Source organism: Scyliorhinus torazame, chromosome 14, assembly GCF_047496885.1.
Source record: "Scyliorhinus torazame isolate Kashiwa2021f chromosome 14, sScyTor2.1, whole genome shotgun sequence".
In the NCBI taxonomy this organism is placed as follows: domain Eukaryota; kingdom Metazoa; phylum Chordata; class Chondrichthyes; order Carcharhiniformes; family Scyliorhinidae; genus Scyliorhinus; species Scyliorhinus torazame.
In genome coordinates this window covers 120,511,863-120,781,636 of record NC_092720.1, presented here as the reverse complement: position 1 = coordinate 120,781,636, position 269,774 = coordinate 120,511,863, and the positions used below count along the sequence as shown (strand labels likewise).

General features: G+C 46.6%; 1 protein-coding gene across 4 annotated transcripts; it reads right to left on the bottom strand.

Moving 5' to 3' along the window:
* Window positions 1–43,641: 43,641 nt before the first annotated feature.
* Window positions 43,642–268,825, bottom strand: LOC140389979 (diacylglycerol kinase delta). 4 transcript variants are annotated; one of them, XM_072474713.1, is made up of 30 exons: window positions 268,590–268,825; window positions 217,876–217,986; window positions 213,660–213,740; window positions 171,063–171,167; window positions 158,660–158,792; window positions 157,231–157,337; window positions 134,079–134,204; window positions 132,460–132,562; window positions 130,564–130,726; window positions 129,252–129,360; window positions 127,823–127,962; window positions 126,705–126,789; window positions 126,022–126,116; window positions 125,255–125,354; window positions 105,847–106,111; window positions 105,282–105,434; window positions 104,132–104,260; window positions 82,797–82,896; window positions 79,850–79,960; window positions 76,274–76,370; window positions 73,199–73,306; window positions 72,880–72,993; window positions 70,583–70,717; window positions 69,782–69,936; window positions 68,440–68,551; window positions 64,629–64,721; window positions 61,065–61,184; window positions 57,449–57,566; window positions 54,241–54,398; window positions 43,642–51,427 (listed from the first exon to the last, which is right to left on the bottom strand). In XM_072474713.1, exons 1-30 carry the CDS (start codon window positions 268,761–268,763, stop codon window positions 51,338–51,340), a joined length of 3,690 nt encoding a protein of 1,229 aa, XP_072330814.1. In that variant the 5' UTR covers window positions 268,764–268,825; the 3' UTR covers window positions 43,642–51,337. The 4 variants fall into 4 exon arrangements, with proteins under 4 accessions (XP_072330814.1, XP_072330815.1, XP_072330816.1 ...); XM_072474714.1 differs by having other exon boundaries at window positions 54,241–54,371; window positions 268,590–268,824; XM_072474715.1 differs by lacking the exon at window positions 54,241–54,398.
* Between the last annotated feature and the right edge of the window lie 949 nt (window positions 268,826–269,774).

The window sequence follows — 269,774 nt, the reverse complement described above, 5'->3', positions numbered from 1 at the left end:
CCCGCCAAGTCGAAAAAGCTGTTCCCTTATTCTACCGTGGCAAGAGACTATCTATATTGCCTGTCCATATTTACTCCCGCTGTAGTCACAAAAAGAGCTGCCTTTGGCAGTGTGAAGCACCTCGTGTACTTCTGCCCTGAATCAAGTTTGTCCTCTACTTACCTGCCCGATTGAGAATCATACCTCCAAGAGGAGCCGAGCATTCGTTTGAAAAACCGTTTACTGCCGTTTAATAAAATTTGATGCTCATTCCAAAGATATGGAGCAACAGGCTGTTCCCTGAAGAAAATACAAGTTTTTTTATAAATGCATTTATCTTCATTGTGTGCACTCGCTATGTCGGTTAGGATTTTGTTAAGCTACAGTTACTGTTATTATGCCTTTTCCTGTTTGATTTATGAATGCCATTCAACCTCTGTTCGCAAAGAGACTTAGCAGTTCAGCTATGTTTCGTGAGGAGTGTTATGTAGAAGTTAAGAAGAGTTGGTTAGAGAGAGTGAAGGGATGGGTAAGGGAACCGAGCATGGAATGGGTGAGGCTGGAGGAAAAGGGAACAACCTGTTATATTGCATTATAGTAATATCTTGTTACTCTTTTGCTTACTTCCCGAACGGTCTGATGGTTGATGTTTGGTAAAATTTTCAGTCTTCAAATTAAGCAAATACTGTTTATTGAGCAACGATTATGAATAACTATGAGTTTGTTCACTCTTCTACAACTATAACTGAAGATTAGACAAATAAGAATAACTAAGCTATATCTCTAACACTCTGCTCATTAGTCACTCCTGATACGAAGAGGCTGGAATCTCCTCTGAATGTAGCTTATATACATAGATCTGGTGTACCATCTAGTGGTTGTCTGGCACTTACTTACAGATGTTAACCCCTTACATACCAACAGAAAAACAAATCACTCCACAACCCTCCAAGCCCTCACCATGGCACTGCTCCCACCCCCACCAGCAAAATACACATCCAGCCCTGTGGTGGTAGCTACGTTAAAAACATGGAACCAGATGAGACAACACTTCGGCTTAACCGAGGTGTCCACCATGGCACCTATCGGTGGCAACCACAAATTCCCACCAGCCATGCTAGAAGCCACTTTTAAGAAGTGGAGACAGGACTTGGGGACGCTAGCGATCAGGGACTTTTACATGTGGGACAGACTCGCAATCCTGGACAAGCTGACGCAGGGACTGGAGCTACCGAACAGACAGGAACTCCGACATTTACAAATCAAAAACTTTCTCCGCATGGTACCCTCGGGCCCTGAGAGACACAATGCTGGAGGAACTGCTGGACCTGGGCAGCATGGAGAAAGGGAACTGCGGGGACATTTAGGGACGACTTTAAGAAAGGAGCAAAACAGAAATGAGAGGACGATCTTGGGACAGAAGTAGGGTTGGGACTCTGGAGCGAAGCACTGAGCAGGGCCAATTCCACCTCCTCTTGTGTAAGGCTAAGCCTCATGCAGTTTAAAGTGGTGCACAAAGCACACCTAATCAGAACATGAATGAACAGGTTCTTCCTGGAAGTGGAGGACAAATGTGAACGGTGCCAAGGAGGCCCGGCCAACCCCATCCACATATTCTGGACATGCCCCAGACTTGTCGGGTTCTGGATGGCCTTCTTCGAGACAATGTCCAAGATTGTGGGGGCGAGGGTGGAGCCATGTACGAGAGTGGCAATCTTCGGCGTGTCGGACCAGCCAGAGCTACAGATGGGGAAGAGGCTTGTTGCCCTGGCTTTTGCATCCATAATCGCACGCCAGAGAATCCTGCTCAGCTGACGATCAGCAGCATCGCCCACAGCTGCTGACTGGCTGGCAAACCTGTCGGAATTTCTCCACCTAGAGAAGATAAAATACACCATCCGAAGGTCGGTTGAGCGTGGGGCTCTTCATCAGCCTGTTTCAAGACCTGTTTGAGCCAATAGCGATTAGGAACGAAGGGGAGGGATCAGTGAGGGCAGACAGGAACACACAAAACAGATAGAAACAAGGAGGGGGGGGGGGGGGGTGGTCTGCAAGGAAGGAACCCAGGGAAATATCTTGAGGGGATATGGGAAAAGAGCAAGGGGACTGCAGAGAGCACCCTTCCCCCCCCAACAAAGCCACAGGAACAACAGCAACAATTACAAAATGAAAAAAAGACTACAACACCCATGGCAGAAGATGGGGCCAAGATGGATCCCGATTAACAATGGAGGGGAGGGGGGGAGGGCCAATGAAAGAGAAACATGTAGATTGTATATAAGAACCGTCTTATTCTGCAAATATTATTGTTTTATATATCTATTTGTTGAATTGTTAAAAGTGGAAAATTCTCATTAAAATATTTTTTTTAAAGAAGAGTTGGTATTACATACATCTTGTTTGGTGAGATGCTTTGGGGTTGGGGATCATGTGGGGGGTGGTGGTGTTTCTTCCTATTGTCTCTCTTTTTGTTTTGTTATGTTAGGTCCTTAGTTTCTTCTGAAATTTGTTCCGCCATTATGACATGGGCCATATTATCATTACAATTGTACTTATCCTATCCATAATAATAGCTGAAGTTATGTTTTTCCCTAAGAAGTTTGCCAGCTGGAATATTAAGGGTTGAATCAGCCTACCAAGCATAACAACATTTTGCAGTATCTTCAACATCCAGGTGCCAAGTTGTTTTCCCCCAGAAAATCCACTTTCAGATCTCAGGTTAGACTTTGCAAAGGGTGGGTGGGTCAACCTTTATCATGGAACTTCTCAGGGCAAAGCAAGGAGGGGGGAAAGCAATTTCAATACACAAATCCTTACCTTTGTAGCTTCGAATGTTATGACTTATATGACTAGCTGATATGTTATCATAAAGGGTAGGATATATAAGACTCTCATAATCCTTGCTTATGTATATGCCCCTAATTGGGACAATGACAATTTATTTCGCTTATTTTTAGCGTCCCTGTCAGGCATGGGCTCACATTTATTTATTTTAGGGGTGACTTTAATTGCTGGCTGATCCTACCCTTGACCGCTCCTGTACTAAAATCAGCACGCCTTTGAAGTCTGCTGAGACTATTGAATCATTCATTCCTTAAGGAGTATGCACGGCATTTTTTCAACCCAACTAACAGGCGGTACTCCTCCTTCTCCCCTGTTCATCATACATACACACTGTTGTGTTGGGTGCTCTGGATCCATGGAACACATACAGGTCACCAACACTTGAAATAGTGCAACACTATTTTATTGAATCATTCAATATTTAACATACTCTGACTGTGGGTTAACACGACACTAGCTTTAACTAAAGACCCTTGCCTTGTCCTAACCAGTCGATGCACTCAGCACATGGTGAATGTCTGTGTTGCAGGCTGTGAGCTCTGTCCTCCTAGCTAGCTGCAGCTCGAACGAGCGGGAACTCTGATGCCCCCTGTCTTTATAGTGCGTGTGCTCTCACTGGTGATTGGCTGCGGTGTTGTGTGTGTTGATTGGTCCCACTGTGTGTCGATTGGTCTCACTGTGTGTCCAGTGTGTGTCTACACCATGATATACTGGTGTATATTATGACACACACGTATTGATTATTTTTTATTAGATAATAAACTTCTTATGGCTGTCCACGCCTGTTAATACAACAGAACAAATATTTTTTTTTGAAAATATATTTTATTACGGTATTTGAAGGTTTTTATAATAATAACAATAACAATGACATAAACATGGTATAATAAACATTTCCAGCCCCATCTCAATATTCACACACCCAACCGTAAACCCCCCCCCCCCCCCCCCGCCCCCGGAATACTGCATCTGTTGACATTTTAATTTTCTCCGAGAAAGTCGACGAATGGCTGTCACCTCCAGGTGAATCCAACCATTGACCCTCTTAAGGCAAACTTTATCTTTGTGAGACTGAAAAACCCAGCCATGTCACTAACCAGGTCTCTACACTCGGGGGCTTCAAGTCCCTCTACATTAACAAGATCCGTCTCCGGGCTACCAGGGAGGCAAAGGCCAAGACGCCAGCCTCTTTCGCCCCCTGAACTCCCGGCTCTTCCGACACTCTAAAGATCGGTACCTCCGGTCTCGGCACCACCCGTGTTTTTAGTATCGTGGAAATTGCCTTCGCGAAACCCTGTCAAAACCCTCTAAGCTTCGGGCATGCCCAAAACATGTGGACATGATTTGCTGGGCTTCCCGCGCAACTCGCACACCTGCCCTCGACCCCGAAAAACTTGCTCATCCTAGCCACTGTCACGTGTGCCCGGTGGACTACCTTAAATTGTATCAGGCTAAGCCTGGCACAAGATGAGGATGTATTAACCCTGCTGAGGGCATCCGCCCATAGACCCACCTCTATCTCTCCTCCTAGCTCGTCCTCCCACTTGCCCTTAAGCTCCTCCACCGGAGTTTCCTCCGCCTCCGAAAGCTCCTGGTAAATATCTGATACCTTCCCCTCTCCCATCCAGGTACTGGAGACTACTCTATCCTGCATTCCCCGTGGCGGCAGCAGCTGGAAGGCCGTAATCTGCTTTCTAAGGAAGTCTTGCACTTGCAAATGCCTAAACCCATTCCCTGCTGGCAATCCAAATTTATCCTCCAAGGCTTTCAAGCTGGGGAAGCTCCCGTCTATAAATAGATCCCCCATCCTTCTAATTCCTGCCCTTTGCCATCTCCGGAACCCACCATCCAACCTACCCGGTACAAACCGATGATTATTATAAATCGGGGTCCAAACCGTTGATCCCTCCACTCTCTTATATCTCCTCCATTGCTCCCAGATTCTCAGAGCAGCCACCATCACCGGATTTGTGGAGTATTGGGCCGACGAGAATGGAAGAGGTGTCGTTATAAGTGCTCCAAAACTTGTGTCTTTGCATGACGTCGCCTCTATCGACTCCCACACCGACCCCTGCCCCACTACCCACTTCCTAATCATAGCTATATTAGCCGCCCAGTAGTGATTGCAGAAGTTCGGCAGCGCCAACCCACCCTCCCTCCGACTGAGCTCCAGCAACACTTTCTTCACTTGCGGGGTGTTGCCCACACAAAGCCCAAAATAATCTTATTCACCCGCTTGAAAAAGGCCTTTGGGATGAAGATGGAGAGGCACTGAAAAACAAACAGAAATCTGTGGAGGACCGTCATTTTTACGATCTGTACCCTCTCCGCCAGTGATAGCTGGAGCTTGTCCCATCTCTTAAAGTCCCCTTCCATTTGTTCTACCAGCCGGGATAGGTTTAACTTGTGCAGTGCCTCCCACGTCCGGGGCCTCCAAGTATTTACTGTCCACCTGGGGTATCTCCTCCACTAACCTATCCCTCTCAGCCCGTTCCTCCTTTTCTCTGTGGGCCCGTATCGAGATTAATTCCCCTCTGACCACTGCCTTCCAAGCTTCCCAAACCCTCACTGCAAAGACATCCCCCGTACCATTTGTTTCCAGGTAGTTTATTTTTTTAAATTTAGAGTACCCAATTATAGATATTTTTTCCAATTAATGGGCAATTTAGCGTGGCCAATCCACCTAACCTGCACATCTTTGGGTTATGGGGGTTGTCATGATATACATCAGCATATCATGGTGCAATCTCACACACTGACACACTGATGGACATACAGTAGGACCAACCAGCATACACAACATTGCAGCCAATCATCAGTGAGAGCACACGCACAAGAAAGACAGGGGACACCAGAGTTCCCGCTCATTCTAGCAGCAGCCAGCTCAGAGCACAGAGCTCACAGCCTGCCTCTCAGACATTCACCATGTGCTGAATGCCTCACCTAGATAGTGATAGGACAGGGTCCACAAATAAGCTGGTAATGCACGTACCCAAGCTTACAGTATGTTATTACAGTTGAGTTGTTCATAAAATAGAGTTACGCCATCTCCAGCCGTGTTGACCTGTTTGTAGACCAGAACACCCAACACGACAGGGGTGAAACCCACTCAGATATGGGGAGAATGTGCAAACTCCACACAGACAGTGACCCAGGGTCTGATTCAAACCCGGGTCCTCACCGCCGCAGTCCCAGTGCTATCCACTGCGCCACATGCCGCCCTTGTTTCCAGGTAGTTCTGGATGGACTTGTTATCCCGCCCACAGATCGCTTCGTCTGCTAGCAACCCCACATCCGGTCTCCATAGTGGGCGTTGCCCTCTCTCCACACTAACCCGTAGATCCACCCAATGTGGGGCATGATCCGACACTGCGATTGCCGAGTACTCAGTATCCACCACCCCCGGTATTAGCGCCCTGCTCAGAACAAAAGGTCGATGTGAGAGTATACCTTGTGGACATGTGAGAAAAAAGAAAACTCCTTTGCCCTTGGCCGTGCAAACCTCCATGGGTCTACACCCCCCATCTGTTCCATAAACCCCTTCAATTCCTTTGCCCCAGCCGGCCTCCTGGTTTTGACCGGTCCAATTCCGGATCAATGACTGTGTTAAAATCTCCTCCCATAATCAGATTATGTGACTCTAAGTCTGGGATCTTACCTAACACCCGCCTCATAAATTCCACATCGTCCCAATTCGGAGCATATATGTTCACGAGTAACACCCGCACCCCCTCCAGCTTCCCACTCACAATTATGTACCTACCCCCCTTGTCTGTCATGGTTCTCCCTGCCACGAATGCCACTCGTTTGTTGATCAAGATCGCTACCCCCACTGGTCTTCGAGTCCAGCCCTGAGTGGAATACTTGGCCAACCCACCCCCTTTCTCAATCTCGTCTGGCCTTTAGCCTTTAGGTGTGCCTCATGCAGCATTGCCACGTCCGCCTTCAGCCCCCTCATATGCGCAAACACGTGTAGCCCTCTTGACCGGCCCATTCAACCCTCTGACGTTCCATGTAATCAGACTGGTCGGGTGGCCCCTCCCCGCGCCCCGCCAACTAGCCATCACCCTTTGTAGGTCAGCCTCTAGCTCGCGCCCTCCGCCTCCTCCAACCCCTCCTTGGGCATTCGCCGTTCCCGACCTCCCATTTGTCTCCTAGTAACAGTTCGTCCCCTGTCAGCAAAGCAGCCCCCCCCCCCCTCTCCCTCCCACCCTAGCAACAGCACTGGAAACCCAACCCCATGAGTCAAGCTCCAGCTTAACACCTGCTCGCCCCCCCCCCCCCCCCCCACTGTGCTTCTGTGAGTCAGCTGACCCAGGCTGACGTGATAGCACCTGCCCATGGCACCAAGCAGTCTGTCTCCCCATTGTTCTCTCCCCTCTCCCCCCATTTGGACAAACATATTAAAAGCATCACATTCCCCAGCAAAGAAACATCAGAAAAAACAGTGAAGAAACAGCCACTTTAGAAAAAAAAACCACCCAAAAACAGAACCAGCCACAAAGACCATCCCCCTCTAACTAGCTCCTGCAAGACAAAGTTACCTTTAGCCATCAAAACAGCTCCTTATTACACATAACACTACTTATACCATCAGCACAACAAATCGCTACCACAGTACTTTCCAAGGCTTCAGTGTCTTTTAGTTTGCCTTCAGTCTTTTTTCTTTAATGAAAGTCCATACTTCGTCTGGTGTTTCGAAGTAGAAGTCCCGTTCCTCATGTGTGTCCCACAGGCAGGCTGGGTACAACATCTCGAACTTCACCCTCTTCTTTAAGAGGGCCGTTTTTTGCCCGATTAAACCCAGCTCGCCTCTTGACCAAATCCGCGCCCAGGTTCTGATTAATGCGCAGTTCACAATTTTCCCACTTGCTGCTCCATTCCTTCTTGGCCCACCTCAGAACGTGTTCCTTGTCCAGGAATCGGCGAAAGCGTACCACCATCGCCCTCGGTGGTTCGTTTGCTCGGGGATTCTTTGTGAGGGCTCTGTGCACTCTATCCACTTCCAGGGGCCGAGGGAACGTTAATAAGCCATCGCATCTGATCCCTCACTGCCTTCAGGGAGGCCGACAATTCTAAGATTCTGGCTCCGGGACCTATTCTCCAGGTCCTCCAGCTTCTCCTGCATTCTTTTCTGGTGGTCGTTCATCATCTCCACCTTGGTCTCCAGCATGGTTATGTATTCCTCGTGCTCGGACACCTTTTCCTCCACCTCCTGGATCGCTCTTCCGTGGGTCTCTTGATTCTGCACAACCTGATCAATCAAAGCCTTAATCGGGTCCAGCGGGTCCTTCTTCAGCTTGGCGAAGCAGTCTTCGAAAAACGTCACCAGCTGCTCCGTCGACCACTGTGCCGTCTCCCCGCGGCCCTTGCTCTCCGCCATGCTTTCCCGCGTCACCAGCTCTGCTCGCATCTTCCTTATAGGACTTTGTCTTCTCACACGGCCACTTCTGGTCCAATTCTCCATACACAGGAGGGGGATTTCTCCTTACTGTCTCACTCTTCACTGATTTATCCCATAAAATCCGGGAAAAAATGGGGGAAAAAGGTCCAAAAGTCCGTCACAGGCGGGAGCTATCAAATGTGCGAACTACTCCTCCATGGCCACCACCGGAAGTCCCATCATAATTATTTCTGATCATGCTCCTCTGACGATGGATTTATTACTCTGTGGCAGAGCTGAATCACGTTCTCTTGATGATATAATAAACGTACTCTCTCAGATGATGACTTTGTTAACTTTTTGTCGGCCTAGATAGATGCTTTTATAGCTATTAACAATACTCCTATCCCTTCTACGGCAGTGCTTTTCAAATTTGTTTGCCATGGATCCATTTTTACCAACCGCCCATCCTTCGGGACCCATGCCGGACGACATTCGTGACCCATGCTGGCCGACCTTCAAAACCCATGCCGCCCAAACGTCACGACCCACTATTTTCACTTACCTTTAATGTGACAGGTGAGTCTGCTTGGTCCTCACGGTCTCACTTGCTTTGTTATTCAATGTTACATTTCTGCTAATGATTTAAGGTCTCACTGCCTCCATTGAAAAAAATCAAGAGGTTTGTCCTCAAACTTGCCATGCTTAGTTGTTTGAGGGTTTTAATCTTTCATTTGCCAGTACTTCCCTGCATATAACACACACAAGCTTTGCATCCAGATTGCAGTGGCACATTTAATAAAACCCATACCTCAAGAAATCATTTTCATGGGTTGTTCACCAGAGGCCCTGAAGTTTACTCCAGCACTGCTGGCAGCTACAAAATGGAGGAATCTCTCTCAAGTGACCTGCTCTCTGCTGCCGCTCCAGGCAGAAAGACTCCATTGATGTTTTAAAAGAATCTGCTCCCGGGTCAGTGCTCTGATGACAGGAGGAGAAGGTCTGCCTCTCTGGCTCCGGTCCTGCCCACTGCTGAGGGGCACGCATGCGCATGATGGCCCGAATTCTGAAAGCTGGCCAAGGCCGGCATTTTTAAAAGCCGGTCACGGCTGTTGGGCACTTCTTCCCGCGATCGGGAACGCCGCAATCGATGGCCCGGGATCCTCCCGACACCCGCGACTCTGACTTTGAAAATGACTGTTCTACAGGAATCCTTGAAGGCCTACTTAAGAGGGAAGATCATATCCTATGCTACCTATGAAAGAAAACAGGAGTAACAAAATGATCAAAACTAACAGAACATATTATTCAATTGGAAAAAATATATGCCATTGATCCATATACAGCTTATGGAGCATCTTTTATTACATGCTGACTTTGATACTTTGTCTACATATCAAGCTGAGGACATGCTATTTAAATCATGACATGTATATTGTCAACATGGTGAAAGGCAAGTAAATTGTTGACCCACCAACTCGTCAGTCGTCCTCGACCCATCTAATTACACAGATCCAAAACTCCTTAAACACTCCATTCTACCTGCTGAGTTCAAGACCGTGTTCGCCCCTCTGTCCTTCTCTCTTCCTATCTCCCTGGCCGCCTCCCTCTTCCTTAGCTGGTGGGCTTACATCCTATGGCCTTCTCACCATACTCATATATCCCCCCCCCCCTCGCCTTTCCTGTGGATAGCAGACCAAACTCCATCTGCAGCTTCTGCCATTCCTTCACCAACCCCGCCTCAGGTGCTTCACAATACCGTCTATCCACCTGGAGTATTTCCCTCAACAGCCTATCCATCGCTACCCGCTCCACCTTCTCCCTATGAGCCCGTACCGAGATTAGCTCCCCCCTAATCATTGCCTTCAGCGCTCCCCAAACCGTTGCTGCCGAAACTTCCCCCGTATCATTTATCTCCAAATAATTCTGGATGGCCCCCCTCACCCGCCTGCACACCCCCTCATCCGCTAGCAGTCCTACATCCAATCTCCACTGCGGGCGCTGATCCCCCTCCTTGCTCACTCGTAGATCTACCCATTCTGGGGCGTGATCCGACACAACAATTGCCGAATACTCGGTATCTATCACCCCGCCAGTAAAGCTCTGTTTAAAATGAAAAAATCAATCCAGGAGCACAGTTTGTGCACGTGGGAAAAAAAAGAAAACTCCTTCACTCTTGGCAGTCCGAACCTCCATGGGTCTACCGCCCCCATCTGTTCCATAAACCCCTTTAGCTCTTTCGCCGCGGCTGGCACCCTCCTTGTGCTTGAACTCGACCGGTCCAACCTCGGATCAATGACCGTATTGAAGTCCCTCCCAATTATCAGCTTATACGACTCCAGGTCCAGGATCTTCCCTAATACTCGCCTCATAAACTCCACGTCGTCCCAATTGGTGTGTAAATATTCACGAATACCACCAGCATCCTCTCTAGCTTCATGCTCACCATGATATACTTATCCCCTGAGTCCACCATTATATTCCCTACCTCAAATGACACCCGCTAATTGATCAGGATCACAACCCCCCTGGTCTTAGAGTCTAGCCCTGAGTGAAACACCTGCCCGACCCACCCCTTCCTCAGTCTAGTCTGATCCATTACCCTCTGGTGTGTCTCTTGTAACATTGCCACGTCCGCTTTCAACCTCCTCAAATGCGCGAACATGCGAACCCTCTTGACCGGCCCATTCAGCCCTTTCACGTTCCATGTGATCAGTTTGGTCGAGGAGCACCCCACGCACCTCCCCGCCCCGCTGATCAACCATAACCCTTTTAGGCCAGCCTCCAGCTAGCATCCCGCGCCTCCTCAGGCCCACCCTTTGGCACCCACTGTCCTCGACCTCCAATTTGTCTCCCAACGCCAGCCCCTCCCCTGTCAGCAGAACAATTCCCCCTCTCCCCCCCACTAACAAAACAACAATCACAACCCCCATATCAAACTAGTCAACTGCTCGCCCCCCACTGCGCTTCCGTGAGCTAGCCCACCCAGCTAGCCTGGTAGCCCCCGCCCATGTGGCCAAGCATCCCCTCCCACCGCTTGAACATACATATGCAAAACATCACAATCCCCAACAAACACAAAGAAGAAAATACCACCCGCCATCCCCCCCACAAGAACAAAGTTAACCCGCATACAAAACTGAGCAACTTCCCAAATATTGGTACAAAAACATACATACACCGCTCAAAAAGAAAATAAATTTAGCAGCACAGGCACAGAATTACTCGCCCCCCAAGTTCAATGTCCTCAATCACCTGCCAGTCTCCTGTCCTTGACAAAGTTCATCGCCTCATCCGGCGACCCAAAATAATGTTCTTGGCCTTCGTAAGTGACCCGCAAACGAGCTGGGTACAGCATGCCGAACTTCACCTCCTTCTTGAAGGGGGCCGATTTTTAACCTTGTTAAAGCTCGCTCTTCTTTTAGCCAGTTCCACACCCACGTCCTGGTAATGTGCAGCTCGCTGTCTTCCCTTTTGCAGCTCCTCGTCTGCCTGGCTCAGCTCAAGGTCTGTTCCTTATCCAGGAACCGGTGCATTCGCACCACTATAGCCCTCGGCAGCTCATTTATTCGCGGCTTCCTCACAAGTGCTCGAGGCGCCCTGCCCACTTCCAGGGGTCAAGCAAATGCACCTTCGCCAAGCAGCTTCTCAAACATATGTGCCATGTATGCTCCTGTGTCCGATCCCTCGATGCCCTCCGGGAAGCCAACGATCCTCAAATTCTGCCTGCGTGACCTATACTCCAAATCTCCTTCTCCTGCAGCCTTTTCTGATGGTCCCTCATCGGATCCATCTCCATTGCCATCGTGGTTAGCTGATCTTCATGCTCAGCCACCTTCTCTTCCATCTTCTCGATCGCCAGTCGCTGGCTTCCAACATTTGCTCCACCCGATCAATCCCCGTCTTAATCAGGTCCAGGTACTCCTGTCTTTGCTTGCCGAAACTCTCCTGGAGGAATTTCACCAGCTGCTCCGTGGACCACTGGGCTAGCAATCCCAGCTCCTCAACCTCCGCCATGTTTTCCTGGGCTGCAGGCTCCACTCTTTTCTTTGCCCAACAATCTCTTCTTTGCAGACCAGTGCTGGTCCACGACTCCATAAACTGGTGGGTGATTCCTCTACTCTGCCTCACCAGTCTCCAATTTTACCAGTCAAATCTCCCATAAATCAGGGGAAAAGGTCCTAAAAGGCCACCACGAGTGGGAGCTACCAAATAAGCGACCTCTCACTCCATGGCCGCCACCGGAAGTCGACCTTCTCCTTTACATGACAAATCCTGCCTAGTGCTTTTTCTATTCTAGTTGAATTTGGTCGTTCTTCACATTATAATTGATTGATTGATTTATTGTCACATGTACAGAATGTAGCCAGTTAAAATGGCTAACTCCCGATTTAGAATAGCTAACCCCGATTTAAAATGGCGAACGGCAAAGGCTGATGGGAAAATCAGCCAACAGGACTAAAACAAACAGCTACAGGTAGACTGTGTATTCACCTCTGGGAAGGCCAGACAAGATCGATACCAGGAACCATCAGCACAACAAAACACCAGCCATCTGCATACTAATGAGCAATCCCCGGGACCAATGTGCAACATTTTAGACACAAAGCCAACCCAGACTCATCGGCGCCAACAGAAGCCTACACAAAGGGAGGTGAACGATCACCTCAAGACTGCCCATCAATCAAGGAATCACTCCAGCATTGGAGAATATCGAACCAAGTGATTGGGACAAAGTCCAATCACTTGGAACCAAATACAGGGTCCGCCCCAAAAGGCGGGAAGCCTCTGGGGACTATAAGAATAGAGTCCAAGTTCAAACCACCCCTTCTGCTACCCCTTCTGCATCCTCCTGCACCCTTCTGCTTCTTCTTCTGACCGGGTCACTCAGCAACGCAGACCAACCCTTGACAGTGACTGGTCCAGCCATCGCAAAACATCCCGTAAGTCTTACTTCAACGCTCGCAACGAGATAGGTGCTCCTAGCTATCAATCTGTACCAGCTTCGAATCCCACAGGCTCAGAACCCGAACGAAAGGCCATTTGTTTCCCTGACCTGGTGGGCCAGTTCCAAGTTAAGTATTGGCCTGTTAGTTGTAGGAAGTAGCTTAGACGTAGAATTTATGCATGAGTATTGATTACTGTATATAATAAATGTGCTTTGATTTAATTCTTACTAAGCGGTGTATTGGATTATTGATCATTACTCGGACTTGAACCACGTGGCGGTATCAGAAAGATACCTGGCGACTCAAGAGCAAAGGTGATAGAACAGAGCAATTAAACTAAGGCTAAAGTTAGCGACAACAAGAAGTACAGTGAAAAGTATTTTTCTGCGGCCAAGTAAACGTACACAGTGGACAAAAAGAATAATCAACAGCAGCACATCGACAAATAGTGATTGGTTACAATGCGGAACAAGCGCCAAACAAAGCAAATACATGAGCAAGAACAGCATGGGGCGTGGTAAATAGTGTCTTACAGGGAACAGTCTGAGGGAGAGTCGTGGAGGAGTCTAGTAGCTGTGGGGTAGAAGCTGTTCCTATGTCTGCATGTGCGGGTCTTCAGACTTCTGTATCTTCTGCCTGATGGAAGGGTCTGGAAGAGGGCATAGCCCGGGTGGGAGGGGTCTCTGACTATGCTGTCTGCCTTCCTGAGGCAGCGTGAGGTGTAGACAGAATCAATGGACGGTGGCAAGCTTGTGTCATGCGTTGGGCTGAGTTCACCACACTCTGCAGCTTCTTGCGATCTTGGGCCGAGCAGTTGCCATACCAAGCTGAGATGCAGCCAGATAGGATGTTCTCTATGGCACATCTGTAGATGTTTGTGAGAATCGACGCAGACATGCCAAATTTCTTTAGCTTCCGTAGTAAGTAGAGACGTTGTTGGGCTTTCTTGACTATTGAATCAATGTGAGTGGACCAGGGCAGACTGTTGGTGATGGTGTCCCCCAGGAATTTAAAGCTATCGACCATCTCCACTTCGGAGCCATTAATGTAGATGGGGGTGTGTGTTGTGCTACGCTTTCTGAAGTCGATGATCAGTTCCTTTGTCAGGCCGACATTTAGAGAGAGGTTGTTTCTGGTACACCGTGCAACCAAGTGACCTATCTCCCTTCTGTAGTCTGATTTGTCGTTGTTTGAGTTAAGACGCACCACAGTCGTATCATCTGCAAACTTATAGATTGAATTGGAGTTGAATCTTGCCACACAGTCATGTGTGAATAGAGAGTACAGTAGAGGATTGAGCACACAACCTTGCGGGGCCCCGGTGTTGAGGCCTATTGTGGTGGAGGTGCTGTTACCTATCCTGACAGATTGCGGTCAGTTGGTGAGGAAGTCAAGGATCCAGCTGCACAGGGAGGGGTCAAGTCCAAGATTATAGAGTCAATTTAAGTAACTGTGAAGATTTTCCTTTGAATAGAGCAGCTCATGATCATGATTCGCCATCCCGCCAGTCCTGTCATCCGGCGCGGCGCACCCCCGCTGGCAGCGGAATCTCCGTTCCCGCAGCTGGCAAATGGGATTTCCCATTGTGGCCACCACACGCTGTCGGGAAACCCGCAGGCTTGGGTGCAATGCCGATGAAGCGGAGGATCCCGCCAACGGAGAATCCCACAGCCTAATTTTCACTGCGTACACTACCTTTTAAGATCTCCTTTAATCAATTTACCCAATTGGAGTGTATGGAACAAATTTGATCATCTCTTTAAATGTAACTTTTCCCCTTTCCTTGTACACGCTGACCAAGGTTTCAAGCGCTGGTCCATCCTCCCACTATTTCCAGCAGGTCGCATTAGTGCTGTCAAAATGAATTCCATTCTCAAATTTTCACACCTTTCTCAGTGTATCCCAGTTTTCATCCCTGAATTCTTTCATAAACTCCATTACCTTACCTCAGATTTCATTTGGAACAAGAAGGTCCCTAGACTTTACAGAGCAAATTTGCCACCTTTGGGAGGAATGGGTTTATCCAATTTCCAATTTTATTACTGGGTGGCCAGCTTTTGGGCTGTCCGATATTGGCTACAGGCAGACTCTCAACTGGTTGCTCCAGTATGGTTGCACTTAGAATCTTCACCTTGCATACCTTCCTCCTTGGTGGCTCAAATTTGCTCTCCCATTATTTCAGCAACCTCTTTTTATATAAGGAATGATATTGTTACAGCGACCCTCAGAATTTGGATACAATTGAGGCAGCAGGTGGAACAGTGGTTAGCACTGCTGCCTCACAGCGCCAGGGACCTGGGTTCAATTCTAGCCTTGGGTGAATGTGTGGAGTTTGCGCTTTCTCCCCGTGTCTGTGTGGGTTTCCTCCAGGTGCTCCGGTTTTCTCCTACAGTCCAAAGATGTGCAGGTTAGGTGGAGTTACAGCAATAGGGTGGGATGTGGGCCTGGAAGGGTGCTCTTTCAGAGGATTGGTGCAGACTGGATGGGCTGAATGGCCTTCTTCTGCACTGTAGGATTCTATGGTTCTATAAAATAACCATGCCTGGAGCCTGCCTTCGCTAGGTCGTCTGCTTTAACGTTACTAGGGGGGGGGAAGAACGGTGATGACTGCGAACCTTAATCATTCCGTATTTCCTATCCTTCGCTGCCTCAAAGATGTGGCGGAGTAATGGGGCTGAGGGTAGGGGTTTACCGTCCGCGGAAACAAATCCTCTTGTTTCCCAGAGTGGTGGGAACTCTGTCAAACTATTACAGACATACAAGCTGCCTGAATAGATGTCTGCTGGGGTCGGGAACGAGTCGGGGTGGTCTACAATGTATCTAATACTGCCAGCTCTGCTGCCTGCGAGCCCTGCGCGTCCTCTACATATATACCGCAACCGGTAATTCTCTTTCCATTTAACACTGTGGAGGAGCCATCCACATAAATTTTCAGGGGTGCGCACGTGTCTGTGGGCTGGGGTCTCTGGGTGGACTACCTGTTTTCCTGGGAGGTGTCTTGGGAATAAATGGGCCTGTGTTCTGTTTAGTGGTGATGATCTCACACTCATGATGGGTGCCTGCATATTGCAAATTATCGGCAAGGAAGGTGTGTGTCTTGGTTTGTTTTACTGTGATGTCCCGTCCATGTAAAAGAAGGGTCCAATGGGCTGCGTGGATTTGGCTGACTGTGCCATCTTTAAGTCGGCCGTCTAACAATAGCTGCATCGGGGTGTGTTCTGTGAGGATGGTGATGGGGTTGAGTCCTGTAATGTAGGCGAAGTATTGTACTGCCCACAAAACTGCGAACAGGTGCCTTTCACAGGCAGAAAATCCTTGCTCTACGGGGTCCAACATGCGTGAGGCGTATGTTACGAGGCGTAATTGGTCATGGCATTCTTGGAGGAGTAAGGCCGAAAGGGTTCGGTCGGTGCTTGCTACGTCGATAGAGTACGGGGAATGTGGATCTGGGACCTGTAGTGCGGCGGCTGTGCTGAGTGCTCTTTTTAAAGCGTCCACGGCATCTGTATGCTGTGGAAGCCATTCCCAAGGTGCCTGCTTCTTGGGAAGGTTGGATAGGGGCGCTGCTTTAGTGGCGAAACCGTCAATATGGTTTCGGCAGTTGCCAACCAATCCTAAAAATGACCGGAGGGCTGAGACATTGTGGGGAAGGGGCAATTTGACGATCGAGTCAATTCTCTTTTGCTCGATCTCGCGTTTACCATGAGTGATCACTGTTCCCAAGTAAATCACTTTCTCTTTCAAAATATGGGCCTTCTTGGGGTTGACTTTACAACCAAGTCCTTTTAGGAGTGCTAGGAGTTTGGCGAGAAGCGAAATGTGCTCTCCTTTTGTGTCTGTCTGTAGTAACAAGTCATCTACATACTGGACCAGACAATTGGGATGGGAAAATTTTCCAAACCATTTGCCAACTGTCGGTGGAAAATGGAGGGGGAGTTGTGGAAGCCTTGTGGAAGGCACGTCCACGTGTACTGTTGCCCTTGGAATGTAAAGGCAAATTTGTACTTGTGGTAGTATGCATTAGGGGTCATGTGGGACTGTGAAGCCGTGATGTCATTGGCTGACAGATCCCGGGTCCTGGTTGGCTGTTGACCTCTAGCTCCGCCCTGAAGGTGGAGTATAAGAACCAGGAGTTCTCCCCCGCAGGCCAGTCTGCTACTGAACTGCGGGGAACAAGTCACGCTTAATAAAGCCTCATCGACTTCATCTCTATTCGTCTCTCGTGAGTCTTTGTGCGCTACAGTACTGGCACGCTTTAGCCAATGGAATGGGCCAAAAGCCGTTACTAATGTCCAAAACCGAAAAAAAATTTGACTGGAGTCCCTGTTTGAGCATGGTCTCGGGACTCGTGGCTATGGTGGGGGCTGCTGCTGGGGTTACTTTGTTCAGTTCCCGGTAATCAATGGTCAGTCGCCATGATCCATCCGGTTTCCTGACAGGCCAAATCGGTGCGTTGTTTGTGGAGGCTACTGATCCGAGTACGTCTTGATCCAACAAATTACTTTGGAAATTTCTCCCTCTGCTTCCGGGGTTTGGGGTCGGGACCTGTAATGTTCACAAAACTAGCCAAATTGCCACAGTCGTGCTTGTGCTGTGTAAATGCTGCTTTATGTTCCTGCAGGACTGCCCTAACCTGTTTGTCTGCACTAATGGTTCGAGGGTCGAACCAGAAGTCTCCTACTGAGCTAATCCTGTTTACGCACTCTCCTACTGTGAGCGTAGCGGGGGCTCATGCTGCCTTTGTCATTTTCCAAACACACTTGTTAACTGGGTCAAAAGAAAGGTTATGGGAGCTCATGAAATCGATTCCAAGGATATGTTCTGCTGTCTGGGGCATATCAACCAATACTACAGGGTGCTTAGTCGTGATGTTCCCTATCTGTATTGCTACAGGGGCTGTGATGTGTCCCTGTTGTAAATGGCCTGTAAAGCCGCTGAGTGTGATGGTGTCAGTTGTGGGCCACGTGTCTCGCTGAAACATCGTTGAGGAATTGAGTGTGGTGCGGGACCCTCCTGTGTCCCAAAGAAATTCTACGGGTTGTCCCCAGACTTTGCCTGCCACTACCGGTCTACCGGACTTGTCCCAAAGGGTGGCGCATACCCAAGTTGGGGAGCCCGAACACCGTCAGTCGGTGCCGTTCATGTCTGTATACTCTGAATGGGCGCTAAAGCTATGGGTCGGCTTTGCCCTATTCTTGTTTAGGGTGCCTGTCAGTTGGCTTCTCTGCTGCTTTTGGGGCACGTTGCACTCTCGTACAAAGTGTCCTAGCTGTCCACAGTTGTAACATTCCTGAGCTTTGGGCTGGGGTGGGCTGTTCCGGCCCTCATTTACCCATGCGGGGTTCTGGTGTGCTTTAACTGGGTTCGTCTCTGCCTGCTCTTCATCGGGTGTTATAAATGCGGTTTTGCCTGCAATTGATTGCTCCCAAGCGCGGGACAATCTCTTCAAAACCCATTTTTCATTGTGGGCCTCATCTGAGGGGTCATAATTTGCGCAAGCTTTTCGTCCTGCTTCTGTGGTGTGGGAGACTAATGGGCGCGGGCTAACTCTCCAAAAGCTGTGGTGAAGAGAATCCACAAGCGTCCAGCAAACGCTGTGGGGTGCTCTGTCTTCTTTTGCCTACACTTATTTAGGCCTTCTACGGGGTCTCCTCGGTTAAAGCCGATCGCATCAAGGATCGCTGTGTGCAGCTCTTGGAGTGTGCCTCCTCCTACATTCTGTGGGTCGGGAACAGCTGCCACGACTGAATGGTCGAGGCTTAAAACTGTGAGCTTCACTTGCTCCTTTTCGTCCAGGCCGTACATGGTAGCCTGTTGTTTGGCTTTAGCGAAAAATTGGTGGGGGTCTGAAGTGGGAAGGAACGGTGTAATTTTTCCACACGCGGCCCATAATTGGGTTACCGTTAACGGGGTTGTGGAAAGGAAATCTGCTTCTCCTTCTGCTGTGGCCCGGCGGTGTGTGGTCCAGGGTTCTGCCTGTTCGGTTGGGCGTTGGGGCTTCTGGGGTTTCTCCTGCGTACATGTCGTATCTGTGGGCAGTCTCGTTCAATTCCTGCCAATCAGAGCCATTTTCTTGATCTAATTGGGGTCCGAATATACTTTGAAATCCGTTTTGAACGGAAAGCAGGGATTGCAATTCTGCAATTTGCTTCCGGCACTTTGCGTGGTCTACGGAGCTCAGCCTTTGTTACGTCGTGGAAGTATGGAGTGTTCAAAGGGCTGCTTTTAAATCATTGCACTGTTTCTGCAATTTCTCGACTTGCTGTTCTGTCTCTTGTCTTACCAAGACCGCACATTGCGTGTCCTGGTAGGCCTCATCATATTGCGTCTGAAAACTGTTCAAATGCGCGAGACAAGACTGATGTGCTCTCTTGGCATCATCCACCTCTCTGTCCCTTGCTGCTAACTGCTCTTTTAAATCTCGATTCTCCTTCTCTACCTTACTCACGTCTACTTCACCGCTTCTGTCTCTCTCCTCTATCTCTCTACGGAGCGTCCTAACGACCTCCTCTGTGCCTTGCAATTGTTCCAAGCAGGACACAATTGCCATCGGCTTGCGAGCTTTCCCTAAGCTCTACTTGTGGATCTCTGACAGGTTCTCCCACCAAGTATGTCCTTACTCCCGGGTCCTGTTTCCTCATTATCGCAGAATTTACTCCAAAGGGGCCATCCTTTCCCTTTGAGATATTTCCTGATCTCATCTTCCCAAATGGGACACTGTCCGACTCTACTAGTCGCTGCGACCTCGAATTCCTGGGGGGTCATAAGGTGTTCCATTGCCTTCATTGCCATTGTCTCTATCTTGGTTCTCTACCGAATTTGGAACAGGGGGTGATAAAGTGGTGATGTAAACACGGGTATGGCTTACTCTAATGTCCGGCCTACAAAACTCCCGACAGTTTTATGCAACAAAATCTCTCAGGTTTACCTTATATCCCTCTTAGTACGCATGCATTAACACACTTCCGAATCTCGGAGGCTTGATCAGTACTGTTCTTACGCTTGTGATTTTTCTGTTTCTCATTGGATTCCAATTCAAATTTGGGTTCTCTCGGAGTGGTTCGGCCACTTCTAAGTTGAGTCCCGTCAGATGTCGCCAGTAAATGTTGCTAACTTTGGCTATTTGACTTTTAATTTGGCTCTGTTTAATTACGTTTGCTCAAGAGTCGCCAGGTATCTTTTGACACCGCCACAAGGTTCAGAACCGAATACTGATCAAAGACTCGATACACCAGTTAGTAAGTTCAAAAACAATGCTCATTTATTTACACACAGTCAAATCTACTCATGCATAAGCTCTACAAACTAAACTATCACTATTACTAAAGCCTATACTTTGCTTCGGGTGCCCACTCAGTGAGAGGAACAATGGCCGTTGCTCGGTTCTGAGGCTGCTGGGTTGAGCTGTTTAAAGGGTAGCAACTCGGAGCATCTATCTCATAGCGTGCGTTGACTTGGAACTTACTTGGTCTGGTGCAGCTGCTAGGCTGGTCGCTCTCTTCGCTGAGAGCCAAAGCCAAAGAAGAAAGATTCTCCCTTGGGGAATACCTTTTATATTAAAAAGGGCTTTGCGCGCTTTTGGGTGGCCTTGAACTTGGCCTCAATTAATTGGGCCTTTCTCAATCATTCGTATCGATCTTCCTCCAATAGAGGGATGGTTCCCTGATTGCTGGGCGTGTCCTAGGTGACCGTTGGTCTGCCTTGTTTTAGTCTCTTCTGGCACCGGGGTGTCTGCCTTAACATTGTGTATCTAAATGTTTCCCTTTTGTCCCCGGAGATGGCTCATTAATATGTAGATTGCTTAGCAGTTTCTGTCCTGTCTGAGAGCTTAAGGTTCTAATCACCAGACAGACCTTGCACCTGCTTGTTTCTTAGAATTGTCCAATTTTCCTTGCATTCTTTGCAAGTGTCCATTTTGTAATCGGGACGTGGCCATCCCAGATGGCTGCAGGGTGCAGTATTATATCGCATTAATTCCTCATCTACCTGCGCTAAACACCGTGTGACACAATGCAAAACCTTCCATCACACCCATCTGACTCAAGTCAGACTTTCTAATATTTATCAAGGTATTGATCCCACCTCTGGCTGGTGTCATCAGGCACCTGCTACCGTGATACACATGTTTTGGTCTTGCCCATCTTCAAAGTTACTGGGCAGTCATCTTTAAAACTATTTCTGAAATATTGCAAACATCGGTTGACACAATTCCACTGACTGCACTTTTCAGTGTGCTACCAACAACCCTTCCTTCCACTGGCCAAAAAGAAGACTGATTTCATCGCCTTTGTGACTATTCCAGCAAGACATTTAATTTTACTTAGCTGGAAGTCATGTGCTCCCCATGCCTCTCCCACTGGAATAAAGATATGTTACATTTCATTATATTGGAAAAAATAAGGTGCACGCTGTATGACTACTACAAAATCCGGCAAGATTTGGCATCTATTCATAGTATATGTAGAGAAATTACAACTCACCCCCACACCACAGTGGATTGCCTGTATTTTTTTCATTAAAATTCCATTAGTCCGAATTCCCATTTTATTTTTCTGTTTGTTTGCTAAGAAGACCAGTGTGCATGTCTCCCCCCCCCCCCCCCCCTCTCTTTTCTAGTATGTGTATTTGTTTGGAGGGGACATTGTAAACAAGTTGATTTTTCTCTATGATCACTGACTTTATGCTGTTCTCTCTCCTCTCTGTATCACGAGTCTTTTAATGCAACCTGTTTACAGTTTATGTTTCTGTCTGGAAAATCTCAATAAACGTAACATTAAAAAAAAAGGAATTTGATCAATAGATAGATGTAATGCAGATTTATTCCCTTGATTACTGATCAGTCCTCGAGGTGCACTCTTGGATAAACACATTGGCAACATTGTTCACAAATTCGGAGGTAAAACTCCGAAGCGGGTCTCGGGGTGACACCACTTGGCGGGGAGATGCAATGCATGATCGTCAGATTTAAAGGGATGGGACAAGTGTTGTAATGGACGAAGGAGAGAATATAAAAATTCAGAACATTTCTGGAGGCGTTGTAAAAGATATTTCAACCCATCGCAACCATGGCAGATCATTAGTCGCTGTCCTATGTGTCATAATATAGACACAAGTATATGATGGTGCACAGACAGACAGTGAGTGACACAAAGGATGACCAATGAACATACAGAACACAGCAGCCAATCACCAGACAGGACACAGCCACTATATAACCAGGGGGCACTAGTTTTCCTGCTCTCTTGGGGTGCAGCCTCTGAGACAGTCAGAACCTGTGAGCAACAACTAGAACATCCACCATGTGGTAGTATGATAGTCTGGTCAGGTTAGCCTCAGGTCTCCAGTCAATTCAGTATAGTGTCAACCCACAGTTCAAGCAGGTTTAATAGTTAAGAGTTTAATAAAATAGTTGCATTTCTTCAAGTGTTGAAAGCCTGTCTCTCTCTCTGCTACAGTAAACGCAGTCCTCGCAGACCCAGCTTACCCAACACATCATGGTACCAGTGAGTTATGTTTGAGTTTGATGGACCCACCTTGAGATAGTCTGCCTTTGACCAGCGATCAGCCATCCGGTGACATTGTCAGAGTCCGCCCTCCCCCGCCACTCTGCATCGCCGGCAACCTCAGTGCGAACTGGAAGATTTTTAAGCAGAAGTTTCAGCTGTATCTTGAAGCCATCGACCTCGAGGCCGCATCGGATAGCAGAAAGATTGCCCTCTTCCTCTCTACAGCCGGGGACCATGCTATCCACATTTTTAACTCCCTCACCTTTGCTGAAGGTGAGGACAAGACAAAGTTCAAAACAGTCCTGCTGAAGTTCGACAGCCACTGTGACATCGAAGTCAACGAGAGCTTTGAACACTATGTGTTCCAGCAGAGGCTTCAGGGTAAGGATGAACCTTTTCAGTCCTTCTTAACCCATCTCCGTATCCTCCCGCAATCCTGCAACTACGGCTCCACTTCCGACTCCATGATCCGCGACCAGGCCGTTTTCGGGGTCCATTCCCATCCCCTTCGCCAGCAACTCCTCAAAGTTAAGCAGCTCACCCTCACTATCGCCTGCGTCCTACATGAGCACGCTAATGACCGGTACTCCCATATCAAGGCGGCAGAGACGATGCGGCAAGGCCCCCACGATGCGGAGCGGGTGCAGGCCGTAAAACAGCTCCAGGGCCTGAGTCTGGATGAGGGCGGCCATTTTGCGTGCTTTTCCTGGGCTCCTGCGCATGTGCACAATGACCGAGGGGACGGCGAGGCCGGGGATCGAACTGCGCATGTGCGCACATCATTCGACCGCACCGCGCATGCGCCTTGGCGCACAGAACGTCCTGACGTCGGCGTCATGACATGCACCAACTGTGGCTCCGCCCACTTAAAGCGGCAATGGCCTGCGAAATCTCGACGCTGTCTCCAGTGTGGCAAGCTTGGCCACTACACGGCCCGGTGCAGATCTGCTCAATTGCCCACCACACAGCGATCCCAGCCACAACGCAGGGACATCCTGTCAGTGCAGCAACCCGTTGCAGACTCCGACATGGTTCCAGATCCCGACACCGAGGATCTCACATCCCCATTCCGGGTGGGCATCATCACCAAGCATACGATGCTTTCCAAAAAAAAGGCTAATCCACTCCCAGTGCTGAGCATTGATCCGGACGACGAGTGGTGTGCCACCCTTACGGTCAACGAATCTCGCATACTCTTCAGGCTGGACACCGGCACTTCAGCGAACCTCATTTCAAAGTCTGACCTGGATACCATCCATGTCAAGCCGAGCATTCTTCCATCGGCCTGCCAGCTTATCGACTACAATGGCAATGCCATTGTTGCCAGTGGCTCATGCCAGCTTGTGGTTTCTCATCGTTCCTCAAGAGCCACCCTGCATTTCGAAATAGTCCAACAAAGCTTCCTTGCTCGGTGCTCAGGCATGCAAAATCCTGAATCTTGTGCAGCGGGTTCACTCCATGTCGCACGCTGAGGCATCAGCCTCGCCAGATGCCAACTTTCAAACCCAATTAGATGATATCACAGCACGATACCACAGTGTCTTTGAGGGTATGGGCATACTCATCTACAAATCCAAGATATTTCTGAAACCGAATGCCACACCCATGGTTCATGCACCGCGTCGGGTGCTGGCACCCCTTAAATGCCGCCTCAAGCAGCAGCTGCAAGACCTCCAGGACCAGGCGTCATTTCTAAGGTCACGGAACCCACAGACTGGGTTAGCTCCATGGTTTGTGTCAAAAAAACCATCAGGGGAACTTCACATTTGTATTGACCCCAAAGATTTGAATCGTAACATCATGAGGGAACACTACCCCATCCCTAAGCAAGAAGAGCTCACTAGCAAAATGGCTCACGCCAAGTTAATTACAAAGCTGGATGCCTCCAAGGGATTTTGGCAGATACAGCTAGACCAGTCGAAAGCTCTGCACTTTTAACACCCCATTTGGTCGTTACTGTTACAACCGGATGCCCTTTGGCATCCTCTCCACCGAATAATGGAGCAAATGATGGAGGGCATCGAGGGGGTGCGAGTGTACGTCGATGACATCATTGTCCGGTCTACAACTCCTCAGGAACACATCGATCGCCTCAAGCGAGTGTTCCATTGGATCGCCGAGCATGGCCTCCGACTCAGAGCCAAGTACTCATTCGGTCAAGCAGAAATAAAGTTCCTCGGCGACCATGTTTCGCAGTTCGGTGTGCAGCCAGACGCAGGTAAGGCGTCGGCGATCAATGCTATGAAGACACCGGAGGACAAGAAGGCGGTCCTCCGCTTCCTAGGGATGGTCAACTTCCTTGGTAAGTTTATCCCCAACCTCGCATCTCACACCATAGCTCTCCGCAATCTTGTAAAAAAAAACATCGATTTCAAGTGGCTCCCCGCTCATGAGCGAGAGTGGCGTGAGCTCAGGGCGAAACTCACCAAGGCCCATTTCGACCCTGCCAAGGAGACGAAGATCTCCACCGATGCGAGCCAGGCTGGCATTGGGGCAGTACTCCTCCAGCGCGACAAATCGGCCTCCTGGGCCCCAGTCGCATATTCATCTAGAGTCATGACCCCCTACTGAGCAGCGATATGCTCAAATCGAGAAAGAGTGCTTGGGCCTCCTCACGGGGATTGACAAATTCGATGATTACGTGTATGGACTCCCCAGGTTTACGGTCGAAACGGACCACAGGCCACTGGTTCACATCATACAGAAGGATCTCAACGATATGATGCCACGCCTACAGCGTATCCTCCTCAAACTCCGATGCTATGATTGCGACCTGGTCTACAACCAGGGCAAGGAGCTCATTGTGGCCGATGCACTCTCTCGCTCCATCACCACGCCGTGCGAGCAGTCGGACTTCGTCTGCCAGATCGACGCCCATGTTGAGTTCTGCGCATCCAACTTTCCGGCCACTGACGAAAGGGTCGTGTAGATTCGTCAAGAGACGGCCAGGGATCCTTTACTCCAACGGGTCATGCGCCATCTCACAGATGGTTGGCAGAAGGGCCAGTGCCCACAGTGCTACAATATAAAAGACGACCTGGCAGTGGTCGATGGCATACTAATGAAACTGGACAGGATAGTAATACCACAGAGTATGCGAGAGCTCGTCCTCGGCCAACTCCATGAGGGTCACCTGGGGGTGGAAAAGTGTCACCGGCGAGCCCGAGAGGCAGTATACTGGCCTGGCATCAATGACGACATCGCCAACACTGTCCTAAATTGCCCAACGTGCGAACGGCTCCAGCCGGCTCAGCCGAAAGAGACTTTGCAGCCACATGAACTGGTGTCATCCCAATGGACCAAGGTTGGCATTGATCTCTTCCACACAAAAGGCCGGAACTACGTCCTCCTCGTGGACTATTTTTCAAATTACCCCGAGGTGGTCAGACTGCATGACTTCACATCAGCAACAGTCATCAGGGAGTGCAAAGAGATCTTTGCCCGTCATGGCATTCCACTTACGGTCATGACAGAAAAAGGCCCATGCTTCTTCAGTCAGGAGTGGACGGATTTTGCCCGACAGTACAATTTCACGCACGTCACTTCAAGCCCCCACTACCCTCAGTCAAATGGGAAAGCAGAAAAGGGGGTACACATTGTAAAACGACTGTTGCGTAAAGCTGCTGATTCGGGTTCAGATTTTCACCTGGCAGTGCTAGCCTACAGGGCGACTCCTTTGTCTGCTGGCCTGTCCCCAGCACAGCTTCTAATGAACCGCACACTATGGACGACGGTGCCAGCTATCCACGTCCCGGACCTTGACAATCTTCCGGTTCTGCAAAGAATGCAACTGTCTCGGGCCCAATGCAAGTCGGCGTATGATGCCCACGCCACAGATTTCCCTGCACTGGTCCTTGCTGACCGAGTTCGTGTTCAGCTACCTGACGGTGGCTGGTCTGCCACAGCTGTGGTGGTCAAGCAAGTGGCCCCCCAGATCGTTCCTCGTTCACATGCATGATGGCTCTTTTCTTCGCCGTAATAGGCGGGCACTGCGGCTGATTCCACGCTCGCCACCTGAACGTGATGTCCCGCCTCGCCTGCTGATTCCTTAGGACACACCCTTCCAAGAGGTCACCGATCTGCCGTTTCTTTTGCCACCGTCTACGTTGGATGCAGCTCCGCCCATTCCAGTGCAGGCGGCCCCTGACCCACCCTTGAGGCAGTCAACCAGAATTCGTCATCTGCCACAGACCGAACTTACAGACTGTATGTTGCATTACCTTGTGATTCATTTACACATCTGTACATATTGTTTCTTCCTAATTTGTTGTATGCACTCTATCTGCACTAGACACCTTCCATGTAAATACGCTCACGTATTTTATATATAGTTCAGCTCCTACTCATGTAGATACGCTCACATGCTTTGTACATAGTCAGGCTCATCAACACCCACGATTTATTGACACATACACACATTTTTTGAAAGGGGGAGATGTGATAATATACACGCAAGTATATGATGGTGCACAGACAGACAGTGAGTGACACAAAGAATGACCAATTAACATACAGAACACAGCAGCCAATCACCAGACAGGACACGGCCACTATATAACCAGGGGGCACTAGTTTTCCCACTCTCTTGGGATGCAGCCTCTGAGACAGTCAGTCTGTGAGCAACAACTAGAACATCCACCATGTGGTAGTAAGATAGTCTGGTCAGGTTAGCCTCAGCTCTCCAATCAACTCAGCATAGTGTCAACCCACAGTTCAAGCATGTTTAATAGTTAAGAGTTTAATAAAATAGAGTTGCATTTCTTCAAGTGTTGGAAGCCTGCCTCTCTCTCTGCTACAGTAAATGCAGTCCTCGCAGACCCAGTTTACCCAACACATCACTATGCTGCAAGGCTGCTTCAGGTTTCCTTGGCTTTTGCTTCTCTCCATCTGCGCACATGATAAGACAGGTCCCCATGGCTATTTCCAGGTAGGTTAGCCAGGGCCTGAGTAAGCGGTTAGTGAAATCTTCACAAATGTGGCCAGCAGATAATGCTTGCTCCTGATTGCCCTTGAATGCTATCTTTACAGCAGTCTCAGTTGAATGGGAAAGAAGCCATGACACCATGTCGAAGAACAAGGGAGTCCTGCTATTTATCCCTCAACCAGTGCCACTAAGAGAGTCTGGTCATTATCTCATTTCTGTTTGAGGGACCTTGTTATGTGCAAACTAGCTGCTCTATTTTGTACATGAGAATAGTGGTTACGTTTCAAAGTACTGAGAAGAGCTTTGAGACATTCTGAGATTAGGAAAATGGCTTTAAAAAGCAAGTTTTCAGTAGCAGGCAACGCATAACACTCTATGAATGGGCTGCTTTGAGTAGGGTAGGCAGGCATTTACATCTCGCAACACCATGGAGGGTCTGCTGACACAGCTTCATCAGAGGGTCTGCTCCCTCTCTGAAGATATGTGTGCTAGATTGTATTGCTACTATTGGTAGCATGTTGTATTACTTGGTTAAAGTAATATCTGTCGTTACTGGTTGCAGATGATCTTGAAGAATACCCAAGTCTTCGATGTAAAGTAAACAAATTGATTAAGTAACGATAGAACTAATAAATGAGTTTGACACTCGACTGGAGTAACTCTAGAAATAAAGTAATGAGAAATAACTGTACAAACTGTGTCTGAACTGCACGTGGTGGCTAGGCTGCGACTTGTCTCTGCTACACAACTGCTATCTAACTATTCCTGCGTGGAAAGAGACCAAGAGCCTTTGGGAGCTCAGTTATATAGTGGTGTTCTCTAGTGGTAGTGTCACAGCTAAGTGTTGTGATTAACCCTTTAGTTACATGTCTGTCTACATATCATTACAAGGTGGACACTGATTAGAAGACATATCATCCCATTCAAACTGCCTGACCTGTTTGCCATTTCACTGCAGCCTCTCTCCCCCTTCTGAACATTTCAGTTCAGAGGATTCCTTCTGGCAAGCTGCGTGGTGCCAACAAAAAAAGCTGGGAGGGGCAATATAAACAATGCCAAGAAAGACAAAGGCTCCTGAGGGTCTAAATAGCAGCATGATAGCGCAGTGGTTAGCACTGTTGCTTAACAGCTCCAGGGTCCCAGGTTCGATTCCCAGCTTGGGTCACTGTCTGTGCGGAGGCTGCACGTTCTCCCTGTGTTTGCATGGGTTTCCTCCGGGTGCTCCGGTTTCCTCCCACAAGTCCCGAAAGACGTGCTGTTAGGTAATTTGGACATTCTGAATTCTCCCTCAATGTACCCGAACAGGCGCTGGAGTGTGGCAACTAGGGATTTTTCACAGTAACTTCATTGCAGTGTTAATGTAAGCCTACTTGTGACAATAAAGATGATTATTAAAGATAAGTCCCTCCAGCCTGGTTGGCCTATCCAAAGCCTCCTTCGAGTCAGCTTTCTACGAGTGTGCTCATCATGCCCACCCCTTTTATAGCTGTCCAATTGTTATGGACCAAGGTTTAGAGAACCCCAAAGTGTATCATGGAGTTCACCTGACCCACAACTTTTAATAGATTGTGGTATGGGGAGCACACAGCCCATTCTACAGGTGTGGCACAGCAGAAATGGAAAATTATTTTTTTAGCAAAACAATGTTTATTCTATGAACTCAAGTTAACCTTTTTGTAACAAACAGTGAACATCTTAGCAAACATTAATTCAAATACAACCCCCAAAGAATACAACACTAAGTAATCCGTAAGCTGTCCTTTTAACATCCAGAAGACTTTTTAAAAAACCTTTAAACAGAAAGCACATTAGGTTAAAGTCACTACTGAAAACATTTATAATTCTGAAATCAGCAAATGATCAAGAGATAGTCTTTGGATGGCAGAGAGAACAGCAGTACACCTGCTTGGTCTGGCTTCAGCTCCAACACTGAAAACAAAACTAAAACACACCCTGCAGCAAACAGCCGAAAACGAAAGTAAAAAGCCCAGCTCCACCCACTCTCTGACATCACTGCAGTAATAAACACCCATTTCTTAAAGGTACTCTAACTACAGATATTTATATACACACCCATTTTCAAACACCCATTTCTTGAAGGTACTCTCACATGACACCTCCCCCCAAGAAAAAAAATAAACCATCAACTTCAAGATGGTTTCATTTTTCACCTTTTCATTATCCTTTAAGAAATGCACACAGTAAATATACTTTTTTGTTTCAAAAAAACACACGCAAACAGGTATAATAATATAGTCCATTTTTTTTCTTCTTCCTCCAACTGGAATCCGTCTCGATTGACAGTCTCTTTGAACAAGAAGGTCTCCGCACGATCCATCCATTTCTCTACGCCTCGGCATTTCTCTTTAAAGTCAGATACTTTAGTTCAATCTGATTTCAGAGTCCCTTGTAATTCTCCAACACAGGAGCATTGGTTATCACAGCTTTCAGGCCGTCAAATGCCTGTTGAAAGTCTGCTGTCCACTGAAATCTTTGACATTTCTTCAGCAAGTCCATCAGTGGAGCAATCACGCTACAAAACATTTGCACAAATGTTCAATCAAATCCACTCATGTCAAGAAATCGCATTATTTCCCTTCATGTTGAGGGTATCGGAAACTCCTCAAGGAAAGTGACTTGGGCTTTTCCAAATTCACTTTTGGCTAGGTTTATCACCAAACCCGCCACCTGATGTCGATCGAATAACTCCATCAGATGTTTCAAATGTTCTTTCCATGTCTGGCTGAAAATTACCAGATCGTTGATGTATACCGCACAATTGGGTAATCCTGAAACGACTTTGTTGTTAACAATTGAAATGTGGCTGGGGCGTTTTTCATGCCAAATGGCATATCTTTGTATTGGTATCATAGGCTATCATAGAATTTACAGCGCGGGAGGAGGTCATTCGGCCCATCGAGTCTGCACCGGCTCTTGGAAAGAGCACCCTACCCAAGGTCAACACCTCCACCCTATCCCCATAACCCAGTAACCCCACCCAACACTAAGGGCAATTTATCACGGCCAGTCCACCTAACCTGCACATCTTGGGACTGTGGGAGGAAACCGGAGCACCCGGAGGAAACCCACGCACACACGGGGAGGATGTGCAGACTCCGCACAGACAGTGACCCAAGCCGGAATCGAACCTGGGACCCTGGAGCTGTGAAGCAATTGTGCTATCCACAATGCTACCGTGCTGCCCGTTTATACCATCTGCAGTCACAAAATCTGAAATCTCCTTCGCCCTTTCGGATAAAGGTACCTGCCAGTAACCTTTAAGTAAATCCAGCTTAGAAATAAAAGCTGATTGTACCACTTTCTCAATGCAATCCTCCAAACGTGGGATAGGATAAGAGTCCCTTCTTGTAACTGCATTAACCTTTCTATAGACCACACACAACCATTGGGTACCGTCTGGTTTTGGTACCATCACTATGGGTGAGCTCCATTGGCTGCAACCCACTTCAATCATACCATTTTTAAGCATACCCTCAATCTCCTTGTTAACCTGTGCCAATTTTAAAGAGTTAAGTCTGTATGGATGTTGTTTGATTGGAACAGCCTTTCTCACTTCTACATCATGTATAGCCATTTTAGTACTTCCCAATTTATCTCCACAAACTTGCCCATGTGATATCAATAACTCTTTCAGTCAGTTTGTTTTTCCTCTGGAAGGCAACTCAACAATTTATCCCAATTTTTAAGAACATTCTCATTTTCCAATTTAATTTGAGGTATGTCAAATTCACAATCATCTGGATTTGGTTCATCACTTTGAGTTAGAATAATCAGAACCTCCTCCTTTTTCTCTCTTTCCCTTTCAAAGTACCTTTTAAGCATATTCATATGACACACTCGGTGAGTCTTCCTTCTATCTGGTGTTTTTACCACATAATTCACCTCACTTAATTTCCTTTCAATCTGATAAGGTCCACAAAACATTGCTTTTAAAGGTTCACCTACCACTGGTAACAACACTAAAACTTTATGTCTACTGGCAAAACTACGAACTTTGGATTTCTTGTCCACTACCCATTTCATCACATTTTGTGCACCTTTTAAGTGTTGTCTAGCCAATTCACCTGCTCTATTTAATCGTTCCCTAAAATTTGACACGTAATCCAATAATGTAATTTCCGATTTCTCACTCACCAATTTTTCCTTAATCAATGTAAGCGGTCCTCTTACCTCATGACCAAAAATTTAGTTCAAAAGGACTAAAGTTGGTTGACTCAGTAGGTGCATCCCTAATTGCAAACAGTACGAATGGAATTCCGTTATCCCAATCCTCTGGATAATCTTGACAATAAGCCCTCAACATTGTCTTTAATGTCTGATGCCACCTTTCTAACGCTCCCTGCGATTCTGGATGGTAAAGTAGTTGATTTAAATTGTTTTATTCCTAAGCTATCCATAACTTCTTTGAATAACCTTGAGGTAAGATTCGATTCTTGATCTGATTGTATTTCTGTGGGTAGTCCATATCTAGTAAAGAATTTAAGTAACTCCTCCACAATCTTTTTAGCTGTAAACCAGCAGGGGCTGGTTTAGCACACTCGGCTAAATCGCTGGCTTTTAAAGCAGACCAAGGCAGACCAGCAGCACGGTTCAATTCCCGTACCAGCCTCCCCGAACAGGCGCTGGAATGTGGTGACTAGGGGCTTTTCACAGTAACTTCATTGAAGCCTACATGTGACAATAAGCAATTTTTATTCATTCATTTCATATTAAGTACTGGAATGGCCTCTGGAAACCTAGAAGACATCCATTATCGTCAAAAGATATTGATTCCCACTTTTTGTTTTAGGAAGCGGTCCTACGCAATCAATTAGGACCCGTGTAGAATGTTCCTCAAATGCTGGAATGGGTATTAAGGGCGCTGGCTTTATCACTGATTGACATGTGTGACATGATTGACAAAATTCAACTACATCTTTATGTAGTCCAGGCCAATAAAAGTGTTTCTGGATTTTAGCTTGAGTTTTCTTTATTCCCAAATGACCTCCCACTGGTACCTCATGTGCAAATTGCAACACCTCCTTTCTATACTCTACCGGCAATATTACTTGATGAACTTCTGCCCACTTTTCATCTGCCTACATATGTAAAGGTCTCCATTTTCTTATCAAGACATCACTTTTACGGTAATAACACTCTGGTATACGCTCAGATTCCTCTTCAGTGTATGCTTTCTGATACATCCGTTTTATTTCTACATCTTTCTGTTGTAACTCCGCCAATTTTCCTGAAGTAAAAATATCCGCTTCATCCTCCACCTGTTCTTGTTCTTTTTCAACCAACTGATCAAAAATCGTTTCTGATAAGTGCACTTCAACTTCATCTTCACTCTTTTATTTCTCCTCGTCTTATCCTGTGACTTTGCGACCTTGTTACTACACAATCCGGAAAAATCCCAGGATATTCGTCCTTCAACACTTCAGTTGTCTGATTTTCCACTGGCTTATCAACCACAGTAGGCATCACTCCCACCTGCCATCCAACTATATCATTACCCAAAATAAACTGTATTCCTGGACAAGATACTTTCTCTATTACTCCTACTACCACTTCACCACTCTTCACTGGACTTACCAACCTTACCGTATATAATTGAACACTACTCCTCTCACCCTGAATTTCACATATTACCACCTTTTCTGGCAACATTCTTCCCAAACTACATAACTCCTCATCTCTTACCATTAAAGATTGACTAGCTCCCATATCTCTTAAAATTGTCACTTCTTTACCTGCTCCTCCTGATACACATGAGTAAACTTAACCCACACACGTAAATTATTTAAAGAGATTTGGCACCTTATCAATCACCTCTTGATCAGGCTGTACAATCTTTTGCACCCCATTTGCTTCACTTGGGCTTTCCTTTACCACTTTAACAAACCCCACTGTCCTATCCTGTTTTACCACATCAGCCTTCCCAGTGCTTTTCTTCAACCACCAACACTGTGACTTTACATGGCCTACTTTATTACAGTGAAAACATTTGAAATTTTTCATTTCTTTTCCACCCTCCTGGATTTCCTTTTTAATCTGAGGTACATTCTCCTTATTATCTCCCATCAGGTCACCTTTGCCTCTACCACTTGAGTATTTCTCATGTCCCCAGTTTCTATCCCTCACAGGCTGAAACTGATGTCGGAAACCAAACTTTGATTTATGAACTAATTCATAATCATCTGCCATTTATGCTGCTAATCTCGCAGTTTAACCCCTCTGCATCAGGAACTGAATTTTTAAACTCCTCCAAAAGTATAATTTCTCTGAGAGCTTCATAGGTTTGGTCTATTTTCAAAGCCCTTATCCACCTATCAAAATTACTTTGTTTGAGCCTTTCAAACTCCATGTATGTTTGACCAAATTCTTTCCTTCAATTTCTAAATCTTTGTCTGTAGGATTCAGGCACTAGTTCATATGCACCTAAGATGGATTTTTTCACCTCCTCATACATCTCAGATCCCTCCTCCGGTAGTGATTCAAACATTTCACTAGCCCTACCTCCAGCTTTGTTTGAATCAGTAATACCCACATGCCCTGTGGCCATTTCATTTGTTTAGCTACCTTCTCAAAAATGAAACGAAAAAAGGCTTCCACCTCCTTCTCGTCAAACCTTGGCAATGCTTGGACATATTTAAATAGATCCCCACCAAGCCTTCAACTATGACGCTCTTTCTCACTATCCTCATCACTATCCTCCAACTGTGCGTTTCCCTTTATGTCTGCCAATTTTAACTGACTGTTATGTTTCATAGCCATTTTCTCAAGTTGAAATTCTCTTTCTTTTTCCCTTTCCTCTCTATCCTTTTCCTTTCTATCTCTTTCTTTGTTTCTTTCTTCTCTCTCCTTTTCTTTTTACCTGATCTGTATCTCCCTTTCTCTCATTGCATACTCAAGCTGCTTTAATTCTTTTTCATGTTCAAGTTGCTTAATCTGCAACTGGATCTTTGCCATTTCTAATGAGTCAGACTGTATCTCAGGCAACTTTAAATGATTAGCCACTGCCATAATTACCTCATCTTTTCGCATTTTGTCAGGTAATGTTAACTGCAATGTTTTTGCCAAATCTGACAATCTGCTTTTAGTCTCTGTCCGTAAGGTACTGCGTGTGACTGTCTCCACACCCAAAAACTTCAGAGCCTCTGAAAGAGCCATTGTCCACAACACACTCCCTACTTAAACTATAATACCACACCTGAAAAGTAAAAAGCTGACAGACAGCCTAGTTCCACCCACTCTGACATCACTGCAGTAATAAACATTTTTAAAAGGTACTCTCACTAGAGATATTTATATACACACCCATTTATAAACACCCATTTCTTAAAGGTACCCTCACATGACACCAATATACAGATCCACAGTTCCAATAGCTGCATCCTTTAGTCACAGGTGCTATCTGCAGCCCTGCCATCGCCAGCCTTGAATGGATAATTAAGCAAGGAGGTGGTTACCTTGAACATTTCCATCTTCAATGTGGCGGAGCAAAAGTCGAGGCTTAGCAGCTGATCTACTCAGTCTCCTCAGGAGGTTCTCACCAACACAGTTGCCAGATATCAGCCAATTTGATTCACTCACATGATAACATGAAACGGCTGAGTGTACTGAACAGAGCAAAGGCTATGGATCCAAATGACATTCTGTATGTGGTGCTGAATACTAACTAGCATTCCATAATGTCTATCCCCTCTATCCAAGCTGTTCTGGTGCAGCTAAACAATGACATCTATCCAATGAAGTGTCCAATGTATCCCGTTCACAAAAAAAGGACAAATCAACTCAATTACTGTCCTACTCCCAACCATAAGTAAACTGATGGAAGAATTGTCAACATGCTCATTGATGCAGTCTTGGTTTCACAAGGGCCACCTGGCTCCAGCCTGCAATATAGTTTTGGTGCAGACAAGGACACATGAACTGAATGCAATCGACCATAATATGGCCAGAATTTTACGTGATTTGAACCAGAGAGCGAAATCAAGCAAGGTATCGGGCGCTCACCCAGACATCATCCTGCACTTGTGTGATAATCTGCTTGGCGGGCACTTGGGCGTCCGAAGCGCATCTGCCAACAATTAAGTAGACAATTAAGCCCAATGAGTCAAATAAAATGGATTTTACATGGTCTGTCCATCTTTCTGATTGGTGGGTGGGTGAATTAACTGCCTGCATTTACGTTTTCACTTCAACGTCAATCCGGGGGGCGGGGGGGGGAGAGACTGCCTGGTGTCTGGTCTGTGGCCTGAATATTGCTGTCAGGTGTTCCATACACACAGTTTGCCGCATTTTCTCATCAGTTGAAATTTGTAGACACCTGCGGCTTCCTGAGACAGCTCCGCAGCAGCTGTCCACCTTGAGGGAGAGCTCAATGTAAGCAACAGCCCGCACCCCCCCTTTCCTCAGTTCCTGCCGTCTTCCCGTCCTTTCCGGCAGTACTAAGACTTTATCAGCGAGCGTTTCACCCTGGCAATGTGTTAATTGGCTAGCCAGCGTGGAATCAGGATTGGGCTGCGACAGTGGGTGAGAATGGATGTCACATCGTGCCAAACATGTGCAAAATTCAGGCCTATGAGAACTATGAGCAGGAACTCCAATTCCTAATGGACCTCAGGAACGGGTGGCGCATGCCCAATCTGTCATTTTTGCAGTTCATCTGGCCGAGGATGGGCTCAGTGTGTCTGTGTAAAAAGAAAATGATGCGAAAACCCTGATCACATGACCAGGAGCGGAGTGCTATAACCAAGAAGACAAGGGACAGGGAAAGAAGCATAGCAAATAGGTGCAGCAGTAGGCCATTCAGCTCTTCGAGCCTGCACCACCATTCAATATGATCATGGCTGATCACGCAAATTCAGTATCCCAATCCCGCTTTCTCTCCATACCTCTTGATCCCTTTAGTTACAAGGGCCATGTCCAGCTCCCTCTTGGATATATCCAACCATCTGGCCCAGCAAATTTCTGTGGTAGAGAATTCCACAAGTTCACAACTCTCTGAGAGAAGACGTTCTTCTTCATCTCAGTCCTGAATGGTTTACTCCTTATTCTTAGACTGTGGCCCCTAGTTCTGGACGTCCCCAACATTGGGAACATTTTTCCCTCATCTAGCTTGTCCAGTCCCATCAGGATTTTATGTTTCTATGAGATTCTCTCTGTCTTCTAAGCTCCAGTGAGTAGAAGCCCAGTCGATCCAGTCTTCTTCATGTGTCAGTTCTGCCATCCAGGTAATTAGTCTGGTGAACCTTCGCTGGACACCCTCAGTATAATGCCCTTCCTCAAAATAATTGCACACAATACTCAAGGTGTGGCCTCACCAAAGCCCTGTATAACTGCAGCAAGATATCCCTACTCCTGTACTCAAATCCCCTTGCTATGAAGGCCAGCATGCCATTAGCTTTCCTCACTGCCTGCTGTACCTGTATGCCAACGTTCAGTGACTGTTCCACCATGACAATCATGTGTCGTTGCACTTCCACTTTACCTAATCCGCCACCATTCAGATAATAATCTGCCTTCCTGTTGTTGCCACCAAAGTGGAGAACCACACATTTACCCACATTGTGATGTATTTGCCCATTCAGCCAGCCTGTCCAAGTCACCCTGCAGCCTCTTTGCATCCTCCTCGCAGCACACACTGCCACCCAGCTTAGTGTCGACTGCAAATTTAGAGATATTGCAGCAATTCCTTCATCCAAATCATTAATGTATATTGTGAACAGCTGGGGTCCCAGCACTGAACCCTGCGGTACCATACTAGTCACTGTCTGCCACTCTGAAAAGGACGCGTTTATTCTCACTCTCTGCTTCCTGTTTGCAAACAGGTCAATACATCACCCCCAATACCATGAGTTTTAATTTTGTTCACTGATCTGTTGTGTGGGACCTTGTCAAAAGCCTTTTGAAAGGCCAGATACACAACACCCACTGGTTCACCTTAGCCACTCTACTGGTCACATCCTCAAAAAATTCTAGAAGATTTGTGAAGCATGATATCCCTTCAGTGAATCCATGCTGACTTGGACCGATCCTGTCCCCGCTTTCCAAATGCTCAGATATTTCATTTTAATAATTGACTCCAGCATTTCCCCCACTACCGATGTCAGGCTAACCATTCTATAATTCTCCCTCCTTTTTTTAAAAAGTGGGCTACCCACCAATCCATTGGAACTCTTCCAGTCTATAGAATGCTGGAAAATGATCACCAATGCGTCCACTATTTCTAGGGCCACTTCCTTAAGTACATTGGGATGCAGAGCATCAGGCTCTGGGGACTTATTGGATTTTAATCCCATCAATTTTACCACTACAATTTCCTGACTAATAAGAATTTCCTTCAGTTCCTCCTTCATGATGCACCCTCTTGTCCCCTAGTATTTTCGGAAGGTTATTTATGTCCTCCTTAGTGAAGACAGATCTTAAGTATTTGTTCAACTGGTCTGCCATCTCTTTGTTGCCCATTATGGGAATTCACCTGATTCTAACTGTAAGGGACCTACATTTGTCTTCACCAGTCGTTTTCTCTTTACATATCTATAGAAGCTTCTGCTGTCAGTTTTTATGTTTTCTGCAAGCTTATTCTCGTATTCTCTTTTTCCCTTCCGAATTAAACCTTTGTCCTCTTCTGCTGAATTTGAAAGTTCTCCCATTCCTCAGGCTTGCTGCTTTTTCCGGCCAATTTATATGCCTCCCCTTTGGCTTTAACACTATTCCTGACTTCCCTTGTTAGCCATGGTTGAGCCACCTTCACTGTCTTACTCTTGTGCCAGACAGGGATGTTCAATTGTTGAAGTTCATCCATAGTTCTTTAAATGTCTGCCATTGCCTATCCACCATCAACCCCTTACGTATCCTTTGCCAGCTTATCCTAACCAATGCACGTCTCAAAGTTGGCTTTCAGGACCCTAGTCTCAGACGTAACTGTGTCACACTCCACCTTAATGAAGAATTCTATCATATTATGGTCACTCTTCCCTAAAGGATCCCGCACAACGTTGTTAATTAATCCCTTCTCATTGCAGACCCACAGAGAGATCTGGGCTTGCAGGTCCACTGATCCTTAAAAGTGGCAGCGCAGGTGGAAATGGTAGCAAAGAAAGCATAGGACAGAGTATTGAGTATAAAAGCTCGCAAATTACGTTAGTTATATAGAACATTGGTTAGGCCACATTTGGAATACTGTGTCCAATTCTGGTCACCACACTAACAGAAGGAAGTGGAGGCTTTGGAGAGAGTACAGAAAAGGTTTACCAGGGTGCTGCCTAGTATGGAGGGTATGTCTATAAAATTATGAGAGGTATAGATAGAGTGAACAGTTGGAGGCTTTTTCCCAGGGCGGGATTGACAATTACAAGGGGCACAAGTTCAAGGTGAGGGGGGGATAGGTTCAGTGGAAATGTGTGTGTGTGTGGGGGGGGGGGGGGGGGGGGGGGTGAAAGAGCTTTTTTTACACAGAGGGTTTTGGTGGCCTGGAATGCACTGCCAAGTGAGGTGGTTGAGGCAGATACGTTAGTAACCTTTAAGACTTATCTGGAGTCTTAAAACAGACGGGGTATTGAAGGGTACAGGCATTTGGTCGATAGGACACGTGATCGGCGCAGGCTTGGAGGGCCGAAGGGCCTGTTCCTGTGCTGTATTGTTCTTTGTAATACCCAGTCTAGGATGGCCTGCTCTCTAGTTGGTTCCTATTGGTCGAGAAAACCCTCCCTTATTCCAAGAAATCCTCCCCCATCGCATTGCTATTAGTTTGATTAGCCCAATCAATATGCAGATTGAGGTCATAATTGCTGCACCCTTACTGCACTCATCTCTAATTTCCTGTTTGATGCCGTCCCCAACCTCACAACTAATGTTTGATGGTCTGAACACAACTCCCAGGAATGATTTTTGCCCTTTGGTGTTCCTCAGTTCAACCCATACAGATTCCATATTGCCCAGGCTAATGTCCTTCCTTACTATTGCGTTAATCTCCTCTTTAACCAGCAACGCTACCCCACCTCCCTTTCCTTCTATCCTTCCTGGATATTGAATACCCCTGGATGTTGAGTTCCCATTCTTGGTCACCCTGGAGCTAGGTCTCCATGATCCCAATTACATCATATCCGTTAATGATGGTCAGCGCAGTTAATTCATTAACTTTATTGCAAATGCTCCTCGCATTGAAACAGTCTTCAGGTTTTTTTTTACATTTATTGCCCTTTTAGAATTATGATGTAATGTAGCGCTTTTTGATTTTTGTCTTTGGTTTCTCTGTCTTCCACCTTCCCCTTTACCACCTTTTGTTTCTGTCCCCACCTTACTTCCCTCCGACTTCCTGCATCGGTTTCTACCCCCCTTCCATATAGTTTAAACCCTCCCCAACAGCACTGGCAAACACTCCCCTAGGACACTGGTTCCAGTCATGCTCAGATGCAGACTGTCCAGTTTGTACTGGACCCACCTCCCCCAGAACCGGTTCCAATGTCTGAGGAATCTGACTCTCTCCCTCTTGCACCATTCCTCAAGCCACTTATCAATCTTAGCTATCCTGCCATTCCTTCTCTGACTAGCACGTGGCACTGGTAGCAATCCTGAGATTACTACTTTTGAGGTCCTGATTTTTAGTTTAACTCCTAGCTCCCTAAATCCAACTTGTGGTACCTCACCCCCCTTTTTTACCTATACTGTTTTTCACCCTCCCCCTCCAGAATGCCCTGCAGCCGTTCCGAGACATCCTTGACCCTTGCACCAGGGAGGCAACACATCATCCTGGAGTCTCGTTTGCGGCCGTAGAAATGCCTATTCCCCCTTACAATTGAATCCCTATCACTATAGCTCTGCCACTCTTTTTTCCTGCCCCCTTGTGCAGCCCTCCGGTGCCATGAACCTGGCTGCTGCCGCCTTCCCCTGGTGAGCCATCTCCCCCAACACTATCCAAAATGGTATATCGGTTTTGGAAGGAGATGAACGTACGGGACCCCTTCCTATGTCTGGTTGTCACCCATTCTCTATTTTCCTCAGTAATGTTTATCTGCGGTGTGACCAACTTATTGAACGTGCTATCCATGGTTTCCTCAGCATCGCGGATGCTCCAAAGTGAATCAACCTGCAGCTGAGCCATCAAGAGGTCTGCCAGGATCTGCAGTTGGACACACTTCCTGCACGTGTAGGAGTCAGGGATGCTGGAAAGGCCCCTGCATTCCCACATTGCACATGTGCATGACACGGGTCTGGGATCGCCTGCCATGACTTAACTCTCAAGTTAACTTTACAGCACCGAGAGAATAAGAGAAAAGAAAACAGAAAATCTTAAAAACAAAACTACTTACCAGTCACCAGCCAATCACTTACCTGCTGGCTGTGATGTCTTCCTTGCAGTTGTAGTCAGATTCCCAGTACTTTCAGGGCTACAACACATTTTCTAGCAGCCTCTCTCGCTTTTTGGGGGGTTAGAGGAGGAGGGAAGGATGGAAACATGTATTGTTTGGGGATTACCCTTATTTGACACCGAGTTTTTCTGCGAGAGGTTCCAGTTAATCATAGATTATCATAGAATTTACAGTGCTGAAGGAGGCCATTCGGCCCATCGAGTCTGCACCGGCTCTTGGAAAGAGCACCCTACCCAAGGTCAACACCGCCACCCTATCCCCATAACCCAGTAACCTCACCCAACACTAAGGGCAATTTTGGACACTAAGGGCAATTTATCATGGCCAATCCACCTAACCTGCACATCTTTGGACTGTGGGAGGAAACCGGAGCACCCGGAGGAAACCCACGCACACACGGGGAGGATGTGCAGACTCCGCACAGACAGTGACCCAATCTGGAATTGAACCTGGGACCCTGGAGCTGTGAAGCAATTGTGCTATCCACAAGGCTACCGTGCTGCCCAAAGTTAAGAGAGAGACAAGCAGAGAAACTGGCCCCAGCAGAACCTTGGGGCTCAGAAGTACTGAGAAGGCAGCAGAAGTTTGGTGACTTCATGTTCGATGTTGGGGAAAAGGTACCCCTTTGGAGCAATAGCATTCTGCTCAGTACAGCCAAAGAGCAGTGCTGGAGTGTGGACTTGAGAAACTAGGGGACGGAATCTCGGAAGATGATATTGAAACTCTGTGAGGCAGTCTGAGTTGGAGCGACTTTTGGAGAGAATTCCAAGGCGAGATCTTTGAAGGTGAAGACTGAAATCCCTCGTGAGTGAGACAGAGTTTCAACAAGACTGGCTGACTCATAGCATTTACTAAGTCTGGGTGGGCTGCTGAGAAATCTGTGGGATCTGTTTTGGTCACATTTGTTACTTAGTGTGTAGTGTAGATTGTTAGACCACAGTCTGCCTGTTAATTCATTTACCTCAAATTAACTCTGAATGGGTGGCGCAGTGGTTAGCGCTGCTGCCTCATGGATCTGAGGATCCGGTTTTGATCCTGGCCCCGGGTCACTGTCCATGTGGATTTTGCACATTCTCCCCATGTCTGCGTGGGTCTCACCCCCACAACCTGTGCTGTGTAGTTGGATTGGTCACGCTAAATTGCCCCTTAATTGGAAAAAAAAGAATTGGGCATTTTAAATTTAAAAAACATTAACCCTGAATGTTAAAAGTATAAGACAGATATAGTAAATTGTATTATCAATCTGACCTTGTAGAGTAAAGCTTGTGTTGGAACCTGCCTGAATACTATTAGCTGGGAACTATTGGGTATCCCATAACTCTTAGCGAGTATGAACACCCCCAATGAAGAGGACGGAGAAATCATTAGTAGTTTTACCTCCATAAATCGATTCCCCGCTGGGTCACTGTCTGTGCGGAGTTTGCACGTTCTCCCCGTGTCCGCGTGGGTTTCCTCCGGGTGCTCCGGTTTCCTCCCACAGTCCAAAGACGTGCAGGTTAGGTGGATTGGCCATGCTAAATTACCCGTAGTGTCCATAAGGGTTGGGAGGGGTTATTGGGTGGAAGTGAGGGATTAATGTGGGTCGGTGCAGACTCGATGGGCCGAATGGCCTCCTTCTGCACTGTATGTTCTATGTAATCTATATAAATAGAGCTGGTACCAGCTAGAGGAGTGAAGCAGTGGTGAAGTAATACTAAAGCTGCTGTAATAAAGTTATTTCTTTTGATTCTACAAACTCGTGCTGGATTCTTTGGTGGCCCTCACAAAAGCTTGTTTGTTCAAAAAACGTGGAATCTAGTGGCTTTATTCTCTTAGCAAGTGTCTTCGATCTCAAACTTTGTCTACTTTAAACAAAACGATACCGGTTCCCTGAGTTGTACCAAAAACCTGGGAGGCTCTGTCCAGGATCATAACAAACAGGGTTCCCATACTTGTGGGGGAAAATTCTGTGCGATGGAGATTTCTTTTCTCAGGATGTGGGCATTACTAGCAACGTCAACATTTATTCACCAAACTTAGCTGTCCTTGAGAAGGCAATTATCCCCTCTAAGCTGTGCAGTTAAAGACGCTGTCCAAAACTAGAGAACACATTGATGGTAAGCCTTGAAATGCTGCAGTCCATGTGAGAGTGCGCCAAAGTTGTTAGGTAGGAGGTTTCAGGGTTTTGATCAAGTCAGAATGAAGCAATGATGATATAAGTCCCACCACTTCCTCAGGTGGCCATGGACCTGCAAATTGAAAACTGTCTGGTTTAGTCACATGGAGACCGGCGGTAGAAACTCAAGACCCCAAGTAGTTATCACCCTCAAATCGAGGGTCAGACAAGAATGATGATACGTCCCAGCCTTCTCTGTTAACTTGTGGACGAAGTGGGGAACCTCCTCCGAACTGCTTCCAATGCAAGTATTCTCTCCTTAAATAAGAAGACTAAAACAGTGTTCCAGATGTTCCAACAACGCCCTGTACAATTGCAGCAAGCCTTCCTTATTTTTATACTCTACACAATAAAGACCGACATTCCATTTGCATCCCTGTATGTACAGTATATGCACTGGTGCCCTTTATCCACCCTGATTGTTACATCCGCAAAGAACGTGAATAAATTTGCCAAACACATCAAGAACTAGCGCCGCCAGATAAATGAACATTTTTCAAAAAAAATCACAGAAATCTGAGCAATAGAAAACTGAGAAAAACATTTTACTGGAAGCTGGACTCAATCCCATTGTATTTACAGGAAATATATACATCGATTGACAATTAATATGTACAAAAAATACAGTCACAACCATATTTATATATAAATTAAGAATAAATACAACATGCAGACCTCATGCAGAGGCAGAAGATAGACAGAACCAAGAGAACCCAATCCATTGGGGTCTCTAAATAAAACAGTGTTCCAGAGAGTGAGGTAAATAACAAGGATTCTGTCACTTGGCGAGTTAAGGCAGAGGTGCAGTGAAACCTGCATTCACCTGTGTCAAGCTTAGAGTCTCAGGCCAGCTCTTTTGCTGGCTAACCAAGACACAAAAACATCAACAGTCCTGAGGAGCTACCTTTAAATAGAGCAGTGGCTTCCCTGTGGGCAGTGAACTGTGATCTCCCTTTAAATAGGACTGCAATCTTTCTTTAAATACAACCACAATCTCCCATTAAGCAGAGCCACAGACTCCTGTTAAACAAAGGTATGGACTCCTTTCAACAGAAACCCGGTCTCCCTCTGATCAGAGGAGCAGTCTGTATAAATGTCAAATGGATACTGTTTATTGAAGTATTAAAAGCTGTAAAAGCATTTTATATCCAACAGGTACTGCTAACAAGAAGCATAACTGCCCAGACCACTGCATCACAATATAACCTCTCTTAAAACAAGAGGCTGTTAATCAAACATCTCTTTCTCTCTGTTTAAGTACCGTGTTTCTGCATCATTCCATTTGTTTCTCTGTCTGTTAATGCAGTGTTGCTCTATTCAGTTATTTTTTTTTTTCATTCTGGGGCAGATTTGGATGGGCTAGAAACCTGCCAGCCCCTGCAATTCTGCCCTAACTCCAAAACATTTCCTGGCTTGGCAGATCATCTGATATGAATGGCAGCCTTTTGATTGAATTCCAGCCACAACAAAGATAAATGAAGCCAGAATGGGTGTAGAGGAGGCTGCTTCAAGGCCTACTCCTTGCTTTGGTAGATTCCAAGGCTGTTACCAATGTTTCCTTGGTCTTACTACTACCACCTTCCATGTGGCACAACCAGAAAGCTGTGGTAAGAGGGGAAGACACCAGGAAAATGGGTGATGCAGTGGGCAAGGAGGGGATAGTTAGTCATCATTGCAAAGGATGGAAACTCCACATCAGAGCAATGGAGTGGTGATGGACCAGATTTTGTGTCATTCTCTGCTACTCATTTCAGTTGGGATCATGAAAGATAATCCAGCCCACTGTGTTGCTGAATGTGTCATCACTCTCCATTATCACTTCGCCTCTCCATTAATGCACCGTGTCACTTTCCCTCTTAAAACACTGTCTCCCCAACATTGCACCATTTTTCTGCTAACACTATATTAACACTGCATTAACATAGTCTCTCTCTTGAATACCTTCTCTACTTCTCTATGACTGTGATGTTTTTGTGCTTGCTTCAATAATTTGACTTTACTCTTTACCCAAAACAGTCAAAATAGGTTCCCCGTCAATGCGAGAAATAATTTGACCCTTAACCATCCTTTAAATGGCATTTTGCTTTTTAACAAGAATGGAATCAGGCTATAAAAACCACACTATGTATAATCTGTATTGCCACACAAGAGTTACCTACCTCTTAAATAAAAGTGATGAATTTACAGTGTGGAGCTGGAATGAGAATGAAATTGATACATCTTAAACTCAAACATCCTTACCCCTTTGATGTTTTGTTTATCAATTATGGCACAGCAGCAGAGGTCACTTATGTGGCAATTCAGTAGAAAATATTCAGGAGCAGCAGAATGAATGACTCGCAAAGATTTATGAAGGTGGTGAACACATATGCACTGCTTCATTTCTGGGGCACAGATACTGTAGGCGCAGTCGATTTTAGAAAAATAAGGAAGTTGGCAGTAAGAAGGGGAATTAGAGAAACTATTCCATCCAAGTCATGGGACTGGAACTTTATGTACAAATAGAGTCAACAGAGAGATGTGTCTCCAAAGAGAGTAAAGAGATTAAGTTACTTGAGCCAGAAGGTAGATAGAGAGGATGGAATGATATGTTGGAGGTAGTAGGTGGTGTAGAGGCATATCATGAGGACATGGGCAGTGAGGGGAGGGATATGGTTAGAAATTAGAAAGGTAGCAAAGGCTGATATGCTGTGAAGGTGATAGTGAGGGGGGGAATGATAAGGCTAGATGATAAAATATGGAATGATATGTTAAGATAACAGGTCGGTGGGGGTATGTGCATCTAGACTGTCAGAACCTGCAACTCCCAAACTGTAGCAAACACAGCGAGATGACATGGATTGTGAAACATCTCATGCTACTGTGTCTCTGTTCTGATTTTTGATTGACAGAAACTGTCTGAATCTGGGATAAATATAACAAATTTCCCATCTCCTTCATTTCAGTTCCTGCTATTCTATCATCAGATGGCGAGTTACTGCAGAGAGACTGAACTCTGTCAATATAACAAATTCTCAAAAGATTCTTGATAAGATGTTTCACAATTAATTTACGTATGTTTTTATTTCATTTGCAAATTTATACTTGCTTTTGTACTTAATTTCTGAAAGCTGGCAGATGGTAGTCCTTAGCCTGAGACACATTGTCTCCTAGTGTGGAGTCTTCTAGTAGTTACCGAGGTGTGAAACTCACATTGGTAGGCCATAAGTGTGGCAGCAAAAACTACAACAGGAGAAGAATCTATTTGCCGCTGTGTGGAAATGTTATCCCAGCTGTTTCATACAAGTGGTCAAGTTTCAGTCTATGTATTATGCTGGGTTTCCTATGAAAGCTAATTTTTACTTTGATCACAACAGTATATTAATAAGAGGCAGCCCATTTTAAGACATAAGCATTAGGAAAAGACAAATTTATTTATACTATTAGACCCATTGGTTGGAATAGTCACACACGTCAACTGCCTTGCCTGGACTTAGACAGGTCGGATAGTGAGGGTTGCAAACCAAAAGACTGACTGACTGTGATGTTGATAGAGCATGTTTCTGCTGCCGAGGTTTGGTTTTTGTATATGTGAAAAATGCTTTCAATAAAAATATTAATTTTTTAAAAAAAGAGTATGTTTCTGCTGGGAGAAGTTAAGCGTGTGTATGCTTGACCTGAATATGAGTTTGGCACGAAGGCAATGTGGGCCTAAGGTAAGTGAGAGTTGGTTCTAACTGAATGGGTTTAATGGACTTGAGGATTAGAAATTTATTAATGACAGCTTCTGGACCATGGCTGGTGATGTGTGTGGTTTGCATGATCTGGGATAACCCAGATATGAAGTGTCTTGAAATAGTACATGAGTATCAATATTACAAGTCATGTTGCTTATTCAGAGGATAAAGAACGTCAGAGCTCCACTTGTATTCATATCACACCTCCAGGGTGAAGAATATGGCCCAAGGTGCTTGAAGAGGTGCATGGAAATGAAGATAAAACAATTCAAAGGAAAAAGTAATTAAGCAAGAACCAAAGCTTTATTAGAGATAGGCAAGGAAATTCCTACAGGAGATGAGGGAGAATATCTGGACAGAGATTGGGACCTGGAGGCTGAATAAATGGGGTTGGGATGCAATATACAAAAGGATGGAGTAATAGGAATGGTGAGTTTCGAAGTGGGGAAGAATGCAGAAATAGGAGTCATGGAAGGATTTAATACAAGGATCAGTATGAGTGATTTGGAGATGCCCCAGGCAATAGCACGTATTAAATGGAAAGAGTACAGTATATCAGAGGTCCTGAAATGAGTTTTCTGCCAGTTCTTTTCTTCCAAACTGAGGGATGTGCAAAACTACAGAAAGATTAGACATTAACAAAAAATTGGCAAACAAATCTTGAAGGAAATGCACTGAGACCCAAAACCTTGAAGTTAACCAGTTTTCTCATAAGTCACAATAACGTCCAGCAAGCCCTGAACTGGTAAAGGTGTGGCAACTCATAGGGCACGATGTGTGTGAATAGATGCCTCTGGAATCAAAGGCACCAGCTAACTCATTATAAAAACATTTGAGTGTGCTGTACACAACAATTCAGTCTTCATGAAGATTTTGGACACAGTTTTTGTTTGATTCTTCGTTTAGCCCAAATACTGCAGCACTACTCTCACAAATCCCAGAAACTCCAGGATTCATTCTCATTCCAGATACTCTTGGATTCACTCTCATCCCAGATGCTTTACGATCCATTCTTGTATTCCAAATATTCCTGGATTCACACCCTCATCAATCCCAGACACTTCAGGATTCACTCTCATCCCAGATACTCCTGGATTCACTCACTCACATCCCAAATATTCCTGGATTCACTCACTCTCACCCCAGATACTCCTGGGTTCACACTCTCTCTCACCCCAGATATTCCTGGATTCACGCTCTCACAAATTCCAGACACCCCAGGATTCACACTCTCAAATCCCACTCCCGGGTTCACTCACTCTCATCCCAGATAGTCCTGGACTCTCACGCATTCACAAATTCCAGACACCCCAGGATTCACACTCTCAAATCCCACACTCCCGGGTTCATTCACTCTCATCCCAGATAGTCCTGGACTCTCACGCATTCACAAATTCCAGACACTCCAGGATTCACTCTCATCCCTGATACTCCTGTATTCACTCACTCTCATCCCAGATTCTCCAGGATTCACTCTCATCCAGATACTCCTGGATTCACTCTCATCCAGATACTTCTGGATTCACTCACTCTCATCCAAGATACTCCTGGACTCACTCACTCTCATCCAAGATACTCCTGGACTCACTCACTCTCATCCAAGATACTCCTGGACTCACTCACTCTCATCCAAGATACTCCTGGAGTCACTCACTTTCATCCCAGATACTCCTGGATTCATACTCTCACAAATAGGGCAGCACGGTAGCATTGTGGATAGCACAATTGCTTCACAGCTCCAGGGTCCCAGGTTCGATTCCGGCTTGGGTCACTGTCTGTGCGGAGTCTGCACATCCTCCCCGTGTGTGCGTGGGTTTCCTCCGGGTGCTCCGGTTTCCTCCCACAGTCCAAAGATGTGCAGGTTAGGTGGATTGGCCATGATAAATTGCCCTTAGTGTTCAAAATTGCCCTTAGTGTTGGGTGGGGTTACTGGGTTATGGGGATAGGGTGGAGGTGCTGACCTTGGGTATGGTGCTCTTTCCAGGAGCCGGTGCAGACTCGATGGGCCGAATGGCCTCCTTCTTCACTGTAAATTCTATGAAACTATGAAATCCCAGACACTCCTGGATTCACTCACTCACATCCCAGATACTCCTGTATTCATTCGCTTTCATCCCAGATACTCTTTGATTCACTCGCTTTCATCCCAGATACTCCTGGATTCACTCACTTTCATCCCAGATACTCATGGATTCACTCACTTTCATCCCAGATACTCCTGGATTCACTCTCTCAAAAGTCCCAGATACTCCTGGTTTCACTCTTTCTCATCCCAGACACTCCAAGATTCACTCTCACATTCCAGGTACTCCAGGATTCATTCTCTCACATCACTCCAGGGTTCACTCACACATCCCAGATAACCCAGGATTTATTCCCAATCCCAGGCACTCCAGGATTCACTCTCACACATCCCAGACACTCCCGGATTCATTCTCATATTCCAGATACTCCAGGATTCACTCTCACTCATCCCAGACACTCCTGGGTTCACTCCCACATCCCAGACACTCTAGGGTTCACTCTCACATATCCCAGATACTCCAGGATCCATTCTCTCACATCCCAGATGATCCACATAACAGCTGTGGCTCAGCAGGTAGCACTCTGGCAGCACAGAATGAGTGTTGTACTGTTGGAGGTGCTGTCTTTTGGATGAGACGTTAAACCAGTTTGTCCTCTGAAGAGGATGTCAAAGTTCCCATGGCATTTGAAGAAGAATAGGGGAGCTCCCTTCACTATCATGGGCAACATTTATCCCTCATGCAACAGCGCTAAAAATAAACTAGTCAGTATCACAGTGGTTTAGTGGGAACATTGTACGTGTATTTGCTGAATTACAAGTGACTACACTTCAAAAGAACCTAATTGACTCTAGGAAGATAGGAACGTAGGACTTATGAGCAGGAATAGGCCAGTGAGCTCTTTGAGCCTGATCTGGTTGTTATCTCAACTCCACTTTTCTGTCTGTTCCCTCCCATAACCTGTAAGCAGCACAGTAGCTAGCACTGTTGCTTCGCAGCTCCAGGGTCCCAGGTTCTATTCCTGGCTTGGGTCACTGTCTGTGTGGAGTCTGCACGTTTTCCCTGTGTCTGCTTGGGTTTCCTCCGGGTGCTCCAGTTTCCTCCCACAAGTCCTGAAAGACGTGCTGTTAAGTGAATTGGACATTCTGAATTCTCCCTCTGTGTACTCGAACAGGCGCCGGAATGTGGCGACTAGGGGCTTTTCACAGTAACTTCATTGCAGTGTTAATGTAGCCTACCTGTGACAATAAAGATAATTATTTTAACCTTTGACTCCTTTGTCGAGGAGCATCTGTCTATATTCAATGGCCCAGCCTCCATTATTTCTGGGATAAGAATTCCACATTCTAATGATCCTTCGAGAGAAAAGGTTTCTCGTTATCTCTATCTTAAATGGTAGACATCTTATTTTAAGAGGTCTAATGGGCTTTGAGAACATAAAAGGTACTAGATAAATGCAGACCGTTCATTTTCAAACTCACAAACACACATCCTAAATACTCCAGGACTGACTCTCACACATCCCAGACACTCCGGGACTGACACACACATCCTAGAAACTGCCAAGACTGACTCACACATCCAGACTCCCCAAGACAAACTCACAAATCTCATATACTCCATGACTAATTCTCATATATCTCTGATACTTCAGGACTGTATCATGCAAGACTACTTGAGAGTGCTGCACTGTTACTGTAGAGTTACACTGGCTCTAGAAGCAGATAGAAAGCTGTGCTGTTCCAAATGCGGCACTGCCTGGGACACATGAATCAGTCTGAATACATCTGCGAGTCACCTAGGCAATGGGAAACAACGTGACAAAAACAAGGGTTTTGAGGGCAACTAATGTAGGAAGACATTGTAATAGTGCTTCCGTGTTCTTCAAGTTGGTATTTTGCAAAAGATGTGTGGGTAGATTCTGGGAGGAGAGAGAAATGTAGGGCTCCACAATTACTTCAACGGATCACAATATGAAAAGCTTCAATTAATGTCTGTGGATGGGAGTTACTATGGGTTCTGTCCCAATTACAGTTTCATTAGGTCACCTATTATATAAAAAAGAGATGCGCTGTCCCTTTTGCGAAGTGTTTCTGAGATTAAGTCACTGGTGTGCAGTACATTCCTCTGTCAAAGGATTATGATTCCTCTTCATTGGGATCACTGTTCAATGTTAGACCAATCACATTCAGCCTTACTTCTAGATGAGTTTTGGAGTAAAATCCAAAGTAACTCGATACTTGTCTGAGGTAACTTCAATTCTGATTTGACACATTTTTAACTTGAATGCAGCATCAGCTTGATTGGATCAGCCTCGTTCCCTTTTTCTATTGGGTGAGATATCTGTTCCAAGGCAATACCCTCCGATTAGCTGATGGTGAGGCTTACACATACAGACCAAGGTTAGCCTCTCTCATCTGCTACACAACGGGCTGGAGGTTTAGGTAGCTCTGTACACACAGGAGTTGAACACGTACATCACACTTCGCTGACAGGAGTATTCCGGCTCAACTCCTTGATCCCATGTAGGATTCGCTTCATGTGGCCCACTCTCGCTATCCCCAAGTCCTGTCAAACACAGGTTAGAGGACAGGTGTTTATTGCCAGTGTTAGTTTGGTAAATACTGGAACAATCTTAGTCAAAATGTAGGCTAGTGAAAGGCAGTAACCTATAAAGGAAATTGGGTTAAATAGGTAAGATAATGTTTCAGGACTACTGACTGGAACTGATTATATACCTCTTTCCTATAACACAGTTTTGTTATTCCGTTCAAATGCTTACCCCAACTTGCCCTCTTTGCCTGAAATGAAGTATGTCCTTGATCAGGGAGGGGAAGGGGAGAAATTAAATTAAAGAGTAGCAGTCCCTTCATTCTTGGTGCTGCACAAGTTAACACTAGTCATGGTCAAAATATTTTGTTTCTGGCCTCATCAAAGTCTATTCAGAAAATATTTAATAATGAAGTACACACTGTATACATTATATAGTCTCTGGAACACTGTGACTATCCTGCTAGGCCACAGTGCTTTTCTATTGGTATTCAGAACATACGATGGTGCTAAAAAGCTATATTCCAATGGTATATACTGTTTATTACACCAGCCCATATTGGATAATCCACTAGGATGCAACTTCTAACCTACTGGTGCATATTATCCCTGATACAAGTTCTTTATATCCAGTCATTTCACCAGCACCAAGTTCAGCTACAAACTGCTTCTGAGCTCATTTGGAGGGCTGGATGCCACACAAGGGTCCTACCACAATGTCCCATCAAGCATTTCCAAGTCAGGACAGAGTAAAGCTCTCTTTACACAGCCCCATCAAGGAACCCCAGAAAAGTGTTGTACCTAAATTTCGGGTGCTTGATGGGGCTGTGTAAAATAATTTTCTATTTCCCCCTGCCTGTCGTTGCCTGAGTGAGATTGCTAATTTGTGATGAATCAGTTGCAGTTTTGTGCGGTGAGCTGATGCCCTCTAATAATTTTCCCAACTATTTCACTCAGAAATATTCTAACTAGTATCAGTCTGGGCAGCAAAGGAGTCTATATTGAATGGTGCAAATCAATCCACGTTTAAAATGCTCATTAAGTTTGTGTAGTTGTGCAGTGTTCACTGCGAGTGCATGTCATTGTGAATTTGATCGTGTGTTTGAGCTGATTCATGACATCAGGTGCCAGATGTTATGGCTTGCAATTCCTGCGATGTGGGTGCAAGCCTGGCCAGCAGTAATGGTGCCATGAAACATCAGGGGGCTGTGGAGAAAGGGGACACCTAAAAGTAGTCAGGATGCCCCTAAGCATTAGGCTGTCCACTTATTCAAGAATAATAGGTAGACTGCAGCCTAAAGCTTTATGTTGTAATTGAGTGCTGGTCAATTAGTTGGCTGGATGATGTGATGCATGAAAGAATAGCTGCCACACTATGCATTTGGCAGGCAACCGGGATAAACTCAAAACTCAGGTGCAGCAAAGCTGGGAAATTGCAACAATCAAGATTAAAAGCAAAAGGTAAAAACTGAATTGGCAGCTAGTCCTGGGAGATTGGTAGACACAAAACCATCACCTTATGTTTAGGGGGCTGCAATGCTCTAAATTTTGAGTGTTACAAGCACATAGGGTCATATTAGGGAATTCTGATACACATTGATATGCAAAAACTTTCTGCAAAACCTTGACATAGGATGTAATGTTAGTGTGGATATGCAAGATTGTTCATATATACACACACACACATGTAGTTGGATTGTACTTGAATGCCGACTCCTAAAAGGATAAAAGATCCTGAACAAAATGGAGCAGTTCCTATGCAACAATTTGTTAACAAAACATTCCAGATATTTGAGATTAGACAGTAACTACCCTGAGGGATTGAGAGACCTAGGGGCGTAAGCAATTGAAGGAAAGAAGCAGTTTTCAAGATACTCAGGAAGCCAGGTCAGCAGCTGGCATCACATCAGGATGTTGGTACAAACCTCAATCTTTAAACTGTAACCTTCTCCTCCACTGAGGCCAAAACAATTAAAAAGCCAGTGATTCCCAGTCCAAGTATTCAGCCTGGCACCCACTCACAGCAGATAGGGTCAATGGGCTAAATCTCAACATCAAAGAACAGGTAGGCTCAGGTCGTGCCAGAGATTAAAGTACAAGAAAAATTAAACAGAAACTGATCCCATCAACTTCTGATTTCAACCTGGGCAAAGGGGCAGGTGACTAATCAACTTGTGGAAAACGGTTGATCATTTAAATATTCTAATGAGGTTCCGTGCCTTTCTTTTAACAGTTATTTTTTTACCAAAGGCGGCTGAGTGTCCAACTTTCATGAAATGAAAAGGCTTATAGGTCATCAATCAGGTTGCCTGTTGGCAAAACCCACTCAGTTTCTGCAAGACACGGGAAAACCTGATCTTTTAGTCTTCCCATCTTCACAACAGTCGCCCCTGCACAGAATTTGCCTTCAGGTTAAAATGAGTCCCAGCTATTTAGCTTGAACTATAGTCCGTGATTCAAATCATTTTTGACTCTTTTAAAAATTATCTTTCGCTCTATATCAATAAGCCTGAAGCTACTCTCAAAAGCCATTCTAAAATATTTTTGGGTAGAACTCTCTTTTTCTTTCTCATATCCCTTTTTCCTTTCACAAAAGAATTCTTAGCATCACTTGGGCATTTTGGCTTGAAAGGTTTGTGGGTGCATAGCAGCCAGTGTACAGTGATTCCACTAAGCATTCTGTAACTTCTTTACAGCTCATGGCTTCACAGTACCTTCTAAATGATGTGATCTCAGCACACAGAGCAAGTTAAAGCAGAAAGTCAGTACTGATAAAGGCAGGCCGCATTAGTTTGTCATTCATGCAGAAGTGAAAACGTCACTTGCAATACCTTCAGGTCTCGTCTCTCCAGATGCAAGAGCTCTGAGCCACGGATGTCGTGCCGGATGAAGATGTCTCTGTATTCGAACAGGCTAAGATGCTCTAACCAGGCTGCCACCTCCTCAGTACCCCACTGATGCACTGTGGGAAAGCGAAGAGCAGCGCCACCTTCAGTACCCACAATCCCAAAGGCAAAGAGAAATGCACAACCATCACCCGCTAGCAAAAAAAAGGCCCACAGAGGTTTCAGAGAATGCAGAGTACACCACTAGCTAATCTCACAAGGGGTATTTCAGGGGAACACCATGAATCAATAGCACACAATGCAATTGGGAGTCCGGCACAGCTGCTGAAATCAAATACTTGTTCTTGAGTGGATAGCTCCAGGCTACATTAGCAAATATATACAAGTCCTTCCTGTCTTGCACATATCTCAATCTCTCTACTGTGCTGTAGTGTGCTAAAGAATCCGGCTAGTCAATGAGAGGTGGGGATCTATGACATCTCATTGATAATGCACATTCTGCTGTTGTACTGAGGCACACAGATCAGCAGCACGCAAATCCTACCTCTGATCTGTTTTGAGTTGGCTGATGTCAGCCAGTTGCAGTCAGAATGCTACATGTAGTCTTTGTCCCATGGGTGAGGTGAAAGCAGTGGAGGCAGTTGCCCTCACTTCCTGCTCCACTGACCCTCGATGAGAAGAATATTGGGCGAAGAATGAATTGGGTTTGGTTGCAATGACCCAGGGTCCAATACTCTGCTGATTCTCACTGTCTAGGATCATACATGAAGAAAGTTCATTTGATGCAAGTGCTAGAAGGTTGTTAGCACCTGTGAAATCTCTAACTCACTGAAAATTAACACCGTCAACAGTGAAAGGGGAGTACAAGGGAGGGGAAAATAAAATGGAGTATATGTTGATTGTGCCTTCCACCCACTCCCTTGTTAAGGTACTCCTGACACAACTTCTCAAGTTATCTTAAAGCTGGTTTGCATTCCCCTGCCTGTTAGGAAACAAGACACAAACATACGATTTGAGCATAGTAATAACAATAATTGCTTGTCACAGGTAGGCTTCAATGGTTACTGTGAAAAGCCCCTAGTCGCCACATTCCGGCGCCTGTTCGGGGAGGCTGGTACGGGAATTGAACCTGCGCTGCTGGCCTTGTTCTGCATCTGGGGCTGGTTTAGCACACTGGGCTAAATCGCTGGCTTTTAAAGCAGACCAAGCAAGCCAGCAGCACGGTTCAATTCCCGTACCAGCCTCCCAAACAGGCGCCGGAATGTGGCGACTAGGGGCTTTTCACAGTAACCATTGAAGCCTACCTGTGACAAGCAATTATTGTTATTACTATGCTCAAACTCATGATCCCTCTTATCGGCATCACCCATCCAGGGGCTGGTTTAGCACAGGGCTAAATAGCTGGCTTTTAAAGCAGACTAAGGCAGGCCAGCAGCGTGGTTCAATTCCCGTACCAGCCTCCCCGAACAGGCGCCGGAATGTGGCAACTCGGGGCTTTTCACAGTAACTTCATTGAAGCCTACTTGTGACAATAAGCGATTTTCATTTCATTTCATTACAAGCCAGCTGTTTAGCCCACTGTGCTAAACCAGCATGAGTAAGGATATGTGGAATGAACCTGGGCTGATGAGGACTAGAGTTATGGTATTAAGTAACATTTTAAGTCCAAACAGCACTGTAACTAGCTCTACAGAGAAGCCTGCAGAATTCACTAATGTAGGTTCCACTTAAAACTGTGGCCTGGAGCACACCTTCAATTGATTGAGCAATTTATTAATGCCGACCAAAGGATAAAACAATTGGCACTTTAATCAGAAAACGAGCATAGAATGTATTTTGATTTTGTTAGAATTTATTATTACACTTAAACATTCAGAAAGTGAGAGTTTTCACATTGGAGGGGAAATTCTGCAGAAGATTCAGGTGGAAGAGAGAGATTCTGCATAGGGCCCAGGTATAGACAGACGTGCACAGGTGCAGATTGAGGCAAGAGATTCCCTTCTGATCTGAGCTGTTATTTATTCCGAGACAACGTTAACAAGCAAGTCTCTGCAACTGTAACAGCTGCATCTTTCCTCCAGTATCTAACCTGTGCCCACCCTCTGGTCTGGAAAGGGAATATTGGCATGTTATACCACTGTTAGAAGCCTCAGAGCCAAGTTTGATCCTATCTTCATCTCTAACTCTCCAGTACAAATGGAAATCTGAACTAAAATAAATGCAATATACAGAAGATGCTGCAAATCTGAAATAAGAACAGAAAATGCTGGAAAAACTCAGCAGGTCTGGCAGCATCTGTGGATAGATAAACAGAGTTAACGTTTTGAGTCCATATGACTATGCTTCAGAATTAGAGGGGGAGAAATGAGCTCAGAAGAAGAGTCATACGGACTTGAAACATTAACTCTCCTTCTCTTTCCACAGATGCTGTCAGACCTGCTGCGTTATGCCAGCATTTTCTGTTATTTCAGAATGTGAACTAACATTTTCCCTTCTATAAGGCGTAGTCGTGCAGGTTGTGGTGCAGTGGGTTCGACCTGCCTTCTGACAGAGAATTTAAGACAAAGGCCAATTTACAGCACATGAACAGATTGAACCTGGGATCTTGTCTATATGCCTTTAGTTTCTGGCAGCACATTATGCCAAAGGACAATTGGGAAAGTAAGGCTTAATGTTCTGGTTTTGAATTAATTTCCAGCTGCATTCTCCAAACACATGTGGGAGGCCAACGTAGAACTGTTAATCACCATTGTGAATCATGTGCCTTCTACTGCCTCATAATTTCAGTGGACAATGGCTTCAGGGCTATTCTACAGGATTTGTGAGTGATTTGTATCCAGTGGTCTACATCAGAGGAACCTGTGGTGCCATTATGATGCATGGAATTGTAAAGAGAGGAACAACAATAAGGATTACTAATATTTCTTAATATGCCTTCATCACAAATGGCTCAGCCAAGGAGCTGTATTTGAAGTGAAACATTTCAAAATACTATCCAAATAATGGAACTGCTGTGACTGATGAGATGTGGATTGCACTGGCAATTTGAGATCAGGTGCTGTATAAATCTCTCCAAGTGTGAATGGGACTGATACTAACTAAACTGGATAATGATGATGATCACGATGACATAAATTACTGATACTGGCCACAAAGGATGGAAGTAGAGGAGGGTCAGAGTTTACATACGCACCTGGTAATCCCATGTTCCCCCTGGTTTCCTTATTCTTGTTGTTTTTCTCTTTTTTTAGCTTTGACACAAGACGGAATTTGGCACTGCGAGTGCGCTTGGAATATTCCAAGAACTGGCCCTGGGCAAAAGACACGAGAAAAGTAAAGCACCAATAACTTGTAATATACCACATAATTAACAGAGCAAAGAAAATCCCAACGCACTGATCATTCACAGACACACCCAGATACACAGACACACACACATCATTGATGCAAGGATTGGATAGAATGCAAATTTATTTTATACGAAAGAGGCTCAGGAATTAAAATGCCCTGTCCCTCTCAACAAGGAGCCCTGCCAATCCCACATTTACCCGTTGTCCTCAGATAAAAACATAGTTATCAAGAGTAAGGTTAAGTAATTTTAGGAGAAAGGGCAATCTTCAAGTAAAAACTCAAAATAAGCGACAAAAGGAAAATTCTTGCATTTTCCATTCTCAGGATGCACCCAAGTACTTAATGGTCAATGGCTAATTTCAGAATGACTATCAGTGTATGTGGGGAAGTGTGTCAGCCATATAGATCACAAATAATAAATTAATGAAGGACCAGATCTATTTTCGGTGGTGTTAGTTAGGGAATAAATGGTGATAAGGATATATGGATAACTCCCTTGCTATGGGATCATTTACAACCTGCCAGTCTAGGGCAGGTGTGGCTAGTTCAAGCAGTCATAAAAAGACAATACTACTACTCCGTCATGATGGGAAACTCTGATAAAGGGATGCCTAATTTTACTATCCATTTGATAGCCTCTTGAGAAACTGAGTGGTGAAATGAGATGCCTTCTGCAACAGATCCTAGTGGACAGGTTGATATGATGTGTTCCAAGGACTGGGACTCATAGCCATAGCCACAATTTTGGCCATTTGTCATCTACCACTTAGAGAACAGATGGTTATGCGCCCATTGCCTGAGTGGATTAGTTTCAGCACTATTCACTGCCTTTTAGGGAGGTCGAAGCTAGGAATCTTGGTTGTTTGGTCAGTGATGAGATGCTTTTATGTAGCATGGTACCACGATTCTATCCATCTGGATACTGCGTTTGTTTCAACGTGTTACGGTCACCTGGTCAGCTCTCAGCAGTGGCTAAGATTCTGGACCAGAGCTGCAACATTTTAAAAGTTTTAATGCGGTGCGGAAAGATCGATTCATTCCGGGAGTGATTACATAAGAAATAGGGCTTGGTTATTTTGTAAACAAAGTTTATTAAAACAAAAGAAAAGCAATATTTATTCTGGGGGAGGACAAGGTATCATTGAAAGGGATTAAAGCAAAGTGGGAAGAAGAGTTGGTGGAGGGCATGGAGGACGGGTTGTGGTGTGAGGTGCTCCGGAGGCTGAATGCCTCAACCTCGGGCGCGGGTTTGGGGCTGATACGGTTGAAGATGGTGTATAGGGCGCACCTCACGAGGACGAGGATGAGCCGACTCTTTGAGGGGGTGGAGGATGTGTGAGTGCTGTGGGGGGAGTCCCGCAAACCATGTTCATGTGTTTTGGTCCTGACCGAAACTGAAAGGGTGTTGGAGGGAGGTCTTCAAGGTTATCTCGGGGGTGGTACACGCGAGGCTCGGGCCAGGGCCCTTAAAAGCCTAAAAGGTGTCGGACCAGCCGGGGCTGGAGGCGGATGCAGGGGCAGATGCCGATGCCTTCGCCTCACTGATTGCCCGAAGGCGGGTCCTGTTGGGGTGGAGGTCAGCTTCTCTGCCCTGCTGGAGAAGGGATAGAGGTGGCATAGAGGTGGGACCTGCTGGAATTTCTAACGCTCGATAAGGTGATGTTCGAGCTGAGGGGAAGGATTCTACAATTTACGGGCATTGTGTATCATGCACTTTCAAGGATTAGATGACATTGAACATTAGGGGCCGGGGGGGGGGGCAGAGTTGAGTGTATGGAATATTAGTGATTATGTATGGGATGACCATTGCTTTTTTTTTTCTTGTTTTGTATTTGCGAGTAGGGCGGATGTTTGGGTTTGTAGGATAAAGGGGTTGTTGGTCAGGGGATCACCATTGTATTTGTTATTGTTGGTTATCTGTTGTTGGGTGTATATTTGATGAAAATGTGGAAAATGAGGAGAATAAAAATATGGGAAAAAAACACCAATATTTAAACTTTTCAATTTCAACCCTAACAATAATAGGTTATATGTGGTTTTTTTTAATCCTAACCCCAAAATCCCCATTAAACACTTCAAATGAACATGCAGCTCTCATTCCACTGACACAGGCAGGCAAAAGTGATTCCTGCATTTACAAAGCAATTTTCTTCTGTTAGGGAAGTTCTTTCAGAACCGTTTTCGAAAGTTTGTCTCTGGAACAGCTTTCCATGATCCCTCGCTCTGTGGCTTTCCAAATCCTCTCCCATCTACACCTCCCGCTGCCTGGGGAAAGTGGGCAGTATAATCAAAGGCCCCTCCCACCTGGCTTACTAACTGTTACAACCTCTTCCGTCGGGCAGGAGATGCAAAAGTTTTAACACGCACGAACAGACTAAAAAACAGCTTCGTCCCCGCTACCAGACGCCTAAACGACCCTCTTATGGACTGACCTGATTAACACTACATATATGCTTCACCCGATGCCAGTGTTTATGTAGTTACATTGTGTACCTTGTGTTGCCCTATTATGTATTTTCTTTTCTTTTCTTTTCATGTACTTAATGATTTGTTGAGCTGCTAGCAGAAAAATACTTTTCACTGTACCACAATACACGTGACAATAAACAAAATCCAAATCCCAATCTGCCTGTTCAAACAGGATTCTTCCCCTCTCTCTCTGATCTCCGCCCAGCCCCTCAAGTAAGGTTCTCTTCTCGGGTGTCCAGACTTGAATCCATCATCGTTATCTTTGCTGTCTGATTTCCCACTCCCATTTGTACAAAAGAACAGAGCCATGCTATTGATACGCAACTAACCTCCCATTTACAGACAAAAGAGGCCATCAGACTCTGTAATGGCCTAATGGTTGGTCAAACAAGAGTGTCCCGAAGGACAATGGATCTCGAGTGAATCAATCTGGTTGAACAGGGACATCCTGTGTATTCCCACTAATGAGTTTAAGACTGAATGAGACGATGTAATTCAGGCCAGATGTGGCCTGGAGTCTCTGACTCCATGCCAGCGTTTTTGCCATTAGTTTGTTTAACCCCTAAATTGCCTGCTACATTGTCGATTGGAAGTGCTTTCTTCCTTTGTGAATGGGAGGTTGGTGTTGCTCATTACTTTCCATGTCATGAAGCATGATTGCGCCAAGGTGAATGGCAGGCTGGGCAAGGTGGGAGAATACATGGAGCCACTCAATGAGAGTGAATTGAAGCATCCCTGACACTATCCTTATGGTGGCGATTAGCCTCACGTCCATGATCTCGATAGGTTGGTTGGAGGATCATGATAGAGATCAGCATTCTGGGGCAAAGTAGACTAGGACCACTGGTGTGACAAAATGCCACAAGTTGAGTTGTATTTCTGGAACAGCAGCACCTTCCAGAGAGGGGGGGGGAATGGAAAAGAAACAGACTGAACTTTTCTTTCAAGTCGAGAAATTATTAATTCAGTAAAATAGAGTGGGAAATTACCTCGTCGTCACTTGGCTCAATGAGCTGATATAACCAGGGAATTTCTGCCAGTTTTCGAAGCTGCAGGTCCACATTAGCCAGAGCCCCAGTGAGTTCGTCCTTCTGAGGGGGATCCAACTGCTGCATCCAGAAAAGGAAAACATACAGCAATGTGCTCAGCAATAATCACTTAACAAAAACAAACACTAGTCATAAAGATGCAGGTATATTGGCTTGATTGATTTGATATCCTTCTCTTATGTCTTGCAATGTTTAGAGATCAGAAGTGAATATCCAAGCAATTACAGCTTCTGGGTTCCCGAGGTCTAACATTTGGGAGTGCTATTGGCCAAAGCAATCCTGGAATCCCAGATGCATGTGAAACTGTCACAAAACTGTGTATGACTTCACATCCAGCAAGTAATGCTCTGAATCAAAGATACATTTTCTAACCTTCTCTGCATTACATGTTGGATCTTTTAGTCCCATCATTGATTTAATAATTGTATAAAACATTATAAAATATAGAATGGGAAGCAGCAGAGATGTACCAGCAATTTACTCCAAATGTCACAGGTTGCAACTGAACTGAGAAAGTAACATAAAATAAAAGCAAAATACTGCAGATACTGGGAATCTATATAAAAACAGGAAATGCTGGAAAACCTCAGCAGGTTTCACAGCACCTGTGGAGAGAGAAACAGAGATCTGAAGAGTCATATGGACTCGAAACGCTAGCTCGGTTTCTCACTCCACAAATGCTGACAGATAACAAAGAACAAAGAAATGTACAGCATAGGAACAGGTCCTTCGGCCCTCCAAGCCCGTGCCGACCATGCTGCCCGACTAAACTACAATCTTCTACACTTCCTGGGTCCGTATCCCTCTATTCCCATCCTATTCATGTATTTGTCAAGATGCCCCTTAAATGTCACTATCGTCCCTGCTTCCACCACCTCCTCCGGTAGCGAGTTCCAGGCACCCACTACCCTCTGCGTAAAAATCATGCCTCGTACATCTACTCTAAACCTTGCCCCCTCTTACCTTAAACCTATGCCCCCTAGTAATTGACCCCTCTACCCCGGGGAAAAGCCTCTGACTATCCACTCTGTCTATGCCCCTCATAATTTTGTAGACCTCTATCAGGTCGCCCCTCAATCTCCTTCGTTCCTGTGAGAACAGACACGAGTTTATTCAACCGCTCCTCATAGCTAATGCCCTCCATACCAGGCAACATTCTGGTAAATCTCTTCTGCACCCTCTCTAAAGCGTCCACATCCTTCTGGTAGTGTGGCGACCAGAATTGAACACTATACTCCAAGTGTGGCCTAACTAAGATTCTATACAGCTGCAACATGACTTGCCAATTCTTATACTCAATGCCCCGGCCAATGAAGGCAAGCATGCCATATGCCTTCTTGACTACCTTCTCCACCTGTGTTGCCCCTTTCAGTGACCCGTGGACCTGTACTCCTAGATCTCTTTGACTTTCAATACTCTTGAGGGTTCTACCATTCACTGTACATTCCCTACCTGCATTAGACCTTCCAAAATGCATTACCTCACATTTGTCCGGATTAAACTCCATCTGCCATCTCTCCGCCCAAGTCTCCAAACAATCTAAATCCTGCTGTATCCTCTGACAGTCCTCATCGCTATCTGCAATTCCACCAACCTTTGTGTCGTCTGCAAACTTACTAATCAGACCAGTTACATTTTCCTCCAAATCATTTATATATACTACAAACAGCAAAGGTCCCAGCACTGATCCCTGTGGAACACCACTGGTCACAGCCCTCCAATTCGAAAAGCATCCTTCCATTGCTACTCTCTGCCTTCTATGACCTAGCCAGTTCTGTATCCACCTTGCCAGCTCACCCCTGATCCCGTGTGACTTCACCTTTTGTACTAGTCTACCATGAGGGACCTTGTCAAAGGCCTTACTGAAGTCCATATAGACAACATCCACTGCCCTACCTGCATCAATCATCTTAGTGACCTCCTCGGAAAACTCTATCAAGTTAGTGAGACACGACCTCCCCTTCACAAAACCATGCTGCCTCTCACTAATACGTCCATTTGCTTCTAAATGGGAGTAGATCCTGTCTCGAAGAATTCTCTCCAGTAATTTCCCTACCACTGAAGTAAGGCTCACCGGCCTGTCGTTCCCTGGATTATCCTTGCTACCCTTCTTAAACAGAGGAACAACATTGGCTATTCTCCAGTCCTCCGGGACATCCCCGGATCTGAGTTTTTCCAGCATTTTCTGTAGAAAGTGACATGCTTGAGTCATTCAATCAATTGCAAATAGCACAAGATATATTTGAGTTGCAGCAACACTGGACAGTACAAAAAGCTGTTGATAGACCTCATCGACCATATCACAGCCAGATACCCCAAAGTAAAGGGAGTGCGCAATCGGGTCGTTTAGACCAGAATGCACCACTTTCAATTCTCAGCACGTGCTCAGCTACATGGTCTCATTCAAGGCATGGGTGCAGTGCTACAAGTGGTCTCAGTTCCTTGGAACATGAATGGGAAAATCAGGCAGGGTCCCTACTTCCAAATGCTGTCTAATCACCACCACTGGAAAGTGAAAGCACGGATATTATGCATGGAGCGGTTTCAACCTCAGTTGTGACTTCCTACACAGTCAGATTCGCAGCCGACACTTGGCACTTAGTACCCCAGATAGAGGTAAGCGGACATTTGGATGAAGCACTGAAAGGCTGGTAGCACACTTGGAACCGTGACCCCAGCATTGTCTTCAGGAGAGGAGCAAACCAGCAAATAAAGGTACAACACTGTAGAAGGACAATCCCTGGTCAAAGCCTGCAAATCTTTTGTAAAAATCAGATTAACTGAAAGAATCAGGACCAGTTCAAATCATTCTTCGAATCTGCACAAACTTAATACTGGAATCATATGGTGATTTTGCACTAAATAGTGCTTCAATCTCAGGGTTTGATTCCGTCTCTAAATCACAGAATTCACCTGACATTTGAATCTCAGATGCTGCAATGGGAATCCTTAGAATCAGATGAATTCTGTGATTTAAAGGTGGAATCAACCCAAGATTGAAGCATTATTTAGTGTAAAATCACCACATGATTCCGGTATTTAGAATGCTGCAATTGCACAGTTCAAAATTATATTAAAGTTCATTTAATACATCGTCTTAAAACACGTAATAAAACTCAATTCCTTCAAACAACCCTGCAGTTTAAACACTCAGTATAATCCATGAATTTATATTTAATCCACCCAAATCTCTCAATCAAATTCTGATCTGCATTTTACTCCCGGATATCTGCTATTCTGCATATTGGCCATTTTTAACCCTCGATTAGATTCCAGTGTATTCTATACTTAATTTTTTGAACCCCTCAATTACATTCCAGTCTATAATTTGTTCCATCCATAAACCAATGAATCCCTCAATTTGCTTTTAATCTGTAACTCGCTCCGTTATTCTGCATATAAACTGCTGGCACTCCTCAATTAGCTGCTCCTATGAAACTCACTGGTGTTTTCCCACAGACCAATGGAGACACATTTGTTTCTTCCATTTAACTCTTTCCTTACCAGTGACATTTTGCCTGCCAGTAGAAGCTCGGTCTCATTGTGCAGGGCTTTCCCATTGTTGACCATTTCCATCACTAGGCTGCAACTTAGGCCCTTTGGAGAAAAAACAGTGGCGTTGCTTTAAATCCGCACCAGGACTTGGGGGCTGCTGGTCAGCAGTGTCATTGCTTCTCGCACATCACTTCTCACATCACCTGCAGCTCATAGTGAAATCACGGATTCTCAAACAGTCGGCAACAGCTTGTACACATAGAATGCTTAGTGCATAAGAGATAGTTTAAGGCTCTTCACAGAAAAGAAATAAACATCAATTAGTAATGAAAGAGTCAAGGGAGGTGATTGAAACTACAGTCAAAGAGAGATTTTGAAGAGGCTTTTTAAAGTGGGATACACAGAAAGACAAAGGGTTAGAGAAAGATCTATAGAGGGAATGGTCAAACAGGCAAAGGTGCGTTTACTGATGGAGGAGGAAGGGAATACACAAGAAGTTAAGTCTGAAGGTTAGAACACGAGGGTGGATCTAAGGCTGGAGGAGGTTGTAACGATTGGGTTGAATGAGTTAGGGTTGAAGGCTTGAAAAGTTGTAAAGATGAGGTGGGAAAAAGAGGTGTTGCAATTTGCAAACATGATTGAAAATGTTGAATTTAATGCAGTGGGAATGGGGTTCCAATGGAGATTAGTAGGGGCATGCATGGTGGATGAGCAACACAATGTAGGGAAAATGTCGGTCTCAAGGCAGCAGGCAGGAAAGTGGGGTTAAGGTCACAATCAGATCATCTATTGTCTAATGGTTCAGCATTTTGCTCGAGTGGCCAAATGGGCGACTCCAACTCCTACAACTAATGTTCCTATGCTTTCAATGACTTGCAGATAATGTCAGATGGAGCTTGGGAGGCTAGCAACGAGGATATTGGAGGAATGGAACATGCAGGAAGCAAAAGTGTGGTCAAGGTACTCCAGCAGTCGTGAGAGCAAGGGCAGAGCTGGGAAATGATGTATATGCGGAAGCAGGTTGTCTTACTAAATTATAGGATGCAGATTTGAAGCTTGACTCAGGATAAGCTGGTCCTCAAAACAGGGAAGATCCTGTCTGGGCTACTCTCCCACATCGCTGGTGGCTGGCTGTTACAGGTATGGGGCATCTCTCCTGTACCCTGATTAGTTGGCCGTAACTGGCACTAACTCACTCTCCCGTGCATTGTGTTTGGGTCTCACAGCCTGAGTGGCTTGTCTTAACTGGTACAGGGCTCTTCTCCCAGCCTAGGTGCCTTGCTCTGAGACTGAGCTATTCTCCAACACCATGTATGGCAGGCTCTGATTAATGCTGAATAAGTCACTCAAAACTTGAGAGCTTGCTCTGGCTGTGGTTCATTCTCCAACATGCAAGTTTCTGGTAAATAACCAGGGAGCATGGCTTGATCCATGCAGACTATTTAAAACAAGGTACTGCTGGAAAGAAGCTGCTTCTATGATCCCATGGCCTAGCTTTGCGTGACTTTGCTTCCTCCTCTTCTCTTCAATTCAGATAGTTTCTCCACCAATGGACAACAGTAGTGAGTGCAGCTTTCTCAGTAAAACCTGAGAAAACCATCAAAAATGAAACAAAACTCATGTTTGAGATATTCAATTCCTGCAACTGGAAGTCTCGGCACAGGACTAATGTAAATCTTTCAGCCACAGGCTATCAGTTTAGGCCTTGAAGATGTGATCACATATTTGTTTCAGCTTTTCCACTGATTGCCTGTCTTCTCTCCTAACTCATGCTCTCATGCTCATGGGCAGCATGGTAGCACAGTGGTTAGCACAGGTGCTTCACAGCTCCAGGGTCCCAGATTCGATTCCCGGCTTGAGTCACTGTCTGTGCGGAAGTCTGCAAGTTCTCCCCGTGTTTCCTCCAGGTGCTCCGGTTTCCTCCCACAGTCCAAAGATGTGTAGGTTAGGTGGATTGGCTCTGCTAAATTACCCTTAAGTGTCCAAAAATGGTTAGGCGGGGTTACGGGGATAGAGTTGAGGTGTGGGGATAGGGTGGAGGTGTGGGCCTGGGTAGGGTGCTCTTCCGAAGGGCCGGTGCAGACTTCATGGGCCGAATGGTCTCCTTCTGCACCGTAAATTCTATGATTCTATGCTAGATTATGGTTCCAGAAATCCTGGTGATCTCTGGTTTCACCTGAGGTGTCATTATTTATTTGTGTGTCTAGATATCATTTTCTCCAAGGGTGATCAGTAAGGATGAAAAACTATGGTCATGGTCAATCCTGTCCTCACCCACACAAGCGCTTTCAGCAGTAGTCAACAGACATTGATCATAAAAGCCAATCTATCCCATAAGAATCCACACCACTAGTGCTCTAATACTCCTTTTCCAAACTCAGCCTTCTACTACCCTAACCAACCCACCCTCCCCAATTGAAGCCCAGCCCATTAGTATTTTAGTTGCCCCAAAGGTAATCCTAGAAGTTATTCAAATTTCTCATTTCGTTCAGGTACATTTACATTGTCCTTCATGTTTCTATCTCTACTATCCTCAACTGGGAGATTATTCCAAATATTTCCCACTCTTTGAAGTACAGTGGTTTATCAAGGTTAACATATCCTTTTAGACTGTAGAGTTTGCACTTTCTTCTAAACTTACCACATTACTCCCTTCAGCCTCTTCAATATCTGTTTTTCCCTCTCTATGGGACTATACCACTGACTAATGACAATAGTCAAAGTCTGGCATATTCATTCCACAGAAGTGTGAATCTTGGATGAATTCCTCATTCTAATCCATGGGTGCTAAACCAAGTGTGCTGCCTCAAGTGATATTGAGCTGCCATTCGGCCTTTCCGGCTCGGCTACTCGCTCTTCAGGGCCAATTAGAAATTGAACATTTGATTGTGAACTTCAGCAGGATGGGATTAAAGCCTTTTGTACAATAACAGACACTCAACTATGAGCTGATCAGAGGTCTGATCAATCAGTAAATCCTTTACAATGTGACCATCCAATATGAAATACTTTTACTGCATCCGACAAGAGTATGAGAGAAGAGACACAAAGGCTGTCTCTTGATTGCTAGCTAGAAATCTGTGTACTCGAAGTTCCAGGACATGTCTTCACCTTCTGAATAGCAAAATGTCAGGTCCATGGAAATGTCAGCCCCCCCTGTATCAGACAGCTCTTCCAGTTTACACTTTATAGGTGAGAATGCAGAAATAAATAATTTTGCAGGTTCAGTCCAGTTTGTCCATCATCCCGGACTTCCTGATCACATGGAAATTAAAAACCTCATCTTCAAATCCCACTTAGGCTTGACCTTACTGTATCACTGCAATTTACTTCAGTCCTACATCCACTTCTGCATTGCAACCCCCCTTCCCTTTTGTGGCATTCTCTTCAGTTGTCTTAGGTATCCCTCAACCCCTCTGCTTCTCTCGGTCTTTTTCAAATTATAAATGCACAGAATTGGAGGCTATCTTAGGACATGGCCTGGTAGTAGAAAACACAGAGCAAGGATAAAGGAAATGTCCTCTGCTTGATGTGAGAGAGTGTGAGATGATCTACTTTGGATCGATGAAAGAAAGTTGTACAGAGTTTTGGTGAGACCCATCTGGAGTACAGCATTCAGTTTTGGGCACTGCCTTAGAAAAATATATATTTGCCTCGGTGGGAACGCAATGCAAATTGAAGCTTGGCTTGGCCGTCTATCCAGGAGATAGATCAGTCTTCACTCCCAATTCCCTGAAAACTGAGTCTGGCTCGACTGTCGATCTGTATAACCTATCCAGTCTAGCTACCCCCCACCACAGATTTCACTACCATTTCTTACCTCGGTTGTTTTCGACTTTGAGTAAACTTTGTCCATGGATTTGGCACTGGCATTTACTGCGTGCGCAAGCTCCTGCTCCATGGTGTGATGCAGCTGTGCTGTCTCCCGAATCCTGGATCAAAGGAGGAGTAGGAACAGTTGGAGGGGGACAAAAAAACAAAAGATGGGGAATGGTCAGCTAATGAAGCAGCAGCAGAGTGGAAAACGGAGACCTTGTGAGGAGGCTTTTGGGAAGCATAAAGCAGACAGGGTAGTGCAATGTTGGCCAAACATAGCTTGCTCCACGGTGAAGACAGTAAAGAGGATACACTTTTTTGGGGACTGACTGGTTTGCTGCAAGCCAGCCAAATCCAAAAACTGATGAGAAAAAAAGCACAACAATAGAAAACTAGGAATCAGAGGAAGAAACCTGAACTGGCTTTTGTGGTCTTAATGGCACAAGTGAAAACCTGTTGGACGGGAGCAGCATTTTTCCCATCAAACTACTTGCACCTCTTGCCCTGGCCTCTATAACATGTAGTCTGTTATACTGCATTAAGCAGCTTAACTCTGATCTAATTCTATATAACATAAAGCCCTTTAGACCATATAACAGACAATTTGCACTTCTTAGCCTGCTCTCTATAACTTACAACTGGGTACAAACCATCTAACAGACATGCAACTCTCCCATCCCGCTTACAACATACAGACTGCCATTGTGTGCAGCAGGTAGTTTAAAGCTCTTCTACTTGTTCTACTGTGGAATAGAGTGCTGAGGCTCAAATTTTTCCTCCTTTATTACATTTAACCTTTTATACTTTGCAATGTAAAATTTCTCCTCTGGACCAAGCTCCCTTTTGTATTTAGGTTGAGGATGTTTAAGCAGATGTTTAACCAGCTTTGACAAAGGGTCATCTGGACTCGAAACGTTAGCTCTTTTCTCTCCCTACAGATGCTGCCTGACCTGCTGAGATTTTCCAGTATTTTCTCTTTCGTTTCAGATTCCAGCATCCGCAGTTATTTGCTTTTATTTTTTAAGCAGAGGTTGCAGCCCTATTTTGGTACTGTTCATGGTTCAAGATTAATTGACTCTTCCATTTTCTGGCATCTGCCCAGTACAGCAGAAGCTGCACTTGGTCCAGTACTTGAGATCCTCCTAACCTCCTGCCAATAATGCAGAAGTGCATCATGAAATGCCTGCAGCTTGTTCTCACCTGCTCTCCGAAGGAAGATGCATCGACTCAATAGACTGAATGGCCTCCTTCTGGGCTGGAATAGCTCTATGGCATTAAAACTTCAGCAGAGTGGCAAATTAGAATAAATCAGTGGCTGCGATTTGGTTATCCACTGACACCCTTACCTATGGATGAGCGTTCCAGCCGCCCGGCCAAACTGATTGATCTCAGCAGCTTCCTCTTCCGAAACAATCTCAGGTTGCAAGGCATATTGGGAAGATGGGCGAGGTAGTTCACATTTTTGCTTGTCTTCCCAAGACTTGAGGGTGCTCTCAAAAGCCTGTGGCATGAGAAGACCCAAACATACACACACAAGATTAACAGCCCAACCTCTTGCAAAATCACTTAACCAAACCCAAACTGCTATTGCATCAGGACACTTAAGACTGAAAAGAAATACAGCAGGAGCCTCTGTAATACCGCCTGCAGTTTCCGTCTCACACTACAACATAACATTGATAGTTCTGCCTTTTCATCTCTAAACAATAAAAGACGTGTCACCATTCAAAGATTAATGAAATAATTAAGAAAGAAAATCAAGCACCACATGCAAAATAAACTTCAGGATTTATCTGACAGAAACCATTAGGGTTAAATCAGATATTAAAACCTGATTCCGTGTGTCAGATAAGTGGTCAGGCAGAAATATTTAATCTAGGACTTTCAATCAACAAATAAAGGCTGCATAAGCTTAGAATGTCAGTTCAATAGTCGACTGGAGTGTTGTAATCACTCGCAGGTATCAGCGACTCAATACCTGTGACAATAATAATTAGACCCATGGGTTATTACTGATTTATCTCCCTCACCTAAAGAATGGGAAGACTTTGATTTACTGGCTAATTTCTGTTTTAGCCTAGCTGTATTTAAGCATCACAAAGTCTCCAATTGTTGTACTCTCCAGCTGATTTCAAGCTAATATGTACCCTGTCTCTGGTCAGCATCTGTGCACGGTTCTTGTGAATGATTTTGATGTAACCAGGGGGCTGGATCCAGGCTTCTCCATCCACTTGCACTGGTACGCCTTCATCGCCGAGGATTGTGATCTTCACAGCACGACACTAGAGGTAAGGGCAGGGTGAAAGCATACTTAGGTAAAACCTAACCCAAATTGCACAAAAGGCTGGTTCACAACTCACTGAATCCCAGCATTTGCCTGAAAGGTCGCACTGTTCCTGATAAGGAACACTTTAAACCATTTCACTTCATTGCTGTTACACAGCAGATAGCCTGTTCCATTAGGACAGATCATTGTACAGCACTTGTGATAAAGAAAAAGTACATAGGAAATTAATAAGCCTCTGAAAAAGAGCTCACTGCTCCAGTTTCCCCAGATAAAGGGTCACATGCTAAGTTCCATCATTCATATGTTAGAATAGAACCATTAGAATCCCGACAGTGCAGGAGGAGGCCATTTGGCCCATCAAATCTGCACCAACACACCAAAAGAGCACCCCTCGCCCCATCCCTGTAACCCCAACCAACCTGCACATCCCTGGACAGTAAGGGGCAATTTTATCATGGCCAATGAACCTAACTTGCACATCTTTGGACTGAGAGGGGAAACCGGAGCACCTGGAGGAAACCCATGTAGACAAGGGGAGAAAGTGCAAACTCCACACAGTCACTCAAAGCTATAATTAAACCAGGCTCTGGCGCTGTGAAGCGGCAGTGGTACCCGGTTCCCTGACCTTTTGTTTATTTGGTATCAGGATGCGAGTAACACTGACAATGCTGATTGTCGCCAGCTGCCCTGGGAATTGCGAAATCAATTCAGAAGTCATTAATTTAATTTAATAATGCAGATGGGATTGGATTTACACCAAGGCTACAGGAGCTAGGGGTGGCTATGGTGAACAGACTGGATTTTACAATTCTGCAGCTTTTATGGTTTCTTCATTTTCTGGTTTCAGTCCACACATAGCCCTATTTTAAAAAAATTTTTAGAGTACCCATTTCTGTTTTCTAATTAAGGGACAATTTAGTATGGCCAATTCGCCTACCCTGCACATCTTTTTGGATTGTGGGGTGAGACCCACGCAGAGAATGTGCAAACTGCACATGGACAGTGACCCGGGGCCGGGATCGAACCTGGGTCCTTGGCACCGTGAGACAGCAGTGTTAACCACTGCGCCACCATGCCACCCTCCACATTGCCCTATTTACTGAATTTTATTTCCTATGCTGTAGCTCGAGATTTTTTGGTACCTGTTTCATTATTATAGCTCTGGTGGCTTTTTGCTTCAACATTACCCTTCAGTCTGGAGTCTCTTTGCATTTCCTGTGCTGTAACTTGGGGTTTTATTGACAATATTCTGTGCTTTGTAGGCTGTTCTGAGCCACTAACAGGTTGCTAACTCCTTGCATAAGTTGTGTTCTCTGATTGACTCTGTGGCAGTTGACTATTGTGTACAGATAACATTGAGGTTATTGGTGCGAAATTAGTCATCAGGATCAAAGGACTTGTGGAATACGAAAGGCCGGGAAATGTAGAATTTACCCTCATAAGGAGAGCAACCTTGAGGCGTAGTTGCCTCAACTTATATTTTAGGGGTTCAAATTCACCATGTAAAAGAAAACTGTTTAGTTTGGAGGTCACTGAAACCTGAAGTTCTTGCACAATGTGAGCAATGTTAGATGTTGCTGGAATAACCTCATGAAAAAAAAAATCAACAAATGCTTGGGGAGTAAAGTACCAAGGCCATGCGATACTAGAGGATCCCAGAGTCAAGGCAATGGACAGGAACTTTTACAACGGAGATTCTGAATAGTTTGTTACCTCCCAAATTCCAGGGCAAGAGATATTATGGAATGGATTTTGTACAGGAAAAGAGTACCGCCAAAAGTTACATTTTGTGTTAGAATGAATGATTTGGCAAGAAATGAAATCTTGCAAAGGGAGTTTGTGAGTCAAGTGATAGACTAAAGAACAGAACCAATTGGGTACTGATCCTGGGATCACTTCTATACTTCATCTTCAATGGTTAGGAATAGCAAAACTCAAGAGGTAACTGGAGAGATGGCATAGGAGTAAACTATTGAGATCTATTGAAAACTGAGACCACTTATAAATAGTTTGCACAGGATGGACGGGTTTCACCTGGGAACCAATGCTCGTGCGGCGAGAGTAAATTGTTGTGGGGGTCAAAATAATTTGACAGAGTGGAAGTAGGAGAAAGCAAGAGGAAAAGAAACAAAAAGTACTGAGGGTGATCTCACTTACTTGAGCAATTCGATGGTGTTGCAGGTTGATAACTCGCGAAACCGCCATCTGCATACTGCCAAACACAGCCACCACCTCCAGAATCTTATCGTCAAAAGAGGGAGCGGTGAACATCTGTAGGATAAAGAACCAACAAGAGTTAACTCACCAATGATGTTAGCATACAGGGGTTGCAGTGTGCATATTACTCTCGGGATACAAATACTCCAGCCCTGTACTTTGCACGTCACAATGCAGCAAAAGGAACAGTGTCTGTAACCCCACCGAGCCATTGGACGCCTCTTTATTTAACACAAACCCCCACTGAAGTTGTACTTACATCATCTTCCTTGGTTCCACCCCAGAAGTTGGTGCCACCAGCATAGCTGGGGATATTTAGCACTGCAATGCCCTGCAGGCTGGGCAAGGGGATACGCTGTCCATCACACTGCATTACAAAGTGGAAAGAAACATCAACACAGGGCAGACAGCGATGTGAAAACAAAGCACTCTTAAGATGTCCATCACAAAATGTCCTGGGTCAATACAAACGGAACTCCAGCAAAAAAAAGATAAATATGGTGATATGTCTCAACTCATTGAGTATAATCTATCCTCGGTTGATAAAAAGAAAAGGCAGAGCATAGGGGTATATGAGGAAATAAGTACCAGTGATGAAGGATACTGGCAGAGGTCTGAGAAAGAAAAAGTGATAATCCAGTGGGTCAAGCATAGCGCTTTCACACTCTGATACTGGGTGAAAAAGTGGGATGCGTATTAAGAGGTAGACCATTCAGATCCTCCATCAAGTCTTTACTACCATTCAATTTGATCAATGTTGATTTGTACCTCAATTCCATTTACCCTACCTTTGTGCCATATCTCTCGATACCCTTGCCCAAGAAAAAGCTATCAATCTCAGTCTTGAAAATTATAGTTGGCTCAGCATCCAGCATTTTGGGGTCGAGAGTTCCATCACCTCTCATGCTTCCCGATTTCACTCCTAAATGGCCTAAACTCTGATGTTAAGATTATATACTCCCTTGTTCTGATGCCCTCTTCAGACGAAGTAATTTTTCTGCAGGTTAAAGAATATCAAATAGGCTTACGGAACTTGAATTCTTTCAGCCCCAGTATCATTCTCATGAATCTGCACTTTCCCTAGTTCAAGACGCTAATATCTTTCCTGAGGTTTGGTGGCGAAAGCTGAACGCAGTACTCCAGATAGGGTCAGATACTCTGGGACTGGATAGTACCATAAGAAACTGCCTTTTCACAGTATTATGTAGTGCAGTGGGCTCCTCATCACGTTCTTGGAATTTGAAGTCAAATCGAGCCCTGGATGTTGGTATATAATTTAGCTTTGCCAGTACTGTGCCAGAATCCTGTGTAAAATATCTTTGTGCAATTCCAGTTCATTGAAGTTTATGTGAGATTAATCGGATAAAAATGATCAGAATCTTGCCATAAAGAATCTCATTCAGAAAGTCAAAATGAATAATCATTTTGAAAACGAAAAATCATATTAGCGTCATACAGAGGCTGCACCTGAGGAAATGTAGAGGGACCTTCCCTCTGTATCCAAAGCATACTGAAACTGACTAGGAGCACATGTTGGGACAATGGATAGAGAGCTTTACTTTCTATTGGTACTTAACCCATAAAATATGGAATTTGATTTCTTCAATCGGTTTTGCATCTTCCTAAAGTCTCAAAGTGCTTCACAGTCACTAAATTAATTTGGAAGAGTAAGCACTGTTTTTATGACGTGGGGATGCCGGCGTTGCACTGGGGTGGGCACAGTACGAAGTCTTACACCAGGTTAAAGTCCAACAGGTTTGTTTGGAATCACTAGCTTTCGGAACGCAGCTCTTCATCAAGGGAGTGAAGAGGTGGGTTCCACAACACGGTGGCGCAGTGGTTAGCATTGCTGCCTCACGGCACCAAGATCCCAGGTTCAATCCCGGCTCTGGGTCACTGTCCGTGTGGAGTTTACACATTCTCCCTGTGTTTGCGTGGGTTTCGCCCCCACAACCCAAAGATGTGCAGGGTAGGTGGATTGGCCACGTCAAATTGCCCCTTAATTGGAAATAAATGAATTGGGTACTCTAAATTTATTTTTTTAAGAGGTGGATTCCACAAACACATATATAGACAAAGTCAATGATGCAATATGATACTTTGAATGTGAATCTTTGCAGGTAATTAAGTCTTTACAGGTCCAGGCGGCGCAACTGGAGAGAGGGATAATCACAGGTTAAAGAGGTGTGAATTGTCTCAAGCCAGGACAGTTGGTAGGATTTCACAAGCCCAGGCCAGGTGGTGGGGGGGTGAATATAGTGTGACATGAATCCGAGGTCCCGGTTCAGGCCGTACTCATGCGTGCGGAACTTGGCTATCAGTTTCTGCTCGGCAATTCTGCGTTGTCGCGCGTCGGGGAACACTTCGGCAGTCAAGGGCATTCAGCCTCTGTTCTTCGCGTAAGTGTTCTCCAAAGCCGCCTTCAGGACGCGCGGCAACGCAGAATCGCCGAGCAGAAACTGATAGCCAAGTTCCGCAGGCGTGAGTACGCCCTCAAATGGGACCACGGATTCATGTCACAATATATTCACCACCTCCCCACCACCTGGGCTTGTGAAATCCTACCAACTGTCCTGGCTTGAGACAATTCACACCTCTTTAACCTGTGATTATGCCTCTCACCAGTTGCGGCGTCTGGACCTGTAAAGACTTAATTACCTGCAAAGATTTGCATTCAAAGTATTATCTAGCATCATTGACTTTGTCTATATGTGTGTTTGTGGAACCTACCTCTTCACTCAATGAAGGAGCTGTGCTCCAAAAGCTATTGATTCCAAACAAACCTGTTGGACTTTAACCTGGCGTTGTCAGACTTCTTACTCTTTTTATGAAGACAGCCAATCTGTGCAGAGCAAAACGCCACAAACAACGATGAGATAAACTGATCTGTTGATGTGGTTTTGATCACTCTGCTTGAAGTAGAAATGTTGCCCAGGACATTAAAGGACCTTCTGCCCTTCTTTAAATTATACCAGGATATTTTGCAGCTTTGTTTAATGTCTTATCTGAAATATAGCACCTCTCAGTACTACACAAAGATAGCCCAGATTATATGTTCAAATCCCTGTAGCGGGACTTACACAAACCTCTGACTCAGAACTGACAGTGCTGTAACTGAGCAAAGTTGCCACAAGTAATTAAGTAATTAAACGAGATAGGGAGCTGGATGATATCGGACTCATGATGTACCCTAGACAGAAAGTGGTACAATGTTTAGTTCCCTAACTCTGACATCCCTTAATTGGATGCAAGCAAGATGAATTTGAAAAAATTATTTAAAAGGGTAACCGAGGACAGATGGTAAAGAGTGCAAGAAAGTAAATCAGCTGCCCACCTCTAATAGTACTTTCTGCTCCAGGTTTTTGTACGTTCTGTACAGCAGCTCCTTAGTTCCGAGAACCCCATACCACATCATGTTTTTCGTACGACTCCTGAGAAAAGACTATAAAAAGTTAAATACAGTTCAGGGGCACACAAAGTATTAAAACCCAACTCTATCACTTTCCACCTGTACTGCCAGTTGATAAAGAACCAGTACCCAACATTAAACGGTAGCCATACTATTAGTCAGGAGCGAACTGCAGCTTTGTTTCCAGTCAATAACCCACTGTTCACTGTTCAATTTCAACTATACTCTTGTTCAAAACTGAATAAAAGGCGCACTACCAGTCAACACAGAATTCCTGGCACGTTGCCGGTCACCAATGATTCCCTGACACATTGTCGGTCAACACTGGATCCCAGGCACACTGCTGGTCAACACTGGATACCTGGCACAATGCCAATCAGCACTGGATCCCTGCCACTTTGCCACTGAATTGTGTATCCGTGGCATACTGCCAGTCAATACTAGATCCCTGGCATACTGTCATTCAATTTCAGATCCCAGCCTATCAGCACACACTAGATCCTTGGCACACTGCCAGTCAACACTGGATCCCTGGCACAATGCGACTCAGAACTGGATTGCTGACATGCTGCCAGCCAACAGTGGACCCCTGGCATACGGTCATTCAATAAAGGATCCATGGCATTCTGCCAGTGAACACTGGATCCTAATAATTCTGCCGTATCAGAGTGGAACTGTTGGGAAGAAAACTGGTGAAGTCTGTGAAGAATAATTAGCTGTGGAATCAGGACAGAATGGATTGACTGAGGGGAGCCAGGAAGAGGAGGGGTACAGCAAAGTGTAATAACAGGAAAATCAGTTACAGAATCGGAGTGGAGCAGGACTGAAAGCAGAGACGAAGGAAGACTCAGACACAGATGCAAAGTAAGTGGGACTAAAGGTTCTTGGATTGAGTTTGATCAGCAATACATGAACTTCCATAAGCTACTTAACATGATAGCAACTGACAACTTTAAAAAATATATATTTTTATTGAACATTTTTTTACATACAAAACAAATAAACACCCCAAAAGAAACACTCTCCAACCCTCTTCACCCATCCCCACTAACCCCCCAACATCTGACAGCGTCCAGTTCCTTGAAATACATGACAAATGGCTGCCATCTTATATAAAACCTCCCAATCGAGCCTCTCAGCGTATATTTAATTTACCCAAGTACAAAAACTCCACGAGGACCCCCAGCCATGCCTAGACACTGGGTGGAGAAGCTGACCTCCACTCCAACGGAACCCACCTGCAAGCAATCAATGAGACAAAGTCTACGACATCTGCCCTCGCCCCCCGTCTGCAGCACTGCAGTCTCTAGGGGACCAGGCTCTAAAATTCCATTTGTAAGATCGCTGACATGGTGACAAAGGAAGACCCCAGAGGTTCACCAGCTTCGGACATGCCCAGAACATATGTACAGGATTCGCTGGGCCCCTCCCTCACCGCTCGCACTTATCCGCTACTCCTTCAAACATCCTAGGCATTGTTAAGTGTGCCCAATGAACCACTTTTAACTATATGAGCTCGAGCCTTGCACAGGACGAGGTGACATTCACCCTCTGTAGGGCTTCACACCACACCCCCTCCTCCACCTCCTCTCCCAACTCTTCCTCCCATTTGACCTTAATCCCACTCAACGATGCAACATCCTCCGCCAGAATCCCCCCGTAGATTCCTGAAGTACTCCCCTCCTCCACCCCTGCCAACGATAGGACCCTCTCCGACAACGATGAAGGCGGCACCACCGGAATGGTCAGAAAAACCTTAGCAAAATCCCTAACCTGCAAGTATCTAAACGTTTCGGACTGCACAAAACTATACTTCTCCGCTAGCTCCTCCAAACTCGCAAACCGCCCCTCCAGGAATAAATTAATTACCCTTTCCCAACCTCTAAACCTGGCATCCAATCTTGCACGCTCAAACAGGCGATTATCCCAAATCAGAGCCATCTCCGACCCTGCCCCCCAATTTAAAATGCTGCCCTAATTCCCCCCATATTTTTAACGTGGCCATCACCATGGGATTCCTGAAAACCTTCCTGGAAAGAACGGAAGTGGGGCATTCACTAGTGCCCGCAACCCTGACCCCTTGCACGACCTAACTTCCATCTTCACCCAGACTTCCTCCTGACCCCCATACCAACTCAATATCTTCTCCACATTCACCGCCTAGTAATAATAAATCAGCTTCGGCAGTGCCAAACCCCCGGTCACTCTACAAGACCACCTTCCAAATCCTTGCCACATTACCCATCCAAATTAACGACAAAATAAGTTGTTCCACCCCCGCAAAGAACGCTGGCAGAAACACTGGAAGGCACTGAAATAAAAACAAAAACCTCGGTAGGATATTCATCTTTACTGACGGCCCTCGCCCAGCCAGAGACAGAGGGAGACTGTCCCACCTCTGCAGGTCCGCCTTAACCTTGCTCACCCAACTGGTAAAGTTCAGTTTCCATTGCCACACCCAGTCCCCGCCACCTGTATCCCCAAATATATAAAATAAGAACTCGTCAGGTGGAACGGCAACATCCTCAAGTTAGCTCCCTTCACCGGCGGACTGACCGGAATACATTAGCTTTTTTCCAAATTCAATTTGTACCCAGAGAAAGTCCCAAACCGCTTTAGCAGCCCCATTATGTCCCCCATCATGGGAACCGTTCAATCGCCAACGCAAATAGGAGAGGAGACATAGGGCACCTGTGCCTCGTTCCCCCCCAAACCCGAAAATAACCCGAGCTTACATTGTTCGTCCGAACGCTGGCCTTTGGCTCCTTGTACACCTTAACCTGTGACACAAACTTAGGTCCAATCCCGAACCGCTCCAACACTGCAAACAGGTGCTTGGAAGACAATAGCCTACCCTGAACAATATGAGTTTCATCCTCCACAACAACCTGCAGGAGACACCCCTCCAACCTGAGCGCCAGCACCTTTGGCAAAATGTTATCAACATTCAACAATGTGACTGATCGGTTTGACCCACACTCCACTGGGTCCTTGTCCTTTATCAATTAGAGTGAGATGGATGCCTGACTCCTCACCTCCGGGAGCCCACCGAACCCTCACCAATAATGGCACCACCGATCTGCAAACTTCTTATAAAACTCAATCGGGAACCCATCGGCCCCGGCGCCTTCCTCATCTGCATACTCCCAATTGCCTTCTTAACGTCCTCCACCCCCAAAAGGCTCCTCCAACCCTTGCCGCTCCTCTTTCTTCAACCTGGGACACTCCAATCCGGTCAAAACTCTACCATATCCGAGGCATCCCCCAGCTACTCCCAGCTGGACAACTGTTTATGGAATGCCTCAAACACTCCATTCACCTCCTCCAGTGCCGACACCACAACTGACAACTTCTGACATTTTTCTGATGTCAATGATCACCTCCTTTTGTATTTCGAAATGAGACCTCTGATGGGAAAGGATTAAAACAGCAGCTGGAGGAGTGGCAGCAAGCTTGGCCACTCTTTTAGCCCAGCATTCTATTGACCACTGGTTTTCTCACCTGCATTTTTCTGGATGCTCATCCCTTTTGTTGTTGAAATCGAGAGAAATTTTTGCATCCAATCCGATACCAAAGTAATTGTTCATTACACACTTTTCCGTGTACCCATTTCTGAAGAACAAAATAAATCAAACTTAGCCTCCAGGATCAGAAAAAATAAACCCTATTCTTCAATTTGTTTTACCTGGGAAAGGTGCATTCACATGCTCAAGAACAGACAATGACATTTTTTTACCAGCGAACCCCACAGAGTGTTGTTCCCAAGTCAAATTTGCCCCTTGAAAAGTGGACCCATGCTGAGATACCTTTTGTCATCAGCACCCTCAACCAGAAAATTACACCAGAGAACTACGCTCCCAACTAGAGGACTTCTTGCGAGAGAGCTGGCTCCTGATCAACAATCCCCTCCAGAGATAGTCATCTTCTGGCCAGTTGATATGGACTCTCCATAAGTAGACCCCAGCGGAGAAACTGGCTCCTAATGAGGAGTCGCTGCTAGACCTCCCAAGAGACCCCAGCAGAGTTGGGTTACGAATGGAAGAAAGTGTAATTTCAATCACACTTAGCAACCTTTGCATTCCAGATCCCCCTGCACTGATTGATCTTTCCGTGAGATTTTCAAGGAAGAGAATTGATACTTCATACTTCGAGAGATCAGGAGTGATATTGGGGGATGCATAGAAACAAAGTTTGGGGACATATGACAGGCATCAGTACAACTATATTCAGTTTAATATATTTCCATGTGCTGTTTGCAACATAAGCTGCACCACAATCTACAAAGACTTTAGTGCACCTTTAACAACCAAATTTAAAAAGCTAAGCCAGAGAAGTCAATGGCGATTTTCAGCATGCACCAGCCGTGCGAGGGATCGGCGACACAGGAGGAAAATCCCATGTGAATCAGGAAACATGATTCACCCCGGAAAGATTGTTTTTCCCAGTTTTCCCCACCCCTTGCCAGCGACGTCACGAGGTTTAGGCACTTCTCATTTATTTAAATATTATACAAGCCCCTTGCCATATGATCCCCTCACTAAATATTAATACAATGCTGACGTGACGTCACAGATGTAGTTATAGCCCCCCCGGGGAGTGGTGAGAAGGAGATGGGGAAGAGAGCAGATCCTGGGGGTTGGGGGGAAAGAGTGCTGCCGATACCTTTGCGTTGTTTGGGGGGGGGCGGGGGGGAAGAGGAGAGGAGGAGAGTGGAATGCCGGTGAGGGTTGTCGGGGGAAGAGCTCCTGATAACTCCATAATGGGGGATGTGGGCGGCACAGTAGCACAGTGGTTACCACTGTTGCTTCGCGGCGCCCAGGACCCAGATTCGACAGTTGTGTCACTGTCTGTGCGGAGTCTGCACGTTCTCCCCGTATCTGCGTGGGTTTCCTCTGGGCCCTCCGGTTTCCTCCCACAAGTCCCGTTGGATGAATTGGACATTCTGAATTCTCCCCAGTGTACCCAAACAGGCGCCGGAGTATGGCGACTGGGGTTTTCACAGTAAGTTCACTGCGGTGTTAATGTAAGCCTACTTGTGACACTAGTAAAGATTATTATTATTTGGCAGCAGTGCTTTAAAAATGGCATCCCGATCTTTGTGGAGCCGGTTGCCGACTTATGAGGCCCGCCCTGCCAGAGTGACAGCGTAAACCACATCCAGTCATTGTTTCTCTCCAAGAGGCTCAATATTTAGACAGAAAACTGGTCTCTGTAGTGGAAAGCTACATGCCAGTCACAGTCTGAGCCTGACACTTTGCCAAATTCTGGTAAGATTTTGCCATATATATCTATCATATAAACATATAAATACTTTCCAGTTCTTTTGTGTTTTTTCCAAACTCTTCTTTTTCTGATAGGCATATTCTGATAGCAATGGGGCACTGGCAACTGTAATTCCCTCCAATTCCTGGCTGCCAACACCATCCTAGTGACTGCCTCCTCCAACTCTCTCACTGTCCCGATGGGAGATACAAAGTCTATGTCTGCCAGTTATTTCATGCAGCTCAGACTGAGGGCAAGTTAAGCAGAGCGAGCACCTTCGGCCTCTCCACATCAGGCTGGGAATTGTAATGGGTTTTGTTCCTACAAATTTCTCCTGCTTTTTTGCAGGGCAACATGGTAGCACAGTGGTTAGTACTGTTGCTTCACTGCTCCAGGGTCCCAGGTTCAATTCCCGACTTGGGTCACTGTCTGTGTGGAGTCGGTCTCTGCATGGGTTTCCTCTGGGTGCTCTGGTTTCCTCCCACAAGTCCCGAAAGACATGCTTGTTAGGTGAGTTGGACATTCTGAATTCTCCCTCTGTGTACCCAAACAGGCGGCAGAATGTGGCAACTAGGGGCTTTTCCACAGTAACTTCATTGCAGAGTTAATGTAAGCCTACTTGTGAAGAGTTAGCTGGAGTACAGATCCAGCCCTCTACAAATGATCTCGCCTGATCACTCCTTCTCACCTGAACAATGGCATATTGGAGGAAAGAACAACCAAGAGGGGTATGTGGAATGACTTTTACTCTGTATCTAACCAGTGCTGTGATTGATCTGGGAGTGTCTGATGAGTGAGTGTAGGTAGAAAGAACTTTCTAACCTGAAACGTTAACTCTGCTTCTCTCTCCACAGATGCTGCCAGACCTGAGTATTTTCAACATTTTCTTTTATTTCAGATCTCCAGCATCCACAGTATTTTGCTTTTGTTTTGCAGTAGGAGCTTTACCCTTGATCTAAACTATGCTGTATCAGAATTGGGAATGCTTGACGGGACAGTGCCACGAGAGCCATATTTTAGCTTGTTGGTTAATATTCATTCTGATCAACACAAACAGAATCACTACAAATAAAATCTAAATTAAAACAATGGAAAGATTTAGAACCAGATCAAAACACCTGAAACAGAATGCACAACACAGGGAAATTAAGGATCAACAAAAACAGTGACTGCTCACGGCACATACAGAATATCAGGTTCCGAGTTCATAGTGTCAGCATGGACAAACAACATTTTGCTGATGACAGATCCTCCAGCCAAGGAAGCAGCCAATCCAGCTCGTAAACCTGACGGGAGGTGCATAGGACAGAGAGTCAGTGGTGAAATCAACATAGTAAGCACTTGCCAGCACAAAACAGAACCAGCTACACCCCACCTGAATAAAAGATAAGCCCCCGAGTTAACATTGCTGAGTCCAGTATGAAAGCAGTGTTCAGATCCACAGCCCCTTCTCCCCACACTTTTTGACACACAATGTCTCAGATGGTGATGCCAGGCATTGAACTGAGAAAGGAAGAGTCAAAAGACAAAATAATTTTCAGACTATTGTATGAGAGCAGTAGGGGGATCAGAACAATCCATTCAACATTCTCACCAACTAAAGAATACAACTTCAATAACGTAAGGATAAGACCATAAGACATAGGTGAAGAATGAGGCCACTCAATCATTTAAAAAAAATAATTTAGAGTACCCAATTATTCTTTTCCAATTAAGGTGCAATTTAGTGTGGCCAATTCACCTAACCTGCACATCTTTGGGTTGTGGGGGTGAAACCCACACAGACATGGGGAGAATGTGGAAACTCCACATGGACCGTGACCCAGGGCCGGGATTCGAACCCGGGTCCATAGCGCCGCAGTCCCAGTGCAGGCCATTCAATCATGGCTGATATTTTTCTCATCCCCATTCTCCTGCCTTCTCCCCATAACCCCTGATCCCCTTATTGATCAAGAACCTATCTATCTCTGTCTTAAAGACACTCAGTGATTTGGCCTCCACAGCCTTCTGCGGCAAAGAGCTCCACAGATTCACCACCCTCTGGCTGACGAAATTCCTCCTCATCGCTGTTTTAAAGGATCGTCCCTTTAGTCTGAGATTGTGTCCTCTGCTTCTAATTTTTCTACAAGTGGAAACATCCTCTCCACGTCCACTCTATCCAGGCCTCGCAGTATCCTGTAAGTTTCAATAAGATCCTCCCTCAACCTTCTAAACTCCAACGAGTACAGACCCAGAGTCCTCAACCGTTCCTCATACGGCAAGCTCTTCATTCCAGGGATCATTCTTGTGAACCTCCTCTGGACCCTTTCCAAGGCCAGCACATCCTTCCTTAGAAACGGGGCCTAAAACTGCTCACAATACTCAAAATGGGGTCTGACCACAGCCTCAGAAGTACATCCCTGGTCTTGTATTCTAGCCCTCACAACATGAATGTCAACATTGCATTTGCCTTCCTAACTGCCGACTGAACCTGCACGTTAACCTTAAGAGAATCGTGGACAAGGACTCCCAAGTCCCTTTGTTCTTCTATTTCCTAAGCATCGCTCCATTTAGAAAATAAAAGAATGTTAAGGTTCCTTTCCTAATTTACAACTGGGGCTGACCTTATATAAACTGTGCCTCATCATCAAAACGATAAACAAATCCTAGCTATCCCCTCTGACTTTTTAAAAAATCACTGAAGCAGTCAGTAACTGTGGGTGCAATTATTAACTGTTACTGTAACGTGCAGTCAGTGACTGTAACGTGCAGTCAGTACCTATGAGGTGCCGTCTGTAACTGTAAGCTGCAGTCAGTAACTGTAAGGTGCAGTCAGTGACCAGAAGGTGCAGTCAGTGACCAGAAGGTGCAGTCAGTGACCAGAAGGTGCAGTCAGTGACCAGAAGGTGCAGTCAGTGACCAGAAGGTGCAGTCAGTCACCAGAAGGTGCAGTCAGTCACCAGAAGGTGCAGTCAGTGACCAGAAGGTGCATTCAGTGACCAGAAGGTGCAGTCAGTGACCAGAAGGTGCATTCAGTGACCAGAAGGTGCAGTCAGTGACCGTAAGGTGCAGTCAGTGACCAGAAGGTGCAGTCAGTGACCAGAAGGTGCAGTCAGTGACCGTAAGGTGCAGTCAGTGACCACAAGGTGCAGTCAGTGACCACAAGGTGCAGTCAGTGACCACAAGGTGCAGTCAGTGACCGTAAGGTGCAGTCAGTCACCAGAAGGTGCAGTCAGTCACCAGAAGGTGCAGTCAGTCACGAGAAGGTGCAGTCAGTCACCAGAAGGTGCAGCGAGTCACCAGAAGGTGCAGTCTGTAACCGTAAGGTGCAGTCTGTAACCGTAAGGTGCAGTCTGTAACCGTAAGGTGCAGTCAGTAACTATAAGGTGCAGTCAGTAACTGTAAGGTGCAGTCAGTAACTGTAAGGTGCAGTCAATAACTGTAAGGTGCATTCAGTAACCGTAAGGTGCAGTCAGCATCCGTAAGGTGCAGTTTGTAACCGTAAGGTGCAGTCAGTAATTGTAAGCTGCAGTCAGCAGCTGTAAGGTGCAGTCTGTAACCGTAAGGTGCAGTCAGTAACCGTAAGGTACAGTCTGTAACTGTAAGGTACAGTCAGTAACTATAAGGTGCAGTCAGTAACTGCATGGTGCAGTCAGTAACTGTAAGGTGCAGTCAATAACTGTAAGGTGCATTCAGTAACCGTAAGGTGCAGTCAGCATCCGTAAGGTGCAGTTTGTAACCGTAAGGTGCAGTCTGTAACCGTAAGGTGCAGTCAGTATCTGTAAGGTGCAGTCAGTAACTGTAAGGTGCATTCAGTAACCGTAACGTGCAGTCCAAAACTGTAAGGTGCAGTTAGTAATCGTAAGGTGCAGTCAGAAACTGTAAGGTGCAGTCTGTAACCGTAAGGTGCAGTCTGTAACCGTAAGGTGCAGTCTGTAACCGTAAGGTGCAGTCTGTAACCGTAAGGTGCAGTCTGTAACCGTAAGGTGCAGTAAGTAACCGTAAGGTGCAGTCAGTAACTGTAAGGTGCAGTCAGTAACCGTAAGGTGCAGTCAGCAACCGTAAGGTGCAGTCAGCAACCGTAAGGTGCAGTCAGCAACCGTAAGGTGCTGTCTGTAACTGTAAGGTGCAGTCAATAACTATAGGGACAGTCAGTAACCATAAGGTGCCGTCAGTAACTAGAAGTTGCAGTCACTAACTGTAAGGTGCAGTCAGTAACTGTAAGGTGCAGTCAGCAACTGTAAGGTGCAGTCAGCAACTGTAAGGTGCAGTCAGGAACTGTAAGGGGCATTCAGAATATTAAGGGGCAGTCTATAACTGCAAGGTGCAGTCAATAACCGTAAGGTGCAGTCAGTAATCGTAAGGTGCAGTCAGTACCCGTAAGGTGCAGTCAGTACCCGTAAGGTGCAGTCAGCAACCGTGAGGTGCAGTCTGTAACTGTAAGGTGCAGTCAGCAACCGTAAGGTGCAGTCAGCAACCGTAAGGTGCTGTCTGTAACTGTAAGGTGCAGTCAATAACTGTAGGGGCAGTCAGTAACCATAAGGTGCAGTTAGTAACTGTAAGGCCAGTCAATAACTGTAGGGGCTAGTCAGTAACCATAAGGTGCAGTCAGTAACTATAAGGTGCAGTCAGTAACTGTAAGGTGCAGTCAGTAACTGCAAGGTGCAGTCAGTAACCGTAAGGTGCAGTCAGTAACTGTAAGGTGCAGTCAGTAACTGTAAGGTGCAGTCAGTAACTGTAAGGTGCAGTCAGTAACCGTAAGGTGCAGTCAGTAACTGTAAGGTGCAGTCAGTAACTGTAAGGTGCAGTCAGTAACTATAAGGTGCAGTCAGTAACTGTAAGGTGCAGTCAGTAACTGTAAGGTGCAGTCAGTAACTGTAAGGTGCAGTCAGTAACTGTAAGGTGCAGTCAGTAACTATAAGGTGCAGTCAGTAACTGTAAGGTGCAGTCAGTAACTGTAAGGTGCAGTCAGTAACCGTAAGGTGCAGTCTGTAACCGTAAGGTGCAGTCAGTAACCGTAAGGTGCAGTCTGTAACCGTAAGGTGCAGTCAGTAACCGTAAGGTGCAGTCAGTAAATATAAGGTGCAGTCAGTAACTGCATGGTGCAGTCAGTAACTGTAAGATGCAGTCAGCAACTATATGGTGCAGTCAGTAACTGTAAGGTGCAGTCAGTAACCGTAAGGTGCAGTCTGTAACCGTAAGGTGCAGTCAGTAACCGTAAGGTGCAGTCCAAAACTGTAAGGTGCAGTCAGCAACTATAAGGTGCAGTCAGTAACTGTAGGGTGCAGTCAGTAACCGTAAGGTGCAGTCAGTAACCGTAAGGTGCAGTCCAAAACTGTAAGGTGCAGTCAGTAACTATAAGGTGCAGTCAGTAACTGTAAGGTGCAGTCAGTAACTATAAGGTGCAGTCAGTAACTATAAGGTGCAGTCAGTAACTGTAAGGTGCAGTCAGTAACCGTAAGGTGCAGTCAGTAACTGTAAGGTGCAGTTTGTAACTGTAAGGTGCAGTCAGTAACCGTAAGGTGCAGTCAGTAACTGTAAGGTGCAGTCAGTAACCGTAAGGTGCAGTCCAAAACTGTAAGGTGCAGTCAGCAACTGTAAGGTGCAGTCTGTAACTGTAAGGTGCAGTCAGTAACTGTAAGGTGCAGTCAGTAACCGTAAGGTGCAGTCAGTAACCGTAAGGTGCAGTCAGTAACTGTAAGGTGCAGTCAGTAACCGTAAGGTGCAGTCAGTAACTGTAAGGTGCAGTCAGTAACTGTAAGGTGCAGTCAGTAACCGTAAGGTGCAGTCAGTAACTGTAAGGTGCAGTCAGTAACTGTAAGGTGCAGTCAGTAACAATAAGGTGCAGTCAGTAACCGTAAGGTGCAGTCAGTAACTATAAGGTGCAGTCAGTAACTGTAAGGTGCAGTCAGTAACTGTAAGGTGCAGTCAGTAACTGTAAGGTGCAGTCAGTAACCGTAAGGTGCAGTCTGTAACCGTAAGGTGCAGTCAGTAACCGTAAGGTGCAGTCCAAAACTGTAAGGTGCAGTCAGCAACTGTAAGGTGCAGTCAGCAACTATAAGGTGCAGTCAGTAACCGTAAGGTGCAGTCAGTAACTGTAAGGTGCAGTCAGCAACTGTAAGGTGCAGTCAGTAACCGTAAGGTGCAGTCAGTAACTGTAAGGTGCAGTTTGTAACTGTAAGGTGCAGTCAGTAACCGTAAGGTGCAGTCAGTAACTGTAAGGTGCAGTCAGTAACCGTAAGGTGCAGTCCAAAACTGTAAGGTGCAGTCAGTAACTATAAGGTGCAGTCAGTAACTGTAAGGTGCAGTCAGTAACTATAAGGTGCAGTCAGTAACTGTAAGGTGCAGTCAGTAATCGTAAGGTGCAGTCAGTAACCGTAAGGTGCAGTTTGTAACTGTAAGGTGCAGTCAGTAACTGTAAGGTGCAGTCAGTAACTGTAAGGTGCAGTCAGTAACTGTAAGGTGCAGTTTGTAACTGTAAGGTGCAGTCAGTAACTGTAAGGTGCAGTCAGTAACAGTAAGGTGCATTCAGTAACCGTAACGTGCAGTCCAAAACTGTAAGGTGCAGTTAGTAACCGTAAGGTGCAGTCAGCAACTGTAAGGTGCAGTCAGAAACTGTAAGGTGCAGTCAGCAACTGTAAGGGGCATTCAGAATATTAAGGGGCAGTCTATAACTGCAAGGTGCAGTCAGCAACTGTAAGGGGCATTCAGAATATTAAGGGGCAGTCTATAACTGCAAGGTGCAGTCAATAACCGTAAGATGCAGTCAGTAATCGTAAGGTGCAGTCAGTACCCGTAAGGTGCAGTCAGCAACCGTGAGGTGCAGTCTGTAACTGTAAGGTGCAGTCAGCAACCGTAAGGTGCAGTCAGTAACCGTAAGGTGCAGTCAGTAACTGTAAGGTGCAGTCAATAACTGTAGGGGCAGTCAGTAACCATAAGGTGCAGTTAGTAACTGTAAGGTGCAGTCAATAACTGTAGGGGCTAGTCAGTAACCATAAGGTGCAGTTAGTAACTGTAAGGCCAGTCAATAACTGTAGGGGCTAGTCAGTAACCATAAGGTGCAGTCAGTAACTATAAGGTGCAGTCAGTAACTGTAAGGTGCAGTCAGTAACTGTAAGGTGCAGTCAGTAATCGTAAGGTGCAGTCAGTACCCGTAAGGTGCAGTCAGCAACCGTGAGGTGCAGTCTGTAACTGTAAGGTGCAGTCAGCAACCGTAAGGTGCAGTCAGTAACCGTAAGGTGCAGTCAGTAACTGGAAGGTGCAGTCAGTAACCGTAAGGTGCAGTCAGTAACTGTAGGGGCAGTCAGTAACCATAAGGTGCAGTTAGTAACTGTAAGGTGCAGTCAATAACTGTAGGGGCTAGTCAGTAACCATAAGGTGCAGTTAGTAACTGTAAGGCCAGTCAATAACTGTAGGGGCTAGTCAGTAACCATAAGGTGCAGTCAGTAACTATAAGGTGCAGTCAGTAACTGTAAGGTGCAGTCAGTAACTGCAAGGTGCAGTCAGTAACCGTAAGGTGCAGTCAGTAACTGTAAGGTGCAGTCAGTAACCGTAAGGTGCAGTCAGTAACTATAAGGTGCAGTCAGTAACTGTAAGGTGCAGTCAGTAACTGTAAGGTGCAGTCAGTAACTGTAAGGTGCAGTCAGTAACTGTAAGGTGCAGTCAGTAACCGTAAGGTGCAGTCAGTAACTATAAGGTGCAGTCAGTAACTGTAAGGTGCAGTCAGTAACTATAAGGTGCAGTCAGTAACTGTAAGGTGCAGTCAGTAACTGTAAGGTGCAGTCAGTAACCGTAAGGTGCAGTCAGTAACTGTAAGGTGCAGTCAGTAACTGTAAGGTGCAGTCAGTAACTGTAAGGTGCAGTCAGTAACCGTAAGGTGCAGTCTGTAACCGTAAGGTGCAGTCTGTAACCGTAAGGTGCAGTCAGTAACCGTAAGGTGCAGTCCAAAACTGTAAGGTGCAGTCAGCAACTATAAGGTGCAGTCAGTAACTGTAAGGTGCAGTCAGTAACCGTAAGGTGCAGTCTGTAACCGTAAGGTGCAGTCAGTAACCGTAAGGTGCAGTCAAAAACTGTAAGGTGCAGTCAGCAACTATAAGGTGCAGTCAGTAACTGTAAGGTGCAGTCAGTAACCGTAAGGTGCAGTCTGTAACCGTAAGGTGCAGTCAGTAACCGTAAGGTGCAGTCCAAAACTGTAAGGTGCAGTCAGTAACTATAAGGTGCAGTCAGTAACTGTAAGGTGCAGTCAGTAACCGTAAGGTGCAGTCAGTAACTGTAACGTGCAGTTTGTAACTGTACGGTGCAGTCAGTAACCGTAAGGTGCAGTCAGTAACTGTAAGGTGCAGTCAGTAACCGTAAGGTGCAGTCCAAAACTGTAAGGTGCAGTCAGCAACTGTAAGGTGCAGTCTGTAACTGTAAGGTGCAGTCAGTAACCGTAAGGTGCAGTCTGTAACCGTAAGGTGCAGTCAGTAACCGTAAGGTGCAGTCAGTAACTGTAAGGTGCAGTTTGTAACTGTAAGGTGCAGTCAGTAACCGTAAGGTGCAGTCAGTAACTATAAGGTGCAGTCAGTAACCGTAAGGTGCAGTCAGTAACCGTAAGGTGCAGTCAGTAACCATAAGGTGCAGTTAGTAACTGTAAGGTGCAGTCAATAACTGTAGGGGCTAGTCAGTAACCATAAGGTGCAGTTAGTAACTGTAAGGCCAGTCAATAACTGTAGGGGCTAGTCAGTAACCATAAGGTGCAGTCAGTAACTATAAGGTGCAGTCAGTAACTGTAAGGTGCAGTCAGTAACTGCAAGGTGCAGTCAGTAACCGTAAGGTGCAGTCAGTAACTGTAAGGTGCAGTCAGTAACCGTAAGGTGCAGTCAGTAACTATAAGGTGCAGTCAGTAACTGTAAGGTGCAGTCAGTAACTGTAAGGTGCAGTCAGTAACCGTAAGGTGCAGTCAGTAACTATAAGGTGCAGTCAGTAACTGTAAGGTGCAGTCAGTAACTATAAGGTGCAGTCAGTAACTATAAGGTGCAGTCAGTAACTGTAAGGTGCAGTCAGTAACTGTAAGGTGCAGTCAGTAACTGTAAGGTGCAGTCAGTAACCGTAAGGTGCAGTTAGTAACTGTAAGGTGCAGTCAGTAACTGTAAGGTGCAGTCAGTAACTGTAAGGTGCAGTCAGTAACCGTAAGGTGCAGTCTGTAACCGTAAGGTGCAGTCAGTAACCGTAAGGTGCAGTCTGTAACCGTAAGGTGCAGTCAGTAACCGTAAGGTGCAGTCCAAAACTGTAAGGTGCAGTCAGCAACTATAAGGTGCAGTCAGTAACTGTAAGGTGCAGTCAGTAACCGTAAGGTGCAGTCTGTAACCGTAAGGTGCAGTCAGTAACCGTAAGGTGCAGTCTGTAACCGTAAGGTGCAGTCAGTAACCGTAAGGTGCAGTCCAAAACTGTAAGGTGCAGTCAGCAACTATAAGGTGCAGTCAGTAACTGTAAGGTGCAGTCAGTAACCGTAAGGTGCAGTCTGTAACCGTAAGGTGCAGTCTGTAACCGTAAGGTGCAGTCAGTAACCGTAAGGTGCAGTCCAAAACTGTAAGGTGCAGTCAGCAACTATAAGGTGCAGTCAGTAACTGTAAGGTGCAGTCAGTAACCGTAAGGTGCAGTCAGTAACCGTAAGGTGCAGTCTGTAACCGTAAGGTGCAGTCAGTAACCGTAAGGTGCAGTCCAAAACTGTAAGGTGCAGTCAGTAACTATAAGGTGCAGTCAGTAACTGTAAGGTGCAGTCAGTAACCGTAAGGTGCAGTCAGTAACTGTAACGTGCAGTTTGTAACTGTACGGTGCAGTCAGTAACCGTAAGGTGCAGTCAGTAACTGTAAGGTGCAGTCAGTAACCGTAAGGTGCAGTCCAAAACTGTAAGGTGCAGTCAGCAACTGTAAGGTGCAGTCTGTAACTGTAAGGTGCAGTCAGTAACCGTAAGGTGCAGTCTGTAACCGTAAGGTGCAGTCAGTAACCGTAAGGTGCAGTCAGTAACTGTAAGGTGCAGTTTGTAACTGTAAGGTGCAGTCAGTAACCGTAAGGTGCAGTCAGTAACTATAAGGTGCAGTCAGTAACCGTAAGGTGCAGTCAGTAACTGTAGGGGCAGTCAGTAACCATAAGGTGCAGTTAGTAACTGTAAGGTGCAGTCAATAACTGTAGGGGCTAGTCAGTAACCATAAGGTGCAGTTAGTAACTGTAAGGCCAGTCAATAACTGTAGGGGCTAGTCAGTAACCATAAGGTGCAGTCATTAACTATAAGGTGCAGTCAGTAACTGTAAGGTGCAGTCAGTAACTGCAAGGTGCAGTCAGTAACCGTAAGGTGCAGTCAGTAACTGTAAGGTGCAGTCAGTAACCGTAAGGTGCAGTCAGTAACTATAAGGTGCAGTCAGTAACTGTAAGGTGCAGTCAGTAACTGTAAGGTGCAGTCAGTAACTGTAAGGTGCAGTCAGTAACCGTAAGGTGCAGTCAGTAACTATAAGGTGCAGTCAGTAACTGTAAGGTGCAGTCAGTAACTATAAGGTGCAGTCAGTAACTATAAGGTGCAGTCAGTAACTGTAAGGTGCAGTCAGTAACTGTAAGGTGCAGTCAGTAACCGTAAGGTGCAGTCAGTAACTGTAAGGTGCAGTCAGTAACTGTAAGGTGCAGTCAGTAACTGTAAGGTGCAGTCAGTAACCGTAAGGTGCAGTCTGTAACCGTAAGGTGCAGTCAGTAACCGTAAGGTGCAGTCTGTAACCGTAAGGTGCAGTCAGTAACCGTAAGGTGCAGTCCAAAACTGTAAGGTGCAGTCAGCAACTATAAGGTGCAGTCAGTAACTGTAAGGTGCAGTCAGTAACCGTAAGGTGCAGTCTGTAACCGTAAGGTGCAGTCAGTAACCGTAAGGTGCAGTCCAAAACTGTAAGGTGCAGTCAGCAACTATAAGGTGCAGTCAGTAACTGTAAGGTGCAGTCAGTAACCGTAAGGTGCAGTCAGTAACCGTAAGGTGCAGTCCAAAACTGTAAGGTGCAGTCAGTAACTATAAGGTGCAGTCAGTAACTGTAAGGTGCAGTCAGTAACCGTAAGGTGCAGTCAGTAACTGTAACGTGCAGTTTGTAACTGTACGGTGCAGTCAGTAACCGTAAGGTGCAGTCAGTAACTGTAAGGTGCAGTCAGTAACCGTAAGGTGCAGTCCAAAACTGTAAGGTGCAGTCAGCAACTGTAAGGTGCAGTCTGTAACTGTAAGGTGCAGTCAGTAACCGTAAGGTGCAGTCTGTAACCGTAAGGTGCAGTCAGTAACCGTAAGGTGCAGTCAGTAACTGTAAGGTGCAGTCAGTAACCGGTAAGGTGCAGTCAGTAACTGTAAGGTGCAGTCAGTAACTGTAAGGTGCAGTCAGTAACTGTAAGGTGCAGTCAGTAACCGTAAGGTGCAGTCAGTAACTATAAGGTGCAGTCAGTAACTGTAAGGTGCAGTCAGTAACTATAAGGTGCAGTCAGTAACTGTAAGGTGCAGTCAGTAACCGTAAGGTGCAGTCAGTAACTGTAAGGTGCAGTCAGTAACTGTAAGGTGCAGTCAGTAACCGTAAGGTGCAGTCTGTAACCGTAAGGTGCAGTCCAAAACTGTAAGGTGCAGTCAGCAACTATAAGGTGCAGTCAGTAACTGTAAGGTGCAGTCAGTAACCGTAAGGTGCAGTCAGTAACTGTAAGGTGCAGTCAGCAACTGTAAGGTGCAGTCAGTAACCGTAAGGTGCAGTCAGTAACTGTAAGGTGCAGTTTGTAACTGTAAGGTGCAGTCAGTAAACGTAAGGTGCAGTCAGTAACTGTAAGGTGCAGTCAGTAACCGTAAGGTGCAGTCCAAAACTGTAAGGTGCAGTCAGTAACTATAAGGTGCAGTCAGTAACTGTAAGGTGCAGTCAGTAACTATAAGGTGCAGTCAGTAACTGTAAGGTGCAGTCAGTAACCGTAAGGTGCAGTCAGTAACTGTAAGGTGCAGTTTGTAACTGTAAGGTGCAGTCAGTAACCGTAAGGTGCAGTCAGTAACTGTAAGGTGCAGTCCAAAACTGTAAGGTGCAGTCAGTAACTGTAAGGTGCAGTCCAAAACCATAAGGTGCAGACCAAAACTGTAAGGTGCAGTTAGTAACCGTAAGGTGCAGTCTGTAACCGTAAGGTGCAGTCAGTAACTATACGGTGCAGTCAGTAACCGTAAAATGCAATCAGTAACCGTGAGGTGCAGTCAGCAACCGTAAGGTGCAGTCAGCAACCGTAAGGTGCTGTCTGTAACTGTAAGGTGCAGTCAACTGTAGGGGCAGTCAGTAACCATAAGGTGCAGTCAGTAACTGTAAGGTGCAGTCAGTTTCTAAAAAGTCCAGTCCGTAACTGTAAGGTGCAGTCAGTAACCGTAAGGTGCAGTCAGCAACCGTAAGTGCAGTCAGTAACCGTAAGGTGCAGTCAATAACTGTAAGGTGCAGTCAGTAACTGTCAGGTGCAGTCAGCAACCAGTACCAGCCTCCCCGAACGTCTGAATGTGGCGACTAGGGGCTTTTCACAGTAACTTCATTTGAAACCTACTTGTGACAATAAGCGATTTTCATTTTTCATTCATTTTTCATAAGGGCAGTCTGTAACGTAAGCTGCAGTCAGTAACCGTAAGGTGCAGTCAGCAACCGTAAGGTGCAGTCAGCAACCGTAAGGTGCAGTCAGAAACCGTAAAATGCAATCAGTAACCGTAAGGTGCAGTCTGTAACTGTAAGGTGCAGTCAGCAACCGTAAGGTGCAGTCAGCAACCGTAAGGTGCAGTCAGCAACCGTAAGGTGCAGTCAGAAACCGTAAAATGCAATCAGTAACCGTAAGGTGCTGTCTGTAACTGTAAGGTGCAGTCAACTGTAGGGGCAGTCAGTAACCATAACGTGCAGTCAGTAACTGTAAGATGCAGTCAGTAACTGTAAGGTGCAGTCAGTTTCTAAAAAGTCCAGTCCGTAACTGTAAGGTGCAGTCAGTAACTGTAAAGTGCAGTCAGCAACTGTAAGCTGGTTTAGCACAGTAGGTTAAACAGCTGGCTTGTAATGCAGAACAAGACCAGCAGCGCGGGTTCAATTCCCGTACCAACCTCTCTGAACAGGCGCCGGAATGTGGCGACCTGGGGCTTTTCACAGTAACTTCATTGAAGCTTACTTGCGGCAATAATTTATTATTACTATTATTATTATTAAGCTGCATTCAGTAACTGTAAGGGGCAGTCTTTAACTGTAAGGTACAGCCAGTAACTGCCGGGGGCAGTCAGTAACCGTAAGGTGCAGTCAGTAACTGTAAGGTGCAGTCAGCAACCAGTACCAGCCTCCCCGAATGTGGCGACTAGGGGCTTTTCACAGTAACTTCATTTGAAACCTACTTGTGACAATAAGCGATTTTCATTTTTCATTCATTTTTCATAAGGGCAGTCTGTAATGTAAGATGCAGTCAGTAACCGTAAGGTGCAGTCAGCAACCGTAAGGTGCAGTCTGTAACTGTAAGGTGCAGTCAGCAACCGTAAAATGCAGTCAGTAACCGTAAGGTGCAGTCTGTAACTGTAAGGTGCAGTCAGCAACCGTAAAATGCAGTCAGTAACCGTAAGGTGCAGTCTGTAACTGTAAGGTGCAATCAGTAACCGTAAGGTGCAGTCAGCAACCGTAAGGTGCAGTCAGTAACCGTAAGGTGCAGTCAGCAACCGTAAAATGCAGTCAGTAACCGTAAGGTGCAGTCTGTAACTGTAAGGTGCAGTCAGCAACCGTAAAATGCAGTCAGTAACCGTAAGGTGCAGTCTGTAACTGTAAGGTGCTGTCTGTAACTGTAAGGTGCAGTCAATAACTGTAGGGGCAGTCAGTAACCATAAAGTGCAGTCAGTAACTGTAAGGTGCAGTCAGTATCTAAAAAGTCCAGTCCGTAACTGTAAGATGCAGTCAGCAACCGTAAAATGCAGTCAGTAACCGTAAGGTGCAGTCTGTAACTGTAAGGTGCAGTCAGCAACCGTAAAATGCAGTCAGTAACCGTAAGGTGCAGTCTGTAACTGTAAGGTGCAGTCAGTAACTGTAAGGTGCAGTCAGTAACCGTAAGGTGCAGTCAGTAACTGTAACGTGCAGTTTGTAACTGTACGGTGCAGTCAGTAACCGTAAGGTGCAGTCAGTAACTGTAAGGTGCAGTCAGTAACCGTAAGGTGCAGTCCAAAACTGTAAGGTGCAGTCAGCAACTGTAAGGTGCAGTCTGTAACTGTAAGGTGCAGTCAGTAACCGTAAGGTGCAGTCTGTAACCGTAAGGTGCAGTCAGTAACCGTAAGGTGCAGTCAGTAACTGTAAGGTGCAGTTTGTAACTGTAAGGTGCAGTCAGTAACCGTAAGGTGCAGTCAGTAACTATAAGGTGCAGTCAGTAACTGTAAGGTGCAGTCAGTAACCGTAAGGTGCAGTCAGTAACTGTAAGGTGCAGTTTGTAACTGTAAGGTGCAGTCAGTAACCGTAAGGTGCAGTCAGTAACCGGTAAGGTGCAGTCAGTAACTGTAAGGTGCAGTCAGTAACTGTAAGGTGCAGTCAGTAACTGTAAGGTGCAGTCAGTAACCGTAAGGTGCAGTCAGTAACTATAAGGTGCAGTCAGTAACTGTAAGGTGCAGTCAGTAACTATAAGGTGCAGTCAGTAACTGTAAGGTGCAGTCAGTAACCGTCAGGTGCAGTCAGTAACTGTAAGGTGCAGTCAGTAACTGTAAGGTGCAGTCAGTAACCGTAAGGTGCAGTCCAAAACTGTAAGGTGCAGTCAGCAACTATAAGGTGCAGTCAGTAACTGTAAGGTGCAGTCAGTAACCGTAAGGTGCAGTCAGTAACTGTAAGGTGCAGTCAGCAACTGTAAGGTGCAGTCAGTAACCGTAAGGTGCAGTCAGTAACTGTAAGGTGCAGTTTGTAACTGTAAGGTGCAGTCAGTAACCGTAAGGTGCAGTCAGTAACTGTAAGGTGCAGTCAGTAACCGTAAGGTGCAGTCCAAAACTGTAAGGTGCAGTCAGTAACTATAAGGTGCAGTCAGTAACTGTAAGGTGCAGTCAGTAACTATAAGGTGCAGTCAGTAACTGTAAGGTGCAGTCAGTAACCGTAAGGTGCAGTCAGTAACTGTAAGGTGCAGTTTGTAACTGTAAGGTGCAGTCAGTAACCGTAAGGTGCAGTCAGTAACTGTAAGGTGCAGTCCAAAACTGTAAGGTGCAGTCAGCAACTGTAAGGTGCAGTCTGTAACCGGTAAGGTGCAGTCAGCAACCGTAAAATGCAGTCATTAACCATAAGGTGCTGTCTGTAACTGTAAGGTGCAGTCAATAACTGTTGGGGGCAGTCAGTAACCATAAGGTGCAGACCAAAACTGTAAGGTGCAGTTAGTAACCGTAAGGTGCAGTCTGTAACCGTAAGGTGCAGTCAGTAACTATACGGTGCAGTCAGTAACCGTAAAATGCAATCAGTAACCGTGAGGTGCAGTCAGCAACCGTAAGGTGCAGTCAGCAACCGTAAGGTGCTGTCTGTAACTGTAAGGTGCAGTCAACTGTAGGGGCAGTCAGTAACCATAAGGTGCAGTCAGTAACTGTAAGGTGCAGTCAGTTTCTAAAAAGTCCAGTCCGTAACTGTAAAGTGCAGTCAGTAACCGTAAGGTGCAGTCAGCAACCGTAAGGTGCAGTCAGTAACCGTAAGGTGCAGTCAATAACTGTAAGGTGCAGTCAGTAACTGTCAGGTGCAGTCAGCAACCAGTACCAGCCTCCCCGAACGTCTGAATGTGGCGACTAGGGGCTTTTCACAGTAACTTCATTTGAAACCTACTTGTGACAATAAGCGATTTTCATTTTTCATTCATTTTTCATAAGGGCAGTCTGTAACGTAAGCTGCAGTCAGTAACCGTAAGGTGCAGTCAGCAACCGTAAGGTGCAGTCAGAAACCGTAAAATGCAATCAGTAACCGTAAGGTGCAGTCTGTAACTGTAAGGTGCAGTCAGCAACCGTAAGGTGCAGTCAGCAACCGTAAGGTGCAGTCAGCAACCGTAAGGTGCAGTCAGAAACCGTAAAATGCAATCAGTAACCGTAAGGTGCTGTCTGTAACTGTAAGGTGCAGTCAACTGTAGGGGCAGTCAGTAACCATAACGTGCAGTCAGTAACTGTAAGATGCAGTCAGTAACTGTAAGGTGCAGTCAGTTTCTAAAAAGTCCAGTCCGTAACTGTAAGGTGCAGTCAGTAACTGTAAAGTGCAGTCAGCAACTGTAAGCTGGTTTAGCACAGTAGGTTAAACAGCTGGCTTGTAATGCAGAACAAGACCAGCAGCGCGGGTTCAATTCCCGTACCAACCTCCCTGAACAGGCGCCGGAATGTGGCGACCTGGGGCTTTTCACAGTAACTTAATTGAAGCTTACTTGCGGCAATAATTTATTATTATTATTATTATTAAGCTGCATTCAGTAACTGTAAGGGGCAGTCTTTAACTGTAAGGTACAGCCAGTAACTGTCGGGGGCAGTCAGTAACCGTAAGGTGCAGTCAGTAACTGTAAGGTGCAGTCAGCAACCAGTACCAGCCTCCCCGAATGTGGCGACTAGGGGCTTTTCACAGTAACTTCATTTGAAACCTACTTGTGACAATAAGCGATTTTCATTTTTCATTCATTTTTCATAAGGGCAGTCTGTAATGTAAGATGCAGTCAGTAACCGTAAGGTGCAGTCAGCAACCGTAAGGTGCAGTCTGTAACTGTAAGGTGCAGTCAGCAACCGTAAAATGCAGTCAGTAACCGTAAGGTGCAGTCTGTAACTGTAAGGTGCAATCAGTAACCGTAAGGTGCAGTCAGCAACCGTAAGGTGCAGTCAGTAACCGTAAGGTGCAGTCAGTAACCGTAAGGTGCAGTCAGCAACCGTAAGGTGCAGTCAGCAACCGTAAAATGCAGTCAGTAACCGTAAGGTGCAGTCTGTAACTGTAAGGTGCAGTCAGCAACCGTAAAATGCAGTCAGTAACCGTAAGGTGCAGTCTGTAACTGTAAGGTGCAGTCAGCAACCGTAAAATGCAGTCAGTAACCGTAAGGTGCAGTCTGTAACTGTAAGGTGCAATCAGTAACCGTAAGGTGCAGTCAGCAACCGTAAGGTGCAGTCAGTAACCGTAAGGTGCAGTCAGCAACCGTAAGGTGCAGTCAGCAACCGTAAAATGCAGTCAGTAACCGTAAGGTGCAGTCTGTAACTGTAAGGTGCAGTCAGCAACCGTAAAATGCAGTCAGTAACCGTAAGGTGCAGTCTGTAACTGTAAGGTGCTGTCTGTAACTGTAAGGTGCAGTCAATAACTGTAGGGGCAGTCAGTAACCATAAAGTGCAGTCAGTAACTGTAAGGTGCAGTCAGTATCTAAAAAGTCCAGTCCGTAACTGTAAGATGCAGTCAGCAACCGTAAAATGCAGTCAGTAACCGTAAGGTGCAGTCTGTAACTGTAAGGTTCAGTCAGCAACCGTAAAATGCAGTCAGTAAGCGTAAGGTGCAGTCTGTAACTGTAAGGTGCTGTCTGTAACTGTAAGGTGCAGTCAATAACTGTAGGGGCAGTCAGTAACCATAAAGTGCAGTCAGTAACTGTAAGGTGCAGTCAGTATCTAAAAAGTCCAGTCCGTAACTGTAAGGTGCAGTCTGTAACCGTAAGGTGCAGTCAGCAGCCGTAAGGTGCAGTCAGCAGCCGTAAGGTGCAGTCAGCAGCCGTAAGGTGCAGTCTGTAACCGTAAGGTGCAGTCAGCAACCGTAAGGTACAGTCAGCAACCGTAAGGTGTAGTCAGCAACCGTAAAATGCAGCCAGTAACTGTAAGGTGCTGTCTGTAACTGTAAGGTGCAGTCAATAACTGTAAGGCCAGTCAATAACTGTAGGGGGCAGTCAGTAACCATAAGGTGCAGTCAGTAACTATAAGGTGCAGTCAGCAACTGTAAGGGGCATTCAGAATATTAAGGGGCAGTCTATAACTGTAAGGTGCAGTCAGTAACCGTAAGGTGCAGTCAGTAACCGTAATGTGCAGTCAGCAACCGTAATGTGCAGTCAGCAACCGTAATGTGCAGTCTGTAACCGTAAGGTGCAGTCAGCAACCGTAAGGTGCAGTCAGCAACCGTAAGGTGCAGTCAGTTACTGTATGGGCAGTCTGTAACTGTAAGGTGCAGTCAGCAACCGTAAGGTGCAGTCAGCAACCGTAAGGTGCAGTCTGTAACTGTAAGGTGCAGTCAGTAACCGTAAGGTGCAGTCAGTAACCGTAAGGTGCAGTCAGTAACTGCAAGGTGCAGTCAATAACTGTAAGGCCAGTCAATAACTGTAGGGGCTAGTCAGTAACTGTAAGGTGCAGTCAGTAACCGTAAGGTGCAGTCAGTAACCGTAAGGTGCAGTCAGCAACCGTAAGGTGCAGTCAGTAACCGTAAGGTGCTGTCTGTAACTGCAAGGTGCAGTCAATAACTGTAAGGCCAGTCAATAACTGTAGGGGCAGTCAGCAACTGTAAGGTGCAGTCAGCAACTGTAAGGCGAGTCAATAACTGTAGGGGCTAGTCAGTAACTATAAGGTGCAGTCAGTAACCATAAGGTGCAGTCAGTAACTGTAAGGGGCATTCAGAATATTAAGGGGCAGTCTATAACTACAAGGTGCAGTCAATAACCGTAAGATGCAGTCAGTAATCGTAAGGTGCAGTCAGCAATCGTAAGGTGCAGTCAGCATCCGTAAAATGCAGTCAGTAACTGTAAGGTGCAGTCAGTAACCGTAAGGTGCAGTCAGTAACCGTAAGGTGCAGTCAGCAACCGTAAGGTGCAGTCAGCAATCGTAAGGTGCAGTCAGCAACCGTAAAATGCAGTCAGTAACTGTAAGGTGCTGTCTGTAACTGTGAGGTGCAGTCAATAACTGTAAGGTGCAGTCAGCAACTGTATGGTGCAGTCAGCAACTGTAAGGGGCATTCAGAATATTAAGGGGCAGTCTATAACTACAAAGTGCAGTCAATAACTGTGAGGTGCAGTCAGTAACCATAAATGCAGTCAGCAACCGTAAGGTGCAGTCAGCAACCGTAAGGTGCAGTCAGTTACTGTAAGGGCAGTCTGTAACTGTAAGGTGCAGTCAGCAACCGTAAGGTGCAGTTTGTAACTGTAAGGTGCAGTCAGCAACCGTAAGGTGCAGTCAGCAACTGTAAGGTGCAGTCAGTAACCGTAAGGTGCAGTCCAAAACTGTAAGGGCAGTCTGGAACCGTAAGGTGCAGTCAGTAACCGTAAAATGCAGTCAGTAACCGTAAGGTGCAGTCAGAAACCGTAAGGTGCAGTCAGCAACCGTAAGGTGCAGTCAGTAACCGTAAAATGCAGTCAGTAACCGTAAGGTGCAGTCAGTAACTGTCAGGTGCAGTCAGCAACTGTAAGGTGCAGTCAGCAACCAGTACCAGCCTCCCCGAACAGGCGTCTGAATGTGGCGACTAGGGGCTTTTCACAGTAACTTCATTTGAAACCTACTTGTGACAATAAGCGATTTTCATTTTTCATAAGGGCAGTCTGTAACGTAAGCTGCAGTCAGTAACCGTAAGCTGCAGTCAGTAACCGTAAGGTGCAGTCAGCAACCGTAAGGTGCAGTCAGCAACCGTAAAATGCAGTCAGTAACCGTAAGGTGCAGTCTGTAACTGTAAGGTGCAGTCAGCAACCGTAAGGTGCAGTCAGAAACCGTAAAATGCAATCAGTAACCGTAAGGTGCAGTCAGTAACTATAAGGTGCAGTCAGCAACCGTAAGGTGCAGTCAGCAACCGTAAGGTGCAGTCTGTAACAGTAAGGTGCAGTCAACTGTAGGGGCAGTCAGTAACCATAAGGTGCAGTCAGCAACCGTAAGGTGCAGTCAGTAACCGTAAGGTGCTGTCTGTAACTGTAAGGTGCAGTCAACTGTAGGGGCAGTCAGTAACCATAAGGTGCAGTCAGTAACTGTAAGGTGCAGTCAGTTTCTAAAAAGTCCAGTCCGTAACTGTAAGGTGCAGTCAGTAACCATAAGGTGCAGTCAGTAACTGTAAGGTGCAGTCAATTTCTAAAAAGTCCAGTCCGTAACTGTAAGGTGCAGTCAGTAACCATAAGGTGCAGTCAGTAACTGTAAGGTGCAGTCAGTTTCTAAAAAGTCCAGTCCGTAACTGTAAGGTGCAGTCAGTAACCATAAGGTGCAGTCAGTAACTGTAAGGTGCAGTCAGTTTCTAAAAAGTCCAGTCCGTAACTGTAAGGTGCAGTCAGTAACTGTAAAGTGCAGTCAGCAACTGTAAGCTGGTTTAGCACAGTAGGCTAAACAGCTGGCTTGTAATGCAGAACAAGACCAGCAGCGCGGGTTCAATTCCCGTACCAACCTCCCTGAACAGGCGCCGGAATGTGGCGACCTGGGGCTTTTCACAGTAACTTCATTGAAGCTTACTTGTGGCAATAAATGATTATTATTATTATTATGAAGCTGCATTCAGTAACTGTAAGGTGCAGTCTTTAACTGTAAGGTACAGCCAGTAACTGTCGGGGGCAGTCAGTAACTGTAGGGGCAGTCAGTAACTGTAAGGTGCAGTCAGCAACCAGTACCAGCCTCCCCGAACAGGCGCCTGAATGTGGCGACTAGGGGCTTTTCACAGTAACTTCATTTGAAACCTACTTGTGACAATAAGCGATTTTCATTTTTCATTCATTTTTCATAAGGGCAGTCTGTAATGTAAGATGCAGTCAGTAACCGTAAGGTGCAGTCTGTAACTGTAAGGTGCAGTCAGCAACCGTAAGGTGCAATCAGTAACCGTAAGGTGCAGTCAGAAATCGTAAAATGCAGTCAGTAACCGTAAGGTGCAGTCTGTAACTGTAAGGTGCAGTCAGAAATCGTAAAATGCAGTCAGTAACCGTAAGGTGCAGTCTGTAACTGTAAGGTGCAGTCAGCAACCGTAAGGTGCAGTCAGTAACCGTAAGGTGCAGTCAGCAACCGTAAGGTGCAGTCAGTAACCGTAAGGTGCTGTCTGTAACTGTAAGGTGCAGTCAATAACTGTAAGGTGCAGTTTGTAACTGTAAGGTGCAGTCAGCAACCGTAAGGTGCAGTTTGTAACTGTAAGGTGCAGTCAGTAACTGTAGGGGGCAGTCAGTAACCATAAGGTGCAGTCAGTAACTGTAAGGTGCAGTCAGTATCTAAAAAGTCCAGTCCGTAACTGTAAGGTGCAGTCAGTATCTATAAGTTGCAGTCAGTATCGATAAGTTGCAGTCAAGAACTCTCAGGTGTTGTCAGTAAGTGTAAAGTGCAGTCAGAATACGGCACAGTAACACAGTGGTTAGCACTGTTGCTTCACAGAGCCAGGGTCCCGGGTTCGATTTCTGCATGGGTCACTGTCTGTGCGTTGTCTGGAACTTCTTCCAGTGTCTGCGTGGGTTTCCTCCGAGTGCTCCGGTTTCCTCCCACAAGTCCCGAATTGGACATTCTGAATTCTCCCTCAGTGTACCCGAACAGGTGCCAGAGTGTGGCGGCTCCGGGGATTTTCACAGTAACTTCATTGCAGTGTTAATGTAAGCCTACTTGCGACAATAATAATAAAGATTATGATTATTATTATAAGATGCACTCAGTATCTATAAGGTGCAGTCAACAACTGTAAGGTGTTGTCAGTAAGCATAAAGTGCATCATAAGTATAAAGTGCAGTCAGTATCGGTCAGGTGCGGTCAGTATCTATAAGGTGCGGTCAGTATCTATGAGGTGCAGTCAGTATCTATAAGGTGCAGTCAGCAACCAAAAGGTGCAGTCAGCAACCAAAAGGTGCAGTCAGCAACTAAAAGGTGCAGTCATCAGTTGTGAGGTGCTATCAGTAACTGTGAGGTGCAATCAGTAACTTTGAGGTGCAATCAATAACTGTGAGGTGCAATCAATAACTGTGAGGTGCAATCAATAACTGTGAGGTGCAATCAATAACTGTGAGGTGCAATCAATAACTGTGAGGTGCAATCAATAACTGTGAGGTGCAATCAATAACTGTGAGGTGCACTCAGTCACTATAAGGTGCAGTATTTATCTACAAGGGCAGTCAGTATGTACAAGGTGCAGTCAGTATCTATAAGGTGCAATCAGCAACCAAAAGGGGCAGTCAGCAACCAAAAGGTGCAGTCACAACCAAAAGGTGCAGTCACAACCAAAAGGTGCAGTCACAACCAAAAGGTGCAATCAGTAAATATAAGGTGCAGTCATCAGTTACTATGAGGTGCAATCAGTAACTGTGAGGTGCAATCAGTAACTGTGAGTCAGTCAGTCACTATAAGGTGCAGTCAGTAACAGCATAATCCTAGACTGTGAATGAAAGTAGACTATTTGGTTACAAGAGGCAACACAGAGAAGCCTGCTTTGCAACACCAAAAATGCTGCCACGCCGTACACATTTTGCAGCACCAGGTAGTGTTTAGCAGCTGGAATGCTGACTGGTTTTTCACTGTAGCCCAGGGCAATGTGGCTGATTTTCCCTCTATAGCCCAGGGACAGTGAATTTGATACAGGAAGAGCTCGTATTCACTCTGCTCCCGGGATTCCTGTTTCACTGCTGATAATGTTGAATTCCATTACTTACTTGGGTAAAGAATCTTGGAGTTCAGCATTGGCAAGTTGTCTCGATTTCCTGTTGGAGTAGGAAGTGAGGAGGAGCTGCCAATCGATAAGCTTCCTTTACTGATCCTCCTCTCACAGGGAGACTTTGGCACTGCAATGACAACAGGACAACAGTCTCAATTACACTTCATAGGTTACTACAAACTTGGATCCCTCATACCAATCCGGCACGATTTACCCATGCAATCTGACGACCCTTAAATTGAAAAGCAGCACTCTTCAGGAATGTTAAAATTCAGGAGAAACACAATGACTGAAACCATGTAACGACCCCAAACAAAATTTGACTGATCATCTCAATGAAGATTGACATAAACCTTGAAATGCCACTAATTTCTGCTTGGTTGCAATTCCTGTATCTTATGACCATGATTGTAAAGTCCCCTCAGAGTACAGTACAGAACAGGTGGGAGAAGGGCAGCACAGGGATGAATCAAAAACAAATACTGAGAGTTGAGCTTCCAGATTCTGAGTTCGTCATTTGTATAAATGTCAAGTTTTTTCTTTCCCTTATTTTCTCGTTTTACCCCTGCACAATTCAACATTTTTCAGAGAAAAAGCAGACACACCAAACCAGGATCAGCGCCATTTCTGCTCCCAGATCTCAATCAGTTTTGCTCTCAGAACTCAGTTCTATTCCCATCCTCAGATCTTGGTCAGTTCCATTCCTATCTTCAGGCCTTGGTCAATGCCAATTCTGGTCCTTCACTGCCACTCCTGGCCCCAGACCTCTTTCAAAGCCACTAGTGTGTACAGGTTTCACTTACTGTCAATCCATATCCGACTTTTAAAACATAACAATTATGGTTTTGGGTTCTCTTTCACTTCTCTCATTCCTGTGACTATTCTCCTCTCTTTTTAATCGCTTTCCTTTTTTTCCCCTAGTCCCAGCTCTCTTCTGCACCTCCTTTTCCCAAATTGTACAAAAAGCATATTTGTCTTGGAACGGCTCCATGCTTTCCCAGAAAACCTGGAACTATCTTTGTGCCAACTTGCGTGTATAAGTCCACATCAGAGGCTTTTTTGGAAGAGAATGAGGGAAGTCTCTAATCACAATCCCAATTGCTTCTATGCACAGATATTATCTTATCAGAAACATCAAGGTTCAGTACCTTTCCGGTAGACCCTTCCTTTTATATTGGAGCTATATGAGGAGTGCAGTGAGATCTTGTCATCAGTTTGGGATTCTCTTCTTTCTTCCTCAGAGCAAAAACCAAAGGTGTAGCTTTCCTGATCCTGTGTCTGTGCATTCTGTTCATCCACAGCTAGACAGGGCAGAGAGAACATACGCTATAAATTATAACCAATTCAACAACAAAGGCTATAGCTGCCCATGAGGTTTTCACAAAGACTCAATAGGTGGCCAGGCTGTCTTCTACTTAAACTTGGATTACATAAATACAGTAATAATTACTATTATATTGTAATATATTTACAATGCTGGTTGGTTTCTGTGAAGAAACTAAGCTGATAAAACCCATATACCTGTAATGTTTTGGCAATCAAAGGATAAAATGTGGACAGTAGTGGCTAATGTCTCATTAGTTTGATGTTAGCCTTTAATTCAATAGAACCAAGAGTCAGGAGTCCATGTATAAACTTGCCAGGATGCCTGATGCCTCCCACATGAACACAAAGTGCCAGCAATTGTGCAGTGAGCTGCTGATAATTTCTTACCTTTCTCTGCATGTTCTATGATCTGCCGTATCGCCTTCTTCAAACTATTTGCTCGTAACATGAGTTGCTCCCTCGGGCGGAATATCTGTGGCCTGGGGGAACAGGCCGGTCTTTCCTCAGCAAAGTCGCACATCATACTGGTTGCCTCGTCATCTTCCTGTTCTTCTGCAATTGTTGGGGGTGGGTTTGGTAGGGATGATGCCGCCTGGGATTCATCACTGAGCGTTTTAAGCAGCGAGTCCAGTTTCTCTTTTAGTACAGAGCACTGAAGTTAAAGGAAGAATATATCAGAATAGCTGGTAAAAATACTATGAAAATAAAGAATGGTGGAGGTAGAAAAGGTACATAAGTTGGATCTTATGGTGTGAAGCAGCTGTTGGTAGCTGATGGTTGAGGTGCAGACACTGATACAATAAATAGTAAAAGTACTTCAAGAAATTTCCATACAGGAAATAATGACACAATAAATGAACATATTGTTGATTTTTAAATCTTTTTTTCCCCCGCACCCAGTGATGCACGAGGCAGACAAAGTACATGCTTACATCTGTTTTCATAGCTAGTTTTACCTGGGACAGGTCGTGAGGCTGCCGCTAGAGACTTTGGTTTGAGGGGTGCCAATCCGCATCAAGCATGGCTGACCTGGAGATTCTCCTATACTGCCCGCCTACCATAAACATATTGGAAGGACCTACAGGCCTATAATCAACCTGTTTGGCTACATAAATGCATCTTTCGTGGCCATCAAGTCCTGAAGTGGGATTTGAACCTGGAGCTTCTGGCACAAGGTATGAACGCTACCACTACGCCACAAGATCTCCTGACCACAATACAGGGAGTGGGAGAAAAAATGACTCAAAGTTGTACATAAGTTTTGTAGAAACAAACGGGGAGACTTGGAAGCTCTTGCCGGGGAATACAAATGTGATGTCAGAGATCTTGTTCAACAATGATATAGGTTGGCTAAATGCACAGGAATATAGAATACCTCAATAAAAAAGATAAAATGGAAGGGATGACATGGTTGACATGAGAAAAAAATAACTTCTTTGGAACAGAGCTGCATCTAGCTAGACCTGCTGCAGATAAGGTGGACATTTTGTGGGATGGGAGAAATGATCGGACAGGAATTAACATGTTAGGAAGAGGGATTGGATCAGTAACACATTAGTTTTTAAAAAAAAATGTTTATTCAAATTTTCCAACAAAATTTTTAACAAACCCCCCCCAATTACAAAAAGAAACACAAACACAACAGTCAAAAATTATACAAAACTTTTACATTGGGTTTCCCCATAGACAGTAACCCCCCCATATAACATTCAATGGTACCCGTAGGGAAGCCCCCCCCCCCCACCCAAATTCCCCCCCCGAAAGAGACCCCCCCCTCCCCCCCCCCACCCTTGGGTTGCTGCTGCTGCTGACCTCCTCCTAACGCTCCGCGAGATAGTCTAGGAACGGTTGTCACCGCCTAAAGAACCCCTGCACAGACCCTCGTAAGGCAAACTTTATCCTCTCCAGCTTGATGAACCCTGCCATGTCATTTATCCAGGCTTCTACACTGGGGGGCTTCGCGTCCTTCCATAACAGCAAGATCATCCGCCGGGCTACCAGGGACTCAAAGGCCAGGATACCGGCCTCTTTCGCCTCCGGCACTCCCGGCTCGTCCGTTACCCCAAATAGTGCCAACCCCCAACTCGGCTTGACCTGGACTTTCACCACCTTGGACATAGTCCTCAGGAAACCCCTCCAAAACCCATCCAGTGCCGGGCACGACCAGAACATGTGGACGTGATTCGCCGGGCTTCCCGAGCACCTCCCACATCTATCCTCCACCCCAAAGAACCTACTCAACCTCGCCCCTGTCATATGCGCTCTGTGAGTAACCTTGAATTGTATTAGGCTGAGCCTGGCGCAAGAGGAGGAAGAATTAACCCTACTCAGGGCATCAACCCACAGACCTTCATCTATCTCCTCTCCAAGCTCCTCCTCCCACTTGCCCTTTAACTCCTCTACCTTAGGAGGCCTCCTCCTCTTCTTTCAGCTCCTGGTAGATCGCCGAAACCCTGCCTTCTCCAACCCATACACCCGAAATCACCCTGGCCTGAGTCCCCTGTGCCGGGAGCAGCAGGAATTCCCTCACCTGCCGCCTCACAAATGCCCTCACCTGCATATACCTGAAAGCATTTCCCGGGGGTAACCCAAACTTCTCCTCCAGCGCCCCTAGGCTCGCAAAAGTCCAATCTATAAACAGGTCCTACATTCTTCTAATCCCTGCCCGATGCCAGCTCCGAAACCCCCCATCCATCCTTCCCGGGACAAACTGATGGTTCTCCCGAATCGGGGACCAAACCGAGGCTCCCACCTCGCCCCTGTGTCGTCTCCACTGGCCCCAGATTTTCAACGTCGCCGCCACCACTGGACTCGTGGTGTACCTTGTCGGCGAGAGTGGCAGCGGTGCCGTCGCCAGCGCCCTCAGGCTCATGATCACACAGGACGCCATCTCCAACCTCTTCCACGCCGCCCCCTCGCCCTCCATTATCCACTTACGGATCATTGCCGCATTGGCAGCCCAATAATAATCGCACAAATTCGGCAGAGCCAGCCCTCCCCTGTCTCTATGCTCCAGAAACACCCTCTTTAACCTCGGGGTCTTATTTGCCCACACAAAACCCACGATACTCCTACCTACCTGTTTGAAAAAGGCCTTGGGAATCATAATGGGAAGGCACTGGAATACAAAGAGAAACCTTGGGAGGACCATCATTTTAACCGACTGCACCCTGCCCGCTAGCGAGAGTGGCAGCACATCCCATCTTTTGAAATCCTCCTCCATCTGCTCCACCAACCGTGTCAAATTGAGTTTGTGCAGGGCCCCCCAACACCCAGCCACCTGGATCCCTAAGTACCGAAAGCTCCTTTCCGCCCTCTTCAACGGCAGGTCGTCTATCCCCTTTCCCTGGTCCCCTGGATGCACCACAAAGAGCTCACTTTTCCCTACATTGAGCTTATACCCTGAGAAGTCCAAAAACTCCCTTAGGATCCGCATGACCTCCGCCATCCCCTCCACTGGATCTGCCACATACAGCAACAGGTCGACCGCTTACAGCGACACCCGATGTTCCTCTCCCCCTCGGACAAGTCCCCTCCATTTCCTGGACTCCCTTAGTGCCATGGCCAGAGGCTCAATTGCCAATGCAAACAGCAAGGGGGCACTCCTGCCTCGTCCCTCGGTACAGCCGAAAGTACTCTGACCTCCACCGATTCGTAGCCACACTCGCCACCGGGGCTCTATATAGCAATCTGACCCAGCTGATGAACCCCTCCTCGAACCTCTGCAGCACTTCCCAAAGATACTCCCACTCCACCCGGTCGAAGGCCTTCTCTGCGTCCATAGCTGCCACTACCTCCGCTTCTCCCTCCATCGAGGGCATCATAATCACATTGAGGAGACTCCGCACATTAGTGTTTAGCTGCCTGCCCTTTACAAATCCCGTCTGGTCCTCATGAATCACCCCCGGGACACAGTCCTCAATTCTCGTAGCCAGCACTTTTGCCAGCAACTTAGCATCCACATTGAGGAGTGAGATCGGTCTATACGACCCACATTGCAGTGGGTCCTTGTCCCGCTTCAGGATCAAAGAGATCAGCGCCTGGGACATTGTCGGGGGCAAAGTCCCCCCTCCCTTGCCTTATTGAAAGTCCTCACTAGCAACTGGCCTAGCAGGTCCACGTATTTCCTGTTAAACTCGACCGGGAACCCATCTGGCCCCAGGGCCTTCCCCGCCTGCATGCTCCCCAATCCTTTAACCAGCTCCTCCAGCCCAATTGGCGCCCCTAAACCAGCCACCTCCTGCTCCTCCACCCTCGGGAACCTCAGCTGATCCAAAAATCATTGCATCCCCTCTTTACCCGCTGGGGGCTCAGATCTGTACAGATCCCCATAGAAGTCCCTAAATACCTAGTTTATTCTCACCGCACTCCGCACCGTATTCCCCCCGCTATCCTTAACTCCACCTATCTCCCTCGGTGCCTCCCTCTTACAGAGCTGGTGTGCCAGCATCCGACTCGCCTTCTCCCCATACGTCGCCCCCCTGCGCTTTCCTCCACTGTGCCTCTGCTTTCCCTGTGGTCAACAGGTCTAACTCCGTCTGGAGGTTCCGCCGCTCCCTGAGTAGTCCCTCCTCGGGGGCCTCTACATATCTCCTGTCCACCCTAAAGATCTCCCCCACCAACATCTCCCACTCCCTGCTCTCTCTCTTCTCCCTGTGGGACCTGATGGAGATTAACTCTCCCCTGACCACCGCCTTCAGCGCCTCCCAGACTACCCCCACCTGCACCTCCCCGTTGTCATTGGCCTCCAAATATCTTTCAATGCACCCCCGCACATCTCCTCATCCGCCAATTGTAGCCAGTTAAAATGGCTAACTCCCGATTTAAAATGGCGAACGGCAAAGGCTGATGGGAAAGTCAGCCAACAGGACACAAACGAGCAGCTGCAGGTTGAGTGTGTATTTACCTCTGGAAAGGCCAGACAAGATCGATACCAGCAACCATCAACATAACAAAACACCAACCATCTGCATATTAATGATCAATCCCCGGGAACAATGAGCAACATTTAGACACATAAAGCAAAACCAGACTCTTTGGCGCCAGGAGAAGCCTACACAAAGGGAGGTGAACGACCACCTCAGGACCGCCCATCGATCAGGGAACCGCTCCAGCATTGGAGAAAATCGAACCAAGTGATTGGGACAAAGTCCAATCACTTGGAACCAGGTACAGGGTCCGCCCCGAAAGGCGGGAAGCCCCTGGGGACTATAAGAATTAAGCCCAAGTTCAAATCGTTCTTCTTGACCGGGTCACTCAGCAACGCGAACCAACCCTTGACAGTGACCGGTTCAGCCGCCGCCGATATCCAGTAAGTCTTACTTCAACACTCGCTACGGGATAGGCGGTCCTAGCTACCAATCTGTACCAACTTCGAATCCCGCAGGCTCAGAACCCGAACGAAAGGCCATTTGTTCCCCTGACCTGGTGGGCCAGTTCCAAGTTAAGTATTGGCCTGTTAGCTGTAGAAGTAGCTTAGACGTAGAATTTGTACATGAGTAGTGATTACTGTGTATAATAAATGTACTTTGATTTAAATCTTACTAAGCGGTGTATTGGATTATTGATCATTACTCGGACTTGAACCACGTGGCGGTATCATAAAGGTACCTGGCGACTCAAGAGCAAAGGTGATAAAACAGAGCAATTAAACTAAGGCAAAAGTTAGCAACATTATTTGGCGACATCCTGACGGGACCCGATCTAGAAGTGGAAAACCACTCCGGGAGAACCCAGAATTTCATTTAGAGATCCAATTGGAAACAGAAAACCACAAGTGTTCAAGCAGTTCTGATCAATATTCATAATTCGAAAGTGTGTGTATGCATGCGTAACTAACAGGGCTATAAGGTAAAACTGATAGATTTTTGTTGTGTCAAAACTGTCGGATGTTTGTATATCGGAAAGTAGCGAAAGCCGTACACGTATTTACAGCACCGCCTTAGCTCCCCTGTTCCAAATTTAAAAGAAGCATTCGGATAGGAAAGATGGCAATGCAGGGCCTAATGAACCCAGAGGAATTTGCGGTCGCAGCGACCAGCAGCAGTAGAGCCCATTTAGGAGGAAGAGATCAGGAAATATCTCAAAGGGAAAGGATGGCCCCTTTGGAATGAATTCTGTGATAACGAGGAATCAGGTCCCGGGAGTATAGGACATACTTGGTGGGAGACCCCGAGCGAGATCCACAAAAAGAGCTTAGGGAAAGCTCGCAAGCCGACGGCAATCGTGTCCTGCTTGGCACAATTGCGAGGCACAGAGGAGGTCGTCAGGACGCTCCAGAAAGAAGTTGAGGGCATACATCGAATGAGTAAGGTCGATGTAAGCGAGGTAGAAAAGGAGAATTTGGAATTGAGAAGGAAGTTGGCAGCAAAAGATGGAAAGTGATGACGCCAAAGGGCTCACCAGTCTTGTCTGGCGCACTTAAGCAGCTTCCAGTCTCAATACGAAAAGGCCTTTCAGGACACGCAGCGTACAGTCCTGGTACGAGAGGAAACGGAAAAACAGGTAGAGGCATTACAAAAACAGTGTAGTGACCTCAAGGCAGTATTAAGAGCACTCCATGCTGCCACCACAGAACAAAGACAAAGCACATTAGACCACGCAAAGTGCCGGAAGCAGATTGCAGAGCTGCAATCACTGCTTTCTGTTCAAAAATGTTTTCAGGAAACCTTTGGAGAAAGAGTAGATCAGGAAGACGGCCCTGATTGGGAAGAGTTGAATGAAACAGCACAGAGATATGTTCAGGGAACATATGCGCAGGGAAAGCCACAAAAGAGAAAAGCGCCCCAACCCCCCACACAGCAGATAGTTCACGCTCCAATGAACCCTGTAACCATCCACCGTACAGCGACATCAGACGATTGCGAATTTCTATATTCCACCCCCTTAACAGTGACCCAGTTACGGGACGCGTGCGATAAGATCACACCGTTCCTCCCGACCTCAGACCCCCACCATTTCTTTGCCACAGTCAAGCATCAGGCGACCATGTACGTCCTGGATGAGCGAGAGCATGCAAAGCTCACCGTTTTAAGTTTAGACCCATCAGTAGCAGCAGCCCTTCCTGACCCACAGAATGTAGGAGGAGGCACCCTTGCAGAAATGCATACCGTGATCCTGGATGCGATCGGCTATAACCGGGATGACCCCGTAGATGGCCTCAACAAATGTAGGCAAAAGAAATCCGAGCACCCCACAGCGTTTGCTGGATGCCTGTGGATTCACTTTGCAGCAGTCTTTGAAGACTTAGACCATGCCCATTTGTCCCCAGACAACATGGCCAAATGGACCCGCACCCTTATCTCCCATGCCACAGAAACAGGACAGAAAGCTTGCACTAGTTATGATCCCTCAGATGAGGCCCAGAACGAGATGTGGGTAGTGAAAAGATTGTCCCGCGCTTGGGAGCAATCTATACAAAGTAAGCCCGCAGTTAAGAATACTGAGGAAAAGCAGGCCGGTGCAGATATGCAGGCAGTGAAGACAACACACCACAACCCCGCATGAGTGAATGAGGGAAAGAACCCCACCCAAGTCACAGGAGTGTTACAACTGCGGACAGTTGGGACACTTCGGAAGAGAGTGCAATGCCCCTAAAAAGCCAGAGAGCACAGCAGACGGGCACTCTGAGTAAGAAAAAGAGGGAGGCCATTCATAGCTTTAGCGCCCGTTCGGATCAGATGGACTTGACCGGAACGGACTGACGGTGTACGGGCTCCCCCAGTTGGGTCTGCGACACCCTTTGGGATAGGTCCAGACGACCGGTAGTTGCAGCAAAAATTTGGGGACAGCCCATCGAATTTCTCTGGGACACAGGAGGGTCCCGCACCACAATAAATTCCTCCCCCCTGTTTCAAAAAGAACCGTGGCCCACTACAGCCACCATCACCCTCTGCGGCTTTACAGGCGACTCACAGCAGGGACACATCACAGCCCCTGTACCCATTCAAATCGGTACCATCACCACCAAGCACCCCGTAGTGTTAGTTGACCTGCCCCACACAGCAGAACATATTCTGGGAATCGATTTCATGAATTCCCATAATCTTTCATTCGATCCAGTCAACCAGTGTGTCTGGAAGATGGCAAAATCCGCAAGAGCTCCCGCAACGCTCAACATAGGAGAGTACATGAACAAAATTAGCGCCGTCGTCGAATTTTGGTTCAACCCAACCATGGACAAGCAGGTTAGGGCAGTTCTGCAAAAGAACAGGGCAGCATTCGCGACCCACAAGCACGACTGTGGACAGATGACTGGCTCCGTACAAGTAACAGGACCTGACCCTAGACCCCAAAAACAATATGGATTTCCCCAAGAGGCAGAGGGAGAAATCTCCAAGGTAATAGAAAGCTTATTAGAGCAGGGCGTACTTAGATCAGTAGCCTCCACTAATAATGCCCCGATTTGGCCAATGAGAAAGCCCAATGGATCATGGCGACTGACCATCGATTACCGGGAACTCAACAAAGTCACCCCCGCAGCAGCCCCCACAGTAGCCACAAGTCCTGAGACCATGCTCAATCAGGGACTCAATTCCCGATTCTTTACGGTTTTGGACGTCAGTAATGGATTCTGGTCCATTCCATTGGCAAAGGCGTGCCAGTACAAATTTGCCTTCACCTTTAAAGCACAGCAGTACACGTGGACATGCCTGCCACAAGGATTCCACAACTCCCCCTCCATTTTCCACCGACAGCTGGCAAATGGTTTAGCCAAATCTTCTCGCCCCGAATGTCTGGTACAGTATGTAGACGACCTACTACTGCAGAGACACCAAGGAAGAGCACATTGAGCTTCTGTCCGAACTCCTGGAACTATTACACTCAATCGGTTGTAAAGTCAACCCCAAAAAGGCCCAGATTTTGGAAGATAAGGTGATATATTTGGGAACAATTATCACACATGGTAATTGCGAGATCGAGCATAAAAGGATTGACTCGATCACTAAATTGCCCCTTCCCCAGGACGTTTCAGCCCTCCGGTCGTTTTTAGGACTGGTTGGCTATTGCCGAAACCACATTGACGGTTTCGCCAGCAAGGCAGCACCCCTCTCAGACCTCTTAAAGGAGCCCCCTGGGAATGGCTTCCGCAGCACACGGATTCTGTGGATTCATTAAAACAGGCACTCATAGCAGCCCCCGCACTACAAATTCCAGACCCGCTTTCCCCTTACGCCATAGAGGTAGCGACCACAGACCGCACCCTTTCAGCCGTGCTCCTCCAGGAACGGCACGACCAGTTGAGGCCCAGCTTATGCCTCCAGAATTTTAGATGCTGTGGAGCAGGGATTTTCAGCCTGAGAGGCACCTGCTCGCAGTATTCTGGGCAGTCAAGTATTTTTCATATATTACCGGACTGAACCCCATCACAATTCTCACCCCCACCCAACGTTTACTGGACGGACGACTCAAGGACGGCACAGTGAGCCAGATTAGAGCAGCTAGATGGACCCTTCTCTTGCAGGGACGGGGCTTCACTGTGAAAAGGAAAAAGACGCACATCTACATGGCCGACAACTTACAGTACCCCGGAACCCCCCATGAATGTGGGATTATCTCTCCACACCACAACACAGGCCCCTTTATTGCGAAAACACCCCCCAGAAAGATAGGTAGTTCAAACCAGAGCCCCCAGCACACAGACACATAGCCCATAAAGATCTATGTGGAGGGATCTTCCACAGTCTTGGATGGGAAGCGCATAACAGGTTGCGGTATCTATGTCGAGGAAATATCGTTAAAACTATCCGGACACTTAGGCGTGCAGGCAGCAGAGCTTGCGGCCATCGCGTATATAGTTGAGCACCCAGATTCTTTCCCCAGCCCAGCAGACATATACTCAGACAGCCTCTATATCTGCAACAGCCTTACGGAATTTCTGCCCCTGTGGAAAGCAAGAGGATTTGTTTCCGCAGACGGAAAACCCCTCCCCTCAGCCCCATTGCTCCGTCATATTTTAGGAAAAGCCCAGAACAGGACTAATGGGATAATCAAAGTCCGCAGTCACCATCGTTCCTCCCCCCCTGGAAGTGTGAAAGCCGACGCACTGGCTAAAACAGGTTCCAGGCAAAGATACTTTTGGACCCCCCCACCAAAAGCGCACCAGTGAGTGCAATTCAGGTCTCACAGACAAAGATCGAGGATCTAGTGCAGGCCCAGAAGCAGGACATCAATTCTCAAGGAGATTGTAAAGTGAAAATATCCAGCTCCCTATGAGAGGTTTAGAAATGCACTGACCACACATGACAGTGTGGTGTTAAAAGCCACCCTTTATGTGGTTCCTGAACAGGACAGGAATCAATTGATTTGTTTGTTCCATGACGGTCATGGACATCAGGGAATCGATCCCACTACAGCCCATCTCAAGCAGCTTTGTTGGTGGCCGAATTTAAAGGAAGATGTAAACCATTACATCGAGAATTGTCTTATCTGTTCCCAGAATAATCCGGACAGATATGCCAAAAAGGCTCAACTCAGCCACACCCGACTCGTTAATGGCCCCTGGACTAACCTCCAGATTGATTTTATAGGACCATTGCCCCCTTGCAGGAATGGCTATAAATATGTACATGTGGTAATTGACACATTTACAAAATGGGTGGAAGAATTCCCAGCCCGCACAAACACTGCAAAAACCACAGCCAAGATTTTGACCCACCACACCTTTACAAAATGGGGACTCCCCCACAGCATTGAATCTGACCAAGGCTCCCATTTTACGGGACGTGTCATGCAGAACGTCCTCACGATATTTGGCATCACCCAAAAATTCCACATAGCATACCACCCAGTCGAGTGGTATCGTGGAGTGCATGAATCGGACCCTAAAATCCACCCTCAGAAAAATGGTCCAGCAGAACAACACCACTTGGGACTCAGTTCTCCCTTTTGCGCTGATGTTTATACGTAACACAATTTCTACTTCCACAGGTTACACCCCACACACCTTCATGACCGGACGCCCCATGAAAGGCACAGAATATTTGTTAGGTTTGGACCTGACCAGCCCCGAAATGACGGCCCTCACACACGAGAAAGCAGTAGAACAATTAGTGGAAAATGTTAAAACGGCTCGGCTAGCAACCGCAGTAAAATTGGGCACAAGGAAGAAACAGTGCAAGGCTTGTTTCGACAAGCCAGGGCATGCGACTGAGTACAGTATAGGACAGCAAATAATGCTCTCTGTATATAACCCCAGCACATTCCTGTCACCAAAATACTCGGGTCCGTATTCCATTGCGGATAAAGTAAGCCCTGCCCCGTTTATAAAATAAAGTACCCCAACGGTAAGACTGCGTGGTTCCATATAAACCAGCTGAAGGCATATGGAATACAGTCGAACCACACACACCACGTCATGCTCGACGCAGCACACCACGCCCCGCCCACAGCCAACGTAACCCTACCATCCCCCAACACGTCCAGCCCAGCCACGGACTCGACCTCGACTCCACCCCCGAAATATACACTCCGCCCCGGAACGCCCACAGACTGCAGCAGCAGAGACAGCGACTGTGACTCGGACGACAGCCACCAGCACGCCTCCCTATTATCTCCATGCAACAGGACCCCACACAGCGATTCCGACTACGACCCAAGTGATCCCTTCATGATCACTTTCCTGAACAAACTCCACCACCGACTACCGAACCACACTGACGACCCCGATTTTGTCCCCACACAGCTAGACACCAATTACTGGCACCGAGATAACTCGTTCCGATTCGTCCACAACGTCGAGAGCGACCCCACCTCGCACCATGCAGCCCTTTCAGCCCTGATACACTCAAGAGTGTGGCACCCGGGAGAAGATGACGACCTTGGGTCTGACTCCCAAACCGAGAATCCCTTTGCGACCCTGTTCGCAACCGAGAACGGAGGTGTCCAGATGATGTTTTAAAGGAACCACTTGGGAGAAGTGGTGTCCTTTCTGATGGAACCTGCAGAATGTTTTATGTTGTTTGTAAGTTTGTTAAATGTTGTATGTCCGACAGGAAAAAAAAATTCTCACTGCCCCACGCCTATTCGGCCGAAACCTCTGAGGACTTGCCTACAGAGACTCACCATTGCCAGACACTAGTTCAGCAGAAACCTCTGAGAGCTTGTCTGCAGAGACTGGTTAAGGAACCAGACGCCCGTTCGTAACTGCCCTTCTGGTTCGAAGGTAGAACAACTACGGCAGCCCCACCACGATGACTACATTTTTTGCCCGTTCTTGTCGGTAGCTCAGGCAGTGGAGAAACGGCTTGGGACCCGCCCTGCCTGGGAACCCCCCCTCTGGTTAACTACGCTCGGGGAGGAGAGACACGGCATTGGTAGCCGTCCTACCCGGGGACTCCATCCAACTCTTACCAGTCGCGGCCAATACACACCTCATTTTGGCACTTTCAATTCAAAACGTTTTGTTTTGTTTAGGTAACCTTTAGGTTGCCAACCACATGCTATTTACATCCTGAAACATTTGGATGGTAATTTGCACAGTCTGCGAGACGGCTCGCACTGGTTCATTATTGGGAAGTGTGTCTTGTCCTAAAATTCAATTTTTGAAAAAAAATGAGGGAGTCACACATAGTGACCAAATATAAAGGGAGTAATTGGCACTACAGGACATACGCACTATCGTACGAGATATTAAACAAAGATAGTTACAGACATTATGCTTGTTTTCACAGAACTCCAGAAGCTCCAGGACCGGAGAAGAGAAGAAAGAAAAGGAAAGAGAAGAGCCATGAGGACTTCCTTCATATGGATCAGCATCATGTTTATGGACATTTGGTTGCGCGTGAACGCGAACCCCATGACTTCAAGCCCCCCAGCCGTTAATGTTTCACTTCCCCACAGTACCCAGAGCCCAGTCACCAGCGACACCACATCATCTTGGTGTGCCAGGTTTATAACCTGGTACTCTCTGTCCTATGTAATAGAAACATTACTGGTATTAGCAATACTCTGCTGCATAGTGCAGACTATGCGTCTACGGAAATGGAGGAGAGTCTACCGCGCTCGAACCCCGTATATAGGATCAGATCCCCTATTCTCAGATACGACCAGACCCCAGACCCCTGCGATCTATAATAAAGTGCATTCACTTGCGTCTATTGTAAATAAAGAAATGTAAAGAACTGTTCATGAGTAAATTGTACGACCCTGACCTTGACTGCCAAGCCAGGAAGACTGATGTATAAAATGCTATGATTTTGTTTGTATGGTTGAGGAAGTTAGGATGATGAAATGTTTAAGTGAGTGTAGTGTATTAAGAATAGTTAAGAGGTTCCCAGTTTATTGTTTTGTAATGCATGTCCCTGTTTGACATAGCGCCCTTAGAATTGTTAGTTAAAACATTTTTGCATAGCTATGGTCAGTGCAGAGGCCATGAAGGAAGTGTCGTCGTCCCCCCCCCCCAGGTCAGGGAATGGAAAGCTTCGCTTCGCGTTAGGATCACAAGGAGGGATTGTAGCCAGTTAAAATGGCTAACTCCCGATTTAGAATGGCTAACTCCCGATTTAAAATAGCGAACGGCAAAGGCTGATGGGAAAGTCAGCCAACAGGACACAAAACAGGGCAGCACGGTAGCCTTGTGGATAGCACAATTGCTTCACAGCTCCAGTGTCCCAGGTTCGATTCCGGCTTGGGTCACTGTCTGTGCGGAGTCTGCACATCCTCCCCGTGTGTGCGTGGGTTCCTTCCGGGTGCTCCGGTTTCCTCCCACAGTCCACAGATGTGCAGGTTAGGTGGATTGGCCATGATAAATTGCCCTTAGTGTCCAAAATTGCCCTTAGTGTTGGGTGGGGCTACTGGGTTATGGGGATAGGGTGGAGTTGTTGACCTTGGGTAGGGTGCTCTTTCCAAGAGCCGGTGCAGACTCGATGGGCCTTCTGCACCGTAAATTCTATGATAATCTATGAAACGAGCAGCTGCAGGTTGAGTGTGTATTTACCTCTGGAAAGGCCAGACAAGATCGATACCAGCAACCATCAGCATAACAAAACACCAGCCATCTGCATTGAGCAATCCCCGGGAACAATGAGCAACATTTAGACACATAAAGCAAAACCAGATGCTTTGGCGCCAGGAGAAGCCTACACAAAAGGAGGTGAACGACCACCTCAGGACCGCCCATCGATCAGGGAACCGCTCCAGCATTGGAGAAAACGAACCAAATGATTGGGACAAAGTCCAATCACTTGGAACCAGGAACAGGGTCCGCCCCGAAAGTCGGGAAGCCCCTGGGGACTATAAGAATTAAACCCAAGTTCAAATCGTTCTTCTTGACCGGGTCACTCAGCAACGCGAACCAACCCTTGACAGTGACCGGTTCAGCCGCCGCCGATATCCAGTAAGTCTTACTTCAACACTCGCTACGAGATAGGCGGTCCTAGCTACCAATCTGTACCAACTTCGAATCCCGCAGACTCAGAACCCGAACGAAAGGCCATTCGTTTCCCTGACCTGGTGGGCCAGTTCCAAGTTAAGTATTGGCCAGTTAGCTGTAGAAGTAGCTTAGACGTAGAATTTGTACATGAGTAGTGATTACTGTGCATAATAAATGTGCTTTGATTTAAATCTTACTAAGCGGTGGATTGGATTATCGATCATTACTCGGACTTGAACCACGTGGCGGTATCATAAAGATACCTGGCGACTCAAGAGCAAAGGTGATAAAACAGAGCAATTAAAGTAAGGCAAAAGTTAGCAACACAATAATCCCACATCTAGACGCCACAGCGGGCGCTGGTCCCTCTCCTCTCCTAACTCCAGCTCCATCCAGTGCGGGGCGTGGTCTGAGATGGCTATGGCCGAATACTCCGTTCCCTCCATTTTCGGGATTAGTGCCCTACTCAAAATAAAAAAATCTATCCGGGAGTAGGCTCTATGGACGTGGGAAAAGAATGAAAATTCCCGGGGCCTGATAAACCTCCATGGATCCACTCCCCCCATCTGGTCCATAAACCCCCTAAGCATCTTGGCCGCAGCTGGCCTCTTACCCGTCCTGGACCGAGAGCGATCCAGTGCTGGGTCCAGCACCGTGTTGAAATCCCCCCCCCCCATTATCAAGCTTCCTACCTCCAGGTCCGGAATCCGACCCAGCTTGCATTCCATAAATCCGGCATCATCCCAGTTCGGGGCATATACGTTTACCAGTACCACCCGCACCCCCTGCAACCTACCGCTCACCATCACATATCGACCTCCATTATCCACTCCAATATTCATTGCCTCAAACGACATCAGCTTCCCCACCAATATTGCAACCCCCCTGTTCTTCGCATCCAGTCCTGAATGGAATACCTGTCCTACCCATCCCTTTCTCAGCCTAACCTGATCTGTCACCTTCAAATGTGTCTCCTGGAACATAAAGGGACTGAAGGCAGACATGGTTAAGTGCACGAACACCCGGGCCCTCGTAACCGGCCCGTTCAGGCCCCTCACATTCCAAGTTATCAGCTGGATTGGGGGGCTGCTCACCCCCCCCCACCCCACCCCCCACACCCGCCGACTCGCCATCTCCTTTTCTAGGCCAGCCACGTGCCCGCGCCTCCCGTACCCTCCAGGGTCCCAGCCGGCGGACCCCCGACCCGACCACCTCACCTACTTCCAGCTCCCCTTTGGCCAATGCAGCAGCAACCCCATTCCCCCCCCCCTCCCCGCTAGATCCACATCTAGACCTTTTGCTCCCCCCATAACACTCCCGTACGTCAGCTGACTCCTGCTGACCCCGGCCTCTCCCGCCATTCTGTCGGCCCCTCCAGTGTGAGAATCCCCCCTCCCCTTCCCTGGCAGTCAGTGTGCGGTCCTCTCCAGCACTTCCCATCTCCCCCCCGGCCCCTACCCCCGTCCTTTCCTAGCGCGGGAAAAAGCCCGCGCTTTCCTGAGCCGGCCCCGCCCCCTCTGGTGCAGCTCCTTTTGCGGCCTTACCCAATTCCCCATCCCCGGGCCTCCACTCCCCCTCTTCCTTCGTGGGGGTCGGCCCCTCCAACACCAACATTCTCCCACAGTCTCCCCATCAAATCCCTTCACCCATCCCCATCCAGCACCCAAACCAGAGGAACATTCCCTAAACGTAATAAACACCATATACACAGTAAACATCACCCCACAACAAACCCTCAATTTGAGTCCAACTTTTCAGTCCGTATAAAGCTCTATGCCTCATCAGGCGTTTCGAAATAGTGGTGCCGATCCTGGAACGTGACCCACAATCGCGCTGGCTGCAGCATACCGAACTTCGCCCCCTTTCGATGGAGCACCGCCTTAGCCCGATTGAAACCAGCTCTCTTCTTAGCCACCTCTGCACTCCAGTCCTGGTAGATTCGGATCTCCGTGTTCTCCCACCTGCTGTTCCGCTCTTTCTTGGCCCATCTCAGGACACACTCTCTGTCCATAAAGCAGTGACACCTCACCACTACAGCCCTTGGTGGCTCGTTGGCCTTGGGTCTCCTTGCTAGGACCCGGTGAGCCCCATCTAGCTCCAGAGGCTTCGGGACGGCTCCCGCGCCCATCAGCGAATTGAGCATCGTGCTCACATATTCCCCTGCATCGGGCCCCTCCACTCCTTCGGGGAGACCCAGAATCCGAAGATTCTTCCTCCTCGCCCTATTCTCCAGGTCCTCAAATCTTACCGCCCACCTCTTGTGCGGCGCCTCGTGCGCCTCCATCTTCACCGCCAGGCCCAAGATCTCGTCCTCGTTCTCTGAGGCTTTTTGCCGCACCTCCCGGATCGCCGCCTCTTGGGCCTTCTGGGTCTCCACTAGCTTCTCAATCGCCGCCTTCATTGGCGCCAGCATTTCGGTTTTCAGCTCCTCAAAGCAGCGTCTAAGAAACCCCTGCTGGTCCTGCGACCACTGCGCCCATGCTGCTTGGTCTCCACCCGCCGCCATCTTGTTTTTTCTCCCTCTCACTTTTCGCTGTTCCAAGATCACTTTTTTCACCGCTCCACTCCTGGTCCAATCCATATAATGTCGGGGGGACCTTGCTGTCACCTTCCCACACTGGAAGCCATCGAACAATTGCCGTTGGGGCCCCTCTAGAGAGCCCAAAAGTCCGTTCCCGGCGGGAGCTGCCCGAACGTGCGACCTACCTAGGCATAGCCACAACCGGAAGTCGATCAGTAACACATTAGTGAGGATTTAATAACACCATGCGGGAACATGGAGTTATTCTGGATGGTATCAACTTACCAGAGATGGACTGGAAAGTCTTTAAAGGGGGTAATAGAAGTGAAGCAATGACCCTTTATTGTCCTAATAATGGGTTGATGTATGGCACAATTGGTTAAGGTAGCAAGGATACTACTGAGAGAGATCAGTCAGAGATTACAATATGGTGCAGTATAAGCATCGGCTTATGATGGACAAAACAATGAATACGATTGAAACATTCATGTTTCAGAAGGCAGATTATGAGGCTGCACTGGCCAGCACTGTTAAGGGAAAAGAGGTTCCTATTTAGGAATATTCTACAGAGCACAGAACATTGCATAACGCTAAAGAAAGGAGGAAAAGATTAATGCAAGCAAAAAATGAAAGGACAAAGACAAGGTTGTTCATAATATATAGCTAGTATGTAGTGGCTGGCACAAAATAAAAACAAAAAGGGAATAGAGGTTATAAGGCAATAACTGAAATAAAAAATGAGGTTAGGATAGCAGAAACTACTTAGGACAAGTCAAGTATTTATAGAAGGATATCAGCAGAAGGTAGTGTAAAACAGAAGAATGGAACCACTAAAGGATCCCAAAAATAACATTTAATGACTAAAGAACATTAAGGCCATATTTGTTATGGATGAAATATTAGAAGCCATCTTGAAATGGGGGAGAATGAAACATTGCCGGGGGGGGGGGGGTCAGATACAGTAAGAGGCAATCAGCACAAAACGATGGGAGGTTTTGGTGGGATTCTTTGCCCAATAACAGTGGTACAGTTAAGATTTCAGCAAGGTCCATGGTGCTCAACAGTCTATAAGGTCAGAAAGTGTGGAAGGGAAGGCAAGCTGGTGAGGTGGGCTGAAAATTGGCTCAACGAGAGAAAGCAAGAGCTGCTTGGAAAGGATCAGCATGGCAAGTCGTCTCCAGTCGTTTGTTATCGAGATCAGTTTAGTGTACATAAATTATTTGGAGCTGGCTATAGAAACAATGTTATCTACTTTTGCAGATAACAGCAAGGTGAGAGGAGGTTTCAAGGAATAGGTTAAGAAGTCAACCAAATATAAAGGGATCCTGACTGGTAGGAAAATCAGCTACAGTGGCAAGCAAAGTTCCTGCTTAGGTGTGTGGGTGCATGGCTGAGCAACTGCCTGAAAGATATTGTCCAAGCCTTATTCCATGTGAAGTACCACCACTGAAAAGAACTGCTCGAACTCAAAAACAAAATTTTAAAGGGAACGCATTAGTGGCAAGTGAACATTTAATATGGACAATGCAGAGTATAAAGTCTCAGAAAAAGAATAAGCTGTCCACAGCTGAATAGCTCACTGGCATTCATTGTCGGATCGCACTCTTTAAGAATGGTCACTTTCACAACACTGGAAGAACTGACGCAGAGATTCCAACTAGCTAAAGGCAACAAACTCAGATACCTGCAGCTTAAAAACTTCCTACGGAATGAGACAAGGACTTCCCGCAACCACCACGACACTATTAGAAAAGCTACTGAACGCAGACATCCTAGGCAGAGGGAACTGTCGTGACATGTACGAAAGACTGCTAGAGAGGGCCGACACCGAACTAGACACGACAAGGATGAAATGGGAGGAAGACTTGGTGTTCGAAATAGGGTGGGTACCCTGGAGTGAAGCACTTAACAGGGTCAACTCTACCTCCACATGCGCGAGGCTCAACCTAATGCAGCTAAAAGTGGTACATAAAGCCCACTTGACCAGAACCCGAATGAGCAGGTTCTTCCCGCAGGTGGAGGACAGGTACGAACGGTGCCAAGGAGGCCCGGCCAACCACGCCCACATGTTCTGGTCTTGCCCCAGACTTGCTGGGTAATGGACAGCCTTCTTCGAGGCAATTCCAAAGTGGTGGGGATGAGGGTGGAGCCATGCCCGAAAGTGGAGGTCTTCGGGGTATCAGGCCAGCCAGATCTCTTCATGAGGAGGAGGGCGGTTGCCCTTGATTTGCCTCCCTGATCACCCGCTGTAGAATCCTGCTTGGTTGGCGATCAACAGCACCACCTAAAGCTGCAGACTGGCTGTCCGACCTATCAGAATTTCTCCAAATAGAGAAAATCAAATTCACCATACGTGGGTCGGAAGAGGGCTTCCACAAAACATGGGAGTCATTCACCCGACTATTCAGAGACCTGTTTGTAGCCAACACTTAAATAAATAAATAGCCAGTAGGAATAGCCAAGACAAGATCGAAAGAGGAAAGCGAGATATGACCGGAGAGTGGGGGGGGGGGGGGGGGGGGGGGGCAAGGTGCGGTAGCAAAACCCAGCAAGAAAAAATGGGGAGCAGCAGTGCAAAAGGGGGGGGAAAGGAGGGGGGGGGGGAAATCAAGGAGAGAGGAGCTGGTTGGGGGGGGCAGTAGGGAGGATTGTAGGCTGAGCCAGCCAGACGGCAACAGACTGTAAATAGAGAAACCTAAGAAGGAACCTTTGTGACTAAAGAAGAAATGAAAACGACAGCAATATATATAATTTTGAAAATGGCAATAAAATGTTTTTAAATGGTCACTTGAGTGACACATCAGAGGGGGTGCCAGTACCTGTGGAACTGTATCCCAACAAGAGTTACAGCCACCAGGAGGGGGGAAAAAAATAAGTGGCTGACTGCAGCTTTCCTTGCATACCTTTCTCGCCATAGTCTCAGATTCTTCCCAGTTCTCGGTTGTCCTTTCATAAGCCTTCCCAACACGGGCAACAAAATCTTTAACTGTTTCGCAAAGCACTCTGCAAGGAGAAAGTAAATGAAAAAAGTATTGATCAGCACCTGACATCATTCAGACTAGACCTTGATGCGTTTGACTTGTGCCACATGTAGGCATCCTCTCTATGGCTCTTCTGGTTTTTGTCACGCTAAACCAACCTTGACCCTTCCATGTTTCTTGTTCTCTCCTGATTTGACGATTGCCCAATACTAACTATATGACCCTCATTGAATCAGAGCAACTGATGGGCTGCAGTAGGGATCAGGAGCCACACTCCTGACTACTGAAGACTACAAAGGTTTATGGCATTTATCACTGCTTCAACTTGTAATTTTGTACATCCAGATATGAATCTAAGCTTTTGTTTTATATGCTAACTGACTGGTTGTGAATATCAAAAAAGCTTAGACACTCCTGATGACAAAATAGCTGTACACTAAAAACGTTCATTGGCATCAACTTATTTCATAAAAACATTTGGTTCCACAGGTCTCACCAGCTGTTGCTCAAAATGAAAAAAAAAAGGCACAAATGTTATAGTCACCGCAGTGTAGCAGGGGATTGGAGGGAGCAGAGTTGCAACCAGATGGAATATTGAGGAGAACAGGTAGAAAAAGTTGAAACTATTCAAGGCTTGTAAACTTAATGCCCTGGCTTAGTCTAGGTAAATGTTGTTGCATGTCACTCACTTTGCTGATGATATGACCACCGAATGCTGGTCTGATGTCAAGATTTTTGACAGGTGTGCAGCGACTGAATCTTCGTAGAATGAAATCTGTTGTACCTGAGAAAAATTGGAACAGAGCACGAGAGTTAGATCAATCACCTTCACAATCCACCATACTTAACTTTTCACAAAACAATAAAGTTATCGTTTAGCTTGTTCAGGAATAAAGAGAAAGAACACAGGAATTAGAGTAGATCATTTAGCCCTTCGAGACTATTCAGCTATTCAATCTGATCTTGCTAATATGTATCTTTTGCCATTTTAGACACCTATTAAATCTTCCCTTACCCATTTCAGATTTTCAGAAAGGTTCCTTATTATCACTACACATAAATGTTTTTTAAAACCTTTCCAACTGTGGTATACATGGAACATAAGCCTACTAGTTATAGAGATAGTTCTGAGGAAAGAACTTGGAGGGAACCTGTCAATAATCGCAAACTAACTCCACCCCAAAATGCGAATTTATCTGCGAATATGGAAAAAAGTTTGGTACCCTCATCCCACCATTAGGATGCACAATGTCTGAGGGTTGACTAGATTATTACTCAGCTTTACTTCTATAGTGCGAGCTTGATCCTTGCATACCCCGACAAATGTTTTTGAGGTGTTGAGCTCTTTACCCATATTATGCAAACTCCTTACCTCCAAATCGTCACTGAAATCCTCGGTTCCTAATGAAGACGAGGAGTGTCGAGGAACTTTTGTCTCGTAAACCATGATACCCCACCTGTAAAAATGAACATTGATTTGATACTGCATGCGGGTTTCACATTTTTTCAGCTGTAGTGCATCATTCAAGGTTATAATACTCCCCTCAATTATGCATCATTACTCTAAACATCCTTAGATCATGCACCATTCCTTTTCTCCTTGCAGCATGCAGTATTCCCTTCCACCCATAACATGCATCATTACCTCACTCCCATATTGTGCACTATTAACCTTCACCCAGTACCATACTCCATTATGCTTCCTTTGTAGTATGCATCATTAGTCTCCCACTCTTCCGATACATCATTATCCTTTTCCCACTACTATGCACCAATCCCAAGCTTATAGGGAGGTAAGCACCCTGCTCCAAACTTTGTGGTGTTAATCTGTACACTCAGTAAATAGCCTCTCACATATGCAGGAGAAATGCCTGTTACCTGTCCCTCTGTTGCTTCCTGATTGTTCCGCCATCGTGCCCTCCCCTATTCCCTGAACCGACTGATCCGGGATAATGAATCAAGGTGCTGGATGGCGTGTCCCAGGGATCCGCAATGCTTGCTGTTGTCCCAGCCACATCTGCACTATGTTGTGATGTTTGTTATTTGTGCAGTAAACTTTCTTTCATCTTTTCTCAGTTACTGACCATTTTGGCTTCAACCACACATGTCTATAAGTTTGGTGCTGAATGTCTTATCGCCTCACCTCCTTGTCAGCATTAACCCATCCTGGGATAAAAATTCCACAAGCATCAACAAGTGTCTGAACCTACAGACTGTCAGATTACTTGACTGTGAGGAAACATCACAGCTGCACCCAATTCAGTCCTCACTCAACATCCACATATGTGCACTTGTAGTCAGGTGCAGGAACCCTGACTGCTTTCCCCTCCCAGAATCAAAGATGTGAAGTCATTGTGTATCCAAGTACAGAGATAATGGAGGTATTGCACGATTGTTATTTAAGTGAAATCAACAGAATGGAGAGTAACAGGCTCCACGTTTCACTGATGTAATAAAGGAAAATCATGGAATTTTAAACAACTTTCTCACCTATCCAGCATTTTTGTGCTCGCTCGCTCCAGTTTCTCCAGGATTTGAGGGAGCTGTGTGTCATCATCACAGGCCGAACCCCATCCCAGCACACGTGCCAGGTCATTGCCGGTACCCAAAGGTAGAACTCCCATCTGGCACTGAAATAGTTTGGAAGTTATTAAAAACAACAGACAAGAGAGTCAGCGATTTCCTGAAACACCCCACCCTCAAATACAAAATTCTGGCTCACACCCTCCATAAGAAGAGGGCAGCACGGTAGCATTGTGGATAGCACAAATGCTTCACAGCTCCAGGGTCCCAGGTTTGATTCCGGCTTGGGTCACTGTCTGTGCGGAGTCTGCACATCCTCCCCGTGTGTGCGTGGGTTTTCTCCGGGTGCTCCGGTTTCCTCCCACAGTCCAAAGATGTGCGGGTTAGGTGGATTGGCCATGCTAAATTGCCCATAGTGTCCAAAATTGCCCTTGGTGTAGGGTGGGGTTACTGGGTTGTGGGGATAGGGTGGAGGTGTGGACCTTGGGTAGGGTGCTCTTTCCAAGAGCCGGTGCAGACTCGATGGGCCGAATGGCCTCCTTCTGCACTGTAAATTCTATGATATCTATGATAACCTCCTACATCACCTTCAAATGTAGCCTCTGATAATAATGTAAGGAGTGAAATGTTGGGTCCAATGTTAGAATTATCAGACACGGAATAAAAATGAAGATGTCCTAACTGAACTTCAGGAAGAAGTGGGATGAGGGACTCAATCAACAAACTGAATATTTTGGATGGCAGGGTTTCCTTTCCCATCAGAAGAGTTGGCAGGGAACACATCTTGATTGGTCGGCAGCTCTCTAATCCCTCCAGTGACAGGAGCTGCTGTGGATAAAAGAGGAAGTGTTGAAGATGCCTCAGCCTTAGTCCCAGGACTGGACAGCAAGGTAGGTTTTTCGGGGTCCTAGGGTGGAGTGTAGGGTATTGGGGGAAAGAATGCCTAAACCCAATAATTTTCTAGCTACACCACGGCTTGGTAAATCCTCCCCCCAACCTCAAAATTGAGGCAGGGTGGGAAACAGCCCTTAACTGGTTAATAATTGACCACTTAAGAACCTCAGTTGGGGCAAAGACAAGCATTTCAGCGGAGACTTTGCCTACTCCAGCATAAAATTGCTGTGTGGTTGAGGCCGACGGGAACCCAGAGGGAAGGCTGTTCCTTCCATTTCACGCTCACTCCGCCGCCTAAAAATTCACTGTCACGGGAGTGTGAAATTCAGCCCAAGGGCTCTTTTTGTATTTGGACTGATGGCTCTCTGTTCGTTTTGGATTTACATTTACTTGGTTGTGGAACCATGAACAGCAGCTACGGTTTGTTGTTATCTCTATCTCCAATCAAAAAGAGCAAGATGATTTATGAGCAGATTTTTCTACAGCACACTCCAAACAATACCTGTTTGTGGAGATTGAGACTATCGATTTCAGACAGTACCCATCCAACACTGCCATCCCCACCACACACAAGGATTCGAAATGTGTCAAACTTCTGGAACAACCGCAAACTGTAAACAAAAACACAGCATGTAAAATGACACTGTAATTTGGACTACACTGTCTGAAAACAAACACAAGTAATGACAATCACAAGAACCCAAATAATGTTCCCAAACTGGTTTAGCTGCATTCCTTAATTGAATATCACTCCTATGTAGGTGACTATCATTCCATCCGCGCCTTCCTTTTCTTCTTACATAATTCTGTTTCTACTCTTCCGCATTTGTTTCCCCACCCAGCTACCGTTCACAATGATAGAATCATAGAACAAAGGCAAGTTGTCCATAGGCACCTGCTCATTATCCTTGCCTTCAATAGCCCTCATCTCATCTTTTGTTTTAAATACTTCCCCTTGCTGAACTACGGCTCACTTTGCTAATTTTGCAATTTAAGAAATCGTTCATTTCTCACTATTACTTATTTTGTTCTTGTCAAGTACCCTTGCCATCAATTATATTGTGGTCACTGCTTAGGCTGCTCCATTTTTGGGCCATTTACTTGCCCTGTGTTATTAGGCAGAAAGATGTCGAATACTATCTCCTTCATCATTGCAAATTAGTCCGGAACCCATTGCAAGAAAGAGCTTTCTGTTAACTCAAATATTTGACTTTTTCGAGTGTATTCAAATCTCCAATTATAAGATTTTATACACACACAATTTCAGCTATTATTATGCAAATACAATTTCTGCAATTATACATTAGAATTCCCACATTTAGACGTCAGGAATAAATCCCTTAATTGGACCTCAATGATAAATCCCACAACCAGAGCTCCGTTTTAGCTCCCACAATTACAATTGTTACAACCGGCACAATTAGGGTTTCATAATGTTAACTCTCACAATTTAAACTATTGCTGGGTGGTTTGCATAAGCCTCTGTTTTCTCACTGTGGCCAATGCTTTGTGTATGAGCTTAGACAATTAAGACCAGCATGGTATCCCAAGCATGGATGGTGCAACATAGCTGGGCCCCATCCTGTTACAATCTGCCATCCATCCTTGAACACTCTCCAGCAGGGGCCATTGGAGAGTGACCAGGAGCAGGAATTCTGATGATTCCCCCCCCCCCCCCCGCCACCTTAATCCAAGAGATCAAAGTCATTGCAGCAGTTCTTTTTTTGTTTTAACAAAACTTGCACTCTATCCCAGTAGTCTGATAAATCTGAACTGCAAGTGTGTGCTCTAAGGAAACTTGAAGCACCTCCTACCCAAGATGCGGGCCTCCGTTCATCAAGTCAAACACCTGAGCCGGGTTCAGTAACTGCTTGAATCTCCTTAAGAACTTCACCCCTTGGTTATCTCCGCTCTTAGAGTTCACAAATACAAGAAGTGGACTGGTACATGATGGTGGGCACGTTGCTTTCCAAAACCCTGAAGAACAGCAGAAATGTAATTGCAAAGTTTACTGAAATGGTTGCTCAGTGAAAAAAACATAATCAGATTAGCAAGAGAGACTCCCTGTCTCTCTTACATATGAAGATATGAATTAAGAGCCAGAGTAGCCCATTTGAATCTGCTCTGCCATTCAAAAAGGTCATGGCTGATCTGATTGTGGCTTCAACTCCAGTTACCTTCTTACATCGGATACCCTTTGATTCCCTCATCAATCAAGAATCTAAATGAATCAGCTTTAAAAATATTCAATAACCCTGCCTCTTTTGCTCTCTGGAGAATAGGATTTCAGACTCACGACCCACTGAGAAAACATTTCTCCTCGTCTCTATCTTAAATGGCATGCCCCCTTTTTTTTAAACTGTGTCCTGTTGTTCCAGCCTCTCCTGTAGAGAAATAATTTGTTTTTATATCCTAGCTAGCTTTCTCTCCTCCTCCAATTTCTCCCTCCTATTTTTTTTGCCATTAGAACATAGAATTTACAGTGCAGAAGGAGGCCATTCGACCCATTGAGTCTGCACCGGCTCTTGGAAAGCGTATCCCACTTAAGCCCCACACCTCCACCCTATCCCCGTAACCCAGTAATCCCACCTCACCTTTTTTGGACACCAAGGGCAATTTAGCAAGGCCAATCCACCTAACCTGCACATCTTTGGACTGTGGGAGGAAACCGGAGTACCCGGAGGAAACCCATGCACACACGGGAAGAACGTGCAGACTCCGCACAGACAGTGGCCCAAGTCGGGAATCAAACCTGGGACCCTGCCGCTGTGAAGCAACCATGCTAATCACTGTGCTACCCTTTCTTTGCTGGTTTTTATATTCTGTCCAATCTTCTGACCTGCCACTCATCTTCGTGGAATTATAAGCTTTCTCTTTCAACTTGCTACCCTCTCTAACTTGCCTTCGTTACCCACTGACAATATGACCTTTCCCGAGAGACTTTCTTTCTCACTGGAATATATCTTTGTTGAGTGTTACAAAATATCTCCTTAAATGTCTGCCACCACATTTTTCCTGACTTATCCCTTAACCTAATTTCCCAGTTCACTTTAGCCAGCACTGTCTCCTTACCCTCATAATTGCCCTCATTTAAGTTCAAAACACGAGTCTTTTCTTCCTCAAACTGAATGCAAAATTCAACCATGATATGATCACTACTACCTAGGGGCTTCTTTGCTATGAGGTTATTCATTAATTCTATTTCGTTGCACATGACCAGATCTAGAACAGCCTGCTCTCTGGCTGGCTCTAGGACATGCTGCTCTAAGAAATTTTCCCAAAAGCACTTCGGGAAACCTGGAATGCTATCTTTGCCAATTTGATCTGCCCAATCTATATGTAGATTAAAATCATTCATGATTATCACCGTACCTTTCACACAAACCCCCATTTAGTTCTTCCTGTATACTCTGCCCTATAGAGCGGTTACTGTTAGGGGGCATTTACACTGCTTGATTGTAAGTTGGGGCCATTGCTAATTTAATTGGTTTAGATCCTACCACTAATGGAGTGGGCCATATACCCAACCTGCTCCCAGCTCGGGTCAAACATTTCACTCATTTCTAGCTTTAGAAAAAACCTTGAGTCAAATGCCCCAGTCATTTACAGCCTTGGTTTAATTCCAATCTCCGTGTCCCCCTCAGTTTGATAGCACAGTAAATGCAGACAATCTGCTCTTTGAACAAGTGAAACAAAGGTGTTGAACTCACCATCAGAGTCTATACTATTGAGTGCAGTTGGAGGAATAACGGAAACTTTACACTGCCCCAGTGGACATTTGATAGGAAGCATGTCTTTACAGGCTGTGTGTACCTAAAGGCAATGACATAGAAATGAGCACACAATAATCCACACAGGATGGTCAAAACTGAACAGAAGAGCAGAGAACAAAGTGACTTCGGAGTGAGGGAAGAGATACTAATATAGTACCTGTTAAAGATTGTAGTCCCTGATTCAGATGGTTGCATTAAGTTAACTTATTTGCTAAAGAATTGAAATTCAGTAAAATTCCAATGGGAGCAGGGTGATGATAATAATCTTTATTCATGTCACAAGTAGGCTTACATTAACACTGCAATGAAGTTACTATGAAAATCCCCTAGTCCCCACACTCCGACGCCTGTTCGGGTACATTGAGGGAGAATTCAGAATGTCCAATTAACTAACAAGCAAGTCTTTTGGTACCGAACCTGGCCTACTAAAATATGGGTTCAGCTACACCCAGCTAAATATTGGCACGGCTTTAAATAAAATTATCCGGTTCAACTGTGACAAATGGTAAAGTCTCTTAATCTGTGTACACCATTCCTGAATTTCAATATATAGCATCCAATGTATAGAAATTAACTTGTTCCAATGCAGGGTTCAAACATTTTCAGTCTATCACAGCTTTGAGCCAGCTTCCTGCTTCTTTCTGGCACTGTTCCTTCTCTTCAGGAATGGACCCTATGCAGGGCTCTAGTACTGGTCTGATGCTTGAGCCAGTAAATTCTGCGGCCAGATGAAGGATACTCAGGATACAGTCCCGTAGTCCATCCATGGCAAAATCAACTTTACAGGGAAGACTGGGAGAGCTGGGACTGTCTAGAACAGTGTGGAGAGACAGGGAGCAGAGATGGGGATTAGGGTAAAGATAGGAAGCTTGGATGAGAAAGTAAGCAATGGAGGTTTGGGTGGAGGTGGACTTGTGGGAAATGGTGAGTGTAATTAGGGGAAATAGAGAACAAGTGTGGACGGGAACAGTGAGCTGAAAAGTGGGTGGACAGGAGGGAATGTGGGTGAGAAGAATGAGCAGTGAGAAGGAGGAATTGATGTGAGGGCTGGGAAAGATGAGAAGATGAGACATAATGGCAGAGTTAGGTGAGAGCAGAGAGATGGGGTGGGGAGGGAGAGACACAGGGCATTCTGAGCAGCGAACAAGGAAAAATGGGAAGTGAGGGAGATGAGGAAAACAGAACAGAAGACAAAGAGGAGTCTGGTAGGTGGGGGAGAAAGAGATAAGATGAGGGGCATTGGTTGGGGAAATCAGGTATCACAGTGTAATAATCAGTTATGGGGACACAGAAGCATCTGATTTTGCAAAGAGTGATGTAAAAAGTTTGTGAACTGATTTCTATCAAATTTGACATGCAGCAATGACATTTTCAACAATTTAAAAAGAAAATGTCATCTTTTATCTAGTTGTGTGGTTTAAGATTGTTTAAAACCGCTTTGTGCTCAAAGCGGTGAGGATGACAAATCAAATGAAAATCACCATTTACCAGCATTATGAATGGACCCTGTCCTGACTAACAAAACAATAAAAATGTTCTGATCAGTCTCTGCTCACCATCGCCTTACACCACAGGCAGCGCCAATCCTGCAGGCGCAGAACACTGCCACATGTTTTGTCACAGACAGTACATTTTGCGCTGACAGGCAAGTTGCCTTCCAACCACTGGTGTGGCATTGAGACCTGAATGAGGGAGATAGAAGAGAATTACAATATAACATGAGCATCAGTACAGACAGCAATGAGAAAAAGACACACACCAAAGTGCAACAGTGGCACCAGCACAAACAACAGATAAGGAGTAATAACAGACGCCATCAAAAGGGACAAGCAAGGCCCCAGCATAAATAGCCTGTACAAACCCACGAAAAGATGCCAGCACAGACCCCAGCTTAAGGGGACAGCACGGATCCCAGTGTAAGGGAACAGCATGGACCGCAGTGTAAGAGACAGCATAGGGTCCAGCGTAAGAGACAGCGCAGGCTCCAGCGTAAGAGACAGCACAGGCTCCAGTGTAAGGCGCCAGCACGGACCCCAGTGTAAGGGGCCAACATGGACCCCAGTGTAAGGGGCCAACATGGACCCCAGTGTAAGGCGTCAGCACAGAACCCAGTGCAAGGAGCCAGCACAGACCCCACAGACGCCAGTGTAAAGGGACCAACACGGACCACAGTGTAAAGGACCAGCACGGACCACAGTGTAAGGGACCAGCATGGACCCCAGTGTAAGGGACAAAATCAGATGCTTCTGTGTCCCCATAACTGATTATTACACTGTGATACCTGATTTCCCCAACCAATACCCCTCATCTTATCTCTTTCTCCCCCACCTACCAGACTCCTCTTTGTCTTCTGTTCTGTTTTCCTCATCTCCCTCACTTCCCATTTTTCCTTGTTCCCTGCTCAGAATGCCCTGTGTCTCTCCCTCCCCACCCCATCTCTCTGCTCTCACCTAACACTACCTTACACTGTTATTACCACCCTGTAAAGGACCATCACGAACCCAGTGCAAGGGGCCAGCACGGACCACAGTGTAAGGGACCAGCACGGACCCCAGTGTAAGGGACCAGCACGGACCCCAGTGTAAGGGACCAGCACGGACCACAGTGTAAGGCGTCAGCACAGAACCCAGTGCAAGGGACCAGCACGGACCCCAGTGTAAGGGACCAGCACGGACCCCAGTGTAAGGGACCAGCACGGACCACAGTGTAAGGGGCCAACACGGACCCCAGTGTAAGGCGTCAGCACAGAACCCAGTGCAAGGGACCAGCACGGAACCCAGTGTTAGGGACCAGCACGGACCCCAGTGTAAGGGACCAGCACGGACCCCAGTGTAAGGGACCAGCACGGACTTTAGTGTAAGGGACCAACACGGACCTCAGTGTAAGGGACCAGCATGGACCACAGTGTAAGGGGCCAGCATGGACCCCAGTGTAAGGGACCAACACGGACCTCAGTGTAAGGGACCAGCATGGACCACAGTGTAAGGGGCCAGCATGGACCTCAGTGTAAGGGACCAGCATGGACCACAGTGTAAGGGACCAGCACGGATCACAGTGTAAAGGACCAGCACGGACCACAGTGTAAAGGACCAGCACGGACCCCAGTGTAAGGGACCAGCACGGACCCCAATGTAAGGGACCAGCACGGAACCCAGTGTAAGGGACCAGCATGGACCACAGTGTAAGGGGCCAGCACGGACCACAGTGTAAGGGACAAACACGGACTCCAGTGTAAGGGACCAGCACTGACCCCAGTGTAAGGGACCAGCACGGACCCCAATGTAAGGGACCAGCACGGAACCCAGTGTAAGGGACCAGCATGGAACCCAGTGTAAAGGACCAGCATGGACCACAGTGTAAGGGGCCAGCACGGACCTCAGTGTAAGGGACCAGCATGGACCACAGTGTAAGGGACCAGCACGGATCACAGTGTAAAGGACCAGCACGGACCCCAGTGTAAGGGACCAGCACGGACCCCAGTGTAAGGGGCCAGCACGGACCACAGTGTAAAGGACCAGCACGAATCACAGTGTAAGGGACCAGAACGGACCACAGTGTAAAGGACCAGCACGGACCTCAGTGTAAGGGTCCAGCATGGACCCCAGTGTAAGGGACAAAATCAGATGCCTCTGTGTCCCCATAACTGATTATTACACTGTGATACCTGATTTCCGCAACCAATACCCCTCATCTTATCTCTTTCTCCCGCACCTACCAGACTCCTCTTTGTCTTCTGTTCTGTTTTCCTCATCTCCCTCACTTCCCATTTTTCCTTGTTCCCTGCTCAGAATGCCCTGTGTCTCTCCCTCCCCACCCCATCTCTCTGCTCTCACCTAACACTACCTTACACTGTTATTACCACCCTGTAAAGGACCATCACGAACCCAGTGCAAGGGGCCAGCACGGACCACAGTGTAAGGGACCAGCACGGACCCCAGTGTAAGGGACCAGCACGGACCCCAGTGTAAGGGACCAGCACGGACCACAGTGTAAGGCGTCAGCACAGAACCCAGTGCAAGGGACCAGCACGGACCCCAGTGTAAGGGACCAGCACGGACCCCAGTGTAAGGGACCAGCACGGACCACAGTGTAAGGGGCCAACACGGACCCCAGTGTAAGGCGTCAGCACAGAACCCAGTGCAAGGGACCAGCACGGAACCCAGTGTTAGGGACCAGCACGGACCCCAGTGTAAGGGACCAGCACGGACCCCAGTGTAAGGGACCAGCACGGACTTTAGTGTAAGGGACCAACACGGACCTCAGTGTAAGGGACCAGCATGGACCACAGTGTAAGGGGCCAGCATGGACCTCAGTGTAAGGGACCAGCATGGACCACAGTGTAAGGGACCAGCACGGATCACAGTGTAAAGGACCAGCACGGACCACAGTGTAAAGGACCAGCACGGACCCCAGTGTAAGGGACCAGCATGGACCACAGTGTAAGGGGCCAGCACGGACCACAGTGTAAGGGACAAACACGGACTCCAGTGTAAGGGACCAGCACGGACCCCAGTGTAAGGGACCAGCACGGACCCCAATGTAAGGGACCAGCACGGAACCCAGTGTAAGGGACCAGCATGGAACCCAGTGTAAAGGACCAGCATGGACCACAGTGTAAGGGGCCAGCACGGACCTCAGTGTAAGGGACCAGCATGGACCACAGTGTAAGGGACCAGCACGGCTCACAGTGTAAAGGACCAGCACGGACAACAGTGTAAGGGACCAGCACGGACCACAGTGTAAGGGACCAGCACGGACCCCAGTGTAAGGGGCCAGCACGGACCACAGTGTAAAGGACCAGCACGAATCACAGTGTAAGGGACCAGAACGGACCACAGTGTAAAGGACCAGCACGGACCTCAGTGTAAGGGTCCAGCATGGACCCCAGTGTAAGGGACAAAATCAGATGCCTCTGTGTCCCCATAACTGATTATTACACTGTGATACCTGATTTCCCCAACCAATACCCCTCATCTTATCTCTTTCTCCCCCACCTACCAGACTCCTCTTTGTCTTCTGTTCTGTTTTCCTCATCTCCCTCACTTCCCATTTTTCCTTGTTCCCTGCTCAGAATGCCCTGTGTCTCTCCCTCCCCACCCCATCTCTCACCTAACTCTACCTTACACTGTTATTACCACCCTGTAAAGGACCAACACGGACCCCAGTGTAAGGGACCAGCACGAATCACAGTGTAAGGGACCAGCACGGGCCCCAGTGTAAAGGACCAGCACGGACCTCAGTGTAAAGGACCAGCATGGACCCCAGTGTAAGGGACAAAATCAGATGCGTCTGTGTCCCCATAACTGAATATTACACTGTGATACTGATTTCCCCAACCAATGCCCCTCATCTTATCTCTTTCTCCCCCACCTACCAGACTCCTCTTTGTCTTCTGTTCTGTTTTCCTCATCTCCCTCACTTTCCATTTTTCCTTGATCCCTGCTCAGAATGCCCTGTGTCTCTCCCTCCCCACCCCATCTCTCTGCTCTCACCTAACTCTACCTTACACTGTTATTACCACCCTGTAAAGGACCAGCACGGACCCCAGTGTAAAGGACCAGCGCGGACCCCAGTGTAAGGGGCCAGCATGGACCACAGTGTAAAGGACCAGCACGGACCCCAGTGTAAGGGACCAGCACGGACCCCAGTGTAAGGGACCAGCACGGACCCCAGTGTAAGGGACCAGCACGAACCACAGTGGAAGGGACCAGCACGGACCCCAGTGTAAGGGACCAACACGGACCCCAGTGTAAGGGACCAGCACGGACCACAGTGTAAGGGACCAGCACGGACCCCAGTGTAAGGGACCAGCACGGACCCCAGTGTAAGGGGCCAACACGGACCCCAGTGTAAGGGGCCAACACGGACCCCAGTGTAAGGCGTCAGCACAGAACCCAGTGCAAGGAGCCAGCACAGACCCCACAGACCCCAGTGTAAGGGACCAGCACGGACGCCAGTGTAAGGGACCAGCACGGAACCCAGTATAAGGGACCAGCACGGACCCCAGTGTAAGGGACCAGCATGGACTTCAGTGTAAGGGACCAACACGGACCTCAGCGTAAGGGACCAGCATGGACCACAATGTAAGGGGCCAGCATGGATCTCAGTGTAAGGGACCAGCATGGACCACAGTGTAAGGGACCAGCACGGATCACAGTGTAAAGGACCAGCACGGACCACAGTGTAAGGGACCAGCACGGACCACAGTGTAAAGGACCAGCACGGATCACAGTGTCAGGGACCAGCACGGACCCCAGTGTAAGGGACCAGCACGGACCACAGTGTAAGGGATCAGCACGGACCACAGTGTAAGGGACCAGCACGGACCCCAGTGTAAGGGACCAGCACGGACCCCAGTGTAAGGGACCAGCATGGACCACAGTGTAAGGGACCAGCACGGACCACAGTGTAAGGGACCAGCACGGACCCCAGTGTAAAGGACCAGCACGGACCAGAGTGTAAGGGACCAGCACGGACCCCAGTGTAAAGGGACCAACACGGACCCCAGTGTAAAGGGACCAACACGGACCCCAGTGTAAAGGACCAGCACGGACCACAGTGTAAAGGACCAGCACGGACCACAGTGTAAGGGACCAGCATGGACCCCAGTGTAAGGGACAAAATCAGATGCTTCTGTGTCCCCATAACTGATTATTACACTGTGATACCTGATTTCCCCAACCAATACCCCTCATCTTATCTCTTTCTCCCCCACCTACCAGACTCCTCTTTGTCTTCTGTTCTGTTTTCCTCATCTCCCTCACTTCCCATTTTTCCTTGTTCCCTGCTCAGAATGCCCTGTGTCTCTCCCTCCCCACCCCATCTCTCTGCTCTCACCTAACTCTACCTTACACTGTTATTACCACCCTGTAAAGGACCATCACGAACCCAGTGCAAGGGGCCAGCACGGACCACAGTGTAAGGGACCAGCACGGACCCCAGTGTAAGGGACCAGCACGGACCCCAGTGTAAGGGACCAGCACGGACCACAGTGTAAGGCGTCAGCACAGAACCCAGTGCAAGGGACCAGCACGGACCCCAGTGTAAGGGACCAGCACGGACCCCAGTGTAAGGGACCAGCACGGACCACAGTGTAAGGGGCCAACACGGACCCCAGTGTAAGGCGTCAGCACAGAACCCAGTGCAAGGGACCAGCACGGAACCCAGTGTTAGGGACCAGCACGGACCCCAGTGTAAGGGACCAGCACGGACCCCAGTGTAAGGGACCAGCACGGACTTTAGTGTAAGGGACCAACACGGACCTCAGTGTAAGGGACCAGCATGGACCACAGTGTAAGGGGCCAGCATGGACCTCAGTGTAAGGGACCAGCATGGACCACAGTGTAAGGGACCAGCACGGATCACAGTGTAAAGGACCAGCACGGACCACAGTGTAAAGGACCAGCACGGACCCCAGTGTAAGGGACCAGCACGGACCCCAATGTAAGGGACCAGCACGGAACCCAGTGTAAGGGACCAGCATGGACCACAGTGTAAGGGGCCAGCACGGACCACAGTGTAAGGGACAAACACGGACTCCAGTGTAAGGGACCAGCACGGACCCCAGTGTAAGGGACCAGCACGGACCCCAATGTAAGGGACCAGCACGGAACCCAGTGTAAGGGACCAGCATGGAACCCAGTGTAAAGGACCAGCATGGACCACAGTGTAAGGGGCCAGCACGGACCTCAGTGTCAGGGACCAGCATGGACCACAGTGTAAGGGACCAGCACGGATCACAGTGTAAAGGACCAGCACGGACCCCAGTGTAAGGGACCAGCACGGACCCCAGTGTAAGGGGCCAGCACGGACCACAGTGTAAAGGACCAGCACGAATCACAGTGTAAGGGACCAGAACGGACCACAGTGTAAAGGACCATCACGGACCTCAGTGTAAGGGTCCAGCATGGACCCTAGTGTAAGGGACAAAATCAGATGCCTCTGTGTCCCCATAACTGATTATTACACTGTGATACCTGATTTCCCCAACCAATACCCCTCATCTTATCTCTTTCTCCCCCACCTACCAGACTCCTCTTTGTCTTCTGTTCTGTTTTCCTCATCTCCCTCACTTCCCATTTTTCCTTGTTCCCTGCTCAGAATGCCCTGTGTCTCTCCCTCCCCACCCCATCTCTCACCTAACTCTACCTTACACTGTTATTACCACCCTGTAAAGGACCAACACGGACCCCAGTGTAAGGGACCAGCACGAATCACAGTGTAAGGGACCAGCACGGACCCCAGTGTAAAGGACCAGCACGGACCTCAGTGTAAAGGACCAGCATGGACCCCAGTGTAAGGGACAAAATCAGATGCGTCTGTGTCCCCATAACTGATTATTACACTGTGATACTGATTTCCCCAACCAATACCCCTCATCTTATCTCTTTCTCCCCCACCTACCAGACTCCTCTTTGTCTTCTGTTCTGTTTTCCTCATCTCCCTCACTTTCCATTTTTCCTTGATCCCTGCTCAGAATGCCCTGTGTCTCTCCCTCCCCACCCCATCTCTCTGCTCTCACCTAACTCTACCTTACACTGTTATTACCACCCTGTAAAGGACCAGCACGGACCCCAGTGTAAAGGACCAGCACGGACCCCAGTGTAAGGGGCCAGCATGGACCACAGTGTAAAGGACCAGCACGGACCCCAGTGTAAGGGACCAGCACGGACCCCAGTGTAAGGGACCAGCACGGACCCCAGTGTAAGGGACCAGCACGAACCACAGTGGAAGGGACCAGCACGGACCCCAGTGTAAGGGACCAACACGGACCCCAGTGTAAGGGACCAGCACGAACCACAGTGTAAGGGACCAGCATGGACCCCAGTGTAAGGGACCAGCACGGACCCCAGTGTAAGGGGCCAACACGGACCCCAGTGTAAGGGGCCAACACGGACCCCAGTGTAAGGCGTCAGCACAGAACCCAGTGCAAGGAGCCAGCACAGACCCCACAGACCCCAGTGTAAGGGACCAGCACGGACGCCAGTGTAAGGGACCAGCACGGAACCCAGTATAAGGGACCAGCACGGACCCCAGTGTAAGGGACCAGCATGGACTTCAGTGTAAGGGACCAACACGGACCTCAGTGTAAGGGACCAGCATGGACCACAATGTAAGGGGCCAGCATGGACCTCAGTGTAAGGGACCAGCATGGACCACAGTGTAAGGGACCAGCACGGATCACAGTGTAAAGGACCAGCACGGACCACAGTGTAAGGGACCAGCACGGACCACAGTGTAAAGGACCAGCACGGATCACAGTGTCAGGGACCAGCACGGACCCCAGTGTAAGGGACCAGCACGGACCACAGTGTAAGGGATCAGCACGGACCACAGTGTAAGGGACCAGCACGGACCCCAGTGTAAGGGACCAGCACGGACCCCAGTGTAAGGGACCAGCATGGACCACAGTGTAAGGGACCAGCACGGACCACAGTGTAAGGGACCAGCACGGACCCCAGTGTAAAGGACCAGCACGGACCAGAGTGTAAGGGACCAGCACGGACCCCAGTGTAAAGGGACCAACACGGACCCCAGTGTAAAGGGACCAACACGGACCCCAGTGTAAAGGACCAGCACGGACCACAGTGTAAAGGACCAGCACGGACCACAGTGTAAGGGACCAGCATGGACCCCAGTGTAAGGGACAAAATCAGATGCTTCTGTGTCCCCATAACTGATTATTACACTGTGATACCTGATTTCCCCAACCAATACCCCTCATCTTATCTCTTTCTCCCCCACCTACCAGACTCCTCTTTGTCTTCTGTTCTGTTTTCCTCATCTCCCTCACTTCCCATTTTTCCTTGTTCCCTGCTCAGAATGCCCTGTGTCTCTCCCTCCCCACCCCATCTCTCTGCTCTCACCTAACTCTACCTTACACTGTTATTACCACCCTGTAAAGGACCATCACGAACCCAGTGCAAGGGGCCAGCACGGACCACAGTGTAAGGGACCAGCACGGACCCCAGTGTAAGGGACCAGCACGGACCCCAGTGTAAGGGACCAGCACGGACCACAGTGTAAGGCGTCAGCACAGAACTAAGTGCAAGGGACCAGCACGGACCCCAGTGTAAGGGACCAGCACGGACCCCAGTGTAAGGGACCAGCACGGACCACAGTGTAAGGGGCCAACACGGACCCCAGTGTAAGGCGTCAGCACAGAACCCAGTGCAAGGGACCAGCACGGAACCCAGTGTTAGGGACCAGCACGGACCCCAGTGTAAGGGACCAGCACGGACCCCAGTGTAAGGGACCAGCACGGACTTTAGTGTAAGGGACCAACACGGACCTCAGTGTAAGGGACCAGCATGGACCACAGTGTAAGGGGCCAGCATGGACCTCAGTGTAAGGGACCAGCATGGACCACAGTGTAAGGGACCAGCACGGATCACAGTGTAAAGGACCAGCACGGACCACAGTGTAAAGGACCAGCACGGACCCCAGTGTAAGGGACCAGCACGGACCCCAATGTAAGGGACCAGCACGGAACCCAGTGTAAGGGACCAGCATGGACCACAGTGTAAGGGGCCAGCACGGACCACAGTGTAAGGGACAAACACGGACTCCAGTGTAAGGGACCAGCACGGACCCCAGTGTAAGGGACCAGCACGGACCCCAATGTAAGGGACCAGCACGGAACCCAGTGTAAGGGACCAGCATGGAACCCAGTGTAAAGGACCAGCATGGACCACAGTGTAAGGGGCCAGCACGGACCTCAGTGTAAGGGACCAGCATGGACCACAGTGTAAGGGACCAGCACGGATCACAGTGTAAAGGACCAGCACGGACCCCAGTGTAAGGGACCAGCACGGACCCCAGTGTAAGGGGCCAGCACGGACCACAGTGTAAAGGACCAGCACGAATCACAGTGTAAGGGACCAGAACGGACCACAGTGTAAAGGACCAGCACGGACCTCAGTGTAAGGGTCCAGCATGGACCCCAGTGTAAGGGACAAAATCAGATGCCTCTGTGTCCCCATAACTGATTATTACACTGTGATACCTGATTTCCCCAACCAATACCCCTCATCTTATCTCTTTCTCCCCCACCTACCAGACTCCTCTTTGTCTTCTGTTCTGTTTTCCTCATCTCTCTCACTTCCCATTTTTCCTTGTTCCCTGCTCAGAATGCCCTGTGTCTCTCCCTCCCCACCCCATCTCTCTGCGCTCACCTAACTCTACCTTACACTGTTATTACCACCCTGTAAAGGACCATCACGGACCCCAGTGTAAAGGACCAGTGCGGACCCCAGTGTAAGGGGCCAGCACGGACCACAGTGTAAGGGACCAGCACGGACCCCAGTGTAAGGGACCAGCACGGACCCCAGTGTAAGGGACCAGCACGAACCCCAGTGTAAGGGACCAGCACGGACCCCAGTGTAAGGGACCAACACGGACCCCAGTGTAAGGGACCAGCACAGGCCCCAGTGTAAGGGACCAGCACGGACCCCAGTGTAAGGGACCAGCACAGACCCCAGTGTAAGGGACCAGCAGGGACCCCAGTGTAAGGGACAAGCACGGACCCCAGTGTATGGGGCCAACACGGACCCCAGTGTAAGGCGTCAGCACAGAACCCAGTGCAAGGAGCCAGCACAGACCCCAGTGTAAGGGACCAGCACGGACCCCAGTGTAAGGGACCAGCACGGACCCCAGTGTAAGGGACCAGCACGGACCCCAGTGTAAGGGACCAGCACGGACCCCAGTGTAAGGGACCAGCACGGAACCCAGTGTAAGGGACCAGCACAGAACCCAGTGTAAGGGACCAGCACGTACCCAAGTGTAAGGGACCAGCACGGACTTCAGTGTAAGGGACCAAAACGGACCTCAGTGTAAGGGACCAGCATGGACCACAGTGTAAGGGGCCAGCATGGACCTCAGTGTAAGGGACCAGCATGGACCACAGTGTAAGGGACCAGCACGGATCACAGTGTAAAGGACCAGCACGGACCACAGTGTAAAGGACCAGCACGGACTTCAGTGTAAGGGACCAACACGGACCTCAGTGTAAGGGACCAGCATGGACCACAGTGTAAGGGGCCAGCACGGACCCCAGTGTAAGGGACCAACACGGACCCCAGTGTAAGGGACCAGCACGGACCACAGTGTAAGGGACCAGCACAGACCACAGTGTAAAGGACCAGCACGGACCACAGTGTAAAGGACCAGCACGGACCTCAGTGTAAAGGACCAGCACGGACCTCAGTGTAAAGGACCAGCATGGACCCCAGTGTAAGGGACAAAATCAGATGCGTCTGTGTCCCCATAACTGATTATTACACTGTGATACTGATTTCCCCAACCAATACCCCTCATCTTATCTCTTTCTCCCCCACCTACCAGACTCCTCTTTGTCTTCTGTTCTGTTTTCCTCATCTCCCTCACTTCCCAGTTTTCCTTGTTCCCTGCCAGAATGCCCTGTGTCTCTCCCTCCCCACCCAATTTCTCTGCTCTCACCTAACTCTACCTTACACTGTTATTACCACCCTGAAAAGGACCAGCCTGGACCCCAGTGTAAAGGACCAGCGCGGACCCCAGTATAAGGGGCCAGCATGGACCACAGTGTAAAGGACCAGCACGGACCCCAGTGTAAGGGACCAGCACGGACCCCAGTGTAAGGGACCAGCACGGACCGCACGGACCACAGTGTAAGGGACCAGCACGGACCACAGTGTAAGGGACCAACACGGACCTCAGTGTAAGGGACCAGCATGGACCACAGTGTAAGGGGCCAGCACGGACCCCAGTGTAAGGGACCAACACGGACCCCAGTGTAAGGGACCAGCACGGACCACAGTGTAAGGGACCAGCACGGACCACAGTGTAAAGGACCAGCACGGACCACAGTGTAAAGGGACCAACTCGGACCCCAGTGTAAAGGGACCAACACGGACCACAGTGTAAAGGACCAGCACGAACCACAGTGTAAGGGACCAGCACGGACCACAGTGTAAAGGACCAGCACGGACCACAGTGTAAAGGACCAGCACCGACCTCAGTGTAAAGGACCAGCACGGACCCCAGTGTAAGGGACAAAATCAGATGCGTCTGTGTCCCCATAACTGATTATTACACTGTGATACTGATTTCCCCAACCAATACCCCTCATCTTATCTCTTTCTCCCCCACCTAGCAGACTCCTCTTTGTCTTCTGTTCTGTTTTCCTCATCTCCCTCACTTCCCATTTTTCCTTGTTCCCTGCTCAGAATGCCCTGTGTCTCTCCCTCCCCACCCCATCTCTCTGCTCTCACCTAACTCTACCTTACACTGTTATTACCACCCTGTAAAGGACCAACACGGACCCCAGTGTAAGGGACCAGCACGAATCACAGTGGAAGGGACCAGCACGGACCCCAGTGTAAAGGACCAGCACGGACCTCAGAGTAAAGGACCAGCATGGACCCCAGTGTAAGGGACCAGCACGGACCCCAGTGTAAGGGGCCAGCACGGACCCCAGTGTAAGGGACCAACACGGACCCCAGTGTAAGGGACCAGCACGGACCACAGTGTAAGGGACCAGCACGGACCACAGTGTAAAGGACCAGCACGGACCACAGTGTAAAGGGACCAACTCGGACCCCAGTGTAAAGGGACCAACACGGACCACAGTGTAAAGGACCAGCACGAACCACAGTGTAAGGGACCAGCACGGACCACAGTGTAAAGGACCAGCAAGGACCACAGTGTAAAGGACCAGCACGGACCTCAGTGTAAAGGACCAGCACGGACCCCAGTGTAAGGGACAAAATCAGATGCGTCTGTGTCCCCATAACTGATTATTACACTGTGATACTGATTTCCCCAACCAATACCCCTCATCTTATCTCTTTCTCCCCCACCTAGCAGACTCCTCTTTGTCTTCTGTTCTGTTTTCCTCATCTCCCTCACTTCCCATTTTTCCTTGTTCCCTGCTCAGAATGCCCTGTGTCTCTCCCTCCCCACCCCATCTCTCTGCTCTCACCTAACTCTACCTTACACTGTTATTACCACCCTGTAAAGGACCAACACGGACCCCAGTGCAAGGGACCAGCACGAATCACAGTGGAAGGGACCAGCACGGACCCCAGTGTAAAGGACCAGCACGGACCTCAGAGTAAAGGACCAGCATGGACCCCAGTGTAAGGGACCAGCACGGACCCCAGTGTAAGGGACCAGCACGAACCACAGTGGAAGGGACCAGCACGGACCCCAGTGTAAGGGACCAACACGGACCCCAGTGTAAGGGACCAGCACGGACCACAGTGTAAGGGACCAGCACGGACCCCAGTGTAAGGGACCAGCACGGACCCCAGTGTAAGGGGCCAACACGGACCCCAGTGTAAGGGGCCAACACGGACCCCAGTGTAAGGCGTCAGCACAGAACCCAGTGCAAGGAGCCAGCACAGACCCCACAGACCCCAGTGTAAGGGACCAGCACGGACGCCAGTGTAAGGGACCAGCACGGAACCCAGTATAAGGGACCAGCACGGACCCCAGTGTAAGGGACCAGCATGGACTTCAGTGTAAGGGACCAACACGGACCTCAGTGTAAGGGACCAGCATGGACCACAATGTAAGGGGCCAGCATGGACCTCAGTGTAAGGGACCAGCATGGACCACAGTGTAAGGGACCAGCACGGATCACAGTGTAAAGGACCAGCACGGACCACAGTGTAAGGGACCAGCACGGACCACAGTGTAAAGGACCAGCACGGATCACAGTGTCAGGGACCAGCACGGACCCCAGTGTAAGGGACCAGCACGGACCACAGTGTAAGGGATCAGCACGGACCACAGTGTAAGGGACCAGCACGGACCCCAGTGTAAGGGACCAGCACGGACCCCAGTGTAAGGGACCAGCATGGACCACAGTGTAAGGGACCAGCACGGACCACAGTGTAAGGGACCAGCACGGACCCCAGTGTAAAGGACCAGCACGGACCAGAGTGTAAGGGACCAGCACGGACCCCAGTGTAAAGGGACCAACACGGACCCCAGTGTAAAGGGACCAACACGGACCCCAGTGTAAAGGACCAGCACGGACCACAGTGTAAAGGACCAGCACGGACCACAGTGTAAGGGACCAGCATGGACCCCAGTGTAAGGGACAAAATCAGATGCTTCTGTGTCCCCATAACTGATTATTACACTGTGATACCTGATTTCCCCAACCAATACCCCTCATCTTATCTCTTTCTCCCCCACCTACCAGACTCCTCTTTGTCTTCTGTTCTGTTTTCCTCATCTCCCTCACTTCCCATTTTTCCTTGTTCCCTGCTCAGAATGCCCTGTGTCTCTCCCTCCCCACCCCATCTCTCTGCTCTCACCTAACTCTACCTTACACTGTTATTACCACCCTGTAAAGGACCATCACGAACCCAGTGCAAGGGGCCAGCACGGACCACAGTGTAAGGGACCAGCACGGACCCCAGTGTAAGGGACCAGCACGGACCCCAGTGTAAGGGACCAGCACGGACCACAGTGTAAGGCGTCAGCACAGAACCCAGTGCAAGGGACCAGCACGGACCCCAGTGTAAGGGACCAGCACGGACCCCAGTGTAAGGGACCAGCACGGACCACAGTGTAAGGGGCCAACACGGACCCCAGTGTAAGGCGTCAGCACAGAACCCAGTGCAAGGGACCAGCACGGAACCCAGTGTTAGGGACCAGCACGGACCCCAGTGTAAGGGACCAGCACGGACCCCAGTGTAAGGGACCAGCACGGACCCCAGTGTAAGGGACCAACACGGACCTCAGTGTAAGGGACCAGCATGGACCACAGTGTAAGGGGCCAGCATGGACCTCAGTGTAAGGGACCAGCATGGACCACAGTGTAAGGGACCAGCACGGATCACAGTGTAAAGGACCAGCACGGACCACAGTGTAAAGGACCAGCACGGACCCCAGTGTAAGGGACCAGCACGGACCCCAATGTAAGGGACCAGCACGGAACCCAGTGTAAGGGACCAGCATGGACCACAGTGTAAGGGGCCAGCACGGACCACAGTGTAAGGGACAAACACGGACTCCAGTGTAAGGGACCAGCACGGACCCCAGTGTAAGGGACCAGCACGGACCCCAATGTAAGGGACCAGCACGGAACCCAGTGTAAGGGACCAGCATGGAACCCAGTGTAAAGGACCAGCATGGACCACAGTGTAAGGGGCCAGCACGGACCTCAGTGTAAGGGACCAGCATGGACCACAGTGTAAGGGACCAGCACGGATCACAGTGTAAAGGACCAGCACGGACCCCAGTGTAAGGGACCAGCACGGACCCCAGTGTAAGGGGCCAGCACGGACCACAGTGTAAAGGACCAGCACGAATCACAGTGTAAGGGACCAGAACGGACCACAGTGTAAAGGACCAGCACGGACCTCAGTGTAAGGGTCCAGCATGGACCCCAGTGTAAGGGACAAAATCAGATGCCTCTGTGTCCCCATAACTGATTATTACACTGTGATACCTGATTTCCCCAACCAATACCCCTCATCTTATCTCTTTCTCCCCCACCTACCAGACTCCTCTTTGTCTTCTGTTCTGTTTTCCTCATCTCCCTCACTTCCCATTTTTCCTTGTTCCCTGCTCAGAATGCCCTGTGTCTCTCCCTCCCCACCCCATCTCTCTGCGCTCACCTAACTCTACCTTACACTGTTATTACCACCCTGTAAAGGACCATCACGGACCCCAGTGTAAAGGACCAGTGCGGACCCCAGTGTAAGGGGCCAGCACGGACCACAGTGTAAGGGACCAGCACGGACCCCAGTGTAAGGGACCAGCACGGACCCCAGTGTAAGGGACCAGCACGAACCCCAGTGTAAGGGACCAGCACGGACCCCAGTGTAAGGGACCAACACGGACCCCAGTGTAAGGGACCAGCACAGGCCCCAGTGTAAGGGACCAGCACGGACCCCAGTGTAAGGGACCAGCACAGACCCCAGTGTAAGGGACCAGCAGGGACCCCAGTGTAAGGGACAAGCACGGACCCCAGTGTATGGGGCCAACACGGACCCCAGTGTAAGGCGTCAGCACAGAACCCAGTGCAAGGAGCCAGCACAGACCCCAGTGTAAGGGACCAGCACGGACCCCAGTGTAAGGGACCAGCACGGACCCCAGTGTAAGGGACCAGCACGGACCCCAGTGTAAGGGACCAGCACGGACCCCAGTGTAAGGGACCAGCACGGACCCCAGTGTAAGGGACCAGCACGGAACCCAGTGTAAGGGACCAGCACAGAACCCAGTGTAAGGGACCAGCACGTACCCCAGTGTAAGGGACCAGCACGGACTTCAGTGTAAGGGACCAAAACGGACCTCAGTGTAAGGGACCAGCATGGACCACAGTGTAAGGGGCCAGCATGGACCTCAGTGTAAGGGACCAGCATGGACCACAGTGTAAGGGACCAGCACGGATCACAGTGTAAAGGACCAGCACGGACCACAGTGTAAAGGACCAGCACGGACTTCAGTGTAAGGGACCAACACGGACCTCAGTGTAAGGGACCAGCATGGACCACAGTGTAAGGGGCCAGCACGGACCCCAGTGTAAGGGACCAACACGGACCCCAGTGTAAGGGACCAGCACGGACCACAGTGTAAGGGACCAGCACGGACCACAGTGTAAAGGACCAGCACGGACCACAGTGTAAAGGACCAGCACGGACCTCAGTGTAAAGGACCAGCACGGACCTCAGTGTAAAGGACCAGCATGGACCCCAGTGTAAGGGACAAAATCAGATGCGTCTGTGTCCCCATAACTGATTATTACACTGTGATACTGATTTCCCCAACCAATACCCCTCATCTTATCTCTTTCTCCCCCACCTACCAGACTCCTCTTTGTCTTCTGTTCTGTTTTCCTCATCTCCCTCACTTCCCAGTTTTCCTTGTTCCCTGCCAGAATGCCCTGTGTCTCTCCCTCCCCACCCAATTTCTCTGCTCTCACCTAACTCTACCTTACACTGTTATTACCACCCTGTAAAGGACCAGCACGGACCCCAGTGTAAAGGACCAGCGCGGACCCCAGTGTAAGGGGCCAGCATGGACCACAGTGTAAAGGACCAGCACGGACCCCAGTGTAAGGGACCAGCACGGACCCCAGTGTAAGGGACCAGCACGGACCGCACGGACCACAGTGTAAGGGACCAGCACGGACCGCAGTGTAAAGGACCAGCACGGACCACAGTGTAAAGGGACCAACTCGGACCCCAGTGTAAAGGGACCAACACGGACCACAGTGTAAGGGGCCAGCATGGACCCCAGTGTAAGGGACCAGAATGGACCACAGTGTAAGGGACCAGCACGGATCACAGTGTAAAGGACCAGCACGGACCACAGGGTAAGGGACCAACACGGACCTCAGTGTAAGGGACCAGCATGGACCACAGTGTAAGGGGCCAGCACGGACCCCAGTGTAAGGGACCAACACGGACCCCAGTGTAAGGGACCAGCACGGACCACAGTGTAAGGGACCAGCACGGACCACAGTGTAAAGGACCAGCACGGACCACAGTGTAAAGGGACCAACTCGGACCCCAGTGTAAAGGGACCAACACGGACCACAGTGTAAAGGACCAGCACGAACCACAGTGTAAGGGACCAGCACGGACCACAGTGTAAAGGACCAGCACGGACCACAGTGTAAAGGACCAGCACGGACCTCAGTGTAAAGGACCAGCACGGACCCCAGTGTAATGGACAAAATCAGATGCGTCTGTGTCCCCATAACTGATTATTACACTGTGATACTGATTTCCCCAACCAATACCCCTCATCTTATCTCTTTCTCCCCCACCTAGCAGACTCCTCTTTGTCTTCTGTTCTGTTTTCCTCATCTCCCTCACTTCCCATTTTTCCTTGTTCCCTGCTCAGAATGCCCTGTGTCTCTCCCTCCCCACCCCATCTCTCTGCTCTCACCTAACTCTACCTTACACTGTTATTACCACCCTGTAAAGGACCAACACGGACCCCAGTGTAAGGGACCAGCACGAATCACAGTGGAAGGGACCAGCACGGACCCCAGTGTAAAGGACCAGCACGGACCTCAGAGTAAAGGACCAGCATGGACCCCAGTGTAAGGGACAAAATCAGATGCGCCTGTGTCCCCATAACTGATTATTACACTGTGATACTGATTTCCCCAACCAATACCCCTCATCTTATCTCTTTCTCCCCCACCTACCAGACTCCTCTTTGTCTTCTGTTCTGTTTTCCTCATCTCCCTCACTTTCCATTTTTCCTTGTTCCCTGCTCAGAATGCCCTGTGTCTCTCCCTCCCCACCCCATCTCTCTGCTCTCACCTAACTCTACCTTACACTGTTATTACCACCCTGTAAAGGACCAGCACGGACCCCAGTGTAAAGGACCAGCGCGGACCCCAGTGTAAGGGGTCAGCATGGACCACAGTGTAAAGGACCAGCACGGACCCCAGTGTAAGGGACCAGCACGGACCCCAGTGTAAGGGACCAGCACGAACCACAGTGGAAGGGACCAGCACGGACCCCTGAGTAAGGGACCAACACGGACCCCAGTGTAAGGGACCAGCACGGAGCACAGTGTAAGGGACCAGCACGGACCCCAGTGTAAGGGACCAGCACGGACCCCAGTGTAAGGGACCAGCACAGACCACAGTGTAAGGGACCAGCAGTGACCCCAGTGTAAGGGACCAGCATGGACCACAGTGTAAGCGACCAGCACGGACCCCAGTGTAAGGGACCAGCACAGACCACAGTGTAAAGGACCAGCACGGACCACAGTGTAAAGGGACCAACACGGACCCCAGTGTAAAGGGACCAACACGGACCCCAGTGTAAAGGACCAGCACGGACCACAGTGTAAAGGACCAGCACGGACCACAGTGTAAAGGGACCAACACGGACCCCAGTGTAAAGGGACCAACACGGACCACAGTGCAAAGGACCAGCACGGACCACAGTGTAAGGGACCAGCACGGACCACAGTGTAAAGGACCAGCACGGACTACAGTGTAAAGGACCAGCACGGACCTCAGTGTAAGGGACCAGCATGGACCCCAGTGTAAGGGACAAAATCAGATGCTTCTGTGTCCCCATAACTGATTATTACACTGTGATACCTGATTTCCCCAACCAATACCCCTCATCTTATCTCTTTCTCCCCCACCTACCAGACTCCTCTTTGTCTTCTGTTCTGTTTTCCTCATCTCCCTCACTTCCCATTTTTCCTTGTTCCCTGCTCAGAATGCCCTGTGTCTCTCCCTCCCCACCCCATCTCTCTGCTCTCACCTAACTCTACCTTACACTGTTATTACCACTCTGTAAAGGACCAACACGGACCCCAGTGTAAGGGACCAGCACGAATCACAGTGTAAGGGACCAGCACGGACCCCAGTGTAAAGGACCAGCACGGACCTCAGTGTAAAGGACCAGCATGGACCCCAGTGTCAGGGACAAAATCAGATGCGTCTGTGTCCCCATAACTGATTATTACACTGTGATACTGATTTCCCCAACCAATACCCCTCATCTTATCTCTTTCTCCCCCACCTAGCAGACTCCTCTTTGTCTTCTGTTCTGTTTTCCTCATCTCCCTCACTTTCCATTTTTCCTTGTTCCCTGCTCAGAATGCCCTGTGTCTCTCCCTCCCCACCCCATCTCTCTGCTCTCACCTAACTCTACCTTACACTGTTATTACCACCCTGTAAAGGACCAGCACGGACCCCAGTGTAAAGGACCAGCACAGACCACAGTGTAAGGGACCAGCAGTGACCCCAGTGTAAGGGACCAGCACGGACCACAGTGTAAGGGACCAGCACGGACCACAGTGTAAGGGACCAGCACGGACCACAGTGTAAGGGACCAGCACGGACCACAGTGTAAGGGACCAGCACAGACCACAGTGTAAGGGACCAGCAGTGACCCCAGTGTAAGGGACCAGCACGGACCACAGTGTAAGGGACCAGCACAGACCCCAGTGTAAGGGACCAGCACGGACCACAGTGTAAAGGACCACCACGGACCACAGTGTAAAGGGACCAACACGGACCCCAGTGTAAAGGGACCAACACGGACCCCAGTGTAAAGGACCAGCACGGACCACAGTGTAAAGGACCAGCACGGACCACAGTGTAAAGGGACCAACACGGACCCCAGTGTAAAGGGACCAACACGGACCACAGTGTAAAGGACCACCACGGACCACAGTGTAAAGGGACCAACACGGACCCCAGTGTAAAGGGACCAACACGGACCCCAGTGTAAAGGACCAGCACGGACCACAGTGTAAAGGACCAGCACGGACCACAGTGTAAGGGACCAGCACGGACCACAGTGTAAAACCAGCACGGACCACAGTGTAAAGGACCAGCACGGACCTCAGTGTAAGGGACTAGCATGGACCCCAGTGTAAGGGACAAAATCAGATGCTTCTGTGTCCCCATAACTGATTATTACACTGTGATACCTGATTTCCCCAACCAATACCCCTCATCTTATCTCTTTCTCCCCCACCTACCAGACTCCTCTTTGTCTTCTGTTCTGTTTTCCTCATCTCCCTCACTTCCCATTTTTCCTTGTTCCCTGCTCAGAATGCCCTGTGTCTCTCCCTCCCCACCCCATCTCTCTGCTCTCACCTAACTCTACCTTACACTGTTATTACCACCCTGTAAAGGACCATCACGGACCCCAGTGTAAAGGACCAGTGCGGACCCCAGTGTAAGGGGCCAGCACGGACCACAGTGTAAGGGACCAGCACGGACCCCAGTGTAAGGGACCAGCACGAACCCCAGTGTAAGGGACCAGCACGGACCCCAGTGTAAGGGACCAACACGGACCCCAGTGTAAGTGACCAGCACAGGCCCCAGTGTAAGGGACCAGCACGGACCCCAGTGTAAGGGACCAGCACAGACCCCAGTGTAAGGGACCAGCAGGGACCCCAGTGTAAGGGACAAGCACGGACCCCAGTGTATGGGGCCAACACGGACCCCAGTGTAAGGCGTCAGCACAGAACCCAGTGCAAGGAGCCAGCACAGACCCCAGTGTAAGGGACCAGCACGGACCCCAGTGTAAGGGACCAGCACAGACCCCAGTGTAAGGGACCAGCACGGACCCCAGTGTAAAGGACCAGCACGGACCCCAGTGTAAGGGACCAGCACGGAACCCAGTGTAAGGGACCAGCACGGAACCCAGTGTAAGGGACCAGCACGGACCCCAGTGTAAGGGACCAGCACGGACTTCAGTGTAAGGGACCAACACGGACCTCAGTGTAAGGGACCAGCATGGACCACAGTGTAAGGGGCCAGCATGGACCTCAGTGTAAGGGACCAGCATGGACCACAGTGTAAGGGACCAGCACGGATCACAGTGTAAAGGACCAGCACGGACCACAGTGTAAGGGACCAGCACGGACTTCAGTGTAAGGGACCAACACGGACCTCAGTGTAAGGGACCAGCATGGACCACAGTGTAAGGGGCCAGCACGGACCCCAGTGTAAGGGACCAACACGGACCCCAGTGTAAGGGACCAGCACGGACCACAGTGTAAGGGACCAGCACGGACCACAGTGTAAAGGACCAGCACGGACCACAGTGTAAAGGGACCAACTCGGACCCCAGTGTAAAGGGACCAACACGGACCACAGTGTAAAGGACCAGCACGAACCACAGTGTAAGGGACCAGCACGGACCACAGTGTAAAGGACCAGCACGGACCACAGTGTAAAGGACCAGCACGGACCTCAGTGTAAAGGACCAGCATGGACCCCAGTGTAAGGGACAAAATCAGATGCGTCTGTGTCCCCATAACTGATTATTACACTGTGATACTGATTTCCCCAACCAACACCCCTCATCTTATCTCTTTCTCCCCCACCTACCAGACTCCTCTTTGTCTTCTGTTCTGTTTTCCTCATCTCCCTCACTTCCCAGTTTTCCTTGTTCCCTGCCAGAATGCCCTGTGTCTCTCCCTCCCCACCCAATTTCTCTGCTCTCACCTAACTCTACCTTACACTGTTATTACCACCCTGTAAAGGACCAGCACGGACCCCAGTGTAAAGGACCAGCGCGGACCCCAGTATAAGGGGCCAGCATGGACCACAGTGTAAAGGACCAGCACGGACCCCAGTGTAAGGGACCAGCACGGACCCCAGTGTAAGGGACCAGCACGGACCCCAGTGTAAGGGACCAGCACGAACCCCAGTGTAAGGGACCAGCACGTCTAGTGTTTTAAACATGAGATGCAGATTTTCAACAGTAATCTGGTCCTTGCAGTAAAGCATCAGTGCACTTACATATCAGCCTTGGTTCACTGGTAGCATTCTCGCCTGCAACCCGGAGAGGGTTCAAAGACCAATCCAGAAAGTTGATTTAACACTTCAGTGACAATTTTTTTTTTTTTAATTCAGAGTATCCAATTATTTATTTCCAATTAAGGGGCAATTTATCGTGGCCAATTCACCCACCCTGCACATCTTTGAGTTGTGGGGTGAAACCCAGGCAGACACGGGGAGAATGTGCAAACTCTACATGGACAGTGACCCAGGGCCGGGATCGAACCCGGGTCCTCAGCGTCGTAGGCAGCAATGCTAACCACTGCGCCACTGTGCCGCTCACTTCAGTGACAATTTTGATGGAATTCTACACTTTCAGAGATACCATCCTTTAAATATATCGAGGAGTGTCTGCTCAGGTGAACATACAAAATCCCAAAGCACTAATCAAAAACATGTAAGTAAATTCTTCTGCTGTCTTGTCAGTATTTATCCCTCAAGCTCCATCTGCAATAGCTATGCACAAATTGCCCACATTTGTCTATATTATAACAATGACTTTACTTCAAATGTAATTCTTTGGCTATTAATCTCGGGATAATCCAAAGAGTTTGTGAAAGATGCTAGTTCTTCAAGATCAAGCTGACCTCAGTAAACCGAAGTAAAATAGGCTGCTTTACCATGTTATACCAGTGGGGGGAAGCTCCAATATTTAAAATACAAACTGGATTTTCAAGGGGGAGCTCAGTTCTGCAGCATACCATCAATGGGGCAGCACGGTGGCTCAGTGGTTCGCACTGTTGCCTCATGGCGCTGAGGACCCAGGTTCGATCCTGGCCTCGGGTCACAGTCCGTGTGGTGTTTCCACATTCTCCCTGCGTCTGGGGGGGGGGTGTCTCATCCTCACAACTTACAAAGATGTGTGGGGTAGGTGAATTGACCACGCCACACTGCCCCTTAATTGGAAAAAAGAATTGGGGTACTCTAAATTTATTTTTAAAATGCCATCAATGGGCACTGGTCTTTTTCATCTGAAAATTTCAATTTTAAATGCTTCTATTTTATGGATAATCATCCATCCTGTAAACTTCTCACTGCCAAGTGTTATATTCTTCTTGGTAATACTCGTTGTTGCGTGCCATGTTCCTCCTGGTACCCATTTGACTCCCAGTGCCACATTCCCTAGTTAAACACTCGCTGTTCAGTGTCACTTTCCCACTAGCTATTACTCACTACCCATGGTCACGTTCCCCTGCTAACCATTCATTGCTCAATGCCACGAGTCACTGATGGAATGACTTAACACAACTTCCTAAATTTCACCTTCACCAGTCCTAACTTAAGCTGCAAAAGGAGGCTAGCTCACTGCACCAACAGATCAACTGTGATGAATTCCATTTGCAGGACAGTGGCTGCCTGCCAGGCTCTAACCAACATTCGCTCTGCTTTCAATTTATCAGCACTCGCTTGTCTCTTCACTTACAACATACCCCATCTTCATCTTCAATTATATCTTTGGCAATTGAGGCCAGTGTTGTCCACTTGCAGTTGTTGGTGGCTCTCACAGCACAGCGTTTGTGAGCTTTGAATTTGCACACTGTGAATCAGAAAGGAGAAGACACGTGAGAATCTTCAACAGTTATTGTGCAGTCAAGTGTTACATTTGTGGACAGTGGGGATGAGAATGGATAGAAGCGGCCCATCACAGACTAAAAGTAAATCCACAAATCCTAGCTAAGCAACATCTGCTGATTGTCTTCCGTTCGGACTCCCATGGTGGGCCCCATAACCACCAGATTGTACACCTCCTTATTATGATGTATGGAGTTCTCCAAATCCAAATCGTGAATGGCTGTCACTGAGGCAGGACAGAGGTTATGCCTCCAAACAAGGCTATCGGGAACACACATGCTAGGTTGTGAGCCTCCTAGTTTGCAGCCTTTGTGCCAATCGGACCGCGATTCTCTTTATTGGAACCAGTTTTAGGTAGCATATCTAAGCCTTAGAATCACTTATGAATCAAAAAATATCACTTAATATGGCCTCCTGTATGATCATAACCCTTTAAAGAGACAGTCTTATTATCTGTATCCTTTACCACCATTTGGATCCTCCATAGAAAGGGGTGAACTGTTAGGGGCTCATTTTGTGGCAGTCTCATTATCAGGGGCCATTATAGAGGGGACTTCACTCATCAAACTATTCTAAATGTCCTTTTAAGTTTTGTTGATTCTGTTTTTTCTCGTACTTATTCCTTGCTTAGATATCACAGTTGATTACATAATCCACCAAGCTACGCACAATCAGTTTGGTCATACAACTGGGCAATAGGTAATGGGGTAGTCACTGACCCAAACTTATTGTGGGGCTTACACGCAATAACTAAAATGTCTCATACCATTCAGCTGTTCGAATCCTGCCAACCCAAAGTCAGATTTAGCAGTAAATAAACCGAACATAGTATTCAGCAAAAAATAAAACAACCCAAGAATAAAGAAAGGAAAAATGTGAAAAAGAAAGACAAGTTTTAAAACTTTTTTAAAGTTTATTTTAAAAGGCTAAGTCCAGAGAAACAGGAAGAATCTATCGCTCCCTATGAGGAAGAATCTATCTTGTGTTCTATAAAACAGCCCATCCCTCCTTGCGAGGATGAATCTGTCCTCTAAGTCAATAGCCCACCCCTCCCTGTGGGCTGCGCATTGATGCAATGCCACACACATCCCACAGCATTTATTTAAAATGGTAACTTTACTGCAGAACACTCCCTACAATGTTCAGGTGTGGCACTGTAACAAAGGAGGGCGGTTTGGGGTATAACAGGGCATGTAAGTTGAAGGATGAATTCTTCAATGGATAGTATAGTATCACTGGCTGTGAGAGAGACAGGTAAGAAAGAATATTTCCAACTTTGATCCTTACCTTCACAGGACAATCCATGAGACGTGACCCCTGACAAGGCCTCTCGACACACATTGCAGTATGTTGGCCGTGCGTGTGAGCAGGCGTACCAGTTGTGCATCCCTGAGAAATGATCCATGCTGTACTGGGTCGACTGCTCAGAGAAAAACAGAATTAAGAAGCATAAGAAATGTCTAACAAATACTGCCAAAGAGAATGTGCTACATGCCAGCTACTCTATTGGATCCAAATCATGGCAACTATATTCCAGAATTTCATGGATTGGGTGGGAGCAGCTGGGAAGTATGGAAGATGTGCTCATTTGTACATCGGCGTGCTTGGAACAGCCGTGACACATCAGACAGCTCTTCATTCAGTGCCAGGTCAGTGATTTCTTAATTCCCATGCCTGGTTGGGTTCAGCCCTAATGAAGGGCTTGGTGTTCAACGCATGAGTGAAAACAAATATTCTCAAGTTATAATTTTGTTCTTTAACCTAAAGCTGTGTATAAGGTCACATAGCAGAATAAATCCAATATGAGTTCTGAAATGAGCTGCTTAAATCAAACATACTGTGCTATATTTGCATGATCTTAGTGATAATTACATGACTCATTGACAGGAGCAGCCTTTGTGTGCGTACCTGGCAGTTACCCCCTCAATCAGGGCAGTGTGATAGGTGATAGAGTGTGGCCAAATTCTACCTTGACTACTATTACACATAAGCAGTCAAAATGGATATATTATAAGCAGGCTTTAAAAAAATGCTGGCTCATTCTCTCGCAGAAATTACGTTGAGAAGGGGGAGGAGGCCTGAAACAGAGGTAGTCTTCTGTGAGCATACGGTGCTAAATTTTTTGAGTCTCAGACAAGGTCAGTGAATGAGGAGGAGGGTCATCATGAGCAACACCATGGCACACTGGAGTAAGTGGCTACCATGAAAGTGAGTAGTTCTTAGAACAGACAAATCATGGTTGTGGGTGACTACAATTTGAGGAACAGACAGACCTTTTTCCAGTTATGTTCTGAACTCTTGAATGGTGTGTCACCTCCAAGAGAAAAGAGCCTAACAGAGTGGGTGAGATAAACTCTGGGGAAAGAGAGTGGGTGAGAAAACCTTTGGGAAATTTATAGCTTCTAGAATTCATGGCTTACATGGAAATCAGTAATGCGTAGAAGAGCAGGCTGGCAGTCTTACAATGAGAATTTAAGGAATTAGGTGCCAGTGAAGGCTAGTGTACGAGCAGATAAGAAAGCCACGAGGAGGAAACTAGCCAACTGAACAAACTGTCTTCATATTAATTCCAGGGGAAAGAAATGAAAAAGAGGAACTGGAAGCTGAAGTCCAACTAGAGTGGAGTGAGGTAGCAGCACAAACAGGGATCTGGTTGTACCCTGGACACCGATGGGAGCCAAACACAATGGGATATAGGATTTCAGAAATTGGGAAGGGGATATAAAAAAGGTTATGGGGTGGATGTTTGCAGAGGGGTGATTGAACTATTAATACAACTATATATATATAGACACACACACACACACACACACACACACACACTCGTTGGGTGGCACGGTGGCGCAGTGGTTAGTGCTGCTGCCTCACACCGCCAAGGACCTGGGTATGATCCCAGCCCCGGGTCACTGTCCGTGTGAAGTTTGCACATTCTCCCCTTGTCTGGGTTCTAAACTGGCAAACAGTAGTAATAATGGGAGGCATTCAGCTGTGTGCCAAATCACGATCAGAATAAAAGAGAATTCAATGGAAACAGTTTTACCCATCCACGTGCACTTCTTTACCATGTGGAATTTGCTAACTACCATAAGGAGAAGTTATTGTCTTAGATCTGGACCAAGTTAGAAATATATAGGTATGGAGCAAGGGGTGGTTGGGACAAGGACAAATGGAAGATCTGCGATGTGGTGAAAGACAGAAGAGGGCAAAGGGAATGTTGATGGGGCAGGAAACAAAAGATGTGCCTCAAAGAAAAAACAAAAAAAAGCAAAGAAAAGGAAAAGGGAAAGGAAAGATGCTCAACGTAACTCTAAGAGAACCTCATCTTTAAATGAGTCACTTTCCAGTCTTCCAGACTCAACATGGAGTTCAAATATTTCAGACCTTAGACTCGCTGCCCATTTCGTTTCCTTTTCTTTGCATGTTTGGTTTTACTCTTAGTTGTTCTTTCAGTCAACACCACATCTGCCCTGGGCACATCTTTTGTTTGTTTGTTTCTTTTCTTTTTCTTACCACATCACATTGCATGACCTCAGTGAAAATTACATAACTCACTGACAGGAGCAGCTCTCGAAACCTTTTATAACCCAGATCTTTGAGTCTATAAATCGTTAGAAACCAGACTCTGTGGGAACTGCACAGGAGTTTGAACTCAATGCTCCTCGGACACTCTGATAAAGTCTCTGACTCTGAGTTGGAGTCAGAGAATTTGGACAGTTCGGAGTTACTTACCTGAATAGTTACCTAGCAAAAGTTAGACAGAAAAATCCCAATCTAGCTCCTGGGTGACTATACAACTGAAACCCCAACTCCCTCCTCGATCTCCTGACCCGAAGAGTCTAGCCCTCATCACCTTATGGTTATGGAGTACGGGCAGGACAGTGGAGTTGAGGCCAGGATAGCATCAGCCATGATCACATTGAGGGTGTTTAGGCTCAGGAGGCCAAATTGCCTACTCCAGTTCCTGTGTTATCATGTGTTCTAGGGAGGAGCTGATCTGGCTGATTTTGCAATCCAGCTCTTGGTCTGTAACATTGAAGGTAGCAGATAAGGAACATATCAGCCATGATAGAATGGCGGGGCAGACTCGATGGACCGAATGGCCTACTCCTACACCTATATCTTATGAACTTATAACCTGAGTGCCTCCCTGACCTGACATGATTATCCCCCACCAGATGACCCCCCCCCCGACACACTCAACCAAAATTGACTAGCCCCCGACCTGACAAAACCCCCGGCCCAATTACCCACCTCACCCAGCTGCCACACTATCCTCCAGCTGGTACCCTAGCCACTTAACCCACCCACCGACACACCCATTCACATACACATGCACTCTTACACTAATTTACTAACATACTGAGAAACTGGGGACCTTCAAGCCTTCAGAATAGGGCAACTCGTGCTGTAAAAGGGGGGCCTTGGGTCCTGCGCAGACTCTCTCCACTGCTCTCTCGTGAGGATTTCTGTTGTGAGGAGATCGGCAGGATCTTCCACTGGAAGTCAGAATCTTTTCAAATTATGCAGGTCAGTGGGTAGTTTTCCATCTGATCAGAGTCAGACACAGGAGTTCACTCTGATCGGCAGTTTTAGGCTCGTATTTCTAACTTGTCCTAGCTCTGATGAAACTTCACAGACCTGAAATGTTAACTCAGTTTCTCTCTTCACAGATGCTGCCTAACCTGACGAGTATTTCCAACACTTTTTATATTTATATCAGTTATGTATGTATTGGAGATGAATAGCCTGTTTCTGTGCTACAAATACTATACACTTCTGTGCAATTGGGAGATCATCAGATTTATTTAATATTTATTAATAGACAATTAGGAAAACTATACTAAATGCGGAAGTGGGCTCATTAAAAACAGACTTAGGTGGGACTTCAATTGGCGGCATGTTAGAAGGAGTTCGCATGCAAAGTAGCTCCCGTCAGAGTATAGTTTTTGGGCCTTCAACCCAGTTCCCGGTGGTACTTTGTGGACAGCTCTGCCCCATTTGATAGCCTTTTACAAGAAGATGTCAATGATTGCAAAAATAAATACTGTAAAGAAGGGTACAAGCTGTAGCCCTTCAGGAGTTGGGGAAGGTGCTGTAGCCACTTAAAATGGCCAACTCCCGATTTAAAATGGCGAACGGCAAAGGCTGATGGGAAAGACAGCCAACAAGACACAAATGAGCAGCTGCAGGTTGGCTGTGTATTTACCTCTGGAAAGGCCAGACAAGATCGATACCAGCAACCATCCGCATAACAAAACACCAGCCATCTGCATACTAATGAGCAATCCCCGGGAACAATGAGCAACATTTAGACAAACAAAGCAAAACCAGACTCTTCGGCGCCAGCAGAAGCCTACACAAAGGGAGGTGAACGACCACCTCAAGGCCGCCCATCGATCAGGTAACCGCTCCAGATTTGGAGAAAATCGAACCATGCGATTGGGACAAAGTCCAATCACTTGGGACCAGGTATAGGGTTCGCCCCGAAAGGCCGGAAGCCCCTGGGGACTATAGGAATTGAGCCCCAAGTTCAAGTCGCTCTCTTCTCTGCCACCGCTCTCTGCCCTTCTCCACCGCTTCTCCAGCTCTTCACTCTTCAGCAGCTGGGCAGAACTGTAAGTCTTACTTCAACGCTCGCTACGAGATAGGTGCTCCTAGCTAACAATCTGTACCAACTTCGAATCCTGCAGGCTCAGAACCAGAACGAAAGGCCATTTGTTTCCCTGACCTGGTGGGCCAGTTCCAAGTTAGGTATAGGCCTGTTAGTTGTAGAAGTAGCTTAGACGTAGAATTTATGCACGAGTAGTGATTACTGTGCATAATAAATGTGCTTTGATTTAAATCTTACTAATCGGTGTATTGGATTATTGATCATTACTCGGACTTGAACCACGTGGCGGTATCATAAAGGTACCTGGCAACTCAAGAGCAAAGGTGATAAAACCGAGCAATTAAACTAAGGCAAAATTAGCAACATTATTTGGCGACTTCCTGACGGGACCCGATCTAGAAGTGGAAACCACTCCGGGAGAGCCCAGAATTTGAATTAGAGATCCAATTGGAAACAGAAAACCACAAGTGTTCAAGCAGTTCTGATCAAAAGTCATAAATTCGGACGTGTGTGTAAGCATGCGTAACTAACAGGGCTATAAGGTAAAACTGACAGATTTTTTGTTGCGACAAAACTGTCGGAAGTTTGTATATCGGAAAGTAGCGAAAGCCGTACCCGTATTTACAGCACCGCCTTAATACCCCTGTCCCAAATTTGAAGAGCAGCATTCGGATTAGAACCCCTGTCCCAAAATTTGAAGAGCAGCATTTGGATAGGAAAGATGGCAATGCAGGGCCTAATGAACCCAGAGGAATTTGCAGTCGCAGCGACCAGCAGCAGTAGAGTGGGACAATGTCCCATTTGGGAGGAAGAGATCAGGAAATATCTCAAAGGGAAAGGATGGCCCCTTTGGAATGAATTCTGTGACAACGAGGAATCAGGTCCCGGGAGTATAGGACATACTTGGTGGGAGAACCTGTGCCAATTTCCTTCTCAACTCTAAATTCTCCTTTTCTACCTCACTTACATCAACCTTACTCATTCGATGTATGCCTTCAACTTCTTTCCGGAGCGTCCTAACAACCTCCTCTGTGCCTCGCAATTGTGCCAAGCAGGACACGATTGCCATCGGCTTGCGAGCTTTCCCCAAGCTCTTTTTGTGGATCTCGCTCAGGTTCTCCCACCAAGTATGTCCTATCCCAACTGTCCGCAGTTGTAACACTCCTGTGACTTGGGTGGGGGGCTGTTCTTTCCCTCATTCACCCATGCGGGGTTCTGGTGTGTTTTTACTGCCTGCATATCTGCGCCGGCCTGCTTTTCCTCGGTATTCTTAACTGCGGGCTTGCTTTGTATAGATTGCTCCCAAGCGCGGGACAATCTTTTCACTACCCACTTCTCGTTATGGGCCTCCTCTGAGGGATCATAACTCGCGCAGGCTTTCTGTCCTGTTTCTGTGGCATGGGAGATAAGGGTGCGGGTCCATTTGGCCATGTTGTCTGGGGACAAATGGGCACGGTCTAAGTCTCCAAAGACTGCTGCAAAGTGAATCCACAGGCGTCCAGCAAACGCTGTGGGGTGCTCTGATTTCTTTTACCTACATTTGTTGAGGCCATCTACGGGTTATACCCGATCGCATCCAGGATCGTGGTATGCATTTCTGCACGGGTGCCTCCTCCTACATTCTGTGGGTCGGGAAGGGCCGCTTTGTTGCTCTCGCAAGAGAGAGCAATGCCACTAAAAAGCCACAGAGAGCCCAGCAGACGGGCACTCTGAGTAAGAAAAAGACAGAGCCCATTCATAGCGTTAGCGCCCGTTCAGATCAGACGGACTTGACCGGAACGGACTGACGGTGTACGGGCTGCCCCAGTTGGGTCTGCGACACCTTTTGGGATAGGTCCGGACGACCGGTAGTTGCAGCGAAAATTCGGGGACAGCCCATCGAATTTCTCTGGGACACAGGAGGGTCCCGCACCACGATAAATTCCTCCACCCTGTTTCAAAAAGACACGTGGCCCACTACAGCCACTATCACCCTCAGCGGCTTTACAGGCCAGCAGGGACACATCACAGCCCCTGTACCCATTCAAATCGGTACCATCACCATCAAGCACCCCGTAGTTTTAGTTGACCTGTCCCACACAGTAGAACACATTCTGGGAATCGATTGCATTCATTCATAATCTTTCATTCGATCCAATCAACCAGTGTGTCTGGAAGATGGCAAAATCCGCAAGAGCCCCCGCAACGCTCAACATAGGAGAGTACGCGAACAAAATTAGCGCAGTCGGCGAATTTTGGTTCAACCCGACCACGCTTAGTACGGACAAGCAGGTTAGGGCAGTTCTGCAAAAGAACATGGCAGCATTCGCGACCCACAAGCACGACTGTGGACGGATGACTGGCTCCGTACAAATAACAGGACCTGACCCTAGACCCCCAAAAACAGTATGGATTTCCCCAAGAGGCAGAGGGAGAAATCTCCAAGGTAATAGAAAGCTTATTAGAGCAGGGCGTACTTAGATCAGTAGCCTCCACTAATAATGCCCCGATTTGGCCAGTGAGAAAGCCCGATGGATCATGGCGACTGGCCATCGATTACCGGGAACTCAACAAAGTCACCCCCGCAGCAGCCCCCACAGTAGCAACAAGTCCCGAGACCATGCTCAAGCAGGGACTCAATTCCCGATTCTTTACAGCTTTGGACGTCAGTAATGGATTCTGGACATCAGTAATGGATCGTGGGGTTGCCGAAGGGGGTGGAGGGCCAGAGGCTGACTGAGTACTTCACTGCAATGTTCGCAAAGTCGTTGGGTGAGGAGGATTGGGTTCACCGCCTCAAGCTGAACAGGGCCACCGGGTGTCAATCCGGATGAAGCCATGGACAAATGAGTCACAATGAGCGGTGATAATATGCTTTCAGAGCTAGTGGACGAAGGGGTGGATCCTGAAATAGGCCAAAGAGAATTGAGGGGTGCAATGGATAGGTATTGGAATATACCAAGGTGTCGCAGCAGAGTTGGCAAAGAGGCATGCAGCCTTCAACAAGGCGCACACACGCACTATGTAAGAGTGGTGAGAATTTTGGTGCGGTGTACCTGGCAAGATTGAGAGTCATGCACAATTCCAGGGATCATTTCGTCGAGATGGCAGATGGCAGAGGAAGCAGAGGCTTTTGTTCAAGCACAAGGACTTGGACTCAACTTAGGGGGTTTGAATGTGAGTTTGATGATGGTTGGGACGGGACTGTTTGGGGATGTTGTATTGGTTTTCCTTTTTTTATATAGATATGATTAATTGAAATTTATGATTCTGTATAGAGGGAGTTTATGTTTTTTTGGAGTTGGGGGGGGGGGGGTGGGTGCAAGGGATTTGGGGGTACGGATTAAGGTAGGAATCCGAGTAGTTTGGGGCCCAAAATGGAGGATGGAGATGTTAATTAATGAGTCTTGAATTTGGTTATTTCTCTGTAGACAGAGGGGTCGAAGAAATTTTGTTTTTTTCTGTTATTCATTTGATGTAGGCCCTGGCTGGGGGGCTACCTCACTAGCACGCAGAGGTTGACTTGTGAATGGGAGCGGGGTGGGGGTGAGAAAGGATGGCTGTGGTCTGTTTGACCTGTTTAGGCAGGTTTCGATGAGCCTAGAAGGTGTGAATGGTAGGAGGAAGGGGATGGTGAAGAATTCAAGAGGAAGCAGTTGAATGATTTCTGGGATAGGGGAGGGGAGGGGGTAGATTGCTGAAGATGACATGGGGTTGTTTCTTTGTCTCACCCTGTGGGTGGGGCTGGGTGCGACCTTGGGTGGGCCCTGGTATCAGGAGTCTGGGAGATAGCGGGGTTATTCCCTCGTAGTGGAAACGGCTGACTTGAGGGGCCGGGGGGGGGGGGGGAGGTTTGAGCGACACCTCGATTAGATTGGTCACGTGGAATGTCCAGGGTTTGGGGGCCCAGTGAAGCAAATGAGAGTTTTCTCCATATCAGATAATAACTAACTTCATAAATGACACTTTACTCTCATTTGGGGGCTGATATGGTGCTGTTGCAGGAGACCTATCTGTGGGTGAGGGACCAGATCAGGCTTCGGAAGGGTTAGGTGTTCCACTCGGGCTTTGATAGCATGTCCCGGGAGGGGAGGGGGGGGGTGCTAGCAATTTCAATTAGAAAAAGAATTAGGGTTCAGATCGGATCAGATAGATGGACACACAATAGTTGCTGGGACATTGGAAGGCAAGTCAGCTGTGTTGGTAAATGTGTACGCACCAAACTGGGACGACATAACATTTATCAAGAGGATGTTGGCCGCTATACCAGACTTGGACATTCACGCATTGACTTCTTCAAGGTAGGGGGGTCTCTTCTGGCAGGGGTGAAGAAAGCAGAATATTCCATGATAGTTATTTCGGATCATGCTCCGTGTCTGGTAGATGTGGTACTGGAGGTGGGGTGGGCTCAGCAGCCGGCATGGCGTTTGGATGTGGGGATGTTAGCAGAGTTTGGGTTTTGCATAAGGGTAAGGATCAAGTGTGTGGGGTGTAATAAGAATGGGGAGGTTTCGCCCACGGTTCTGTAGGATGCCCTGAACGCGGTGCTGAGAAAGGAGCACCAAAGGTCAGTGTCCATACAAACAATGTGAGTTTGGGATATTTTTAGTTGAACATGGGACCAAGACAGGAGTGCGATATGCCCCATTCTTGTTTGCGTTGGCAATAGAACCTTTCGGCATTGCTCTGCAGGCCTCGGATAGGTGGAGGGGGTTGGAAACATAGGGTACTCTTACGATCTTCTTTTGTATGCGAGAGAGATGATCCCCACCATTGGGCGCTATAGTGGCGCTGTTGAAGCATTTGGCACTTTTTCAGGGTATAAATTGAACGTGGAGAAAAGTGAGTGTTTTCTGGTCACACCCCTGGGAGGGGAGTCGATCTGGGATGTTGCCATTGCGCTTAGCGAGTTCTCATTTCATGTATCTGGGGGTTCAGGTTGCTTGGTGAGACCCGGCTTCCTAAGTTTAACTATATGAACTTGGTGGGAAAGGTCATGACCGATTTGCAGAGGTGGGATAGTCTCCCTCTGTTTTCGGTGGGCAGCATCCAGTTAATCAAGATGAATATTTTACCAAGATTTCTGTTCCTGTTCCAGTGACTGCCAGTTACCGTCAGTCAGGGTGTTTTGCATTGCCAAGCTTGATATATTATTACTGGGCAGCGAACACAGAGAAGGTGTTGGAATATTGTGGAGATCCGGAGGCTACATGGGTACGGATGGAGTCGAAATCATGTAGGAGGTTGGGGTTGAGGGCACTAGCGATGTCCTTGCTCCCTTTTCACCAATGAAACATTCGGCAAGTCTGGCGGTTGTCTCCACTCTGAAGATATGGAGGCAGTTTTGGCAACATTTTAAATTTGGGTGGTATGGAGGCTGGCTCCATTCCGCGTGAACCTGTGAGGTTGGATGCCACGGTTCGGGATGTGTGAAGAGAAGGGATTTGAAGGAATGGAGCATCTGTTCCTGGAGGGGCAGTTTGCATGTTTGGAGTTGTTGGATAAATTTGGGCTTTCTGACTCGTTCAGATACCTCCGAATTCGCAATTTTGCAAAACGGATCTTTGCGACTTTCCATGTGCTGCCGCCAACTTCGTTCATGGAGAGGGTTCTTTCGTTTGCAGGGTCGGAGGACGAGAATACCATGGGTATCTATGAAAGGATCATGGTCGAGGACGCAGTATCGGTTGAGGGGTTAAGGGCAAGTGGGAGGAGGAGTTGGGGCTGGTGTTGGAGGAGGGTGTGTGGAGTGTGAACACCACGTTGTGTGCGAGGCTTGGCTTAATACAGCTAGTGCATAGGGCTCATTTAGCTGGGTCTAGAATGAGTTGTTTGTTTGTGGGGGTGGAGGAGAGGTACAAGTGCTGTGGGAGTGGCCCGGCTGATCATGTGCACATGTTCTGGGCGTGTTCTAGGCTTGTGGGTTTCTAGGTTTCTGTCTTTAGCACCATGTCGACGATTTTGAAAATTGAACTGGAGCCCTGTCCCTTAGTGGCCATAGAACAATACAGCGCAGTACAGGCCCTTCGGCCCACGATGTTGCACCGAAACAAAAGCCATCTAACCTACACTATGCCATTATCATCCATATGTTTATCCAATAAACTTTTAAATGCCCTCAATGTTGGCGAGTTCACTACTGTAGCAGGTAGGGCATTCCACGGCCTCACTACTCTTTGCGTAAAGAACCTACCTCTGACCTCTGTCCTAATAGAACATAGAACATATTCTGCCATATTTGGGATGTCAGACTTGCCGCAGCTGCAGACGGGTGCCGGTGTTCTGACCTTCGCCTCGTTGATTGCTCGGTGAGTTCTGATGGGATGGAGGTCTGCTTCTCTATCCAGTGCCTCAGTGTGGCTGGGGGATCTGATGGAGTTTCTATACCTCAAAAGAGTCAAGTACACCGTGAGGGGTTGTACCGAGGATTGCAGCCATTTATCTTGTACTTCAAAGAGTTGGTCACCATTAGTTGCAGTGGGAGGGGGGGTTGGTTGATTATCTTGGGTTTTTTTCCTCGGGGGGGGGGGGGGGGGGGGGTTAATTGGGGGTGTTGTGTTTTGGTGTTATCTATAAAATGGAAAAAGTTGAATAAAAATATATATTTTTTAAAACAAACTTAGGTATGACAATTGAGAAGACTTTGGTGGCCATCAGTTACATAGTAATTCGATCAACAGAGACACCAATCTCAAGAATATCCTCGCTAAATCTCCACGCCTGTGTTGCTCTGTTCATTTCAAAGCTTTAGTGCTACTTGAAAGTTTGTCTGTGTGCACAGTAGTTAAGGCTGCAATTCAGTTTGGACTGGATTCTCTCTAAAACCTAATAGCGGCAAGCACTCACTGTCTAGCTCCACATATGGAAAATGGCTAGATAAGGGACTGGAGGAATTATAACCCAGAGATACGACAAGGGACTGGAGGAACAATAACCCAGAGATAGTTAATACCTCAATGGTGGAAGGATAGATAAGAGAGCCAAAAAAGCATGCACCAACTGTAGCATGAACTGGGTATGCTACGGATCTCAAACATGCAGGCGTCGCTTTCATAAAATAAATGAGTTGGAAAAACAGGAAGGATACCCAAGTCCTTTCTGAATGGTATTGGTCAGAGGCTGATCCACCACAACCAAACCATAATACTGCTCCCAACAGAAATGCTTTGCTAAGGATTAAAGTCACTGAACACAGCAAATAGAGGACAGTACATACAAAAGCTCATCACAAACAATCTCGACATAGGAGGGCTGAGCAGTTTCTGCTTACAGACAGAAATGTGGCAACTGCTTACATTTTTCCGTGATGACTCAGTTGCCTCAGAAGGGCCAAGGGCCAAACCACTTGATGAGAAGTAGCTGCCCATCTAAGGCACCGCTGACAGAATGAGGGCTGTTGTGATTGGACCCTAATCTGCAAAGCCAGTCAGTTTAACGGTGAAGTTCCTGGACTATCAGCTCAAAATCATTGTGAAAACAAATGTCAATAAATCTGCCAATTTATGCCCCTTAAAATGATAATGAAGGCTACTGTTACATCATAAACACAAAACTGGTTCACAGATTCCGTTCAGCGAAAGGAACTTATCTAGTTGGTCAACTTGCGATTTTAGCCCCTAATGCATGGTGAATTCCTGATGCCTTTTGAAGTTGTCGATCAAGCCCCACGATTTCAGGGCAACTAGTGGCATTGGCCACTCTCAATAACAAAAATTAAAATGACTGTGCTTCTTACGGAGGTTTGGGTCATCTGTAAAATGGGGGAAAGGTGCTGAAACTGCCATCTGCTCTATGAACTGTTACAAACAAGAGACACCAAGGACTGAGTGAAGGCAGCAATGACATTCAGGCACGGATAACCCTTGTCATTTATGTAATAATTTGTTACCTTGAAATGCTCTACCCAAGGCCTTTACACAAATGAGGAACATGAACCCCACATCCATCATTGTTTGAATCTTCCTTCCAGGTTTAAAAACTCGCCAACTTTCCTCTCCTCTCCCTCGGGTGCATTGAATGGTGTGATTACCTAATTTGCAGTTACTGGTTTACAAATAAATTTCCGAAGGCGTAGAAATTGCTGGCTTTCAGCCACCTCACCTCAAAGTGTTCCCTGTTCTGAATCGTTTTCATTGCTGCGATCCAATCTTCCATCTCTTTGCGGTTTTCAGCACACAAGATCAGCTTGCGAAAAGGCGTAATTATCTGTGGAAGTAATAAGTACATACCTGGTTAAGTAAGGACACTTTCGGGGGTGACACATTACCAGTGTTGATATACTGGCCAAACATGGAGGTCAGATTTTCCGGTCTCGCCCACAGCAAGATCGGAAATTTCCACCCGTAATCAGTGGACCGTTAGCAGGTCTGTCAAATTTTCCATCCCGCCTGCAACGATTTCCGCCATGGGTGTGAAGTGGGAAATGGTTCAGAAGGGCACTTGGCACAGAAGATGGCTGCCTGACACACAAGATGGAGACACAGAGAATAAATCAGACATAACTGATGCCTGGAGCCCAGCGGGGTGCCAGTAGGACAGATAGGAACAGATCCAGGACAAAGGGAGCAAGACAGGAAGATTAAGAAATACATAAATGCGGGACACCACTTGAATAAAGCTGACTTCAGCCAAGGTGTACACCATGATATGCTAATACAAATGGGCCATTTCCTAAAACAAAGGGACAATTGATACTGCTTTCCTGCTGCCACCTGTAACCTGTAAAACCTCTTTAACTATAACCATGTGTAAATGGCAAAATGCTTACAAATAGCGATGTACAATCTATAAAATGTTTAAAGATAACAAGGTGATAATTGTTTTGTATCTGGGCTCATTGTGAACCCAAAGTGGCTGTTTAAAGATAACAAGGTGATAATTGTTTTGTATCTGGGCTCATTGTGAACCCAAAGTATAAAATGAATGACTGCCATTGAAACCACGAGAAAGGTTGGCTATCGTACCGTGGGGTACGTATGCTTTCTCCCGAAGCTTCGTGTAACAATAAAACTGCACTGATTTGAACACAGCAAGTCTGACTCCTGAAGTGGTTGATTTTTCCCACAACAGGTGGAACCAGAAAATCCCAGTCTGAAACACATTCAAGTTAAATTTGTATTGTGTTAATTCTTTCACATTTCACTGAGTTACCATGAACAATTGGCCTCTAAATGTCATTAGCAGATCATCTTCATGCAAGGGGGTTCCTGTTGTAGGAACCAAGCAATTGAAATCGATGCCCCTGTATTGAGTGGGGAAAGTTAGGTAGGATGCCTGTTCCAAATCTCTAGCTAGTGATCCTTGCTGAAGTGTATGGTCACACGTTCGGTCAAGTGATGATGAGACTCAGTTGTGGAACCCTTCATGGTAGAGTACTTTGACACTTCCCATTGGGTACAAATATGACTAAAGAATACTTTGGAGATTGGCACATGTGGAGTTCTTCCGAAGCAATAGTCAGGATTGGAGGGAGAACCTCACCACAAAAGGACTTTTGCCATAATTAAAATATATAAAAATGCATCAAGTTGCAGATAGGAAATCACCCTGAAATCTCTGTGGAGTATTTCAGCTCTTTAAAAAACTGGTTGCTTTTTAATTTTCTGATGGCATTATGGGAAGTATGAAATTGATTTCCTGTATCCAAACGGGGGGGTTGGGGGGGGGGGGGGGGGGGGGGGCTGAATTCGATCACATAGCATCAATGGAAATTAACAAAGTAGCAGTGTCTGTTGGCTTTTTCCTTCAAACTATCAGTACGTTGATCCTTTCCTTTACACTGACAGTGTCGATTGGCTCTCTCTCTCACAACGCTGGTTGGCGCAATTTACTGGCCTTGTCACACCCGACTTGGTGTCGGTGAGGCCGTTGAATTTCACGCTAAGCCTCTCATGCGATCCGTGACATTCAAACCTCGCGATCTGGATCTTGCCATTAGGCTCGTATAAATACGATTGCGCCGCATTCTCTAGGCTCCCAGGAACTAATGACGTCCCAGCGAGGCCTCGCTCGGGTGCCGTTTAATACTGGTCCACACAAACTTGGGCCAGGCGTAATGCCGCTTAGGGGGTCTCCCAGGCCATTGGAGAACCCTGGGTGGTCAGGACAGGGAAGGGTGGCACTCTGGCTCTCCTTCTGGCTCTTGAGTACCTTGGCACTGCCAGAACGGCAGCTTGGCATGGCTACCCTGGAACTGCCAGGATGTCAGGACTAGGGTACATGGGTCCCAGAGTGGCACTGTCAAGAGATGGTGCCTGAGGGGGCTATGCCCATGAAAGCGGGGGAGGGGGGGGGGGGAGTGAAATGTGAGCGGTGGTGAAGGGGCCTCATAAAGGTTGGGGGCTTGGTGGTGGTGGTGGGGGGGGGGGGGGGGGAGAGGTGAAGGTCCTGAAAGGGGGGAGGGGTAATGCCCATGTGTGCATGGGGGTGACATTGTCTGTGGGTTGGGGGGGGGGGGGGGGACCCTCAAGCTCACTTAGAGATCGGGGTACCCTTTCAAAATGGCAGCCCGATCACCAAGGAGCTAGTCTTGCCAGCAAGTTCAACTCCCCAGTGATGAAAACATTTCAAAGGGGTCGGACTGGGGAGAATCTTCCCAAGATCCCCAAAAATGACTACGTGTGGGTGAATAACGTTATGGATCTCACACAAAAAGCTGGTGGGAAACACCCTGCCAAACTCGTCCAAAATGACACTTAGAAATGTTTTGCTTGAATTCCGCCCAGTGTCCCTCTCTCTCCATCACATCAACTTCTTTCTCACTTGCAGTTGTTTTTTGGTTCTTGCCCTCGCAGCATTTGCAAAACATTTTATGATAGGACATGGGATGTAAGAAATTTTCCAACAGGCGAATTTATGATTTATTTATGATATATTATAATTTATGATATATCAAGGGCAGCATGGTAGCATAGTGGTTAGCACTATGGCTTCACAGCTCCCAGGGTCCCCGGTTCGACACCCGCTTGGGTCGCGGTCTGTGTGAAGTCTGCATGTTCTCCCTGTGTCTGTGAGGGTTTCCTCCAGGTGCTACAGTTTCCTCCCACAAGTCCCGAAAGACGTGCTGTTAGGTGAATTGGACATTCTGAATTCTCCCCCTGTACCCGAACTGATGGTGGAATGTGGCGACTAGGGGCTTTTCACAGTAACTTCATTGCAGTGTTAATGTAAGCTACGTGTGACAATAAAGATTATTATTAAGATTTAGGCTTTAGGGAATGAGAAGCGTTCCCAAATAGAAGGGAGTAGGGAGAGCTGAGTAATGCTGACTGAGACTTGGAGAAAAGTCACCTACTGCTCTCTCATCAAATGCCTTGTCCAAACTCTTTCCAACCTACTCTGCAAATCTTCCGATGCCTGATGTCGCTAATTTCATGGCTCTAACAGTCTCCTTTACACCAGGGATGCGCAATCGTGCCATAACTCCATTCCAAACCACAAAGATGTGAGTACCCTTTGCTTCTTCCTTGAACGGAGGTGCAGTCAGTTCCGATGCAGTACCACCCTCTGTCTGGTTGACATGTTCTAACATTGATAAATTTCTCCTTTGATTACATTCACCTTCAAATGAAAAGTGTGGCTGCCTTTTTGGGGGGGAAGCAAGCTACATTCTTTGTTCTAGTCCTACTCATGTACCCTTCCTCACATCTTTTTCCAGTACATTGATAACTGTTGCACAAAGTAGAGATTTTCACCAACTGTGCTTTCAATTTGCACTCGCCTTGTCTTCACCTGGGCTATCTCAAAGTCTTCCCTTCCCTTCTCAGCCACCATTTCTGGGGATAGGCTGTCAACTTTCTACTATAACCCTACTTGAGTCTGACAGTTACCTTGGTTACACCTGTTTACAACCTACTTTCTCTTAGGACCCGATTTCCTTTTTTCCAGTTTCTCCATCATACTTCTTCTGACAATGCTGACTTCTGTTTTGTCTTTCTTTACTGTCAGTTGAGAATTCCTTCCCAACATGGTTGACGAGGCCCATGCCGACCCCATTTCTCACTTTTGCTCTCCCCCTTTCCCTCCCTCTCAAAATCACAAGAGGTGGTCCTCACCTTCCATCCCACCAGCCTCTTTGTTTGCTATTTCTGTCACTTCCGGAGTGACACTGTTATCAAACACATTGGGTATTATCCGAAACGGCGGCTAAGTGTTGACGCCAACGTAAACACCGGAGTGTTTCACGCCGGCGTCAACGGGCCCCATGGCCCAGCGATTCCGTGGTCCACAGGGGACCAGCAAGTTTCCGGAGTGCCCCACGCAGCCCTGGCTGCCGATACAGGGCCCTGCACCTCTGGCTGCGGGTCCGCGCATGCGGCGGCAGCCCCGCGCAACATGGCGGTCCCACACAGCAGGCTGGCCCCAACAATATAGGCCCACCCCCCAGATGGCGCGCACCCACCGATCAGTGGCCCCCGATCGCGAGCCTGGCCATCCTGGAGCCCCCCCCCAGTGACAGATCCCCTCGCCCCCCCACCAGTGCGGCCGCGGACCGTGTCCGCAGCTGCCACACCGAGGGCCCATCGGGTGGAACCATGATAGAACCACGCCGGCGGGAACTCAGCCAGCTGCCGGCTGCCGGCTGAGAATCGCCGCGCGGGCCTCTTTCAATGGTACCCGACCAGCACCGCGTCGACCGCGTGCGCGCAACTGGCAGTGATTCTCCAGTCCGCGCAGTCTCGAGGGAAGGCGTTGGACCCGATCACGGGTCTGACCCCCCATTCTCCGCCCCCGCGCCATGCAGAATTTTGGCACGGAGTTCGGAGAATCGAAGTTTCCAATAATACAATCAACTGCATTCGATCGTGACAGTTCTCCAAGCCCAAAGCTGCTAGAGTCTGGATAGCATTTCACCATGCGGTTAACGATAATTTCTTAAGACTGTTTATTTCCCTTTGCGTGGTTGGTGGTATATAACACTTTACAATTCATACCCAGAAACACCAGTCATACTCAGGTTGCTCGACCAAGTGGAAAGGGTGGTTCTTCACAGCAGAAGTGAGTGGGATCACTGACCTAAAGATTATATCAGCACCAAAGTTATATTTAGTATGGTAGCAGTCAGTCTACGTGTGATTGAGAGCCTCTTATCTACATCTTCCTTTACTCACATCCTCCAATGAACCACATTAGAAATCACAATGCTCTAACATTTTCCATTCTGATGTTTTTCAAAGAAATCAGTCCAACCTGATACAGCCCATCTTTGCAAAGCCAACCTCAGACTCAATAAAGGCTGGGGGTCCAGGTCCAGCCAATTAAAATAAAAATAGTGGACAGCTGCAGATTAACTGTTGCAATGTCCTGTTACCAATATAGAGCAAGGCAAATCAGGCACAGATGACAGAAAACCAGAATTCTCAGGTTCAAGTGAAGTTTGTACAAAATAGAACCTTGCTCCAAACTGCTACGACATGTTAGCCCAGCAACCCAAATTCAGAAATCGAAGCCCTGCCCAAATCTGGGATCAGATCAGCTGCAAACTGGAATTGAAACTCTGGAATAAGACCAACTCCAAAGCTGCAACCCAAGTCTGGGCTCAGACCAGCTCCAAACCTCAGTCCCAACTAAGAGACCAAACCAGCTCCAAAACTGAATCCCATCTCAGAGATCAGTCCAGGTCAAAACCGGAGCCTCAAGTTAGAACTCCGCACAGTTCAAAAAATGAGTTCCTCAACACTTTGTGGTCAAACCAAGCACCTGCCATTCAGGTATTCACAATATGACCGCCATGTTTATAAATTGGAGACTGGAAAGACCTTTGTGTTTTTCAAAATAATGCAGCAAAAAAAAAAAAATATTGCAACTTCAGTAAGAGTGACAATGCGCCTGAATCTGTAAGTATTTTACAAATAAGTATACAGGGGGAGATGGTGGGGAAGATTTTTGATCAATAAGGGGATCAGAGGGCAGCACGGTGGCGCAGTGGTAGCACTGCAGTCTCACGGCGCCGAGGTCCCAGGTTCGATCCCGGCTCTGGGTCACTGTCCGTGTGGAGTTTGCACATTCTCCCCGTGTTTGCGTGGGTTTCACCCCCACAACCCAAAGATGTGCAAGGTAGGTGGATTGAACACGCTAAATTGGCCCTCAATTGGAAAAAATGAATTGGGTACTCTAAATTTATTTTTTAAAAATAAGGAGATCAGGGATTATGGGGAGAAGGCAGGAGAATGGGGATGAGAAAAATATCAGCTATGATTGAATGGCGGAGCAGACTCGATAGGCCGAGTGGCCTATTTCTGCTCCTATCTCTTATGGTCTTATAATGGTAATGTCACTGGATTAATAATGGTTCAAATCTCAGCACAGCAACTGGTGCAGTTTAGAGACATTTAATTAAATGTGGGAATATAAAGCTAGCTAAAGGTGACCATGACAACCATCATCAATTGTTGTAAATACCCATCTGAATCACTAATGCCCTTTATGGAAGGAAATCTGCCATCCTTTCCTGATTTGGCATACATGTGACTCCAGGTCCACAGGAGTGGCCTCTGAAACGTTTAGTTTAAGGGCATATAGGGGTGGGCAACAAATGCTGGCTTTGCCAGCGATGTCAACATCTTATGAATCAATAAGTAAAAAAATATTTGCTGAAGCCAATTTCCGAGTGTGAGGGAAATAACCCACATTTGTGGCGTTTCATTTGTTCAAATCTATGCTAGTTGAATCCAGAAAGACTGATGGGAATGCACGATGGAGCCAGATGTGAACAAGCAATTTATGAACACATTACCAAAGTATTATATCCTCCTTAACTTATTATCACAGCACACACCATTCTGCACAGCAAAGATCAGATACTTACCTATTCCCTCAACACACATTCACACCGTCAGGCTTCTTACAGTGTAATTTCACCTCCATTGGCAAAACCAGATGTAGATTAAGTGACCACCTTTCCTTTCGGTTCTGTCCATAATTGTGACCTGAACTGCCCTGTAGTTTGCCACTTTAACTCACGCTCCCATTCCTACTTATTTCCTGTCACTGAACTCATATAATGTCCCAACAAAGCTTGCCACAAGAATTAGGAACAATATTTCAGCTTTCTTCTCGTCGACAATACTTTGAGAAATCTAGTCTTCCAACTTTGGACTCTTGTGCATTCCCCGCTTCCTTTGCCCTCCCATTGATGGATATGCCTTGATTTATTTTGCTGGGAAGCAAATTCCAAAGTGATTCAAGCGCACAAAGCGGCAATTCAACTCAGCAGCCTCACCCTAGACTTTAGCACTCTGACTGAGGAACACCATAGTCTGTCCCACTTTATTTTGATTCTGGATATGTTTCTGGTGGATTATTCACGCTGTAATGTTCTATAATAAGGGACAGTCCCTTGAGCCTGCTTTGAATGATACGACTGAATCTGCTTCCACTACCCTTTCAATCAGTGCATTCCAGGTCACAATAACTGAGTGTAAAAAATGCTTCCTGTCTTTGCTCCATATCCTTCGATACCCTTACCTTTTTAAAAATAAATTTAGAGCACTCAATTCATTTTTTCCAATTAAGAGGCAATTTAGTGTGTTCAATCCACCTACCTTGCACATCTTTGGGTTGTGGGGGCGAAACCCACGCAAACACGGGGAGAATGTGCAAACTCCACACGGACAGTGACCCAGAGCCGGGATCGAACCTGGGGCCTCGGCGCCGTGAGATTGCAGTGCTACCACTGCGCCACCGTGCTGCCCTTCGATACCCTGACCTAACAAAAATCTATCAATCTCAGTTTTGACAGCTCCAATTATCCCAGGCTCTTGGCGGAAGACAATTCTAAATTCCTAATACCCTTTGTTGTGAAAAAGTGTTTCCTAATTTCACTCTTAAAAGGTTGAGTTCTCATTTTAAGATTATCTCCCCTCAATCTTGTCTCCCTCCCCATCACCACCATCCTGCCAGTGGAAAGTTTCTCATTCCACTACCTACCTTATTGAATTATTTTGACATTTAAGCACCTTAGAAATACTACCATCAATTCCTGTACTTAAGGTAATACAAGACAAGTTTTTGCAACCAATCCTCATAATTTATCCCTCTAAGCTTTGGTATCATTCAATGTCACATCAGTGCCAACAGAAGTGTAATTGGGCTGCAGGTATTTCTTGCAACAATGCAGTTGTGTGCATAGGAGTCTCACGTCCCTCTGTGTCAGCCAAGTGCTGGTAAAGTCAGGAGCCTAAAAGATGTCATTGAAACTGTTGCTATACTTTCTCGGAAGAGACAGTCAGATAACCTCCAACCATATTTCATTCCCCCCCACTCCCCAGTTTAAAGTTGGCAATTCTTCATGCAGTGTGATTCAATGTGATTCTGCAAACCCCCTCCCTCACAATTATTACAATTCTTTATGTTTGAAAATTTGTTATGGGGGTGTGTGTTCAGCACACCTTTATTGGCCTTGCCTATTGACACAGCATCAGCAAGCTATTCCAAATGTGGAAATTGCATAATTGTTAAAACTATCCTCTCCTCACTCAACATACACATATTCACACCGCCCAACTTCTTATGTTGCTGCTTCACTTACACTGGCAAAACCACATGTAAAGAGGTGATCACTTTGTCAAGCCATTCAGTTCTATCCAGAAGTGTGACCCAGAGCTACCGGGTCTCTCTGTCCGCCATTGTGACTCACACTTCCATTCCTATGGATTCTCTGAATTCATATAATGTTCCAACAAAGCTCGCCACAAGCATTAAAACAATATCTCAACATTGTTCTGCTCGTCTACCCTTTGAGAACACGGAGTGCCTCTAACTTTGGACTTTGGTGATGACCCCACTTCCTTAACCGGGCCACTGACGGCTGTGTCTTCAATTGTCTTGGTAATAAACTCTGGAATTCACCCCATCAACTTTTTTTGGCTGTCCACCTATCTCCCTTCCTTTAAGACACCCCTGTACTGTTTCCCGATTACATTACAACTACACTTCATGGTTGTAAAACACTTTGTGATGTCTGAAGGTTAAAAAAGGCACAAAATGCAAGTCTGTCATTCAATCTCAAAACTTATCTCTTTGACCAAGCTTTCGATCACTTCCTTCGTCTGAATGTCAAAATCTTATACTTTTGTGAAGCATCTTGAGCTGCTTTAATAGCTTAAAAGCACTTTATAAATGTAAGTTGTTGTTGTTGCAGGTAAACGGCAATCTTGTCTGAATATTGACTTCAGTAATTTCAGACTTTAGCTAAATTCTCATTTTTAAACCTGCTTCATTTCATAATTGGACTTGATTTCTTGTCGCGTGTACCAAGGTACAGTAAAAAGTATTGTTCTGCATACAGTGGAGACAGAGCTTCCATACATAAAAAAACATGGGACATACGTAAAAACACAATATAAATACATAGACACATGCATCGGGTGAAGCATGAGGAGTCTAGGACGACTCAATAGACAAGGTATGTGAAGAGATCAGTTCAGTATAGTTTTTAGTGTTAGAATTAAGTTTTAAAAGGTTAGTATGGTTGTAAGAGATGTAGGAAGAGGATCTGTGGGAGAGAGCTCGCAGAGAGTCACCATGCGCTCCGGCACCATCTTGGAACATTTAATTGAGCCCAAGGACATTTCTCAGTCCTGCCCAGGGATCCCACTTCCTTAACGAGTTACATAACCTTCTAAATCTGACACGGAGGACAGGATGAGCAGAAATTTTTTACAATTAAATATTAAGAATACCAAAGCCACATCCTTCAGTCTCTCTCTGGCAATTATCTGAGGTTGAACCAACTGTTCACAACATTGCTGTCATATCTAACCCCTAGATGAGCTTGCAACTGCCATCACTTACTCTTTCACTTCCGTAATATAGCCCAACTCTGTTCTTGCCTCAATTAATTTGCTGTTGATACTCCTCATCCATGCCTTTGCCACCTCTAGACTTGACTATTCCAATGCACTCCTGGTGAACCTCCCACATTCTACCTCCCATAAACACGAGGTCATCCAAAATTCTGCTGCCCATATCCTTACTTCCACAAAATCCCATTCCCCAACATCTCCATGATGGTTGACCTACCTTGGTTCTTGGTTAAACAACACTCCAATCCTAAAATTCTCATCCTTGCTTTCAAATCCTTCCATGAGCTTGCCCCTCCTCATCTCTGTAATCTTGTCAAGCCTCATGACTGCACTCCTCCAAATCTTGCTTCCCGAGGCCTAAGCTCTGGAATTTTCTCACCATGTCTCTCTGTCAAACACTCTTTCCTCCTTTAAGTGGTTTTCTCAAACCCTTTTGTCCAAGCTTTCAGTCATCTGTCTATACATCTCGTCCTGGGGCTCGATGCCACATTTCCTTTATAACACACTGACGACTCCCGGCCAGAGAGAGAAATTGGAGCTCTCCCGGTGGCACAATGGTTAGCACTGCTGCCTCACAGAGCCAGGGACCAGGATGGAATGCCAGTCCCGTGCTACTGTCTGTGTGGAGTTTGCACTTTCTTCCTGTGTCTGTGTGGATTTCCTTCGGGTGCTCCGGTTTCCTCCCACAGTCCAAAGATGTGCAGGTTAGGTGGCTTGGCCATGCTAAATTGCTCCTGTGTCCAAAAGGTTAGGTGAAGTTACTGGGCATCTGACCGTGGGACGGTGCACTTTCAGAGGGACGGTGCAGACTTGATGGGATGAATGGCCTCTTTCTGCACTGTATGGGTTATATTCTATGATGTGTGTTAGGCCATTTTATGTTAAACGTTCTCTAAACATAAACAGTTGTTCTATTCTTTAATGACTTCATGCTTCTGCCCATTATTTGGCTGAGATGATGTGCTACATTATTCAACCTTGTGTTGGCTGCCCTTTGTATATCCAGAGATAGATTTATATATACTCTTTGCTGATTGTATTAATAATAATAATCTTTATTATTGTCACAAGTTGGCTTAATTAACACTGCAATGAAATCCCCTATTCGCCACACTCTGGGACCTGCTCAGGTACACTGAGGGAGAATTCACCTAACAGCACTTCTTTCGGGACTTGTGGGAGGAAACTGGAACATCTGGAGGAAATCCACGCAGACACGGAGAGAACGTGCAGACTCCACAGATTGTGACCCAAGCCAGGAATCGAACCTGGGTCTCTGGCGCTGTGAAGCAACAGTGCTAACCACTGTGCTACCATGCCGCCCATCACTTTTCCTTCAGTTATGAAGGTCCATGCCCCAAACATCAACTTGTTTGTTCTCCCTATAGATGTCTATTGACAGGTTGTGCATTCCAGCATTTTTTGTTCCTGCTTCAGGTTTCTAGCATCTGCAATATTTTCCCCATTATTGTGTCGTAATCACTATTTACAGTCTTTTCTGTTAGTTGCTGTGGAGGCTGTGTTGCACTTTTCCAGAGACTTTATATTTTTTAATTGATATTAAGCGACGGCCTCTGTTATGTCAGAACAAAATTCTATGCCTCTTCAGTCAAATTGTATTTTTTTTTAAAGTCAAGCCTCACTCTTGCAACATATCACTGACATTAAACCTAGCCAAACCACCACATTAACAGCTTGTACAGAACTGGAACATTAACAATGAGGATGTGAACAGCCCAATTTTCACAAAGCGGAATGAAGCCCCCTCATTGTTGGTCCTTTCCTACAATGCAATACACCAACATTTCCCATGTTATAGCCACAAACTGATTAAATAAGATGGCAGCCATAAATCTCAGGAATTGTCAACATAAAACAGGTTATGCTGTCATGAGGCCTTTGCAATGAATCACAGAAAATTCCAGTATTTGGTTGGTTCTAGAGTTGACTAAAATAGACTGTTTTTGAAAAGTGACACCAGTTACTGGTAACTTAAAACCTACAATCTCCTGAATAACTACAATCGCTGGCAGGATCAACATCTTCCCTGATCAACTTCATTACAAAAATACCAGCACATCAGATAAAGGACCAAAAGAATACACCCCCCCACTTCCGGGTTACTCCCAGCACATCAAAGAAAAGTAGTAAAGTGTCAGATTGTATTGGGAGTGAAATCCTTAGCCGAGGCAAGTTGGAGAAAAGAAACACAGGAGGGCATGAAATAACAAAGAAAAGGGAGCAGTCTCCAACTGAGATAAAGGAATGAGGCCTACAAGAGGGAGGCTGAGGCAGAAAAATAGGCCTAGAAAGGAAAGAAGTATCAGAGAGAGTAGATCTGAGCTCGAGAACAGGCAACTGCGGCTGAACGGGTCTTAGGGAAGGAAAAGGCAGTGGTTGCGGAGTGGGATTGAGAGAGGCCATAAACCCAACACCCCTCCACCTCATCTCACAAATTGGGAACAAAGTTCTACAAATCAAGAGATTTAGTATAAAAAACAGGATGAAAAAAACCCAGAAACCAATATAGATTGACAATTGATTTGTAAATGTCATGAGCGGCTTATTTAATCTCTAACAAGTCATGAGAAGCTACCCTTAGTCCTTTCCGATAAAAACAGCCCCAGGAAGTGGTGTTCAAAGATCCTTGACCTCCACACACTCCCTTCCCCAATTAAATTTCTTCCTGCTTCCATTCCAAATTAATTTGTTAATCCCGCAGTTTTGGTCATCAGTGAGTGAATGCCATGCACTGGCTCCAGAGGTTAACATTGCTATCCCGTCAGCTGATTTGTGGATTCAGATTTTGGTGTACCTATAATTCTCTTACTGGATACTGTAGTATATTTTACTTTTTTATAAAATATAGTACCCAATTCTTTTTTTCCAATTAAGGGGAACTTTAGTGTGGCCAATCCACCTACCTTGCACATCTCTTTGGGTTGTGGGGATAGAACATACAGCGCAGGAGGCCATTCGGCCCATCGAGTCTGCACAGACTCACTTAAGCCCTCACTTCCACCCTATCCCCGTAACCCAATAACCGCTCCTAACCTTTTTGGACACTGAGGGCAATTTAGCATGGCCAATCCACCTTAGCTTCACGTCTTTGGACTGTGGGAGGAAACCCACGCAGACACGGGGAGAATGTGCAGATTCTGCACAGACAGTGTCCCAGCAGGGAATTGAACCTGGGACCCTGGCGCTGTGAAGCCACAGTGCTAGCCACTTGTGCTACCATGCTGCCCACGGTATGAGACCCACGTAGACACAGGGAGAATGTGCAAACTCCACACGGACAGTGACTTGGGGCTGGGATCGGAACCAGGTCCTACGCGCTGTTAGGCAGCAGTGTTAATCACTGCGCCACCAGTAATATATTTTACAATGAAAACGTAGGAAGCCATGGGACTCTTCCATCATGAGAACCGTAAGAGCACAAAATGCAAAAAATGTTTAGTTAAACTGGTCTCCAGTGCTGCTGAGTCTGTTGACCACAGGACACTTGTATGAAAATGCCGTGAAAATGCCATCAGTGGTGCTCCAGTGTCATCAACATAAACTATCCTGGTAACAGAAGGCTATATAAGCTGAGAGACGTTGTTGTTACAGGAATGAGCACATCAGGTTTTGCCTGTTGTCTGAAACACTGTAAAATGAGATTATTCCAGCTCCAAAATGCACAAGCACCCCGTGGGTGTTTGATCAGTTAAGTTTGTAACATTACCACATGCAGGGCTAAAACTAAGCGTGACCACAATAAAATAATTACACAAACTACTATTACGGAGCACAAACTCCATGACTGATTGCTCTCTCCCAGAAAACATGCTTTATCCCTACCCTTATGCTGCTATAACAGACCCCATTGACCACCTACTGCAAGCTAATGCGATTTCCCCTCTCTATAAGTGTGACCAACTGTCCAAGCTGGCATTTCAAGGCAATTGACTTGATGGCTTGAATGTGTTCCCTGAATTTTGAAATTAATGATTGTGTACAGAAGTTTAATAATTTCTAAGAAGTCTCCTACCTGAAAGCAATTTTCCATATTTGTGCGAGTTAGGTACATGTTTCCTGAAGAAACCGACAGATTGAAAGAACTGGCATATCTGGGGAGGGACGAGGCATTGAGAAGGAGAAAAGACTACATTAGTAGAATGAGGTCTAGGGAGAGCAAAGATAGCACAGGCATGAGTGAGCTTGGAGTTGCCTTTGCAAGTTTCCCCGCAAGGCCGTAAGTCTTGCTTTCTATTCCCAAAATTCCATGTCCTTGTGAACTAATTATCTCAAAGTGATAATGAATTTGAACCTCTTGCAAGCTTAAATTCAACTGGGTCAGTGCTGACGGTGTCAAGCTACCACAGGCCCGGCATACCCACTGCACTGAATGTAAAAAGTTAAGCTAGTGCCTCAACCTTTATTTTATTTCTGGTTGTAATTATCTTTTGTTTGATATTAGTTTATTTTGATGGGCACTGCATGATTGCAATGACGTACAAGCAGAATCATTTTCATAGACGCTTCCTAATAAGGAAAATTCTTTGAACTAACACCGACACGGAATCCAGATCAGAACCATAGCGCCGTCTGACTATGGCACATGAGCTAGTAAGAAGCAGGACAATGTCTATACACCTTAAACAGAAAGCTATAAAGATCAGGACATGTGAAACGCACCAGGAAATTATGCTAATTAAAACACAAGACATCATTATCATCTAAAGTTGACTTAAAAGCAGTTCCATATCAGAAATTGTGAGGTTAATGGCAGAGATCTACTCTTTAGATGGGAAATCAAGCTTGTGCTGGAATTTCATAGGGTTCGGTAATAAGAGTCGATGCCCGGCAGTTACTGCAGCATTTTCATGTTTTTGCTAGCACATGAAGTTTGTCTCCACAATCAATGAAACTCTCAGTTTCACTCTTTCAGAGTGCACATGATGCTGAATGAAGTTTGATATATCTAGCTCTAAACGTAATGATAAATTAAAATCGCTACATGTTATGCATCCATTCAAACACTTCCATGTTAAGATGTCCACAGCACATTTCCATGTCAGCCGCAGCTAGTGCGATCATGGGACTTTTCACCGTTACAATCTGATTTACTGGTTATACTTGCCCGTCACATCACAAGTCTGCTGATCCTGTGCCTAAGCATCCTTCCAAGCTTCATTGATGGCTGGGTTTTCCATTAAAAAATATTTCCTGCTAAAAGTAACTAATGTATGCTGCTTTTTGCTGTTCATGATTTTATCGAGGCCTAGTCCCTGCTCGTCCCCCTCCCTTGATGCTTTTTAAAGACCTGGTTCCCATCTCCATTTTTACTCTGCATCCACACTTCTTTTTGAAGATCCAGTTCCTGCTCTCAGTACGGTTTGCTTTCCAGTTTATTTATAGGGGCTGGTTCAGCACAGAGGGCTAAACAGCTGGCTTGTAATACAGAACAATGCCAGCAGCGTGGGTTCAATTCCCGTACCGATCTCCCTGAACAGGCGCCAGAATGTGGCGACTTGGGGCTTTTCACAGTAACTTCATTGAAGCCTACTTGTGACAATAAGCGATTATCATTATTGAAGTCCTTATTCTGCTCTTCGTCATTGTGCCTTCCCATGCCTGCCTGAAGTCACACTTCCTGATCTTTTTAACCCTCCAGCATTTTTGAAGCCCCAGTGTTGGTACTTTATTTTTCCAGATTCCCTCCCCAATTCTCTATGAAATCTTGGTTTCTGCTATATGCTGTTTACCATGTTTAAATTCAACTTTTTCCACTTACATTTTTTTCATGTTGCTTCCCCATTTCTTTTATGAAATACCACGTACCACTCCTTTAGTTTCTTTCTGGATTGTTCTGCGGTCCTAGTTCCTCCACTCTTTCATTTTGCGAACCCCAATTTCTTTGTTTAATTGGTTTTGCTTTTATTCTTATTTTGCCATCCTGTGCAGTTTGATCGATTTAATTGTTGCTGCTTTTATAATCCTCAGGTAAGGCTCACTCACATTTTTATTTAAAAAATGCCTTTTTTCCACAGTCTTTTTGATTTCAATTCTACATCCTCTTTATCTTTTTACATTTTAATTGCTGGCTTCTCATTTCTGACTGGCCTGTTCTTAGCAGGGTGGAAAGTATTCCCAAGTTGGCTACGGCCCTGCAGGTGAGTTCAGGGCACCTGCTTGCCTGACTTCATTTGGACAAATGAGCCACTCAGAATTCCAGTGCTGCTCTTACTTCTCTTCATTCTACTGCTTCGGAGCGCAACAGAGGATATTCCCATCCTTGCAGGCTCAGGAATCTAACTAAATCTGAGAACAACAGAAACTGCAGCGATTGAGAACGAACCTGCAACATGAAATTTACAGGTACAAGCATGATGCAGACAGTACATTTTGTCCTTGTGAACAACGTCACCAGTATGTATACAAAAACTTTGACAATAATGGGGGCGGGGGGGAGATTTCATTCTCCCCATTCGGAGAAACCCATGGACAGCAGATATTAAAATGGAGTGGACAAGTTCCCTGTAATGTCAATGCTGCTAATCTTTTGGTTGGACAATGCACCTGCCCAAATTGGCGGGAAGCCTTGTATATCTTGCAATTCAGGGGGAGGCGGCACGTGGCGCATGGTTAGCACTGCTGCCTACAGCGCTGAGGACCCAGGTTCGACCCTGGCCCTGGGTCACTGCCCATGTGGAATTTGCACATTCTCCCTGTGTCTGCGTGGGTCTCACCCCCACAACCCAAAGACGCGCAGCGTATGTGAATTGGCCACTCTAAATTGCCCCTTAATTGGAAAAAATAATTGGGTACTCTAAATTTATTTTAAAAAGGAAAAAAGAATCACAATTCGGGTCCAATGACTCCAATGGCATATTGGCTCATTGAGCTCAGTTAAATCTGGTCTGCAGGAAGAAGATGCCATTTAAAATGTACATTTTAGGGAGCACCCACGAGACACTCAAAACTAAAAGCCCTGACTTACTTGAATGTTGCTAGATTATCTTCCAGGCTGACGGATTTTCTACTGCTGGTGACTGCCTCTTTCTGCCTATTACAGTGACAAGCTGGCTGGCATGATGTAAATGATGACCGTGAATTAATATTGACTAGGGCTACTGCTAGCCCAGCCAGCTTCCTTGTATTTGTCAAACACATGATGGCACGTTTTGTATAAAACATGAAGTCACAGTTGAATAATATTAAGAAAAGCATATCAAAATAAAAAGAAAGCTAGTCATTTCCTGCTGACATTCATTACCTGAGGTCCTAAGGAGCGGCACTAAATAGGTGCCACTCCAATAAAAGATACTTCAAATAGGAAAAGTTAGCCTCTGAACCTATTTAGGTGACTTCTCAACAGGAAATTAAAGGACAGACCAAATTAACAACTAAACGCCAGAGGACTGCTTTGATCCCAGGAATACCTGCGAGCAATTCCACGGTAGATAACAAGGTTGAAAAAATGATTCAGTTGCTCACCTCCCTTTGCAATAGCAGGCGGGCAGCTGTTTCTGGTGGTTGTTACCGTAATTAATGAATAAGAGGAGGCAGAGTAACAGCTGTCTACCATAACCGGAATCTTTGTTAAAAAATGGCAAACATTAAACAGTCGCTTTTGATTCAGTATGCAAATAATTCTCAAACTGTGGCTGTGTCATTGCGTCACAACTATTCAATCACTGGCAGTGCTCACTTTGTAGTGCATAATCTTCAACATTTTTCGTTAAGCAACTATTTAATAACTCGCAATAAGTTTTATCCATTCGCAGCTCACATGCACTGTAGCGCAAATACAGCAGCACACTTCCCTGCTTGGCAATATTAACCTCTCACCAGTTCAGATGCCTTCTCCACTTCTTTCTTCTGAATAGTATGAAAAAATAGTTCACACGTCCATGGCTGACTTTTCAGCACAATATAATTTCCACTTTCGGCCCACAGCCTGACGACTGTCAACTGCTCAAATGAGACGGTGTTTTATTCATGTGCTTGTTGTACATACATCTTACATTAGCATATTATGACCCACTTGTTAGAAATGCAATAAGCAAATGACAGTATATTCATGCAAAACCGATTAATCGCTGTGATGATGACTTCGTCAAATATACCTCCTCTCCACTTTTTAAGGCTCCGACAAACATCCTAAGTTCTTGGTTGGCATCATCAGAGATAACAATTTGTCAAAACTGTACGATTATTCAGTTTCGAGAGAGAAGGTTGAGACAGATAGTGAAAAACTGAAGAGGCGTCGTCATCCAAATGGAGTATTTAGTAAATTATATTTTGGGATGTGGAAACCACTAGTAAGGCCAGCATTTATTGTACAAACCGAGCTGTTGTTGAGAAAGCAGTGTTAAGTCATCTTCTTGAACAGAGGTGGTTAAGGTACTCCCACAATACTGAATATAGAGAATTCCAGGACTTTGGGCAAATGACAATGAAGGAACAGTGATGTATGCCCTATAGGTGAGGAAAGTGTGTGCTTTTGGGTTTGGGGTGTGCTGCTGAAGAAGCTGTGGAACGCTGCGGCAATGTATATGATAGGCAGCACACACTGAAGCCATGATACGCCAGTGGTAGAGGGGTTGGCTATTTAAGCCAGCAAATGTAATGTCGATCATGCACACTACTTTGTCCTGGATAGTCACGAGTTTCCCAAATGTTGATGCAGCTGCACCCATGGGGATAGTGGAGAATTTACATCACAATCCTGACTTGTATAACTTGTGCCTTGTATAACTTGTGCCTTGTAGATGGTTGAAAGTCTTTGAGCAGTTAGGTGCGCCTTGCAAATCAGAATACACAAGCTCTGACCTGGTCTGATAGCACGGCATTTATGTGGATGTTTTGGTTCAGTTTATGGTCAATTGGTGATACCTGGGATAATGATGTTATGGCACTCAGCTACGGTAATATCAATGAATAACAAGGGAAAGTGATCAGGCTCGCTCTTGTTGGAGATGGTCAGTGCCTAATGTCCCTTACCAGTACAAGCTGGATGATGCCCATGTCCTGTTGCATGTGACCATGGACTACTTAATTATCTTAGGAATTGCCAAATGGAACACTGTGAAATCATTAGCCAACATTTTTATGTCTAATCTCATTCTGGAGGGAAGGTCACAGAAGAATCAGTTCAAAATAACTACACCTGAGGCACAATCTCTCAGTCTACCCAACAGGTGCCGGAGTGTGGCGACTCAGGGCTTTCACAGTAACTTCATTGCAGCGTTAATGTAAGCCTACTTGTGACAATAATAAAGGTTACTATTATTGTGAGATCCTGGGGCTGAGGTGTTTAACATTTAGCAAGCAGTTATGAATACAGTCACTTAGAGATTTCCTGCTGACTTCAATTTTTCCAGGGCTCTTTGGTCTCACATTGGTCAAACGCTATCTTTATTTTGAAGCAGATTTATTGAGGTTTATATTTTAGAGAATAATGCAACAAAGGTGCAAAATAATACATCACCATAAGCAAGGATAAGAAAATGGCTTAACATACATGAGTACAGAATGGAACAGGAGACCAACATCACAACTGGCTCGATACAGTCATTAGACAAAACTAGATGCTTGTATAGTTCCCACCAAAGATCGAGGGAGCAGCAGGATAAAGTCATAGAGACTTGATAAAATGGTGCACACCATCCCATGCTGCTCAAGGCCACAATCATCACAAAAGATCAGGATAAATCTCCCAAGGTGTGATCGGGCATGCACCAATGTTCAACTCCCTCGTCCTCAGCAGCACCAAAGGAATCAATGACCCATCACAGTCTCCTCTCCTCAGATATCAGACCAGTCTGCACCCATGTAGGAGCCAAGAATGGATTCTTCATATCCATCCTTATGAAAAACACAAGAAAATACACAAAAAAAACAGTTCTATGTGTAGTTACACACATGCCATACAACAGAACTCAACCCTAATCCAGGCCCAGAGAGGAACCAAAATCATTCCATACATTTGTGGAGAGAGAACTGGCCGCAGCATATTTGGATCATGATTGAACCTTCAGGGCCTCCCATAGAGGAAAAAGGAGGAAGAGAGAATAAGAACTACCCCATTGAATATCAAAGAATCAGGACCCAACCCAGACCACAAATTTCCTGACTCCACCAAGCACCCACCAACGAGCTGAAGAACAGGCCGCTCAATCAACAAGCAGCCCCCCCCCCCCCCACCCTCCCCACCCCAAGGGGGCTAACAGGATATCCACCAAGCTCAGAACCGGGCCTAATCCAAGTCCCAGTGCAGCTGGTAAGCAAAGCTCAGCCTCCCCGGATAACCTCTCGCCCCACAGGGCACTCCCAAAAAGGGACACCCCAGCCATATCACCTGCACTTTAGAAGTTGACACGTTGCTGATCCAAGTTACATTCCAGACATTTGAGCATAAACTTTGGGATGACACTCCATTTCATAAGGTTCATTACTGAGCGAGCACTGCCCTGTCAAAGGTGTGTTCTTTCAAATGAGATGTTAAACTGAGGCCATGACTACTCCCCTAAATCCCATAATATTACTTTATTTTAATGAGAGCAACAGAGTTCCACCAGTCCTGGCTAACATTTATCCATCAACCTAAATCATGAAAACAGATTTGCGGTCATTATCACATTGCAACTTAGAACCATAGAATTCCTACAGTGCAGAAGGCAGGCCATTCAGCCCACTGAGCCTGCACCGACCTTCTGAAAGAACACCCTACCTCGGCTCACTCCTTTGCCCTATCCCTGTAACCCCACCAAACCTTTATATCCCTGGACCCAAGGGACAATTTCATTGTGGCCTCCTAACCTGCACATCTTTGGGATGTGGGAGGAAATTGGAAAACCCGGAGGAAACGCACGCAGACATGGGGAGAATGTGCAAATTCCACACAGGCGGTCACCCAAGGCTGGAATTGAACCTGGTGCTGTGAGGCAGCAGTGCTAATCACTGTGCCACCGTGCTGCCTCACAGGACAGCCCCTGTGGGACCTTGCTGTGCACAAATTGATGGCAAACTTCCTACATTACATTTCCTGCATTATGTTTCAAAAGTATTTCATTGGCTTTGGGATGCCCTCCTATCATCAAAGCTATTTTTTCTTCAGTGAGCTGCCATTAATATTGTACGGTAATCTGGAAAATATTACAAATTTAAACAAGTGATTACTACTGTTTGATACTCTGCTTATAAATACAAGACCAATACCAGGTGATACTTTGGATTGCAATGTGTGGTTAATATTATGATACTCAGGATTGTAATATACGTTTTAATGGTGCACAACCCAGTAGATGCGAGTCTGCATTTAATACTGCACAATGATCTGCATCCTAATATCCATTTAATGTTGTATAATACTGAGTATAAAACACAGTTAAATGTTGTGTGATAACAAGTATACTGATGTGTGTTTAATATTTTACGATCCCAGACCCCAACAGTGGCTATGATACTGGACCAAAACTCCATTATTTTATTTTATTTTGTAAGACTGTGCAGAAAGAATATCTCCCTCCAGGAGCGATTGTACAAAGAAATAGGGATTTCGTATTGTAAAACAAAACTTTTATCATTAACACGGTAATAAAATCTTAATCCTCACACCCAAAAATAGCTTACAATTGCCCCTTAAACAATAGGAAATACAATATCCGTAATTACTATCTGTATTCCCAATTAAACAACAAGAAAGGAAAAACTTACAGCTCTCAATTTATCCTACATCCCAATGGCACAGAGTAATACTTGCTTTCCAGAACAGATTTGGCTCCTGTTCGAACTTCTACAGACTCTGTCTGATGTCTTCAAAAAGCTTTTTCAACTGGTTTGTTTCAGCTTCCCCTTGTCCTCAGACAAGTCAGCAATGCCAGGCGTTGCCTTCTTCCAGATTCTTCCATCGTAGAAGATACAGAAATCTGAAGACCCGCGCATCCAGCCATAGGAACAGCTTCTTCCCCACAACTACTGGACTCTTCAACAACTCTCCCTTGGACTGATCTGTTCCCTGTAAGAACACTATTCACGACACCCTTTGCTGCTCTTGTGTGGCCCTTGTTCCGCACTGTAACAAATCATTATTTGTTGATATACCATTTGTCAATATACTCTGTCGATTATTCTTTTATCTACTATGTACGTACTGTGTACGTTCCCTTGGCCGCAGAAAAATACTTTTCACTGCACTTAGGTACACGTGACAATAAATATCAATCAATCACTATTAATTTGTTGAAACGATCCTACTGTGAGTGCAAAAGACCTTACTTGTGGACTCTGTATTGGCCAAATCCGGGGCGAAATTCTCCGGTATCGGCGCGATGTCCGCCGACTGACGCCCAAAATGGCGCAAATCAGTCGGGCATCGCGCCGCCCCAAAGGTGCGGAATGCTCCGCATCTTTGGGGGCCGAGCCCAAACCTTAAGGGGCTAGAACCGCGCCGGACGAATTTCCGCCCCGCCAGCTGGCGGAAAAGGCCTTTGGTGCCCCGCCAGCTGGCGCGGAAATGACATCTCCAGGTGGCGCATGCGCGGGAGCGTCAGCTGCCGCTGACGGCATTCCCGCGCATGCGCAGTGGAGGGAGTCTCTTCCGCCTCCGCCATGGTGGAGACTGTGTCAAAGGCGGAAGGGAAAGAGTGCCCCCACGGCACAGGCCCGCCCGTGGATCGGTGGGCCCCGATCGCGGGCCAGGCCACCGTGGGGGCACCCCCTGGGGCCAGATCGCCCCGTGCCCCCCCCAGGACCCCGGAGCCCGCCCGCGCCGCCTTGTCCCGCCAGTAAGGTAGATGGTTTAATTTACGCCGGCGGGACAGGCATTTTAGCGGCGGGACTTCGGCCCATTCGGGCCGGAGAATCACAGGGGGGGGGCCTGCCAACCAGCGCAGTGCGATTCCCGCCCCCGGTGGTGGAGAATTCGGCAACCGGCGGGGGCGGGATTCACGCCAGCCCCCGGCGATTCTCCGACCCGGCGGGGGGTCGGAGAATCTCGCTCCAGAACTCTACAAAATCTTTCTCAATAGGTCTGAATGCCTTAGCTCCACCCAGCAATGACATCACCTCCGCAAGCTGAAAACTCCCCAAGGACTCTCCCTAGTCAAACAACAGTGCATTAGCCCAGGTTTTTAAGAGAGTGTGGAAAGATCTATTTGTTTCAGAAGTGATAATATAAGAAATAGGGCTTGTTTTTTAAAAATATAAACAAACTTTTTAAAATACAAGAAAACAATATTTAAATGTTTAAATCTCAACCTAACAATAACAGATTACACAGTTTCTTAAACTTAACACACTAGATCCCATTAAACAACACTAACCATGCAGTTCTCATGTCACTTTCACAGGCAGACAAAGGCAATACTTGCATTTACTTTTTTAAAAATATTTTTTACGTAAACAATTTTTTTTTCCAATTAAGGTGCAATTTAGCATGGCCAATCCATCTACCCTGATCATCTTTGGGTTGTGGGTGTGAGACCCATACAGACACAGGGAGAATGTGCAAACTCCACACGGATAGTGATCCAGGGCCAGGATCAGACCCGGGTCCTCGCGCCGTGAGGCAGAAGTGCTAACCACTGTGCCACCATGCTGCACAATACATTTACAAAGAAATTTTTCTTTTGATGGGGACATTCATTCTGAACCCTTTTTTCAAAACCTGCCCCAGAGTCAACTTTCATGACCCTTTTGGCCAAAGCCTTCTCCTGCACCTATTCAAAACAGCATTCTCCCCCTCTCTCTCTAAGCTCCACCCAGTCCCTCAGTTAAAGGTTCTCTGCTGGTGTTTCCAGGTTTGAACCCATCAGTGTTATCTTGGCTGTTTAATTGCCCACTCCTGTTTATACAAAAGAACAGAGCCATGCTTTTGATATGCAACAAACCTCCCATTGACCAACAAAGAGGCCATCAGACTCTGTAATGGGTTAATAGCTGATCAGACAGGAGTGCCCTGAAGAACAATGGATCTGGGGTATCCTAAATATTCCCACTAACGAGGTTTAAGTCTGATTGGGACAATGTAACTCGGCCAGGTGTGGGCATATCCTCTGACTCTGTGCTTGGAGGATTTTGTTTCCCCCTCAGTCTATTTAACCCCTAAATTGCCTATTATCTCCCTCATGAGACAAAGTTGCGGAGTACACTCTGGGCACCAGTACAATAACACTAACAACTCTCATTTATATACCATCTCAATTTAACATGATAACACATTTCAAATAACTTCACAGAGTAATCAGACTAAAATAGATATGACAGTAAAATACACCTTTAAGAGGAGTGACCATGGTGTTTCATTAGGATATAGATTTCAAAGAGGATTTTAAATAAGGCGAGGGGCACAGAGGATCAGGAAGGGGAATTCAGGGCATGGAGCCTAGATGGCTGAAGACACAGGACCATCGGTGGGGTGAAGTGTGATGGGATTCTGGGGTAGGGAATTCAAGGATGGTTTCAGGACTGTAGGGGGTTTCAGGATTGTAGCAGGTTACAGATAGTAAGGTCATGAAGGAATGTGAACACAAAGATTTTAAACTTGGGACATTGAGGGATTTGGAGTCAATGTAGGATCTGCAAGAAAATGGATGATAGATGAGCAGTACAGAATAAGGGCAGCAGAGCTTTGGGTGAATTGAAGCCTATGGAGGGAAAAGAATGAAAGATTGTTTGGGATATGGTGGAATAATTAAGTATCAAGGTAATGCAGGCATGGATGAGAGTATCAATTGCAGATGTTCTAAGGGAGGGCTTGAGGTGAGTAATTTTGCAGAGGTGGAAGTAGGCAGTCTTTGTGATGAAGGAAATATGGATTCAGAAACTCAGTTCAGGGTTGATTCAACTCAAGACAGTGGTCTTTGGGGGGAGGGGGGGGAGAGGTAGAATCAGTGAAGCAGTTTTGGGGTTCATGGTGATGTCCCAAGATGATGGTTTCATGCTTCTTACTGTTCAACTGTAGCTCATCCAAGACCACATATTGGACAAACAGTCTGACAGTAGAGAGGCAGTGTTGAGCTGAGTTTCTTGACCATACAAGTCACTTCACATCCAGGGAAAGCAGACAGAAGAGGAAGAGACTAATAATTTCTGGGCGATTGGAGAAAACAGTGTTCGAGAAGGAAGAGAAGCCATTTCTGAAGAAGCAATTATCAGATGGCGGAGTGATGGTGATCCAACCAAATTGGACAACGTGGGAAAGGTTTCAGAGGACTATGGTGTGACTGATTGTGTCACAGAATGCCATGACATCAAGGAGGATCATACGAGATGAACGCATCATGATCAGAGACGCAAAGGCCGTCAGTTCTGTCGCAGAAGCAGGGATTTAAACATGTTTAACATCCAATGTTGTGAGTACTAATGTGAATTAAAAAAAAATTTAAATAAATAAATTTAGAGTACCCAATTATTATTTTCCAATTAAGTGGCAATTTACGGTGGCCAATCCACCTAACCTGCACATCTTTGGGTTGTGGGCATGAAACTCGCGCAGACACAGGGAGAATGTGCAAACTCCACACAGACAATGACCTGAGGCCAGGATCGAACCCGGGTCCTCAGCACCGTAGGCAGCAGTGCTAACCACTGCACCACCGTGCTGCCCACTAATGCGAATTTTACGTTGCACGCTACGTTTGAGTGATAGTACTCCTTTTACTTTGTGGGATATCCTGGGCATCAATACATGCTTAATGTGTGATATTCTGGGTACTAATACATTGTTTGCATATGATACTCTGAATATTGATATACATTTTATTTGTGTGAAACTCCGGATACTAATACAGATCTAATGTTATTTAAGATTCTTAAAGTGTCTTTATATTTCTTTCATTTCTGCCAGTCTGCCCGCTCCCACTTATCATAACTTGGTTCCTCGCCACATGCAGGTACACTGGACACTAATGTGCTGGGACTAAATCATGACATCCTAGCAATGGATTCACCAGGAAATCTGCTTAGTCCACAGAACCCCTACAGTGCAGAAAGAGGCCATTTGGCCCATTGATTCTGCACCGACCCTCTGAAGGAGCAACCTACCTCGGTCCACTTCCCCGCTCTATCCCCGTAACCCCACCTATCTTTGTATACTAAGGGGCAATTTGGCATGGCCAATTCGCCTAACCTGCACATCTTTGGACTGTGGGGAGGAAACTGGAGCACACGAAGGAAACCACGCAGACACAGGAAGAACATGCAAACCCAAGGCTGGAATCAAACCCGGGTCCCTGGCGTCGTGAGGCAGCAGTGCTAACCACCGTGCCACCGTTCTCAGCCTTATTCTGTGCCATGTTATTCAGATGTGATATTTAAACAATGCAATGAATTTAGCAAGCCAGATGGGGCTTTTCACAGTAACTTCATTGCAGTGTTAATGTAAGCCTACTTGTGACAATAAAGATTATTATTATTACACCTACATTCTGACAACAGATCAGAGGACCCACAAAACTGACTTCACACCCCACTGTCATAGATCAGATCATTTGTGTTTTTGAATGCAGCAGACTGCTGTGCAATTACCACTCGTCAATTTTCTGATATAAAGCACCTTGAATTTAACCTTTACTTATTGTACAGTGATAAGATTGTACTCACCTGTACTTTACACCACAGTGTTATACAGTGACTGCCCTGCAGCCTGTGTCTTAGCCCACAATTATACAGTAGCTGCACCCATCAATACTGCATCCATAGTGATAGACCTGTCACCACCAGTACTGTACCCCAGTGTTATAGCGTGACAAGCCAGTATCTATCATCACTGTACGCCAGTGTTATGCAGTGACAAACCAGTATCCATTAGCATTATTCCTCAGTGTTATCCAGTGACAGACCAGTACCTATCAGCACCTTAACCCAGTGTTATATAGTGACAGATCTATACCCAGCAGCACTGTACCCACCTTTAGTGACAGACCCGTACCCACCAGCCATTTACTCTTTTACACAGGCCTGCACCCGCCAGTATTTTAGGCTTGTGTTGTACAGCTCTATTGCTCTCTTAAGACACAGTTCAAGTTTGCATGGCAGTAACTTAGAATCGTGCTTTTTGCTGTTTCCAAAACTCCAGTTAGAACATTTCTCATTCATTATAAGGCTTTGCTGAAATCCCACATAGCAATGGGGGAAAGGGGAGGGGGAATTGAAGGTTCAGCAGCGGAACGCCATTTTCTAATTCTGGGTGTTTTTAATCACAAACTTTTTAAATCACAAAATATAAAATTTTCAGCGCTAAGAAAGAAAATAGATCTCTGAACTTTAATGGATCACCGTGACACAGAAAATACAATCCACAATACAAACTCCTAACATTATAAGATCAATCAAATCTCATGCCGGGATCCTTTAGAGGAAATGCAGTGAAGTTTCAACAGAACAAAAATAAATTCCAGGAGCAGGTTACAAATCCGACATCCCAAAGTACATTTCTCTAACTCTCATTCTAAATATCTATCCTCAAGTCACAGGAAAGTCTCTGTGGCAGAATGCAAGATCAAAATAAGAGCGCACTGTGAAAGGAAGCACTCAGCCCAGAACGGGTCTTTTGGCAAAGAGTGAAAAGTCTCACTTACGGCTGACGTCTCGCAGGGTGCTCCATCATGGGCTGCATTCACAGTTCCTTCCACAATCAGAGATTTCAGCACTTAGATCGTCTCTCTCTTATGCCACGCTGCTGGACTTCTTTCAAAACTCCTACGTCACGTGAAGAAACCCTTTTCACAAATGTGAAGGGCAAAAGCTATTTAACACCTCAGACAGAGCAGCAACCCTACTGTAGCCGTCCTCAAACTGGAACAGCAAGGCAGCACAAGTTCCTCCATCACTTAAGCAACACTCATGCTTCTCACACCCTTTTTGACTGACTGTAGCCCTGGCTGTGTGACTAATGCACACGTCCTGCTGTGGGAGAGGCGAGCCTGTGGTGAAAGGATCTAGCGGCAGTGTTTCAAGCAGAAGCACCAGGAAGATCGGAGGTACTTCAAATTCTTCACTATCTTTAAACCACACCCTACAAAAAAACGAGGAAGGCCTGTCAGATACAAACACACTAAAATAGTATCAGAGCCCACAGGGAATGTCCTGCAGCGGAACTGACCCATTTTGACTCCCAAGGACAAACTGTTGCTGCTCCAAATCTTTAACCCTGTCAGTGCTGGAACTGGTGTTGTAATTTGTGAATTAGTTCAAACTTAATAATAATAATAATAATAATCTTTATTGTCACCAGTAGGCTTACATTAATACTGCAATGAAGTTACTGTGAAAAGCCCCTAGTCGCCACATTCTGGCGCCTGTTCAGGTACACTGAGGGAGAATTTGGAATGTCCAATTCACCTAACAGCACGTCTTTCAGGACTTGTGGGAGGAAACCAGAGCACCCAGAGGAAACCCACACAGACACAAGGAGAACGTGCAGACTCAACACAGACAGTGACCCAAGCCGGGAATCGATCCCGAGACCCTGGAGTTGTGAAGCAACAGTACTACCCTCTGTGCTACCGCGCTGCCCTCTGCTGCTGCAAGAGAATGGGAGTATTTAAAAAAGAAAATCCCATTTATTCTTTATTGTAATTGCAGTTCTATTGATTCTTTTTCTTCTCTGGGCGGCATGGTAGCTCAGTGGTTAGCACAGCTGTCTCACAGCGCCAGCATTCCAGGTTAAATTCCGACCTTAGGTGACTGTGTTGACTTTGCACATTCTCCCCGTGTCTGCGTGGGTTTCCTCTGGGTGCTCTGGTTTCCTCCCACAGTCCAAAGATGTGCAGGTTAGGCGGATTGGCCAGGTCAAATTGCCATTAGTGACCAGGGATGTGCAGTTCAGGTTAAGAGGTTACAGCGATGATTCACCAACTATTACACTGCTCTAATTTCAACTTGTTTACAATTAAGAATAATTAAACAAATGGGCCCCAGCTACCTATCACACAGGAGAAAAGTGATCATCTATCGTTTGGCAAAAGTTGAAACTTTCAGAATTTGAGGAAACGCAAATAGCCTCTATGTTGTACTGAGGCAAGTGCCAATTGTCTATTTTCCCAATCTCCCCACCTCTTCTTCCTCAACTCAGCTTTCGCAGCATAATCCACAGAAAGACACTCAACTTGATTCTTCACCACATGCATCATGCACTTAGACTGTTAATAGCCGAGGATTAATTTAAGGATAGTGGCACTGATGCTGCTCATCATTGTACTAGGGTACCTTCGAAGTGTTAGATCACTATTATGAAAACATTAGTCGGAATTAAAATCATGCCCTGACTACGGTTATGAAGGCAAAGGACCTTCGGAATTGCAGGCCAATTCTCCCCCAGTTGACAGCCTGAGCATTACTGGATTGGATTTTGTTTATTACCACATGTAACTAGGTACAGTGAAAAGTATTTTCTGCGAGTAGCTCAACAGATCATTGAAAAGAAAAGGAAATTAAACAAAATACATAATAGGGCAAAACACAAGGTACACAATGTAACTACATAACACCGGCATCAGGTGAAGCATACAGGGGTGTAGTGTTAATGAGGTCAGTCCATAAGAGGGTCATTTAGGAGTCTGGTAACAGCGGGGAAGAAGCTGTTTTTGAGTCTGTTCGTGCTTGTTCTCAGACTTTTGTATCTCCTGCCGCTGGAAGAAGTTGGAAGAGTGAGTAAACCGGGTGGAAGGGGTCTTTGATTATATTGCCCGCTTTCCCCAGGCAGCGGGAGGTGTAGATGGAGTCAATGGATGGGAGGTAGGTTCTTGTGATGAACTGGGCTGTGTTCACGACTCTCTGAAGTTTCTTGCGGTCTTAGGCCAGCAGTTGCCATACCAGGCTGTGATGCAGCCAGATAGGATGCTTTCTATGGTGCATCTGTAAAAGTTGGTAAGAGTTAATGTGGATGTGTCGAATTTCCTTAGATTCCTGAGGAAGTAGTCACTGTTGTGCTTTCTTGGTGGTAGCGTCGACGTGGGTGGATCAGGACAGAATTTTGGAGATGTGTACCCCATGGAATTTGAAACTGCTAATCAGCCCATCCCATAGTATGTGCATGCTCAATGCCTTATTAACCAATCTAAAGGCTTTGCACTTAATTTCCTTAAGCTCATGGTATAGGGGGTAACATGTTGGCTTGGATATAAGATTGGCTGGCTAACAGGAAACAAAGAATAGGCATAACTGGGTCTTTTTCAGGTTGGTAGGAGGTAAGTAGTGTGCCACAGAGATCAGTCCTGGGGCCTCAGATTTTTACTATTTATGTAAATGACTTGGATGAAGGGACCAAAAGTATGGTTTCCAAATTTGCCGATGATACAAAGGTAGGTAAGAAAGTAAGTTGTGAAGTGGGTATAAGAAGGTTGCAAAGGAGTATAGGTAATTAAGTGAGTGGGCAAAGACCTGGCAAATGGAGTATAATGTGGGAAAATGTGAAAGAATAAAACAGAATTATCTAAATGGTGAGAGATTGCAGAGCTCTGAGATTCAGAGTAATCTAGGTGTCCTACAGCATGAATCTCAAAAGGTTAGTATACAAGTACTGCAAATAATTAGGAAAGCCAATAGAATGTTATAGTTTACTGCAAGGGGAATTCCATATAAAAGTATGGAGGTTATGCTTCCATGTTAAAGGACACTGGTAAGACCACATCTGAAGTGCTGAGCACAGTACTTGTCTGCTTATTTAAGGAAGGATGCATATGCATTATAAGCAGTTCAGAGAAGTTTTACTAGACTAATACCAAAATAAGGGATTTGTCCAACGAGGAAAAGTTGGGCAGGCCTGCCTATATCATTGTAGCTTGGGAGAATAAGATGCAGCTTGGTTGAAACCTTTAAGATACTGAGAGGTCTTGATATCCCTTGATTTGGAGAGGACCATTCCTCTCATGAGAGAATCTAGAACTTGGGGTCACTGTTTAAAAATATGGAGTCACTCATTTAAGACAGAGATGAGAAGGATTTTGTTTCTGAGAGGGTAGTGAGTCTTTGGAACTCCATCAAAAGCAGCAGAAGCGGAGTCTTTGATATTTTTAGGGAAGAGGTAGTTAAGATTCTTGATAAACAAGGAACTGAGTGAAAGGCAATCGGGAATAAGTGGGTGGTGACAATCAGACCAACCATGCTCTCTTATCCAATGGTTCAGAAGGCTCGAGGGGCCTAGCGGCCTTCTCCTAATTCATAAGTTTGCACATACATATGGACACCAAACGCATTGAGGACTTCCTACCCTTGGAGGGATGACAAAAATTAAAACAGAGTTAACAAATAGGATTGGGTACCAGTAATCCATCTAAGTTTATAGACTTACCATTCAGCCCATCATTGTCTATGCTGACTCTTTACTACTTCAATCCAAGATTCTGCCCTGATCTTCCCCCCCACAGCTCGTTATCTTCTTCTGAGTCAAATGTTTCTCTGGTTTTCCGATAAATAATGCATTGGTCTATGGCTCAGTGACATACTGCAATAAATCTCCCCTAACCTCATATCGTCAATCACTTAGTTAAAATGTTAAATTAATGGCCCCTCATTATTGACTCTGCAAGGAAATAGGCTGATTGGCCTATTATAAAGATCCTGCAAACGGTTTAAGAAATTTAGGAGGTGGATTGAAGAGCAGAACCATAAGGGTAGTAGCAGTCTGAGAACTACTGGTTTCACAATCCTGCCAGAATAGTGATAGCAAGGTAAGCAAAGTAAACGTGTGATTCAAGGGATAATATGACACGAGGGATCAGCACCGCTCAGCTTTAACCTATCACTTAATCTCCAAATATTTCACTCTCAGAAACTCACTGCAGAATGCCAATAGAAGTGTCAGCTCGACAGGTGTCCTGAGGCTCACTGCTATTTTTTCTCTTTGTTTTGTATACTTTAATTTACAATCCCTTATCTGCATTATGAGATTGTGGCCCAAGGATTTCTATGACACACGCTGTTCGACTTAACCTTGTCTGTTTAATGCCGACGGTATTGTGCCCTGTGAGTTGCTGGGAGATGGAAACTGCGCGGTGAGATGTGTGTGAATAGAGCAGACAACTGCTTCCCCGCTGAAGCAATAGACAGCACAAGGTCTGAACCAGGAAGTGTAAATTAGAGTGGATGAATTCAATGTCAATTGAGTCACAGAACGAGAAAGAGAGGGAAAATAGATCAGGAGTAATAATAATAATCATAATAATCTTTATTTTATTATTGTCACAATTAGGCTTACATTAATACTGCAGTGAAGTTACTGTGAAAATCCCCCAGTCGCCACACTTCGGCACCTGTTCGGGTACACTGAGGGAGAATTCAGAATGTCCAATTCACCTAACAAGCACGTCTTTCGGGACCTGTGGGAGGAAACCGGAGCATCCAGAAGAAACCCACGCAGACACGGGAAGAACGTTTGGACTCCACACAGACAGTAACCCAAACCGGGAATCAAACCTGGGTCCCTGGCGCTGTGAAGCAACAGTGCCAACCACTGTGCTACCGTGCCCCTCCCCCGTGCTACTGTGTCGCCCCACAGGAGTAAAAAAAGAAAAAGTAAAAGAAGATTCTGAAATGGATAAGCTACAACTTTGTGGCAAGTTTATTTTGTATCTACAATACAAATGTGATAACTTCACACCATTTAATGCATTTGAATGGGAGGCCAGACAACAAGATGCTATTTGCGTGAACTGAGGCAGGAGCTTTTAGATTTCCATATCTAATCACGCATCTGCCCTTGAGAGTGGTTTCTGCGATGGTTTAGTAGATGATCTATTAGAAACTGTTGTATCTACATACTGTGTTTAAACAACCTTGGAAAGGAATAATTCGTTCCCACCTGTCCCCTCCGAGTCTAACAGTTTCTGTCTGAAGCTGCTGGCCTCTTGTCTCAAATTGCATCCCGGTCAACACTAACAGGATGACATGAGGAAGTGAGTTTATGTCCAGTAGGTTGGAACATAAACAGCAGGAAATCCTAGTCCTGGAACATTGAAGCTTAACCCTGAAGAGTATGGCTGGGCTAGTTTGCCATTTAGATACAAAATTTGTTGCATTGCCATAGATTTTAATTAAAGTTCCCACCATCTCCCCAGCCCAACACAATAATCTTTATTCTATAGCTACATTGAGAAGCTGTACAAACTTGACCTGGAATCCCCCTATATTTGCAACCTAACGAATCATATAAATGAGGTCAGGAGCTCAGGTTTGTGTTGAATTTTAGGGGTGAATGAGCAGAGTATCATTCCACAACACTACTGCATCCATCCTGAATCAAAGATGCAGCCTGTCTTAGACACAGATTAAAGGTTCCTTAACGCTGTCACACCAAACACACCAAACCAGGTACAGCACTGGATAGACAAAATAAAGCTTCCTCTGTAGATCTCTGGCTTTCACTGTCAACATGCTACTTCATCCACAAGAACATAATCAACTTGAGCACATGTGCCACAGACACTCACGCCTTTTTCGACAATCTGTCTGCTTCTAAGTCAGGGAAATGATAGAACCTCAATGTAGAGAATACATGATATCCCCTCTGAATTGCTGTGGACATTTACTTAAATCAAAAATAAAAGACTGTGGATTTTGAAAGTGGTGGACCAGCAGGGAAGTTGGGGGCAGGGGTGGGGTAGGGCAAGATGAGAATCCCCATTGCAGTGTATCCCAGCAACGGTAAAGACCTGCCGTCAGTGAACTACTCAACAGTCAGATTGACAATATTTTCCTCCAGAATGAAGTTGTCCCTTTTTTGATAGTGAGAAAACATTTTGCAAATGGATGTGAGGAAATGGACAACTAGCGAACTCACTGAAACAAGTGAGGGAACAAAGAACTAGTTAAGGAAAGACTGACTGGAGATAGTGGGTATGCAGAAGGTGGACAACAGAATAGGAAGCAGTATGGAAAACCTGATTATTGGTGAGTGCATGGGACAGGATAAGTAATAGGATAGGGGAATAAAGTTTCTGAGGCAATTGCTTGGAGCGAGCCAGTGATGTGTGCCACAGTACATGGGACAGAGGGAAATTGTAGACATGACTAGGAGAGACAAGAAACAGGGAAGGCAGCAAAGTTGGTGTAGAAGATTCACTCAGGCATGGCACAGTTCATCAGGGGGAGTAGAATGAAGTGTGTCAGGTAGAGGAGGGGGAGAAAACCACAACATTTTCTCCAGTTTGATTGGTTCTTAGCCCTTTCATTTCCCCAAGTCAGAATTGCTCCTGCTTCTTTCCCTGCTGCCCTGAATATGTCTGAATAAATCCCATTTGTCATGGCATTTCTTGCTACTCAATTGATTCAGCTGACAGAGTGTATAATGGGTAGCTGTGAGAGTGCGAGATATCATCACCATGGCAAATATGGAAGCAGCAACGATGCCAGGTGGAGATTCATCGCCACAGTTCTATTTCCCATTCCACTGACTCAGAGTCTATAACATAGTGTGTTCCTGTAGCCAGCTTGTCTGTCTGTCCAGAAAAAGAAAGCAGAGCAATTCAAGTGCTGAAAGGCTTTATTAACGTGGTACAGTACAAAAGATAAACAAGTCTTTTCACTACAGTGCCAAGGCTTGTGTTATCCTGACTCCTAAATCATCCTCTTTGTTCCTCTTGATCTAATTTTAGCTGGGGATTGATGTGCGCTGATTCTAGCACTGGCAACAGCAACAATCTCTACGACAGAGGATAGTGAGCAGCAATCGCAAGGGCGGGGGGGGGGGGGTGCTGCTTCTTGAACTGCTGTGTTGGTGGACCAATGATGACCATCAGCATGTGCCACGGCGAGGAAACAGCAGTGAGTGTTGCTGCCTTTGAAGATGGCGGAAATTTCATCTACACCTGAATGTTCTATCACGTCAGAAGGTTAAGCAGGTTAAGAGGGATGTTAAGAGAAAATAAATATGCACAAAGTATCTGAAAGTTTCAGGCAATAAAGTCAACTAAGGAAAGTGAAAAAGCTTTTTTTGTGGAAATTAAATGTATTCAAATAAGGGCTAGTCAAATAAACTGGGATAGTCTTTTCCACAAAAATTATAACTGCAGTTGGTACTTGATTGTCTTCCTCCTTTGTCCAACTTTCATACATATGAGAATTGAACCAAAGAAATGTGAGAACTGTTGGTCAAAAACACAGATGCAAGCTTGGAGCACAGCCACGTTGAAGCAGGGCTTAATACTCAATCAAAACACCGAAGCAACTCCAAGTGACTGCCTTCCAATAGTGGAAAGAATTTTTTTAGAAATAAGCTGACTTCAAACCTTCTTGGATAATTGTTGTCAGCAGGTAACAGCAAAGGAGATGGCTCGAGAAACACAAAAGTGCAGTTGCTCAATTGTTCAGCAATGTGTTTATCTTCGATTTTGGTCAAGCTTTTGGTGACTTTTGCACTAGTGTTGAACACCAACACGCTAAGCCCCTCAACAGAGACAGCCTGTGTTCTCCTGTGATAGAAACGCACAGAATTTCTCTCTGTGATGAGAAGTCTGGATGTCCCAAGCAATAAAACCAGGCATGAGGAGGTTGATGTTATTTGTGCTCTTCACAGGATACTTGCCTCACTGTCTAGCATTAACTGAAAGGTTTTAAAGCTGTGTCTTATCTGGTTAGCAGAGTTGTTTGTGTAGGAGGAGGAGCGTGAGCTGAATGAGTTTGTTGTCAAGGGCAGAAGTGAGCTCTAAAGTCCTCAAGTTATTCAAGCCCTTGGGGCAGAATGGATTGGGCAACAGACTGACCCGCATTTCAATGTTATAGCAGCATGATTATTTGGACAATACTGCCAGCTTTCACCTCTGCATCCTGCCACCAATCTAAGCAAAGGGTCGGACACAGTCACATTCACCTCAGTTGTTTTGATGAAGGATAAATGTAAGCCAATTTGCTTGCAGGATGGGACTCATTTGTACAGTGCCCTGAGAGTGGAATCAAATTACCCAGCTTTACATTCCTTGTCTTACTTTGTTTCATATCAATCTGTTCCACAAGTTCCCATATTCAGCACAGTGGGCTAAACAGCTGGCTTGTAATGCAGAACAATGTCAGCAGCGCAGGTTCAATTCCTGTACCGGCCTCCCCGAACAGGCAGCGGAATGTGGCGACTAGGGGCTTTTCACAGGAACTTCATTGAAGCCTACTTGTGACAATAAGCGATTATTATTATTACTCAGCCCGCTCGACAAGAATCCCAAAATAGTGTAATCAAGGATTTCTCACCGGGGGTTATTAATGTTATCTTTTGTAAAACCACCTGGTGAAAGGTGGCACTGGAGCCAATCTTCTACATTTGTTTAAAGAGTTAATTGTTACAAGATTACACCTCCTAACTCCACCGTGCTAAAGTTTCAATGAAAGTGATTTATGAAGGCGCTGCCTTCTCAACCTTGCTCCTCATCTGAGGTGTGATGATTCTCAGGTTAAATTACCACCAGTCAGCCCCTCAAAGGGGAAAGCAGCCTGTGGTCATTTGGGACGATGGTAACTTTACAGGGTTTCAAATGAGTGCCTCTTTTTTTTATGCTCAAGTGAAAACCCAGTTAATGCCCATCACCAGCACACAATGAAACACATTTAATATACAATGAACAGATAATATGTCTACATACAGGCTGTCACATCTGAATGGAGATAACACCAAAAGGTCCAGGCTTTCTGACTCTTGTCCAGTAAAAGCCCATATTGGAAAAGATGGAAACCAGGAAATGGCTGAACAGCAAATAATTCCACTACATTTGTTATGAAATCACAAATAGAGTTTCCAGGAAAATACAGGAGGCGTTGGAAGACTTCCTAAGAATTAAAATCAAAGTGGAAATTCTAGTTAGATCCGGGTATAAGAAATTCTGAGGAACAGTTTGTCCTTCCTGTTGCTGGATGACATTCCATCCAACATGACATAGTCTGATAATATAAAGGTAATTAGCAACAACAGGAAGAAACCAGTCTTCAGTATTTCTTGTACTTAAAACTAGTCAGATAGTTCTCATGTTGGCACCAGAAAGACTGAAGCAATGTTATTTGTTTCCTACTAAACATCTGCACTTTTGCCTGAAATGGCATTTCCATCTCTTACTGTTTGAGTAAGGTGATTTACACTGCCAAATTTACTTGAACCTGAATCAACATTCAACGCATCACCAAAATTGCTAATTTCCGCCTGTATTTATCCACCTTAATCTCACCAAAATCCTATTGAATGGTTTTGTTACCTGCAGACCCACTTCTCAAATATCCCCTTTGAAAGCCTCTCAACCATAACAAATTCCAATTACGTCAACATTTACATTTTACAAATATGCAAATCCATTACAGTACCTGGATTCCTTACTGGTTTCAAGTACATCAATGAATTGAATTCAAAGTCTCCAAATTCCCCCAGGACCGCAGTCCAATATATCTCTGTAACCCCTCTACCCTTCATCCCAGCTCACTACACCAACCGCTGTAACCCCTCTACCTGCATCTCAGCTCACTATACCCAACCTCTGTAACCCCTCTGCCCTGCATCCCAGCTCACTATACCCAACCTCTGTAACCCCTCTACCCTTCATCCCAGCTCACTACACCAACCGCTGTAACCCCTCTACCTGCATCCCAGCTCACTATACCCAACCTCTGTAACCCCTCTACCTGCATCCCAGCTCACTACACCAACCTCTGTAACCCCTCTACCTGCATCTCAGCTCACTATACCCAACCTCTGTAACCCCTCTACCTGCATCTCAGCTCACTATACCCAACCTCTCTAACCCCTCTGCCCTGCATCCCAGCTCACTATACCCAACCTCTGTAACCCCTCTACACTGGATCCCAGCTCACTATACCCAACCTCTGTAACCCCTCTACCTGCATCCCAGATCACTATACCCAACCTCTGTAACCCCTCTACCTGCATCCCAGCTCACTATACACAACCTCTGTAACCCCTCTACACTGCATCCCAGCTCAGCCTTCCTAGGGGGAAGGCCCTAGCGGCCAGGTCTCTGGCACTGAGTCTGGCTCTGGGGCTCAGAAGGGAAGGGGGGAGAATAGAAAAGCAATAGTAGTAGGCGATTCAATGGTTGGGGGAATAGATAGGGGATTTTGTGGTCGCGAGCGAGACTCCCGGAAGGTATGTTGCCTCCCGGGTGCCAGCGCCAGGGATGTCTCGGATCGTGTCTTCAGGATCCTTAAGGGGGAGGGTGAGCAGCCAGGAGTCGTGGTGCACATTGGTACCAACGACATAGGTAGGAAAAGGGGTGTGGAGGTAATAAACAAGTTCAGGGAGTTAGGCTGGAAGTTAAAAGCCAGTACAGACAGAGTTGTCATCTCCGGTTTGTTGCCGGTGCCACGTGATAGCGAGGCTAGGAATAGGGAGAGAGTGCAGCTGAACACGTGGCTGCAGGAATGGTGTAGGAGGGAGGGTTTCAGGTATTTGGATAATTGGAGCGCATTCTGGGGAAGGTGGGACCTGTACAAGCAGGACGGGTTGCATCTGAACCAGAGGGGCACCAATATCCTGGGAGGGAGGTTTTCTAGTACTCTTCGGGAGGGTTTAAACTAATTTGGCAGGGGAATGGGAACCGGATTTGTAGTCCAGCAACTAAGGAAGTCGATATTCAGGACGCCAAAGTGTGTAATGAGGCAGTGGGGAAGGGAACACTGACCAAGGAGAGTACCTGCAGGCATGGAGATGGGTTGAAATGTGTACACTTCAACGCAAGAAGCATCAGGAATAAGGTGGGTGAACTTAAGGCATGGATCGGTACTTGGGACTACGATGTGGTGGCCATCACGGAAACTTGGATAGAAGAGGGGCAGAAATGGTTGTTGGGAGATCCATGGTTATAGATGTTTCAATAAGATTAGGGAGGGTGGTAAAAGAGGTGGGGGGGTGGCATTGTTAATTAGAGATAGTCTAACAGCTGCAGAAAGGCAGTTCGAGGAGTATCACCCTACTGAGGTAGTATGGGTTGAAGTCAGAAATAGGAAAGGAGCAGTCACCTTGTTAGGAGTTTGCTATAGGCCCCCCAAAGTAGCAGAGATGTGGAGGAACAGATTGGGAAACAGATTTTGGAAAGGTGCAGAAGTCACAGGGTAGTAGTCATGGGTGACTTTAACTTCCCAAATATTGAGTGGAAACTCCTTAGATCAAATAGTTCGGATGGGGTGGTGTTTGTGCAGTGTGTCCAGGAAGCTTTTCTAACACAGTATGTAGATTGTCCGACCAGAGGAGGGGCAATATTGGATTTAGTACTTGGTAATGAACCAGGGCAAGTGATAGATTTGTTAGTGGGGGAGCATTTTGGAGATAGTGACCACAATTCTGTGACTTTCACTTTAGTAATGGAGAGGGATAGGTGCGTGCAACAGGGCAAGGTTTACAATTGGGGGAAGGGTAAATACGATGTTGTCAGACAAGAATTGAAGTACATAAGTTGGGAACATAGGCTTTCAGGGAAGGACACAAGTGAAATGTGGAACTTGTTCAAGGAACAGGTACTACGTGTCCTTGATACGTATGTCCCTGTCAGGCAGGGAAGAGATGGTCGAGTGAGGGAACCATGGTTGACAAGAGAGGTTGAATGTCTTGTTAAGAGGAAAAAGGAGACTTATGTAAGGCTGAGGAAACAAGGTTCAGACAGGGCGCTGGAGGGATACAAGATAGCCAGGAAGGAACTGAAGAAAGGGATTAGGAGAGCTAAGAGAGGGCATGAACAATCTTTGGCGGGTAGGATCAAGGAAAACTCCAAGGCCTTTTCCACATATGTGAGAAATATGAGAATGACTAGAGCGAGGGTAGGTCCGATCAAGGACAGTAGCGGGAGATTGTGTATTGAGTCTGAAGAGATAGGAGAGGTCTTGAACGAGTACTTTTCTTCTGTATTTACAAATGATAGGGGCGATATTGTTGGAGAGGACAGTGTGAAACAGATTGGTAAGCTCGAGGAAATACTTGTTAGGAAGGAAGATGTGTTGGGCATTTTGAAAAACTTGAGGATAGACAAGTCCCCCGGGCCTGACGGGATATATCCAAGGATTCTATGGGAAGCAAGAGACAAAATTGCAGAGTCGTTGGCAATGATCTTTTCGTCCTCACTGTCAACAGGGGTGGTACCAGGGGACTGGAGAGTGGCGAATGTCGTGCCCCTGTTCAAAAAAGGGACTAGGGATAACCCTGGGAATTACAGGCCAGTTAGTCTTACTTCGGTGGTAGGCAAAGTAATGGAAAGGGTACTGAAGGTAGGATTTCTGAGCATCTGGAAAGACACTGCTTGATTAGGGATAGTCAGCATGGATTTGTGAGGGGTAGGTCTTGCCTTACAAGTCTTATTGAATTCTTTGAGGAGGTGACCAAGCATGTGGATGAAGTTAAAGCAGTGGATGTAGTGTACATGGATTTTAGTAAGGCATTTGATAAGGTTCCCCATGGTAGGCTTCTGCAGAAAGTAAGGAGGCATGGGATAGTGGAAAATTTGGCCAGTTGGATAACGAACTGGCTAACCGATAGAAGTCAGAGAGTGGTGGTGGATGGCAAATATTCAGCCTGGATCCCAGTTACCAGCGGCGTACCGCAGGGATCAGTTCTGGGTCCTCTGCTGTTTGTGATTTTCATTAATGACTTGGATGAGGGAGTTGAAGGATGGGTCAGTAAATTTGCAAACGATACGAAGATTGGTGGAGTTGTGGATAGTAAGGAGGGCTGTTGTCGGCTGCAAAGAGACATAGATAGGATGCAGAGCTGGGCTGAGAAGTGGCAGATGGAGTTTAATCCTGAAAAGTGTGAGGTTGTCCATTTTGGAAGGACAAATATGAATGTGGAATACACGGTTAACGGTAGAGTTCTTGGCAATGTGGAGGAGCAGAGAGATCTTGGGGTCTATGTTCATTCATCTTTGAAAGTTGCCACTCAAGTGGATAGAGCTGTGAAGAAGGCCTATGGTGTGCTCGCGTTCATTAACAGAGGGATTGAATTTAAGAGCCGTGAGGTGATGATGCAGCTGTACAAAACTTTGGTAAGGCTACATTTGGAGTACTGTGTACATTTCTGGTCGCCTCATTTTAGGAAGGATGTGGAAGCTTTGGAAAAGGTGCAAAGGAGATTTACCAGGATGTTGCCTGGAATGGAGAGTAGGTCTTACGAGGAAAGGTTGAGGGTGCTAGGCCTTTTCTCATTAGAACGGAGAAGGATGAGGGGCGACTTGATAGAGGTTTATAAGATGATCAGGGGAATAGATAGAGTAGACAGTCAGAGACTTTTTCCCCGGGTGGAACAAACCATTACGAGGGGACATAAATTTAAGGTGAAAGGTGGAAGATATAGGAGGGATATCAGAGGTAGGTTCTTTACCCAGAAAGTAGTGGGGGCATGGAATGCACTGACTGTGGAAGTAGTTGAGTCAGAAACATTAGGGACCTTCAAGCAGCTATTGGATAGGTACATGGATTACAGTAAAATTATATAGTGTAGATGTATTTGTTCTTAAGGGCAGCACGGTCGCATTGTGGATAGCACAATTGCTTCACAGCTCCAGGGTCCCAGGTTCGATTCCGGCTTGGATCACTGTCTGTGCGGAGTCTGCACATCCTCCAGTGTCTGCGTGGGTTTCCTCCGGGTGCTCCGGTTTCCTCCCACAGTCCAAAGGTGTGCAGGTTAGGTGGATTGGCCATGATAAATTGCCCTTAGTGTATAAAATTGCCCTTGGTGTTGGGTGGAGGTGTTGAGTTTGGGTAGGGTGCCCTTTCAAACAGCCGGTGCAGACTCAAAGGGCCGAATGGCCTCCTTCTGCACTGTAAATTCAATGATAATCTATGATTAATCTAGGACAAAGGTTCGGCACAACGTGGTGGGCCGAAGGGCCTGTTCTGTGCTGTATTTTCTATGTTCTATGTTCACTATACCAAACGTCTGTAACCCCTCTGCCCTGCATCCCAGCTCACCACACACCTCTGTAACCCCTTTAGCCTGCATCCCAGCTCATTACACCCAACCTCTCTAACCCTTATATGCTGCATCCCAGCTCACTACACCCAACCTCTGTAACCCCTCTACCCTGCATCCCAGCTCACTACACCCATCCACTGTAACTCCTCTACCCTGCATCAAGGCTCACTACACCCAACAGCTGTAACCCCTCTACCCTGCATCCCAGATCACTACACCCAACCTCTGTAACCCCTCTACCCTGCATCCCTGCTCACTATACCCAATCCCTGTAACCCCTCTACCCTGCAATCCAGCTCAATACAGCCAACCATTGTAACCCCTCTACCCTGCATTCCATATCACTACACCCAACCTTTCTAACCCCTTTTATCCTGCATCCCAGCTCACAATACCAAACCTCTGTAACCCCTCTACCCTGCATCCCAGCTCACTACACCCGACCTCTCAAACTCCTCTGCCCTGTATCCCAGCTCACTACACAGAACCTTTGTGGTACCTCTACCCCTATGTTCCAGCTTATTTAGTTCAACCTCTATGACAGGAAACGCATCTAATTCAAAGAGCTGAAAAATCTAGGCCAAATCAGCAGCTGTTCTTTCCAACCACTGTGCCTCAATTAACATGATTAATACAGATTATCTGATAATTTATCTATTTTTCAATTTGTAGGACCTTGCTGTTTGCAAATCGAACCCATGTCAGCCTTCATTGCAACAGTGGATGTACGTCAAATTATTCATTATTCGTGAAGTGCTTAGGGGATGTCCTGGACCTGATAGGCACTATATAAATGCAGGTTGCCTATTCAGCACAGAACTTAATTAGCCAATGCAATTTATACATGTAAAACAAAATATAACTAGTTCCATTGCTATAATATTTTAACAAACTGTCAGATATATAATCAAACATCTATGCTACCTGTGCTCATTACTGATATGCAATCCATTGTCGGCAATATTATTGGGTAGAGCCGAATTCCGGCTAAATACGACTCACATCAGAGCTACTCACTGTAAAACTGTTGTTCACATTTTTCGTGCTGGATTCTGCGACACTGGCATCTGTTAAATCCACTTCATCAAATATGATAGACTATAAGAAAAAAACAAGTTGGTCATTGAAAATGCACTGTTGTATGTGGGATACCAAATCAGCAGGGGTGATCAAAGTTAATGAGCATAATAGTGACCTCAAACCCCATTACAATGAGGTAGGATGAACCCACATTCCCAGTTCAGAGATAAATGGGGCTTGTTATCCAACAATTATACTGCTGAGGGATTAATGGAGGGGTACAACCGCACGTTTATCTTTTGGGGAAAAATGGCATGACCCCAATCTTACAGTGGGATGGTATTATCCCAAAAATATAACCCAGAAAGATCAGTAGAAGGGTGCAACCCAATGCCCATAGTATAATGGCTAGGGCTGCGGCCCCATTGAGAGGTCCATGGGGAAGGGGTTAAATGCTACACCACCTTTCAGACAGTATCACTGGGAGGAAAGAGAATTCTGGCTGCACTGGATATAATAAAAGGCTCATCACAATAAATGAGGATTGTCCCCTGTAGCAGATGTCATAATAAGAGGGCTATCCTGCATCTCTCCAGGCTGGATATAAGAATAAGAGGGTTTGAGCTGGAGCACTCTGCCTCTCAAGCGCTTCCTGCTCGAGTACACTACATTCTTGTTTGTTTTTAGAGAGCTGCCAAGTGACTGGGGCCTTTGGCCCTGGGAGCTGGAAAGCTAAATTTACACCGTGTGAATTTGTAGATGGTACTGAACAGTCAGAAGAAAATTTTCCAGTAAATGTCAGCCGTAAGCATTTCTCATGGCTGCAGATTCTAACAGTATGAACAACAGACTCAACACCAATAGCTCAGAGCAGAAGAGTTAAAAGGGATTCCGAAAAGTTGAATTATTTTAATGCACTCAAAATACCAATAAAAATGTGTTGGTAAGCGCTATAAATAGTGTTATATTGGAGATTTTAAAAATACTGCACATTGCACCATATTTGGTTGGAGAGTGACAAAAGCACAATGCCAACAGACTGAGCTCATTTACTTTGAAGCCCTAATCCCCATAATGTTGTCAGCTGCTCTAGCCCTTCAGGCAAGCCATCTATTTGCAACACATTTTCACAAAATCAGGTTAAGATGCACACTTATTGGCGAACGCAGAGGTAGTACAATAATAAAATGCCATCAAATGGACCAAGGAGAGGACAATTAAAGCACAACATAAGAGGACAAAGAGGAAGCAGAATAACTTCAAGAAATATGGCCACAGCAGATAAAATAATCTCAATTAATCCATCCCCAACACAAGTGATCCTCTGTGTTAAAATAATGTTTATACAAATCAGAACTCCTAAACTGGCTCAGTGCCCAGAGTTAACCGAATTATAAAAACTATCAAGGCCCCAGGTTTGATCCCCAACTTCTACTGAGTTAGCTGATGTCACCTGGGTCCATAGTTGGGCCACTACAATTATCCTGAGCATCCTTCAGCTCTACATCCTGATCAAATCACTACCTAGTGATCCCTGCTTGAAAGTGCCATATGCAGATATCAAATTAGGACAAGATTAGATTTGGCCTTGATCCATTCCCCCAGCCTTTTCTCCATTGTGGACAGTGTGTAAGCTCACATGCCAGAGTGGCACAATGGCACTGTGGTTAACACTGCTGCCTCACAGCGCTAGGGACCCGGGTTCAATTCCAACCTTGGGTGACTATCTGTGTCGAGTTTGCACATTCTTCCTGTGCAGTCCAAAGATGTGCAGTCTAGGTGGATTGGCCATGCTAAATTGCCCTTAGTGTCCAACGGTTAGGTGGGGGTCATAGGATTACAGAGATAGGGTGACTGTCGGTATCGAGTTTGCACATTCTTCTGGTGTAGTCCAAAGATGTGCAGTCTAGGTGGCTTGGCCATGCTAAATTGCCCTTAGTGTCCAATGGTTAGGTGGGGTCATGTGGTTGCAGATACAGGGCGGGGGAGTGGGCCTAGATAGGGTGCTCTTTCAGAGAGTCGGTGTAGACCCGATGGGCTGAATGGCCTCCTACACTATACGGATTCTACGACAAGTGAAAAATGGCTAGTTGGCTAAAGAACTGGAGGACAGCATCCAGCAAGGGTCAGTGCTTTCAGTGGAGGAGAGAATATTAGAAAAAATATGGAATGCATTCAAAACCAGTGGTGGTGTGATAAATGGAAGACAAAGCCATTAAAAGAGTTGATTAACAGGGCAAATACACAGTGTTCTTCCCCAGAAAGTCAATTGGCAAGGACTGAACTGTAGTCAATCTTTTACCCATTTTTATATTTATTTACAGAGTTACACATTGCAGCCATATATCTCCAAACCTAAAAACCACAGTTTCAGTCTGTGTCTACTGATAGTGATTCAAAAGAATTATCAGTTAATGTCCACCACGAATTAAACACAATTCGTGGAAAGCGCATGGGGAGGTGTAGAACTCTCATGTCTGTGAAACATGTTCCCAATCTTCCAGGTATAAACCCAGTTACAGTTGTGGGTAACCTGCTGGGCAGGACACTTTATTAATATATTTCAATCAAATTCCAAAGTACAATTTTGACTAGCATCTGTGATGCTAGGGGCATCAGGAGGAGGCAGAGATGGGAAATCCACTTGACACTTCTGGCTGAAGATGGTTGAAGATCGTCTGCTGTGTTGGGATTCCTTCATCACTGAGGATGGAGAGCCTCTTCCTCCAGTTAGTTATTTAATTGTCCAACAATTTTCTACAGCAAATGTAATGATGGTGCAAAAAGCAGCCTCAGATACTCAAAAAATCTTGAATGATCATAAATGACCATCAACATTCTCCCAAGATAAAAAAAAGTTGAATTGATAATGCACCAAAAGCAGCAGCAGGTTGTTTTGAAGAGAACTCACAACCCATGTTTTTATGGATGAGCTTAACCATGAGGGTGGAGCCTCATCTAAATTCACAAAATTTGACGGGACTTGATTTGGCCAAATTACATAGTGACCCAAGAACTGCACACAACATTAGGGTTACTTAAATCAACTGGCTCAAAACATCTGTCTCAAATTCCCAAGCACCCCCATGTTAAAGAGGGAGTCTCATAATCAAGGCTGTTCTGATGGATGAGAATACCAGGATGTTGTGTCACAAGGGCAGTACAGATCTTTTGGCACAGCCCTAATGTCTAATGAAAAATGAATGTTTATCCCTCTCCACTCCTTCCTTTCTAATCTTCATTAATATCCTGGGGTGCATAACATCCATGCCAGCAAACATATTTAGCACCCTCAGCTCTTTAAAAATAACTTTTTACATTGACAATCATATCATAGAACCATAGAATTTACAGTGCAGAAGGAGGCCATTCAGCCCATTGAATCTGCACCAGCCCTTGGAAAGAGCACCCCACTTAAGCCCATATCTCCACCCTATTCCCATAACCCAGTAACCCCATCTAACCTTTTTGGACACTTAAGGGCAATTTAACATGGCCAATCCACCTAACCTGCACATCTTTGGACTGTGGGAGGAAACCGGAGCAAACCCAGGCAGACACGGGGAGAACGTGCAGACTCCGGACAGACAGTGACCCAAGCTGGCAATCGAACCTGGGACCCTGGAGCTGTGAAGCAACCGTGCTAACCACTGTGCTACCGAGCCACCTACAGCCCTACTGTCTAATAAAAAATTAGTGTTTATTACTCTCCACTTCTTCCTCACTAATCTTTATTAATATCCTGGGGTGCAGGATATTACTTGTAAGGACAAGTAAGTACTTGAAGAGCGATTTGATAGAGAGGTATGACAGCTATCGTTAGATATATTTCTCAGAAACTGGGGCAGCTGAATGGATTGTAGCTACCTTTTCCTATCCTATGCCCTCTGTGTATCTAGGTACTGAGCTGTGAAAGGCCAATAAACATAAAAGGCCTTGTGAGTGCAGAGTTTAACTATAATCAATGAGACTAGAAAACAGAAAAATAACCCAAGCTTTCACTGACCTATTGCTGAATTCAGATATAGCAGTCATGTGTTCACACTGGCTCAGCTGACGACTGAATTACAGAAAAAAAGACCGTCGAAAAAACACTGTGGGTTATCACACTATATCATCTTGTCAACCACACCAGGAAAGCTCATGCAGGTAAACATCACAGATTTCCTTATACAACGGCAGTTGATACACCACATAAATTTTTTAAAATGACCTTTGCATTCTTTGCATAATACAGTGTCCGCCCCCGGAGCTTGAAATATCTTTTCTTCCAGCGCTGAAATGAACTTGTCTGTTTCATCAGAAGACCTTCTTTTATAATTGCCTGCGGGGAATGAAAACTCTTTTTAGAACTAAAGACACAGAAGATGGAAGCAGAACATAGACACAATGCTCACCTTTTAAACATAGGAACACAGGACATGGAACACTGAATATTCCCTCTACCCTCTCATCCAACCACCATTTAGAAAGAAAAAAATGCGAGCCAGAGTTACTACTGAGTAGATCACAGTGTAAAACCTGTCACTTAGACCGAGCTTTTGATCACTAGTCTTAATATCTCCTAATGTGGTTTGATGTTAAATTTTATTTGATAACAACTCCTGCGAATCAGTTTGGGATACCTTTACAACATTAATAAGGGCAGCACGGTGGCACAGTGGTTAGCACTGGGCTGCGGCGCTGAGGACCCAGGTTCGAATCCCGGCCCTGGGTCACTGTCCGTGTGGAGTTTTCACATTCTCCCCGTGTCTGCATGGGGTTCACCCCCACAACCCAAATATGTGCAGATAAAGTAGACTGGCCACGCTAAATTGCCCCTTAATTGGGGAAAAAAAATAAAATAATTGGGTACTCTAAATTTATATTTAAAAAATGTTTACAACATTAATGGTGCTATATTAGGATGCATCGGATGGAGGAAAACTGCAGGGGATGGGCACAATGGAAATGTGGAGCTTGTTCAAGAAACAGCTACTGCGTGTCCTTGATAAGTATGTACCTGTCAGGCAGGGAGGAAGTGGCCGAGCAAGGTAACCGTGGTTTACTAAAGCAGTCGAAACACTTGTCAAGAGGAAGAAGGAGGCTTATGTAAAGATGAGACGTGAAGGTTCAGTTAGGGCGCTCAAGAGTTACAAGTTAGCTAAGAAGGACCTAAAGAGAGAGCTAAGAAGAGCCAGGAGGGGACATGAGAAGTCTTTGGCAGGTAGGATCAAGGATAACCCTAAAGCTTTCTATAGATATGTCAGGAATAAAAGAATGACTAGGGCAAAGTAGGGCCAGTCAAGGACAGTAGTGGGATGTTGTGCGTGGAGTCCGAGGAGATAGGAGAGGTGCTAAATGAATATTTTTCATCAGTATTCACACAGGAAAAAGACAATGTTGTCGAGGGGAATACGGAGATTCAGGCTACTAGACTAGAAGGGCTTGAGGTTCATAAGGAGGAGGTGTTAGCAATTCTGGAAAGTGTGAAAATAGATAAGTCCCCTAGGCCGGATGGGATTTATCCTAGGATTCCCTGGGAAGCTAGGGAGGAGATTGCTGAGCCTTTGGCTTTGATCTTGAAGTCATCTTTGTCGATAGGTATAGTGCCAGAAGACTGGAGGATAGCAAATGTTGTCCCGTTGTTCAAGGAGAGTAGAGACAACCCCGGTAACTATAGACCAGCGAGCCTTACTTCTGTTGTGGGCAAAGTCTTGGAAAGGTTTATAAGAGATAGGGTGTATACTCATCTGGAAAGGAATAATTTGATTTGAGATAGTCAACACGGTTTTGTGAAGGGTAGGTCGTGCCTCACAAACCTTATTGAGTTCTTTGAGAAGGTGACCAAACAGGTGGATGAGGGTAAAGCAGTTGATGTGGTGTATATGGATTTCAGTAAAGCGTTTGATAAGGTTCCCCAAGGTAGGCTACTGCAGAAAATACGGAGGCATGGGATTCAGGGTGATTTAGCAGTTTGGATCAGAAATTGGCTAGCTGGAAGAAGACAAAGGGTGATGGTTGATGGGAAATGTTCAGACTGGAGTCCAGTTACTAGTGGTGCACCACAAGGATCGAATTTGGGGCCACAGCTGTTTGTCATTTTTATAAATGACCTGGAGGAGGGCATAGAAGGATGGGTGAGTAAATTTGCAGATGACACTAAAGTCGGTGGAGTTGTGGACAGTGCGGAAGGATGTTACAAGTTAGAGGGACATAGATAAGCTGCAGCGCTGGTCTGAGAGGTGGCAAATGGAGTTTAATGCAGAAAAGTGTGAGGTGATTCATTTTGGAAGGAATAACAGGAAGACAGAGTACTGGGCTAATGGTAAGATTCTTGGTAGTGTGGATGAGCAGAGAGATCTCGGTATCCATGTACATAGATCCCTGAAAGTTGCCACCCAGATTGAGAGGGTTGTTAAGAAGGCGTACGGTGTGTTTCATAGATTATCATAGAATTTACAGTGCAGAAGGAGGCCATTCGACCCATCGTGTCTGCACCGGCTCTTGGAAAGAGCACCCTACCCAAGGTCAACACCGCCACCCTACCCCCATAACCCAGTAACTCCACCCAACACTAAGGGCAATTTTGAACACTAAGGGCAATTTATCATGGCCAATCCACCTAACCTGCACATCTTTGGACTGTGGGAGGAAACCGGAGCACCCGGAGGAAACCCACGCACACACGGGGAGGATGTGCAGACTCCGCACAGACAGTGACCCAAGCTGGAATCGAACCTGGGACCCTGGAGCTGTGAAGCAATTGTGCTATCCACAAGGCTACCGTGCTGCCCCGTGCTACCGTGTTAGCTTTTATTGGTAGAGGGATTGAGTTTCAGAGCCATGAGGTCATGTTGCAGCTGTACAAAACTCTGGTGCGGCCGCATTTGGAGTATTGCGTGCAATTCTGGTCGCCGCATTATAGGAAGGATGTGGAAGCACTGGAAAGGGTGCAGAGGAGATTTACCAGAATGTTGCCTGGTATGAAGGGAAGATTTTATGAGGGAAGGCTGAGGGACTTGAGGCTGTTTTCGTTAGAGAGAAGGTTAAGAGGTGACTTAATTGAGGCATACAAGATGATCAGAGGATTAGATAGGGTGGACAGTGAGAGCTTTTTTCCTCGGATGGTGATGTCTAGCACGAGGGGACATAGCTTTAAATTGAGGGGAGATAGATATAGGACAGATGTCAGAGGTAGGTTCTTTACTCAGAGTAGTAAGGGCGTGGAATGCCCTGCCTGCAACAGTAGTGGACTCGCCAACACTAAGGGCATTCAAATGGGTACTGGATAGACATATGGACGACAAGGGAATAGTGTAGATGGGCTTTAGAGTGGTTTCACAGGTCGGTGCAACATCGAGGGCCAAAGGGCCTGTACTGCGCTATAATGTTCTATGTTCTATATAAATGTAATTTGTTGCATTATAACGATGAGGATTTTCCCACAATTCAATTGTAATTATATAATATCTAAAGCACACAGGCGATTTGCCCAACAAGGCCAAATCTGCATTTCTGTTCCATCTTGAGAGTCCTTCCACCCATCCTCATGTAGCCCTGTAAGCATTTTCTTCTATTTCTTCCTCCTTCGTGTGTTCCCCTTAAATACATCCAAGCTATTCTCATCAGTTACTCCATGTCATAGTATGTTACACATTCTAACCACTCTTCGGGTAAAGAACTTTGTCCTGAATTACCTATTGGATTAACTAGTGACTACCTTATACTTATGCCCACTAGATTTAGACTCCCCAGGAGAGGAAACATTTTCTCTACAGGCACCTTAGTAAATCCTTTGATAAGTTTAACTTTCTCCATCAGGTCACTGCTCAGTCTTCCCTTTTCTAGAAAAACTGAGCCCCAACTTTTCAGCCTTTCCTGATCTACCCCCCACCCCCCTCAGTTTGGTATAAAATACGTGAATCTCTTCTTCAGTGCCTCCATGTTCTTTTGCTTACAATGTGGGGACCAGACCATGTGCGGACTAACCAAGGATCTTTATAAGTTTAATGTTAACTTTTCTGCATTTTTATTTCCATCTCTTTAGAAATGAACCCCAACAATGATAGATCACATCATTAAAAATGGACTTGAGTGTTTGAAAAGAAAGAATATGGAAAGAGGGATGAATTGCAGGGAATTGAGATTAGAGTAGAGCGCTGTAGTTCAAAGGTTAGCACAACACGGGTGCAATGGACTGCACGACCTCCCTCTGTGCTACAATATATGATGATGTTGTGAGAATTCTGCAATATGACAGATCCACCAGCATGCAGTCAAAGCCTATGGTTTAAAAAAATCATTGATTTCTCAACGCATTACCATCATCCTCTAATAGTCATTAAGAGCACAATAGGATAACTTTGATAAGAAACAAGTCCGGTTGATATAATTGGTCTCATGTCTTTGGGTTGGGTAGGGGGAAATCAACCTGGATTTATGATCCAGATTATCTCATGATTCTTGCTGGAAAATTCATGTGTGGCTCTTGATGGGAACATAATCAGGCTCAGTTACAATGCCCTCTGCACTGGATAGGCTGACAGTACTCTACTCAATGGCCAACCTCATACATTGAGAAGTCACTTGAATGCGATACAGGAGGGTGGATGGCAACCAAGGTGACCAGTGAGAGTCAGTGGTCTCAAGAGAGGAAAAGAAAACGCACAATCTTTTATGTAGGTGTTCCAAAAAATTGTTCACTTCTCAGCTTTGAGTCATCAAAATCCTGCACATCTGTTACATTTCATCTTTATTACTTCTGAAGCTTCTGAGTAGTCCTTTGTGCCATTATCATGACACCACTCATTCCTGGTTACATTCTGATCCGTGTCTATTGAGCCACTCATTATCCTCAAAAATGTCCTCTTGCCATGCCTGTACAATCACCTGACACGTGCCCACTGTTATATCCTTGATTTACTTATTTATATTCTGAAATGGAATTGGATAAATACTTGAAGGTAAAATAAATTACAGGAAAATGGAGAAAAACAGCAAACTGGGGTAAATTGGATAACTTTACCAAAGATTTGACACATACACGATTAACATCTTCGCATGCCAAGTTATTCTACAATTCTACATGTTATCCCTACGAAGAGATTACATTACATTCAAGGCATATAGTCAGCTTTCACACATCCAATTCTCCCCTCCTCAACCAACGACTCCTTGGCTGTGCTGCCTGACATCAAGACCTGAACAGACTTTAATTTCCTTCAGCCCCGTGAAAGAAAAACCATCCTGCCTTTATAGCCATGTAAAATGGCTGCGTTCCGATTAATCTGGCCAAAACCCAGTTTAAAACAGCTAACCCGAAAGACTGCTGGGATAAGCAGCCAAGAAGACACAAGCAGGCAGCTGCAGACAGGTTTGCATATTCAGCTCTGGGAACGTAGCCCAGATCGATACTTAGGGCTATCAACAGCCCATCAACCCAGGTATCCGCAGTTGCATTCAGGACTGTTTACACCTAATCTACTCAGACATCCACAGTTAAATCGGCTATCCCCGGGAACAATTGCAACATATTAGCAATTGAATACCGGGCCAGACCTGTCGGCGCCTGCAGTGGCCAAAACAAAGACAGGTGAGCGACCATCCCCCGATCGAGGAATCGCCTCACCATTGGACACATCGACCCCAGAGATTGGGGACAGAATCCAATCACTTGGTACTCAGGGTCAAGGGTCGCCCCCGGGAGGCGGGAAGCCCCTGGGCCCTATAAAAGTGAGGGTCCAAGTTCAGATCTCTCTCTCTCTCATCTTCGCCTGCTCGAGACCTTCGCAAGACCAGCCACCGGCAAGTGTAAGTTTGAATCCAACGATCGCTATCCGGTAGAGACACCTAGCCACCGACCTGTAGCAGCCTTTTGAATCCCGCGGGCCAGATTTGATTGGACAAGCCATTCGTTTCCCTGACCTGGTGGGCTCTTCCTAAGTTAAGTATTGGCCAGTAGTGATAGGTTTATTATATAGAAAGTAGTATTAGGGTATTAATATTGCTTGTTGTATATAATAAATGACCGTTGTTTTAATCCTTACTAAGCGCTGTGCTGTGTTATTAATCATAACCTGAACTTGGACCACGTGGCGGTATCATAAAGATACCTGGCGACTCATGAGCAAAGGTGACCTAAACAGAGCAAATAGACTAAAGCTAGAAAGAGCAACACCTTGTTCCCATCGTACCTCTGTTAAGCTCCAGCTCCATCAACTTCCTCAAACTGAACCATTCAGCCTATCGCTTCCGTTCCACTGCTCTGCTAGGTCAATTCCAAACTGAACCCACTGGCACACTCCTTCCATCTTTCCATCCACAACCTCGTACCTTCCCTTGCTTAAAATATTTATGCGTTTTTTCTTAAAAGTTGCAATCGTCACTGTCTCAACCACTTTCAATGGCATACTCAAAGCAGGAAATGTGGAAGAAGATTTCTGCAGCCTCTCTCTGTGCTCTATGTAACAATTTTAAATTGATGACCCTTTGCCCTGAACTCCCCAACCAGAGGAAATATTCTTGGCCAACTCACCCTCTCAAAACTTTTCATAATTTAAAAAACCTCTGTCAAATCTCATCTTTGCCTTGCGTAAGTCAGTATAAACAGTCCAAGTATCTCAAGTTTCTCCTGAATTAAAGCTTTACATCTCTGGTATCATCCTAGTTAATTGTTGCTGAACAGCCTCCATGTCTTAATGTTTTTTTTACACAGGGGTGCCTGGTGCTGAACAAAATATTCTAATTGTGACCAAATTATTGCCCTGAAATGACACAATCTCAGCATTCTTCTCTTGGCACTGAACTGACCTTACTGCTCCAACTTCCGATCAACTGGCAAGGCATTTTTCACAGAAACTCAGGAACGTACAGGATTAGAAAGAGCTATTTCGGTTCATCTAGCTGGTCCTGTGGTGCAAAACACAGAAGACAAAAGTTCCCGACTAACGTTCCAACTTCTTGTTAACATCATTAATGTTTCCAGCTTCAATTACAACCACATGCAGACTATCCCAAATATTTACCACCTGCCCTGTGTAATAGTTATATATGATGTGTCCCATTCACCTCCCCTCCTGCAAGTCCTCTTGCTGACACTCTCAAGGCCATGGCAAGCTGTTTCTCAGGAGTCAACAATGTTGATATTTTTAAGGATTCTGAATATCCCTATAAGATCCTCTCTGAATCTTCTCAACTGTAAATAAACTCAATTCTGTAGTTTTTCTTGTAGTTCAGCTGTCCAACACCAGGTATCAAATGAGTAGCCCTTTAGTAAATATTTTTCAGTGTCATGTCCCTGCTGCAAGATGGTGACCAGAACTGTAGTGCTCCAGATCAGAGTTTTTCAAACCACGTCGCGTTGGGAGGGTCGCAAAGCGATCAAGCCCCATTTTCTAGCTGCGAGTAAGCAAGGCAACAGGACTGTGAAGCACTGAAGATGGATTATTTTGTTATAAGGAAGAGAGGGTCAGAGACGCAAACAAGCCAACTGAGTCTGTTGGAGAGCGCTGCTCAGGAGAGTCCATGGCAGGACAAAGCAGAGTTAAGTGTTAGCTCTGTACAGTGCTTCAGGGTCTCTGGTAAACAGCCAACAAAGAAAAAACTGAAATCGGGAACAAAGCAGTCTAAACAAGATTTCATGAGGTATGGCTTTGTTAATTGTATCAATGCAAATCAAGATGCAAAACCCATAGCACTGGGACTGCGGCGCTGAGGACCTGGGTTCGAATCCCGGCCTTGGGTCACTGTCCGTGTGGAGTTTGCACATTCTACCATGTCTGCGTGGGTTTCACCCTCACAACTCAAAAATGTGCAGGTTAGGTGGATTGGCCACCATAAATTGCCCCTTAATTGGGGAATTAAAAAAACATTTTTTTTAAAGATGCAAAGCCCATGTTTGTTATATGCAGGGAAGTACAGACAAATTGGAGTTTAAAACCCTCAAAACTTCAAAGGCATTTGAAAACTAAGCATGACGAGTTTGAGGACAAACTTCTTGATTTTTTTCAAAGGATGCAGCGAGAATCTAAATTATCAGCTGAAGTCCTTAGCAGAAATGTGACACTGAATGACAAAGCAAGTGAGATCGTGAGGACCAAGAAGGGTCACTTGTCGCATTAAAAGTAAGCAAAAATGGTGGATTGCAAAGGTCGGCCTTCGTGGGTCGCAAAGGTTGGCCCGGTTGGTGTAAGTGGGGCTGGGGCGGAAAAAGTTTGAAAAACACTGCTCTAGATGCAGATGACCGAATGCTTTGTGTAGACTCAGTATCACATCCTGTGATTTCTGCTTTATTTTATGAACTATATATCCCAACATCTTATTTGCCTTATTTAAAGTTTCAATGACCTGTCCACCAGCACCACAAATTCTTTTCCTGTGTTGTGTTCTACAGATTAACATCATATGGTTTAAAAATCCTGGGGCAGAATCTCCGCAGGTGGTTCTGATCAGCCGCTGTAACTTTGGCTGTGGAATCCTCAGGGAAACGGTAGCTGGAACACAGATTACTGAATGGAAGGAGTTACTGAGCTTGACAATATTAGGGAGCCGGATGTTGTGCAGACTGCATTACCTTAAGTTTCAGGGAAATTACCAGAGTTTGCTGTAGGATGATCCTCTTCTACATATTACTACAACCATTTATGTCCTAACTATGGCCTTTATGGAAGATATATATCTGACAGTGATACTGGGAGCTGAATGCAACATGCTGGAATGAGTTCTCTTTAGATATAAACCACAAGATTATTATAATGCAACATTATTGAGTGAATGTTACACCAATTCTGGCAAATAGCTTGAGTCTTGCTTGTAATTCCACTCCCAACATTCCAAGCTTCATGCTCTTCATGAGATCATCCTGTGATGAGTATATCAAGAACTTAAGAAAAAGAAAAATACCAAATACCTTAATTGTACACTGCCTTAATTATGAGGAGGCCAAACAGACAGCATTTCTTTAAACAGACTGTTGGCAGTTAGTCTCCTCGTCTGCCAGAAATCTTAATTATGACTCTGCTAATTGATAAGAGTTACGAAATGGCAGAGCTTCCTCCAGATTTCCCACTTCTAGTTGTAGAACCAATTGAGAGGACTGTCTCTGGATCCCAAGTAGACCAATGTAGATACCTATCATTTATAAACTAGCACTTCCCTTGCAACACCGGGGATCAGCTGCTTTCACCATCCCTTCTGCCCACAACCCCCTGCGAAATGCCTACATTGCATCACCTGGAGTTCTGCACACAAGTACAATGGTTCACTCTTCCTCCTGCAGAACTTGCGATTTCTCTGTTCAGCTAGTGACTAGTTTTGCATTTTTACATTAACTGAGAAAGTTATTACAGCTGAGTTATTGATGTAGGTCCACATTTTCTAAATTAAGTCAAATACTTGACTGTGGTTTGCTGTTTTAATCTATATATAGAGTGCTGATGGGAATGTAGCCTTTTAGATGGAAGGAGGGGATTTTTGATATGTACAGAAAGTTTTAGTCTGGCTAAGATGCTTTGAAGGATATCGAAATATGCACACAGCTTCAATGTGCCAACATCTGTGCATCCAGATATGCTTAAATGGAGCTGCCACAAGAGTAATACGAGGTGACTCCACACAATACATAACTCAGGGCCAGCACAAAATTAATTGGTTGTAAGAGGAGAATCTCATTATTCTTCACTTCTCCTTTACAATTTAATCCACAGGGGTAGGTGGGCAGTGTGGAGGACCATCCTTCCATAGAAGCACTGTTGGGCTTCAGTTAGGAGGCAGCCAGGGAACTTGATCATATCCAGGCCCAGGAAACAATCTTCTGGGTCTGATTCAACAGTGGTGCTGGGTCTGTCAGCGATATTAGATTGCTGCAGATGTACAGAAGAGCAGGATTCTGCTTTCTCTGTGCTCAGCTGGATTCCATCTGTGCAGACAACAGGGGATGCCAGAATGTTAGTCTTAATCTGTCATTCTTTTAATTTATGACAGGTTGAAACTGTACATGCTATCCAACAGAGAGGAACACAGGGCATTTGAGAAGCAGGAAAAGATTGTTAAGCCCCATTTTTACAACAGCCCAACCCCATCTGTCTACTTTTTCAGCATATCTTTTACCCAAGTTTTAATTCGAAGCAAAGTCAAAATGAAACAAACTGGTTCAGAGTAATCCTCTGAATGGCTTGAAGTAATTGAGTAGTTAGTTTTCACGGCACACTGTCTTATCTATGTAGTTCTGAGTAACACAGGAAACATAGTGTTACTGCTCTTTACATGCGCACGTCATGAGCCCAAAGTAAATGGGACAACACATGGTCTCTTGAACAGGCAACAATGACTGTGAGAATCAGTGAAAGCAAGTTTCGCTCAGTATTTATAGATTTATGGCAAACCAATCTGACTAAACAAAGTTCTAGATTTCAGTAGAAAAGCATAATACTGAGGATGTTGGAAATACTATTTTCTACCCGGTCACAGGTAGAAAATTTGTCATACCTACTCCTTGCTCAAAACTTGCGAACTTTTCCCAGTTCTGTTGAAAGATCATCAGCCTGAAATGTTAACTGTTTTCCTTTCTACAGATGCTGCCTGACCTGCTGAGTATTTCCAGAATTTTCTGCTTTCATCACAGATTTCAGTATTGCACTTCCCTTAAAATCAAAAGAAATGTGCTCGAGGTGAAATTAGTGTTGGTGAATGAAGCTCTTTCCCTGTGTCAGCATGAGGTATGCCAGCATGCGGCAGAGCCAGAGTGAAGTTCCTTTTCTCTGTCACCACATCCCCGCAGTCCAACCAAGAAGACCACCATCTATTCGAGATCTTTTACCACACTTTACTGCTACCCACTAGCCATCCTATGACGTCTGAGTTAGCAAATTATTATCAATTCAGGACTAATTTGCGTGAACCTAGACTCTCAAAGCCAGCAGACACAGATTTTACTGCCATCTTTCTGGCTGGATGGGAATCCAAGCTCCAGAGATGAAAGGCAAGCGCCTAAATCAGTGGTTTGCAAATTTTTTTCCTGGGACTCACTTTTGCTAACCGGACGACCTTTGGAATCCATGCCGGTCGACCTTCGCGACGCATGCCACGTTCACTCAACTTGTTTTGCCTGCTTTATTTGCTCGAGAATGAGATTGGGAATTGTCCCTGGTGCTATTGGAGGAATTAAAGGCACAACTTTGCTTTCTAATATCCTGAAAATTCAGATTTTTATATTGATTCAAATATAATTTAGCTGGTAGTTCTTCAATGCTTTTATATTATTTATTTCAAATACATAGCCAATCTTCTTTCAAATATTGAAGCCTCTACCTCAATAGCTGCTTGTGATAAAGCACTCAATAGTAAATAACTCAATAGATGCAAAGCATTTGGGGAGGTTCCCAAGTCCTGAAAGGTGCTGTATATCTTTTCCAATATTCCATGTTTAAATAACTGTCAATGAAAAATACTTGTCATTTCTGCTTCTAATCATCACCCTCAGTTCATAATCACGTGTTATTTTCAGTCCATGGCCCCTCTCTGGCAACTCAACCAACAGTTTGCAACCTGCGTCCTATCTGACCCTGACAGGGCCTTTCAACCACGTAGCTGCGCGATCAAGGACATCTATTTCCACCTCAACAATACTGTCACCTCTGCCCGTGATGCAGCTCATGTGCTGGGTAACCTCTCATCCATAACTTTATTGCCTCCAGACTTGACTCACCTCTGACTGGCTTCCCACATTCTACCTGTCTCTAAAGCAAGAAGTCCTAACCCATACCAGATGCCATGCACCCATCACCCCTGTGTTCGCTGACCCACGCTGACTCCCAGTTAACACCCCCATTTTAAAATTCTCATCCTTGTTTTCAAGTTCTTCCTGGCCCCTCTCTATTTCTGGAAACGCCTCCAGCCCTAGAACCCTCCGAGATATCCGCGCTCCTCTTTTCCCAGCCTCTTGGACAACCCTGTGGGTTCCCTTCCTAAACCTCTCTGCCTCACTTTCCTCCTCGAAGACACTTGTTAAAATCGCCCTCTCCGCCAAGTTTTGGTCACCTGCCCTAAATTTCCTTATGTGGCTCGGTGTCATATTTTGTTTTATAAAGCCCCTGGCAAGTGCCTTGCGATGTTTCATTCTATTGCATGTGAGACATAAATACAAATTGTAGTTTGTAACCAACTCACTAATCAGTATAATCGCTCACAATTTTGAAAGCCTTGATAAGACTCATCCTTAATCTTCAAGGTTCCAGTGAAAAAAGGTCCCTTTTTTATAAAGCCTTTCTTCAGAACTGTAGTTTCTCATGCCAAGCATAATTCTAGGATGATATCATTGCGTACCATTCCCACAATTCAAATATCCCTCCTCTATTAAGCTGTGTCAACAAATTCAACACCATTTCCAGGTTTTCAGATCCAGTGCCCTATGTGCAAAACTTAGAATCTCTCGACTTGTTTTATGATATTTTGATCAGTGCACCCCTCAATCTCTTTATCCACTTTATTAAGAACTATGCAATTCAGGGTACAATTCCTTTCCCTGTTTGTACTGCACACTGAACTGCATCCGCCATCTATCTGCTAACCTGTCGCTTGCTTCCTCCTTCCTCACAGTTTGCCATTCCCATGATTTTGAAACCATCATCAAACTTCGATCCTCTATTCCATTTGCGTTTATACCCAAATCCTTGGCACTCTGCATATGGAAAACAAAAGAAATCTCAGCACAGACCATCTGAATCGGCAATGCATTTCCAACTGTTTTTCCACTAACTCTATCCTGTATTTTGTATTCTAAATGTTTACAAACAAATGAGATAAGACTTTCCAGCCTATAATTTCCTGATTTGTCTTGTTCCCATTTCTTGGACACACCCTATCTTCCGATCCTTTGGCATAATTTCTACTCCCAAAGATTTTGCAAAAATTATGGCCAGTGGTATCTCCTCACCTATCTCTTTCAGTATTTTGAGATTCTAGCCTAATGAATTAGAAGGCAGCGAGTGGCGAAACAGCTAGAGGGAGGATTGGGGAGAGAAGAGGTGAGTAGGAGAGGTGCGAGCGGACAAGAGGCAGTTAGTGTGAGGCACTGGTCGGAAGAGAGATGGCGAGCAGAAGGATGGACGGCTTTTAAGTGGGGTTTTCCCTGGGGATTGATGCAGTGTGGGGGTGCGCACAGTGCTGTCTGGAAGCTGTAGGGAGTAGGGGTTTGGAGCGGCCTTTGGAATTGCTCTTAGGAGTCAGGGAGGAGGGCCCTTCCTTCCAGCACTCGAACAACCCAAGGAGTTGCTATCCTGGTGCAATGGGTCAAGCAGGAGCCTCCATGAAGAAACATGTGACTGGGAGAGGTTTCACTAATTAAGCAGAAGTCTCTTGTTTTCCAACCTGGTCTTACCGCTGAGCGAGGGCTGATTTGGGGTATCCAGAATCATAGTGAAGGGCTCCCTTTCTTTTAAGGGGATTTTCCTATAGTGAGGAATTAATTATTTTTGGCTAATTTAGTGCCCTTGTGAAAGCTTTTTTCGAGGGTGATTGCCTGCTGCAGTGAGGAGTTTATTTGACAGATTCAGTGTTGTGGTGAGCTTTATTTACTGGGGGGGGGGGGGGGATTTATGGGCATCATTTGGGGGGATTTAATGCTGTGGTGGAGGGATTTAGTGCCAAAGTGATGAGCAGTTGGGAGGTTTATGAGGTGGTTGTACTGAGGGGGTTAAATTGGGTCTAGTGAGGAAGATTAGTTAACTTTATTTGCAATGGTGGGGGCTCTAGCGAGGGGTATTGCTGGCTAGGCTGGAATTTGCTGCCAGATACGCATGGTGAGGAGTTGGCTGCCATGAAAGGGCAAGGAAAAGGGCCAAGATCACATCTATATTTGTGGTGATTTGGTGCCTTTCAACATTAACAACTAGAGTTAATGGTTGAGCGAGTAAACGTAACAAAATCTGAGGTTGAGTCCCATGAGAACCATTGAATTTCTACAGTGCAGAATGAGGCCATTTGGCCCATCGAGTCTGCACTGACCACTGAAAGAGCTCTCTACCTACACCCACTCCCCCGCCCTATCCCTGTAACTCCATAAACTCCACCTAAACTGCCCATCTTTGGACACTAAGGGCAATTTAACATGACCAATGCACCATCTTTGGACTGTGGGAGGGAACTCCGGAGCACCCAGAGGGAACACACGGAGGCTCGGGGAGAAAGTGCAAAACTCCACATTGACAGTCACCCAAGGCCGGGTCCCTGATGTTGTGAGGCAGCAGTATTAGCCACTGTGCCACCCCAGGCGAATGGTGTTTCCCTCAAGTTAGCAACTTCCAGCAGCTCCTGCAACCAACCAGGCCACAGACGTGTAGGCTTTCCTCTGGGTACTAACCTATGAGGTTGAGGGGGGCGTTGGGGGTTACAGATGCAAGTATTCACCTCTTAAAACAAGCTATACAGCAAACAAAGATCGATCATCTTTTGGCTTGGGGTGACTTCAATGCATGCATTGAGGCAGACAGTGACTGATGGGCCTCAGTCATGGAGTGAAGAAGATCAACAATAACGGTGCCTAAAATGAACTCTATGTCACCAATACCTTCTTCAAGGGAAGCCATCATTCCAAGTTAACATGGCATCACCCAAGTTCTGGACATCGACACCAACTAGACTGAACCATCACAAGCAGGCATGATATGCCCAGTGTTCTCCACACCCGTACCCAATTGCTCTCGTGTTGGCTGCAGAGTGCAGGTACATTACCTGAAAGCTTCATAGTTCCAAACACAATGGCCTGCCATGCATCACCATCCCTTGCACAGGCAATGATGCACATAGCAGCACTTTGCATTGTCTCTGAACTGCTACCCACCAAAGATTTACCAGGAAGGGCTGATGGCATCGATGAAGCTTGGAAGTCACTTAGCTCAATCATCTGTGAAGCAGCAGAAACATTATTTGGTGAAGGTGGAATCAGTAAAAAGGACTGGATAGAGACCTACTCAGCTGAGATTATATGACATTGATGCAAAACAACCCCTACATGATGCACATCAACCCAATACTTAAAACACGGAATGATCTGAAAGTAGCCAAGTGCACTGTGCAAAAGTCAGGGAGATACAGTGCAAAAAAACACAGGATCAATTTATGTCAAGAAATCCAAGCTGCCTCTGACAATAGAAATCTATGAGCTATATGTGAAAGGGTCAACAGGGTGCTTGGCTCTACCATCACCAAAATTGTTCCCCTGAAGTCTTGGCAGACGGTGAAGTATTCACCGACGGGAGTAAACAGATGTCCCACAGGGTTGAGCACTACAGTGAGATGTACTCCTGTGAGATGTACATCTCCCAGTTCCAGGCATGACACTCTCCCACAGCTTCCTGTCATGGATGAGTAAGAACTCACTCAAATCATCACTCGTTTTCAAGCAGGCCATAGAGTGCTTAGCAAATGCGGAAGAATGGAATCCAAACTGCTCAAACACCAAAAGTTCCATCTATAAAAATAATAATAATCTTTATTGTCACAAGTATGAAGTTACTGGGAAAAGCCCCTAGTCGCCACATTCCGGCGCCAGTTCGGGTAAGCTGGTATGGAAATTGAACCCGCGCTGCTGACCTTGTTTTGCATTACAAACCAGCTGTCTAGCCCACTGAGCTAAACCAGCTATATCTATTACCATGCCTTTCTGGCCTTCTCCTTTTCACCTGGAAGGTAGGTTCCATTCACATGAAATGTGTGATGGTAAAAACAAGTATACAAAAACAAAGAAATCAAGGAGACTGCAACATCTTTGGGGCATATCTCACTCCTGTGACGTTTTACAGCGAAGGCCTTCGCTTGGGTCATACTTAAAAGGCTCCATGTATTAATACATCCAGAATTACAGTGCGGTTTCCACACCAACAGATCTACTGTGGACATGATCTTCTCCATGTGCCAGCTATAAGAGTAGGGACTAGAATGTACTTCTTCACCTTACTTTTGTAGATCTCATTAAGGCATCTAACATCGTCAGCAGAGCAGGACTACAGACGATTTTGGGGGAATTGGCGGTCTATTAAACTCTTCAGTCAAATCCACTCCTTCTATGGCAACAGGCACAAGGACAGTTTGATGGCTCCACTTTTGACAGTTTCAGTGAAGAATGGAGTGAAACAGGGCCCGTGTCCTAGCCCCAATCTGTTTGACATCTATTTTGCCATGCTGCTGACCTTTGGCTTCACTGAGCATATGGAAGGAATCCACTTGCAAATGGCATGCTTTACAATCTTTCAAGACTGAAATCCAAGTCAAAAACACATCGTCTTGGTCAGAGAACTTCTGCAGACGATGGTGCGTTAGTCACCGACACAAAAGTACAGCAGTAAGGACTCATGGACACGTCTCTCCTGTACCTGCCCTCCCTTACGCATCAAAAAACCATGGTCATGGGACAAGGTGTTACATCTCCACCCCTGATCACATTAAATAACATCCCGCTGCAAGTGGTGAGCAAATTCTGCTATCTCAGATCCACAGAGACAGACAATCTGGCCCTTGGTGCAGATACACAAATTGATACACAAATACCACCTTTGGCTGACTCGTGAAATATGCATGGAATAACGCCAAGCTGATTCCCTTAAGATGAAGATGCGGGTTATGAGGCCTGTGACCTCAGCATCTTGTTTGCATGCCTGTGAAACATGGGTGACGTACATCTATTAAGTATCTCATCAATTTCCATCTTTGCTGCCTGTGACACAGTATGGGTATATCCTAGCAGGTCAAAAATCACAAGTGCAGCAGCCCTTAAAAGGCAGAGCTCCCAAGTTTGTTCATAATCCTTAGGTGCCTTTGTTGGCTCATGCACATCCACAGAATGGAAGTGGGTCGCAGACCCAAGGTCTTTCTGTAAGATGAACCAGTTGGAGCCAGACAACAAACAGGGTGCCAAGCTCTGCTTCAAGGATGCCTACAAGCATGACAAGAAACCTTTATACATCGATTATCACACCTGGGAGTCACTAACTGACAGAGGAAAATTATGATACCTCCTGTGGGCTGACATGCATGACCATGATGACAAGGCTCCAGTGTCTTGGCAACACATACCAAAGCCAAAAACAACCCATAATGACTGCTGGTTGGTTTAGAAGTGGTAGTCGTGGCAAAACCTGCCTTTCAAGGATAGGCTGCTTCAGCCATCTGCAAAGATGTACCAAAGTCTGAAATAGATTGCTTGTTTGTGTCCATCATCTTTCGCAGATGGAAGGATGCCAAAGATAAGCCTTAAAGACCTTTCCACATTCAGTCTCAAGGTGGTTTTTAATACAATGTCAATTGAAATATTTATTTCCATATTTTCTTGAGGTGTTCCTTCAGGTCCATTTTTATTGTCAAGTGAAAACTGAGGTAAAAACACTTCCTTATGCTCTGACGGCTGTTTGTATCCCTCACATTCAAAAGGTCTATTTTTATTTCCCTTATGAACAGAAGGAATGTCACTGTATTAGGGGAAATACACCTCTTCATTAAAGTAGCTATGTCACTTCAAAACATTACGGATGGTGAAGTGCTGGAACTCACCACTGACTTCGAGGGGATTCAGTCTCACCTGAGCCGAGCTCACTCTTTGGCTGCCTAGGCCGTTAGCTCTGGAGCTTTCACTCTCTTTCTCCTCCTTTAAGATGTTCCTTAAAACTTACCTCTTTAACTGAGCTTTGAGTCACCTGTCATTAAAATCTCATGTGGTTCAGTGTCAAATTTTACCTGATAACATTGAAATGCCTGCCTTGAGTTGTTTTTACTTCATTAAAGGCACCAAATAAATGAATGTTGTACTTAACAGAAGTTTGTTTTGATTAAGGCAGAAATGACAGACGGTATTAGGGTAGCTTCCCATCCTGTTTATGGAGCCGCATGCTTTACTGAGCCATGGAGCTTCTCCAAGCAGGATTTCTGCATGTTACCGATTGCTCTAGGGTTTGCCAAGAATCAATACGTGGGCGGCACACTGATCCAGTTACTCTGAATCATAAAGTGAGTACAGGAAAAGACAACGTTTTTATTCATCTGGGGATGCCTGAAAGAAGAGAAAAATGTTTTGAATGCAGAAAATTGCTTTCTACTGAACTGGGTCAGATAAAGGGATTTGCAGAAAAGGCTGTAGCGTGGCAACACAGTGGCCAGGAATGAGTTACCTGTGGTGGCCCCTGTGGGCATGTGGATGATGTTCAAATGTACAATACCGTACCCCACCCCACTTTGAGTTTAACCATTCATATTGAGGATCTTTAAGTTGGCACAACCATCTCAGCCAATCAAGGAGAAAACTACAAACCCTCACAACTACAATACTTAAATGGGTATTCCACGTAAACAAAAACTGCACATTCACTGCGCTTCTTGAAACTCCAGCTCTGTCGTGCTAAATGGTACAGGGCCGTTTACTTCTATACGTTCCCGTGCCTGACCAGGTACGTGGAAGTAAATGGGGTTCAGTGTTCCAGCACAGCAGTGCACATCTTCAATTCTTGTATCTGAGGGGAGGTCTGGATGAAATTGACAGAAGGTAATTTAATGATACCAGGATGCACTGGTCAGGCATTAGTGCCATTCAATTTGTGCATACAGCTGAGCCCAATTGAACTAATCCAACCATAACACATGAGAAATCAGGTTAACTAGGTACATGGAAGCCAACATGGTAAAATGTTGTGCAAAGCACTCCTTGCAAATTGGATCATTACATCAAACAGTCTCTAACAGGGCGCTCAGGAGTGACAGACCTGCACTAGAGAGTGCGAAACAATGACATGCCTGCATTCACGAATGTCTCGTCTTAATACAATACAGCAATAGATCTGTACCCAGCAGCACTGCAATGCAGTGTTATAGTGACAGACCTGTGCCCACCAGCACTGCACTGTAGTGTAATACAGTGTGCACTGCAGTGTAATACAGTGACAGACCTGCGTCCACCAGCACTGCACTGTAGTGTAATACGGTGATAGACCTGTACCCACCAGTATAGCACAGCAGTGTTTTACAGTGACAGACCTGTGCCCACCAGCACTGCACCATAGTGTAATTCAGTGATAGACCTGTATCCACCAGTACAGCAGAGCAATGTTATACAGTAACAGACCGGTAACTACCAACACAGAACTATTGTGCTACGCAGCGACACACCTGTACCGACCAGTGCAGCACAGTAGTGTTATACAGTTATAGACCTGTACCCACCAGCACTGCACTGTAGTGTTATAGGGACAGACCAGTACCTACTAGCACTGGACTATAGTGTTATACAGTGACAGACCTGTACCCACCAGCAAGCACTGCACTGTTGTTTTATACTGTGATAGACCTGTGCCCACCAGCACCGCACTGTAGTGTAATACAGTGATAGACCTACATCCACCAGTACAGCAGAGCAGTGTTATACAGTGGCAGACCTGTACACACCAGTACTGCACTGTTATACAGTGACAGGCTGGTAACTACCAGCACGGAACTATAGTGCTATGCAGCGACACACCTGTACCGACCAGTACAGCACTGTAGTATTATACAGTGAGAAACCTGTACCCACCAGCACTGCACTGTAGTGCAATAGGGACAGACCTGCACCCTCAGCACTGGACTGTAGTGTTATACAGTGACAGTCCTGTACCCATTAGCACTGCACTTTTATACTGTGATAGATTGTATCCACCAGCACTGCACTGTAGTTTTATACAGTGACAAACCTGGATCCACCAGCTGCTGCACTGTAGTTTGCAGTGACAGACCTGTACCCACCAGCACTGTACTGTCATAGGGACAGACCTGTACCCACCAGCACTGCACTGTAGTGCAATAGGGACAGACCTGCACCCACCAGCACTGGACTGTAGTATTATACAGTGACAGTCCTGTACCCATTAGCACTGCACTTTTATACTGTGATAGATTGTATCCACCAGCACTGCACTGTAGTTTTATACAGTGACAAACCTGGATCCACCAGCACTGCACTGTAGTTTGCAGTGACAGACCTGTACACACCAGCACTGAACTATAGTGTTATAGTGACGGACCTGTACCCACCAGCACTGTACTGTCGTATTATACAGTGATAGACCTGTACCCACGAGCACTGCACTGTAGTTTTATACAATGATAGACCTGTACCCACCAGCACTGCAGTGCAGTTTTATACAGTGATAGAACTGTACCCACCAGCACTACACTGTAGTGTTAGAACATAGAACATAGAACAGTACAGCACAGGCCCTTCGGCCCACGATGTTGTGCCGACCATTTATCCTAATTTAAGAGCAACCTAACCTACACCCCTTCAATTTACTGCTGTCCATGTGCCTGTCCAAGAGTCGCTTAAATGTCCCTAATGACTCTGACTCTACCACCTCTGCTGGAAGTGCATTCCACGCACCCACCACTCCCTGTGTAAAGAACCTACCTCTGACATCTCCCCAAAACCTTCCTCCAATCACCTTAACGTTATGTCCCCTCGTGACAGCCATTTCCACCCTGGGGAAAAGTCTCTGGCTATCCACTCTATCCATGCCTCTCATCACCTTGCACACCTCTATCAAGTCACCTCTCTGCCTTCTTCGCTCCAGTGAGAAAAGCCCTAGCTCCCTCAACCTTTCTTCAAAAGACATGCCCTCCAGTCCAGGCACCATCCTGGATAATCTCCTTGCACCCTCTCCAAAGCATCCACATCCTTCCTATAATGAGGCAACCAGAACTGGACACAATATTCCAAGTGTGGTCTAACCAGGTTATATAAAGCTGCATGCAGCAAAACCTAGCAGCTCTCAAACTCAATGCCCCTGTTAATGAAAGCCAACACACCATACGCCTTTCTCAACAACCCTATCAACCTGGGTAGCAACTTTGAGGGATCTATGTACGTGGACCCCAAGATCCCTCTGTTCCTCCACATTTCCAAGAATCCTGCCTTTAACCTTCAGAATTTAAATTCGACCTTCCAAAATGAATCACTTCACATTTATCTAGGTTGAACTCCATCTGCCACTTCTCAGCCTAGTTCTGCATCCTGTCAATGTCCTGTTGTAACCTGCAACAGCCCTCAACGCCATCTACAACTCCACCAACCTTCGTGTCATCGGCAAACTTACTAACCCACCCTTCCACTTCCTCATCCAATGCATTTATAAAAACCAAAAAGAGCAGAGGCCCCAGAACAGATCCCTGCGGGACACCATTGGTCACCGACCTCCAGGCGGAATACATTCCATCCAATACCACTCGCTGTCTTCTTTCGGCCAGCCAATTCTGTATCCAGACAGCCAGATTTCCCTGTACCCCATGCCCCCAAACTTTCTGAATAAGCCTACCATGGGGAACGTTATCAAATGCCTTACTGAAATCCATATACACCTCATCCACTGCCCGACCTTCATCAATGTGTCTCATCACATCCTCAAAGAATTCAATGAGACTTGTGAGGCATGACCTGCCCCTCACAAAGCCATGCTGACTATCTTTAATCAAACTATGTTTTTCTAAATAATCAAAGATCCTAGCTTTCAGAATCCTTTCCAGTATTTTGCTCACCAGACGTAAATTCCCAGGGATTTCCCGATTCCCTTTCTTGAACAGTGGAACAACATTTGCCTCCCTCCAATCATCCTGTACTACTCCAGTGGAGAGTGGAGGATGCAAAGATCATCACCAACGGCGTAGCAATCTCCTCCCTCGCTTCCCGTAGTAACCTTGGTTATATCCCGTCAGGCCCAGGGGACTTATCTATCCTGATGCTTTTCAAAATTTCCAGCACATCCCCCTTCTTAAATTCAAACTGTGCAAGTCTATTAACCTGGTTCAAGCTGTTCTCATGAGCAACATGGCCCCTCTCTCTTAACATAGAACATAGAACAGTACAGCACAGAACAGGCCCTTCGGCCCTCGATGTTGTGCCGAGCATTATCCGAAACCAAGATCAAGCTATCCCACTCCCTGTCATTCTGGTGTGCTCCATGTGCCTATCCAATAACCGCTTGAAAGTTCCTAAAGTGTCCGACTCCACTATCACAGCAGGCAGTCCATTCCACACCCTAACCACTCTGAGTAAAGAACCTACCTCGGACATCCGTCCTATATCTCCCACCCTGAACCGTATAGTTATGCCCCCTTGTAATTCTTGTGAATACTGAAGCAAACTATTCATTTACGGCCTCCCCTATCTCCTCAGACTCTAGGCACAAGTTCCCTCCACTATCCCTGATCGGCCCTACTCTCACTCTGATCATCCTCTTATTTCTCACATAAGTGTAGAACGCCTTGGGGTTTTCCCTAATCCTTCCCGCCAGGGCTTTTTCATACCCCCTTCACGCTCTACTAAGTCTATTTTTGAGTTCCTTCCTGGCTACCTTGTAACCCTCTAGAGCCGTGCCAGATCTTTGCTTCCTCAACTTTACATAAACTTCCTTCTTCCTCTTGACTAGAAGCTCCACTTCTCTTGTCACCCAAGGCTCCTTCACCTTACCATTCCTTCCTCGTCTCAGTGGGACAAAACTATCCAGCACTCGCAGCAAATGCTCCTTAAACTCCCACATTACTGTTGTGCATTTGCCCAAGAACAACTGTTCCCACTTTATGCTCCTCAGCTCCTGTCTAATAGCAGTATAATTTCCTCTCCCCCAATTAAATACCTTCCCATTCTGTCTGTTCCTATCCCTCTCATGACTGTGGTAAAGGTCAAGGAGTTGTGGTCAGTGTCACCGAAATGCTCTCCCACCGAGACATCTGACACCTGGCCTGGTTCGTTGCCAAGCACCAAATCCAATATGGCTTCCCCCTAGTCGGCCTATCTACATATTGAGTCAGGAATCCTTCCTGTACACACCTGACAAAATCTGCTCCATCTAAACCATTTGCAGTAAGGAGGTTCCAGTCAATATTAGGGAAGTTGGAGTCACCCATGACAACAACTCTGTTACTTCTGCACCTTTCCAAGATCTGCCGCCCAATCTGTTCCTCCACCTCTCTACTGCTATTGGGGGGGGGGGGGGGGGGGGGGTGTCTATAGAAAACTCCGAATAAAGTGACTGCTCCTTTCTTGTTTCTGACTTCCACCCATACTGACTCAGTAGACAACCCCTCGACTACGTCCTTTTCTGCAGCTGTGATGAACAGTGCCGCTCCCCTTTCTCTTTTACCTCCCTCCCTATTCTTCTTAAAACATCGAAACCCCGGAACATCTAACAACCGTTCCTGCCTGTGAAATCCATGTCTCCGTAATGGTCACAACATCGTAGTTCCAAGTACTGATCCATGCTCTAAGTTCATCTCCCTTATTCCTGACACCCTTTGCATTGAAACAGACACCCATTTAACCCATTCCACCGAATGCAACTTTGCCTTATCAACTGTCCATCCTTCCCCACAGACTTGCTGCATACTATTTCTGCCTGTTCAACAGTTACCCTATCCTCTGCTCCATAGCTCTGGTTCCCATCTCCCGCAATACTAGTTTAAACCCTCCCGAAGACGGTATACAGTTATAGTGATAGACCTGTACCCACCAGTACAGAGCTACAGTGTTACACAGCGACACACAGTGTTAAGTGGCACTACCACCGTGCTAGAAGGGATAGGCTTTGAACAGATCTAGCAACCCAAGACTGGGCTTCCATAAGGCGCTGTGGGCCATCAGCAGCAGCAGAATTGTATTCAACCACAATCTGCAACCTCATGGCATATCCCCAGCTCTACCATTACCACCAAGCCAGGGATGAACATCAGGCACACCGAAAAATGAGGTGTCAACCTGGTGAAGCTACAACACAGGACTACTTGTGTGCCAGACAGCATTAGCAGCAAGTAATAGACAGAACTAAGTGATTCCACAACAAACACATCAGATCTAAGCTCTGCAGTCCTGCCACATTCAGCTGTGAAGGTGGAGGACAATTAAACAACTCACTGAAGGAGGAGGCTCCACAAATATCCACATCTTCAATGATGGAGGAGCCCAGCACATATGTGTAAAAGACAAGGCCAAAGCATTCGCAACAATCTTCAGCCAGAAGTGGTGAGTTGATGATCCATCTTGATCTCCTCCGGAGGTCCCCAGCATAACAGATGTCAGTCTTCGGTCAATACGATTCACTCCACGTGATATCAAGAAACGGCTGAAGGCACTGGACACTGCAAAGGCTATGGGCCCTGACAATATTCTGCCAATAATACTGAAGACTTGTGCTCCAGAATTTGCCGCACCCCTAGCCAAGCTGTTCCAGCACAGCTACAACACTGGCATCCACCCAGCAATGTGGAAAATTGCCCAGGTGTGAAACAGGACAAAAGCAACTCAGTCAATTACCGCCTTACCAGTCTCCTCTCCATCATCAGCAACAGTGCTATCAAGCGGCACTTACTCAGCACTAACCTGCTCATGGACACTCAGTTTGGGTTCCGCCAGGGTCACTAATCTCGAGATCTCATTACAGCTTTGGTTCAAACATGGACAAAAGAGCTGAATGCCAGAGGTGAGAGTGACTACAAATGACATCAAAGCAGCATTTGACCGAGGATGGCATCAAGGAGCTCAAGCTAAACTGGAGTCAATGGGAATCAGGAGAAAGCTCTCCGCTGATTGGAATCATACCTGGCACAAAGGAAGATGGTTGTGGTGTTTGGAGGTCAATCATCTCAGCTCCAGGACATCACAGCAGAAGTTCCTCAGGGTAGTGTCCTAGGCCCATTCGTGACTCCTCAGACACTGAAGCAGCCCATGTCCAAGTGCAGCAAGTGGACAATATCCAGGCTTTGGTTGCCAAGTGGCAAGTTACATTCGCACCACACAGGTGCCAGGCAATGACCATCTCCTACAAGAGAGGATCTAACCACTGCCCCTTGACATTCAATGGCATTACCATCACTGAATCCTCAACAATCAACATCCTGGGGGCTTACCATTGATCAGAAACTGAACTGGACTGGCCAAATTAATACTGTGGCTACCAGGGCAGGTCAAAGGCTGGAATCCTATGGCGAATAACTCACCTTCTGACCCCCCCCAAAGTCTGTCCAGCATTGTCTTCTTGAACCGCTTCAGTCCTTGAGGTATAGGTACACCCACTGTGCTGTTATGGAGGGAGTTCCAGAATGTTGCCCCAGCGACAGTGAAGGAACAACGATATATTTCCAAGTCAGGATGGTAACTTGGAGGGGAACTTCCAGGTACTAGGGTTCCCACGTATCTGCTGCTGAGGGCAGCACAGTGGCGCAGTAGGTTAGCACTGCTGCCTCACGGCACCGAGGTCCCAGGTTCGATTCCGGCTCTGGGTTACTGTCCGTGTTGTGTTTGCACATTCTCCCTGTGTTTCCGTGGGTTTCACCCCACAACCCAAAGGTGTGCAGACTAGGTTGCTTGGCCATGCTAAATTGCTCTTAATTGGAAAAAATGAATTGGCTACTCTAAATTTATTTTAAAAAACATATCTGCTGCTCTTGGCCTTCTAGATGATAGTGGTCTTGGGTTTGGAAGGTGCTGTCTAAGGAACCTTGGTGAGTTACTGCAGTGGATCTCGTACATGGTACACACGACTGCCACTGTTCGTCAGTGGTGGAGGGTTTGAATGTTTGTGGAAGGGGATGCAATCAAGCGGGCTGCTTTGTCCTGGATGGTTTCCAGCATCTTGAGTGTTGTTGGAGCTGCACTCATCCAGGCAAGTGGAGAGTATTGCATTACACTCCTGACTTGTGTCTTGGAAATGGTGGACAGGGTTTGGGGGGGGCAAGTGGTGAGTCACATGCCATAGGATTCCTCGCCTTTGAACTTGTCCTCATGTAGCCACAGTATTAATATGGCTAATCCTGCTCAGTTTCTGATCAATGGTAACCCCCAGGATGCTGATAGTGGGGGATTCACCGATGGTAATGCCATTGAATGTCATGGGACGATGGTTAGATCTTGTCACTTGTCAGCCCAAGCCTGGATATTGTCCAGGTATTGCTGCATTTGGACATGGACTGCTTCATTCTCTGACGAGGCGTGGATGGTGCCAAATGTTGTGCACTCAAAAGCAAACATCCCCTCTATTGACCTTATGATATAAGGGACGTCATTGATGAAGCAGCTGAAGATGGTTGGTCCTAGGACACCACCCTGAGGAACTTACGCAGTGATTGACGTCAACCACCACAACCGTCTTCCTTTGTGCCAGGTATGACTCCAATCTGCGAATAGCTTTCCCCGATTCCCATCGACTCCAGTATAGCTAGGGCTCCATGATGCCATACTCGGTCAAATGCTGCTTTGATGTCAAGGGCAGTAACTCTCACCTCACCTCAGGCATTCAGCTCTTTTGTCCATGTTTGAACAAAGCTGTAACGAGGTCAGCAGCTGAGACACCCTGGCGGAACCCAAACTGAATGTCCGTGAGTGTCACTTGATAGCTCTGTTGATGACTTCTTCTACCACTTTGCCGATGATGGAGAGTAGACTGAAAGGGCGGTAATTGGCTGTGTTGCATTTGTCCTGTTTCTTGTGTACAGGACACACCTGGGCAATTTTCCACATTGCTGGGTAGATGCCAGTGTTGTAACTACGGAACAGCATGGCTAGAGGTTCGGCAAGTTCTGGAGCACAAGTCTTAAGTACTATTGCTGGAATATTGTCAGAGTCCATAGCCTTTGCAGGATCCAGTGCCTTCAGCCATTTCTTGATATCATGTGTAGTGAATCGTATTGGCTGAAGACTGACATCTGTGATGTCGGGGACCTCCGGAGGAGATCGAGATGGATCATCCACTCGGCATTTCCAGCAGAGGATTGTTGCGAATGCCTCAGCCTTGTCTTTTGCACATATGTGCTGGGCTCCTCCATCATTGAGGATGTGGATATTTGTGGAGCCTCCTCCTTCAGTGAGTTGTTTAATTGTCCTCCACCTTCACAGCTGGATGTGGCAGGACTGCAGAGCTTAGATCTAATGCGTTCATTGTGGAAGCACTTAACCTCTATTACTTGCTGATTATGCTGTTTGGCACACAAGTAAACCTGTGTTGTAGCTTCACCAGGTCGGAACCTCATTTTTTGGTATGCCTGATGTTACTCCTGGCATGCTCTTCTGCACTCTTCATTGAACCACGGTTGATCCCCTGGCTTGGTGGTAATGGTAGAGTGGGCAATACGCCAGGCCAGGAGATTGCAGATTGTGGCTGAATACAATTTTGCTGCTGTTGATGGCCCACAGCGCCTCATGGATGCCGATGTCTTGAGTTGCTAGATCTGTACGGATGAACGGACATCGCTCAACAATCGCCAGGCCTGAATGATCCCTTCCAGTCGGGGAACACTTCAGCAGTCAAGGGCATTCAGCCACTGATCTCTGGGTAAGCGTTCTCCAAGGCGGCCTTCAGGACGCACAACACAAAATCGCTGAGCAGAAACTTATAGCCAAGTTCCGCACACATGAGTACGGCCTCAACCGGGACCTTGGATTCATATCGCATTACATTAATCCCCCACAATCTAGTCTGGGCTTGCGAAATCCTACCAACTGTCTTGTCTTGAGACAATTCACACCTCTTTAACCTGGGGTTACCCCCATCTCTGGAAAGACTTATTTACCTGCAAATGCTCATATTCAAAGCATTGTCTTGCATCTTTGACTTTGTCTGTATATATGTTTCTGGAACATACCTCTTCATTCACCTGAGGAAGGAGCAGTGCTCCAAAAGCTAGTGTTTGAAACAAACCTGTTGGACTTTAACCTGGTGTTGTAAGACTTCTTACTGTGTTATATAGTGACAGACCTGTACCCACCAACACTGTACTGTAGTGTTAGTGACAGACCTGAACTCACCAGCACTTCATTGTAGCGTTATAGTGACACACCTGTACTCATGAGTACAACACTGTGGTATGATAGTGAGAGACCTGTACATACCAACATGGCACTATAGTGTTATACAGTGACAGACTGTACCCACAGTACTGCACTGTGTTATATAGTGACAGACCTGTACTCACCAATACTGCACTGTAGTATTATAGTGACAGACCTGAACCCACCAGCACTGAACTGTAATGTTATATACATCAAGAGCCATACTCAGCAGGGCTGTAACACCGTGTTTTACAGTGACACACCTGTACTCATACTGCCCCCTAGTGTTTTACAGTGACAGACCTGTACGTAAGCTGCCCCAGTGTTAAGCAGTAATAGATGTGTATACATATGGTCCCTCCAGTGTGACCTGGATTTGTACCCATCGTCTCCTAGTATCATACTGTGAGATTTGTACCCATCAATATTCTATTGCAGGGTTGTACAGCTCAAAGCGATGCATTCAGATACCCCAATTGTGCTGCAGTTCAATTCAAAACCTCAAGACATGCTTGTTAGGTCATTTGAACATTCTGAATTCTCCCTGTGTACCCGAACATGCGCCGGAATGTGGCGACTGGGGGCTTATCACAGTAACTTCATTGCAGTGTTAATGTAAACCTACTTGCAACAATCAAGATTATTATATGCCACTATTGCTTTCAATGAAATCCTTGTATAGCCCTACTCAGTGTTCACCAGCTGAATTCTTACTGCAGTGTTATTTGGGCACTAAATCAAGCTGGAGAAATATAGGAATAAATGGTTCTCCCTCAGAGATCCTTCACAACTCGACAACATAAATTAAGGGCAGAGGCGAGATGGGAAAACCTGTGTGGGGGTAAGAATTGGAAATAACCTTAACCACACTAGAAACTGCAGTATAATAGGAGTCACCAGGAGCATTACATATTCTCTTGTTCACTTATAAATACTTGGGAGGATACCAGCTGGTACCATATTCCTGTGTCCTGTCATCAGGTGCTAGGCAGTGAAAGTGTAATATAATTTAGTGCTCGTTGAAAACGGCTGCATTGAATCATCGAGACATGCAGCACCAGGAGACGACCATTCAGACTACTGTGCCCCGGGCTCTTTGAAAGTCTTAGGGAATTAGTCCCATTCATCACTCTCCGCTTCCATAGTCCTGCAGGATATGTAGCAGAGGAAGCAATAATTCAATTTTTAAACTCAAGGAACAGAAAATGTGCTGAATAAACATTTACTATTTGACAAAAAGGTTTGTTTTTAAACTAATGCATTGAACTTGACCCTGTTAAAGTTCCACAAGCTGTGACACCATCTCAGGATCAAAACTGATATAAGACTGACCAAATAATAAATTCTTGCGATATAAGCACTGCACCATCTAACTGGGCATATAGACATTGCAATCTGAAAGGGTTCTGTAGAAAACCAAATACCAGCAAGTGAGAGACAGGGACAAAGGTTCTGGACTCATTCCATTTATTTTGATCCTCTTCTTTGGCTCACTCCGTGCTTAGGATAATGTAGCCCATCAATCTGGTCTGAACTCAATCTCCAATCTCGTCATTTTCTTTGCTACCCAGTCAGCATTCTTCACACTAAATGGCCTTTCTAAATCTCAAGGGCAATCAGCTGCTCTTTAAATCACATCTCGCATGTCCGCTCAAGTGCAAGGTTGCTGGTTGTACAAACTCTCCCTGCACCATTTCTCCAAGGTACAAACCATCAAACATGTCCCTTGTTTCTTTTTTTCTCTCAATGGTGATGACTGGGTTCATTTCCCCAGGCATCCTTACTTATCTAGAATGTTAAACCGCTGTTATTCCCTTTCTCTGAATGAATTTGAGTGCAGTAACGTAGAGGGTCGTAGTGCCCTGACTTTACAGCACTGCATACAGCTTCAAACCTGAACAAGTGACCCCTAAAATACTGTTCAGGAAATGTCTCTTCCATAAAAATGTTATTTCTTCCATCCCTGGAGAGACAGGAAGAAACAGCATAATTTTCTCATGTCACAAACCATCTGTTTGCTGTTAAGTTTGGGTTTAAAAAAAATTAAATGGTCAATTATTCTTTTCAACTCAGATTTTGTCTGCATGTTTGATTGGTGTCCGACACTAAAAGTAACTGGGGAGACCAGTGGCTGGTGTGGATGGAGATGCCGGGCGTAATCTAATGGAAAGGTTTTTAAGTGTGGGAGCGAACCGGAACTGCCGACTGTTTCCTGACAGCCGACCGACGAGGCCATCACTGTAATCCAACGTTATTTAGGGCACTTAATTAACGGGCTGCACGCTGGAAATAACTGCCCCACCAGCTGATTCGCGTGGACACGATCAGCAGCTCCCTGCTAACGAGGGTGAGCAGCTCTTTAACCGATCCCGCAGAACAAACCACAGACAGCACGCAGCCATGTAAGTGTGTGGGCCAGCCCCATGTTTTGGTGATGTCAACCTGGTCCAATTGTTGGACAGGGGAATCCAGACGGGAAAACCTGTTCCACCGAAGGGTCAGTCACAAAGCAGCCAGTACTAGCAGCAGGCAGTGGCAGCTAGTGCAGGGCGTGTAACCAGGATGACCGCCACCAAGCTTAACAACCTCCACCGGGTCACGAGTGAGTTGGCATCAGCGCCCCGGCACCGGTCCCGCCTGCAGCGTCTGCCAACCCCACACCCCCAGGACAGGCCTGTGGTTGGCACCCAACATCCCATCCACCATAAACCGCACCTGTGCCCCAGCACCCACACCATGCCCAGTTGCGGTGCTCACGTTTGAACCCCCCACCCCAATGCATGAAGAATGCAGCTCACGATGCCCTCTCTTTGACCCCACAGGAGAACTTGGCCCACAACAGACCAGACGGGCTGGCCAACACTGGACGGGATGCTCTGCCTGACTCTAGCTTCAGTGGATGGAGATTCAGTCTCTGACCCTGGCTACAGTGGATAGGACTGCAGTGACTGACCCTGGCTGCAGTGGATAGGACTTCAGTGTCTGACCCTAGCTCCTTTGGATAGGACTGCAGAGTCTGGCCCTGGCCGCAATGGATGGAGATTCAGTGTCTGACCCTGGCTGCAGTGGATGGAGATGCAGTGTCTGACCCTGGCTACAGTGGATGGAGTTGCAGTCTGACCCTGGCCACAGTGGATAGGACTGCAATGTCTGACCCTGGCTGCAGTGGATGGAGATTCAGTGTCTGACTCTGGCTACAGTGGATGGAGTTGCAGTGTCTGACCCTGGCTCCTTTGGATAGGACTGCAGTGACTGACCCTGGCTGCAGTGGATAGAGATGCAGTGTCTGACCCTGGCTTCTATGGATAGGACTGCAGTGTCTGACCCTGGCTGCAGTGGATAGGGATGTAGTGTCTGTACCTGGCTGCAGTGGATGGAGATGCAGTGTTTCACCGTGGTTGCAGTGGATGGAGATGCAGTGTTTCACCCTGGCCGCAATGGATGGAGATGCAGTGTTTCACCCTGGCCGCAGTGGATGGAGATGCAGTGTTTCACCCTGGCTGCAATAGATGGAGATGCAGTGTTTCACCCTGGCTGCAATAGATGGAGATGCAGTGTTTCACCCTGGCTGCAATAGATGGAGATGCAGTGTTTCACCCTGGCTGCAATAGATGGAGATGCAGTGTTTCACCCTGGCTGAATTGGCAGCAGCTGCTGTGGCGATGTTCGAGCAGGGTTCACATTTGTTCCATTTCAGTGAACAAGAAATAAATAGGAACTGAATGGAATCAACACTGCATGATAAGTACATTGAGAAATCTAATTTTACACCAGGAATGCTTTCAAACATTTCCCATTTAGTTACTGCATGGGAGAGTGATTGAATGGAATTACTCGGAGTAACAGGTAGGAAATGCCGGCGTCTGTAACTGCCTGCGGTATTTAACGTCTTGGATTCGTTGCTCTTTTCCTACTTCCATGTATAAAGGTAGGTTGCAGCAAGTTCTGCTAAACCACATGATAACCCAGTTCAGTGCAATGCCACCCTATTATTTTCTCCAGTACGTCAGGTTATATCCTCAGAACTGATCTCAAACAGAGATAGTTATATTTCTCCCGCTCAAATTATTGTTTGAATATCGATGTACATGTCTGTCACCAGAAAGTTTTCTGTACAGCCAGCGATTTGTTTTTGCATAATGAGCAAGCTGCGGTTCCACAGTCCATCATCGTTCTCCAACTGTTTTGGACAATTGTACAATCATTTGTACATGCTGTTTTGTACAGTCAAGGTACTCAGGACAGTACCTGTACAAAGTATTCAGCAGAGCACCTGTACAGTCATAGATTTAATACAGACTACCTGGATATTCACAATATTCAGCACAGAGTACATATACAGTCACAGGACTGGAGTGTCAAAATATACAGTAGCGAGTACCTGAACAGACACAGTATACAGCAAAGTACATGGACAGTCAGTGTGCAGCAGAGAGTGCACTGACAGCAGCGAGTACATTGACAGCAGTGAGTACATCGACAATCAGTGTGCAGCAGAGAGTACCTGTAAAGTCAGAGTACAGCAAAGTACATGGACAGTCACAGTATACAGCAGAGTACCTGTACAGATACAGTATACAGAAGAGAGTACCAGTAGTCACAGATTACAGCAGAGAATACATGTACAGTCACAGTATATAGCAGAGCACATGTACAGTCATAGTGCACAGCAGAGTACACATTGACAGTCAGTATACAGCAGAGTGCCTATACAGTCACAGTATACAGCAGAGAGTACCAGTGCAGTCACAGTATACAACAGAGAGTACCTGACCGGACACAGTATACAGCAAAGTACATGGACAGTCACAGTAGACAGCAGAGAGAACTTGTACAGTTGCAGTATACAGCAGAGGGTACCTGTACAGTCATAGTATACAGCAGAGAGAACCTGTATGGTCACAGTAGACATCAGAGGGTACCTGTACAGTCACAGTAGACAGCAGAGAGTAAAGGGCAGTCACATTTTAAAACAGAGAGTACACTGACAGTCACAGTATACAGCAGGGAGTACCTCTACAGTCACAGCATACAGAGAGTACACTGACAGTTACAGTATATAGCAGAAAGTACCTGTATAGTAACAGTATATAGCAGGGAGTACCTCTACAGTCACTGCATACAGAGAGTACACTGACAGTCACAGTATTCAGCAGAGAGTACATGCACAGTCGCAGTATACGTCAGAGAGTGCATGACAGTCACAGTATTCAGGATATCTGTCCAGTCATAGTATTCAGGATATCAGTACAGTCACAGTATTCAGGATATCTGTACAGTCACAGTATTCAGAATACCTGTGCAGTCACAGTATTCAGAATGCTTGTGCAATCACAGTATTCAGGATACCTGTGCAGTCACAGTATTCAGAATACCACTACAGTCACAGTATTCAGAATACTTGTACAGTCACAGCATTCAGGGAATCTGTACAGACACAGTATTCAGAGTACCTGTAGTCACAGTATTCAGAGTGCCTGTACAGTCACAGTATGCAGAGTATCTGTACAGTCACAGTATTCAAGGTAGCTGTACAGTCACAGTATTCAGATTGCCTTCATAGTTACAGTATTCAGATTACCTGTACAGTCACAGCATTCAAGGTAGCTGTACAGTCACAGGATTCAAGGTAGTTGTACAGTCACAGTATGCAGGTTATCTGTACAAACATAGAACATAGAAAATACAGCACAGAACAGGCCCTTCGGCCCACGATGTTGTGCCGAACCTTTGTCCTAGATTAATCATAGATTATCATTGAATTTACAGTGCAGGAGGAGGCCATTCGGCCCTTTGAGTCTGCACCGGCTCCTTCAGTCATTGTATTCAGAGTACCTGTACAGTCACAGTATTCAGGGTACCTGTATAGTCACAGTATTCAAGGTATCTGTACAGTCACAGCATTCAGGGTACCTGTACAGTCACTATATTCAGAGTACCTGTACAGTCACAGTATGCAAGGTCGCTGTACAGTCACAGTATTCAGATTGCCTGCATAGTTACAGTATTCAGATTATCTGTACAGTCGCAGCATTCAAGGTAGATGTACAGTGACAGTATTCAAGGTAGCTGTCCAGTCACAGTATTCAGGATATCTGTACAGTCACAGTATTCAGAATACTTGTACGGTCACAGCATTCAGGGAATCTGTACAGTCACAGTATTCACAATACCTGCACAGTTACAGTATTCAGAGTACCTATACTGTCACAGTATTCAGAGTGCCTGTACAGTCACAGTATGCAGGGTACCTGTACAGTCACAGTATGCAGGGTTTCTGTACAGTCACATTATTCAAGGTAGCTGTACAGTCACAGTATTCAGATTGCCTGTACAGTCACAGTATTCAGATTACCTGTAGTCACAGTATTCAAGGAAGCTGTACAGTGACAGTATTCAAGGTAGCTGTACAGTCACAGTATTCAGAGTATCTGCACAGTCACAGTATTCAGAGTACCTGTACAGTCACAGTATTCAGAGTACCTTTACAGTCACAGTATTCGGGGTACCTGTACAGTCACAGTATGCAGGGTTTCTGTACAGTCACATTATTCAAGGTAGCTGTACAGTCACTGTATTCAGATTGCCTGTACAGTCACAGTATTCAGATTACCTGTAGTCACAGTATTCAAGGAAGCTGTACAGTGACAGTATTCAAGGTAGCTGTACAGTCACAGTATTTAGGGTATCTGCACAGTCACAGTATTCAGAGTACCTGTACAGTCACAGTATTTAGGGTATCTGCACAGTCACAGTATTCAGAGTACCTGTACAGTCACAGTATTCAAGGTAGCTGTACAGTCACAGTATTCAGAATACCAATACAGTCACAGTATGCAGAGTATCTGAACAGTCACAGTATTCAAGGTAGCTGTACAGTCACAGTATTCAGATTGCCTGCATAGTTACAGTATTCAGATTACCTGTACAGTCACAGCATTCAAGGTAGCTGTACAGTCACAGCATTCAAGGGAGCTGTACAGTGACAGTATTCAAGGTAGCTGTCCAGTCACAGTATTCAGGATATCTGTAGTCACAGTATTCAGAATACCTGTGCAGTCACAGTATGCAGGTTATCTGTACAGTCATAGTATTCAAAGTACCTGTACAGTCACAGTATTCAGGGTATCTGTACAGTCACAGTATTCAAGGTATCTGTACAGTCACAGTATTCAAGGTATCTGTACAGTCACAGCATTCAGGGTACCTGTACAGTCACTATATTCAGAGTACCTGTACAGTCAGCATTCAAGGTAGCTGTACAGTCACAGGATTCAAGGTAGCTGTACAGTCACAGGATTCAAGGTAGTTGTACAGTCACAGGATTCAAGGTAGCTGTACAGTCACAGGATTCAAGGCAGTTGTACAGTCACAGTATGCAGGTTATCTGTACAGTCATAGTATTCAGAGTACCTGTACAGTCACAGTATTCAGGGTATCTGTACAGTCACAGTATTTAAGGTATCTGTACAGTCACAGCATTCTGGGTACCTGTACAGTCACTACATTCAGAGTACCTGTACAGTCACAGTATTCAAGGTAGCTGTACAGTCACAGTATTCAGATTGCCTGCATAGTTACAGTAGTCAGATTACCTGTACAGTCACAGCATTCAAGGGAGCTGTACAGTGACAGTATTCAAGGTAGCTGTCCAGTCACAGTATTCAGGACATCTGTACAGTCACAGTATTCAGAATACCTCTGCAGTCACAGTATGCAGATTATCTGTACAGTCATAGTATTCAAAGTACCTGTACAGTCACAGTATTCAGGGTATCTGTACAGTCACAGTATTCAAGGTATCTGTACAGTCACAGCATTCAGGGTACCTGTACAGTCACTATATTCAGAGTACCTGTACAGTCAGTATTCAAGGTAGCTGTCCAGTCACAGTATTCGGAATACCTGTGCAGTCACAGTATTCAGAATACTTGTACGGTCACAGCATTCAGGGAATCTGAACAGTCACAGTATTCACAGTACCGGCACAGTCACAGTATTCAGAGTACCTCTACTGTCACAGTATTGAGAGTGCCTGTACAGTCACAGTATGCAGGGTATCTGTACATTCACACGATGCAGAGTATCTGTACATTCACAGTATGCAGGGTTTCTGTACAGTCACATTATTCATGGTAGCTGTACAGTCACAGTATTTAGATTGCCTGTATAGTCACAGTATTCAGATTACCTGTAGTCACAGTATTCAAGGAAGCTGTACAGTGACAGTATTCAAGGTAGCTGTACAGTCACAGTATTTAGGGTATCTGCACAGTCACAGTATTCAGAGTACCTGTACAGTAACAGTGTTCAAGGTAGCTGTACAGTCACAGTATTCAGGGTACGTGTACAGTCACAGTATTCAGAGTACCTGTACAGTCACAGTATTCAAGGTAGCTGTACAGTCACAGTATTCAGAGTATCTGCACAGTCACAGCGTTCAGAGTACCTGTACAGTCACAGTATTCAGAGTACCTGTACAGTTACAGTATTCAGAGTACCTGTACAGTCACAGTATTTGGGGTACCTGTACAGTCACAGTATTCAAAGTACCTGTACTGTCACAGTATTAAGAGTGTCTGTACAGTCAGTATTCAAGGTAGCTGTACAGTCACAGTATTCGGAATACCTGTGCAGTCACAGTATTCAGAATACTTGTACGGTCACAGCATTCAAGGAATTTGTACAGTCACAGTATTCACAATACCTGCACAGTCACAGTATTCAGAGTACCTGTACTGTCACAGTATTCAGAGTGCCCGTACAGTCACAGTATGCAGGGTACCTGTACAGTCACAGTATGCAGGGTTTCTGTACAGTCACATTATTCAAGGTAACTGTACAGTCACAGTATTCAGATTGCCTGTACAGTCACAGTATTCAGATTACCTGTAGTCACAGTATTCAAGGAAGCTGTACAGTGACAGTATTCAAGGTAGCTGTACAGTCACAGTATTTAGGGTATCTGCACAGTCACAGTATTCAGAGTACCTGTACAGTAACAGTATTCAGAGTACCTGTACAGTCACAGTATTCAAGGTAGCTGTACAGTCACAGTATTCAGTGTATCTGCCCAGTCACAGTATTCAGAGTACCTGTACAGTCACAGTATTCAGAGTACCTTTACAGTCACAGTATTCGGGGTACCTGTACAGACACAGTATTCAGAGTACCTGTACAGTCACAGTATTCAGAGTGCCTGTACAGTCACAGTATGCAGAGTATCTGAACAGTCACAGTATTCAAGGTAGCTGTACAGTCACAGCATTCAGATTGCCTGCATAATTACAGTATTCAGATTACCTGTACAGTCGCAGCATTCAAGGTAGCTGTATGGTGACAGTATTCAAGGTAGCTGTACAGTCACAGGATTCAAGGTAGCTGTACAGTCACAGGATTCAAGGTAGCTGTACAGTCACAGGATTCAAGGTAGTTGTACAGTCACAGTATGCAGGTTATCTGTACAGTCATAGTATTCAGAGTACCTGTACAGTCACAGTAATCAGGGTATCTGTAGTCACAGTATTCAAGGTATCTGTACAGTCACAGCATTCAGGGTGCCTGTACAGTCACAGTATTCAAGGTAGCTGTAAAGTCACAGTATTCAGATTGCCTGCATAGTTACAGTATTCAGATTACCTGTACAGTCACAGCATTCAAGGGAGCTGTACAGTGACAGTATTCAAGGTAGCTGTCCAGTCACAGTATTCAAGATATCTGTACAGTCACAGCATTCAGGGTACCTGTACAGTCACTATATTCAGAGTACCTGTGTAGTCAGTATTCAAGGTAGCTGTACAGTCATAGTATTCGGAATACCTGTGCAGTCACAGTATGCAGGTTATCTGTACAGTCATAATATTCAAAGTACCTGTACAGTCACAGTATTCAGGGTATCTGTACAGTCACAGGATTCAAGGTATCTGTACAGTCACAGCATTCAGGGTACCTGTACAGTCACTATATTCAGAGTACCTGTGTAGTCAGTATTCAAGGTAGCTGTACAGTCACAGTATTCGGAATACCTGCACAGTCACAGTATTCAGAGTACCTGTACTGTCACAGTATTCAGAGTGCCTGTACAGTCACAGTATGCAGGGTATCTGTACATTCACAGTATGCAGAGTATCTGTACATTCACAGTATGCAGAGTATCTGTACATTCACAGTATGCAGGGTTTCTGTACAGTCACAGTATTCAAGGTAGCTGTACAGTCACAGTATTCAGATTGCCTGTACAGTCACAGTATTCAGATTACCTGTAGTCACAGTATTCAAGGAAGCTGTACAGTCACAGTATTCAAGGTAGCTGTACAGTCACAGTATTTAGGGTATGTGCACAGTCACAGTATTCAGAGTAACTGTACAGTCACAGTATTCAAGGTAGCTGTACAGTCACAGTATTCAGAGTACCTGTACAGTCACAGTATTCAGAGTACCTGTACAGTCACAGTATTCAGAGTACCTTTACAGTCACAGTATTCGGGGTACCTGTCCAGTCACAGTATTCAAAGTACCTGTACTGTCACAGTATTCAGAGTGTCTGTACAGTCACAGTATTCAGGATATCTGTACAGTTCAGTGAGTATTTTTTGGATTTAATCCCCTGTAGAGGCCCTAACATATATGATATATAAACACATTACTATGATATTATACAAATAATATATCATAGAGAGATATATGAATAGTGTGCCAAAGAGAAATTACAGATAACATCACAAATTAAGAGTACAGATTGCTTGTCAAAAATAAAAAATCAAGGACCCCAGATACACATTGAGGGGATGGTGGTGCATTGCTGATATCACTGGAGCAGTTATCCAGCTGTTTAGGGCCCAGGATCATGCTCCGGGGATATTGGTTTAAATGTCACCAGCAGCTAGGGGAATTCAAATCATTATTAAATCTGGCCCATGGCAAATATATATTTTTTTGAAAAAACTTTATGGATTTTGGCATGAGATATCAAAATTTTGCAGAATATCAAAAACAATAACCACCAAAATAATAACAGCCAATTTCCTTACATTATTTACATTGGTGTGTATCATACATTTTTTAAAGTGTTCTTATTGGGTACATTTGTATTTACAATTACTGCCCAAACTCTTTACATTGTTTATAATGACATTTGTTTTGGAGGTTTTGTTTCCTGCTTGATTTCTCGAGGGAGGTTAGGATGGTCCGCCTTCCCGGTTTGACACGTGGGGGAGTGATCCGTATCCCCTCCTGCGAATGGCCTTCCTTCCCATTTCTCTTCTGCTTTATGCAAGCTCCTTTTCATCCTGGCGGTGCTCCCACCCACCTTCCTTTCCTTCTCTACCCCTCCCTTCTATACTGCTCCACTCCCGCCCTGCCAGCTTGTTGCTGGTTGCAAACAGGTCTGCAGAGGTTTGTGAAATTCTTCCAAATTTCATGAAATCTCTCCTCAGACCCCCCCCCTTATCGAACATTTTATCTTTTCTAGTTTCAGGAACTCGGCCAGGTCTGAGAGCCACTCCGAGGCTCTGGGTGGCGCTGCCGACTTCCAATTTAGCAGGAGTCGCTGCCTGGTGATCAGTGAGCTGGTGGCCAGGACGTCCGCCCCTTTCCCTGTCCAGCGCTCTGGATGCACTGACACCCCGAAGGTCACCACAGGCTCTATATTGACTCCCACAACCCATAAGGGGCTGGTTTAGCGCATGGCTAAATAGCTGGCTTTTAAAGCAGACCAATGCAGTCCAGCAGCGCGGGTTCAATTCCCGTACCAGCCTCCCTGAACAGGCGCCGGAATGTGGCAACTAGGGGCTTTTCACAGTAACTTCATTTGAAGCCTACTTGTGACAATAAGCGATTCTCATTTCACAACCCGAGACTGGGGCAGGAACAGAACATGTCAGTGTAGTTGGTTGGGCAGGATATGAACATGTGGATGTGGTTGGCTGGGCTCCCCTGACACCACTCACACATGTCCTCCACCTCCGGGAAGAACCCACTCATACGTGTCTTAGTAAGGTGTGCTCTGTGCACCACCTTGAGCTGCATCAGGCTTAGGCCGGTGCCGGAAGAGGTGGAATTAATCCTGTACAGCGCCTCGATACAGAATCCTCCCCCTATCTCCATTCCTAGCTCCTCCTCCCATTTCCACCTGGTCTCGACCAGTGGAGTCCTGAGATTTTCTACGAGTTGCCCATAGATGTCGCCACATTTGCGTGCCCCTAACCGGCCCAGCCCTGCAATTTTTGTCCAGAAATGTGTGTCCGGGTCTCTGGGGGAACGCATTTGTCTCCCTGCGGAGGAAGTCACGCATTTGCAGGTACCTGAGCTCGTTCCTTTTCGGGAGTGGGAGCGTCTCAGAGATTTCCCCCGGGGTCACTAGTCTATCGTCCACGTACATGTCCTTCACTCTCAGTGTCTTTCTGTCCTCCCTCCACGTCCTAAATGTGGCGTGTATCCTTGCCGGTGTATCCTTGCCGGTGTAAACCTATGGTTGTTACAGATGGGGGCCACTATGGACACCTCATCAAGCTTGAAATGGCACCTGAACTGATTCCATGTCCTTAGTGTGGACACTACCACCGGGCTCCTGGAGTATGTGCATGGGGGGGGCGGGAGTGGTGCGGTGGCCAGCGCTCGGAGAGATGTCTCCATGCAGAGGTCTCCTCAAATCGGACCCAGTCCACCTCCACTTCCAGTAGCCACTCCCCCAACCCTTGCCGCGTTTGCCGCCCAGAAGGTTCAGTAGGGCCAGGCCTCCCACATGTCGCCCTCACTGTAAGATGGTCTTGCATACCCTAAGGACTTTTTCCCTTCTCCTTCCTCTCCCCCCACCTCCAACATACACACACACACAAACACAGACAAACGCCATGATTAACTTGTCAACCCTGGTGAAGGAGGATTTGGGCATGAAGATCGGGAGTAATCTGAATACGAAGAGAAACCTCGGCAGCACGTTCATTTTGACCTCTGTACCCTTCCCGATAGCAAAAGATGGAATGAGTCCCATCTTTGCAGGTCCCTCTTCACCTCCTCCACCAAGCTGGAGAGGTTCCACTTGTGGAGCCTCGTCCAGCTGTGGCCCATTTGGATCCCTGGGTACTTGAACTTGGTTTGGATCACTTTATATGGCAGTTCTTCTAGCTGCGCACCTCTCTCTCGGGCGTCCTCCGGGAAGCTTTTGCTCTTTCCCAGGTTTACCTGAGAAGGCACCAAACTCCCCAAGGAGCCCTGTTATCTTTTCCATGCTGACTAGGGGGTTCGACACAGAGGAGCATGTCATCCACATAGAACAGGACTTGATGCTCTCTGCCCCTCTGGGCACCACGCCGTCTAAGGGCGATGGCCAGTGGTTGGATTGCCAGTGCAACAGGCGAGGAGATTATAAGCACCCCTACCTCGTTCCTATGTGCAGCCGAAAGTATTTGGAGCTGGTGCCGTTCGTCTGTACGCTCGCCATAGGAGTGCTGTACAGAAGCTTCACCCACACGGTGAACTCTGCTCCAATTCCAAACTGTTCAAGTACCTCCATGAGGTACCTCCATTCTATTTGATCAAAGGCTTTCTCAGCATCCAGGGAGACGATCCCCTCTGGTGTCCTCTCGCCGGATGGGGTCATTGTCATATTCAGCAGGCATCTGATGTTTGCTGAGAGTTGTCTGCCCTTGACAAACCCGGTCTGATCTTCCATGGTCACTTCTGGCAGGTAGCTCTCCATGCGCCTCACCAGCGCTTTCGCTCGGACTTTTGCATCAGTGTTTAAGAGCGAGATGAGTCTGTACGTCCCACACTCTGTCGGCTCTTTGTCCTTTTTGGGGATCAATGAGATTGAGGCCTGGGCCAGCGTGGGCAGCAAGGCATCTTAGACAGTGAATCATTGAACATCTCCCGCAAGTGCTGCTGCAAATCTTACCGGGAACCCACTGGTCCCGGCACTTTCCCTGACTGCATATAATGAATGCATCCCACAATTTCGCCCAGCTATAGTGGTATTTCCAGCCCGTGTTTCCTGTCCTCCCCCACCACCGGTATATCCAGTCTGTCAAGGAACTGTTCCATCACTGAGTCGTCGCCTCCCACCTCCACCCTGGGTTCGGAGGTGTTTAGCCCTCGGTAAAAGTTTAGAAAGGCCTCGTTGACCTCATTTGGGTCTGCTACCATTCTACCATTTCTGTGTCTAACTTGCTCTCCCTCTTTTGCGGCTGCTTGCTTTCTTAGCTGGTGCGCCAGCATGCGTTTGGCCTTGTCTCCATGTTTGTAGAAGGCCCCTCGATGCCTGGCAGAGCTGGTGGACTGCCTTATTTGTGGAGAGCAGATCAAATTCCATCTGCAGCTTCCTCTCCGCCAGCAGTTCCACAGTTGTGGCCGTGGAGTACCACCGGTCCACCACCAGTATGGAGTCAATCAGCTGCTGCTTGGCTGCTCTTTATTTCACCTCCCTAAGGGTCCCACATACTATGATTTCGCCCCTGGTCACCTTCAGTGCCTCCCAGAATGCGGAGGGTGAGGTTTCAGGTTACATAGCCATCGATGGTTTGGGATATCTTTGTATAGAATTCCTTATCTGCGAGGAGAGCTGTATCCAGCCTCAATGAGGGGGGGGGGGGGCGCGGCGTTGAGCCTGGCCCTTCTCCAGCCTGTTCATCCATATAATGTGGTGCATGGTCAGAGATTATATTCATGAGTCTTCCGTCTTGGAAGCACCCTTTTTCCTACAACAAAAAAAAGACTATACGCGAATAGGCCTTGTGCACATGGGAGGAGGAGGATTCTTTTTCTCTCAAGTGATTGAACCTCCACGACTCTACGCTCCCCATCTGATCTATAAGGCATTCAATTTTCGTGTTATACCTGACGAGAGCCTGTCCTGGAGTTGGATCTGTCCATTGCCAGGTCCTGCATGCAGTTAAAGCCCTCCTCCCCCGCAATGCAAGTCAGTGGGTGTCTCGTGCAGAATTTCGGCCATTGCATTTTTGATGAATTCTGCGTTGTCCCAGTTTGGGGCGTTTATATTTACCAAGACTATCGCGGTTCCTTCCAGGGTCCCGCTGGCCGTAACTATCACACCCCCTGGGTCCGTCACTGTGCTCAGCTCTGTGAATGAAACTGTCCTGTTGATTAGTATGGCTCGGCAGTTTCACGATCATCACCCGCTTCGGTTCCCCAGCCCAGGGCCGCTGCCGAAGCAACCTGTGGGCACGGTCTATCTCCGGAGGCTTGGCGAAGCCCCCTCGCTGACCCCCTTCCCGAGCATCGCTGCTATGTAGTCTGTGGGGTGTCTCCCCTCCATTTCCTTCGGCAGGCCCTCGATTCTCAGGTTTTGCTGACGCGATTGGTTCTCGTGATCGTCAATTTTATCCTCCAGCCCCTTCTGGGTCTTGACCAGCCTGGAGTGCCGCAATCCGGTCTCCTTGGTCCGTGACGGCTTTTTCGAGGTCCCGTGTCGTCGTCTCTTGGGCCTCTAGTCTCCACTTCATTTTGTCCATTGCCTCATGGGGGCCATCGAGGCTTCCACTGTCACCTCGACTGTTGCCAGGAGGTCTTAGTTCATCTCCTCCCCGTGTCTCTGGAGCTCGTGGCGATGAAGCACTCAATTTGTCCATCAGTGCCTGGGTCTGCACTGGGAGCTCTGCTGGGTCGACCCACACGCGGTTCCTTGCTCTGAGGCGGAGGTTTCCCTCCCCTCGTCTCTGCTGGCTTTCAGCTGGACGGCTGATTCTTTCCCATCCTGCTTGGCAGTGCGGTCAATGGGGGGGTTAATCTGGGGGATTATGAGTACTTTCGGCTCTGGGTCACTGTCCGTGTGGAGTTTGCACATTCTCCCCGTGTTTGCGTGGGTTTTGCCCCCACAACCCAAAGATGTGCAGGCTAGGTGGATTGGCCTCGCTAAATTGCCCCTTAATTGGAAAAAATTAATTGGGTACTCTAAATTTATGGGGGGGAAAAAGAAAAAACAACAATGCAAGTTTTTCATCAGCTCAGCTCAAAGGCAGCATCACACTAGAAAATATAGAAACTGCCACGTGTAACACACAGGTGGGCACATTATATGCATTATACAGGGCAATATTAATCACCAGAAATCACATCATAAGTTAATATATATTGGTGCGCCATGTGTAAATATATAAGCTAACTCTTAAAACCTGTGGCACATCATATATAAATATCTGCTGGTAGCATATCCTGTGTAAATATACAGACAGCAGGCTGTGTATAAACAGACTGACGGTACAACTGTGTCAAACACTGAGCCAAGACAGCAAATGTAAATACACAAATAGCAGGCATTGTGTAAATAAAGGGATGAGACATCACACAGAGGGTCCATCATGTGTAAAGGTAACCCATCAGGCGCAGAAACAAGTTGTGAATAAAGACAGCATGTAGTGTTAATATTCAAGCAGCAGCCGGCCAAATCCATGCAGAAAGCATACAATGGTGATATACAAACTGTACGGGTTAGGTGGATTGGCCATGCTAAATTGCCCCTTAGTGTCCAAAAGATTAGGTGGGGTTTCTGGGTTACGGGGATAGGGTGGAGGCATGGGCTTAAGTAGGGTGCTCTTTCCAAGGGTCGGTGCAGACTTGATGGGCCGAATGGCCTCCTTCTGCACTGTAAATCCTATGTGTCGCATATCACTGCGCAGAATGGGCATTACACAGAAATATGCTAACACATTAGGCGCAGAGACAGTAGATCACATGTTAATATAGAGCAGACGTGTCACTTGAACAATGGCACGTCACGTGCATATGGATGGGAGATCCAGCATCAATTAACATGCACAAGCACATCCTGTTTTAATATAAAGTTGGTGGATCACATTGGACTGGATATGTTTATTGTCACATGTACCGAAGTACAGTGAAAAGTATTTTTCTATGATCAGCTCAAATAGATTATTTAGTACATGAAAATCAAATAAAAAGAAAATGCATAAAAGGGGAACACAATGTCCACAATGTAAATACATGTGGATAGGACATTACAGACAAATATAAAACTGGCAGGTCATAGCTAACTTGTCACATGCAAATAAGACACCAAGTAAATACAGAGACGGTACACCCAATGTTAATATGCAAACAGATCACAGATGGACAGGATCAGCAAAAAACACAAAGTACACATGAAAATAGAAAGAGAATGCCACATGCAAATACACAGCCAGTGAGCAAAACGTAAAATAGAGATCCGCAATCTTTCATATCCCATGTTAACATTAAGACTGCAATTAATATGTTAATATAACGGTAGGGCAACAGGTAGAACTGGTCAGTACATTATGTAGACATACAGAGTAGGCCCATCAACTTGTAATTGTGAAGCATATCTCACAAAATGAAAACAAAGCCATGAACGAATTTGAATTTAAATTCTAGGTGCTGCTAGACAGGGAGCTAATGTAGGTCAGCGAGGACGGGACTGCTAGGTCAACAGGATTTGGTGTGGGATGGGGTATGCCAACAAAGTTGTGGATGAGTTCACAGTGTGTGTGAATGTGTGACCACCCAGAAAAAGAAGAGGAATAGTCGAATCTGGAGGTGGCAAAAGCGTGAGTAAGAGTTTCTGCCGCAGATTGGCTCAGACATTGTCAGGGAGATGGAATGTTATGGGAGGATACAGGGTCAGAAAGGACGAGGTTTCAAAGTATTATTCAGCATTAGACAGTAACCAGGAATTTGTGGTGGGGGCTTAGTCAATGGTTTTCCCTCTTTGTGAGCACCATGGCCAAGATTAAACTCAGACCGCAACCCAGCCAAGATCCTGCAGAATGGTAACATCAACTTTCAAATATAGCATGATCAGTTTGCAAACAAAATATGCCCCTTCCTCCAATTCTAACTTATAACAGAAAAATGATTCATTGCTGTTTGCCAAGAGATTTGAAGAATACACCGTGATTCAATGAAGCTCTCATCAGAACACCACTCCGGTTTCCCACTCCCTCTGACGATCACCTCACATCTGTTCCCCACTGCCCCAACCCTCTGAGGTGATCTTCTCCAACCTCATGTCCCAGCCAAATCCAACACCTCTCTGCTCCCAGTGAGGTTGGCCACCCCCGCTACTTCACCAGACCATTGCTTACTCTGTGGCGCTCTCTGTGAAAGCTGCTTCCTTTCACACTCTCTTTTGCTGACTCCAAAAGCACCCTAAAGACTTTGACCATCCCCGGCTCGCCACTGCTCTCTCTGATACCCACCAATCCTGTTAAAACACAAGCTGCACTTCTACAATGGGGTGATGTAAGGGTGTATGATTCCAATCTCAAGTCCAAACTTTAAAGGACTTTCAGGAAGTAATGCAGGAGTTAGATTTTTTAAACTGCTAAACAAGTCTCTGGGAAAAAAATATAGCAAACTGAGTGTTTTGCTGTTTGCATGTTCTGGTGGCTGAATTCCATCTGGTCATCATCAGTCTGTGAGCTTAGTGAGAACAGACGACCAGAGCTATTTATAGCTGCGTCGGTCCCCTCAAGAGACTAAATATTTTCCGAGAAATACCAGGAAGTAGGGCTCATTTAGATGAAACCGCACACTGCTCTATATTTTACATACAGTCAGTGGACCAGGGCGGCCAAGGTTTCAATAAAAAATTATTTTTGTTCTGCTCTCTGTCGATAACATTAACACTTTCATATTTCAACATTAACACTTGGGGCAAAAGAAATACAGGTTTTGCACTGATTTCATTTCAAACTGTACCAGGATACATTCACTAAATCAGATTGCTGCTGGAGATGTGATGAAATTAAAAACAGTATTCCAAGTCTCACCGGATATTCCAACAAAAATCAAAACCATTTTGGAGACAACCGCTGGCAAATCTCTAAGAGCAATTACCAGAACAGATCACTGCTTGCTGTGTGATATAAGCCAACAATCGTAACTAATCTATAATCAACACTGCATTAGGCTGCCACCGAGATGTTCTTATTGTAAAGCTGCCTGTTGCACATTCACACCTGCCTATAGCTTGGGTTTGGTCAGTCCCAGAACCCCACACCTTTCCCTGCAGCATTGCGGAGATGCTCTGAGGCAAGTTCACTCCTTCTCAAATCTCCATGAGCGACATCCGCCGATACAGAGAGGGGAAAAAACATTTCTAAACTTGAATTTATTTTAAGCCTTCCAACTGGTCGGGAAAGCTTTAGGCGAAATTCCTGAAAAAGAACGTTTTGTTCTTTTTTGAGATTGGGTCACAACCAAAAGCATCGGAGCTTTGAGGCAGAACTAAAATATCTCCATCCACTTCTACATGACAACACACACGCACATTTTTTCTTCCACCAACTATAATTTTTACTAAATTTAATTAATGATTTGAGAACTCTGTTGGTGCAGGGACGATCTCACTTGCTGACCTGATAAGACTGGAAGTGAGGGGGCAGCATGGTGGCGCAGTGGTTAGCACTGCTGCCTCACGGCGCCGAGGTCAAAGGTTCGATCCCGGCCCCAGGTCGCTCTCCATGTGGAGTTTGCACATTCTCCCCGTGTCTGCGTGGGTTTCGCTCCAACCCAAAGTTGTGCAGGGTAGGTAGACTGGCCACGCTAAATTGCCCCGTAATTGGAAAAAATGAATTGGGTACTCTAAATCTAATTTTTAAAAAAGACTGTAAGCCCTCTCGCCTCTGTTGAAGTTTGCTTTTCTACAGCTTTTGGCAGAATTTTACAGCACAGAGAGTGGCCATTCAGCCCACTGAGTCTGTGCCAGCTCTTTGAAAGCACTGTCCACATTAGATTCTTCCTCTCTTCGTTCCCCAGAGCTCTGCTATGATCCATTCAGTTGCTTTTGCGGCCTCCTGTGGATTGTCTTTCTCTCACTTTTACTTTCTGTGCCTCCAACTTTCTGAATCACTGTCCTTAAACACAGGAGCTGGGTTCAGCTGGTTGAGCACCATTACTTTGAGCTCCCATGGCACTGGCTCATGGTGAATATGCTGTTTTCCCCTCTGATGAGTATGTGACACCCTTCCCCTGTGGAGAATTTGCATGTTCCGCTTTACAGTGATGTGATGGAGAGCTTTCGGTGTCTGTGAAGCGTTGCTATTATATATCTGTGTGGGACACTCACTCCAAGCATTGTAAACATACCTTGTCAGCTGGAAGTCCATGGCAAAGAAAAGGTGCATCAGCCGAGAGGTCCATTGAGCAAAGAGGCAAGGGGAAAGTGGTGGGGCATATGGTTTAGAGTAGGGAACAGGGACTAGAGGATTGGAAAGTTAGGGATCACAAGACCGGAGGTGATAAACTCAAGGATTGGATTGGATTGGATTTGTTTATTGTCACGTGTACCGAGGTACAGTGAAAAGTATTTTTCTGCGAGCAGCTCAACAGATCATTAAGTACATGAGAAGAAAAGGGAATAAAAGAAAATACATAATAGGGAAGCGCAACATAACACAATGTAACTACATAAGCACTGGCATCGGATGAAGCATACAGGGTGTAGTGTTAATGAGGTCAGTCCATAAGAGGGTCATTTAGGAGTCTGGTGACAGTGGGGAAGAAGCTGTTTTTGAGTCTGTTCGTGCGTGTTCTCAAACTTCTGTATCTCCTGCCCGATGGAAGAAGTTGGAAGAGTGAGTAAGCCAGGTGGGAGGGATCTTTGATTGGGAACTAGTTGGGAGGGAAGTGGCTTATCTTTGGTCACAAGCATAAAGCCCAAATCAGACAGCCACAAGCAGGATGGGCAGCTGCTGACTCAAGGGAAACCCAAACATCAGACAAGAGAGCGAGCAACGCCTGACACTGGGTGGTGCAGAGCTGGTACACTCAGGAATCAGAAAACAAAACAGCGTTTAGACCTGGGAGACACAACTAAAGACTGTGGCAACACCCACTTAGGAGTGTTCAGAAGGCCTGAAATGTTTGATGCGGTAAAAAATGGCACCGCATCACTGCCTCAGCCGCCCTCAACGGGTTTGTCAATCTGGGTTGTATGAAGTTGCAAAGCATAGCCTGAGAGCACAATCTTCCCCCTCCCTGACAGGAGTGGTGCCCAATAATCCACAGTTTAGAGCTGGAAGGAGAGGCAATCTACACCATGGGCAGGAACTGACCTGATCCAACAATACAAATGTATATGATTTGTTTCATGCCCGTTTAGTTTGGGACATAGTGGGACTAAATTTCTCATCACTGCCAGTTTAGAGCATTGAAGCTAGGTAATGAGAGAGAAATGATTGGATGAGGTGATGTATAGACACCATGGCCAACCAGCTGAGGTGAATGCCCTGCTTCTGTGCTGTACAGGCTATGTAACCCTAGGTCACTGCTTTTCCCAGGTATAGCCAGGGATGGTGTTTCCCTGAGCGTTTACACTGGAATTGAGGTTCAGAGCAACTTTATTCTCTTTCACACATCTGGGTTTTTACACAAAATACCGTCTCAAGTTTAGCATCTTCGTCCACTTCTTCACGTGGCCCAGACTGTCAGGAGTGTCCTTTTTCCTATCCAATACCTAATGAAATAATAGTGACCATGAAATCAGTAGAGCACTCTTATTCTGAGCACCGATCACTCCTTCCCACCTCATGCCTCCCAGAGGCATCTCTGAATGGAGACGTCAAAATAAGTGCTGCCATCAACAGCAAAATTTAATTGTTCAGATTGTGTATTTTCTTTTGAAAATGTTGCCTGGATATATAATGTATATTCTATCAAACCTTTGGACACAGTTTTGAGCAGCGGACCATTTGAAAGCTAATTCCACTCTTCTGCTGACTGGTACGAAACTAAAAAGACAAAGTTCCCTGTTACAAGACTACTCAGGCACTCTTACCCACAGAAACATGATCTAACACCATGGCATCTCACTGAAAGATATGTAAAGACAGACCGGAAAAGAATGGCTGGTGCAGCAAGCCTGTCAAATCCTGCCCCGGAGCAACTTGTACTCGGAGAGCCCCGAATCTCCAATCCACCTCCCTTAACTCACCCAACGCCACCAGCCGCCCAATCTCCTGAGACAGGAGGAAAATAAGAGGAAAAGACAAGAGGCCAATTTCAGGATATTAATCGGGAAAATTGCTCGTCAACCCATGTAAATAATCCAGGGGACCACCAAGCCTGAGACTCACGTGCCTCAATATCCCAGCAACCTCTTAGATGCTGTGCAAGTTATGGAAGATTCCACCTCCCAGAATTACATTACCTCAACAGTCACCAATCAATACTGGGGGGCATGGTGGCACAGTGGTTAGCACTGCTGCCTCACAGCTCCAGGGTCCCGGGTTCAATTCCAGTCTTGGGCGACTGTCAGTGTGGAGCTTGCACTTTCTCCCCGTGTCGGTGTCCGGGTGCTCAGGTTTCCTCCCACAGTCCAAATGTAAGTGGGTTGGCCATGCTAAATTGCCCTCAGTATCCAACGGTTAGATGGGTTACTGGGATAGGGCGGGAGAGTTGGCCTGGGTAGGATGTTCTTTTGGTGGGTCAGTGCAAATTCGACGTACCGAATGGTCACCTTCTGCACTGTAGGCGTTCTATGGGATTCCATGAACCTTTGACAGTAGCACTGAACGATGTGGTGAAACCAGCAATACAAATTGTTAACCCTGTAAACTCCTCATGAAGCTCTGCAAGGTCACATTAAGAGGAAAACCTGTCAGGACATTCAAGAAAAGTACTGTGCTGGATTATTCTTGAGGATAAGAGGATACAATTTGGGATACATCCTGATGGTGGGATCCAGGTGCCGATTATTCCTAAAGATTGAACCCAAGGACAGATTATTCCCAGAGATTGGACCCAGGAGCAGATTATTCCCAGAGATTGGACCCAGGAGCAGATTATTCCCAGAGATTGGACCCAGGAGCAGATTATTCCCAGAGATTGGACCCAGGAGCAGATTTGTCCTGGGGACTGGACCCAGGAGCAGATTATTCCCAGAGACTGGCCCCAGGAAGTAGGTATTCCCGGGATTGGATCTAGGGACAGATTATTCCCGGGGACTGGACCCAGGAACAGATTATTCCCGGGATGAGGGCGCAGTTTCCCGGGGTGTCTCCCGGTCACGGGCTCTGCCCCCTCTTGCTCAGGCTCCCCCTGCGGCCTCCCCCCGCTCCCGGCTGCAGCCGCCGTGTTTGCGGCGGAGGGTTTCAGAGCTCCCCCGCCCCCTCGGGCCCCGGCCTCACCTTGCTGCGGATCTGGCCGGAGGTGGACACTTTGCGGATCAGTTTCTGCGCGGACTCGTGCTCGGCCTCGCTGTCTGATGACTCGTCTCCCACTGTGCTGCCGCTGGCCAGCCGCTCCCGCGCCCCCAACTCACAGCCAGAGCCGGCGGCCTGCGCCTCCCGAGCCGCCATCATCACCGCAGCAACCGGGGGTCTCACACCAGCGCTGCCGTCACGGGGAAACCGAGAGCCTGAGGTACCGGCATCCCACCGCCAGGGGGAAACCGAGAGCCTGAGGTACCGGCATCCCACCGCCAGGGGGAAACCGAGCGCCTGAGGAACCGGCATCCCACCGCCAGGGGAATCCGAGAGCCTGAGATACCGGCATCCCACCGCCAGGGGGAAACCGACAGCCTGAGGAACCGGCATCCTATCGCCAGGGGAATCCGAGAGCCTGAGATACCGGCATCCCACTGCCAGGGGGAAACCGAGCGCCTGAGGAACCGGCATCCCACCGCCAGGGGGAAACCGAGAGCCGGAGGTACCGGCATCCCACCGCCAGGGGTATTCGAGAGCCTGAGGTATCGTCATCCCACCGCCAGGGGAATCCGAGAACCTGAGGTATCGTCATCCCACCGCTAGCGTAATCCGAGGGCCCGCGGTACCGGCATCCCGCCGCCAGGGGAACCCGAGAGCCTGAGATACCGGCATCCCACTGCCAGGGGGAAACCGAGCGCCTGAGGAACCGGCATCCCACCGCCAGGGGGAAACCGAGAGCCGGAGGTACCGGCATCCCACCGCCAGGGGTATTCGAGAGCCTGAGGTATCGTTATCCCACCGCCAGGGGAATCCGAGAACCTGAGGTATCGTCATCCCACCGCTAGCGTAATCCGAGGGCCCGCGGTACCGGCATCCCGCCGCCAGGGGAACCCGAGAGCCGGTGGTACTGTTATCCCACTGCCAGGGTAATCCGAGACCTGAGGTACCGGTATCCCGCCGCCGTGGGGAGACCGAGAGACAGCGGTACCAGCATCCGGCTGCCAGGAGAACTCCGAAAGCCCGCGATACCCGGCATCCTGCCGACAGAGGGAATCCGAGATCCCCGCCGCCGGGGGAATCCGAGAGCCTGAGGTAGTACAGGCATCCCGCCGCTAGGGGGAGACCGCGACACAGCGGTACCTGGAACGGGCGCCCGGGGGAGACCGA

Bases quoted from the DNA above. Each gene is read 5' to 3' on its own strand.
- LOC140389979 (XM_072474713.1), bottom strand. From the start codon at position 268,763: ATGATGGCGGCTCGGGAGGCGCAGGCCGCCGGCTCTGGCTGTGAGTTG. The intron at 126,790-127,822 runs GTGAGAAAGTTG...TCATTTTTACAG, and splicing joins AGCACAAAAATGCTGGATAG to GTGGGGTATCATGGTTTACG. The intron at 54,399-57,448 runs GTGCGTATGTAA...TGGGTACTGAAG, and splicing joins GGGGAACATGGGATTACCAG to GTGGCGCTGCTCTTCGCTTT.